General features: G+C 30.7%; 7 protein-coding genes, 4 long non-coding RNA genes and 1 pseudogene across 41 annotated transcripts; 8 read left to right on the top strand and 4 right to left on the bottom strand.

Moving 5' to 3' along the window:
* Positions 1–17,682: 17,682 nt before the first annotated feature.
* LOC148234232 (uncharacterized) lies at positions 17,683–57,072 on the bottom strand. Its single transcript, XR_015810090.1, has 5 exons — positions 57,020–57,072; positions 49,922–50,035; positions 49,772–49,856; positions 49,126–49,189; positions 17,683–18,042 (listed from the first exon to the last, which is right to left on the bottom strand). It is a non-coding gene; the product is annotated as an uncharacterized LOC148234232 (long non-coding RNA).
* Positions 57,073–60,595: 3,523 nt separating this feature from the next.
* On the bottom strand, positions 60,596–69,999 carry LOC148234231 (ras-specific guanine nucleotide-releasing factor RalGPS2-like). The gene is made up of 9 exons (XM_088188159.1): positions 69,705–69,999; positions 67,505–67,548; positions 67,155–67,446; positions 66,184–66,698; positions 64,257–64,427; positions 63,814–63,936; positions 63,566–63,736; positions 61,761–61,904; positions 60,596–61,680 (listed from the first exon to the last, which is right to left on the bottom strand). The coding sequence occupies exons 1-9, from the start codon at positions 69,705–69,707 to the stop codon at positions 61,572–61,574; spliced, it is 1,572 nt and encodes a 523-aa protein (XP_088044285.1). The 5' UTR covers positions 69,708–69,999; the 3' UTR covers positions 60,596–61,571.
* Positions 70,000–73,661: 3,662 nt separating this feature from the next.
* LOC148234230 (uncharacterized) lies at positions 73,662–75,149 on the top strand. The gene has a single exon (XM_088188383.1). It carries the CDS (start codon positions 73,662–73,664, stop codon positions 75,147–75,149), a length of 1,488 nt encoding a protein of 495 aa, XP_088044509.1.
* A 1,329-nt stretch (positions 75,150–76,478) lies between these two features.
* Positions 76,479–87,517, top strand: hig (locomotion-related protein hikaru genki). Of its 2 annotated transcripts, none has more exons than XM_088187599.1 (10): positions 76,479–76,763; positions 82,447–82,538; positions 82,608–82,710; positions 82,792–82,877; positions 83,827–83,986; positions 84,283–84,456; positions 85,377–85,496; positions 85,576–85,719; positions 86,112–86,321; positions 87,174–87,517. In XM_088187599.1, the coding sequence occupies exons 1-10, from the start codon at positions 76,628–76,630 to the stop codon at positions 87,383–87,385; spliced, it is 1,437 nt and encodes a 478-aa protein (XP_088043725.1). In that variant the 5' UTR covers positions 76,479–76,627; the 3' UTR covers positions 87,386–87,517. The 2 variants fall into 2 exon arrangements, with proteins under 2 accessions (XP_088043725.1, XP_088043724.1); XM_088187598.1 differs by having other exon boundaries at positions 82,789–82,877.
* A 2,873-nt stretch (positions 87,518–90,390) lies between these two features.
* LOC148234228 (uncharacterized) lies at positions 90,391–96,093 on the top strand. Of its 3 annotated transcripts, none has more exons than XR_015810057.1 (5): positions 90,391–90,474; positions 92,389–92,441; positions 92,511–92,577; positions 92,657–92,755; positions 94,396–96,093. It is a non-coding gene; the product is annotated as an uncharacterized LOC148234228 (long non-coding RNA). The 3 variants fall into 3 exon arrangements; XR_015810058.1 differs by lacking the exon at positions 90,391–90,474 and adding an exon at positions 91,151–91,279; XR_015810056.1 differs by lacking the exon at positions 94,396–96,093 and having other exon boundaries at positions 90,403–90,474; positions 92,657–92,848.
* A 2,108-nt stretch (positions 96,094–98,201) lies between these two features.
* On the top strand, positions 98,202–101,205 carry LOC148234227 (uncharacterized). Its single transcript, XR_015810091.1, has 2 exons — positions 98,202–98,413; positions 98,594–101,205. It is a non-coding gene; the product is annotated as an uncharacterized LOC148234227 (long non-coding RNA).
* On the bottom strand, positions 99,574–109,389 carry LOC148234226 (adenosine deaminase pseudogene; annotated as a pseudogene). Of its 2 annotated transcripts, none has more exons than XR_015810089.1 (2): positions 109,249–109,389; positions 99,574–101,242 (listed from the first exon to the last, which is right to left on the bottom strand). The product of XR_015810089.1 is annotated as an adenosine deaminase pseudogene, transcript variant X2 (transcript). The 2 variants fall into 2 exon arrangements; XR_015810088.1 differs by lacking the exon at positions 109,249–109,389 and adding an exon at positions 106,790–106,851.
* Positions 109,299–203,812, top strand: DIP2 (disco-interacting protein 2). 23 transcript variants are annotated; one of them, XM_088188090.1, is made up of 18 exons: positions 156,641–156,747; positions 170,253–172,299; positions 182,599–182,673; positions 187,200–187,334; positions 193,495–193,599; positions 195,612–195,740; positions 195,802–196,011; positions 196,219–196,644; positions 196,719–197,006; positions 197,116–197,521; positions 197,596–197,765; positions 198,686–198,889; positions 198,964–199,188; positions 199,259–199,467; positions 200,226–200,457; positions 200,536–200,639; positions 201,399–203,002; positions 203,228–203,812. In XM_088188090.1, exons 2-18 carry the CDS (start codon positions 170,367–170,369, stop codon positions 203,478–203,480), a joined length of 6,708 nt encoding a protein of 2,235 aa, XP_088044216.1. In that variant the 5' UTR covers positions 156,641–156,747; positions 170,253–170,366; the 3' UTR covers positions 203,481–203,812. The 23 variants fall into 23 exon arrangements, with proteins under 23 accessions (XP_088044224.1, XP_088044231.1, XP_088044230.1 ...); XM_088188089.1 differs by having other exon boundaries at positions 200,530–200,639; XM_088188098.1 differs by lacking the exons at positions 156,641–156,747; positions 170,253–172,299 and adding an exon at positions 109,299–109,542 and having other exon boundaries at positions 200,530–200,639.
* Positions 203,813–209,196: 5,384 nt separating this feature from the next.
* Positions 209,197–214,777, top strand: LOC148234224 (peptidoglycan-recognition protein 2-like). 2 transcript variants are annotated; one of them, XM_088188119.1, is made up of 5 exons: positions 209,197–209,410; positions 213,310–213,492; positions 213,558–213,739; positions 213,805–213,958; positions 214,147–214,777. In XM_088188119.1, the coding sequence occupies exons 1-5, from the start codon at positions 209,386–209,388 to the stop codon at positions 214,269–214,271; spliced, it is 669 nt and encodes a 222-aa protein (XP_088044245.1). In that variant the 5' UTR covers positions 209,197–209,385; the 3' UTR covers positions 214,272–214,777. The 2 variants fall into 2 exon arrangements, with proteins under 2 accessions (XP_088044245.1, XP_088044244.1); XM_088188118.1 differs by lacking the exon at positions 209,197–209,410 and adding an exon at positions 210,305–211,589.
* A 457-nt stretch (positions 214,778–215,234) lies between these two features.
* On the bottom strand, positions 215,235–247,419 carry Cralbp (Cellular retinaldehyde binding protein). Of its 3 annotated transcripts, none has more exons than XM_088188116.1 (7): positions 247,316–247,419; positions 227,691–227,854; positions 223,511–223,670; positions 223,143–223,204; positions 220,864–221,057; positions 217,238–217,354; positions 215,235–216,897 (listed from the first exon to the last, which is right to left on the bottom strand). In XM_088188116.1, the coding sequence occupies exons 2-7, from the start codon at positions 227,848–227,850 to the stop codon at positions 216,628–216,630; spliced, it is 963 nt and encodes a 320-aa protein (XP_088044242.1). In that variant the 5' UTR covers positions 227,851–227,854; positions 247,316–247,419; the 3' UTR covers positions 215,235–216,627. The 3 variants fall into 3 exon arrangements, with proteins under 3 accessions (XP_088044242.1, XP_088044243.1, XP_088044240.1); XM_088188117.1 differs by lacking the exon at positions 247,316–247,419 and adding an exon at positions 236,268–236,358; XM_088188114.1 differs by lacking the exon at positions 247,316–247,419 and adding an exon at positions 229,783–229,898.
* fax (failed axon connections) lies at positions 247,366–285,417 on the top strand. Its single transcript, XM_088188113.1, has 6 exons — positions 247,366–247,721; positions 283,578–283,713; positions 283,783–283,985; positions 284,122–284,259; positions 284,341–284,622; positions 284,839–285,417. The coding sequence occupies exons 1-6, from the start codon at positions 247,434–247,436 to the stop codon at positions 284,914–284,916; spliced, it is 1,125 nt and encodes a 374-aa protein (XP_088044239.1). The 5' UTR covers positions 247,366–247,433; the 3' UTR covers positions 284,917–285,417.
* LOC148234222 (uncharacterized) lies at positions 247,884–263,210 on the top strand. The gene is made up of 2 exons (XR_015810092.1): positions 247,884–253,711; positions 253,833–263,210. It is a non-coding gene; the product is annotated as an uncharacterized LOC148234222 (long non-coding RNA).
* Positions 285,418–288,358: the final 2,941 nt, after the last annotated feature.

Below are 288,358 nucleotides of genomic sequence, written 5' to 3'. Positions count from 1 at the left end.
TATTCTTTCAATCCTCAATACATTATGTATATATTTAATTTTCATGGTTATAACACACCTAGTTAATTTGCAATTCGATTATTTATATTCAGTCAAATGACGAATTAATGAAAATTATTGTCGCCTAACAAAATTTTATTATTAAATAACAATTATTTAAAACTGTTGTCACGGTACTGTCGTCCATTTTGTTTTATATTTGAATGCTTATTTTTCATTGGTCGAAACAAGTGCCTCGGAAAGCAACGAATCAAATTCAATTTTTATTTTGAAAATTATTTATTATTATAATTTAATATATTTCTTTTGTTTACTTGTATTATTATACACCGTTCATACAAATCGATACGATTTTCATAGTAGAGAATTGAACTGAGAATGTTTCATTTTGAGTTATGCGCGTCCGGAAGCGGCTTAGAATAATTATATTATAGATTAAATCCTACATATTGAGATTTAACAAGATATTCAATATTAATAACTAAATTGTTATTAAAGTACAAAAATCATGTTTTCGAAGTAACCATAAACTTACTAGGAAAGTAACATTATTTTTTAGTGTTAAACATAAATATATAGTAAAAATACATTAATTTTTACTTTAATGTGCATTCGAGAATATATTTTACTGTTTGAAAATATTTATAAATACAAGTTTGAAATGTATTATCATAATTCTTATATCAAGAGAGAATTTTGAAATTTATGTTTCAGCAATTCGTTAAATAGAAAAATCTCTCAAAAGATCGAATCGATTTTTTTAACTGCCGAATTCTTTACAGCTGTTAAAGTGTCTTTATAAAAAGGATTAATGCAAATTCTGCGTATCATTTGCTCTTTTAATAAATTTGGAAATGTGTGGAGTTATAAAATACATTAATTTGCAATATACCATGTCACATTTAATTAGGGTAATTAAAAATAAGAGTGTAATTAAGTAATTTGTATCTATATGCAATTAATTTGATAATTTTTATAAATTTATAAATAAATAAATAACGAAGTAAACGCAAAAAGATTAAATTAAATCAATATACAATTAAAAAAATAACTAAATGTATATGTAAATATAATAATAAAATCAAATACATAAATTAAATAAATATTTAAAAAAAATTATGTATAGTATCATAAAATCAGTATTATGCCAAATAGCTTATATTTTGTATTACTATATAACCATTTTATTTTAAAAAAAAATTGTTGGAACTCGGTTGTTTGGATGATTTAACTTGGTTATTCTAGAGTAGGTTGAACGATTGTAGACATTTCGGGGGTTCCTCAATGGTCCAACCTCGGTCCGCTGTTTTTTACGTTATATATTATTGACATATATACGGCAATAACAAACTCAATTTTTTTTTTGTTTGCAGATAATTAAAATTTTTTTAGACGCATTCGACCTGTTGCTGATTTTATTTAATTTTGATTGATTGTTTAAATTTAATTTAAATAAAGAAATGAGTGATTTAAGCAAAAGCTTTTGAAAGTTTGAATTCCAGATTTTATGGATGTCTTGCACATAAGCAAATAGATTAATATTATTGTAGCCCCTGCCTTTTTTAATATTTATTTTAATATCGTAAATTATAAAGAAATATATTGTCGCTTGTCTGTTTTTCTTCAATTGTTGTTTTTATAATCTTAAACAAAAAGTGTTTAAATAGTTTTGGGTTTGCGGCTGTATTGACTTGAGAAGTGTAATTATCCGTAAAATGTTCTGTTGCTACAAAGCAAAGTTTAAAAATAGGATTGAAAAGGTGAGTGTGACCTTCTTTGTTAACCTTCTGAGAAGGATTGATTAATAAATATAATATTGAGGGTTTCAAGCATAATTAATATGTCTGAACCATAATATCAACGACACATTATCTGACATTGACGATATTAAACACATAATTTATTTATAGTGTAAAAGTTTTCGAAAATAAAATTATATTATCATATTATATCACGAGAACGCAAACAAATAACATGTTTAAGCAAAGTTTATGTTTTTTAAACTTCGTTTGTGATTAATTTAAAAGTACTTTATTATTTTTGATGGTATTCAATATATTGTATATACAATAATAGACGTTTAGTTTTATTAAACATACATATGCATTAATATTATTTACGTTTCTGTATGTATTCAATGTCATTGTTTTTGTCAACATATACATATTCATTTTTATTAGAATTTCAATTCCAAACTTATAAACTACATTAATCACGATAATTTGATTTCATACGTATTCATCTGATTTGGTTAGTAAGAAAATTAGTTAATAGTATATATACACACATATATATATATATATATATATATATATATATATATATATATATATATATATATATATATATATATATATTGCGGTGGTTACGGATAATTCGTGATCATGGCTGGAAAATCGCAGCCGAAATATATAATAAAAGTAAGTGAAAATGATGCACATATGTATTTTTGCTGTAATTATAAACCAGAGCATTCGCTGAAGTAATCGCTATTCATCGCAATAGTAAGGAAATGTCTTAAAAAGTCTTTCATATATGTATTTATATGTATATGTAGAGCATGAGTTATAATACATAATACACTATACATGGGGTCAGCAAACTACGACTGCTTACAGCTGCGCGCAGTTTATTTTAATCCAGCCCGCGAGCTAAGATTAGATTTTACATTTTCAAACTCAAGGAATGCGTTGTACATGTAACAACAAAGGAGTTGCGATATATGACGTTACGTGGTGTTCCTATTGCTTCGCATTCCACTGCGACCTTATGCGGCTCATTCGACAGCGTCTTCAGTGCTTCATATAACACTTTTTGCGATATTTAATTTTCATTTTATTACCCGTGAATATCTATCATGGCATTATAAAAGATTTGTGGACTTTGAATGTCGTGATTTAAAAGCAGAGTGGAGTGTGAATTATTTTGTAATCGAATTGAATGACAAAGCATTATGTTTATTGTGTTACTATCTCCCTCTACTAGCATACTACAGTTTATAGCTTAGTCAAGGTGAACTTTTATTTATTAGATAGTAATGGCGTAAGCCCAATACGTTACAACGGGAAAATCTGTACCAAATGAGTAAATAAATCAGACATACTAAACCTACAAGTAAACATTAGCTTCCAGACTGAAAGTCTGGGAATCGGTGATATCTATAATATTAATTATGAATTATTATGTTATATACAATTCATAATCAATATATGTCACTGCAGCTGGGGCGGTTTTATTTTAATAGTAGCGCATTTTTATAAATAAAAGCAGCCGGGGTTCGAACCCGTTACCTCAGAGCTCCTAGTCTGAGACGCTACGGCTTACGCTATTCTGTTCTATACTATAAACTAAATGGCTTTAAAAAGTTTGCTTTTTAACGAAAAAAAATATAAAAACAATGAAAAACAGTACTCATATGTAAAACCAATACTGCAATTGAAAATTTACGTTTTTTCTAAGCTTGCTTTATATATTGCTGTTTGGATTCTCGAGCTTAAGATTTTTACAATCTAGCTCTTCATAAAAATAGTTTTCCGACACCTGCGCTAGTATACCTTTTTAAATAAATACTAGAAGATATAGAACTTACAAGTAAGAAACCTCTTAACCTAATAAATATATCATGGATAAAAAATGCATTATTAATATTTGATGACATTTATAATAAAAATTCTAATTAAATATTGTTATTAAAAAAATATAAAGTTGTTCAAATATCTATATCTCTCATTACGATTTTCCATTTTATAAATATGTGAAAGCAATGGATGAATTTATCCACATAAAATATCGTTTTACCGAAAACATGTTATAATAATAATTTAACACATATAAGGTTTTTATTGTAAGCTCTCCATAAAAATATCATTAGCCATTTTCTAATAATATAAGATATTTTGTATATAATATATTACTCTGATATTTTTAACTACAAACATAAATAAATAATTATGTATGTTTTAGCTGTAGTTTTAGAATTAACTAGAGTTTTACGCAATCATAATAAATAAAAACAAATGGTTCCAATACCTACATTTATTAAAAATATCATCATCAGCCAAATAAAAGATTTAATAAGTAACTTGAAAGTACAAATATTGTATTTAAGCAATTACAAATGTTTTCGTATTTATTATAATGCTGTATTGGAATTGCAGCAGCTGTTAAAATTATTTTGATTTATGCGTTTGCATATTTCACCAGAAAAATGATAGATTTGTGAACTATTTTTGGATATTTACTATTTATTTCAAAAATAAAACGAGCCTCAAACTAGAAATTATATTTCTATTGTACATACATATATGTTTATTATAAGTATTTATTTTAGCAAATTATTATTCTTTTAATATTTAATTTATCGTGATTTTATTTCATTACTTTATATTGAAGTTATAATATTTTTTTTATTGTACTTATTCAAAAATTATTTCATCCATAGTTTATAGATTTTTACATTAAAATTTCTTTATATAATCATTAGTGACTCAAAACTTGAAATATGAAAACATTTTTGTCATCATTACAAAGAAAAATCTTAACAAGTTTTGAACCAATGTTACAAATTTGTAAAAAATATATGAAAAATTATATTGATGGCAATAATAAACTCCATTCTTTACTGCGCTGAACTTTGTCACATTCTTTACTGCGCTGAACTTTGAAGTGTATAAAAATATAAAGCAACTAAAATATTTTTACTTTATCTACAGCTTCATAGTGTAAAATAACTTTATAAACATTGAAAGGATCAATATTTAACCACAGAAAAAAAAATACTTGTTGTTGGTAAGCTAATTGAAAATCTAAGAAATACAATAATCACAATTAGAAGTGAAAAGTTTAAAAAAAATAAAAGAGTAGATCTGGCTAAGTTGTTGGATATAGACCATATGAACGAACATTTTTGAAACAATGTGAATATGAAGCTTTTGATGATTATTTTAATTTAAATGAAGCTGAAAAAAATCTTAATACATAAACAGACGCTTGTTGTGTCTACAACACAAAAATCGAGCACATAAATTGGATATTCGGAAATCTTCAGAAGGTTTTACAAGAGTTTGGCTCTCTTAAATATAATATGACTGGATGAAACTAAGTTAAGTTGATATTTTATGGACTTTCAGATTAAATATACGATAGATTTCAACGGATTAAAATTATTAAGTGAGATAGTTTGGATGAGAATTTTCAAAAATGAACCATTTAGAAATCCTTTACGATTTAATTTGACAGCAGTAAAATATTTAAGATCTTTAATTTGTGTAATTTCGATTAAAAATAAAGTACCACAGTAATTAGATATGGATAGATTTATAGACGATGTTGCCTCTCTGGATGCGAGGAAGATAACTTTTAAATAAAAAATATTTACTCACGTAACTCTATAAAAATATTATAACGCAGGTATTAGTCCTAGAGTAAAAATATAAGACACACTCTTTTCTGCAAAAACAATTTTTTCTGGTGATAAAAATACTGTATTTTTTTTTCTGCATTAGGTATATTATAGAAATCTAAAATATTGCCTTATATTTCAAGTTGCATATTTAAATTCAATTTCTTTTTTATTGAAAATTTAGTTTTAATAATACAACAATTAATAAAAACTAGAATTTTATATATAAATCTCATTTTTTATACATATAACAAAACATTTATCATTACTATATGTATTGATGGAGAATGGAGGGGGGGAGCAAAATTCAGGCTTTGCCCTGAGCTTTGTGTACTCGTATATATGGATATAAAAATGAATAATTTAACGATGTTTTAATTTTACTCTACTATTATAAAGCTAATGGATCGATATTTCATTAAATATATTAATGTAATATTGAAAGTAAGAGTATAACTTTTACATCTAAAAAACATAATTTAGTTTATTTATTATACTTTGTCTGTAATTGCTTTACCAGCTCATTTTTGATATTGTATGTGTAAATTAATATTGTGTTAATTAATATTGTAAAATCTAATGCTTGTTTTATAATATCGTTTATAATTAACAATTTAATGAGTTTCAGATAAACTGAAAAATTAATAACACTTGAGTTTTACTTACTATTAATAATTCATTAATTACATTTTTTTAAGCATAAATTCAATATGTACCTGAAAAAAATTAAAGTATGCGTCCAGATTTAATATCATAAGCATATATTAAAAAACGACGTAATCTATACAAAATTAAAGTTGAAATTATTTGTATTATTATAGCTTATTTTTCAATTTAAGCTTATTCTAAGCCTAATTAAAATTTAGTTCAAAACTAAAAATATGCATTAATGTTAAGAACGATTGAACTTTGCTACATTTATGTTTACATCAGCTGTTGAAAACAAAAATGAGCTAAACGATTTTCGAACATATGTATGTATAATACAATGCCGTTATCTTAACAATATCAATAGGTATTAAAATCTACAGTTAGATTTAGAGCTTAGAGTTAATATAGCAGTAGTAAAATATTTAAAATCACTTACTATTGTCGAGCAAACGTTGAGTATTCGTGTTGTCGTCCATACAATCTAAAGAAGTTACAGGAGCTCGGTACCTGCGGAATTGTCACAGCGTTGGTAATTACATACCTCACAGGTGGAAATGCGAACAATAATATCATAATTAGAAATTCTTTTAACGATAAATTATATGAAAAAATTATAGTACTTTGCTAATTTTTTTTTTAATATTGCTATATCTTTACTAAAATTAGATTTGTACTCTAAAATATAGTTTAACAGTATTACCAAAGTAATTTATATTTTTTAAATATTGTTATCGTTCATTAAAAAAATACATCTCTATAAAATACTTATTTTATATTAAAATATTATTTTAAAGTAATGTATTAAATTAGAGACAAACATATGTATCAGTATATTTAGAGCGTGATCTTTAAGTGTATCATTGTGAACGCTTGTTTAATTGATAGTGTAATAGTGTAACCGTGATATGGTAATAGTTCTATAGGAAAGTGTCCGTAGAAATTTAATGGTGCTCAGCGTCCATTTTAAAATGTTATGTTGGAAATGCCGCGAAACTCTTTAAAACCATCTGCAAGTGACTGAGCCTATTGTTTTAAATTTCAAAAAATTATTTTTTGTGTCATTGTGTTGAAAATTTTTAAGCTCTACAAAACGTAAATAAAAGAACAAAAAAAGCAAAACCTTTTACATTTTTTAGCAACAATAATATTCAAGAGGAGAGTAGCGAAGACGCTGAAATTAATCTAAAAACGAGTACATCAAGTTTAAAAGAAACGAAATGTGTCGATATTTAGGAATGAATTCTTTGTTTTTACGTTAGTGGTCCGTGAAATGTTTCTTAGATTTTCAGTGGTCCGCAGGTGTAAAAAGTTGATGGATATGCCAAATGACATTCTCAGTTTTTAATCGGTTTTATTCTCGAAAATTTAACTGCTTAATAAAACATATTTTATATTTCCTCAGTTAAGTTTGTATACTTGTGAGTTTATACGTCCATTACTGTTATCGATCATTTTAAATGTAGCCCCATAGGGCATAAAGATAATTTAATATTTATGATAGAACGCTAGGTCTAGTTTTTTAATAGAAGCGCATTTGTACAACACGAATCACATTGTTCACGAAACAGATCAATAATTTCATACAAGTTTTATATAAGTCCATTTCTTTATGTAAGTAAATTTGTTTGTATGATAAAAAAATAAAATAAAGTAGAACATATAGTAATTTGATTTTAGTACGAATCTAACCTGTGCAGTAGATATAATTTTATCATAAGTAAATAATTATTTAATTGCATACATATACTTATAATAAACTTCTAGGTATCAAAAGCTTTTATAACTAGAAAAAAAATATTAAATAAAATTAACTGCTGTTTTAAAAACATAATGTATATAATATCACTTCAGCATACATTCTTATTATCTACTAATTGCCAATTTATCACAAATGCGCACAGAACCGTAAAACCGTCTAGAATCTCTGAGAGGAATCTATATCGCTCCCTAATACCATTAATAGAACATATGTATGATTTAAGTAGGGTTGAGATTTTTCTCAACTACCCAACGTGTTAGGTAGTTAAAAAATATGAAAAAAATATAAAAAAATACATTAATTTTATACTTTTTTTTATTTTTTTAAAATAACATGTACTTTTAAATTAGAGTACAGTGTACTCTCGATTATCTGTGCCTAAAATAATTTTATTCTAACTTAATGAAAATGTACATTTATTGTAAAATATGAAACAAAATGAGACTGAAATTAAAAATCTTCCTGTTGATTATTATAATATAACCAAAAAAGCGAAAAGATAGATAGAGATATCGGAGATTGGTTCAAAACCAAATGGGTTTCTGAAGTGAAAGATTTATTTTACAAGTATAGTGCTGCCATAGAAGACAGTTTTATCAAAAGATAATGCTCCTTTTTATCTAAATTAAAGCATATTGATAACGTACGACGGTTTTATGGCTGCAAAATAAGTAGTTTTTAATAAAATAAATTATGTAAAGGGGTTGTTTGTCTTTAAAAGCCATCGGAGCAGGGTCTTATCTATTTTTTATATACATTATTATTAATTAAATTTAATATTTTTACAAGTATTCTGCATGTTTTTGTATGTATTTGGCAATTTTTAGCCAAAATTAATGAATATTACGTTTTTTGTTGCGATTTGTTTTGGTTTGGTGTTTTATATCTACAAAGAGCTAGCGTTGGCGGGCCCATGTGTAGTAGAATAATTTATGCCGTCACTGAATGTCGAGCCGTTCGTCTGTATATGTAGCTATGGGGGTAAATTTTACCGATTCAGCAGCAATACACTTTTTCGACATTCATATTATTCTTTGAGCTCATATGTATAATGTAAGGCTTATTAAATTATATTAGTATATAATTATATATTATATATATTAGTAAATAATATAATCATAGAATAAAATATTATAAAACTTTCAAGGTTTCTAGCTCTAAATGGTGTGACTTTTCAGCCAGAAATAGACGCCGGAAAGCTGATAATAATTTATTTCGTATTACATATACTGTAATGCTTCCACTTCACTCTCCGAAAGTAGGCGACAGTTGGCCAAGGACGGGAAATATAATGTGAAAATTCGGGCTTACTTCGGTCGAGCTCGGTTGTCCCCGCGCTAAAATCTCTCGCAAGTTCTCCGAGGTCACCGCGAACGGGAGGTAAACTGGGGGTAATTTTGGTCGAGGCGGCCGACTTCGTCGCCTCCAAAAATTCCCTCGCTTTCCGAAAGTAATACCCGAAGACGCTTCGAGCGCGAGCGGCGAGATACTTCCCCTTTCGCTCTCTCGCGTGACGAGAGAGAGAGATAGAGATGGTTTATCGCAAACTGAGATAGAACGATTCAATTTTAATATGGGCGTCTTCACGATCGCGCCACTGTTTGGTATTTTTGCCCGATCTGGACGGCCAAAATTATTTCACCACTTTAGTTGATTCCATAAGTGCTCTTAGTCAAATATATAATATTATAAGTGCTAAAAAATACAATTATTTAAAGTATTTCTTTAATTGTAGGCCCGAGGAATAGGAATTCCGTGTTGAACGGTCGTGCGAATTTCGCCGCGTAGCGTAAAAAAAAAAATTGTTTATGTCACAAATTTGCTGTTTTTTATTAAGAAAAAGTATTTGACTAGCATTTTATCATACTCGGTATCGTTTTTTTAAATATGTATATATTTAGTCATTCCAAACAAATTTTTATTTTATTTCATTAGTACGCGATCCACAATTTGACGTTTACTGATTTTACCACGGTAACCATATTATTAAAAAATTACAATCATTACAAAACTGTATTTTAAATTTGACGTTAACATTTCTTTAATTGTAGGCCCGAGGAAGAGGAATTCCGTGTTTAACGGCCGTGCGTAGCGTAATAAAAAAATTTAGCCGCGTAGCGTAAAAAAAAAAAATTGTATATGTCACAAATTTGCTGTTTTATATTAAGAAAAAGTATTTGACTAGCATTTTATCATACCCGGTATCGTTTTTTTTTAAATATGTGTATATTTGGTGATTCTGAACAAATTTTTAGGTCGTAACTTTCGCGACTAAGCCCCGTCCCATTTTTAAGAATAATACATTTTTAAGGTATGCAATGTGTTAAAAACCGCAAAAATCCGCAGTCAATTTTGCATGTATCATAAAGAGAAAGACCTAAGCTATATATTGTATATAAAATCTCAATTCAGCAAATTGACTTTCCATACTTTTCCTTAAAAAATAATAGAAATTATTCATTAGTTGCACACTTGAACGTTTCCTGTTTATTATTTATTAGTGACAGTGAAGCCTCGATTCAACATAAAATGTCTTATTTACTAACATTGATCTATTCCGGTGCATTGCAATCATCCACCATCTCCTTTTTCTCCATTTGGCTTTAATTTTTTTTGTGTTTAAAACACGCACGTAGTTATAATACGCGAGGTTGAGAAGCGTGCACGCGTATGAAATTCCCGGCTGTGCGAACGCTATTCGAAAAACTGCGACCTTGACCGACTTCGGTCGAACTTCCACTAGGACAACTTTCGGAGAGTGAAGTGCGGGTATAACAAATTTGTTGAAGAGTATTGCTTTTCTCCGAGCGCTGGTGGAGAAGCTGGCGGAGATATGATGTTTTCAGTATGGTCCTCTGAGGTCTCTTGTTGCTCGTCTTGTAGTGTCAGCTGAAGGTCTTCAGTGTGATCGATCTTCTAGATCATCTCTTGGTGACTGTCCTTTTGTATCATATATTAGGAAGGTCACCAGCAAAACACAATCGTTTATTTGACCAACGAAATATGTCTACGCCTTTAGAGAGTAATTTGCTAGTTAGACATTTCGAAGGTCAAATAATAATACAAAGGGTTAAATATTAACAGTGCTTTTTTTTTGTCGCCCGATGGCGTATAGTTTGCGCAACTGTAATGCAGAAAATAAATATATTTTCTCTGTATTTTGAGGGTTTTTACGACTTGTTCCTTTATATCCAAAGGATCGTTTTTTCCCTCTGTATATTGCGAGGGTTATTGTGGTGGTCCGTTCAGTTACAATCTTTGTTTATATTATACTATTGTCACGTTAATTCTTAATAATTGTGATTTACTGTGAAAGTATATAATGAAAAACCAACTTATATTAAAAAATCATGATCGCCTGTTAGTAAATCATTTAGATCGTATCCAGAAGCTAGCAAAATTACTGTTTTATATATAACTGCTTCTAAATATATACTTAGTAGTATTTCGAGGAATAATAATTTGGGTGATGGGAATAGATACACATTAACAAAAATCGTAGACTGTATATAGAATCGCGGCGGCGCCGTCGCGTTCACGAAAATTATGGTTTTGTATGGGTTTTTAATCACATGCTACATTAGTCACATTTTAGAGGTAACCATAACAACTATTTGAATAAAGAAAAGGGAAATCTCCTGCATTACGTTATTAGCAAAGTTAAGAAAGCTAAGGACCTGGCACATTACGCAACTGAAGAAAGATTTCAGGAGTACAAAACCAACCCTTTAGATAGGACGCACGCCACAAAAAAATATTAAACAACGGCCTGAGCAATTTTGAAACTATTAGAAATAGTCTTTGTGTTAACGTGTCTATAACTAATACTGAATGTTCTTTTTAATTCGTTAAGACGTGTTAAACAAAGGTGAGAATCTGTATACTAAATTCCCTTGCTACAATCCACAAAATGTATGAATGTATTGAAATTGAGAACTTAATAATTGCTTCTTAAATTGTAAATATGTCAATTTCGACACATAAAATATGTATGCAATGTTATAAACAAGATTGGTTTGGGAAAATATTTATATTATATAATGTTATAAATTAGAAGATTTGATCGATTTGTATGATATTTTATTGATTTGGGACCCACGTGTTTTTAATGTCTGAGTGCATATTATTAAATATTTGCATACAGGAGAGCGAAGAAAGAAATAAACCACTACTACTAATTTGGCAACAGTGAGTAAACACATTTTATTTTTATATTTGACAACAAAAATAAAGTAGCAGATTAGTACAGGAAATTCCAGTTTTCACCTAGTTTGAGGAGATTTTAGTTTGCAAAAGGGTATCCTATCAGCCAACTTTTTAACATATAAACAAATTAATGCTAATCTACAAAACATATATGTAGAAGAAATATAAAAAATAATATATATGTAGAGGATATATAAAAAAAATATTTCTGATTTAAAAATTAAAAATGCAAATTTAGAAAAATACACAATAAATTCTAAGCACCTTTAAGAAATTAGCAGATTTTAAATAATTTAAAAATTTATGTATAGCGTACTTCTAAAAGCAAGTCGCTTATCGATTGACAGGATGCAAAAAGCTATTATTACTGTAAATCGATAAACGCCTTGCATGTTGCGTATTGTCGACTTTATCATTACTATATAATTTTTTGTTCATAGTTTACTTTTCCTCTGCAACTATTATACAATTTTGATTAAAAATTCAATGTCTAGCTCAGGGGTCGGAAACTTATAACACGCGAGTAATCAAGTTTCAATATTTTAGATGGCCACAAAAAATACACAGCTGAACAATTTAAATGTTAAAAATAATTTTAAATTCATTTTTATATATTTAAAACCATAATCGCAACTAAATAATAATAATATAATATAATATTACTAATCACCTTATCCTTGCTTTGATAATCTTATATTATTAATTAGATAAGAAGAAACAATGGGATTCGACAGATTGAAATATGTATGTGGGTTTTCTTTAGAGCTACGCTATACAATTTGCCTGTCGGCGAACTTCTCGTATTTTCAATAATCTAAAGACGTTTTTGATCTTTATCTTGCTTAAAATATAAAAATGTAAAGTAGCAACAGTTGATATTGAGAATTTTTTTTACGATGCAGATATAATTACATGGTCCAAAAATATCGACCAAAAATCCTTCGGTTATTCGCGTCCTTTATAACAAATCATTATCCTATTGATGTTTGTTCTCTTTAAAGATCATCCAGTTCTCTGTTCCTCAATAATAATTTGAAGTGTTTGTTTGATGCTCTGTTGTTGATTAAACCAACATCAACACAAAACGGTCGAAAATAAAGTCTAACAAAATAAATAGCATGGATGACTGATTCTACTTTAGATGATACATGCTTTTTAAGATGTTACTTAAAAAATAATGCATGATAATATGTTTCAATAAATGATATATGTTAAACCATTCTTTAAGTTATCTTTAAAAAAATATTAATATTACGCTTTATATGTTAAAATAATGGAAAAAAATTATTGCAAAAATAAAAATAATAAAGATGTTTTGTGTATATGAGGATGTTTACGATATTATACTGTATTATTTTAATCATATTTTATATATTATATAAAAAAAAAATATTAACGAAAATTTCTCGAGAAAATCGAAAAGAGAAATGAAAACATAGAACAACCACAATGATTATATAAGCAATGTAACAATATTGGAACAGCTATGATTAAATATAGTAATTAAATGGAAATCTGAACCATTTTAATATGTTTAAATCAATTATTAATTTATTTAATTTAAAAATTATCTTAAGGAATAAATAAATATAACAAAAATAGCAAATAACAAGAAAGTAATGATATTTAGGCAAAATAACTTGATAAAGATACAATAAAAATGGTTTAAGGTTCATGTATAACAACAAACTTGTATAGCTCTATTTAAAAGCACAGAATAAACTGAAAGTGCAATTACCCGTTTCTGTTGCTATGAGAAAAAAAATTGTAGATTAAGCGTTAGTCAATAAAAAATATTATTGCTTATTATATCATATTAACATTGATGATAAAATTCCCTTAACACACTAATATCCTAAAATTTTCTTAATTAAAATAATTATTAGTTCCCCGAACACTAGTTTAGCTCAATTACAGTAATATAAAATTTATATTTTTCATATTAAATCAATAATCAGAAAGAGTAAAATTTATTTGTTATGTATAATTATTTTTTTCAGAAGAGTCCTGTATGGCAATAAAACTGAGGTTATTAATTTTTTTTATTCAATTTAGCACTTATCGGTATCTTTTAACTCAACGACAACGATTCGTTTTACATTTGCAACGCAAAATAAATGGTCCATTAGAAACCCACCATACACACAGCATAACTTTTGTATGATTCTATCCAAATTTAGGTTGAAGGTCAACTGACCCATATATTAATAGCGCTTTAAAGATTAAAATATTAATTAAACATTCCGGCGAATTTAATAACGCTAAAAAAATTTTTTTTCTATATAAATCATTAGACGCCAGAGTAAAAGTCTAAAAGTTACAAACATATTTTAGTAAATATTGAAAAAAAAAAGTGTATGCAATATAACGCAATTTATTTAACAGTATAATGTATAAAATATATTTAATATCTTCTTTAACGTAATTAGTAATTTTGTCCAATACAAAGCACTGTTATTTATTTATTTATTAAAATCAAGAACATCTTAACCTTAAAGGTTCACCTAATTCGTCGCAATGATTAAAATCTGAAAACTATAATATAAAAAAAGATAAGCTCGTAAGTGCATTAGAAAATATCAACATCTCGATGCAACATAATGAACAGTCGAACAATTGCCAAAGAAGAGTTGGCAGGTGCCCAATAATAGCCTAAACAAACAAGAATAGAGGACGTTACCGAGAAGTATGACCGCTTTCCAGGACCCACATTAGAAGCTGTTTAACCATCGAAGGGTTTTCAATTATACCTCTAAGCAATTACAAATTAAATAAACAAGGCATAATTCATTTTATTGACTTAATACACTAGAAATCTATATAATGAAGCTAGTTTCTAGTATGCTGCGGATTTATACTTATAAACATTATTCAAAATAAAAGCGAACATCTTTATTGTTTTACGTAGTCTCTGCAATAGGCAAGCCGAACTTCCAGTACTTCCCAAACGTCACACCATGGTCCTTAGTAGAGTAAAGCCTGGTAATAATATATCCACCGAGATATTAGGACCATTTCTCTGGCATCGAGATGTTAGAATAAAAATAATGGCACATTTCATGGCACATTTCATTGCACAAAGACAATTGGCTATCGAAAGCCCTATAGAGAATTGAGATCACCATGCAGGAAAACTCTCTTAAAATTATTTATGTCATTTGCATATAATAGGAAATTTGAGTCATTCATTGCCGCCATTATGTCATAATTAAACATTTGAAACAGCAATGGATCTTTGTAGTACTAAAGTCGAGGTATTAGGGAATGTAATACTGGAAGTACTGATACCGGTATTACCGGTATTGGGACAAAACTTTCTCATGAAATACCGGTAGTACCGAAAATATTTTATTGAAATTTATATTTTTCTACGATATACGCAGCGTGTCAACATAAAAGGAATACATTTGCTTTATCTTAAGCAAGTCTAATGCCTCCACTACACTCTCTGAAAGTTGTCCGAACCGAAGCTACACTGAAGTCCGCCGAGATCTACGACTTCGAGTAAGCGCCCACACTGTCGCGGATCTCATATGCCCGAGCGCTTCGCGGAGTGAATGACGTTCAGACGGCGGCTGCTGTCACGTACAGCCGGCATATTTGCGCGCGATCGAAGAAAGTGCCAAATAATCGAAATTTTTAAATTGTCATATTATTAAAATTACGCTACTGATAATTATAAAAGTTTGTGTGGGAACTCACCGATACAATATCAATGAAAAATTTTCGGTCATAAGTATTCAATTCACGCAAAATCTTTGAAAAATGCCATAAGGCATAAAAATGATACTTCAGAATATAACACCACATGTGTGACTATCCTAGAATTTGTCGCCATCGATTCTAAATAAGAATTCGTTATGGTGTGACATTTATATAAGCCGATCTAGGAAAATATATAAGGATATTCGAAAAGATTTTTTTAACAAAATCAAGTATAACTAATTATTTTTTAATTATTTAATTTTATATGAAAAAAAATATAATAACGATATCTGTTAGAAGAATATACTATCAAAAATATAAGTAAGCAAGCCTACGCGCATACTGAAATTGAAGCGAGTTACTCGTTCTATCTCAGTTTGCGAACCACCATATCATTATCTCTCTCACTCTTGTCACCTAACACGCGAGAGAGCGAAAGGGGAAATATCTCACCGCTCGCGCTCAAAAGAGCAGCTCTGACTTCGGTCCCTTTGACTCGGAAAATATGCCGACAATGTTCGGAAGCACTCGAAGCTGGCCAAGTCAACTGAATAACCCCCACTTTACCTCCCGTTCTCGGTAACCTCGGACAACTTCCGAGAGATTTTAGAGCAGGCAGAACAGAACTAACCGAAGTAACCCACTATATGCTCCGTCCTTGGCCAACCTTGGCCAACTTCCAGAGAGTGTAGTGCAGGCAAAACGATACTTAGTAGTTCCCAGTGATTTTGTTATGTAACATAAATATGACGCGCCGCCGTTGCCTGCCGGCTCCTTTTTAATGATTGGGAAAACAAAAGCAGGTATTGCATACACGAAATTCTTTCTAATATTAGTGCATTTTTGTCTCTATTCAGACACATTTTTACACTAATATTCCACGGAATATGCTTTACTAAATATAGTTTTATATTTATATTTAAATGAAAAACAAATTTGAAAAAAATAGGTGAAATGTATGTTTTTAAAAAAAAACTTTGGGAAATAATGCAATGTTATTTTTTCTGTTAGCAATTAAAAATAGATTTTACTTGACGATATAATTAAAATGTGTTGATGCAATTATTAGATCAAATCTCTCTTCCGTAGGTAGAAATATACACAAATATTTTCTCGTTACCGTTTTTTTTTCGCATCACTAGTCACAATACTTACCGTATGAATTGATTGTGATCATTTTGTATGTGTTAATTATTAATTATTAAGTAAGAAAGATTGACAATCTTATTCTTCTGCTAGTGTCATGTCCGATTCCAAACTTGGTGACCACCTTGTTGATATGTTCCAAGTACCCCTTCCGGTCCTTGGCTCCACGAAACACTTCTTCGGCTGTCATCTTTGTCCATGGGCATATGTTTTGTAACCAAGATATCTTCTGTTATTGAGGCATGCAGAAGTTTATATTGAGGAGTACCTCGAATCATGTGACCGATGTATTCCATCTTCCTCCGTTTAATGGTTGAAAGAAGTTCTTGATCGCTTCCTATTATGAAGAATTCGGTCATTAGAAATTCTTAGTTTCATCTCAAACGCTCGGTAAGTCGGTAACGGTCTTAGCAAATTTTGCTGTGTCATCAGCATTGCGAATGTTGTTAATTGTTTTCCTGCTGATTTATGTATATTTATTTTTGTCCCTGTAGTGATCAATCGCAACCAGTCGTGAGAAATATTTTTAGAGAAGTATATTTTTTTATAATTTCATAAACATGTTTTAGTTTTTCTCGTTCAGATTTTTTAAAATTGTGTTTGTATCAAATCAGGCTCGGTTGATTGATATTAGCTTATTTTACCTCGGACTTTTAGACGTTTCAACTTTATTCTCGTTTGTTATATCTTCTAAATGGTTTTTAAATAATGATTTTATGATAAATAAATAAATATAAATTGAGTTATTTAAGCTTTATTTAAAAAATATAATTGTACATTAGAAATGCTAACAAAAAAGTTATTGAAGCGCCTTATGGATCACAGCAAGCTTTTTCGAAAGCATTGAAATTATATTTACCGATATATTGCCAGTGCCAAGTTGGACTTTTCTCCTCCCTTCAGCGATCTGGCGCTGGTCTCCCCGCTGTGCGTCTCAATCAAAGGTACCAGCGCGGCATGACTAGGCGCCCCATGAAAAGGCAGCCTCGGCGCTTGATGCATGTGGTTGTACATCATCACCTGGGACATCTTCCGGTGGACGAAGATGTGGCCGCTGTGCAGCTGATGTTGGACGGAAGACGTCGTCGGCGAGGTGTTCAGACATATGTTTATCATAACTGATCTGATTTCGAGAACCTGGTTTCAATCACTGTGACGATGGTCACGCGCTCTTCTAAAATAACGCTCGAGATAATTTGATATGGACGTAGCACTAACTATTTGCTAAAAATATTATACGATAACAATGGAAAATTGTTTACAGTAATACTTAGTCTGTGGAGTCGAAGAGGTTTTTGAAATTTAATAATACGGTACTAAGTTGAGCGACAGTTGACTTAACCTTAATTTGCATACTTTTAGTTGAAGAAAAACTATGAAAATCAAACCTGATGAGTATTATACTTATTATACAATAATTCTTAATTTCGACAATTCTTCACCCATGAGAGTACAAAAAAGTATTATTTATAAATAAATAAAGCGATTTTAAATACTTTTCACATCTAATACGCTCTTTTTTAAAACAATTTTATTTTTAATTTTCATATTTTTTTCAAGCAGATCTAATGTAGAAACTGCAAAAATATTTAATTTATCTTTCACATTCTAAAAATAAAAATTGAGTTTTGTAAGCACAATGTGTTACAATGGAGTAGATATTTACCAGTAAAACAGGATACATCAATCAGACATATAGAATACCTACAAGTACATATTAAAACCACCAAATTTTTTAGTCAAAGAATCGCTAACATTTATAAAATTAATTATAATTTATTATGCATATTATAATTAATATATGTAACTTTGCAACTGCGACCGGTTTTATTATTAGTTCCTTTTTAATGAAATAAGAGTTTGAGTCTGCTACCGTGACTAGAACCTGCGGCTTTTTAACTACCAGTCAATACCATACATATTACAGTATTCCGACTTTTAATACCGAGAAATTAAATCCATCAATTGACAAATTTTCACATTTTTAAAAATACAAAAATTCATTCGATAAGTCAGTATTTTAGTCATTTTGTAAAATATTTGAAAAAATAATCTTTAGGTAATAAAATTACTAACAAACAGTTCGGTTCTAAAATCACTCGACAACATATTAACTTAATAGTTTGATAAGCATATATACGTTAACTTTTATATGAAAAAGAGTACCGACCTTTGAAAGTTAGATAAGAAAAAAGTTTCGACACAATATGGCATGAAGGTTAAATTCAAAATCAATATATAAATATAAGACTCTCTATTATTTGATATGCTTAATACGCCCATACTTGAGAAGTAGATGCTATTTTATTTCACTAAATAATGAACACTCGATACCGCATATTACATTACAGCTAGAAATCTTCAAGGAAGTTTGCTCGGGTTGACGCTGACGATACAGAAATTTTAACGAGTGTTTGAAGTCTTAAACTTATCGCGAACAAATTACAAAATTTTTTTGAAAGCTCAAATAAATATTCCAAGAGGTAAAAAAAACAACCTACAGATCTTTATCTAAATGTACTTAAATTAACACTCAATCTAATGTTTTCTTTTTTCTTTCACTTAAATTATAAAAGTTCTTCCAGTCTTTTCCCGTAAATTATAACCATCAAAACCATCAACGATTTGACTTTTTTAAATATTCAAAGGACCAGCGTTGGTGGGATTATGTAACTTATACTATCATGGCTAGTGTTTCTTCTCGAGAATTTTACGAAAATATTTTCAAATCGAGAATTTTCATTTCTCAAAAAATTTCATGAAGCATTTTTTATTACATAAAATTAAATTTGTACGAATATTTATAAAAGCTTTACAACTACTGATTTTTTATAACGCTGCATAATTAAAAGCGGGTTCATGCTTAATACGCATACTTCTTATAAAGTCAGAAATGACAAAAAAAATTAACACTGAACTCGTCTTATTTTTGCTTAAGTAATAAAAGAAGACACTCAGATATGAAATCTTTCCGAAACTGTTCGTGCCAGATATTTGAAAATATGCTTACTTATACGGAAGATCGAAAGTATTTGAACGATCAATAATTTTCTGCGATTTTTGCTTTGGTGATCTTTGCAAAACGATTTAGGTCTATTTTCTTTTTTCTATAATCAAAAATTTTTTTATATTGTTTTTGTAAAGTAGTAACAGCTGTTATTGACAGCCGAAAGAGCCTTTACTTTTTTGTTAAAATTATTAAAAAATATAAATTCTGAGCTAAGCTCGAAATTTCAACGCGCAATTAAAGAATAATTATTTAATCGAAAAAACCAGACATTGACATAATTAATCCATCAATGTCTGTTTTTTTCCAAAATCCAGTGTCTTTCATCAGTCAAAAAATAATGACTTAAGTTATCCTTCAAAAGCAGAAATATATAAAATGGCAAAAGAAATTATTCGCAGATTATTTAATGGCTTGACGAATTTTAAGGACCTTCGTGATTCCATTGAATCATTATAATCTATTAAATAAATTTGTCATTGGCGCAACAATTAGAGAAACAAAATTTTTTCAGCCTTACAGAGAGTTTCTCGGATCAATAGAGAAAGAACTCATAATATTTGAACCAACGAGCAAGAGAACAAATAATATACAGTGGCTATTAAAAGCCTTGTTGTCGATTAAATCAACATCAACACAAAACGAAAGAAATTTTGGGTGGGATGTGTTTTTTAAATAATTATTTTCAAAATAACATATACTAATTTATCTGCAATAGCTTACTGCATTACATATATTTTTTCATTCATTAAAAATTTTTGAGAATTCTCGAGAAATTTGAAAAGTGAAGGCGAGAATTCTCATTTCTCGAGAAATGAAAATCATTGGGAAATCAGAATTAGACTCAAAAAAATTGTACATATTAATATTTATTAAATAAATTTTGCAAGTTTAAAGTTGATATCATATTGAATAATAGAAATAAAATATTATAAAAATTATATAAAAAAAAACATTCTGCTCAATATATTTTAGTTAAAAAATCATGACACGTAAATAAAAATATGCTTTACAAAAATAAAAAATACAAATATGATCTACAAATACCAGATTTGCTTATAAGTTTTTATGTATATAATCTGGTTGACAACAATTTAGTTTTTATAAAAATATTTTAATAGCTCATTTTATTACATTGAAAAAAATATTGTAACAAAGTTAATTTAAGAATTTTATGGTATGTATGATAATGAAATCTATAGTGATGTTAACTATACATATCTTATCAAAAATATTTAACGATAATAAAATGAAAATTTTCACATATTTTTGATATTAGTGTGAATGTGTCTACAGCTGATTCTAAACGTTTTAGCTCGTTAAAATGTATTAAACACACGTTTAATGCATTTTATTTTCAATCCATCATCATGCATGAATATTGTGATGATTAATTAAAACCAATGTAGGTAGCTAGTTATACATTAGGTATAAAAAATCTCTAATAGTGGGTTACATAATATCAGATAGAATATCTTATATATATTAAACAAAGCATAAATATTATGTTTGTTTGGACCCTACCTATTTTTAAAATCACGAAAAACAAATAATGGTTGAAAAACATCGCATAACAGTCCTCAGGCTATATAAAAAAATATGAATTTACAATATTTTTATCATATTATATAAAATATATGACCGATACGACTACGTGACATATAAGGGATAGAGTTTTCTAATAAAATTGAATTTAAATACCAGCACGAAAGGTAGTTGTATAAATAGATACATATGAAAAACATTTTTTTCAGTTTCTGTTATGTCTGGAAAATTCGAATTTATTATTTTTGCATAATTATAAATCACAAATAATTTTTTCGTCTTTTAGATATTTAGACAAACTCGATGTTTTATTTCAGTCAAAATAAAATAACTCGTTAAAAAGAGATATAGATTGTGTTTAGTTGTATAATGAAATATCGTTGTATTGGGAATTTTCCTTGACGCGGCGTTATCTAACATTTCCTTTCGTATTTAACAAAATGTTATATCATATACGATCGCGTCGCCATCGCGTCTAGTCAAATTAGTTTCGCAATATACGATATGACAAGAAAGATACTTTACTATTGAATAGGAAATAACAAAATAAATAGACAAATTAATATCTTTAACCCTTTGAACGTGGCGCACGCGCCGCGTTCAAATTTTTGTAATATAGTTTTGAAAACATTGCTATATTGATTTTCTTAGTTAGTTTTATAATACTTAAAGTATGTATTTTATCATTAAAAAAACTAAATTATTTTCTTGATACATTGAGACTGTTGGATCGGACTTTATATTATACATATGTATATATGACAATATTTCGAAGCTAAAGATTATTTTTTTTACCCGGTGAGCCATACATTGCTGACCTAAAAAGTTAATTAAATTAAGACAAACTAGATAAATAATTTACAAAACATATCTTTTAGAATAGTAAGAAATAATATTTTTTCTACTACATTTTCCCTTTTATTACAAGTTGTTCAGAAAGTGCATGTATATCTCTAGAAAAAAAATTTTCCTTAGACCTGAACCTCTTTGAGCGGTCCAACGATGTGAAAATCATTAGAGGCGGCTTAAATGTACTATATATTTTTTTTAAACAAACTTTAATGTATAGTATATAAACATAATCAAAATTTAATTTCAATTTTAAATCTAAATATAGAATAACTAGTTCCTTTAAGACTTTTAAGTTGTACATCTAGATGCTGGATTGGGTTAACCTTTCCAGTCTTTCGAAGAACATCGTAATCCTCACATCTTCCTTATAGAGAATATTTATATCGAATGTATGTTTCTCACGGAGTGACCAAATAAAATAATAAATAAATTTACAAGAAATTTTCCATTGTGTCTAGACAAAGGGAAAGAGAACAAAGCATACACAGACATTCTCGAAACAAGAGTACAACCAGTATTCAATCTGTTCAAATTCACAATCGAAAATCATAAGTATGTACATATAATTCCCTGCCTGAAAGGTGTATATATAGAAACAAATTGTGTATAATATAAACTCCAGACTGGTAATCCTATAGAGGGGTCTGGCCAGACAGCGAGGGTTCATCAGACCCCCTCTGAAATCTGCCGCCAGACGTTTGCACATAACATACGTATATAATATATAATAACTTATTTGAAAATCACGTTTAACTTTTGAATGTCGGTGTGTAAAAGCAGGTTTTCCTGTTTCAGAATATAAACTTATCCTTTTAGTTTTAAGCAAAAAGATTTTCCATCCGTACTATACTAATATCTGTATATTTAGTTACACTAATATAATTTCCTTGTTGTCAATATTGTGTTTAAATGTAAATGTACCAATTATTTTTAATAATTTATAACAGCAATAGACCAAAAAAATATACTTAAGCTCGGAAGAATATGTATATTTAATTGAGCAATAACTATTTGTAGTAAATTTAGACTATTGGCTACACTCCAATTGTATTGCAGTTGTGTTTGATTTTCTTTAAAATGCATCAAGCAGAAAAGCACAAAATTTATTTATTTTAGATTAAATTAAGACCATCGTGGCCTAACAGGCTACCCCAATGCGCCACGATGGTCGAAAACAAATTTAAATTTATAAAACAAAAAAAAGCGTATATATACATAAATAGAACAATAAACATAACAAAAAATTATAAAATATTAAAATTAAATGATACAAACTGGATCAGCTCCTTGTAGCTAACATTAAACAGGTCAATATGTAATGCCAGCGTATTAAGGAGCCGAATGGCCACAGCTATAGGCGAGTCGGCAAGTGCGGACGTCCTAGCTCTAACGGCTATCGATCGTGATTCTCGAAAATGTTCCGGAACCCAAAACTGGAATTCCTCGAGAAAAGCTGGATTGTCGACAGCACCTTTTAGTAATTTGAAAAAATGCTGAGCGACATAAAACTATCTGCGAGAGCTCAGCGAATCGTATCCCAACGCTCCTAAAAGAAAGGCGCTGGGAAATATGTACGGATAATAACCAAATGTCCTTTTGTAAAGGTATCTTAAATACATTTTTTTAATTTTTTCCACTAAAAGGGAATATTTGGTTATTCAGGGATTCCAAATTATAGATCCTGATTCAAGAATGCTATGAACTAAGGTGTCATAGAGGACGCGAATAACTGACGGATCGTCAAAGTGAAAGGCATTCCTCATAACAAAGCCGAGCATCTTAGAAGATTTATCACAGACGTCGTGCATGTGTAGAGAGAACCTCCGTTTGCTTTCGAAAGTGATTCTGAGATCTTTATTGGAAGTTTCTCTAGTCAAAATGTTACCACCGAGATGGTAGAAAAAAGCTGATGGCGAATGGGATCGAGAAAATGACACAGTATGGCACTTTCCGACACTAAAGGGCAGACGATTAATGGAAGCTCATCTCCACAGAGAGTCTAAATCACTTTGTAGAGAGAAGGAGTCCACAACATATCGAATGCATTTATATAATTTTAAATCATCTGCGTACAGAAGAAAACTTGAATTTGTAATTGCTGTATTTATGTCATTAATAAATAACACAAAAAGCAGAGGGTCCAGATTGGATCCTTGAGGAACCCACGAAGGGGTAAAATATTCTTTTGACAATCGGTCACCATAGGTTACAAACTGTCTACGATTGCTTAAATAACTCGAGAATAACCAAATTAAATTATCCGAGTAACCGAGATTCGACATTTTTTAATAATAACCTATGACAAACTTTGTCAAAGGCTTTCTCAAAATCTGTATACACGACGTCTACTTGAATTCTCGCATCGAGAGAAGTTGTCACCGTTTTGGTGAACGACAGAAGGTTAGTAACAGTGGAACGGGCAGGACGAAACCCGTGCTGTTGGTCTAACAAAACTTGCCGAAAGTGATTATAGAGATATTTATGAATAATTATTTCAAATAATTTAGCAGGAGCTGACAACACTGCGACTGGTCTATAATTCTTTATATATAATTTGTCACCCTTTTTATGAATAGGGGTGACTTTTGTGCATTTCCATAGATCAGGAAATGATGATGTTTTGAGAATCAGATCATAAATACATTTTAGAGGAGCAGCGAGACTGACTTCGCAACCCTTCAAAATAAAATCGGGAATTAAATCAGATCCATAAGAACGCCTTGTTTTTAATTTATTAAATCCGTATTTAAGATCTGAGTTTCTTTGATGGTCAGTACTGAAGACCAAGAACATGAAGAAGGAAGCGACTGAGCAGAAGGCAAAAAATATTCCTCGAAAACAGAATAATATGCAACAATAATTTCAAAAACGTTATTTGCACATCGGGCATGTTCAAACTAGAAAACGATGAAGATTAAGCGAAAAATTAAAAATTAATCAAAGGGTATAAAGAAGATTGTCATGAAAGTCCTTCAAAATAATCGTTTAATTGTCATTTGGAACTACACAATTTGAGCATCTTAAAACCGTACTTAATATCTAAAATGGAAATTGCTAGATCGTGTCAGATTGTCTTCATTGCGATTGGAAACTGAATATGAATAAATAAATTATATTTTATATTACATTTGTAGTGATGTTTGAAGTTTAGAGCTGATTTTAAAACTTTTATTACTTATTCCTAGTATTTATAATAACATATCCTATTTATATAATAAAATATCCTAAAAAACAGAGCATATTATTTTGAGTAGGAAAATTTCAAACATATAACCGATTTGATTTCCTTAAATAATGTTAAAGAGCCTTAAAAATAAAGAATATATGTTCGTTAAAATATGTTGTTTTTTTTTAATTTTAAACAAATTTTTATTTATACCACTGGTAACTAATTCTATATTTACATATTTGTACATAAAAATCACAGAAGAATTGAAAAGGCCAGAAGAATTGAATAAACTCGTGTTTTTAAAAAAAAAAAAAAAATTTTAAATTTATTTCTTTATAAACTCTAAATATTTTAAATAACTGCTAATTTTAAACAAGACTATAGAGTTATTTTTTCAGAAAACTACGGCAGATATCTAGGTCATAAAAATTGTTATCTCGCAAATGATCTAAGAAAAATAAAAGCTTCTCTGCTACTAAGTTACTATAACAAAATAATCATTTACCATATTCAATATGAAATATCAACATATTGTACTAATATATTATTTTTACAGGATTGATACAGATATTTTATGGCAAATTTATAAATTTTATCGAATATCATCTGTGCTAAATTTGTCAGCTTTCGACTTTAATTGTGATGCATTTTAAAATAGTTAAAAAATCCCCTTTTGCGTCTTGCTTTAATAGCAATTATCATTGGATTAAGAACTTCTAAAATATTTCTTAGGACATCAATGTTAGCTTTTTTATTTTTTGGTGTTAATTACTAATGTATTTACTTTTTAAGCACGTAATAAGTCATCAACATTAAATATGGAAATATTTATTCAGTGTCTGAACGTAAAGTGTTAAATTCTATGAGCCACCCCTCTCTCACACAGTCATGAAAATGCCCCTAGGGACCTCTGCGTTGCTACGTCTGATGCGCTATACGTGCACAAAGTGTACATGGTTTTATAGGTACGTGTCCAGATATCGTATCCGGGAACCTACACCTAGCACAACATGTATAATATTATATACCTTTATTGATTCAGCCGGAGCTGCAGAATCCCCTCTTTTTGCATTTGTAACCGGCGCGTGAGCGACAATATAGTTGTGAGGTTTTATAGTTTTTAATGGATATAATTTTGTTAATAACTATTTCTAGATAATATCTCGAAAAACATTCCAAATCGAGAACTCTCTCTTCAGCAATTTTTTTCAGAATCTTGATAAATTTGTAACAATATTTTTAAATATTTTATAACGCATTTCTTATACCGTTGCATAAAAAAAGCATAGTCTTCTTAAATCCAAATTTTTTTCTGCTAATAACTTATTCGCATTGTGTGTGAATTCTTGTAGTTAATTTAACATTAATAAGTGGCAAATATGAAGTCGATGCACACGTTTGATTTGATATTTTCTGGTGATGAAATAAATCTCGATTGAAAACAGTCGTGTTGTATTTATTTTTTTTAAATTCTGCTGGTATCAAATCAGGTCTGGTTGATATTTTAATGGCATATTCTACCTCAGACTTTTATATGTGCAATCCCGTTTCAAGTTTGTTTTTAATAATTTTGGTAAATTAGTAAATATGCAATACATTTGTAAATAGATGTATTTTATTTTGTAAAATATTTAATTTTAAATTCCCTATGAATTATTTATTAGAAAAAAATGGTAAAAAATATTTACATATGAGTGGCTCTTGGGATAATTTTAATTTGAAAAGTAGCTTCTTTGCTTATTTTGGTTGTATGTATATCACTAAATTAGATAAAGACTCTGTTATATAATATATTTCAGTTATGTTGACACCCTTTTCTTTGTAGTCGAAAAGCAAAATTCCCCCTATAATTGATAAGTACGTGGCCATGATCTTTCCGGTAAATTGTGCGACCTTGAAAATCTTAGGGGTTGTATGCCTTTTGTGTACCACTTTACTGTCTTTATTTTATAACAATGAACCCATTTCATCGCCAATTGCTTCTGAAGTAGCGCAAATCTTTTCGATATCTTATTAATTTTGGTTTATTTCATAAATTTCCTCCACTTACTTATTATGTTGTGTCTTGATTAAAGCGTCTATTATTTTAAAGGATTGCCGCCTTGAAATGAGACGGCACTTTATTGCCCTGTTTCATTTCGGATTCAACTTATGCCATTTGTCAATAATATTTTTTAATTATTATCTCTCGGTTTCCGATTGACGTGTGGGATAACAATCGATCCAATCTTAGTTAGGAATTGCGTCATTTTCTTCACCCTATTCCTCGAAATCTCCCCTGAAACTACTTTCCTTGAAAACTATATTTGTTATACCAATTCTCATACGCAGTGCTGTTACTAAGGAGGCCGCCGCCCACTTGTAGCTGTAGGGTGACAACTTAAGAATAAGTCTCCCCGGATGCAGTAATTGTCGCTAGTCTTTAAACTTTTATATTGCCCCAGGAAATTATGATGTACATACACGTATTACAGATGAATTCCATGGCAACCATCAAGGCTCCAGATCGATGCAGCGCGAATGCGCCGGTCATGTCTGTTACCATGGAGTTTGCAACCACTCCGCTCGAGCCAAGCCACGCCTGCAACTGCAGATGCAATCGATACGGCGTGTCAGTATAAAAATAATTCTCCACCTCCTCTGTCTGGACCACAAGCCAGGGGGGCAAATTAGCCCCCGACGGATATTGTTTGCTTTCAGCGGAACGAACCCCTTTGACGTGCCAGACTAAATACGAGTACGTTCCAAAACCCCCGTTGCCAAATACGCCTACAGCGGTAAAAAAGTTCTTGGACTTTTTTTCGAAAAATTAATAACTATATTAATATAGTTAAAAATAAATATATATCAGGGTAAATTAAGTGAATTTGTATATCAGAGTTATCGCCTCATGTCATTAAAATCAGGACATGATTAATTATAATTTTAAAACGAAACGTTTTTAGGAATTTAAGGATAGGTGTATAGATGAATAAGGGCATTATGATATTTCCAGTTTATGTTTGGTTTAACATAATCGTCGCAATTTCGATTTTAAAACCGTTTAAATTATTATTGACAATATTTGTGACTTCTTTTCTAGTATCTCGATTTGATAGCAGTACGATTTCAATATTTTTCTGCAGCAATAATATGTGCTTTTAATTTGGGTGCAGATAAGCATCTTTGAATGTTTTTCACCGGCAAGTTGATAAACAGCAACTGCACTTATGTGAGCAACATTCCACAGGCCTATTATATGCAATAGATACAAAGCATATTTTTTGTTTTAATATTTATTTCTGCATTCCTTTATATCGTCTAGATATGTTAGCAGCGTTATCTTAAAATTTTCCTCTGCAATTTGATAAACTTAGCTTACAATTTTCGCGTAAGAATTGCATAATCTGATGCCATTTTTTTATTCCTTTATATAAATATTAAAGTGTATGGATGTTTCAACCACCTCCCCAATTTGTTAAAAAAGTCATTCTTACGACCGCATTTCGAACAATAAAAAGAGAAATCAGCACTTGAAAGTAGAACCAATAATAAAAGAGAGATCTCATGAGCAAAGAATTGAGGTAATAATTGGAAATACTGCAAGGCTCAACTAATGGTACATCCATCCTAAGGCGTTAATTACTGGTAAACACCGACTAAAAAAACTACTATTTGTTTGGAAAGGACGCGCGCTAGATAATACATTCTACGCCATGCAACATACTACAGGCGGTCCTCGACTTTCGAACGTTTGACTTTCGCACAATTCGCTATTTCGCACATTTAAAAAAAAAATTTAATTCAATTTTTTTTTTAATTATAAACATGAGTTAGAAACGGAAAAACTTCAGTGTTGTAAACTTCAGTTGAAAATTATAGGTTTATTTTTACAATCTTTAAAGATATGTTTTCAAAATAACACGCTAAAAAACATGGATGAAATGGAAAAATCATTGTCATCGTGGATCGATGACCAACATCAAAAAGATGTCCCTCTGAGTATTTCAATTATTCAAGCAAAAGTTCTTAGTTTGTACAAAGATTGGAAGGATAGATTAAAAAAACAATTTTTAACGCGATTTTACAAGCAAGTACGGTTGGTTTTACAATTTTAAAATGAGGTATTCTTTTCATAATATTAAATTTACTGGAGAATCGGCTGATGCGAATAAAGATTATTTATTTATTATTTATTTATTTATTAAAATTATAACCATCGTGACCTGACAGGCAAACCCAATGCGTCACGATAGTCAAAAGTACTAATACATCTTAATACATACAAATATAAACAAGACAAAACAACAGACACAAATCACCTCAACAGGTGTGCATTGTCCCATACGAACTGAACCAAAACTCCATATGTGCAAGAGAAAATGTCAATATTACTATGGACAGAATTGAGCAGATAAATAGCCTTGGCCAGAGAAGAGTTGGCAAGTGCTCCAGTTCTAGACTTAACAGGCAAGAATAGTGGACGCGACCGAGAACTATAACCACCTTCAGGAGCCCACATTTGAAGCTGCTCGAGCACTGAAGGATTGTCTACGATGCCCTTGAGCAATTTCCAGAAGTGTTTAATTACATAAACACTTCTGCGAGTCGACAAAGAAACGTATCCCAGGGCTCCCAAAATAAAAGCACTGGGAAACAAGAACGGATAATACCCGTATTCCTTCAAGTATAAATATCGAAGAAATTTACGTTGTACTTTTTCCAGCTTCAATTCATTACATTGATTCATTACGCCTGGAATCCAAATGATGGAGCTAGTTTCTAGTATGCTGCGGACTAGAGTATCATTAAGAGTGCGCAATACTAAAGTATTCCTGAAGTAACGCGCATTTCTCAAGATAAAACCGAGCATTTTTAAGGATTTGCTATGAGTCCTGCAATGTGCTGGCTAAATTTCCAACGTTCTTCGAAAGTCACTCCTAAATCCTTAGTTGAAGAAAACCTTTCCAGAAAATATCCGCCTAGATGGTATGAATATTTTGCCGGCGTTAACGACCTTGAAAATGAAATTGTGTGACATTTCTTTACACTGAAAGGCAATTGGTTATAGCAAGCCTATTTCCATATAGAGTTGAGATCCTCCTGTAGGTCGAGGAAATCAGAAATCGAATGCATTTTCTTGTAAATTTTCAAGTCATCTGCATATAATAAAAAATCTGAATGCTCTATTGCTGTTTCTATGTCATTAATGAACAATAAAAACAACAATGGACCCAAATTGGATCCTTGAGGTACTCCAGTAGGGGTCTTATATCGTTCTGAAAAGATGCTGCAAAAGCATTCATTTCCTAATTATCCAAAATTATTGAAGATGGAGAATATTCCTCTAGCCATATATTTATTGTAGATAAGACAGGTTTATTTTGGAAAACTCTTTAACAATGAAAAATATTAATGCAGCCTTCACGCATCTTGACAAATTTTTAAATATTATAGAAGATTGTGATCCCAATGGAGAACGCATATCTCAAATGCGTAGGGCGATTAATAAAGACATAGCATGTTATAAAATACTATATGAAGAAAGGAAAAAGAATAGTGGAAAACAGTTAACTCTTGATAACTTTTCAAAGGAAACACCCGCAAACCCCACTTAAACATGTCTCTTAACCGCCTCTTAAACATATTATATTTACTTGATAAATACATATTTTAAAATACACACAATTTCAATATATTTTAGTTTCCTCTACTTTCGAACATTCAACATTCGCACACATTTTCAGGAGCCAATTATATGCAAAAGTCGAGGGCCACCTGTATTGTTATTCTATCCTTTGGTTACCGATTGTTAGAGTGGCCATCTGTACTGTTTCAATTTAAGGCATCAACACATTTTGGGGGTATGTCCAAGAAGAGATGCAATTGACCTGTAAGCATCATCGTCTGCGAGTCGCCAAAGCTGTCTTAAACCAGCATTATAAAATATGTGACACATAGTCACAGAGGAGAGACGCCACAGAGTCGCAAAAAAATCAAGCCAGTATTTGAGGTCTGAAAAGTTATGACGATATTCCAGAAAAATTACACGACTGCATTCAAATAAATGTAGATTATTGTACATAAATTTGTTTTAAAACTTAGCCATAATCTTATTTTCGTGAATGTTTTTAATTATGTATGTCTCATAATAAAAATTTCTTCTAAATTGTATATACTGTTTCTCTTTTTGCATTCAAGACTCTCCTTCTGCATTCAAATACAAAGCACAATTTAATTAATACTCATTTTCGTTTTCTTTTAATGAATAAGTTGACAAACTTATTTTATTTATTACAAAATAATCTAAGAGTAATATTTCATAACAGTTATATTTAAAACATTTTTTAAATATAACTGTAGCTTTAAAATTTTGATATGTTTATTTGTCTGAGGCGTTCGTCTGTTATATTTGTTTCTAAGCAGAAAAGCCAAATTCTTAAAAAAATAATTTCAATATTGAGTGAAACGAGATTTTCTGATTTAATTAAACGGGGTGCAGATTATTCAGTTTGCTGAAAAAGCAAGAAAAATAGACCATTCAAGGTGACTGAAATAAAAAAATCTTATATTGCCTAATGTTACAAATTGTATTCAACCCATGGACCAAGGTGCTATATCATTAATGAAACAGCTTTACCATGGTAATCTCCACAAAACTCTTGCTGAGGAATGTGATGACAATTCCTAGAAAAAAATGGCGACATTGGATACTATAAATTGAATAGCATAATCTTGAAAAGCTAATAATATTCCATCGAGAAGAAAGATTCTTTCTTATGTATTGAGTTCTAAAGTGATTGAAGTACATGCTATATATTTATAAAACCTACTAAAAAATTATATTTTAGGTTATTCGTGTTTGTAGGGCATAATAATTGATAAACACTATAACCTGAATTGGTAATAATACGAACATATAAAGCATGCAAAATTAAAAATTGTAATAATTTTAAACAATCAGTCCTGGTATTTTCCGATCACCAGACATACACATGTACTTTGTGCCTGCACTACCTACGTGCGCCGACAGACGATCTTTGAGGGCTTACAACTCAATTATTTTGCTGTCTGTCAACGTTAAATTTGCCTATTGGAAATATACAGGATGTATTTATAATGTTTAAACAGAAACTATTTACAAACAAATCATATAGAAGTGCAATAATATTTATTACATTTTAGCGAATAATTAAAGTCGAGCTAGATCACTTTGCCGTTCAATTATAAGATAAACTATACACAATTATAAATATTAATAAAACAAATTGTCACATAAACTAGTTCACTATGGTACCGTAGTCATTAGTAAATATCCACATTTACATAAAGTTATAAATAGTTGCGACATTGCATAATTAGGGTAATCAGCGACTCAATAAGTGACCCTGATTCTATTTATTATTTCTCGAAAATTTTATGTGTCTAAATATTGGTTTGCAATGAAAGTTTTGAAACAGGTATGAACAGAAATTGGTAAAAAAAAAGTATCTAAACGCTACAAAATTCATGTTAAACATATTATCAAAATTATATCTTTCAGCTTTGTTACACTAATAACTGTTTATTTAGTCTTAGGTATTTTCTACTAGTTTAGATTTTTAAAAACATATTCTAGCAGGATCTGAGACTGAAAAGGTTCGGCTTATTAAAAAATCCTAAATGTGACAGTCAAATCAAGTACATACGTGAAAAGCTCATGAAATGTTAGAAAAAGTGATTTCGAAAATGATATATAAACAGTTCTAAAAGAATATAATATATAAACTAAAGTGATGCGTAGAAGTACTAAAATTGTCAATGAGTCATGAACAAAGAACTAAAAATATTTCAGCGATTTTAGAAAACAATAGTTGTCGAAAATTGAGTTTTATGATTAGCATCTCTGATAATTACCAGTAATGCTAGTTATATGGATCCGAACGAAGAGTTAGTATTTATATTTGCAAAAAACTTAAACAAACATTAGTATTTATAGTTCAAGAAGTACATAAACTCAAATACAGATCTTATTGTATATAAGTATCAAAGAGTGTATCGTTATTAAAGTAATAGAATTTTTACCGAAAGTTATTTTACTAGTTGCATCTATGAGACATAGTTTTAATCGCAAAGTGAAGCTTTGATGGTAGTGTACAACGAATAGTACAACGAATACGAATAGTGATTTTCTGACTCCATCATATAAAATGAAAGATCCAAAGCATTAAATTAATAAACAATTCAAGAACTGCTACAACACGTACACAATTCAACGAAATCGTGGTCTAATTATTCGTGGCAAAATCTTTCGATCACTTCTATAAGTTTTTGTTTGCTTGTTGAGCTGTACAGTTGATTTTTTTCTAGTTATGGCTCAAAGATATTTTATCGATTTAATTAAGGATTTTTGCAGAAAGAGTCCAGTAAAATTGTTTTACGTTTTTAATAATATTCTGATTTTTTAAATATTTAATTTTTAATAAAATATTTATCACCTGCACAATTTGTTATAATATAGAGCACACTCTAACGACCATTCATACAACAACGGAAGAGAGATACCGTGACCAAATAATTGGAAATATTGCACGGAACACAAAAGCACTCTTTATTCCCTGCGCAGATTACTATTATTCTTCGGCTCTTGGTTGCCGATCGCGTTAGTGGCCTTTTGGACCGTTTCTTTTGCGCCAACACATTTCAGGGGGGTGTCCAAAAAGGAATTGTCTTACACCTGCGATTAGCCAGATTTGTCTCCAGAGACGTCATTTGCAGAATGAAGGCAATGGGAGGGGGGTAAATTTGCACCACTCCCCTTAATTTGCATACTATGAATTTTAATGAAATCTAAATATTAAAAAAAACGTCCACTGACTGGCCAACTTTTGCCCCCCCCCCCTTGTAAATATCGTCCCTGATTCTAAACACAGAAATTTTCAAGTGATCTCTAAAAAAAAACAGTCTCAAATCTATCCCAAAAATATTTATAAAAATATAATTAAATATTATAAAAATATGATTTCAACTTTTTCAGATGTAGTAACATATACGTTTACATACTTATCATTATTTATTTATATGCGATATATAAATGTTACAGTGAATGTGTATTTTTTAGTGTAAGTTATATTTTCATCAGTAGATATACATTTTTTCTATCAAAAATCTAATTTAACTGATAGGCGCCAGTGAAATTATGTTATTCCAAAATGTCTCTGAAACTCAATTTGGCAGTTGCAAATCGTAAATTTTCTGTTCAAACCCAAACCCAACTTAACATAATGAAAGGTAAAGTCCAAAATACAAAATAAGCAAAATCAACAGACATCGAATAGTTGGTTTGCACTTTGATATTACACTATGTTTTACAAATATGATAGCTAGCATTACCGATATTACTACGGATATGAAAGCATCGGTCAAAGTGTATTCAACCCGAATTTTGGTCAATAGGAGAGCGCCAAAACATTTATCTCTTCTAATTTGGTATAAATATGATAAATATATTTTATAAAAAGCTTAATATGAACACTTAATATCCGAGTGTTTCAACTGTGATGGCACGATGTTATTGCTTTTGACGTGGATTTTAAAGAGAGACTTATTTGGGTAAGGGGGGCAGGTAAGTTCATTTGAATTATTTTTAGCAACGTTATTTACTAGTTACGTACTGGTGCTAAATTAATATAATAAAATATCAAGGAGCATATAATATTTGTCTAAAGACGATCAATGTTTTTAAGGTATATTATTTATCATGAATTTTCATTATTTTATATAAAACATTGAATTATTTATAATAACACGTATTTGTTTATATAGATATATATGTAAATATGTACATGGACATAACAACGGTATCATGTTATTTCTTAAAAAATATTATTATTATGCAAAACAATCCGTCCTTTTAGAAACATTCTGTATAAAATCACCCCTCAAGCTGGTCCAGACAGAAATAAAATCCTATGACGCACATTGTATATGATAAAATAAATATATAAAATACATACAAGTAACTAAAATGTTGTTGTATTGGTAGCATAGCGAGTGTATATGTTAGTGTTGTTTATTATTGTAATACTGACCAACTACATACATATGCACGTGCCTATACATATAATATACAATGAAGAGGTCGGTAAATAATATTATTGATATGATATAGACATTCAAACCCACGCGTAACCAGGATCATAATGTGCGACGTGTTGGAATCAATATAAATAAACCCTTAAAAACAACAACAGATTATTAGGATCATAAAAATTATGCTACTGTATAAAGTACATTATATCGAAGGCAAGAAAATGCCCAAAGTTTTATAAATTCATATGCTCTATATTAAAATTATTTACCTTGCAATATAAAACTATTACTAGATGAACTTATTTGTTAAATATTTCGGATTCTATGTTTAAAAATTATTGCTGAGATTAGCAGTTTAATTTACGTATTTTTCTTACTGCGTATAGTGACTGCGATTTTAAAGAACAGAATCTAAGATTAATTGAATTGGAAAAAATTCAGTAACAACTTGCATACATATTCATAGAAAGATTGAGTTTTCGCACTCTAATTCGCAATCCACTATTATTCACACAAAAATACAACTAACGCGCATGTGCCATATTAAACAGGGTTGTCGATACAAGCAAATTCATTTAGAAGACAAAATGTATATTATACAATAACAAAACGGAAAAACTAGCTATATGTATAGTAAAATCTAATTAATAAAAAATATGTGTAATTAAAAACGCACGATATTAAAACACGATTTTTTTAATTAATGTATTCTTAAATATATTTAATACTTCTTGATTTGTTTACATTTGTATAGGGTGTCCCAAAATTTTGTCAAAAGAGTGCGTATGCGCAGCAAAGCCGTGGAACCCATTTGCCCGATGTTATTTTCCATAAATAATCTTGATCTAAAGACTAAAAAATGTGTTTTCTATTTAATTCAAATTTTGCGTTAATTTTAAGCAGAAATGGACTAATATGTTTGTATGTATAAAAAAAAGATTTTTTATAATTTATTAATATAAAATTATATTAATGCCAAACTTCAATTTTTCTGTCTAAAACTGCGGTCAGGACTTAGTCACAGAATTACCACTTGAGAATTAAGCCGAACTCACGACAATTTTTGCTACGGTGAATCAATAAAGACAGCTCATAAAAAAACAGAAGCTTTCACCTCGACACCTAATTCTATAAGAGTATAACTCGATATTCAATACGATTTGAAGACTACGATGATACCACCTACACGATTCGTGTAAATTTAGATGTCATTTTAACGATTATTTCTAACAAACAAAAAACTATCGCAATAGTTAAGCCATACACAGTATTTTTTATAACAACGGAAGAGAGATCATGTAACCAAACAATTGCGTTAAAGATCGAAAATATATTACTTCTTATAAAATAAACATATTACTGATTTATAATAAACATATAGTTTTTATAGTATAAAAATGGATTGACACATTGATATTTCAGATCGATTTATTAACATATTACTGGTCTATCAATTAATTTGATTTGACGTTCAGTACCAAATTAAAGCATGAGTAAAATTGTTATTATTGCATTCAAAATTTTAATGTGTATAAATGATTTTATTACGAGCAACTACCGGAAATTATTTTAATTTTAGTTTTCACACATATATTTATTTATTTAAATTAAATTAAGTTCATCGTACCCCAATGCGTTATGATGGTCGAAAAAAATGTATTGTATCATTTCAATATAGAAAAAAATATATAATTGAAATAATACACCAAAAATAATACAAAGCAGACAAAAAATCATCAAATATTAAAGTTATATAATACGAATCGGACTAGCTCCTCGAGGCTTATATTAAACAATGTCAGCGTTTTAAGGAGCCGGATGGCGACAGCCATAGGCGAGTCGGCAAGGACTGACCCAGTTTATAACAAAATTTTTATTTGCTTCTGAGTTTCATCCAGCTACACAAATTGTTACAACCCCAAAGTAGGGATGCCAGGCGTGCCAGTATTAAAGGACTGTCCTGTCTAAATGCTTATGATCCCAGCATCTCCAATGGACCTTTCAGGAAAGCTAACAATAAAAAATTTTGATAGATGCGCTTTATAAGTAAACCTCTTATCTGTAGTTATAATTGACGGATCCTTTTTGGAAAGGAAAGAAAATCCCGATTAGGAAATTTTATTTTCTAATTTCTTTAATCCCGACTCTTGCGATTTAAGTTTCAAAAACCGGGACGAGGACGATGTTTACATATACATTTTTTTTATAAGAAATTGTTCTGAATCTTCGAGCAGCAAAAATTTATTTTAACAAAATAACTTTGTTTTTCAATATAACGAATACTTTTTTTGAAAAAAATGGGTTCTGGCTCAAAAAGGTTGAAACCCCATAGTTTAAACAAACAAAAAAAAACATCTCAAAGGCGAGTCCCATTCGGTATGGAAGTAGAGATTGAAATACCGATAGTACCGATACCAGTAATACTCATATTGGTATCGCTTCTTCAACACATTTCGTGGCAGTGGCATAGAAGTGATGCAATTGGCTCGCAAACATCCTCATCTGCAATTTTCTCTAACCAGCATTATAAAAATGTTACACTTGGTCAGAGAGGCGTACCAGAGATGAGCCAGGACACTACGTGAATAGTAAAAACATCAGCGTATCGTCCAGAATGTCATTAGGACATATCACGACAGATCGAAAATCGCAGCTGACAATAATACAACTTGACACGCAGCCGACAATAATACAACAGCGAATACTTCTTGACTTTCAAGGCCTGCCATCTATATTCCCTATATATATAGTAATTTATATATGTTTATATAATCAGTTTTTCCTGTCTATTTGACTGCAAAGTTACACACTTTCGGCCTTAAAACTCGAAAGTTCTAAAGGCAAAATATAGTAACACGATTCATTTAATATTAGTTTAGAGGTCAATAATGAAGAATTAAGTACGACACAACTTATTCAATTCATTATTTGTAATATGATTAAAATTTGAAGTTATAAATAAGAATATTATTAGCTATATATAATAAAATGTATTATTTTTAATTTAATAAATGATTAATATTCCTTTACCTTCCTTACGTTAAAAATTAAAAATAATTTAGATTCCGACCGTGAGAGAACATATTGGTATCGCTTACAATAAAATAATAAATATATTATTTATTTGTATATCGTAGATTTTATACAATATTAATGGATATTTTTACGCTATTTTTGCACAGTGTAGATTGCTTAATTCAGTTTCGATCGCTTAGATTAATTTAAAACAGGACAATCATTGTGTTACTATATCCTGGTAAATTATTATTAAATTCATTTTAATGTTAGCAAAAATTATAACAATAATTTATAAATCTTACCACTTACTTTTAATTTTAATATTTTATGATTTGTTTTATTTATTTTTTTTAATATTTTTTTGTGTATTGTAATAGGACTTTGTATAGTTTTTTGTCATGATGTTTTAGTCACGATGGTTTTAATTTAATTAAAATAAATAAAATATAGATAATAACTATACAAATAGGTGTAGCCCTGTAAGCAACTTATAAATTTGCTCGCTAGGGTCGCCAGTGTGTCGACCAATCACTGAAGGACTAGCTAGATTACCCATCCCCCGAACTTCAGCAGTTACACAAATACTGTAGTAACCGTTTGTATAATATGGTTTCATCATTGCCATTTTCATAGGATTTTAATTTTTATAAATATTTATTTTAATTGATAGATTGATCAATTCAGCTATGACGCAGCTATGAATTATTTCACCATCTTTTCCAAAATCAAGAACCGCGTATACAACATATGATTGAAATTAGTATGACGCATATGTTAAAACTGAATTATATCATAACCATAAAAAAACATTATATTGTATTTTTATAACATTAAATGTTGTCTCATTATAAAAAAAATATTGAAATAAATTAATGACGCTTAAACTGTTATACAAGCAGCATTTTGAAAATTTCATTTGTAAAGTGAAACTTCAAAGCCTTTTTAGCTGCTCAATTAAGGGGGTGTTTTAATGTATACAGTTAAATTTCAATTTTAAAAACTTTATATGTTTTGAAAAGATTATAAATTGTTAAAAAACAAAACAAATCAAAAATGATCCATTGAAATTTTCATCAATAATTTGAGTCTAAATATATATTTTAAATCGTTATAATAAAAAAAATATATTAATTTCTTTTCCTGATTTTAAAATTAATACCGAAAGCGGAAGATAATTTATCATGCTCTGTAATGTAATAGAGGATAACACAAACAAAATGAGGAGAAGATCTTGTAACAATCAAAAAAGTTCTGGCTTAAGAAAACGAAAAATCTTAGGTAGTATAATATATATCATAATATAGATTGCTAAAATGCGACAGACGTTTTTTCCTTTGTATAAAAACAAAAACTAAATAACCTACGTCTTTACATTCTTTAAATGTGGAAGTATGCACGCGATTGCTATATTTCATTTTTAAAAAAAGTATCTATTCAGTTATTAAAACGTCATAATATAATATTTAAATATTCACGAATGAATATTTGAAAATGTAAATTTTAATGTATGTACTTAATAACACGTTGGCAAAATGCAATTGAACGTGAGTCTATGAGTGCAATAACCTGAACGCAGCCCTTACCGCTCTATATAACGAAATTTACGGTGTGTTCGACTAATGTTTCATCAGGAAATAAGACGCGCGGTAAAGTATACCAAAAAAGGTTTTCTAGGGATGTTATTACAACGCTCTAAAGTAAACACGTCTTTCACAAATTTTGGAAAACGCCAAGAAGCCCGCTCATCTTAAGAAAATACTTAGAGAATTTAAAAATATCTGATCAGTAATTCTGGAAGGTTTTGAAAATTTGCCAGCGATGCGTACAATCTGCGCAAAAGTAATGCTTCGCGACGGAAAAATTTTCGATGGCCATAAGGATATCACTAGTGCTTTTGCACGATATTTTAATTTCATCTACACCTCAATCAGAGACAATCTTGCTGATTATTCGTTTTAATCAAAGACGAACTCACATACGGTTTTGATAAATTCAAATCATGTTATTCCATAGCTATCAGTATATTCTCTTTGCTCCCTTCGATACATTTTAAATTTGTTGCTTTTGCTTGAAACTTTATAGTTTTATGATTCATGGAGATCATCAGAAAAAAGGGTGATAAATCCAAAATCGAACGCTTTAAACCGATAAGTTGCGGCTGATAAGTTGTTTGATATAATTATTTCCAGATCCATAATCACTGTCGTCAAGCACTAATGCACCAACAACACAGTTTTTATCCGCATCGTTCTAAGGCCACTGACTCTTACGCCTTTAAAAATTGGTGATAAAATCTTTTTATTTGAAAATTCAGGTCAATGTAGTCTATACCAACATATTATAGTTTAAATTATTCGACAAAGTTTGTCATAAGATTATTCTTCGGAAGTTTAGCAAATTCGATATCTCGAACAATAATGTATGGTTCCATTGTCTGGAATTCCAGATAAGCAAAGTTGAAAACAAGCAAAGAAAATTTCTCAGACATACGCATCGTATCCGTATTTGTATCCTAATGCTTTTTTCTAAGAACGTTGGAATACAATTGATTGAATTCTCGGCGTAGCGTCAATTCAATAAAATTTAAAGTTGCTAAGAGATATTGTGTCGACAATCCATCAATGCTCGGCAACTTTTAGATGTGAGTTTTATAGTGCCTAAGCTCTAGGGTACTCAAAAGAGCAAACGCAAGGATGCGTTAGCGATTCTATAGGCCCTAGCCTTTCACAAGTCATTTAGCTTCTCAACGAGCTTTCTAAACATAAAGATGTTTATGGTGATAGGTATAAGGAACTGGAAAATAATATTTGGGGTACTGCTCGTCAATTTTAAATGCATCAAATTTTTGTTGTTTTTATACATATTTTTTAACATTTTCTTTTATAGAGTGTGTGTATGGATACTTATTTAAATGAAATAAGTTATTTAAGTAAATTTAAGTAAATAAAATATGTTTGTGTAATTGTCATCATGATAAAAATATTAAACTTGCATGTCATTTAGACTAATTTAAAAAAAATATTTATAAATTCTTGGAAATATTTTTAAAATCCCTCGAGATTTAATAGTATATACTAAATTTAAATGTGTATAGCAAACGTTTTGTTTCTATAATTAATCGCGCACCAACTGGCTGCTTTCATTTATCGTTTATAATTCGAGAAAATGTGAGGCTTCCGAAATTTATTATTTATCAGAAATTTGACCGCCATGATTTGACAGGTTTCCCCAATGCGTCATATTGCCAATATTCTAAAATAATTTAAACATATAATACGTACATATGTATATATATATATATATATATATATATATATATATATATATATATATATATATATATATATATATATATATATATATATATATATATATATATATATATATATATGATGATGAATATATAAATATGTATATATTTATATATTCATCTCCGTAACTGTGATGTTTTATTTAATGTGAGCATGGCTGGAGAATCACAGCTGAAATATAGAAAAGTAAGTTGTAATCGTGATGAATCCCAAAATTGCAATAATAATAATACTCGCGAACCTCTAATTTCGACCTGAGATTAGATTGTATTTTTATTACTATTTATAAAAATATATTTAAATGTACAAATATCTAAATATCTATAACCACAATATGTTTATGCTGGTTCACATTCTATTGGTTTGGGGTCTGAATATAACATTATAAAAATAATTTATATTTTCTGTATTTTTTTTAGAAATATAAAAAAAGTATTTCTATTTACCTTACTTGTTTTATTTATTATTAAGATAATAATAACATTTAAAAAGATGAGTAAATGTTTTTTGTCTCACAAGTATAAAAATATTTAGTATATTTTACGTTAAAATATTATTATAATAATTTTTATAACTCAACGTAAGAAATTTCAAAGCTAGTTACATTCTGCAGGTGGTTAAACATTATATTTTAAATTTGCAACCAAAAATACTTTATGGGGATTTGACGTTTTTCTTTGTTTACATTTGACGTTTTAGGTTAAGGCTGCTATCGATTTTCCGAGCACAAGTTTAACCTACTTTTTTAAAAGTAGCACCAATACTAAATATAAAACACTCCACAGACTTATTTTACTAAACAATGTACCAAAATGTCAAATAAATAATTCACAGCAAAACAAATAACATTCGATGTGAGAAACGTCAAACTCACCATTTTCGCGGTTCGGTCACTAGGACCAAGACGAATGTGTGAATCGGAGGTTTTTGCTGATATCAACGTGTCAATTGAAATGTTTCAAAGATCAGCGACTTACTACACGTAAGGATTTCCGAATTTATATCTTGGTTTGATGGCCGAATGGGGATTTAACCAAAAATCGTGTAACTGGGGAACGCGGAACGAAACGGGAATGGGATGGGTCATCCCCTTACGTAACCGAAGAACGCCTTCTATTACAAGATCAGATGTAATAATATGTAAAATGTTAGATACCATAGTATACATTATCAGATTGTTTAAAAATAATTCGTATTTTTTATTGTTTAGTACAGTTTTTACCATATTAAACACTGTTATCGTATTCCAGCGAAACATTTTATAAGACTATTTATCATACGTCAATACGACTTTATATAATATCAAAATACTAATTATTCTCTATATCATAATAATATCACTAAAAATTATTATTGTACACAATAAAAACAACAAAACAATTTTTTTAGCTACTTCTAACATCTTTAAAGCATACAAATTCACACTCAAATTATATCCAAAGCGCAGTTTAGAATCTAAATTAACTATTTATTTATTTTATTATTAAGATCATCGTGAACAAAGTTCTCGTCACGATGATAAATAAATAATACAATTTAATATTATAATGCACAAAAAAATAAAATAATGCATAGTAAGAAAGAGAAAAAATCATAAAATATTATAATTAAATAATACGAATCAGACCAGCTCCTCGTAACTAGAGTCTCCAATTCGAGTAATCAAGTACTCAATACTCGAGTATTTTTGTCTATTTTTCAAGTACTTGATAATCGAGTATTTTGAAAATTACTCGATTAATACTCGAAATTAAAAAAATTTGAAATATTTCAGAAACAAAAATAACTTTAACTCGGTCCGGTAAAGGTTAACGTCTTGCTTTTATTTGGCGTTTATGCCCGAAGTCCCGAGTTAGAGCGGTTACTATCAGGTATAATTTTTTCATAGTTCCATAGTTGCATAGTTCCGGTCGTCGGCTATGTTAGTGGGTACGACGGAGAAATTTCTTTTGTGTTTTCTGTTCGACAGTCCCGACTTATCTAATTTATGGCAATGAACAATATGAAATATCAACAAAAATTTTTTTTAGGTTTTATGACTATGCAGTTGTAGCGTAAAGTGTTGTCAATTGTTTATACTGATCCCTCAGCTTAAAATATAAATCAAAACAATTGTGTGTTTTAAAGGCATTTAAAGTAAAGTCAGTTCTTTGCGAACCGTTTAGCTATAGAGTGAAAGGGATTCACCCAAATACATCTTCGAAGGATATAGATTTAAATTCTTCGCAATAATCAGAAGGAGTAGAATATTGTATATTGTTAAGAAAAAAATCTATTCAAGAAGAATTACAAAATACTATTTTGTCAATAGTCGAAGGAAATAAGAGAAAAGCAGAGAAGGGAATGAAAGAAGAGAACATAAAAAGAGAGTTCAAAAAATGTTATATCTATAAAAAGCGAACAGATGTAAATTAGAAGCCTTATCCAACGCGTTAATGACAATAAGACCAACATCAACAGCAACGGAAAGGGTTTTTTCCATAACGGGAATAATAAAACCAAAGGTTAGCAGTAATATTAAATTCGAGACACTTTTTGCATTATTGTTTTTAAAAAGTATGTTCGTGAAGTTAAAATAATTGTAAAAATTAACATACTAAGTATTTTATTTATTTATTTATATGTGCACGAATTTGAATAATAGCTATTTTGGTACATTTGGTAAATACTCGAAAGTACTCGAGTACTCGAGTATTTTAAAATTTTAATATTCGATACACGAGTAGTTGATGGTTCGAGTAATTGGAGACTCTACTCGTAACTAACATGAAATAAATCAATTTGCAATGCCAACATATAAGAAGCCGAAAAGCGGCAGCCATTGGCGAGACAGTTAGTGCTGATGTCTTGGTTAAAACGGACATCAGCAGAGGATGCGATCGAGATTCTCAAAGACGTTCCGGAACCCAAAACTGAAATTCTTCGAAAATAATTTGATTGTCAATAAAACCCTTCAGTATTTTGAAAATACCATATGCGAGAACTCAGCGAATCGCATACCAAAGCTGATAAAAAATAGGAGCTGAGACATAATAACAGATATTAACCTATATCATCTAGGTATCTAAATAAACAATTCTAAACTTTTTCGACTACGAAGGAGTGTAGTTATAGATCGCGATTCTAGAATTCTGCAAACTCATGTTTCTGAGAACACGAATAACTGACGGATCGTCAGATTAAATATGAGCCATATTTTCGCCCAAATAGTCAACGAAATATGCTTCACTAAACATATGTGTTAAATATTAGTGATAATTATTTTTAAATAAAAAAAGTATTTGTATGGATAAATTGTGCCAAATTTATGTTTTCCAAAAAAATTACCATTTTCATTGCAAAATAATGCAATGTATTTTTTTTCTGTTACCAACTAAGGATAGGTTGTACTAGATCAGAGCTTCTTAAGCTATGGGTCACAACCCCAAATGCAGTCGCGAGATTTTAATGTAAATATTTAAATACATGAATTTAAATGAAATGTTTTTTTCAAGCTGCTCATTATAATCATATAGCTTTTACTCACAGCCTTATTCATCGGGAGGTCCTTGCAGCAAAAAAAAAGCACCAGAATTGAACGATGCGCTTCAGGATGCTGTTAAGATTATACATTTTATTAAGAGACATGCCCTTAACAGCCGCTTATTTTCAAATCTCTGCAAGGATACAGATTCCCACTATACAAATTTATTATTACATGCAGAAGTAAGATATATCAAGAGGTCAAAGTTTAAAAATATTATTGGTATTAAAGGACGAAATCGAAACATTTTTAACCGAACAAAAATGTGATCTTGCTGCTTTTTTTCAAAATGACCTATGGCTATCCAAGCTGCGTTTCCTGTCAGATATTTTTGACAAATTAAACAATCTCAACTTTAAGGAAACAATTGCGATATATGTATTTACTTCGAATGATAAAATTGAAAGTTATATTAAACAGATCAACATTTGAAAAAGTAGGGTAGAAAAGGATTCGTTCGAAATGTATTCCAGTATCGACAATCTTATAATCGAGAAAAATAATTGTAAAGCCTCAATCGGAAAAATTATTATAGGCGCTAGAAACAGAGTTTCGTAAATATTTTATATCATATATTGACTTCAAAAAGTTATCATGGATTCAAAACCATTTTTGATTGGCTTGGGTGAGATTGATCACTTGCCATATAAAGCTCAAGAGAAATTTTCTGAGCTTTCGAATGACTCAAACTTAAAACTAGATTTTCCAAAAAAGCCCTTGACTGAATTCTGGATCGGAACTAGAACTGAATTTCTCACAATCTCTGATATGGCATTAAGTGTTCTTCTGCCATTCAACACAAATATTTATATGAAATTACTTTTTCAGCTTTATCACATATTAAATCCCAATATCGTTCATCGCTAAAAAATGTTGAAGAGATTTTAAGTCCAGCAGTGTCAAATATTGCACCAAGATTTAATTTTTACCTTTAATTTTTATCACTTAACGACTGCGCTCGAATATATTCAAACAGATTAAGACTCTCTTATTTAAGTTATTGCTAAAATATGCAGTTTTGATAAAAAATATGGCATATAATTGTTGTAACTATTATATAATAAATACAATTTTACAACTTTTTGTGCAATTTTATATTTTTGTATGTTTCTAAGTAAATTCTAAAACTATATTTTTCATATGTATGTATTTATTACCTCATCAATAAATCAGCACAAAATATTTATATATCTTTATTTTATATTTATCTGGGGTCGCGAAGAAACTTACAGTCATAAATGGGGTCGTAAATGAAAAAAGTTTAAGAAGCCCTGCTTTACATCATTGAGAGTCCATAAAAAATGCTTCAACACATACATAACTCAATTCATTTATAAAAAAAACAAATCAAATATTTTATCAACAACGAATTTCGCATATCTTGGGCCAAATTATCTGGGACTATGAAGTATACACGTATTTTTTATTCTTAATATTTATAACTCAAATTTAATAATTCTAACTACATAAGTAAAAATATAAAAGTATACAAGAGTTAAATCTTGCAATAGTAAATATAATTGAGATGTTACAAAATACATATTAAATGTGTAATATTTAAAATAATATAAATATATCAAATAAACATCACAATCATCAATCATATAAATCTGTTGTATGAAAAAAATATTTTTTAAGCACAATAATCGTAACTGACAAAAAATAATGAGCAATATATTTTATTAGAATAAATTGACGAGTGTTGCTCTATAAGCATTTAGAAGACATCCAGACGGTACGCGACAATTGGGCGACGGACAAATGGGCGATTCCGGTCAATTGGGCGACGGTCAATTGGGCGATGGTTATTTGGGCGACGGTCATATGGGCGACAGAAAAAACTAGCACGCTTTGCTTTATTGTAAATATTAATAAAATATACATTAAAACGAAAAAGTATATTAAATGCTAAAAACAATTTTATTTTCAAATTATTAACTCATTTTATAATTATATGCAATACCATGTAAATATTCTATGATATTTTTTCTATTGTACCTCAAAACTTTTATAAAAATTCTTTGGTCTGTTCTTTTTATAAAGATATCCATTCCAAACATATTTTTCCTTGTCTTTTTGACTTAATATGCCTGAATTATCCATTTATGAAGAACATAAACAGTGGTAACTCAAATTAGTCGTTCTCAACAATGATCTATAAAAACCAAAGATCTATAAATAGCACATAAAATATAACCCACATGTGAATAAAAAGACACATACTTATTTTCTTGCTGTACTGAATTTTTTACCAAAAACACAATGACACTGTGACAAAGTGTTTTAAAACCACGACAAAAATAATTTTCAAAGACGCAACGAAACTTTTTGCAAACATTTTCAGTCAAAATTCAAAAGAATACTGAGCGCTAGTTATGGGTTTTTATATTTATATATAAGTACCCTATCTAGCTTTAAATAGATAACTGTAAAATATGCGATTTTTGTGAATTCGCAAAGTTTATTCTCACACTAATTTCCAAGGCGCAAAACATAAAAAAAATTCGCGTTAAGGGCAAAACCCACGATAAACATTTATCAGCGCTAGTTCTAGGTTATTATATTTATATATAACTACCCTATTCAGTTTAATATAGATAACGGTAAAATATGCGATTTTTGGAAATTCCAAAAGATTGTTCTCACAGTAATTTAAAAGTCTCAAAACATAAAAAAATCGCGTAAAGGGCAAACTCCACGATAAACACTTATCAGCGTTAGTTCTGTGTTATTATATTTATATATAACTATCCTATCTAATTTAAAATAGATAACTGTAAATTATGCGATTTTTTGAAATTCCAAAGGTTTGTTCTCAGAGTAGTTTCCAAGGCTCAAAACATAAAAAAAATTCGCGTAAGGGCCCACTATAAACATTTATCAGGTAGTATACTTATAATAAAATTACCGACTTAAGCCGTGTGTTTTAAGTGTTTTATGATATCGGGTAGCTCTCTAAAATTCTTGAATAAAAAAATCACTGTTTAAGTGATATTTTATGATTAAATAGGCACAAATGATAAGTAAATATGGGTATATTATATTTTGTTTAGACCAAATAATGTTTTCATCTTTTAATTCTATTCTAAAATATATTACTTATATTTTCGTATGTACGTATATATATATAATATACACATATATATTTTTTAATATGTATTAAATTATGTTAATTATTTAATTAAATATAAGATCATGATTTGCATCACATTTATTTGTAATGCATTATTATTCTATCGCCCAAAAGACCGTCGCCCAAAAGACTATCGCCCATTTGTCCGTCGCCCATTTTGAATCGCCCATTTGACCGTCGCCCAATCGCCGTCGCCCAATTGACCGTGTCCCCATCCAGAAGCAAAAAAATCCAAAGACAATAATTCGTCAAAGAAGATGTTATCTTACATTTATTGTTCCAAAAGAATAAAGATTTATCGGCCATATTTTCGAAAATATTTTTGTTTTATAAAAAATGAAAGCGTTTTAATTAAAATATAGAATACAAAGTTGCCGGGTTATTCGAATCATGCGAGCGGTACTGGAAATATTTTTTCGGTAAATTAATTAAAATATTAATAATAATAATGTCAATACCGGTGAAACTGGTATTGATTGATTTCTCTCTCGGTAATTCTCGGTAATAAAGAGAAGGAGTCCGCACAAGATCGAATTTTAATAATTTTAAATCTTCTGCGTAGAAAGAATTCTTATAAACTTTATCATTTAATAAATAAAGTATAAGCTCACCTACACAGAAGATACGCAATAAAAAAATATGTACTCACTTGCTAGCTTCGATGTTGTATGTAGTTTTAATTTTTTCGGCTTTCACTTTCAAATTGAATTTGCCTGGAAAAAGTTTTTTTTTTTAATCAAATGCACAATATTTATCTACATAAACACATACAGATCAGTTTACTTTCATGCTTGTATTGAAAAATGCTTATTCAAGTAACAATTTAATAATAAGGCAATAATAAGCGAAACAAATTAATTAAAGGGAACCCAACACCAGAATAAAGTTTTATGTTCTATGAGAGACAGCAATTAGCGCTATAAAAATGAATTTCTTTCAAAACTGTTTCACTCACTGAATTCATTAACAATCCTCACTATAAGCTACAGATTGAATCAGGATATAATTTTTTTTTTGTTTAAAATCAGGCATAATCCAAAAATGTAATGGGCTAAAATGCAATCTTCACTATTGCCACTAAAGACTCCAATCTAAATAACAAAATATTCGAATACCAAATATATTAAATTTTAATATCTAACGGTAACGATCGAATAATTATCAAACAAGGTTGGTATTTCGTGATCTAGTACCTAAAGATGAACTGAAAAGAGGGTCTTTTGGTTCCCCGGGAATGAAACAAATTTCAGTTGGGTATTGTCAAAACTATTTAGTACAAATAAACATCTACATACCTGATGGTACTTCCGCCTCTACATTGACTGATTCATTATCAATATTTTTATGAAAAGCAGCGAATGGCTTTTGAGCTACTGACAACTAAAATAAAATACATCGTTAAATTATGTATATTGGATCCAATTATTATAATCAAGTTAAACAACCTCAAACATAGAGCGATCGAAAGATTGCATCGTGGAAGGAGCCGATGGTCTTCTAGGACGATCTTGGTTGCACTGATGAGACCAGGAGGCATGCATTTTGACGTCGTCTGAGATCTGAAATTATAAAATGCATTAAAATCTATTTTTAGCAGGGATAATGCAAACCTTATTACTTTTCAATTAGCAATAAATTGTATGCTTTAAAAATTAGTTGAAATAAATTGTAATGACAATAGAAACTCGAATAAATTATCGCAAAAATATATAATTACTAAAGAAATTAGACTGCTTAAAGATTTAATAAAAAGATGGAAATGCACATAAGTTACTTTAATTCATAGAAATAGTGACAAATCAATGATAGAAATCTACAAGTTATTTAATATCAATAATCTCCATAAATTCATTCAAGGTCAGCAAGGTATCATTGACCCGATGCACATCTGCACATAAATTGGCAGATCCAAAAACGGTCAAAAACCTTTTAGAAAAAATTATTGGCGAGAAAATCCAAATAAATTACGCTATTATTATTACTAGCGAGTGTGCGAATACCGAGCCCCCAACTTTTTGTGTTTTAAATATTCTTTTTGCTTCGTTCTTATTTTTTTAATCTAAACTAGTAAACTAGACATTAATATTTAGGATTTTCAATGACAGTCAAAATAGTTCTATCTATAAAAAAATACTTAACATTTTCAATTCATTTGAAAAAAGGTTTACAACTTAGCTAAATATTTCCAAAAGAATTATTAAATGTAAAATTTAAAACTAAATAAAACTAAATATTGTATATAATTTAAGATTAGGTTTAAAACTTCGCTAGATAATTAAAAAACTAAATATTATAGAGTATAACGCAGCTCACGGTACCGAAGAAAAGAAATTCGTTATACCGAAAATTCGTTACATTGAATGTAAGGAAGATGATATATATTTATTTTATTTTTAATTATCATATTACTACAGCATCAAAATAACCTCTTATATGATTGACAGATCGTTTTTTGTCCATTTTTAGGGATACTGTAACGAACACAATGAAATTTGTTGAAAAAATGTTTTATAAAAAAGGTTTGAGGGTCGGTGAAACACCTTGAATGTTGCTTGTGAACACATCCGGCACCTGTCAAGTCAAAGTCGAATTGATTTCAAAAAAATATTGTGTCAACTTGTAACGTCATTCTTAAATTCGGATCAAAATATTCCGTTATACTGAGATCAGTCTTCGTTACAATGAAAAAATTTTGTATGAAAGTTTTTCGGGGACAAATTGAAGGTTCGTTATACTAAGAATTTCATTATTGTGGTATTCGTTACAAAGAGATTTCACTGTATTACGTTTTAAAATAGGTTTTCAACTTAAATAAATATTAATAAAACAAAAATATACCAAGATGTTTTCAACATATAACATAAAATTAAAACGTAACATTTTGTATCATTTAAAAGTAGGTTTACAGTTTAAATAAATAATAATAATAAATAGGATCGGTTACACATCCGCTCAAAAATATGACTGATATTAAAAAATATTTTATTACACCTTACTGACGCTATAACACAATCGATCACCTATAGTTGGTGCAATGTAAGCGATTATAAGTCATTGATTGTGTTTTAGCGTATTTTAGGTATTTGAGGGCCCGTTTTAAAGCTGCATATAACACAATTTTACCATAAATTTAATTTTTAGTAATAAGAACGTTTTTTAGTTACACCATAAGTTACTTTATAATTAAATAAAGTTGTTTATATGTTTTATGTGTAACTATAAAAGCCAGTTTTTAATTACATTTACTAATTAGAAAGAAACAATAAACTGCAAATATCAAGCACCTAATCTGTTACTTTAGACCAAAAGTGCGCTTTAAAAATATTAATCATTTTCAGACTTTTGCCTATTTTTATTAAAAAATATTTTGATTTATATATTTTTTAAAGTAATGTTTTTCTGAGCAGCATTATATATTTTAATAATTAATAAGTGAAAAAAGTTTTTACTTCATTTAAAATTAATAATAAACTAAACATATTTAAAATCTATAATAAATTAAAAATATTTAAAATCCATAATAAAATTTAAATATTTTTAAGAATAAAAAAAATATTTTGAATGAATCTTGAGATTTTATTCTGAAACTTTATAATTTAAAAAAATATTGAAATTAGTGTAGTTTCCTTTCAAAAGCGTCAGTAAGAGGGATTTTTACAACACTATGTGCTTAGTAGGAGGTTGTTAATGAATAGTACTTATTTTTTTTAAATGTTTTATCAAGCGAAATTTTAAAATTTCTTTAAAAACTATAACTTTAAATTGACAACGTTCGCTAAAATTTAAGTACACCTTTTATTCTGTATAGAGAAGCTAATACAAATCCTCATTATTTATATTATATTTAAAATCCCGTATAAGCTAAACCTATTTTTCTTGAGTTAAAAAAATATTTTTTTTAGATGTTTGGGTTTTACAATTTGTAGTTCCTTCTCAAGCGCTCCTAAAACCGGGATTCCTCCTAACTATCAAATTTGCTTACATGTGACAGTACTTCTGTCATCTGGCAGGCGCTCACTGTGCGCAGTTCGATGCAATTAAATAAACAGTGAAATATGTTATAATCACTGCATTTTTCTTACAAAGTGGTAATTAAGATGATTCCAAATGATGTGGCACTTAAAATTATAAACAATATAATCAAAACTATAAATTATGAGTGTGCCAGTAAGTGTTTGGTTATATGAATAATATATCATGTTTATTCACACAAAATTACTATCGACTTTCTAGGATCAAATATTGAAAATCAAACAGCAGTGATTTGCAATTAAAGATATACATAACATAGTTAATTAAACATATTACAATGGTAGTAATAATGAAAAATGTCATATTAGAGTCAACAAAAAGTTACATTTTACCCACTATATAGTTTACAGTTAATTTTCAGAAGCAATGATAGATTTAATAACATTTACATATGGCAAACAATTAAAAGATGACGTATTACGACAACTTTGAAGAAGACGAAGAGATGTCAATCTACGTGTTTAATTCTCTACGGTAACTTCCGTTAATTTTGTTCTTCAGTTGTCGTTTAAATTTCATTTATGTATTATATTAGTAGTAATAACGTGTTCAATGCTTAACTCTTGATAAAGATCTAATTGTTATTCATTTTTTTCAGAAGCAATGATAGAACAATATGATGAGATACTATATGACAACAACGTAGAATTGATATATATATATATAAACAAAAAGTTAAAGTCACTGTCAGCAAGTATATTGTTCTTATAAAGAACATATAACATAAGTTTGATGTAACTGAATATCTTGAATTTGGCTGTTCCAAAAAATAAATGATTGCACAGAAGAAAAATTGATAAAAAAAACCATGACGTAAATATATATTTTGCTACATCGGAATTAAAAATAACCCACTCTTAGATATTTTGGCTATTGATTATTCCAGGTATGCAATCACAAATTTATATCATTGTAAAATATAATTTATTAGATATCCAAGAAACTACACATTTATAAGCTGTCCATTAGCTGATATATATAGTGTTCCCACTGCGACAGCGCCGATTTGATCGAAATTAACTTTCAATCCTAATACATACTAAGGATATATTACACATTCACTCAGAAGCAATGTGCATTAAGTCAGAAGCAATGATATATTTTATATAATATAAAAAGAAAAACTCACTTTTCGGCCTCGGAGTCCGTCAACGGAAATTCAAAATTTGAAGATTTCATTACGAAGATTGTTGGATGATTGTTTATCTAGTTTAATCAATGTATTCTTATAATCCTTACACACAATATGTATATATTTCATTTTCATAGTTATAACATACCTAGTTAATTTGCAATGTGCTTATTTATATTCAGTCAAATCAAACAATGCACATGACATATTAATGAAAATTATTGTCCCATAACAAAATTATTGATACTGTTGTCACGTTGATGTCGGCCATCTTGTTTTATATTTGAATGCTTATTTTTCATTGGTCGAAACAACCGAAAGCATTACCGGCGGCTTTGAAAATAATGGAGCAAATTAAATTTTTATTATTATAATTAAATATATTTCCTTTGTTTACGTATATTATTATATACACCGTTCAAATAAAGCGATACGATTATAAAATTGAATATAAAATGTTCCATTTTAAAATATGCGCGTCCGGAAGCGGCTTTGAACAATTATATTGTATATAAGATTACTATTAATCATAAACCTTAGTGACAAAGCTAGTTTTGGCATGTGACATATAAAGAGGGGTTATAAATAAATCAAGGCAATAATGGGCTTCTTTGTTAAAATGGGACACCGCCGTGAGAAAACTTTTTTCCAGATTAAGTCAAAGTACCGTCATTAATCAGATACGTATTTTAAAAGTATTCTTCGCAAACGCTTTGAAAAAGTATTACACGTACATTCGGGATTGCCATCCAAACGACACTTTGTTATGTACTATAGCTGCCAATGGCAATTTGTTTCAACCGCCACCTTTTATAATTGGCCGTTGTACTGAAAAGGGCGGAAAACAAAATACCAATCGTATAAATACGGAAACATGGGCAACCAACTATTACTATTATCTGTCACTATCACTGACGTTCACGAGTTCAAAGCATTATAATTTTAAGGGCTCTTCAACATCGACTCAGTTTGTTAGAACTTCAATCAAGAGAAGGCCGACCTAACTTCAGATTATCGAAGACCGCAGAAACCGACGTTTTTCTCTTGGTTTAGTATATTAGCAGATATCATCTCCTGGTCTAGCTCGACATCTGGAATCCGTGTCGAACCCACTATTGTGTGTAATTTTTAATTAAAATTAAACCCGTGTGTTGATTGAATACTGCGAAAAATTTTCATTGCTCGAAGTATTTTAATTAGTTTTATTTACCTCTTCACTACTACTATAATACGAATGAAAGAGCGCTGCTTTACTTTGCTGCGAATATTTTAAGTTACTGCATGCCTGATTAATACTGCTACTCTTCAAACTATTCATAACACTACTGCCAATTTGTTTCTAACATTATTGCGGTTTTTATCTGATCGAACTCTTAAAGTTTTCACTGGATTAACTTTTTTAAATATATGTATATGTTTCGTAAAATGTACAGCAGAGATAGTTTACCAAAACAAGACTTGAGAACAATTTTAAAGACATCACCAGACAATGTAAACAAAAGCCGGTGACAGTAGGAGATTCTTATTTATTTAAACCCTAGCCTCTACTGCGACTACCCTCTGGTATCTGTTTTAACACATTTTCTCAGGGGACAACTGGACTTCAGCTTACGCCTCTCATTCTTATGCATGACTTATTTTAATTGTGAGACAGTCATGCTTATTTATTTACATACATGTGCAAAACATAATAGCTTAAGTAAAAGTACATATAAAAATATTTACAATAATGACACTGATTGCATCAGTGGTAGCACTGTTGCTTTCCAAAATAGCTTTTGTGGATTTTGTTCAACAAATATTTAGGCACTTTTGATTGACTTCCAGATGTAATTTTAGAACTGACCATCTCTTTGTGAAGAATAAAAATGAGATATAAATTTCACTGACAATTTACAATACAATTTACAACAACGTCAGATGAACGGCCTACCAAATTTACAGAGTGACCAGCGCATGGAATGAATCTTGCAAATTTGACTTTTTCGGTGATTTTTTGTTACATATCGTTGTACCCACTAGTCACATTGGCTGTATTGTCATAAGATTTAGTATTGGTAACGTTCTCCTATTAGTGTAAACAAATTTGCGGAAAACTGCATATGTAAGCATGCATGCGTATACGCACCCTTATTTCCAACACAACGATGATGAGCGTTAACATCTTATACTACTCAAATCAAGTCGCTTGGCTTAGGTGACGCAATCGCGACTCTACAGCCAAAGCTACAGCAAAACATTGCCTATTGTTGACACCTCCCTTAAGCAACTTATTGATTATTCATTGAATACATGTCACGTTAACAGTGCAATTAATTGTATTCCGACGGTTCTAACAAAAAATCACTAGAATTTTGATTTGAGATTTTTCTCTGAATCTTCTTTAACAACAAGGAATACTTCACTTCATTTATTTTAAATTTTATATTGTAATATGCGTGAAATGTAATTAGAATTGGAGTAGTATAAAAATACGTAATTTCATACATTAAGTATATGAATATAATTATCAAAGAAAGCGATAAATAGTATCGGTGACCTGGTAAACAATTTTTATTTATAAAATAGAATTCTACATATAATAAACTAAGACAAGTTTGAAATGTTAAAAAAGGTAATTATTGCAAGTTTTAACTATTTAAGGAGTGAAACATATTTTAATTCATTTTGGTAACCGTGGCAACGTGCACGAACGAAGCCAGACAAGGACGTACATTAAAATAGTGCAGTTTCACAAATCGTCTGGCTCCCGGAACTCAATCAATACATCCAACATCCCAGACTATATATCCACACCATCATAAATACAGGTTTTTAAATAAAAACACAAAGAAAATAAGTCATAAGACATCACCTCATTCTTGAAGCACTGAATTGGATGATCTCCGACTTTTGCCTGGTGTACCTTTGACTTTTAAAATACACGAGTTTATTTTAATTTAATTTTGATTAATGATATATTTTGATATTACAACATACGTTTTTTCTCATTTTTAACAACACGTTTAAATTACGCGCAAGTAGGTGTACAATGGATTGAGTTATTGCACTTGTCAGATTTCAGTTTACAACTTATGCAAATATAAAAAGAGGGCCTTAAATATAGAAGCATGCAGTGTTGGCATTAAATATTATTTATAAAACAAATCGCAACATATTATGTAAAACATATGTACAATTTACACTCGCATATCCGGTAATACTATGTAGAAAGATATTTGTTAGTTACAGCTCTTTCAGTGTTAGATCCGTTGTTAATCTATTAAAATTGAAGTAATGTGGCATATGTTATAAATTAATAAAACATGCGCAGCATAGATATATTTGTATATATATTTACATGTATATATATATACACACACAGTTTATTATATAATACCCAACAATGTGCGATTTTTGCCTAAAAATCTACTGTGTTTGTGGTAACGTCGGCGTTCAACGGCGAAGTAAATCTATTTTGGAATGTTTGGCTTCTGCATCTTGCGACCCATTCCAGATATTCTGATAGAGAAACTCTTAATAATAATCTGTGTCTAGACCAGCGTCTCCCAATTAAATTCGATTCACGTAATCCTTTTATATTTTTTACACATTATGGATGTCATATAGTTTTACGTAGCACATTTAAAATATTATTTTATTTATATATCAGCAAACCACGAATGATATAATTAATTTATTGGTGTATTTGCTATGGGATATTGAAATAAGACAGCATTCATGAATTATTTTTAGATATATTATTTTTATTTACTAGCATAACAAAGTGAGATAGTAATTATTTGTAAAAACAAATTTTGTAATAAAGACATACATTTAATTATAAAATAAAAGTTATGTTAAAACAATGTTATGAGAAATCTATAAATAATTTCGATAAAACACTTTAATAAATGAATACATACAGAATAAATTGTGATAATAATTAATGTATCTTTATAAATATATATATATATATAAAAATATAATTTATTACGTTAATAATAATTATATAAAGAACATTGCAAAACACGTTGAGCAAATTTTTTTATCAAATATAAATTATAATATCAGTAAATCTAATTTTTAAAATTCAGCAGTGATATCGCATAATTTCTGAAAGAAAATATTTTCTTTAAATAGAAGCAAAAATAACTACTACAATTCAGATGTATGTGAAAATTCTTTCAAACTCTATTTAATTGCTAATATAGATTAATTATTTTGTTTTTTTTAATACAAATTATATATCTATGTTTATTTTCTTATTGTATTGTAAGTTTTATTAATTGATTTTATAGTTGGTTATAATGCTTGTAGCTTGATAATACGAGCATGCTCGTAACATCGAGTTTCTTTGCATTAGTTTTAATATTTTATTTAGCTATTACAAAATTCATATCTTTATTTATAACAATAATTCTTACAATCAATAAAATTATTTAATAAAGAAATTATTTATAGATAACCCTGCTTTTAGTACCTACCGATCTTGACAAAAAAAAAACGTAATGAGTCATTGCGATTGACGCAGCGTCAATCGCTGCATCATTCGAAATCGTCAATCACGAAACGATTGACAATCGCGATTGATTGTTTTCCGGATCTTTTACACCTTAATAATGACCATGTATTATTTGCTGACCATCTGTCATAAAAAATCAAACCTTGAGCTTAAATACAGATAATATAAATACTGACCAATGAACGGTAATAAATACTGAACTGAACAAATACTGACTGAATAAAAAGATTCAGACCATCTGTCAAAATAATTCTTACCGTTTAATATAAATTCGAACCATCTAATTTTTAAGTAATATAAATTCTGACCATAACCGTATTAAAATTCTGACCCGAAAATACCAGCCATAATTTATTAGAAAGATAAATAGTTTTTTTAGCACTGACTAATTGTAAAATATATGTTTTCTAGTAAAACTATTTTTTTATTCTGTTGGGACCAACAAATTAACTACCGCTAATGGTCGGGTTCAATAATCTAATATTATTTTATGAAAAATAAATTCGCATAGCAACGAACAAATTGTTATAGAAACATGTTAAATATTATTAATTATATTTAATTAAGTATTTACGCGTGTATCGAATTCAATATTTACTATAAATATGAAGTAATTAAGCAAATAAATAGAGTCGCAGGACAGTACTCAATCAGAGAGTCGCTTTCACTACCATCATATTATTTCTGAACCATTCGCCTTACCATTTCTTAGCTTCCACCACTACATCGCCCCCTGGAGAGCGGGCGCTAAAGTGGTGACTCCAACGTGATTGAAGAAAGACCAGGACGGCGCAAAAATGGTAACCCACTTACGCAACCTTCTGATATCGCCAGGATGATGCTAGACGAGGTGGCGGCAAAGATCACCAGGTCATCGCTCGCATGTACCAGAGCACCCTAAAAATAATTTAGCAACCAACAACTATCAGCAATGGAACACCTTTGTGGACGCGGCCAGACTCTCTCAGTCGACTAGTAAAATTCAAGTGCCATAAAGTTTCCAACTCTAGTCAGTGGCGTAGCTAGGGTATGTGCCGCCCAGGGCGATCTTTAAAAATGCCGCCCCCCCCCCCATACATTTTTTGAAGGATCATAAAATCGGCATTTCTAAAAACAATAAATTGGTTATTATTAAGATCTTGTTATTCGTGGATTTATATATGTTTTAGTGCATTCAGGGTTAAGAACCACACTAGACGATCCCATCGCAAATATGCCGCCCCCAAGTAAGTGCCACCCGGGGCGGCCCACCCCCTCCGCCCCACCATAGCTACGCCACTGACTCTAGTACCATCATCAGCATCAGCTCCAGCAGCATCATCAGCTCCAGTAGCATCGTCAGAATTAGCTCCAGCAGCAGCATCAGCTACAGTATCATTATCAGCAACAGCTCCAGCAGCATCACCAGCATTAGCTTCAGCAGCATCATCAGTATCAGCTTCAGGGGCATCAGCAACAGCTTTTTAATGTGTTTACAGAACTTCGAACCTGTCAGATCTTCATCTATCATCAAGATCGGAACACCTTTTGTAGACGCGGCCAGAGACTTCCTCGGCCGGTCGGTCAAAACCCGGTGCCACAAAGATTTCGCACATCACGTATCGCATCGTATTGAACCGCATCATATCGTATCGCATCGCATCGCACAGCTTCAACAACAGCATCAACTGCAGCAAATTTATTAACATTTTGTCTGACTGCAAGAGTTGCATCTCACTTCCTAGCTTATTTTTTTTCGCAATTGTAAATTGCTAGGGGGGTTATTGTTGGGACCAACAAATTAACTACCGCTAATGGTCAGGTTCAATAACCTCATATTATTTTATTAAAAATAAATTCGCATAGCAATGAATACATTATTATAAACATATATTGTAATTAATCAAATTGTATGTAACTAATTATTTAGACGTGTTGCACATTAATATGTATTTATCATTTTTCACAACTTGTACCGAATTAAATATTTGTTATAAATATGGAGTAATCAAATACTGCTTTTAATATTTCGTTTAGAAAATACAGAATGCTGTAATTAATTCAGGAAAGTATATTTTATACATATTATGATGAATGAATAAAGTAAATTGTACTTATTTATTCTTCTATATAGTAAGTAGTTTTTTGAACATTAGTTTTTCTTTATTAAATTAATTTACCTTTTCCATTGCTTTGTTATATTACATATAATTTCACATTTCTAAGGATACGATCATTTTAATGCTATATAATTTTAAAAAAACATTTTTTCTTAATATAATAATTTTATAAATTATTTGGACGTTTTGTTGTTTATTCAATAATTCTTTAATTTTATTAAAAACGTTCTCGTTACACCAACTTGGCGAAAACCCATATAATTCCGTGTGGTTTGTATTTGCTTTTTTAATATTTTATTAAACTATATATATGCGATAATAATTTTGATGGAGATTGAAATAAAAAAAGAAATATGATAAAAACTTTATTAAAAATATATTCGTTTATCGACTCTATTTTAACAACTATTATCACATTTTTTAATACATCAAGTAGATGTGTAAAAATATTCAGTCGATGGCTAAGCATTATGTTCAACTAGTGCTATGGCGTCAATTGACATCCACTCTTTACCGCTATTTTGTAGATTTTTTATATAAAAAAATCGTAAACACTCTTGTATTTTTTTTCAAATAGTATAAACTAAGTTTTTTCTTATAATATTAATTTTTGTTACTTTAGAGCTCCAATTTTATTTGCCTGAATTTTGCACACCATATTCCCTTAACTCGGTGAGTATCAGTTTGCGAAGACTTTTTACTATAAATACTGTAGTTGGGAAATTTTAAGAAAATAATTGGAATATGGTGTATGTATATAACAACAATTACACAAACAGAAATGATCTTTATGACGATAAAACAGTGGATGTTAACTGGCCATTATAGTTCTTGTGGAATAAAAGCACGCACATTGCATTTACATTTATATATTACTAAAGCTCATGCATACATTAAAAAAATCAGAAAAATAATAGTATAATTAGACTATAAATTAATGAGTATATATTAATTAAATAAATTGGTAAACAATAAAACTTTAAGAACACAATTATAACATTTAACATAAATAATATAGACTAGTAATGATGTCATTTTCATCCAAAATATATAATTATAACATAGATAAATGAGTATAAATAAAATTAAAATAAAATTCATACATTTAATGATATATTTATAACAAAAATAATGAATATAACTAAGATAATGACTGGTAAAGATAAAATTAATATTTAAAAATATATGTAAATATAACATAGATTAAAAGGAACAAAGAAAAAAATTTGGAAATTTCAGGATATAATTAGAAAATAAATTAATAAAATAATGACTGGCAAAAGTAAACTTATAAGTATAAAAAGTAGGAAAGATATGGGGCACATTCATCAAAGTTCATCAAATATCATGAGATCAGTAGGCATTTTCTTGCTCATATCGAGAATAGCAGTATGCAGTACATTATAGAGTTTGTTCGTTGATTCTAATGTTTGCGCTCTGTAAATTCATAACAAAATTATCACAAAATAATACATATATAAAAACAATCGGACAAACGTTTCAAAACACACTCTCACCGAATTTTATACGCTGTTTTAGTCTCTTTATTGATCAACATTAAATAATTAACATTCTCATTAAGTTTTTTGGTGGTCGTCCATACTCCAAGCAAAAAACTTTTATAAGGGTTTATCTTGAAATCTCTCCGAGCTAAGAATGATCTAAAATTATACGTAAAAATTAATATATAAGATGATAATAAATGTTAACACAGTTTTGTTTATATTATAAACCAGTAGATCGTAAAATGCTTTAAAGAATATTTTCACTTCTCAATATAGTATATACTAAAAATATTACTTTAGTAGATATTAATAAAAAAATACAGTAAAAAGTTTCAACACAAATTATTTTTTCAGGTTTCTAAGTTTGTCATTATTCGATTCGTGGCATTTATTTTACAAATAGGTAAAAGAAGCGATTGCCTTAAGAACTATTCTTAACATGAACACGAAAGAAGTAAATATCTTATTTTATCGATTATAAGATGCATGTTTTAAGTGATATTGAATCTTTAACCCCTTAAGTGGATATGTCGTATATATCCGTCATGACAAAAGTACTTACAAAGTGGGTATGACGGATATATCCGCATTTTGAAAATTTTAGAAAAACTCAATGGAAACGACGGATATGTCTAATAATCTAAGTACTGGTGTGAATACTGCAGCAGATCACCACTTTGCGCAGCTCCATGTCTTAAAATATATCACACCAAAAAATAATTTTTTGGTGTGTTAAGTTCGTGTCACTGCGGATCACACTTTCAACATTGAAGCATAACGTTAAAGGGGTTAAACTAAAGAGTACATATTGTAATTGAATATGCGACACAAATAACGTTTGATTTTTTAGCATCCACCGGCAAATGAAAAATTATTTAATATAAAAAAATGTAACATTTTTAATTCGTTATTTTCTAAAAAAATTTTATCGTTTTTAAATATTTTTATCAATTTTTTTATTAAATCTTTTTAAAAAAACACTATTATATATAATTTTAAAATTATGTATTAGTAGATAAGTTTTTGACAAAGGTACTTGCTGTCATACAATGGAACAACGTTACAACATCATAACTTACGTTATTCCACAATTGAAAATGTTCATTCTTGACAAAATCCAATATTGTGTTATATAGATACTAGTTAAGTATGAAAAAACGTTCTAATGAATAAATTGTGAAATATAATATAATACTATAAAAATTCAAAAATGAACATATGTAAATCTGTAAATTAATTTTTCAACTCCTATAAAGTAGACTATTCACGTATTTACGACTTAAAACGTTTATTCACATCGTATATTCAATTAACGACTCATTTAAAATGTGTTGCTTTACTAACGTCTTTGTTGGTACAGAAGACGATATTCAATGGGAAAATAAATATATCAAAAAATAATGAAGAAATAAAAGTTATTGTTTTGCCACTATTTTGAAAATATATGTATATTGAAAGTTAAATAATAAAATTTTTTTTTTTTGAATATATGTTCAATATGATGTATATTTTAACGTTTTTTCGGAGTATTTTCAAAATAATTATCAATTATATTTGAAAAAAATATAAGCAGATAAAATTTAATTATCTTCTACAGCCATTTAAAAACGTGTCACATTATTTCTTAAATTATAAAGTCGGATCTGGCAATTCCAGCAAAAACCAAATATATCGGACTACAGCAACTAAAGGGTTAATGAATATTTTCATCAATTTTTAAATTTTTTATCAACTTGGCTAAATTTATTTTTATGTGCGTCTATTTTTAAGTGCACATTTATCCCTGAACCCTAATGATATGCATAAAAACACATTACCTAGTTAATAACTTTGGAGCATATAGCAGAATGCAATTTGGTTTAATTTGTATCCAAAATTTTTTATAAGTAGTAACTGCGAGCTTTCTCCCGTTTTTTATGTAAGTTTTTTTATCAACTGGGCCTTCATGTAGAACTGGCGACTTATCAATATCAAATTTATCTGTATCCCTATAATAAATATTAGCAAAATTATTAGGAATACATCAAATGTATTATATAGACAAATAAATTTAAATACACATTACCTGTTAGCAACGTCCGTTGGCGGATTTGACAAAGATTCATCCAATAAATTTCGATCCCCGTTTCTAGGAGGATCAAAATTTAAGCCTTCGATTTCTAACAGTGAAACATCCTTCAGCAAATCACTGAAAATATTCAAAGTTAAAGGATAAACTACTTATTGCATTTTCTTCATTATAAAATTGCTTCAACCTATTTTTTTTCAGAAATCAACCATCAAAAGGATAAATATTGATAGTAATGAATATCTAAATTATGTAAAAATTTTATTTTTTATTTATCTATTCTAAGAGTCGTTCAATATATTTTTAACTAAAGAATTTGAAATGGCAAAAAAATTAGGTTTATCTTAATATTTTAAAATATCACTATTTTAAAATATTAAGATAAACCTAATTATTAATCAATAACTTTGATTAAAGTCATACTACAACAAATGTCTTACTTTGTCCATAATGTTTCCTGTGTTCGGGTCAGCGTACGTTTTAACGAGAAGGTCGAACGTGAAATGGACGTCGAACGCAAAATGGACATTGAACGCGAAATTGACGTCGAATGCAAAATAGCGGAACAGCCAGATGGATTTGGTTTCCACGGTTCATAGTTGCAGGATGTTCTATAATACAGATATATATAATATAAATATAAAATATATATTAATATAATAAATAATAAAATTTAATATTAATATAAATCAATAACGAAATAAAAAATAGAAACCACACTCAAAAACATAATTATTGATGTCGACCCTGAGCTATACACCCCCTTTATCAAACCTTTGACGTGGCAATCTGAAATTCTAATGGGTTAGAATTTTCGAGGTACGAATCACCAGCTCCTGCAAAAACTGTCAATTTACGGTCACTTGACCAAAGCCTGCAAAAATAAACAAGTGTGCAATAGGTGCCATGAAAAACACCTCACAGAGTCCTCTAAATCTGAAAAGCTAAAATGAACTGCGTCCATTTAAAAAGCAACAATCGCATAAAGCTGGAGCCCCAGACTGCCATCGCATCAAAATTAATAGACTATAGAGCAGGCCTCGGCAACCTTTTTTGGCTGCGGGTCAAAATAATTAAAATGTGACTATTAAAAAGACTATTCGGGTCAGTGTATATTTTTGGTCCTAACAACCATATATGTGGTCTAGTCGTGATATCGTAAAACGTTAAAAATAATGATATTTGCAGAACTGAAATGGGTCACTTCAAATCACCAAACGGGTCACTTGGTGACCCGCGGGTCATAGGTTGCCGAGCCCTGCTATAGTTTAAAATTACACAAGCAAACTCCCAGTACAGCTGAAAAGCCACACTTTCGTTCCTTCAGGCATTGGTAAATGAAAACTTTGACAGTTTTTGATAATCACCATAGTAGTTATCCTACGTCGAATAATTACAAAATAATTTATTTAGCTTATTTATTTATTATAATAATTTTCAAAAATAACTTAAATATCAATATTAATGGTTACTGCAATTAAAGTATATTTTTTATATTATCGTAGGAATGCATTAATGATCTCTCTTAAAACACAACAAATCTAATGATAAATTCAAAATCAGCGTTTCATTTTAGTAAAAATATATGTATCGTACTTATGGGGATTGAGAGCCATACTTTCGTATGTACGTAATAATTAATAAATAATAATGTTTTCATTGGCTAATCATTTTAATCATCATTACGCTCTGGCACATAAAATACTAATTTTACCACCTATATCTCGTGAATTTTTATTCTTTGTAAATTTCTCACAATTTACCTATATTTTGTATACCTAATTCCTAAAATATTCATTACTTGATTTTTTTAAAGTATTTTAGCGCTTTTATGACGTGCTCTCTTTTGTCAAACGCTCATATGACTGTTTGCGCATTTGATGCACGCTATTTTGTTACAGCGCTACTTTGGTAAACGCTCTTATGACGCAGCGCTTATAATGCAGCGCTCATTTGACGCACGCTCTTTTGACCAGCTGCCAGGCGAAATATATAAAGAATGAAACTCAAAAAGAAAAAACGAAATCTCAAACACGTAAACATAATCAATTTTTTTAAATATCGCGTAAAAAATTAAACAATTTATAATATATAAACAATATTTAAAATTAATATATACAAAAGCAACATAATGGAGAATAGAAAGTTAAAAATAGGCATATCATTTTCCAACCTTTTTATCATATTATAATTTTTAAAATAAATAACAGTTAATTGAATTATCAATAAAAAATACCAAAAAAGATTATTTAGCAGTAAAGTAAAAGTTCAATTTTTTATAATGAAGATATGTTAAGAAAAACTAATATTACAAAATACATTAAAAGGTCAGAAAATAACATACTGTCTCATATCGGTAGATCTTACTTGTACTGCATGTCCTCATGAAATTTCTGCAGTTCTTCTATGTAATGGGTACTGGCAAGGTAATCCTTTATCTTGGGGATGTTTTTCAATGGATATTTACAAGTTTTGAACCTGAACAGCTGTGAAATAATTTCTCGTTTCCGCTCCGTCCGAACCGATTCCGGATGTTCTGAAGAATCCCAATGGATTAAGTCCGTTAAAAACATCCCTAGGAAAGGGATGCATGGAAGTTTTACATTAACCGTATAATTTCTGAGTGTTGACCAGTTGCACGTTTCGTCAAATAATTCAGATATTGATTTGAAAATGTTAGTGCAATTTTTAGGAAGGCATGCCCAGGTTTTTGAAAGTCTATATATACTAACACTTTGCAGGCCCGAAACGACCGCAAACAAAGCGTGTATATTTTTTAAACGTTGTAGTGCCATGCATAGGCGTATAAAGTGCACAATTGTCGCAGCACGCAACTGCGGCGTCTTTCCTTTTAAAATTTCCTCCACCGTCCAGAATGAAATCTGTAAAAATTAATATGATTTTTAAAATAAAACATGAAATCAACAGATTGCTGTCGCAAATATGAACGCTCGCTAATATATGTGTATGTAATGTATGTACTGATGTATAAACGCGTTTATTTTATCGTATGATACAGGTAAATCTTTTTAAAGAAAACTCATATTTAGTCAACATAACTGATTTACATAAAATAAATAAAACCTTCTCTAATCCGATAATGGTAATAATTTGCTTTGAAACACAACAAATAATTGAATGAATTTCTTATTAAACTTCAAATGATAATGATAAACGGAAGTCATAAATCTACAAGTTTCTACAAATCTTCAATATGTTTTTGAATATAAAAAGAAATAGTGTAAAAGCTCTTTGAATTAAACCAAGGAAACATTCGTCGAACAAGTAATACAAATATCATTTGTTCCCATTAGTTCGGATTAGAAAAGGATTCTTACTTGATTGAACTCTTTGATAAAAGCCATGACGTTTCCAGCCTCGGTTTGTTTATCTTTTTTATTCCAGGAGCATGTAATTAATTCATACGCTCTAACATGACAGAACAGTGCAAAATCTCGAACTGTCAGCTGGACGGCAAGATGGTACGGATCGATGTCCATCGCATTATTGATTATTCCATATTCAGAGTTGATTTGGGACCACTTGTGGTTACGTACGTTAAACGTTGGCATATCCCATTCTAACGTAGAAGGTCCAGCAGGGTTTTCGTGACAGCCTGAGGGACCGGCCCTGATAAATAATAATAGATAAGCGTAAGATAATTAAATAATTTTAAGGAATTGCTTACTCATCATCATTGTGCATAATCCTCTGCCTGTCTTCCATATTGCACTGAAATCATGAACGATATATTATTACTTACAGTCAACAAGAGTAAAAAGAAAAAATATGATAACCATAGACAAACGTTTTGCTTTATTTTATCATTTGTTTTTAATCTGTAGGTCGCGTAAATCAAAATTGAAACCTAAATAATAAAATGTGTTTTGGTTTTAATTAAAAAAAAACATTTAGAAAGAAATGTAATTGCTCCATCGTTAAAACATCAGATATCGGAAAAGATAAGCACTATCCACCCCCTAGGTAACCATCAGCGAACTTAAAGGATAGGGGCAATTTGACCTGACAGTTAATTGTTAACTTTTAGGTAGATTTTATATATACTTATTATAAAACCACTTAAAATCAAAATGTATATCTATGCACACACATACATATCTATATACACCCATACCTCGCTATACGGCCGCTCTTTATACGGCCTTTCGCTATAACGGCCCTCTTCAATTAAGGCACGTTTTCGATTAACGGCCTAAAATGTTTCGCTATAACGGCAAAAAAACTTTTTTTCGATGTCGATTTTTTAAAAAATTTAAAAATAGATTTAATTTGAATAATTTTAAAATGAAAGGTAAAGCAGCTAGCGCCGATGAGGCCGCATCTAAGGAATATCCCAACATTTTAAAGGGAATTATTGAAAGAGGTGGTCATAAACCTAAACAAGTGTTTAACGTAGACGAAACAGGGCTTTATTGGAAGCGAATGCCTAATTGCACGTACATTTCAAAAACCGAAAAATCTGCGCCTGGTTATAAGGTGTCTAAAAAACGATTAACTTTGCTACTTGGTGCAAATGCCGCGGGTGATTTTAAGCTAAAACCACTTTTAATATATTTGTCCGAAAATCCAAGGCCTCTTAAAGGACTAAATAAAAATCAATTACCTGTCATATGGAGATCCAACAAGAAAGCTTGGATGACTAGAGCTACTTTAGAGGATTGGTTCAAAAATCACTTTTGCACAGAAGTGAAAAAATATTTGCGAAACAATAACTTAAGCAACAAGGCTTTGCTAATTTTGAATAATGCACCAGGGTATCCTACTAATTTATCCGAACTATCTGAAGATGTCATGATTTAAGTACCTTCCGAAAAATACAACAGCTCCGAACCAACCAATGGATCAGGGTGCAATAGCCACTTTTAAGGCATATTACCTACGCCGAACTTTCCGATAACTTATAAGGGAAACCGATGGTAAATCTTCAATTAAAACATTTTGGAAAAACTATAACATCAAGGATGCCGTTGACAGCATCAGTGAATTATGGAAGGAATTAAAATTAACAACAATGAACCATGTTTGGAAAAAAATATGGCCAGAATGTGTAAAATGTACTGATGCAGAAGTGGTCAAAATGCCTTCCTGAAATTAGGCAAAATATTTTGGATCTAGCACATGATCTCGGCTTTGAAGGTTTGAACGAGCGTGATGTGCTTGATCTACTTGAGTTGCAAACATGAAGTTGTTTCATTTTTGTTTATGGATTATTGTTGGTTTTTTTGAGTCTGTTATTATTTTATGTACAAATGTATGTACTTGTTATGTATGTATTTTTTATTTAAATGAAATAAAAAGATAAAATGCATTTTAAATGATAAACCATGTTACATATTTAACAAATTTGGAACCGATCCCATTGAATTTGTATGAATTTGTATTAGAATAATTGATTCGTTATACGGCTTTTCGCTTTGCGGCCAAGTTTCGTGAAACGTATCTAGGCCGTAAAGCGAGGTATGGGTGTATATATATATATGAACAATATTTGTCTGAGGAAAGAGAAAAAATGACCGATTAACAGTTAAAGATCTAATGATCTGTTAAATGAACAATTCTATAATATTTGGATTTATTCAAATTTTAAAATATACGTTAAGTCTAGCTATCCATAAAAAAGAATTAGTTGTATATTGGTAATAAAGGTTTCACTTAACCCCTTGGCAGTGATCAAAAAAATTCCATACAACATTCGTGCGCAGGGCTGTTTTTAATGAATTAAGAATTGATTTTTTATACATAAACTTATCCTGTCATAATGAGCATGCTAATTTAAATCTAAAGGTTTTTTTCAATTCATAAGTTAGAATATGTGTCAAACATTCGGTGTAAATTGTAAAATACGTTCTGCCATATAAAAGACTTACCATTCAAAAGTTGACGACGGCTAGGTCTATCATCCGTGCCTGGGGCTTGATCGCCATGACGGCTGGAGCCGTCAAACGCGGTGAAAGGGTTAAGAACGCCGAATATTTTAACGTCTCTCGAAATGTTTCATTAAATGAAATAGTGAAATATTTGACGTTCCTGGGCGAAACCTATATTTCATCAAATGTTGTAATAATAGGACGTACATATCACTTTCGTTCAAGCTCTAGACAAAGTGCCGACAAGCTCCTGTCAGGCGAGTCTATCGACGCGAGGTCAGAGAAGAATTTACTCGAAGTTACGAGGACAAACTCGAAGTTACGAGTTAAAAAAACAAAACAAAAAAAAACACGTTAAGAAAAAGAATAAATAAAATGAAATAAATAAAAGAAGCAAGAAAAGTCATCGTCAAAATACAATCATTATTTGACGACATTTAAATTAATTCTAAGGGAAATCAAGTATACGTATATGTAAATATATTTGTATATTAATGTTTCGTTAGCACAAAATGACTTATTCAATTATTAAATATTAAAAACTCATATGCGATAACAATATAATAGATTGCGTTTATAAAAAAATAGCCTTTAAAGTTTGTTTGCGTTTAAAAGTAACGCATGTATGTAATAACGTTTATGTGCTTAAGTTACATTTGCAATTAAACGTAATTTTGTAAGTTTTTCCAAATCAGATTTACCGCGCATCTTTGAAAAAAAATGTGAAATTCCACGGGTGTGATTCAATAATCTTTCTTTATCCACAAAGAGAAAAACCTGAATATTTAATCTCAGATAGCCCTTCTGTTTTCATCTTGATTCTGTTTGTGCATCCATCTGACCGTGAAACCTAATTTGAGTATATTCTTTCTTTAATTCGCTCGGAAACCGGATAAGTAACTTTTGTTAGATAGCAGCGCCTCTTAATGAACAGAATTTTCGCGCAACGGCAAAAGATCTGATAACAAATATGATCTGTAATTAGGTTGCACGTTTAAAATTATTATCTATACTAATATATATATGTGTCTAAATCGGGCTGTGGTGTCAAACGCGGAAGTGTCCATTTTAATAAATCCTATCAGTAGCGATGTTCTAGAGCAGTGTTCACCAACATACGGCCCGCGGGCCGGATCCGGCCCGCCAAAGATTTTCATCCGGCCCTCCAAAAATTCTCGATTTCTGTGTATAAATAATTCTCGATTTCTGTGTATAAATAATTCTCGATTTCTGTGTAATAATAAATAAGTAGTAGGTAGTGGACCCAAAGTAAAAAAGTTGGGTATTTGAGATAATCAGAGTTTTCAGTGCTAAAGGCGACCAGATGTTCGTTTAATCGAAAATTCCCCGATCACTTTCATTTATTAAAATTCTAAGAACGTAGTGCAGGCATGATAAAAAAGGGTAGTTGAGGCAAAAGAAAGGCCGAATCGAAAATATTTAGTTGCATTTCAAAGTTTGCCGTGTACACATCGCTTGATTATTGTGATAGCTTGAAGAGAATAGTATTAGTGATTAGCGGTGATTTTCCTATTTGGTGTATGTTATGATAGTAACTCCAACCATTTTTATAAAACAGAATATGCCAGTTTTATTTTTTAAATTTCGATTGAAATTCATTAAATTATAGTGCCCCAATATAATGATGTCAAAGAAAAGGAAACTAAACGCCGAGAGTCACGTATTTAATGAGCAGTGGTCAATTCGTTACTTTTTAAGAAAAACAAAGACAAATACATATGTCTCTGTGGTGTGATGGCAACCCCGATGCGGGGGAAGAGAGGTAGTAGCAACACTGGGTGCAGGAGGGACGCACGTGGACGGAGCGCGGGACCATGGGGAAGGACACGCGCACCGCAGCACAAGCTATTTCGGCGCCGAGCGATATGGGGGGCGCTGCGAAGGCGCATCACCGCCTAGCCGATGCCGTGGAGCCGTTCTCGGGAGACGGCGATTTCGACAGGTGGTACCGGCGCCTCACGGTTCTGATGGACCTGTACCACAAGGACGACGTCGCTAAGTGGTTGGCTACGTTCCTCCGGGGCCGAGCGTTCGACATTTTCGTTGAAGAGACTCGCCGCGACGGAGCGCAAGCAGCGGCCGCCCTGAGCTTGGCGTTCGGGGCTGGCCGGTTTGTGTCGTATGGTCGGTTCATCCAGCGGCGTTGGGAAGCCGGCGAAACTGTCGACGTGTTTTTGTGCGAGCTGCGTAAACTCTCGGCCCAGGGCGGGGTAGAGAGTGACGCGCTGTTGGCGACCCACTTCATTGTAGGGCTTCCGGAGCGGGCGTCGCGAGACCTGCGAGCATTCGTGGGGGGCGCGACCACGTTGCCGCCGCTTAAGGACATAGTGGCGAGGGCGCGAGTGACAATGACGGAAGAGGCTGACGAAGATTCGCGCCAAACGGTCTCGATTGTCGCGAGACACGAAAGTGCGAGTGCGCGTGCTCGAACGACGGTTAGATGCCACCGGTGCGGCGGTGGCCATTTTGTTCGCGAGTGTAGAAATCCCGCGTCCACCCCCACTCACGCTCTCGACTGCTGGGTGTGCGGTGAACGCGGACACGTCGCCCGGAAGTGTCCACGTCGAGCGAACGTTAAGACCCGGGGAAACGGACTATCGGAGGCTGGTGCGCCGCCAGCTTCCGACCGATGTTAACGGCGCTGCCGATAATCGATGCGCGTATCAACGGAGTGCGCGTTCGAGCTCTCGTGGACACCGGTTGCTCTAAGACAATAGTGCGCGCAAACCTGTGCTCGACGAGGACGAGTTCGGCTAAAATCGTGGTCGCAGTCGACGGTACGAGGATACGGTGTTCCGGTGAAGCGAGTGTCACTGTCGAAGCCCTTGGGGCCGTCATCACAGTCAGTTGTCTTCTTCTCGAAGATGTGTTTTCTGGGGCGGACGCAGTGCTAGGCATGGACTTCATCGTGGGGATAGGAGGCGTGAATTTCTCTTCTGTCGGAGTAAGGCGAGCAGAGACTGGCTCGAGCGAGCGTATCACAGCTGCGGTGGCGTCCGAGCAGGCGGAAACTGCACAATCATGGATCGGGACTTCGAAGCGACTTTCGACGGTGAGAAGTGGACGGCGAAGTGGCGATGGAAGGCTGGAGAGGAGCCTGTTCTCAAGAATCGCGTTTCAGAGTACGCAAGTACAGGAAAGCCTGACGCGAAAGAAGACTTCGACCGGGAGGTTCGCTCTTGGATCTCGAAAGGATGGTTGGTGCCGTGCGAGACGTCGTGCAGTGAAGGACTTTTGCCTTTGATGGCCGTGATCCAGCGGAACAAAGGAAAGGTCAGGCCGGTGCTCGACTATCGCGAGCTGAACGGCTACGTTGAAAGCCACCCGGGAGCTGATGTTGCGGTGTGTGACGAAGCGATGCGGTGGTGGCGGAGAAGGCACGGTGCCTCGAAGATAATTGATCTTAAATCGGCCTACCTCCAAGTTCACGTGGACGCGTCGATGTGGCAGTTCCAGCAGGTGCAATATGCGGGACGCGCATTTAGGCTGACGCGATTAGGGTTTGGACTGAATTGTGCACCAAAAATAATGTCTGCGATCGTGAAGTTCGTATTGAAAAAGGACCAGATGATTGAAAGTGCCACAGACGCGTTCATGGACGACATTTTGGTCGACGAAAGCATCGTGCCGTGCGACAAAGTCGTTGCACATCTTAAACGGTTCGGGTTGGAGGTTAAACCACCAGAATTGCTGGATGGCGGACGGGCGTTAGGTCTTGCTATCGTCAAGGACCGCACGGGATGTCTGCAGTTTCGCCGAGGCAATAAAATACCCTCCGTACCAGAGAGGTTTACGAGGAGGCAGCTTTTTTCCCTGTGCGGACAGCTCACAGGCCACTATCCAGTGGGGGGTTGGCTGAGGGTCGCTTGCAGCTTCCTTAAGCGCGAGTGCGGGGCTGGTTCCTGAGGAGAGCCTGTTAGCGAGAGAGTAGCAGCGATGCTGCGTCAAGTGGTAGAGCGTGTTGAACGAGAAGACCCAGTGAAAGGACCGTGGCACGTTCCGGATACGAATAGAGGTCGAGTCTGGTGCGACGCGAGTTCAATCGCACTCGGCGCGGCGGTCGAGATCGGAGGAGCTGTGGTGGAAGACGGGGCATGGCTCAGGAAACCAGCTGACGCGAGCCACATCAACACGGCTGAATTGGAAGCTGTCATAAAAGGCATCAACCTCGCGACTAAATGGTGGCTGAAGGACATAGAGGTGATGACGGATTCGGCCACAGTAAAGAGTTGGCTTGACTCTGTATTGTCGGACGCGTCGAGGCCTAAAGTGTCGGGAATGGCGGAGATGTTGGTGCGGCGACGTCTCGGCCTCGTTGGGGAACTTGTGCAAGCGTACGGTCTCATAGTTCGGGTAGTGTATGTGCCTTCGGAGAAAAACAAAGCTGACGTGCTCACCCGAGTGAACAGACAGTGGGTGAAAAGTGAAACGATCGCGATTTGTGGGGTCACAGTTGACGAGCTTCACCAAATGAACCATCTGGGGGTCGACAGAACATTAAACCTAGCTCGCATGGTAAACACGAACACTACGCGAGCGGAGGTCGAGAGATGCGTCAGGGCATGTGAAAGATGCACTACCATAGACCCGGCGCCGGCAGCCCATGAAGAAGGTAGCCTCGAAGTGTCGCATCCATGGGTAAGACTCGCAGTGGACTTCACGCACTATGGGACGGCACTGTACCCGGGAAGATTTGCGGTGTGGCGGGAGGTCGCTGGGGAGAGTGGTGATTGTGTTGTGAAAAACTTGGAGCAAGTGTTTCGGGAACGCGGCCCGCCCCGAGAATTGCTCATGGACAATGGCACTGCGTTTCGATCCCGCCTTGTGCAAGAGCTGTGTGACCGATGGGGCGTGTGTTCCAGGTTTCGGGCAGACTACAGACCGGCAGGCAACGGTATTGTAGAGAGGAACCACCGGACGGTGAAGCGAATCGCTGCTAGGAGCCGAATTTCACCATTGCAGGCTGCATTCTGGTACAATCTAGCATCAGAGGGAATAAGAGGAAAGACCGCCCCATCTTCAGCTGTTTTCGCTTATCAGTGGCGCCATCCAGCAGCAAAGACAGCGACGACGCAGCCCGTGGACGGGTGCCCATTCCGAACGGGAGACGTGGTCTTCGTGAAACCGCCAGGGGCGCGCTGTACGACGGAGTGGCCCAGAGGACGCGTCGACAGCGTCGTTTCCACGAACAACGTCGTCGTGGACGGAATGCCCAGACACGTGTTGGACCTGCGCAGAGTTCCGGAGCAGCCAACGTCGGTCACCGGAGAGTTGCCAGTGGATCACCAGGATCTGACAACTCTGTTCGAAACAACGGAGGCTGCAGAGCCAATGCAGACCGAAAGGGACCCGCCAGCAGCAGAGAGGAGTCGTGTGCAAAGAACCAGAAGGAGGCCTGCGCGGTTTGAAGATTTTGTGTTGTGATGTGGACATCAGGGAAGCGTGTGGTGTGATGGCAACCCCGATGCGGGGGAAGAGAGGTAGTAGCAACACTGGGTGCAGGAGGGACGCACGTGGACGGAGCGCGGGACCATGGGGAAGGACACGCGCACCGCAGCACAGTCTCATTTGCAATTAGGTGGTGTCTGCTTAAAAAGAATATAATTTAAAACGACACTACACTACAAAACATGCGACAAAATATGACATATTTCATGAGGATTTGCGAAAGAAAAACTCTAGGAGCAGTTCACCCAAAACGTCAAAAATCAATAAAACACAACACCGAAAAATCAACAAAAAATATGCTTGTTTTTAGTAATTAAAATATAAGCATTGTTAGAGAAAGTTTTCAAGCTAGTCAAAGTATAGCTGAAGAAGGAAACCCATTTATTGTCTCAAAATTATTATTATTTTTAAAGCACATATTGTGCTTACTGTCCACTTTTGGTCTAAAGCAACAGATTAGGTGGTCGATACTTTTAATTTATTGTTTTTTTTTAATTAGTAAATATAATTTAGTAATTACATTATTAACGAATTATATTTTTAAACCTTGTCCTTTATTTCTATGTAATTTTATTTTCGTAAGTTAATCATTATTATATACATATATATTATTTACAATCAATCATTAGTTAAATTTGTACACATTTAAATATATTACAATACATTTTACTTTAATTAAAAAATCTGATCCTAAAAACACATTTATTTATTATTAACCTCAATGCTCATACTTTACATTTGCATGCGATATATCTATGTGTGTGTGTAGTAGTTGAGTATTTATATATTCGTCGGTGAATCCCCTATACCGTAAACATATATATTTATAGTGGTATTTCCAAATCATATCAAATCATAACATAAACAATTTTAATAAGAGTATGGCATATATTATACTAGCGGACCAGGCAATGCTTCGCTATTGCTAAATTTAAGTATATACATACATATGTATATAAAGTTCGATATAAATTGTATTTATTTAATTCATATACATATATGTATGTACATATATTAAACTTGTTGAAGTGTGCTAGTTACTTAGCTGGATTAACATAAAATGATGTGCATTACATACTTGTATAATTTGCTGCAAAGTTTTGATAATACATATATAATAAATCATTTAAGACCTCTTGATTATTAATAATTTTAGAAAAAAGTATTTTAGTAAAATCAACTTCAAGCTTTAAGAATCGTTTGTTACCACTGCTATACAACATCAAGTCATACGGTACCTTCGAGACTTTTCTCCTCCATGCGCTTTGAAGAGCGATAGGGGTTTGTTGGGGGGAGTTATTTAGATTCTGCGCAATGGACCGCCAGCTGTATGCCGATCTGTCAGCAGATGCGCAGTTGGGCCACAAAGCCGCCCACAGGCGACGCAAAACAAACGAGGCAGCTTAGGATGACAACTATGTCAATCGCAACGAATACATGGTGATCGTCGAGACATGCGAAATAATATGAGAGCATGCGAATTGCTCGTTTTCGTGCTGTGCGTTGCCAAAACGATCAACATGCCCACGGAGGACACGAACAGCACAGCTGCTGTCACGATGTCTACTTTAGAGACAACCACGGTTACAGGTAGATTTCCTAATCTAATAATCGAGACTTAACGCTTAAAATACATAATAGACCCCAATATTGAGCAATAGGTAGGTCAAGGGTTCGATTCCCAAATTGTACTTTTAAACTATATGTTGTAGAAACACTTATTTTTTTAATCATACAAATGTTTTTTTATTAGAAAAATAAGCAAATAATCTATGAAGTCTAAATAAATAAAAATATAATTTCACAGAATATTTTATAAGTTATAAAATATTTATTACCTTGAAATATTTTTTTCTTAAACCTTGCTTCAATGTATCATATTTTTAGGTAACTAAGAACTGAAAAAGTTTTAACAATTGCAGACGAAGAAACAATAAAATATTATTATACATAAATAACATCATTATAGAGCTTCGATATCGATGTTTAATTGTAAATTATACATACAAAATCTAAAATAAAAATATTTTCTAAGAAGTTTCCTGATATGTTTACTACTATTTTTATTTTACGCAGTATAATTCTTGGCTGAATATCTTATTCTTTTTTTTATTTTTTTTTTTAAAGCTCAAATTTGATTTAATTGCAATTATATTTAATTGCAATTCAGAAAAAATATATTCGACATTTAATTTAATTAAGGAAACTAAAAGCTAATTGGTCCTAAATATATGCACTTTACTAATGACTGATTTGGAAAAAGTTTATCATACGTTTTCAAAGTCTCTATGGTGACCATAATGTACACGTCAAGTTTTGATGTTACAGTCAAATTATTGTTTGTATGGACCCCATACATTAATCATGTATCGGTGATTGTACCTAAGAATGTTGTTGTCTAGGACTTAGTGAAAGTTGTGATAATATGTAGTAAAACTACTAGGTAATATATTTATTAGTTTATATTAAAAATTATCACAAATTTAAAAAAATAAACATCAGGAAAAAACATAATTAAATTGCTTCTTAGTATATTTTCTTAACTTATATTTTTTGCAGGAGCCAGCAGTAATTTGTCATCATACTAGCATTCCATTTTCTTTGAAAACAGTCTTTCACCCGATTCGTTGCTTACTGCCCCCAGATTTTCCGGAAAAAAGTCAAAATGCGAATCGAGAAACTTAATTTTAAGTGAAATTTTTGCACCTATTTTCTGGTAACAGACTAATAACTGTTTCACTAAATCAGCATAGTTAGGGTAATTATTATTACCTAGAAAGCCTTACATTCAGTGGCGTAGCTAAGGTATGTGCCGCCCAGGGCGATCCTTAAAATTGCCGCTACCCCCCCCCATACATTTTTCCTGCCTCATAAAATCAGCATTTCTTAAAATAATAAATTGGTTAATATTAAGTTCTTGTTATTCGTGGATTTATATATGTTTTAGTGCATTCAGGGTTAAGAACCACACTAGACGATCCCATCGCGAATATGCCGCCCCCGAACAAGAGCCGCCCGGGGTGGCCTGCCCCTCCGCCCCCCCATAGCTATGCCACTGCTTACATTACATCTCTGAATGACTTCCAGATAGCTAACTGTACTAACAGTAGTAAGGTGGTTTTTGAATTAATTGTCCTGTAATATTTTGCGTATTTGTGGTCGAACAAAAATACCTTCTTTCGACTTTGCTTCTGAAATTTTTCGTAAGATATTGAAAACCAGTGCCATTTTTGTCTAACGCTTTCACAATTTTTTTCATTAGACCAATCTTTATGTGTAATGGTGATAAAAAAAACTTTCTTTGATTATACTAGTGGCTGAAATTTAATATTGTCTTTCCCAGGCACAAGTTCTGTTCTCTGGGGCCATGTTATTATTTTATAAAGTTTATGTATTTCTCTGCTATTTCATAAACACAAGAAGCAGCAATAATTCGTAAATCCTCCTTGCAAATCTAGCAGTAAGGCAATAACTATCAAGGGCAGCCGGTCAAATGAACGCCATGCGTCATAAGAGCGTTTACCAAAGTAGCGCTATAACAAAAAAGCGTGCGTCAAATGCGCAGTCATATGAGCGCTTTAAAAAAGAGAGCACTTCATAAGAGCGCAAAAATACTTGGAGAAAATCAAGTAATAAATATTTTAGGAATTATGTATATAACATATAAGTAAATTGTGAGAAATTTATAAAGAATTAAAATTCACGAGATATAGGTGGTAAAATTAGTATTTTATGTGCCAGAACGTAATGACGATTAAAATGATTAGCCAATGAAAACATTATTATTTATTAATTATTACATACATACGAAAGTATGGCTCTCCATCCCCATACGTACGATACATATATTTTTACTAAAATGAAACGCTGATGAATGAATTTATCATTAGATTTGCTCTATAGTGCTTCATTCAATTGACAAATATATATCGACTCGACTTGCAATGAATGCGTAAAGTTATAGGGCAGGTATAGACTTTTTTTTTGCTATTTGACGCCAGACATTTTTTTTGCTATTTGACGTAAACAAATACAAATAAAAATATCGTGAAACTTTTTTCGATAACATAATTTTTAATTATATGCGATAAATAAAATATAATAATCAATTTTCACAGCATCGCGGTTGGTTTTTGGGTATCTATTTTAGACGACTACACTCTCGAATAACGACTGAGTACGAATATTATATATATGTTTCAGTTAATTAAACGAATATTGTTTTATATATTAAACTGTAAAAACAATAATCTATTATTAATCATACACATATGACATATGTTTGTATATCGAAAATTTCCATATCTATGGTCAGAAATGTGCCACTACGTTAGATTAATCATAAAATATCACTTAAACAGTTTGATTTTTTTATTCAAGAATTTAAGAGAGTTACCCGATATCATAAAACATTTAGGCTTAAGTCGGTAATTTTATTATAAATACCTACCTGATAAATGTTTATTGTGGGCCCTTACGCGAATTTTTTTTATGTTGTGAGCCTTGGAAACTACTGTGAGAACAAACTTTTGGAAATTCCAAAAATCGCATATTTTACAGTTATCTATTTTAAATTAAATAGGATAGTTATACATAAATATTATAACACAGAACTAGCGCTGATAAGTGTTTATCGTGGGTTTGGCCCTTTACGCGATTTTTTTATATTTTGCGACTAATAAATTACTGTGAGAACAATCTTTTGGAATTTCCAAAAATCGCATACAAAACCGTTATCTATTTTGAACTGGATAAAGTAGTTATATATAAATATAATAACCCAGAAATAGTGCTGATAAATGTTTATCGTGGATTTTTCCCTTAACGCGAAATTTTTTTATGTTTTGAGCCTTGGAAATTAGTGTGAGAATAAACTTTAGGAATTCACAAAAATCGCATTTTACAGTTATCTATTTACAGCTAGATAGGGTAGTTATATATAAATATAATAACTCATAACTAGCGTTCGCAAAAAGTTTCGTTGCGTCTTTGAAAAGTATAAAATAAATAAAATACCACGAATGACTTACAACTATCTATAAGGATTAATCTTCTTAATAGATAACAATTTAATCTATAACAGTTTTTCAATGTGCGTGCCGCCGAATAGTTTTTGGAGTTTAGCGAATATGTAAGATAAGGGAAAATAATATGCTATCAATAACCAGGTAAATAGGCCATACCAAGGAACCGGACAAAATAATAGATTATTAGACAGATTACTATTTGTTTCTAACTGTTCTATTTGTATAAATACTACCGTTTTTGAAATGGACAAAGCACGAAATTCACAAAAAAATACTTTTATCGTAATCGCGAAAAATTAAGGTCTCTAGGAATAACACATTAAAACTAAATATCAGACTAAAAAAGTATTTAAAAAAAATCATACTGATTCACCAATTACTACTTTAGTTTTAATATCGTAAAAATAATTTTAAACAAGTGCGTATCGTCCGTGTCATTCACCAATGTCATGCATTGTTATGCACCTGGACAGCGGTGAATTTTTTTGTAAAGGGTTACAATTAGGTATTTAAAAAATCATAAGTAGCTCCCTCTTTGATAATTATACAATATGATTAAAAGGAATTTAGCAAAATTAATGTTTTAACCCTTTGCAATCACATTTATTTTCAGATGATTTTATTTATCTTACACTTAGCTCTTAAAATTTATATTGTGCTTGTTTTCGCCTTTCACGATAAAATGTAGTTGTCTAAAATAAATGAAAAAAAAGTTCGGATGACCTTTGTATACCTGCCAAGTCCAGTCGATAATTATTTGTTAATTTAATGAAACATTACAGAACAAATGTAATGATAAATTCAAAATCAGCGTTTCATTTTAGTAAAAAAATATGTATATCGTACGTATGGGGATGAGGAGCCATACTTGAGTAAGTACGTAATAATTAATAAATAAGAATGTTTTCATTGACTAATCATTTTAATCGTCATTACGCTCTGACACATAAAATACTAATTTTACCGCCTATATCTCGTGAATTTTTTTTTTTGAAATTTCTCACAATTTACATATATTTTGTATACCTAATTCCTAAAATATTCATTACTTGATTTTCTCCAAGTATTTTTGCGCTCTTATGACGTGCTCTCTTTTGTCAAACGCTCATATGGCTGTCTGCGCATTTGACGCACGCTATTTTGTTACAGCGCTTCTTTGGTAAACGCTCTTATGACGCAGCGCTTGTAATGCAGCGCTCTTTTGACGCACGCCTATTTGTCCGCGCTCATTTGTGACGTTGGCACTTTCAAGCCTCCACAAATATTCCATTGGAAATCATTTTATTTTATTAAATTCGTCGAAAAAGACAAACTATCATAGGATTCTTTCATATCGACCGCATGAGCTATTGGAATCGATGGTTTTTTATCACCACTGTGGAGCAAAACTACTTTTAGTTGAATCTATGAACAGACACCTGGATCATAATCTTCGTTAATTTCTTTGAATAATCCACGTATATCATAGCAATAACAAACCAATGCAAAATTGAAAAATTATAACTTACAAATATATTTATAAAATACATATACCAATCTTGAACTAAAAAATCTGACATGTTAGATTTTTCTGTTTACGAATTTAAATTTATCTCTGCATATTGCATTAAGATCAGGTATTGTTATGCAAGTTACAAAGTTGCAAAATGTTGGCCAGTGTTTTCCAATTTTTTTTAATGAAAATTGGTTGTTAGCAAAACTATCCACCTTATCGAAAAATACAAAGTTATATTTTACCTGTACCTATACCTGTGTACTTATTTTCGAGAATTTATCGAAAATAAATTCAAATCAATAATTTTCATTTCTTGAAAAATTAAAACTATTGTTCCAATATAAATTAAAAATTGTTTAAATATTTTTTAATGTTTTACAACTGCTATATTTGTTTATACTGATGCATAAGAAATGGTTGGTTCATTGGCAAATGTCTAGGGACTTTTCATAGAAGGAATACATAAAATGTTCCTGTCAGTAAGCCTGCATTATTATAATGACATACTATATATTACATATATTTTTTATCTATTAAGAATTTTCTAAATAATCGAGAAGAGAAAGTAAGAATTATTTTTTCTCGATAAATGAAAAACATTGATAAACCAAAATGCCTAATTATATCAAACCCAATATATACTATTCCACTAGATTATAATTGATTACCTATTACACTTATTATGTAATTGGCAGTTAAATTAGATGTTTTATATATAATAATACTATGAATTTCCCTTATCTGTCTCTAGAGCCCGGCAAATGCACATTACCCGAAATCGTCGTCAATGGGTCAGATTTGGACAAGTCTCAGTACCAATCTGATTACACGTGGATAACTGAAGTATTTTATTAGTTATTTTTATTTTAAAAAAATATCATGATTCAGCAATATATGTTTATTTGTAACAAGGTGAAGTTCCCAGGATTGATTGGTCCATTGCAGGAGAGGCTCATTTGCAAGATTAAATGCGTCGGAGGAAAATGGCTAGGACCTTTATGTGCTACTAACGAAGGTTATTAATTTTATAAAATAAATAATAAATCACTAAAACATTTCAACATATTTATATTGAAGAAATTCATTTTTTCAGAAGGACCCTTCCAGCCTGTATTCAGAGAGTGTTCTCTTCAATTAGACCATTCTTACTTGACGCTATCGTACAAGAACACAACAATCGAGGTCAGACTTGCATGATTATATTATAGTATGTTTTTCTCAATTATGTTATTTATTATTTACTTTTTGTTAAAAAATTAGTGAATCAAGATTTTAAAACATTTTTTGTGAAAATTTCAGGTTATAGTTTAGCTTTATGCTTTCTTCATATCCACATATTTATTATTTTAAGTTGTCTGTAAATGGTTGTATTAATTAAAGCTATTATTCATTAAGCTGTAAAATATTTTAGTATACCATTCCTTTAATACAATATGTACAAGAGGTACATATAATATATTATTTTAATAAATTGTATAATATATGCAAAATTAATATTAGACTACCTTATAATTATAATGTTTTATATAGATAAAGATTTTTGTATCTAAATTGCTATAGAAAATCAGTGCTCAATGCACTTTTTGGTATTAAAGTTATATATGTATAGGGTCTACTTTTGTACTTAATGATTACAAAAATAAATTTAGAAAAAAATAGATTGTAGCTATTTTTATACTGAACTTTTATTTTATTATTTTAAAAACTCTTAAAAGGAATCTTCAAAAGAATTCGATATGTATTCCATTGAAAATTGTAAAATACTTCAATTTCCTGTTGAAAATCTACAATATATGCTTGGAAAGTTCTAAGCAAATTTTTCAAGAAATATAAATATTATCCATTTTTATTTGCCTTAAATTCCTGTTGTATAAAATGTTATACTAGGATACGATTCCCTCGATTTGGTAAAGAATTTTTCTAAGTGACTGGTAGGGTATATTTAAAATCGTTTTTATGTGCCACCAAATTGAAACAAGATCACCGTTAAACACGTACATTGCTTATAAGTCTCCAAATTGTGTACATAATGAGTTTATAGTTTTATTAAAACATGAGCAAGAACGCAAGAACAGGAGCATTGAATAACTCACTTGTATTAATGTATTCATCATATTTTTTGTTTTAACAGTCAGAATCGAAATACGCTCATGGTTCTATAATACAAGCAAGGTGTAAAGAGTTAGGAACTTACAAGCTTCTTGGGGAAAATTCCATAACTTGCAGCAACGGAGAATGGAGCGGAAAATTACCAACTTGCATTCCCACTTCGATTCTCACCAATTTCACAGGTTAATCACGTTGTTTTATGGAATAGGGTGAGTCCACACTAACATATTATAGTTTTTCAATAAATATTATTAAGTTCCTTAGGATTTAAAGCTACAGTTTGTTTTATATATTTATAGAAAGCAACAATAAAAGTCTTAAACCATGTACTTTTAAATGCTTGGCACTTAATAAATTTTATATTTTATATTTTCTGATTTCATCCCATTTCCGTTTCGATTCCATTTTCATTGAATAACACTATCGCTATCGCACAAGTGCTACCAACGGGGATAATAATTTAGATGTTTATATGTAGAGGATGCTCCTCCGACCATATTAATAAACGTGCCATATGGATCTGCGTCTGTAGAACCATCAGGAGAACTATCAGTGTATCCGGATTCAACCGTCTATTTAGATTGCGTAGTAGTGCGACAGACTGGAAATCCAGAGTGGTCTTCGACAGCCAGTTTTCACAGGCATCGAATAGGTAAAATATAACTATATATGTACATATAATACTATTTATTGATGCAACTCACCTCCATGCCTTGAATTAATTAAGTATAGAGTATTTATTTATTTTAGGACCATTTACAAAGAAATTAAAATATTATTATTCACTTTCAATTAAAAATTATCACAATATTAAAATTTACAAACAAGATTTAAAAATGTTTTAAAATAAAATTACAAAAGTATTTCCTATACATATAAGTAATATAAAGTTACATCAAATACATATAAGTAATATAAAGTTAAATCTAGATTAATTTTGCAAAGTCTGAGTTTGCTAACAAAACTCGAAATACTGGTTCTTTTAGTTTATCGTTTACAAAATACAAATATTGATTCAATGGATTTAATTGAAGTTGATTGCTACAATGAATTTGGTAGTTAAACATTAAACAATTAAAATGTTTTCCTTAATATTTTTTTTAATATAATATTCAAAATATTCTTTGGTCTGGAATAATCTACGTCTGAAATAAACAGTGTGCGCAAAATTCGTGTCCGGAAAAACCCGAGCACCATATTTTCGAGTCAATGTCGTTTGACATACTATGCATATCTTACGACATGCACTTCAGTCTTTGGTCCGAGCTTAAACTAATAAAAATATACTCGAATCAATCGATAATTTAAAACAATGCACTAGTGTTTCAATGAACTGTCGCATATCTATGCTATATTTAACTCCATTGATTATGGCTTCTAAATGTATAGAAACAAATTAAAATTCTGATGTGGTTGTCTTATATATAATTGTTCTAAGCTGCTTCCGGTTCCGGAATAAAATGAAAAAATTTATGTTCAATTTTCTACTATGTAAATTATATCACCGATCAAAATCGGTGTATATATAATAATTTTTAATTTTTAATTGAATATAAATATATTATTTTGCAGTGAGCGAGAAAGATTCGCCATATAGGCTAATACTTGCTCACATGACTACCCAAGACTCTGGAATATATACTTGCGCTACTTTGAATGGAGTTACAAATAGCATTAACATACATGTTGTTGGTAAGTTTATTTTTATTTCTTTATTTATACATCTTGTAATCCAATATTTTTGCCGAAAACTTTTATTGATAATTAATAGGTATGCAATGCGAGCCGATGGAAATAGAGTCGAGTATTCTGACGTACTCGAGCGAAGGTAACAATTTGGGCCAAGTGATCAGATTTTCGTGTCCAATTGGATATCGGATAAACGGCACAGCGAACGTCACATGTCAGGGATCTGGTAAGAAACGACAGATTATTTAGTTAAGTCATTGCAATGCGGTAATATAATTAATATATATTATTTTTAATCTACATCTGAAACACATACGAGCGTTAAAGTAGTAACAGTACTCAGACAAATAATTGGAAATTTAGCTTCAATCAAGTAATAATTTATTAAAATAATAATTTAAACAATCGGTAGAAGTCGACACTACTTCTGGGAATATGACTTAATCTATTGATGTATAGGCCCAGAAAAATACTAATAAGGCTACGATGAGAAGATATAATGTTTAGCTATGCGTCTAGCATGAAAGTAACTGTTGCGCGAGTTATTGTTGATTAAGTAATATGTGGAATTTACGTATCCATTTTGTTGCTCAAATCAGTAATGTTATCAAATTATAGGACAATGGTCTACATCTCCCCCACAATGCACTAGAATTATGTGTCCTCGTTTAAAATGGCCGAGCTCTCATCTTTCTCTGGTGGAACACAACGCTACATATGGTGGAAGAGCAGTTTTTAGATGTGCTTGGGGGTACAAATTGGCTGGACCTCCCGGCATAGAGTGCGATAAAGATGGAAACTGGACAGGACCTCCACCCACATGTTTAGGTATTGTTAAATGTCATACAAAACCATCTAAAAGATGTAAACTTAAAAACAGCTATGCGGCTCGCATTCGAAAAAAGGACCGTTGAGGAATTTCTATTTACTTTATTTTATAAATAAAAAGATATGTACTAAAATGTTCAAATCTCTTTTATTAAATGAACTTAACTATAAATTGATTCAATTTTTTACTAAGTAAAATTTAGCTTTAATTTTTTTAATCACAACAAAGGCAAAACTTGGTTCAACGACCAGACATTTCCATAGACCTGCCTCAATTATGCGGCCACAGTAAAATTTCACGCGAGAAGCACTGCTCTAGAACCTAAAACTGAATATTTGGATTGCCAATGATCAATATTTGAAAAAATGCTTAGCGACTTAAAACTTTCTGCGATAACTTGTAGAGTCGTATTTCAGCACTTATATTAACAAAAACTGTATTTGAAGAAATTATTTAATCGAAAAATATAATTTCATTGCTAATTGATGAATCATCCACCACAAAAATAAAACACCCTCATTGTGTATGTTAGATGTTGTATCGAAAGTGTAAATTCAGTGATTAATTTATTCATGGATTTGATTGAACTTGAAAACGTAGCGGCTAAAGAAATATTTGAATCCTTACTCCAATGTATGATTTTTATCGGATGACTTTAACCCCTTTTTTTAAACGCCTGTCGCCTCGAAAAGAAAAATATACACACAGTGGTACAAATGTGAGAACAAAGATGAGCTCAACCGAAAATAAATAGCACGTGAATTCCAAACATTGTTATTATGTTTTAACTCATTAATAATTTAAAAAAATTAAAATCATTGATGTATATTAATAAGTTATATTTTTTGCAGCTATCCAATGTCCGTTGCCACTGCTGCCCGTGAATGGTCAACTAGCTGAATGGGTCAATATACCATCCAACGGAATGTACGGAGTCGGAGATTTAGTTCAGTACAAATGCAACAATGACTATAACCTCCATGGAGAAGCTTCGATTGTATGCACAGAAACTGGCTTTTGGTCTCATCCGCCACCTTTCTGCCGAAACAATACACAAAAATAAAGTTACGTGCAATATGTGTAATATACTCATCAAGACTTGAATCAGTTGTCACTTTAAAATGTACCTGTATAAGTAGAATGTTTCTTACACTATGTAACAAAATTATGTTTATTATAAAATTTGTCAGTGAAAGTAATATTGTTATAGTACTTACACCTCGAATGCTGACAACTAAAAAGGTGATTTTTAAATATAGGACGAAATGCGCGTAAAACTGTTTGTAAATAAAGTTCGATAGAAATTTTGTGAGAGTTGTAAGAAAACGCAGAAAAATATTTTTACAATTACTTTCTAACACATAAAAAATATATATTAGAGTTGTTCTATCTTGATTAAAATTGATAAAAAACTTAAAAATATATACGTCATTTAATATGACAAATTTATTTTGCTAATAATTAATTTTATTTTTAAATTAAAAAGAAAAAATGCCTTAACCGTTAATTAAAAAAGTAAACTATCAGAAACCAAACTAATGATTAATGCTTTTATTATTTTATGAATTATTTATTATTATTTTAAAATTTGGAGCGAAAATTTGCTCAGGGAAATTAGTTTATTATTTACAATAAAATAAAAAATAGGTTGAAAATCATATTAAATATAGTAACACATTACGACTAGAGTTCCCAAATATTCGTTTTTCGACTATTCGAATAGCAAATAATATTAAGGTTATGAAAAGTTAAAAAATACAGTTTAAACAATGAATACATATAATACATGAAAAAATATTGATTTTAATTTAAAAAAATATTAACATCATTTATTATTTTACACAGGCTTTAAATAATCATTATTTATTAATTATTATTATTTGAAGAGATAAAAATAAAATCAATACCAGCCACTGAAAAAATCCACAGCTGCACAATATTACTAATTTCTGGAATTTAGGCAATCACAAAGAGATTTTTCTTCATTATTTTGTTTTTTGATAATTTGTTGTAAAGGCCATGGCTGTAACATAAAGATAAATTTTACAAATCGAAAAGGGCACAATTGGACTGAAAATATTGCGGTGGTACATCGAAGATAAAATGACTAAGTTGTTGTAATACACAAACACTAAGTTAGTCATTTTAGAAATATTACATAACTGTATATTTAGAGTTGATCGGTTTTTAGGGTTTTTAGGAAATAAAAACTTTAAATATTCTTCTAGACAGATATATTCGGTATTAGATTATTCGAATAATTTTATTGTCTCTAAATACGATTACGTTATATTGTTTTAATTCCTAACTATTATTTATTTATACGCAATACAGCATTAAATTACACTAAAAAGAATTAAACTAGAAAACAATTACATAGTTTTTGCATAGAAAAATGGGATTTAATTACACATTTTTGTGTTTGACTTTTATTATTTCGCTGAAACAATACACATATTTTTCACTTAGAATTTTATAAATCATAAAATATGTATCAGTATATAAGAACATTTTGTTACATAGTGTTATATATGGCTAGAAATATTTTATTACTATACTCTCAAAAATAAGATCTGTTTATTTTAATGTCTATCCTTAAAAATATTATAATGTGTAAACAGATATTAGATCAGTTGTATAAAATGTTAATATGTAATAATATGTATAATAAATGTTGAATATTTTATTGTTGTAAAAAATATTGTATAAAAAAAATTATAATACATAAAAAATAGGTATCATTATTTTCAAATTGCTATTCAAAATTATTTACACAAATGTTACTTCAAAAACAGTATTTATAGAGTGAATAATATTATTTGTTTTTTTAATCAATTTAACGAAAAATTCAATAGTTTTAAAAAATGGTCAGCAATTTTTATACAATTATTTAGTTTTTTTTTGCCCAATTGCTGATATTATAAAAACTAAAATGGCTAATATATTTTTAACCGCTAATGAAACTGTCACATAAACATGTAAACAAGTAAATTTTCGTAGTAGTAATAAAAAACACTCTTAATCTTTCAACTAATATAAACGCTGTTGATACTTGATAAATGTTTAACCCTAATTATAGAAAACTTCTGTATACCTGGTGAGGCTTGTCTAAAGCTATTTCACAGACAGGGTGCTGAAGTATGAGAACGGAGTTGACAAGCGCTTCCGCCAAATGACGACAGGCGTTCCGCAGGGGTCGGTGCTTGGACCATCGTACTGGAATGCGATGTACGACGAGCTACTACGAGTGACCATGCCAGACGCCGTCGAACTCATCGCTTTCGCGGACGACGTCGCGGTGGTTGCTATCTCACACAGGTTGCAGAAGAGGCGCTCTACGCAATTGGATGGATCACGCCTTATGTTGAATCAGATAAATTAATGCAGCCTTCAGAAGTAGAAAGATTCCCCACACTATAGACTTTAACTTAATAGATTATATTAGTTAGCAATGTTTATAATATAGCCATTGCTTCAAACTAGTATGATCTATTTAGATCCCGCAACATTTTTTATGAAGAAAAAAATACAAATTGGTTTTATTTTATTGTTTCTAAAAATAAATTATTTTTTGAATCAGGAATAAAAATTGTCTAGCATGTGGTGAATAATTGCATAAAAAGGTGGAGAATGTATAACTCAGTCAAAGTCTTACGTGTTTTAGTATTTAACTCATTTAACACACAAAGGTGTGTGCTGCCTTCCGCCGCCGTCACGTGAGTGTTACCAGAATCATTTTTATTGTGGAATTTGTATTTTTATTGTTGTTTTATTTTATTAAATTGTGTCTTTTGTTAATGATTCATATCTTCAATATTCATAGCTAAAATATGAAAAAAACTTCGTCTTCTACAAATAATATTGTTTTTGTTTAAATTACTTAAACGTTTTCTGTACGCATGTGTGTGTTTGCGGGAAACGATTTCATAATTAATAATAAATAAATTGCAAGAATCAAGTTTTTATTAAAAATGTATTATTTATTTCTTATTTATTTTATTTAAAAATTACATTTTTAATGTAAATTCGCTAATTTTACATTATCACCCCTGCTCGATAATAAATATTGTTTCGACCAAAAAAATATATTCGCCTAGCTCTCTGACAGATGTCTGGCATTGATCATGTCATTTCCGTGCTTTATTAAATCTGGTATGTATCATTATTTTAATAAAATATTTTTACAATTATAGCTCTTAAAATACAATATATTGAATACGACTAAAATATTAAATGATATGACTAGTTATCAATCAATAATTATAAAGTAATAGGAAGTTTCCAGGTGGCCTAGTTTATGCATAACATAATAAATATGCCTTCTCCAATTTTAAAAAGCATTGAAAGCTTTTAATGGAGTTTCGTGTCTTGCGGGCCCAAGACCCAAGTGCATGCTAATCTGCCACAAAGATTACTTCATAAAATATAAATATTATCTTATTAGTAATTCTGTCATGTTTTGGAGATTCATCGGCTTTAAGAGTTGCGGACAATTCACTCTGACAATGATTCATTATGATTGAAGTATGGTTGATGACTTTAGCGACGTATTTACTCTTATAGAAAAAGGGTGATAATTCGTCCGTCTTAAACTTTTAACCAGTCACCTTCTAAGTTGATCTACATATATATTACTATACATTTATATATATAAATGTCGGCAGGCCTAATTGGACTAGCTATACTTATCATCTGTGTAGTTCAAGACGTTCACTAATATATTATGCTTCTGGCTGGTTACAAAGTTCCTAAACACATAAGTCCAGATCGATATCGTCTATAATTTCTTTCCGATATTTTGTGTTCCGTGTTATCTAATCTGACATTACAATTTTCTGGAGTTTCAATTAAAATTATAAAAATACCTCTATGATGATTTTGCTGTCATTGTCTGCGTTGGATTCTCAATTCTTCCAGAGGATAGTTACTCTCACCACATTTCTGTTCCATCCTTAAGGTATTGTGCTTAGCTGCTAGTTTCATCTGTTCGGTGAACAGATTTAAGACGCTCTCTACTTGTTAATATGTTTAACACTTACATCTTTTAGTTCTGTCTTAAAGCCATCATAATCCATATGTTTATTGATATTTTCTTGTTTGTGATTTCATTTAATATGAGAATAACTTGCGAATGATTTAAAGATAGCTTATTACTCTATACATGCATAGTTTGTGGATAGTCCATTAAGATTGAAAAAATCTATAAAACCTGGCTTATTTTCGTTGTCAATAGGTTAATAGGTGGGTTGCTCTCCAGATAAAAAGCTGTATTTTAGCTCAGAAAAAGAGTTCTCGTCTTTTAGCAGTGATAATGTGGAAGCCCCAAAAAGTATGATTCACGTTGAGGTCACCTCCAGCAATGAACTTTTTACACAAGGATTTGAAAAATTCAATTTCAACTCATCAAAAGTTTATTAATAAGCGCTTCAACAGTTATTATGTTTCAAATATGAGCGAATAATGTGTAGTTATATATAGTTTTTTTCTGCATCAAGCATTAAAATCCTGTGCTTTTCTCCATATTATAATTGACTGAAAAGAGTTGAGTAATACTTTTTGCGAACATCAAAGCATTTGTCGATTATTTTATCACTGAGAGTTTCCTACAACATTAAGTGACACTAATCAGCTGATCTTAGATCTATGAAGTGAATCTCAATTTTAAACTTGTGCTTTTTCTATTGTCTGCCAAAATTAAAATATTTTTTTGTGTTTACTACATAATAAACTTATTGATTCCTTTTTTATAACTTTCTAAAGACAGCATTTGAACTACAATATCACTATTATATTTACTGTTGGAAGAGCACTTACTCGCGTCTCTATTGCTGACGTTTCGACCACCAACGTTGAGGTCATCGTCTTGGGTGTAGTTTGCACCTTATCATGGGCGCTCCAGACTTTTCAGCTTCGCCGGCGAATTGAAAACGGCGCAGTTGAAAAGTCTGCGAAGACTGTGTTAAGGTCTGAGATATATATAATGCGCTACCCTATTACATTCTCTTAAAGAAGATCAGACTTTATGTGGTAAAAAATCCTATATTTAATAAACAAATATATTTGCAGAACCAGGTGTCGAACACAATGAACAAAAATTTACTATACAATGCACAGTTAAGGTAAATTAAATAACTATTTTCATAAAACTTGAAAGCAATGTATTAATATAATATATTTTCATATTCTAGTGTGAATTTGAGGAGATTGATGACAACACTAAAAATGTTGCTGAATTAGATGACAAAATTGATATAGGTTAAAAATATATAGTAATATTGTTATTACATATTGTTTTCCTATTGTGTTATAATTATAAAATGATTTTTTTTTTCAGAAACACATGATGTTAAAGATATACTAACATCGGCTACTAATGACTACACCGATCTTAATAGAGATAAGCTCCCTTTGAAAATGGAAACAATTAAAATAGGTTACACAACTATATAAACATTACAAATATATATATATACAGTCGCGTGCAAAAAAAAACGCATCACTAAATAAGTCTCCATTGTTTTCTAATAGTTACCTATTGAGTTGACTGACAGCTTTCGTGAAAAAAATAATGCCGAATCGCTCACAATTAAGTGAAAATCAAAAAGCCTAAAATACACAAAAAAAATTATTGTATATTCGGCAACCTCATCTGGTGAAGATTGGCTGATATGTCGAATCTGCTTACGCGATACGCATAAAACAGCTGTAGATAAAGGTGTCCCAAAATTAACGCAAGATTTGAATTTGCCGTCATTTGTGCAGTAAATGTTGACAGCTGAGATTTTAGGGTTAATAAAAATAAATAATAATCATAAATAATCCTATCCTATGTACTTTATGATTCAATAAAAAAATAACAATCAAAGACTAAAAAATGTGTTTTCTATTTAATTCAAATCTTGCGTTAATTTTGGGACACCTTTATTACCAGCGAGTTCAATGATACAAAAGACAAACAAATATAGACACAATTTGTAGACGTCTCAGGGATGAAGGTCTCTTCGGCCGTATACTGCTAAAAAGCCATTATTGACCCAAAAAATGCGACAGAAACGCATGGAATGGACCAATCGGCCTGTAAATTGGATTTCTATCAATTGAAGGAGGGTGATGTTCTTCGATGAGAAAAAAAAAATTATTCTGGTCAGATGGAGCGCTTACGTTCGCCGTCGTAGTAGTGAAAAATACCGTGATTATTGTATCCAGCCAACTATGCAAAATAATGGAAGCCAAATGATCTGGGGATGCTTTTCGTATTTCGGAGTAGGAAGTATACACTTTATCAACGGAACGGTAAAGACGGCAGATTACAAAATCATCCTGAATTTTTTTTAATCCTTCGATGGAAGAGCACATGGTCTTCAATTTAGATTGAATCTTCATGAATGATTTTGCACCCTATCTTTGGGCGAAAATAGTCATTTATATTTTTTATAATCAATTCTATCAATGGCTTAGAAATGAGATTAAAAAATTAAAATAAAACTAATTATTTAATAAAAGATTTCAGATTATAAAGAAAAATGCAGAATTAAATGGTTCAACTGGCCCGGGAACAGCTTTGATTTTTGAACCCTATTGAAAATCTTTGGAAAATAGTAAAGAAGAATATTATAGTGCACAAATCATCTAGTGTATAAAAACTAAAAGAAATAATCGAAAAAGTTTTTTGTACAAAGAAATTGATTGAATCCTTGATTAATTAGGCATAATTATAAAAGACCTATTAGTAATGACGCAAGTTGTCTTTTTAAGTTTCTCTGTTTAAAAATAGTTTTTACATTTTTATGTGTAATACTTCAAAAAGCCTTTAAATAGTTGGAAAAAATTTACAAATTTATTTAAACTATAATATGATTTTAGTTTCATATGAAATATGACGATTTGGAAGGTGATGTGGGTTTTTTGCACGCGACTAAATATATATATATTGTATTTTTGGCAGAATTTAACACGATACTTAGCTTTTTGTGATATGAGAGCCTGCGTATCGTACCTTTTCCTTCTCGTGTTGAATTCTGTCTCGTGTTGTATTTTGTACATATTTTAAATAAAATATAATATATTTTTCAGAAACATGTGATACTTCAATTACCATTTATAATGATGTCAATGAAGACGATTCCACAAGGAATATGGATATTCATACAGATTCTTGCGGTTTTAAATGTAACAAATGTAATAAAGTATTGGTTAACAGATTTACTCTTTCACGACATATGAACATTCATAATGGTTCTCATAATTTTGAATGTAACAAATGTGAAAAAGTATTTAGAACAAAAGGAAACCTTACTCGACATCTGTATACACATATCGATTCATGTAATTTTGACTGCACCAAGTGTGAAAAAGCATTCAAAAATAAAGAGATACTTTCACGCCATTTGAAGATAATTCACTTTGGTTCTTATGAATTTGATTGTAGCGAATGTAAAAAAGCATTCAAAACCAAACATCAGCTTTCACAACATATGTATACCCATAGTAATTTATATAATTTTGAATGCAGCACATGTAAAAAAGCATACAAAAATAAAGAAACACTTTCACGTCATAAAAGAATAGTTCACAATGATTCTTATAATTTTGAATGCAACAATTGTGGAAAAGTATTTAAAAATAAGGAAAGACTTGCACGGCATATAAGCACTCATGAATTGCATAATTATAAATGTATCGTATGTGGAAAATCATTAAAATCAAAACTTTATCTTACCCAGCATATGAATATTCACAATGAATCATATAATTTTAAATGCAGTTATTGTGGAAAATTATTCAATAATAAAAGAAATATACAACGACATATAAAAACTCATAGAGTTTCTTATGACTATGAATGCAACGATTGTGGAAAAGCATTCAAACTTAAGGATGGTCTTAGACAACACATAGCATATACTCATATATTTTCCTCCAATTTCGAATGTAAAATATGTGGGAAATTATATAAAACTAAATATCAATATTCACAACATATGTATAGTCATAGCAATATTTTAAATTTTAAATGTAGCAATTGTACACAAGCATTTAAAACTAAACGTCAACTTTCACGGCATATGACTGATCATAATGAATCTTCTAATCCCGAATGTAGAGAATGTGGAAGAGCTTTTAAAACCAAAAAGAGCCTTTCGAGACATGTGTGTAAACTTTCACATTCTCATAAATGTAAATGTACTGAATGCAAAAATAAATAAAAAAAATTGAATAAAAGACTAATATGAAAAATAATTTACGACGGATACAATAATGTTTACCAGAATTAGTTATAGAAATTTAAGTTTGTTTTCATAGTATTTTGAATAATATTGATCTCGTTGTTAAATATAGTAACTTTTCTTATTTAAGTTACCTATTATCGAAAATCAGTGGATTAGAGACTGAAGTTACATACCGTCATCATAACTTCCTATTACCCATAATGTGGTATTAAGTATGCATTTAATACAGTGGTGCCTTATCATATGTTAAATTATTCGTATGTCAAATCAGTTTTCCCCATTGAAATGGATTAATAGCAATTGAAATGGTAAATACATACTACCTTAATTAATGATAAAGTTCAATTTTAAGTCACGAAATACGTTTTTTTGCTTAAATAGTCTATATAATTTAATTGTTCCAATGTACTTCGAATGCGAGAGATAACATATACTATTGATATAACATAAAATACAGGATATCCTGCAGTTGAATTATGAAATTTACAAGATACCCCATTATTACGTTATGAATCATTAAAATACAATGTTTTGAACTAAAGATGGCTTATTTTTCTTTAATATATCCTTTTACCTTAACATTATTATTTGTTATTTAAAATCCGACCATCATGGCTTGACAGGTTTTCTCAATGCGTCATTGTTTTCATACAAAAAAGTTTTATTCAACATTTCTTATACATATACATATTCAACTCAAACATATACATACACACATTTAAACAGTCATTATTATTAAAAATTCACACGAAATGTTAAATTATACCACAAACCTAAAATAGGATACATACATAAATATGATCTGTACTCCCTCTTGCTGATATCTGAGAAGTTGTCTTTGAATCCTCTTCAACAGTAAGGAGTGCTTCGCTTAACTAAAATTCCAAACAATGTAGCCATATTCGAAAGCGTTGTGAACTAGCGTATCGTACAGAACGCTACAAAATTGTTTTAAGTGAGCGAGCTCCAAATAATAAAGCTGAGTATCATCGCAAGCTTTGGTGGGGTGCGTACAAAATTTCCATCCTTGCTCGAACATCACTTTCGTCATGGTCGAAAGTATTTCTGCTTAAGACATTTCCACCTAAACTGTAAGAGAATTTCGCCGCACTTAACAATGCAGAAAGGTAGCCGGTTGTCAATTGACCACCTCCACAGCGACTCCAGGTCTTTTTGTAAAGAGCGGATCAGAATTTGTATAAATACTCTAAAACACTTCAGATCATCAACATATTATAAATTTAATATAGACAAAAAAACATAAGATGATTCGAATTAGATTGAATGTAGTAGTACTCCAGAATAAGCAGAATATTCATCAGAACGTAAACTACCATAGTTCATATACTGAAGGTAACAGGGCTGATTTACGCACTGTCAGTTGGAAGTTGACTGGCGGGTCACTGGTACTCTAGTCCACTGGCGCCTTACCATTTACACAGTGCCAGCAATTGAAAAAATTATTACACGTGATCCAGTCGAGCTTGGTTTACGGCGGCACTTTTGTAGCTTCTCGTTGGAGGCACGTGGCAGCGCTAGGTACTTCCTAAGTCGCGTAGTTGGCGACGATGGTGGCTGACAATGGGGCATAATTATTTTACGCCTTTAGCACACTGCAGCAAAAGCGAATCGGAACCAGAACGGAAATACGAAACGCTAGAGGACAGCGAAACTCTGCCTATCATGATTTTGAATAACTCACGCCTTTAGCACACTGCAGCGAAAGCGAAACGGAACCGGACTGATACGAAACCTTGGCGGACAGTGAAACTCGGTCAATCGTGCTTTTGAATAACTCATCGCACGTGGACCAATAGCAGACCGAATTAATTTCGCTGGATATCCGCATCAAGTTCGTAACAAGTTCTCACGTGTCGACAGATTTTCGTAGTTTCGCTCGTGTTTAAAATGGACAATTAATTGAAAAGCTGATTGGAGCTGTTAGAGAACAAGCATTTTGTAATCAACGCAATGCCAAGCTAGAGTAGGACGCCAGAGCAATATGAAAAATACCATTTTTATTTATTGAAGTATGACGCTTCTACATTTTTCATGTCATTTTTTCTGTTGTTCCCAAAAATAAAATTTTAATAAAAATATTTTAATTTAATATTTTCAAAGGCAAAGTATATATTACTTTATATTAATATAGTAAATATTTCATCTTAATTTGAAAGTGAATTTTATCTGTATGACGACGATATATGTAATTGTATGAATTTTATCACATAACATATAAGATAAGAATCAACGAGAGAAGGGTACCAGCCAATGTAAATAACCGGGCTTGGATAATTTATTATAAAGTAAAAATTTTAATCGAAATTCGGGCGGTCGATCGATATATTTTTAAATTTAATATAAATAAAATTAATATTCAGAGAAAAATGAAAAATCATGAAAGTTCTCATCTTTGATTGTAATGTGTGCACTTACTTTATGATGTAGACCGGCAAAGAGTTCCCTTATCTGTTAGTTTATAACTTTTTACAATTCTCCATGGGTGATAGTGGCAAGAGTATGAAAAGGTTTTTATTTACATTTTGGTTTAATTGTGCGAACGGTGTGTCTTTAAATACTATATTCTATATGGAATTTCAATATTGGAGAGGGAGGGGGGGGAGGCGCAGCAACAATAAGCACCGGGGTCCGAGTTTTCTCTTTGGGACTTTGTATAGGATGGATACCCAACATAACTAGAAGAAATTTAATTTTACGTTATACTCAGTATGCGAGTTGTTATGGCCATTTTAAAAACAATGTAAGCAATTTTGACAGAAGAAGATGGTTTACTGCGCAGCTTTCGTACTAGTGATGTACTTCACTAAAATTAGTCAACTGTGGGCACTGTACATGGAATAGTACTTGAAATATTCATTTAGATTAATGAAAGGTTCTTATAAAGCTATAATGTGTCAAAAGTTAAATGGCGTTAAAGCACTTTTAAATGTATACAATATACATTAACCCTTTATAGGACACCTATTTTTGTTATATTTACATCTTTTAAAAAATAATTAATATATTTTTTATCATTTTAGGCGGCAATATTCTAAACTTTATATTGAATGGTAAACTGACCTACCAATGTACGTTATCACGAGTGCTCTTGTAACATTAGGCTCATTATTAAAAAAAAACATAGGAAAAATAAACCTTAATTTGGTGGTACATTTGGTGGTACCACTTTGTTCAAGGTGTCCTATAAAGGGTTAAAATGACACAAGGCAGTATCAATGGTGGACACAAAAAAATAAGTCTTAATAAATAAGAATGGGAAAATAAAGTACTAACGCAGCAGAACTGGTGTACATTAAGACAAGTTATTTTAGAGTTGCTTACACACCACATACGAGACAAGAGATGAACAGTCTAGTATGTCAAGGAAATTCATCTAAACAAACGATTGGATATAGTCATAAATAGGGCAACGAAACCGGTACAAAATTTTCTGATTACGTGTTCTCTATTGGTTTATAAAATGCAAATTTATAAAAATAGTTAAAGTAAACACAGTTTCTAAAATATTTCATATCCTCTGAAGTGAGTGTCAATCGCCATCTAATTAACATATATTTTAGATAATGGCAAAATCTCTTAAACATATACCATTATTTAGAGTTGACGCGAAGGAAATTTCAATAAAATAAACTCGAAAATTTATAAATATATACATTCACAAACAACAAAAATAGAACAATCAACAAAACTATGGTAACTACATATTTCTTAGAGCTATAAATCAATCAAAGCTACATCAGCTACATTTTCGTAATGAATCATAATCGTCGACGTAACTTCTAATGAACCTGTGATATCTGTAAAGAATACAAAAACAATTTCAAGCAAGGTCAACACACAGTTCAAAGTCAATATGAAATATCGATATGATAATACTAAAAATATGTACTGTGTATGTAATTAGATAAAATCTTCGCTTGCAAGTGATTCGCTGCTAATCTTATTATATTATTTATAGAATGAAATGCAAACCAACGCCAAAAATAATACAATATGTGTATAGATATTTTTATATATAATTTATTTAAATATATACATTAATAACATGAATTGTATAATAATATTAGGCGCACATATACAATTATATTAAAATATTATTTGGTTTGGAAAAATGAGGTGATATTTATTTCGTTGATGAATACATCCCAGAGCTCTTTGAATTTAGATAAAGCAAAAAACTTATCTCTGGCTGGCATTGCGCTGTAGTCCAAGGTGTTGATCATCAGCTGTTTTAGAAACTTTAAATCTGCTTCTCTGCTGGAGAGTCCAATAAAAGCCGTATATATATCGTGAGAGATAGGCAAAGCCTCCCACAACCCAGGATCGTCACTAGATATCACCATCGGATAACCATTTGCTATCAGCAAAGAAGCTGGGTGATTTCTGATATCGTCGACCAACTTTAACACTTGATTCGAAATGGGATTGACTTCGATGGCTACGCCCTTCTTCATGATCTGGTCTGCAATTAGAGGATGTTTGAACATTGCATATCCGTGACCGATCCTCTTAGCGCCCAGGAGAACGGCATCGATCACGTTATTGTCAGTGGGAGTGCCATACCAGTTAGTTTCTCCGGCGTGATAAAACACTTGAATATCGCCGATGTTCAGCAATTCTTTAACGTAATCGACGAGAGGTCTACCCTTATCTTCTTGCCCTACCAAATCAAAACCAGCGAAGAAATCGCCCAACTCGTTCTTGAGTCGCTTGCATATGTCTATGTAGTCCTCGACTTCAGCAGGCTTATTTAGCAAACGATGAGGAGCATAGATCAATCTGGCACCAAACGAATCTGGGTAATCTTGTCTGAATCTAAGATTGACGTCTCTGTAAGCCTTAGCACAAGCGACCGAGTCGTATTTATTTCCTTCTAAATCGTAAAGTTCTGGCAGGACACTCCTGACTTCCAAATAAAACACTCCATCTTCTCGGAATTGTCTTAGAGCTTCATAAAAATACATTTCCCAAACTGGTTTGTAAGTCAGCATGGGCGTTATGGCTTCAAATATTAATGCGAAATGCTGCCACGCCACGTCCACGTTTGGATGCTCTTTCAAAGGATCATCTACCCATAAGGTGAAGTGTTTTCTTAAGTCCGCGTCAAACAATTCCGTGTCGTTGGACATTTTTCTTTTATCCGAAAGCAGCTCCCACTTGCGACCGTCCACTGTTGGTGTTTGTTTAGAGAACATCAGTTGAATGTTATCGCCTAAAGTCCCAATGTATAGATTGTCCATGTAAGATATTTTATTGACTAGAAAGTCAGGTCCTATCAGCGCCGTGTCGTGGGCATGAAGAACGGCTCCTTTGGGCATTTTCTTGATGAACTTAAAGACCGGAGACTGCTCTATGTTTGTCTTTCTCAGGAAAAAGTGCTGAGCCGGATTGAAATCAGACGCATTCTCAAAGCCTTTATCCACTTCTTGAAATTTAGCTTTCATTAAACCTAGGTTGGCTTTTTCCTCAGCCTCGGACAAGATCAATTTGCCGCCGATGACTAGTTCTTGCTCGTTTCGGATCAGCTTAGCCCTTTCCTCCAGATAATCGTCCATTTTCAGATACATAGCGGAAGCTCTCTCGAAGGCCAACAACGCCACCAGCGGTAGTACAGTGTACATGCACACTGTGCGTGAAACCATGGTTGTGTGCCGCTTTTATACTGATCCCTGAATAAGAGCACATGAATTATATAAATACTGCTAACTCATCAAATATGCCGGCAAGAGTTCTCAAAATGTGTGTAATCGATGTTTTTCAATCGGTAAATATATTTCTACTAAAAATATCAAAATCAATTCACAAATAAAATCATATTAAAAATGTTCATCTTAGATGACAATTATTTGAAAAATCTTATTTAAATCTCAATCATGAAGAGCAAACCTAAAATACAACAATATTAAATTTAAACATATCTCTTAAAGATAGCAATACATATTTATAAGATAATTAAAAAACTGACTTGACTGACAATTGATTTAATTTACTATATAAAGTGATTCGATATTCCTAAAGAACGACTTCATGTATCTCAGTAAATACAGTGTATTTTGTCAAAGAAATCAAATAACTAAATCTATATGTAAAATTATATATAGACTGTTTTTTATATATCAATTGAGCATTTACAATAATTTAGATAAAAATTATCGTTTTCAACACTTCTGCAAGGACAAATTGCTATTTTTTCATTATATTTTAGATATACATAGTATAAATTCTGAAATATAATAATTGTTGCTATAAAGATTCAATCTAATGTATATGTAAGTTATTACATACATCACAACTTTGTCAAAAAAGAATGATTTGGGCATTTAATCAAAATGAATTTAAAATGCACTATGTATCATAGTAAACTATAATTAAATAATAATAAAAAAATATATAGAAAATAATATGATACAGCTGAAATTAGCGTATAATTTTTCACATAAATATATTTTATACTGTGTAAAAATCATGTACAGTGCTGTCGGGCTCAGCAATTTAACCACCCTGCAAATCCACATTGTACATCGGTAGATCTAAAACAATGCAATTATAAAAGTTTTTAGTGATAGTTATAAGAGGCATTCGAAATATATTTTAATATAATTAATATTGTATCGACAACACTTTGGGGATGTCTCTAGAAATACAATTTTGAATATGGTTTTTATCAATGTTATTAGGATTTTAATTCTAATTACGATGGAACTCGGCTTCATAATAGTATCTCTGAATAAACAAAAACTTCTAGACTAGGGATTTAGTAAATTCAAGTCAATTTCATATTCTGGACCAGATTTCATCCCAGACTACATTCTGAACGAATACAAGTGTGGTTTTTTAAACCATCTCCGGTTCATATTGATTTTAATTTTGAGATTCTTCTATTTTTCAGCGTTGTTGAAATGCTTTGAAGCCACCACAATTCATAAAAAGGGTGATAAGTCGCGCATTGATAATTACAGATAGAGTTGCTTTCGGCACCTGCAAAAGTATCTGAAATTATATTAATATATGTTTAATCTTTGCAAGTATATGCTTCTTGAACAGCACTCTAGTTTTTGCAAATATCAGTCTACTGTTTTAATTTTTTATTCTAATTTTAACCGAATTTTTAATTCTAACTTTATTTTAAAGTCATTTGAGTCAAATCACTTGTACATCAGAGTCAAATGATTTGACTCTGATGTACAAGTGATAGTTATATACATAGATTTTGAAAAGGCGTTTGATAAAGTCAATCACGATTAAGTCGATTACTTGTCCGATAAATATCAGTTTGACAAATATTTAAAACTTGTATCGATATTATACTAGAGTACCGCAGGGCTCAAACTTGAGTTTATTACTGGTTGTATTGTTCATTAATGACATAGAGATGGCGATAAATCATTTATTATTATTATATATGCGGACGAGTTGAAAATCTTCAAAAGAGTGCAATCGATTTCGGATTCCCTTGACCTGCAGGAGGATCTTAATTTTCTATGGAATTGGGTTTTCGATAATTGATTAAGTTTTAGGGCCCATACGCACTGTCGGCTAGCCGCCGGCGACTAGCGGCCGCCGGCTCAAAAACGTAGGTAACTAGACTAGGCGGCTAAGCCGAGCGACTCGAGGTCGGGTAGTACATTCGCGAAGAAATTGCAATACATATTCATTTTAAAGAGAAAAAAATATTATTTTAATTTCAATATAATATTGAATTTCCTCGTATGAAACGCTTTTTGTTTCCCAAATGCAATTATAAATGTATCTGTAATATGTTAATAAAATTAATTTAAATCGAGAAGCAAGAAATAATATAAAATAATTATACATATTATTTCACAATATTTTTTTTTCATTATCAATAGTCATATAAAATTATTGTAAACAATTCGGGATTCAATTTCTACGATGAACGTTTCTGTGTCGAAGCCATTTTTTGTGAATGATGTATAAGTCGTCTCGAAAGTCGCTCCTCGTGCGAATGCACTCATCTAAACCCATGCTTTTATAGGTTGCCGCGACAGGCAAGTCGCCTGTGCATCACCTCTGCGCAGGATCGCGCCTGACGCTCCGGCGACTCGGCGCCTGCGTGCGTATGCACCCATTTAAAACCATATAAAGTACAGTCGCCGGCGGCTAGCCGACAGTGCGTATGGGCCCTTAGTGTCATGTAATATGACACAATCTCATGAACAAAATCCTCGATGTCAGTAAATAATCCTACCATCTCGGTGGATTTATTCTCGATAGGCCTTCTTCTATTAAAGACCTTGGTGTGAGTAATGGAAATTTGGCATGCACATAAACCAATAAAGATGCTCGGTTGCATCTTGAGAAATGCGCGATACTTTAAGAATTCTTTGGTACTGCGCACTCTTTATGAGTCCGAGTTTGCAGCATACTAGAAGCTGGCTTATAAGGATTAATAATGAAATGAGTCAATGCAATGAATTGCGGTTCGAAAATGTATAGCATAAATTAGTATAAGTACTATATATTACTGTTTCCAAGTGTTTTCATTTTGGGAAATTACTTAAAAGTATAGTTGGTAATCCTTTGGTGCTCAAGCAGCTCCAAATGTGAGCCCTTAAAGACGGTCATAGTTCTAGATGGCGTCCTCTGTTCTTGGCTGATAGCTTCACATTCTTGTTTTATTAATTGCTCTGTTTCTTTTTTATAAATAAACTTTATCGTTCTGCAGAATCTTGGTAAAGATGGACGCGGGTTTTCCCATACGATATTGAACATCAACTTGTTATATTTGATGAATTTAGTAAATGGCAAATCCAACATAAAAGTTGTGTTCTTTAAAATGTACATTTTTTCCCAACAATATACATATATCATTTAAAAAATATTAATAATAAGTAACACACTTTTAAGGTCTTTATGCTTACCTTATCTCAAAATAAAAATATAATACATAGCTGTATATTGATTGACAGTACTTGAGATAGTGATTAAAGGTTACTGAATCGTTGGTATTTGATTGTATGATTTATCGCTTGTGATAATTTACGAAATGAAGATTTATTTTATCAAACAAAGATATAGACGAAACACGTTTTTTTTATATTTAGGTGTAAAAATCATATTGAATGATTTACGTTCAGTTAAATCTACAGATTTGACTCTGTATTTAGCAAATCGTCTTGGTCGTTGAACTTACAATTGACAGTTTAAATTCAATCAACTCTTGGGTCGAATATATTACTTATGAACCTCATGCTTGTAAGGTCAATAAATAAAATTGCAATACATCGGTAGAATACGTTTTGGGCGACAATAATTTTTTTTAGCACCTAATAATATAATAATTGTAAAAACTATAGGATTTAATATTAATTTGTTACATTAGGTAGTGCCATAAAAACATGCTGTTTGTGATATCATTAAAAATATAGCAAAAGTACTTTTTGTAACATCTCTAAAGGACAGACATTATTATTATTTGTAAGTATTTGGACAAAACTGTAATCGTATTCAGATATGTTATTTTTGTTTATAGGAAAAACAAAGAACTGAAAGATTGTAATGTTTTAAGTGATTTATTTCTGTGTATCTATCAACGTAAAAACATTTTTGAATTCAATTCATCGGTTAGATGTCATTCGTTGAAAATTGGTAATATCAAAGTTCAACCTTTGGGAGCCACATTAAATTAACGTTTTCAACAGATAAAAGATAATCATGTCTGGATTGAATTCTATAGGAACAACGAGCAGCAAATATAAATAAATATATTATCAAAAAGTGCACCACAAAACGTGCAATTTTTTTTAAATAGTCTCATAGAAAAGGTAAAATCTTTAAATTTTACTCCAATGTTTAACTAATTTTCCAGCAATGTTAGACACCTAAAATAGATAAGCTCCTAACAAAAAGGCATTAATCACTTTTATAAAGTGAAAAATAGGTACAAATTGTTTTGTTAGATATAAAGTTTAGGTTTAAATTGTTATAAAAAAGAGGTATAAATTGTTTTATAGCAGTCTGAAATTGTAAGTACTAAATCTCCGTCTCAGTAAAAAAATATTGGTCGACACCATCACGTACTAACATAAAAAAGTCCTTCAATGAGTAGACGCTAAAGAAAGGCAAAAGGAAATTGTATTTTAGAGAAAGTTAAGAACTCTATATATAATTTATTAAAATAAATCAATCTTAAGTTATGTTAAAATAATGTTTATTTTAAATCAAAGGTGCTAAGAATATTAAGAGCGAACTCAACAAAAGATTCAAGATTCATGACGAACATCTGTCCATCGCAATAATTATATTAATGTTAAAAAAATTATTAAGCATGGTTGCTTATTCAAAGTTAGCCCAAAGTCTCTAAAGTGCCAAAAGCTGATATGTTAATTTTATTAGGTGATATTTTTACTCGAAAAGCGGAACGCATTAATAACCGATAGTAAATAGCGATTTCACGGTATTTACGGCAATCAAATTCGTACAAATAGCTAAATTTACATTACCGGTAAATACACTAATTAAAATTAAATATAGATTAATAATAATATAAACTAGCGCTAAGAAGTTAAATTACTATTCAAATGTGTAGTATAGAAGTAAATTTTGTCGAGAAAGTCAGATCATCAAATTTCAAAAAGCTTGTGATATTAAATCAAACTGTTTTATTTTTAAGTGTAAACAATCTGGTATAAATTAATTTATGGTATTAGTTAATTTTGATAATATAACAATATTTTTTCACTTGGCATTGAAAATTGTAAAAAAATAATTGTATCTAAAATATGAGACAAATTAACAGAAATACAATAGTACCTATGACATGTATATATATCAAAATGTACATAAACATGTCCGATTTAACATATAGACAAATTAAATTAATGATTTACTTTAAATCATAATTGTTTTCTCTAATAATATAACTGAAACAGGTTAAGTCGTATTTGTTATAATCTTGCTTTATTACATATTTGAAAGTTACATCGTAAATTAAATGAGATATTTTAATTACCTAAATAAATACGAGAGAATAATGTTTGAAAGTAAATCTACAAATTTGTGTATAAGTGACCTAAATTTCATTATTACAAATATCGACAGCTTTAGAACAAAACAGTTTGTTTTTGTTTTTTTCAAATCTGTCGTTTTATGACTATTTATGACTTGAATCGAATCAATATTAATTTAAATCGAGATTTTTAAATTTATACTTATCAAATAATTATTATACATGATATACATTGATAAGTACATACTTTTTACACAAATCTGCAACACAAGTGCACTTACTGACTGCACGATGAAGTTTGGCGCAAATAATTAAACTGGTCTCTTTATATACTACTAGCGGACCCGGCAATGCTTTTTTTCAATTGCTAAATTTGAGTTATTTAATTTATTTAATTCATATACATAAATACATACATATGTATGTATATGAATTAAATAAATACAATTGAAGTTCGATATCAATTTAAAGTGATATGAATTGAATTATGTGGAATAATTGATTTTTTCTGTTTCATTGCTGTTTTGATTTTAATAGTGTTTTTTTTTTCTTCAGCTTTAGTGCCATTCGGATATTTTATATAATATCAATTCAATATTAATTTTATTTGAATTTATCTCAAGAGAAGCCAATTTTTTATCGAATAATTATGGTTGCTCTGTGGGGACCGATTTATTTGACCAAAAAAACTAAGCGACACTCTAGCAACACTGGTGGACAACGACGGGAATACGACGGCCGGCAGGGCCTCGTCTGCCAGCCATTATATCATTCGATTCAATAACATATTTATTATATAAATTCCACACTAATTATACAAATACAATACACTTTTAATGCAGCGGCCCAATTTTAAGTCTTAAAATACTATTATTTTCTTGAAAATTAAAAAATTACACTCATAAAATATTACTAATACTATGAATTTTTTTCACTTTTAACCTTTAAAAATGTATTCAGAAATTAACATTTTACAGAAATATTGTATCAGAAATAGTAACAACATCACTCGCAGAAACAGAATATGATACTGAAACAAATTATTTATGTGATACTGTTATTGAGGAAATTTCAGAAATGTTCGTTTAATTATTGTGTTTGTAATTAATATGATTAGTAAAATTTATTTCATGACACGTGCTTTTTGAATGTTTTGTTGAATAACTATTGCTGCTTAATTGTAATCCTTTTACTGTGTATCTTATTAGTTATTATATTGAACATATTTTATTTGTATGCATTATTAAATTAGTAAAAATAAACACGTTTTTAAGCATTTGAGTTTTTTAAATTAGGTTTGTATGTATTACCAATCGACTTATAAAGGCATTGGAGAAACCTAATGCATTTTTGCAAGTAAATACAGAGACTTGTCTAAGAATTATAATAAAAACGAATACAAAATAAATAATCAAAACACAATAATTATTGTTATTGTTATTTTATGCTAGCAAAAAATAACAATCAAAAAAACAAGTGCATTATAATTTTTCTTACTACTGAGATTGCAGTGAAAATATACATCACCACTAGTTTTTATTATTATTTTATTAACTTATTTAGCTTAATAGCTAATCTTTACATCTAACGAATTTAGTAAACATATATAAAAAATATATAAAAAATACATAACGGAAAGAAAAAATAAAAATATACAATATTAAAGACTTAATATTATAATTTATTTCTATATGTACGAAGGTGTTTTTTTATTCCATTTATGAAACCCGTTATATTTTTGCTGTTTCGTATTTCTCTTGGAAGACTATTATATAAATCAAAACCTCCGTACATAAACATAACTCCCCTAGCCGTACTCGTTTTCTTATACTTAATTATCTTTAAATTTTCTCTATTTCTAGTATTATATTTATGTACATCATTATTTCTTATTAAATACTTATTAAAATATTCTGGTAACATATTATTTTCTAACTTATATATAAATACTAAAACATTCATACTCAATATTTCTTGAACATTCAACCATTCTAATCTATCAATCATACTTTTACAATTAGTTAATCTATTTTTATTTAAGATTACTCTCATTGCCCTATTTTGTAATTTTTGCAACATTTGTTTGTCTAATTTATTTAACATATTTAATAGTGTTGCACAATAATTAAAATGGGGCAATATTATACTATTGTAAATTATTTTTTTTGTATTTATACTTAATATATTTCTTAATCTAGATAATAAACCTATTTTTCTACTAATTTTTTTTAATATGTAATTACAACGTTCTTCAAAATTTAATTTTGTATCAACAATTACTCCTAAATATTTTATATTATCCACTATTTCTATACTAGAGCTATTTATTACTATTTTGGTACTATTATCTAACACATTTTTATAATTAATAAACATACATTTAATTTTATTCTCATTTAATTTATTTATTCATAGTTTAATTTAAAGTATCACATTTGCAATGTGATACTTTAAATTAAAAACTGTGGTACAAAGCTGTGGTGATTAAATGAGACGTTTTTTCTCATTTGTCAAAAATTAACTGAACTGGAGGTGAGAGGAATTGATCCCAAACGCTCCATATATGCCGTTTGATCTGTGAGCAACTTTCGAAATCGATTTTTTTTAAACCATTAAATTACTCGTTTTTACTTGATACAGTGCATCATTGCTCGTTGCCTAGAATGGTGCATATAAATAGATCTTGATTGCTCCTATAAAACTCACTTTTGAAATTGGATCCTCGACAACGCCACCTAGCGCCGCCGACTGCAGTCCTTTATTACACGTCGGTAAAGCAGAAATCAGCTGCGCCGACCGCCGCGCGTCGATTTCGAAATGGTCTCATTAATGAAAAGACTGACATGAAGATGGACGCGTGTCCGGCTGCAGTGGCGAGCAGCGTTTAGTGCGATCGCCGAGCACCCGGACCGGCCATGGCCGACGCGGCCATGGACATCAGCAAGTTGCCAGAGGACGTGAGGGAGAAGCTCGCCGAGCTGGAGTTGGAACTGTCCGAAGGTAAGCAGCGACAAATCGATAAAACCAACCCCCGCGGCCGGTTCACCGTGTGCACCCTCGTAGCGCGATATGCGAGATTATGTTACTTGTGGCCAAATGTAAAGAAGAAGAATCGATCCCACGGCTGGATCTGGAGACCGATAACTTCTTCTTCTTCTTATTTTTTTTAATGCACGTATATAAAGTTTGGCCATGAGCCGCGAATTTTCGTATTGTATATTTTATTCGGAACGGTACATACCTCTCGAATGCCGGATTCGGGAGAGTACGAAAGGAGAAAAAATCGATCAGATTTAAGCGGCGACGCCTGGATGGTGCGCTTCGAAGACGTTTGCGAATTTAATTTAAATCGAATTTTAAAAAATACCCTCTCTTACGATTGGCAGACTAATTTTGAAATATGATACATTTTATTTGGTAAAAATAACGTCACTGGGTGGTAGTTTAAACTATTAATTTTTACCATATTACATTTTAAATTATGCATTAGCTACGTTTATATCATTTTATATTGTGCACTGGCTAACCAAATAACATAAACATATCAAATTATTTAGGGGGTAAAAGAAATGTCTTTCGTCTCTTTTAAAAAAAACACTTTTCAACGAGTTTACGATTAGTATACATAACTATATACCAAAACATTATAATTTAAAAAAAATACATAATGTAAAAGGGGAAGATCTATAAATACCATATTAACTAATATTTTCAGTGTTAAAAATCATTTAGTTTCATTACATGATAACTAAGTATTTTGTATTTTTCTCGATTATATGTGTATACGTTTTATCTTTGATAGTTAGATAATATGAATAAAAAATAAAATTATTTTAGTTAGTCGCATAGTACATTTATTATTATTATTATTACTTATAAAATATATAGAGGCTAAGATTGGGTTGTTTAATAAGTTATATATTATTTTGTAGTTTTTGCATTTACGTATAAAAACTTATATTTACATTTTCATTATTGTTTACAATCATAAATGTGCACGTTGATAAAATAGTCTATCTCTAAAAAAAAATATTAAGTCGGATGAATTTAATAGTTTAATAGTTTATAATTATTATAATGTAAAAATGGTGATTATGTTTACCCTCATTGTAACGCATTGGTGTAACGCCTGTCATGTTACAAGATTTACAATAAATATATATATTCCTTTTGCTAAGAAACTCATGTTCATCTTATGTTGTATTCATTCCTTATAAGCTCGATGCCTCAGCACCGATAATTTGTTCCTTTGTTAACCCTTTGTAGTCCAAAGTTTTTTTTAGTAAGTGTTGCTTCAAATCAATGCCATTTTGAATGAATGTATTTAAATAAATAATTTAATGATTATTAAATATAATAATAAAAAAAATATCTATTTCTTCTATATTATATAAAATAATTTCTATTTTGGCAGAATTAACTTTAAAAGTTAAATTACATATGAATAATATAAATAGTATTATATGAATTTAAAAAATATAAAATATTATTTTTGAAATTATATTCATTTATCTATTTATTACAAGAATTAAAATTTTCTTAATTGAATTTTATTTTTATTTTTATTCAAATTTAATTTTTATAATTGGTTGGATTTTAATTGATATTAATTTAAGAAATGTACTAATATTAATCTTATTAAATTATAAAAGTTTATTATTTAAAGAATTGCTTTATTAATTTATTATTTTATTATATTATATAGAGGCATAATAATTGAATAAATGAAATATTTCAAATACGTTTTATTTATTTAGTTTTCTTATTCATTGTACTTATAAAATGATTAATTTTAAGATATAATTTTAAATAAATTGAGAAAAAATGTCCACACGTTTTGGACTGCCAGTAAAAACAGATGTCTAATACGTGTAGACAGACTCCAAATGGTTTTAATCATCATCGGGGGTGAAAATGGTGCTTTCATGCATATTCACCCTCGAAAGACGATGCTCTGTTTTTGATAGGGTTTGAGAAGAGTAATATAACCTCAAAAGGAACACCACAATAACAGCTGAGGTCTACTGCCATCAACTTCGACGATCAGCAGAAGCTGTTCGTCATAGAGTACCAAATTGTCAATACCAAATGATCGCTCGACCGAACATCGCTAATCTCAAGAATGCTTATTCAAGAGATGCTTCAGCATCTACCGTATTCCTCAGATATTGTTCCTTTAAAACGATCTTCATATTATAACATTTTTAATGGTAACTAAATGCATGCTTTAAAACTAGTTCATGTCAAACTACAATGATTTTTTCGCCGAGAAAATACATTTATCTAAATATGCATATTACCTCAGAGTCTATTTAAAATAAATACAATGCTATTTAAACTTTTTTCTGGTAACTATTTGTATACATATTAACGAATCAGAAGATTGATTGCAATGTATAGATATGTGTGTGTGTGTAATATATAATATTCCTTAAACCCTGCGGTTAAACTATATAAACATACATTTATCTATTTCGCCATATTAGTATTGTCAACTAAGTCTATTAAAATCCAAAAAAAATATGATAAAAGTATTATAAATAATTGTTAGGTGCGATAAATATGATCTAATCGATAGTTATAATAATTACCAATTCTGATCTCCCAGACAGTATAGAAATCTATGTTTATGGAATTTGAACCATCGACTTTGAATTGATATGCATTATATGGCCCGCGAAACTTTTTTTGCGGCCCGCGATCTGTACATTTTACAGCGAAATTTTTATCAAACATTGGGGAGCAAAACTTTGTTATAATTAATATTTGACGCGACATGTGTGAAAGAAAATAGAAAATTGAGTTCGGAATTACCCATCATATATTAAAATACGAAAACCTTTTTTTATAATACTAAATATTAAAAATACTAGTAAAAATTATTTCTAGTTATGTGTTATTTTTGACTTTATTTTTTTCGTATAAATAAAATAACTTTTGAATTGACATTAACTGATTTTTCATTTACCATCCTCTTTGGCCCCCGAAATGTTTGCTAAAGAAAATGGCCCGCGGCCTAAAATAAGTTGAAGAACAGCGCTGATCTAAGGGATAAACATGACTACGAAGAGGCTAATGTATATTTAATTTTTTTGATTATACTTTGATGCAGAACTATACAAGTAGAATATTTTACAATTTATTTTACTTTGCACTGGTGAACTTTAATTACCGCCAAATATCACTTAAAAGTAACATCAGAAATGCTAAAGTCCCTCATGTGAGTTATAACTAAGCTGACGATATACATAAATAAATATGTACATATATATCTTATGTTATACCACGCGAACCTTTGCGCATGGTATAACTTAAATACGCTATTTTAGATGTATACTTATTCAATCGTATAATTTGCTTTGTCTACATGACACAAACTAATGTGACCTACAGACACGTGCCAAGTACGATATCTCCTACGATTTCGCCGAAAACTAAATATAATTTCGATTCGAATACCTCATTATTGGGACTCTTCTTCGTGTTGTTGTTTTCGTCGAGTATAATCAAAGTACCTACTGTCAAAATATAAAGGATTTAATTATTATGATATAATAACGTATATTTAGAATAATTGTAAAAATTGTTAATTTCGGCATTACATTTTTTAAAAAGGAATTAAAGCTGACATTTTTTTGTTATGGCTATCTCAGACTGTTAATATTACAAAAAAATCTACATATATTGTACATGACTATATGATTATGTTAATTTATCTTTATTTCTATTTCTTATTTTACTTTGATATTTATTGACTTTCTTTGCTTTGTTTTTTTATTTTTTGTGTGTTTGTATACTTTATTTTTACATGCTTCTTTATTTTGTTCTATGTATCTATTTTCCTATATTTGTATTTTAATTCTATGTTTTATTTTATATGGTTGTACTTTTTTTAAAAATGTAACACAAATAGATAATACAATAAAATTATTATATCTTATTTTATCAACTTTTATTTCATAAATAAATTAATTGTAACTTATATAATATAAACTAATCAATCTCACGTTTAATACAAATTTGACGTTTTTGAAATTAAATCAACACTATTTTTTATCTCAATCCAAGTATTGTAAATTTTAATAATATGTATTATATTAAAATATTTTGATTTAGTTTATTTTACTTATGAACTTATCTTTATATCTTAATTAGTATTCACTTATAATTTTTAAGATTTTATACCTACAAAGCTTTTGAAAAATCATGTAAGTACATCGTATTTAATATATTTTCTAAAAATTGACATTAAAAAATCCACGTATTACTGAATCCTGAATAAGCAGACAAATCTTTTACATATAACTAATATATAGCAAAATAACTAGTTTATATATAAATAGGTAAGATAATTAGTAACTAGTACCTAAATATAATGAATATTTTCGCGTAAATGTTATAAAAATCAATCCTACTTAATTGCGTGCATCAGACTAAACAAAAAAGGGGTAAATTTAACAATTTGTTATTGCATTATTCATTAACAAAACTTTTGTTCAAGAAAGAGGGAGCATTAACTTGACTAAGTCGCGTGCATTTAATCTTAGCCAGTTTAAGGAGTTTTTGTAAGACTGTGAAGAAGTTTATTATTACCCTTATCCCTTAAATAACGCGATAGATACGTTCTAAGAAATATCGCATAAATCGAGACATAGAACAAACTCTAATAAAATGATGGAATAGTATTTACATATACTTTATAACTTTTCTTAAACCTATAAAGTAAACGAGAAAAATCTTCAGCGACACGCGTGCACTACAAAAGGCAACTCGACACACTGCATGGGCAGTGAGAGAGGTTCCAGTTGTAGGTGAAGTGGGAGTAAGCCATTAACTCATGCGTTTGTACATCGCTACGCTACACGCATGGAACCAAATATGTTTGATTTTAAATATTATAAAATAAAATATGCTTTTTTCTTAACCGCGCAAATTAAGGGATAGGTGTACTATGAAGTATTAGTTAAACAGTTTAAACATTTTTAGATGACTTTATATAAGACATTGTGAAGTTAATTAACATTAAAGAAAATACAATGAAGTAAATAGACGGGCGTTAAAATCATAATACTATATAATTTTATGGATAATTAACGATTCTTTTCAAGAATCGAAATTATATTTATGATACAAAATTTAACTTATTTTTTAAATTTAAAATAAAATCAGTTTAAAAACGACAATAATACATACTCATAGTGTAAGTAAAGATTTTTAAAAACCAGACAGATATAATATTATAAATAATTTGGGTTCTATGTATTATTTAATATATTTGATACAATCGTTTTATATGTAAAATTTTTTTTTTCTGTTGCGATAGATTTGATTCAAAAACAACTAGCATTTAGTCTATTTTGTCTCACAAGATCATAACTAAGTTTTGTTTTGCAGCTTTTGTGAAAATATAAGCATCTAAAGTCGTTGCTTCACAATGCATTTTTTAAAGACATGCACTATCGAAAAATACTCTCACAACAATCAAAAAATAATTTTTATTACGTTTATCAGGCGCAGTTCTATGAATCATCGTATTTAAAACAAGCTGTCAAGGAAAGGGAACAGAATATAAAGTGCTTCTCCGTCACTTTCAAGATGGCAAGTCTTGAAGCGCTTATTAAAAATAAGGGGAGAATTTTAACTTGTTATGGCAGAAAGGAAAAGCCTATTTATCTATGAATGCAGCTGAAATATTATAAGCATAATAAGCTCAACTACCAACCTAGAAAAATGAGTTAAGGACAACATTTTTGTAATCTTCTTAATGTTAGAAGTGCTTGAACAAACTGGAGTTGAAATACTAAATTTAAATTCTATAATATAAATTGATGGCATGAAAGCTAAATACGCAATACTTTTCTTTCTTGCGTAAAATGTAGCAAAAATTATATCCTAACCAACGATAGTTCATTGATCTGAGAACAAGAAACTTACTATAATTAAATAAATTAAACTTGAGAGAAATCTTGTAAAGAGTGCTATGAAAGGTATCTTTTAGAATTGCCACTTAACGAATTACATAACGGATTAACTGTATATATGTTTTGACAAAATGTGACATTTTGTCAAATAATAATTATACATATATATATTGCTATCTTTTGATATTTTTTAATCTTTTTTACGTTCACACTTTTTTTTTAGAATCTTAAGATATATTATTTTTAACCCTCGAAAACGCGTGAACCGCGTTTCGCTATCACACGAAAATGCGTGAATGGACTGTATTCTGTCTAGCATAATATACGTGTTGCTTTGTCAAACACCACACAACAGTTTAATGTAAACTATAATATTAATATATAAATTTATATATTATATATTGTAATGTTTCCTTGTATTTTTTTTAATAACTGAAGTAGCTGAGTTTTAGAAAATTATCAATACCAATATGAACGACCAAGCACGATTTTAATTAATCGTGACGATATTCATCCGTGAGATTGGGAAAATCTACGTGAACCTAATCTGTGATGATCGATCGGAATTATATTTATATAATAATCACTAATTCCGATCTTTCAGACACCATAGAAATTGTAATCTGACTGACAACGAGGTTTATAGAACAAAACCTTTTAAGAAACCCTGTAGTATGACGCATAGTATATTTTTAAACGTTATTCAAATTCAAATATATAAGTTTAATGATTGTAGTGGTAATTTTTATGTTTAATAAATATAGCTACAAAATCTCAGAATCTATAGTATTTTGAGATACGAGCAAATTAAAAAAATAGTTTGATTCAACATACGAACAAAAAAAACGTATTGCTTAACTTAAAAAAACTTTATCGTTAATTTATGTAGTATGTATTTACAATTTCAATTGCCAATAATCCACTCGAAATGGATTAATAATATTTCAATTTGGGAAATTGATTTAACATACGAGTAATTTGAATTGCGAGCTACGTCACGGAACGAATTATAGTTAGTTAAGGCGCCACTGTATATGCATTAGACTTGATTACAATTTTTAGCCATAAAGTTTCAATGGTTTACATATAATTTTACGTTGATAAAAACTGCGGTCATTCTGTCATAATATTGCTGTTAACAAAAAAGTACAAATTATAGAAAAAAATCTAATAACAATTTTAAATTCTTGCATAATTTTACATATAGTACGAAGTATAATCTCAGTGAAGTACGCATAGAGCTGTAGTATGCATACACGTCACTAGTATTCATAAAAAATATCAAATCAAATATAACAAAAATTTAGTTTAAAAATACATAGTTATCGACTAATCATTAACAATTAGTTAATGGTTTGAATATTTTGTTGAATTAATAATGTTAAGCTAAATATTTTATTTATTTTTCATTTAAATCAATTTGTACCAAACAGTTCAAAATAATTATACAGTGTTGTCTGTTGTATAATAATTCATCGAAAATAGTAATAAATTAATTAAAATAAATATAATTCAATTATTTCTTACGGTAAAGTTTTACTCAATTTTTACGACTTCAAACCTTACCGATGGTTTTATTATTAGCAAAATTTTTGGCGTACTTATTTTTGCATCGCTCAGGGGGTCCGACTATCCTTAAATAATATTCCGTTTATTTTTGGTCGATATGACTACTCCTCGTTTACTTATACGATTCGTTCTTCGCGAGCCACGAGTATAATGAAGCAATCGGTAGTCAGCGAATAAGTTTTTCGCGATACGCACATGCGTTCGGAGCGAAACGTGATAACGGTCCCTCGGTTACTAACTAACTACATACATTGGTTGTTATGGCCTGTGTATCGCGGTTCGCGGACCGCGTTAATGAAGGGTCATTAAATATATGTGTGCAGTAATTTGGCATATTTCTACAAAACGCTGGTGACGATGCGCAATGTGTGTGATATTTTTCCCAATGCTCCCCAAGGATTATTATAATATACATTATGGTCGAGCCAGCTGCAGACTTAGATTTCATCTCTGTTCGACTTGCTTTTTCTAAAGAAAATACGTTTAAAATAAATGTTCTGGAAATTTTATTATGCTGTCTTGTAATTATAAAGATATAAAAAAATGCAGAAAATTCTCAAAGAACAGTACTCTTATTTTTTGTGAAAATAGACTATAGATTCAATAGCGTTTGAAGGCCGTTTTTGGTTTGTATCAAATACCATTGTGTTAATCGATTGAACCACTCTTCAATTTAACAATTGGCAGGTCTCAAATATTTTGTATGTAATGGTTCCAAATATTATGTTATTAAATCATAAACCCTGGTGGTTGTGAAAGACAAAAATGGCCTTCTTTGTTAAAATAGGACAACACCGTGAGAAAACTATTTTGACCAGAAATATCAGAAAGATTTCGAGTATCCGTCGCAAACTCCTTAAGAAAGGATACGTTCCTGTTGTTTAGATATCCTTAATTATTACTATTGAAAATATTTTTTTCTATATAATTAATCATTTTTAACATTAGATTTAGCAAAATTTAAATAAATTACTTGTTAAATCAGAATCCTAATTTAATTTAAATAAATAAATATGAGTAATACTATTTTTTTTTTATAAAATTGTTCAATAAAATGATGTCTATATGTACATATGTTTCTTGAAATGTAAGGTAAATTATAGAGGTGTAACCCATAAATTGCCATCTTATTATTTCATATGAATATTTTTTATAAATATATACAAAAAATGTTTTTAATAACATTTATATATACAATATAAAATTACCTTACTATTGATAAATTAGATAACAAACTTTAAATGAATTTAAATTGAATATATCGAAAAAACAGATCATATAAAGAAAAACTGAATACAGCCTGTAATTTTTCATGTAAAAAAGGATCTATCTTTGTGTTTTTCCCTATATGTATTATATATGTATATATCAACGGTGTGTACTTTACGGGCATTCGTATTGTATAGATATCTCTATAGTCGGTAATAAAATATCATTGTTTATAATTCATTTAGTATATTTATATATTTATTTTAAAATACATACAATATTATCAATATTAGCAAATCATTTCATGGTTCACTTCATGTCCTTTTTCTAACTGAATGAACAAGTTATTCCTTTAAACATTATCGACGCGTTCTTTTCTGTATTTTGCAGATCTGCGCATGCACGATAATATGTTTTGGATTCAATACTATTTCTCTATGTAAGATAATATTTTATAAAAGCACCTATCCAATTTCATACATTCTCTAATAGAAAATAACGTCGTTAAATCCGATATGATACGTCATATTTTATATTCGAAGCGGATTTCAGATTTTAATGGTAGAGCTTTACCGATACGTATTTTGGTTATATATGATAATATATATAGACATTTCGAATGCAACCGAACGTCGGATGCAGCTCTTTAAATTTCCCACCGCATACTAAATCGTTAGGTAGGCAATATCAATAGCGTTCGACTTTGGAGATCGTCTCTAGAATAATGGGTGAATTTTTTTATGAAATTGTATCCATATGTTATTTTACAATTTATCAAACACGTAAAATAAGCATCTGCCAGTAAATTAAAGTATTTATAATAACATAACAACTAAATATACTTAATAATATGTTGATACACTACTCTTGATTATCCGCGCTAATGCTACACAATAAGGGCACAAATAATTGAAAAACACGGATAATACGAACTCTCAATTTTTTTTTTGTTTTAAAATATGTATAATATATTTACGATACTTAAAATAATGATCAAATGATCATCTGTCACGGTATTCCGCGGTAAAGCAGTTTTATTGATTATATAACATCCTTGGTTCATGGGTCGAATTACACTTGTAACACTAAGCTGTAAACATTTTGCACCCATAATACCATTGTTCGTTTTCAATATGCTTTCATTTCAATGAGAAGAAGCATTATATATTAACTGCTTTATGTTTCAATCCTTTACTATTTAAAAAAACTGTTATTTCTGACACCATTTAGTTTTGAACAAATCTTCAAAGATCTCTTTATTAATCCATGCTCTTTTCTGGTTTTAATAATCAATAGAAAAACATTTTAATTTTGTCTCCTAAAATTATCTATATTTTTTTTACTTTTCTATTCACTATGAGTTCCATCTGCATTTATGCAATACATGACTGTTAGATGACATCAAAATTTTAAATTAATTTTAAGCATGGAAAATCGAGATAATAATGTCAATAATTTAATATTCAGCGTACTTAATTTCATACAAAGCACGTTAAAATTAGAGGCTGTGCCAAACTTTTGATAAACTTAATTGTAAATATTATTTTGCATGATTTGTATTTTTTTTCAATTACGTGACAATCTACACAGTGTATAAAAAAAATTTTTTTTAATATTTCATAAAGTTTAGTTATGAATTTTATATTATACTAATTTAGGATTTCAAGGTATCAGCGCAATAAACATAGCAGTCGATTAATCGGTCTTATTTCTAAATATATATATAATATATGTAACACTAATGTGGAGCATTTAATAGCATATTAATATAGTTTTCTACTGCACTATTGATATATAAACGCATTAATTTATAACAAAACATTTTTATTGTTTCAGGTAAATCAAGTTTTTCTCGAAGCACACTAAAAATTATTCTTATAAAGTTATGTAAGTATATTCATTGGTTTCACGTCAATAATTTTATAAAGTTTTATTTTTAATATAGCGATACATTTTCAACGATTAATACTGATATAAAGTAAATCGCACACTTAGATGTAACTTTAATGTATTTTTATTTAATAATATATGCCAAAACCTATTAAATTACAGAAATACGTGAATACAATTCTATACAAAACAAAATTTATTTAAATTTGCACTTATTTAACTTAAGCTATTTTCGCGGAATTTTAAATGCATATATTTATATACGCCAGCAATATGTATATATGCACGATATTTTTACGAGCTTAAGTTACTTTATTTTGAATTTAACGAACTGGCTGCAATGTTTCGTTATCACGTGAAAACGCGTGTACGGACCATAATGGGTGAACAAGACTTTCATACTAAACAAACACTCCCTTTGAATTTGGACAGAAAAATGCATGTCATTTAATTAAATAATATAAATCTTATTTAAATATATGGAATATAGGTTACAATAAATTTAAAATTGGTTAAAATAATAAGAATTTCGGGGTTCAAATGTGATGTAAACGGAATGGATAAGATTGAGTTGCTAGCCAAGCTGTACGATAAGATTTGTAATATATTTAGCATCATTATTTTTTACAAATATCTAATACCTCCACAATTATTAGGAGCTTATCCTTTTATTATTGCTTAAAAAATCTATTTTTTAATTAATAACTATTGAAGTAGTAGTAGTAAAGTTTTATTCTGCCCCATATATATTATATGCGTAGCTCTAAAACAACACAAGCGGCGTCATTACAATTAACGCAGGTTTATAAACGAATTGGACGATCAAGTTATATTTTGCAAGTAAAATAAAACATAAATCGGTAAAATTACGTACAACCATAAATTGGCAAGCGTCCAACTAAGAGCAAGTATCGTACTCTATACGCAAATACATTAACAACTTTGCCATCTGAAAATTTATAGTATCACTATTGCGTTGACTTTAGGAACATTAAGTAAGAAGTTAAAATTATTGCATACTTTCTGTTAGAAGTGGAACAAAATCTTTTTACATATAGGTACGTGAAGCATTACACAGCTGATGCCTGATGTAGAATTTTATTTTATATTCAATTTAAAAAAATCTGACAGTTGACAGGTGTTATTTTTTATTGCTTTTATGGTCCAGTTATCAACTGTTGTTAGACCTTGAGGGGTATTTAAAATGGATTACATTTAACATGTAATACTTTGAACATATCGTTTTATTGTATATATATATATAATATAAAAATACTATTTACAATACAATCCTAAATGTACTAATTAAAAAAAATACTGATGATACAATATTTCTTTAAAAATCATTCTTCTTCTATGAATCAAAACTTCAACATGTATTCTTGCTTGTGTGTATATAATAAATATTATTAAACCACAATATAAGAGGAAAACGACAGTTAGTCTCTCGAGCTCGATAGACCAAAGGCAACGCTGTACACAAAAGTATGCGTCACACTCGACAGGTCTTCACGATTTTTTACACATGATCTCATCGGTTTGTACTTTCTCGCAGCTCAGGTATGGCCGGTTCTCAAAACGTTCCGCCGTTAGGACCCTTCTGGGTTTTCGGACACTACACAGGTGTGTCGGTATGCGTTGTCTGTATGGACAAGTGTTTCTTTTCTCGGTCATTGTAAATACGTTAGGCTTCTGGCGCCGAAAACCGACCAAAAAAAAAACCAACTAAGAATACCTATACACACTTATCTAATCTACCTATTGTCGAGTTTATTCGATTTTGTAACAACGGTGAGTTAATTGAAAAATTATGAGACGGCGTCACCGTATCACCAAAGCGGACATATATTAATTAACATTGCAGTTGACAAGGAAATTGAAAATGTCGGGCGAAAACTGCATCCTGGAAGGGGAATTGTGATGTGTATGAAAGAGCGTACTGGGCATATTGCAAATTAAATATACGATATATATTTGCTATAAAATACTAACTTCTGTAATAAATTGTTTTGACATATCGTTAAAAACAAATAATTTCCCCGTTGTATGGAAAATTAATAAAGTGACTCATATACATTAAAAATGAAACAAACAATGATATAAAATTATAGTTCTGGGTGTATTTAACAGCATCAGCTAAAGTTACATTTTTTTGTTAATATTGCTATATTTTTAAAACAATAAGCGATGACTTAAAAAAAGTGAAAGGTACGAATGTAATAGAAAGCTCGTATAAGGCGATACAAGTTACAGTACTGCAATGTTTTCGTTCATAATTAAACATCGTGTATTAAGATCGTCATTCCTGCAAAGATTTTCTGTGGCAGCTTATTTAAGCTTTCCGGGAATTGTTGGTAGAGATAAACGTTCAAGTCTATTTCGTGTTATCTAAAGCAAAAACTTTAAATGCTTTCTCTTCATAATATAAACAGGCTTCGTTTGATTTTCTAAATTGCCAAATTTCGGTTAATGTAATTGCACTCTCGCATTCATTGTTTAATATAATTTTGAGTACTTTTTTAACATTTATTAATCAGATTAAAATACAAATCTCACATGAATTATCATAAAATTTATGTTGTTAATGAACATTATGTCAGTATATTAACCTTAAAATTTTCATAAATTCCATATTGTAAATAATATTAAATCAGTGAGAAGGATATAGAATATTAGCGGTACCCAAAAATAATGACTGTTCAGTAGTAAATACGTATTTTCATGTTTTTGTGTTGCAGCCTTAGTTGATAAAAAAATACCCTTTCACCTAATCATGAAATAATAAGAGAAATTTGTCATTCAAAAAATTTATACAGAGCTGCATATGAGGTTTATATGCATAAAAGCAACAACTGCTACAAAAAAATATGAATAGAATTTATAGACAATACCAGAGATAGCTTAAAAAAATAAATCTAGTGTTTTTGATTTTATGGATGAGCCTTGTAGTGGAACACAAAACTGGGGGGAGGAAATAATTATACGAGATGAAATTGAAGCATATCCAACAGTAACCATCGAATAATTATTAAACAAGGTTGGTAAATCGTAGAACATAAGATGTTTAAAAAATATTGGCAAGAGCTCAAAAGCTATTTTTTGGGTTGTCCGATAACTACATAATAAGTAATTTCAACCCCTAAATCCGGATTGCACCATAAAAATGCTTTTTCTTGTGTATGGCGAAATTAAAAAAAGTACAAGTTGAAACAATGACGGCAGAAGTGTATAGTAAACATTTAACTCGATTCAGTGTTGCAATGAGTGAAAAGAAACCATCTCTAGTAAATAGGCAAAAAACTATTATCCAACATAGCAACACACTGATTAATTGACTCGGTATAAAATCTACCACTTGTTTATTTGAATAAAGCATTTTTTAAAAGGAAAATATTCAAATAAACAGAATAAGTGAATTCGGTTATTTTTTTGCTTTGTTTCTAAACAGAAAATAATACAAAGAAGGCAAGAGGCATTCATTACAAGGTTATATAAAATTATAATATATAGAAAAAAATCGAAAATACTGAATAATTCTGTTTGTTTTAGAGCTATTGATAAAAACGCCATTACTTCTGGATACGCCTAATATAAATAAATGTGAGTTTTTAAATTAATTACCCAAAAATATAAATAGGAACAGTGATTGTGATGTTAACAATCATGTTTATTAAATATTACCTTTAGTTCTTTAAACGAGATTTGGAATGTGTATAAAATATCGATTCTCAATTTGACAATAGCAATATTAAAAGTATGCATATTGGCATACAACTAGCGAAAGGGACTTTAATCGGAATATTACAATATTCGAATAATAAATATATTCGCCAGTTTTTTAACTATCTGAATATATATCTTTAATTATTCGTCAAGTATTCCTTTATATTTATAGTTAAATATTTCAATTTCTTAATTTATAAAAACATCATTTTTTTACTGTAACAATTCTAAAGTTTTTGTGTATTACAACAACGTAATTTTTTTCTTCGACGTACCGCTTCATTATTATCTCAATTGTGCTCTCTTTTTTTTTTTGAAAAATTTATATTTTTATTTTGTATGCTAATTATATAACCATGCCCATAAAAACAAAGAAAAAATACTGCCGAAATTTCAGAAATTACTTACATTTCCATGTAAATATTATGCAGCTGTGAACTTATCAATGACTCTTTTAAATCAATAATTTTAAGTTTATTTAAAGCATTTTATTATGATAATATTTTTTGGCAGAAATTAAATTAAATAGTCATGCTACTTTTTATTATTTTTTATAACATATAATTATATATGTATGAACCTATATTTATCATTCATAATGAATATTTGGAAACTCTAGCTATCAATGAGATAACAGTAGGAAAATAAGACTGATAAAAACAGTTGCAGTTCAACTGCGCGCACTTTTCCTATCGCCATTACTTATGCAACGATTGATATAATCATTCATTAAAGTATTGATTATATATATATAATAAATTGTCTAACGGAGTGGACCTATATAATTGCATTGAAGAGATCTAATCAATATTTTATCCATAGTTTATCGTAGTTAAAGTGCGATTATATGATAAAGAAAAATCTAAAACTAACAATTTAGTAATTGTTGTCGTTCTAGAAATATTATTATTAGAAAAAAGGTGTGGTATCTAAAAGGTATTCTAGTGTGATATCTTATCGTTTCTTCAACATAAAAATCTCAAATCTCCAGCAAAAAATTTTGACCGTCTGGTTTTGTGTGGTATAGAAAAAACAACGATTATGTATGATTCACGCTAACCATCAAAGTGGTCTACCAATAGTTCCGAATGAGTAACTCAAACAAGTAGCATAAGAAAAAACGCGTGATTTCTCTATGAAAAACACGTAAGAGAGGCGACGATTGAGATAGTGAGTGGAGAAAAAATGCACTGTAGATTCTGAGAAAATTCGGTTGCTAATAAATACTGTTTTTGAAATTAGTCTGTGCAACAATTCTTAGATTTGTGAACAATATTAGCGCTAAAAATATCGGTTATTAGTTATTTATTTACGTTACAAATAAAAACAAAACTACTGTTCTATTAATATGATCTTTCAATTTTTCTTTATGTTTCTTTGGAAACTGAAGAAATTAAAACAAATTTATTCAATATTGAATACCATGTGCAATAGCCAGTGAAAGCATATTTTCTATTCGAGGTATTTTTTATCTAGAATAAGAGCAAAATTAAGTAATATTTAATGGGTAATTAATGTTAATATTATTCGAACTGTTTTAAGTTTATTTTATTTAGATACAAGGCTTAATATATGATATTATATATTTGAGTTACATAAGTCTTAAAGCTTTAAAATAGGGATAGATATTATTTACTAATTTCTGCCTTTCTAGAAACCGGTTTCTGGAAGTGTTGTATTTAAGTTAACTTAAATGGAAATAACTAATACATTTAAAAGTGAACTTCAATATTTGTACAGTACAGTACATTTTTTTTAAATAAAATAATTCTGATTATTAATTTATATTTAGGTGTTTTACCACTGTAGCTTACAAAGGAAAATTTACAAAGTCACAATTAGGAATTTTTGAGAAATTTTAATACAATTTGAAACACATGAGAAAGCGATCAAATCAATGCCGATCGGATTTTATGGTAAATCGCTATTATATTATACGTATGTTGATGTACCTCGAGTTTAGCCATATCATGCCTAAATTACGTGCTCAGCATCGATATGGCATATAAAACTTTGTCCTTCGCCACTGAGAAGGCCGAAGATCTGAAGATAAATATTATTAGTTTTGATGCATACATGCATATAACTATTGTCAAACATGCGCTTGAATTAGTTTCCGTCGTATCTCAGCCTCCTGCCATAGCCAGTAATTATTGTACTCTTGTGCCACAGTGCCACGACTGGGTGAGGCATCTCGAGACCGATTCTATCGCGGAGAATGGTTATTTAGGGTGTGTGTATGCGTGTTTGTGATTCATCGTGGCATGGCGTCACACCTGTGCGGAATCACTGATTGCTCAGGTAAATATGCATTATTCACATTTGTGATCCTGCGTTTATTACATCCATTAAATATATATAAAAAAATATATATATATGCCATAATATTCCTCACAATTTTGATTGAAATTTTCATCCGATCAATTCTGTATCCGAAGATATTATTCATATCAATTGTTAAAAATAAACAGTATATAAACACTTCTGCGAATTGACAACGAAACGTATTCAAGCACTCCCAAAATTAAAGCACTGGGAAAACAAGAACTGATAGTACCCGTATTCTTTCAATAACTTTTTCTAGTTGCAATTTATTATATTGACTCATTACGCATGAAAGCCATATAATAGAGTGCGGAATACTAAAGTATTACTGAAGTAACGCGCATTTCTTAAGTACCTTTATCGATTTGCTTATACCTCTGTGAGTCTAATATTTGAAGGCTGAGTTTTTTGAAAGTTACACTAGATCCTTAATAAAGGAAGACTTGTCTAGAATATATCTGCCGAGATGGTAAGAATTTTCCGCTGGCATCGAGGACCTTGAAAGAAACTTGGCTTTAATGAGCTCAAATTCCTCCAGTAAGTTGTCCTCGAGATCTAGAGGATAAGTAGGTGCACTATCCATAACTAACAAGACTTGAGTGGCAAATTATTTTTTTCACTATAAAAAGAATCATCGACAGTCGAGAATAATCGTCAAAGTGACGCAATACGTACAGCTCGTATTGAAGACATGACATCCCTCATTTATCTATTCAAAATCTATTAAAAAAATGCTTGTATTTCAAAACTTATGTAAATTAACTAACTCGCAACCTAAGGTTACACTACTTATTTTTTTCAAGTCACTAGTTGTTGCCGTCAGTATTTCGCTTATTTAAAAGTACCACTGGGATCTAATCTGGGTCCTTCGCTTTTTTTACTCTACATCAATTACTGAATACTTCATATATGCTGATGATCTTAAAGTGTTGCGACACAATCAAAGTATACGCATAAATTCAGATTGAATCTATTCACAAAAATACATGATGTCGCTGTAGAGGTGGTCGATTGACAATCGACTACCTTTCAGCATCGCGAAGTGTCACATTGTCACATTTTCCTAACCCAGCAAAATTCTCTTACAGTTTTCGTAAAGATTTTTTAATCAGAAATACTTCTGTCGATAGCTTGGGAATGTCGTTTAAGCAGAAGTTAATATTTTTATGCACCTCGTTAGGTTGCGATAGTCTGCTTCATTGCCGCTTTACATTCTGTACGATACGCTAGTTCATAGCGTCCTCAAATATGACTCTATTGTCTGGAATCCCAGAGAAGCGAAGTACTTCTTGTTTTACTTTGGGATACAATTTATTGCAATATCAGCATAGCGTTTATTCAATGAAGTACTTTTTAAAGTTGCTTAGGGATCTCTCAATTAGAGTGCCCTGTAAGGTCACGATCGTATCCCTTATTCTTGTTCACCATGGCCAGGACGTCGGAGCTCGAGAACACTTTTATTGCACGAGCTTTAACGAGCTTACTAAAACATGAATGTTTCAGCGATAGCTATGAGGATCTGGAAAAAATATGTGGTGCTCATTTATTTTCGGCGTGTACTATAATTTTTTTTTTAATATTTGTTTGTATTATGCAGACCCGCCAAGTCATACTGGTCAGATTTGTAATAAAAATAAAATACAATCTTGTGCACGCTTTCCTCGACAAGCAAGATATTATTTGATATTATACTTTTTTAGCTTAGCTCGTTTTTAATATTTTGTATTTACATACAGCTGATTTTCCAATATTATTTCATGGCTTATTTCTATATTATTCGCTCCGCTGATGGAATCTAATACTATTTACTTTAGGATGCGCGTTGATCCAAGATAAGTGACAAGCGGTCTAATAAGATAATTTGTTTTTATTACTGAGCTTGCTTCTTCGCTTGTAAATTTAAACTACAGTTGCTATAGCTATAAATCATTGTTTACAGGACTCTTCTACTTTAAATTTTGAGTTTAATCTACTGTCTATGTATTTTACTTTTCTACTCTATTTCACCAGAGTCATTTAAGATTTTGAGAAGGCGGAACTGATCTATTTTTGTAAAGAATATCGCCTTGGTTTAAACTTCATTTTTATCCAGAAGTATGCTAGCAATTGAACTATTGCATCAAGAAGTTGATTTATAATAAGGTTACGACGTATTAAGATGTGTCAATAGCATACAGAGAATTGGCATTTAGCTCTTGTACATATCAAAGAGGCAAGATCTCAGATACTCCCATTGGGACTTCTTGCGGGGTAAAGGCGTATTATTGCGGATATTGCAATTTTGGCTCTGGATTTGATTCCCAAATTATGAGTATCGGTGACGGTCTGTATGTGCTGCTCTTAACATCAGGCTTTAAAATGGCGCTTCGCATGTTTCGAGTCGACCCTGTGGGACAGATATCCGGCATTCCCTTGAGTCGTTGTATTTTAATATACTTGATGTCGTCAAGCTCCTGATACAACCATATAGTTCGCTGTTGTACATATGGCGCCAAATAACGTCCTCGCAAATAAACCCGAACGTCTTCCTCAGTACTCAATATCCACGTCTCACACCAATATATCAAACCGGGCAATTTATTTTTAATATTCAATTCGATAAGTTTTCTGTTCAATCATTCAATTTTTTTGTTAATAAGATTTTAAGCATGACTCACTTTTGAGAGAACAGGAATTAAAATGTCGATAGAAGTCTTGAATTCTTATTATTAATCTTAGAAATGCATTTAAAACATTATAATATATATGTATATATCAAATGGTGGCATTATTATATCCATTATATTGTAGTATAATCATCACCTTGGTTTTCAATGCTAAAGCCATTTGTCATCTCAGGTTTCGTAATACATGGTATTAAAAATACATATTTTATTCGAATACCGCAAAAGTTACACAAATCATAAATTGCAGTAAGTTTTTTTCCTCGCTATTGTTTCAAAGAGAATACTGTTGTGTATATATATATATATATATATATACATATGTGTAATAACCGGAGACAGGAGAGCTCTATATATATATTTTAATTAATTATGACAGTTTATATAAATGCGAAAATTGGGTAAAATATTATAGTAAGAAATGGGAAAAGTCTGAAATTAATTGATTTAAAATAAATAAAAAATGGCAAGTAACATTTATTCAGTGCGAGTTTTATCGATGCAAAGACATTCTGGAACTAGGAACGCATCCTGTTTCCATCGATTTACGAACATTCCGGACACAGGAGTGCATCCTGTACGGAAACGTATTGCACACACTAACAATATATGATAAAATATTCCGCTCTACAAATAAAATAAAGTATTTTATACATATAATAAATAGGTTTGCAAAGTATTTTATCAAAAGTATTTTAATCAATATTGTTACTGTCACCACATTTCTTCGTCACATACATATATAGCGGTAGGACTATACGCTAAATTACCTAGGCGCCTATCTTCTATTTAATAAGTGATTTAAATGATGTCACAGTGCTAGTTTAACTAGTTTGTCACGACTGACTCATAGTCGTTCCGCGGAAGGTGGTCAGTCATGTTGGAGCCATCGCGATAAGTGCAAGTGTTTTCACTGCGGCTCTCAAACTTAATTTTCTATGTGGTACTTCTGAGAATTGTTGCTCAACGAGAATTTGTGGAAAACTTTAACTTGAAATTAAAAATAATGCTTATTGATTCAACCGGTATCACTTTTATGGAGGCGGCTAATAACTATGATTCATTATTATCATTCATTCTTCTCTTTTGAGAAAAAAATATGATAGTGCTCTTTGAATAGTAGATGAACTATATTGTTCTTATATATTTGCTAAGTTATCTTTTTACCGATGTTAAAAATAATATCTAACTGCTTGCGTTGTACCCAAAGTCAAATATTTTGGCGGTTGCATGGCAGTAGGGGTAGGAAACCTGTACACTTGCGAGGGTAGTATGAATTGTGACATTTCAGATTCTTACTGGAAAATATTTCGAAGCACAGACCGCGTTACCATCCGATTCCAGCAAGAAAACATTCCATGCCATACTTTGATAAAAAGCAGGGGTTGGTTTGCGTAGATGGTTTGATGCTTTTAGAATGACCTACACAGCTACCAGACCTAAATCAAATGGAACATTTATGGCAAAATTAAAAAAAATGATTTCCTAACACAATTGCAAACCCAAAATTAAACTGAATGGAGAAAATTGTTTTCGTCCACCCGCAAGTCATTATTTGACAGTATGCCAAAAAGGGTTGCAGCTGTAATTATACCTAAGGGTGGTCTTACTAAATGAGCACTTAAAACAACCTTAGTCGGTTTTTTATTTATATTTTCACGATTTTTTTGAGATACACATTTATTGGGGTGCCCCGTTATTATGGCCTATGATAGTTTAATATCTGAAAATAAAAAATCATGATATGTATTGATTCATTTCTCCATGTTTAATTATAACTATAACCCTGATCGCTCAAGAATGCTCAGATATAAATTTAACGTAAGATCGCAAGCAAGGTCAGATAGATTTTAGTATAGGTCAAATTTATGTTTAACCGTTTTACTGCTACATATATTGACATATTTAAATAATAGCCGTACCGGACGAAAATATCACAATATGTCATAGTCCTTTGCTTCGGTTGTTACCACGTATTTTGTATTTTATCGGTTAGCACACACCTTTGGGACGACTTTTAAATATTTTTTTCTTTTATATATAAAATGGAGGGCTTTGTATCAGACAAATAATTTTTGCAAATTTGCATCTTGTACAAACATTACAAAAGAAACGACGCAACAACTGCAATGAAAAACATTTGCAATATGTACGGTGCACTGTGGGGTATTTGCCCGATCTGGGCGGCCAAATTTATTTCTCCACTTCAATTGATTCCATAAGTGCTCTTAGTCAAACATTATTTAAAAAAAACCTTTAAAAAAAAATTTTTATTTTCATTTCTCATGAAATAATTCATTCAATTTTATTTTAATAACTATTTAAAGTATTTCTTAAATTGTAGGCCCGAGGACAAGGAATTCCGTGTTGAACGGTCGTGCGAATTTCGCCGCGTCAAGTGTTAAAAATAAAAAATAAATTGTATACATGTCGCAAAGTTTGATATTTGCTGTTTTTTTAAGAAGAAAAAGTATTTGACTAGTATTTTATCATACGCGGTATCGTTTTCATTTTTAAATATGTGTATATTTGGTAATTCTAAACAAATTTTTATTTTATTTTATTAGTACGCGATCCACAATTTGAAGTTTACTGATTTTACCATGGTGATCATATTATTAAAAAATAACAATCATTTTAAAACTGTATTTTACATTTGACGTTAACACGTCACCTAATTAAAAAGTTATAATAGTTTAAAACGTCTAGGTCCTAACTTTCGCGACTAAGCCCCGTCCCATTTTTAAGAATAATGGTATGCAATGTGTTAAAAACCGCAAAAAACCGCAGCCAATTTTACATGTATCATAAAGAGAAAGACCTAAGCTTTATATTGTATATAAAATCTACATTAAAAAGTGGTGGGAAATATAACAAATGAACTCAAAATTAGAAAAAAAAATAGGAAAAAGTACTAAAAAATGGTACTTATTCAAAACAATATTGTGTGTTTAATATGACAGCAACTGCATCAAAGAGCTATGAAACGTAGAAACGCTTACCTGCTTTATCACAATCAATGGTTTGGATTTTTAATTGTACTCAAATAAAATAATAATAATTATCCAATGTACGAGTATGCAATCAACGCCGAGAAAACGATGCGTGCACTCGAAGGGGTGACCGATCGTGGAGGCGCTAGCGTTATGCAAGGAGTGGGGGAATTTTTGATTATTATGCGAAAAATTATCAGCTTTACAGAGCAATTTTTTTTTACCTGCGCTTAAATTTTCATAATCGTCTTTTGGCCGCCCAGATCGAGCAAATACCCCACCGTGCGGTGGTGAGATAAGTGTTCGCTAACAGTTGGTTTAAGATATTTCAAAGAGGAAACTTTAGTTTAAAAAATCAACATAGCTTCAGCAGATTGCTGATACACTCAAATATGAATGATCAAGCGTGCAGGAATATTTTAAAAAATCGACAAAATTTATAAATATGGATACCTCACGATTTAAGTAACGAGAACAAGTCTGTGCGCGTACATGTGTCAAAATCTTATTGAATTAGAAGATAAGTTGCTTTTATTTAACATATTACAACTGGGCACGAGAAGTGGGTGATGTATATCCAAAGCTGCAAAAAACATTGATTGCAAAACTAACTGCTAAACCAAAACTATCGGTAAAAAGGCGCTTTTGTCAGTATGGTGGGATTGCATTTTTCATCAAAATCTTCAAATATTTATTCAAATGGAATCAAAAAGTTCATAGAAAGATGGAAAAAGGTTGTTTCCATTATAGGAGATTATATAGATATACATATAATAAATATATACATATAAAATGTATTTTTTGATGTTAAATGTTTTATTTAAAACAGTAGTTAGGGATTATAAATTCAACTATAGATATTTCTTTACTTTCATTATTAACATTATATGCATAACAGAGTTATATCGAAAAGTATGTTGACACTAGTTTCTTTATGTTAATAGTTTGGTTAAATCATAGGTGCTAAACCTGTCCATGGAATATATTATTATGTGCTGTACAGAATTTATGAAATTACCTAATATGTGAAATGAAAATGAAACAACGCCCTCTTGTGTCAATTCGTGTGGGTTTAAACTACCGTTTGGCTTCTTGTGATTGTTTCGTACCTTGTTTTGATACTTTTTATTTTATTACTAAACCAAAAAAAATATTAACAATATACTCTGGAACGGATAATTAAAAAAACACGAATACAAACTATCAATTTTTATTTGGGTTTAAAATATATGAAAATGATAGTCTCTATTATATTTTTAAAATAGAGATCATCTTTTTTTTTTATTAAATAAATCAGTGATTCTAGTTGAGATTATCTCAATATTTTTTAAATATCAGTACCATTTTTTCCTAATAGCTATTACATCGTTATATTCGAATGTTTTTTAGTCGATGTAGTCCAGAAAAATTTCAACAAAAGTCAGTGCCGTTTTGTGATTAATATAATTGTTAGTGTCTTCTTCACTTGTATTCTCACTATCATTTCCTTTCTCTTCTGTTTGAGTGATATCTGCATCATTCATTTGAATCGCGATCAAACAACTTCGATCGACATTTACAAAGCATTTTAAATTTTCCATTAATCTGCATATTTTAGATAAATCACTTACCTTCGTCCCTTTAGAATCTGATACACATATTTCCACGTTAGGAAAAATCTCTCTCCACAATCTAACAAGTGTTACTGGCTTCACATTTAACCGAGATTGTACAATTCCATGTATAGCATCCTATGCCGCTATTTTTTCCATAAATTGATCAAGCCAAGATATGCTTGAAAGCTGTTTTATTGCTGATAAGCAGTAAAAAAAAATCAACGCTTTAAAACCCGTCTTCCATCCATGCTCCTTTTTGGTTATATAATAATAAACAACAGGAAGATTTTATATGTCACTCTCATTAACTTATAGCATGCAGTTTGTTTCAGATGTACAACAGACGCGCATTCTCATTATTTTATTTATTTCAAAGAGAGTACACTAGATACATAGTATATCTTACTTATTTTTTAGGTCTTTAATTATTTTCTTATATTTCATATTAACAAATTTAATGTGAAATAAAACAGGAGATCGCTAAAAAAACTCGTTTTTTTAATATGTATTAGCTTTTTCTATTCTTTTATACTATCCGCATACTTCTTAATATAGAAATTGAATGGTGTTTATTTGATAATAAAACACGGTATATGCATATAAATGCCTAGTACAAACTACGTGTATTATTATTCTTGATCAAATCTATGTTTAATATTTTATATTTATATATCACGAAATTCAGATAGTAAAATAATCGACGGAAGTCATATTTTTATTTAATGAGGCGATAAATATTAAAACTCTTGTAATGTAAGTAATTTGGATAGGAATAATTATACAGTATATTAGAGGTCATTATTAACTTTAAAAGTGATAAAAAAATTAAGAAGCTCGTGAAGAAACCTTCTGATTATCACGTGGTAATTAATTTTATTAAATAATATGTATTTATATCGTACAACTAAAAAGTATATTATTCTTTAATATATTATGCTTATGGAAACACAGTGAATCTTTAAAGCTTATTCACATTACACGTTTCTTAAGCAAGCAATAAAATACATTTTTTAGTAGATATTAGATATTAAAATGTTTTCAAATATTTGTACGTCTAAATAAATTAACGCTCAGCCGCAGTAGAACGGTTAAACCATACCGTTATCGTTTCGATTGTATTACTATATATGTGTATATACATATAATTTATTATGTACATATATTCGACATTGCGTAATGCTTTGCGTCGTTAACAGTTTACGGTCCGTCAATTTTCGCGGGTGGAAAGTCATGAACTGATTTTTAAATGGTTTTTAAACTCGCCTCAAATACAAAATTAATTTTATTTCTGATTAAATATGAAGTACAATAATTCATAAAAAATGTCTCGAATTTTATTTTAGCCTTATTTTCTTCACGGTCGACTTATACCATGTCGGCTATATACATTAATCGTATCGTTGACAACCAAAATTAGATACAAATTTTTATACCATTGCTTCTTTTATGTCCGCTCGACTGCAAACACGATTACCCCCTCAGCGACCGAAAGGGGTCTATTTCCCCTCGCGATCAATTTTCGCAACCCCACGGACGCCAACCAAGTCGACTAAAGGACAAAGAACACGAACGGCGAAGGAGACTCTTCTGTGTGTGGTGTTCTCTCCGGTTGCAATTGGCCAAAAGAAAAAAAAACTGGTTAGTCGAGTTCGAGCGGCCAGCTGCAAACGAGAATGGGGAGTTTGCATACCGCGCGAGCACAATAATCGCCTAGTATCTTAATCACACAAACTAGCATAGCGAACGATCGACACCTTTCGAACCTGAACGGTGAACTATTCGGTTATTGCGAAACAAGCAGTTGTCATGACAGAAAAAATTAGTGATAAGGATAACGCAATGCGCTATGAGCGAAAATCGATGAGGAAATTGCATGTTGTATGTAACGGTATAATGTAATGCACATATTGTCGGCAATTCAATATGACCCCATCTGAATACTCATATGAGTAAAAATAAGTCAATACATCTTATTTTTATTAATGTGTTTTAAAATAGATTCCATTTTAATCATTCCAAAATATAATTATATGAGTCTAAGATATTAACTTGTAACTTTTGTGGACTTTTATACACAGTAGTCAAAATTTAAGCATAGGAAAAATATATTTTGAAATGATCTTCACAGTGGAAGGTCTGTAAATGCTATCACTGAAAATTAATTTGATTGAGCATATCGGTGAATCAAGATGCAAAAAATAGAATACGGGTATCTTCTCTAAAAAGTTTGAGCAATGCATTCTGAATAGATTCGGTTGGCTGATCCTGATATTTTTTATAAATAGATATTTTACTACTGATGAAAGATTCGCAACATCAGGCTGAATCAGAGTAACAGTCGGAACAGCGTAAAAACGGATGTTTACTACTAGAGACCGAATATATTCAGTCATTTTTAAACTATACGTTATTCAAATATTCGTAAAGTTCATACTTGTAGTAAAATATTCTTAAGTTTTTAATTTTTAAAAACACTAAAAATTAATCAATTCTAAAAACACAGATGTGTATTGCTTCAACTAGGCATTGTGGTTTCTCGATGTTTTTCATTTATCAAAAAATTAGAGTTCTCATTATCACTTCTCGATTTTTCCGAGAATTCTCGAGAAATTTCGATAAATATAAAAATACATGTAATTTATAGTATGTGATTTTAATAATACAGTATATTATTGTAGATATCTTTATATATGTAAAATAGCATGAAAATTATATTATTATTAGTAATTAAGATACAAAATAACTTATTTTCGTTAGGAAATTTTCGGTGAAAATAAAGCTCTGTGGAAAGTCTCCATACATTTTTGCAATCTTCTGATTCCTAAATGGAGTGGTTTCTTCTGATCTGATCAAAAAACGGTTTGTAATTGCAAAAAATTAAGAAATACATATTTTTTGTAGTGCATCTGTAAACTACTTATAGAAAATTTATTATCTTATTTTTTTTTATAATAATAATATTTAAAAAAATAACTTCATGTTCTATATTTTTAAAATTAAAATAAATACAACGAATATAATTTAATATTTTAACGTATACTGATGTAATGACTTAAAGTGTCCAAAAGCGTACGAATCATTTTCAAATCATTATCTTTGCAGACCGATCTGGATTTCTTGTGAAGCTGCTAAAAATCGTTAACCTTCCAGAAATGGATAGTGCCATTTCACATTGTTTTCACGGTCTTCATTATCAATGAAGTTTTTTATTACCTAAGTAAAAATAAAATGGATAAAAATAAATTTCACGTGAAATTTACATTGAAGTGTTCGAAGATGCTCGACTTTGTTATAGGAAACGCGTTTTCCTTTGATGATCCGTCTGTAATTCGCATCCTTTAGTCTGTAAAAAACTTAACCCTTTCGATAGGATTAGTAATTTAGTACAATATAATAATAAAGCAATAATTGTAAAATTTAGTAAATTTAAATCAGTATCATTAGATGAAATTCATAACATAATATGTAAATTTAAAAAAGGAACTAGTACTGATGAACTAGATATAAATATAATTAAAGAAACATGGGAAATAATAGGAACTAAATTAAATTATTTAATAAATAAAGCACTCTCCTTAGGAGAAATGCCTGAAAATTTAAAGATTGCTACTATTGTACCTATACCTAAAATAAAAAATAGTAAAAAAGTTGAAGAAATGAGACCAATCAACATGCTACCGTGTATAGAAAAAATAATAGAAGAAGTAGTAATCAAACAATTAAAGGAATTTATTACTTCTCAAAACATAATATGTGAACAACAATCGGGATTCAGAGAAAAGCATTCCACTGAAACTGCATTACAAGTAGTGATAAATGATTGGCTATTGGCTAAGGATACAAACAAAATCATTGGAGCAGTTTTCTTGGATTTCAAGAGAGCCTTCGAAACAATAGACAGAAAAATAATGTTAAAGAAATTGGAGAGTATAGGTATAAGTGATATAGTTTTAAGATGGTTTAATAATTACTTATATAAAAGAAAACAAAAAGTTAAAATAAATAATGTATATTCTGAAGAGAAATTAGTGTCTTATGGAGTACCACAAGGGTCTAAATTGGGACCATTGTTATTTGTTTTGTATATTAATGATATAGTTAATAACGTGAAAAAATGTAAAATTCATCTATTTGCGGATGACACATTAATGTATTGCATAGGTGATAACATTAAAGAAATTGTAAATAATTTAAATAATGAATTAAGTATATTAGAAATATGGTTAAAGAATAATGTACTTAAATTAAATGAGAATAAAACTAAATGTATGTTTATTAATTATAAAAATGTTTTAGATAATAGTACCAAAATAGTAATAAATAACTCTAGTATAGAAATAGTGGATAATATAAAATATTTAGGAGTAATTGTTGATACAAAATTAAATTTTAAAGAACATTGTAATTACATATTAAAAAAAATTAGTAGAAAAATAGGTTTATTATCTAGATTAAGAAATATATTAAGTATAAATACAAAAAAAATAATTTACAATAGTATAATATTGCCCCATTTTAATTATTGTGCAACACTATTAAACATGTTAAATAAATTAGATAAACAAATGTTGCAAAAATTACAAAATAGGGCAATGAGAGTAATTTTAAATAAAAATAGATTAACTAATTGTAAAAGTATGATTGATAGATTAGAATGGTTGAATGTTCAAGAAATATTGAGTATGAATGTTTTAGTATTTATATATAAGTTAGAAAATAATATATTACCAAAATATTTTAATAAGTATTTAATAAGAAATAAAGATGTACATAAATATAATACTAGAAATAGAGAAAATTTAAAGAAAATTAAGTATAAGAAAACGAGTACGGCTAGGGGAATTATGTACGGAGGTTTTGATTTATATAATAGTCTTCCAAGAGAAATCCGAAACAGCAAAAATATAACGGGTTTCATAAATGGAATAAAAAAACACCTTCGTACATATAGAAATAAATTATAATATTAAGACTTTATTATTGTATTTTTTCATTTTTTCTTTCTGTTATGTATTTTTTATATATTTTTATATATGTTTACTAAAATTGTTAGATGTAAAGATTAGCTATTAAGCTAAATAAATTAATAAAATAAAATAAAATAAAAATAAGATACCAAATATTCACTAGTGACTGGAAAAATCTGGAAAGATTTCTTATATACCTTTTTATGATGGAGTTCGGTTATTATCCATTTCTTTTTTCAGCGTATTTGTATTAGTAACTATGTGTTATAATTCGCTGTGTTCTCGTAGAAAATGGTTATTATCAAACATTTCTGTAAATTACTGTAACTGTGAACACTCATATTTTCTGATATTTCGAATTGAACTTTTTTTTTAATACGCTATTGTAAACTCTGTCAGGTATGAATATATTTTAGTATATTTTATTAATATAATGGTTGTATTTTAATAAACAACTTAATATAAAACTAATGAAAATGGGGCAGAGGAAATTTAAATTTAGATATGAAATCGTTTCTTGGTGCTTTACGATTATGAAGTGTTCTCCAAAAAATCTTTTAAAATTCAGTTCCATACTATTGTTTTTTTTAGGTTGTTGATTATTAGGAATTTGCGGTTTCCGTTTGTAATGTCATGGAAAATAGTTGATTTATTTTCATACTATTCGGGTTAAGAGTAGGGAATATAGTTCCAGGCTTAGTAAACATAATTCCGAAAATTTCAGGAGTAATTTTTTGTCAAGAACAATCCAGTTCGATGTTTGTATTGAATTACTGAAGAAACACCTAGAAAAGCACCGTATTTCATTGAATAATGTTAAAGTTTGTATTGTATCATACGGTTCGAGCGTCATGGTACGCGTTGGAAAATTCCAATTCTAACTCTCAAAATTATGCTCTGAAGAAAATTAACAATGTCAATTTACTGATGTCTATATAGAATAAATTTTTTTAATAATATTTAAAACGGCGATATTTTATACATTGTTTTGAATTAATGCATCTTCCATCTTCCAAGCTCCATCAAACTTTTATTTTTCTAAACCTTAACAATTTTCGTTCACTGAGAAAGTATTTTATAGACCAAGAAGAAACATTTTTTTAGACCTGTATCATAGTATTATAATACAAATTTTGAGAATTAGAAGAAAAATATATTAAAATATAATTTGAAAAATATTTGTTCTTATAATCTAAGAAAGGCCGCGAAGCTTTCAATCTATGCTCTTACATTAAACTAATAATAAAAATTTCTGCGTGCTTTTCTTATCATTAAAAGTAGCATCAGTACTGTTTATCTGACTTTATTGACCGAAACTAAAGAAATATCATTAGAGCGATTGCCATTCTTTGAATGCATTTACTAGATTTCTCCGTAAAGTTTTATTTGCCATATAGTCAAAACCGCGACATAATACAAACGAAGATAGGTTACGAATCTAGCGAGAATTCAATTTATTTTTATCAACTTCGTTAAGATTTCACCGAGATGGTTAATTAATGTGCAACCATAAAAGTAATTTATTACTATAATTATTAATATGGGAACTTTCTACTCATACACAATGATCTGTCATTTCATAAAATTTGTATAGCTTATATTTTACAAATCTCTTTTTCCTTAATACTTGCTAAAAAGTATAACGTAAAATATTTTGTAAATATATCTGCAGAGCAGCGTTATTTTAATGCAACATGAAAGTGAAATCAATTTTAATAAATATATGTACTATATGGATATAATACCAATCTCAAATACCTATGTGTTTAAGGACATATGTACTTATGTGACAAAAGGGAATATGAACTAGTTAATAACTGCTATTATAACATTTGTATTTTTTCGTAATGTTATATATATATATATATATATATATATATATATATATATATATATATATATATATATATATATATATATATATATATATATATATATATATATATATATATTTAGGGGTTTTCATGAAACTTGCTTAATATACGCAAAACCTAACAATATTGTTTAGCTTCTCAATACTTTATATAAGAATGTGAACAGTTACTTATTTTATTTGGTATTTATATGCATGTTAAAATTATGATGCTTATAATAATAATTTGACACTGGCTACCATTGCACACATGCATATCAATTAATATTTAATTTATAACTAGCCGATACACCGGCAAGAGAAAATGATTTCTTTAGGAAGCATATCGAAATAAATTCTTCTCACTTTACCAAAGAAAGCTGATTTTTATGACGAAAAATCTACGATGCGTAAAAGAATGCGAATGTATTATAAATATTAATTATGCACGTGTGTAGTGTTCGCAAATTGTTTTATTATTCTTTTAAAAAAATATTATAATAATAACACACATGTGTTAATAGCTTATATCAGGGGCAAGGAACATATTTTATTTGAGATTATAAATAAATTTGTTCAGCATACGATGTGAATATATAATACTAATATTTTATAGTACACTGTTCTCTTCAAGTTAAAAATATAAAATTATTGTATTACTGATAAATATAACTGCTTTTTCAATTTATCAATACTGAAATATTTGAAATACTGCCACCCATTTTAATTTACTTGCATTTAAATAACGCGTGGCCATAACTACTAGATTAAAAAAAGGTTGCCAATATCTTTTTATGTATTGTTTTGCATAGCTTTCATATTCTATGCACTAACAGGCAATAGGGCAACATTTTTTATATAAATAACTGTATATACACATTGCTTATAATAATATTACATTAACTGTTAACATTATTATAACATATATATTAAATTTCAATGTCATATATCATAGTTAGCAAAACATTTAAGACAACGGTTTGAATAATGAGTTATAATTATAATATATTGTAGCGAGTATTTTTTGCTGTTATATAATAATATCAAATATGCTAGATATTTATATATTTAAATACCTACATAACAGTTATTAAATTCATACTCACTTTAATACTCCTATAACATATAGGTAATAAAATATTCGTGCATTCATAAATATTGAAGTATTTTTAGTATGTAAAATTCAATGTAACTATGAAATTTTAAAGCATTGTTTCTTCTTATATAATTTTCATCATATAATATTGTAGTTAAACAATAACATTAGAAGTGCATTTGACTAATATCGATCTTATTTGTGATTTTTATTTATTCAATAATTGTGATATAATAAAGCTTTTAGTAAAGTTTCCATTTTAATTACCACGCGCCTTTTTTATATCTATGCTTAATTACACAACGCTCAGTTTTCAATGAAGCTAATGGTTCTGTATTAATGTTTTCACAAAATTAAATTTGCGTTTCTTCGTTGACAATTAATTGTATGGCTTTTAACTGATTACAGATTACAACTATTTTTCCATTTAGCTGATAGCAATTCGTTTTATTACTCGCATGCATATACGAAAACGTGTTTTCAATAATGAGGATGTAATAGAAAATAAGCTTTATATTTTTACGACTTTTGTTAAGTTTTCATTTATATTCCTCGATGCAGGGCTTTAGTTATTTTATGGCTTTCTGTGTGTACAGTGAAAGAATCCATAAACTTTGCTAATAAAATATTAAAATATTATTTATACATATACTATAATGCTATAGAATAAACATCAACATAAATCGTTTAAATTTTTCGATCCAATAATATCTTGTACGTAACATCTGATATCGGCAGGTTATTTTGCTTTTGTGATATGAATTATTTTTATAATGCAGTAGTCGACGTATGGTTACAGCGCACAGTTTTGTTCTGTTAATTATTTCCTGCCAATAATAGAGAGTAAATAGAAACAACTCAGATCGAGGTCAATTTCGCGCACAGCTCCCGCAGAGGTCGAAATAGTTTCGTTTTATTGTAAATCGTAACTCAAACCCGGTGCAGATTTATTTTATTGCTTTTGAGAGTTGTTTATCGTGTGAGATTCTTGAGTGTAAGATTTATGATTTGCTTGAGGATAAAGATTGCACATTTCGTCGGCTATTCAATAATTTTATCGTTTTTCGACTGCGTGTTCGTTTGTCAAACATCTTATACAAAGTCATACAATGTCGACATTAATTTAATCCGTTTTGGCAATTATACTTTTTTCACACCAATGTGTGGAAACTAATAACATATCACTCTATTGAATCTCAGTTTCTTGGCATTTTTCATATGGACCATTTCAAAGTACTAAGTAAAAATTTTCTATAATTATATTTATAATAATAATAATAAAAATCAATTGACTTAATAAAATCTTATTAAATAATAAAAATGTAAAGTTTATTGAGACGTATTCCACACGAGTAATTTTTAAAGAGTTATTATTAGAATTACACGAAAAGTATAAGGCATTGAATTGGTAACCCTTAACGAAGCCATTTTCAGTGAAATTGTCAATAATTTTATTTAGGTCAATATATACATCGATATTATTTTAAACGGACCAACTGATTCATTCTGGTTGAACCATTTTTAATCAATTTGAAAAGTCCAATTTCAAAGCTGGACAGTCAATAAAAAACACTTGCGCCTACTACTTTATATGCTTGTATTTCACATGTAATAAATAGTTTAATTCAATCGCATCATAACTCTGAGAAGGACTTTTCTTGTTTCAGTCTCTACAGCAGTTTAAGTGTCACGTGATCGTGACATGACATGCAAAACGTCAGTCATATAGCCGTGACCATGTCACGAATCGCGTTTTTGGCGGTATGAGAGAAAGAGATAAATGGCAAAAATTTCGAAACTATAGCCCGTGCCGATTTTACGACCGTGATGCCGGCGTTTCTCAACATTGCTTGAGTTTTTCCTAACCAAAAAAAAAAACAATAAAATCACTGAAGGAAAACTATCATTTTTAACTAGGTTAGCCTGGCGTAACAATTAAATAAATATCAAAATATTCTTGTCAAAAAAATTATTAAACACTCATCATTTTAGTATCACATTTTAATCATTAAAGCAGTTTCATTGCTGATCTATGGTCAACCTGGTCCCTGGATTAAAGTAAACATTATGCTTTCAATACACTCTGGAAGTTGTCCGAACCGAAATTCAACTGAAGTCGGCCGAGGTCACCGACTTCCGAGTAGCGGCCACACTGCCATAAATCTTATATGCGTCCGCACGGCGGCTGCCGTCACGTACAGCTGGCATATTTGCGCGCGATGTGCCAAATAATCGCAATTTTTAAATTGGCATGTTATTAAAATTACGCTACTGATAATTATAAAAGTTTGTGTGGGCACTCACCAATACAATATCAATGAAATCTTTTCGGTCGTAAATATTCAATTTACGCAAAATCTTTGTCGGCTTTTGCAAAATGTCATAAGGCATAAAAATGATTCTTCAAAATACGAACACCACATCTGTGACTATCCTAGAATTTGTCGCCATCGATTCTAAATAAGAATTCTTTATGGTGTGACATTTATATAAACCGATCAAGGAAAATACATAAGAATATTCGAAACGATTTTTTTTAACAAAATCAAGTACCACTAAATATTTAATTTTGTATGAACAAACATAATAACGATATATGTTAAAATAATATACTATCAAAAATATAATTAATCCTTTTTGGTGCCCAAAATTATTTTAAAATGTCAGTAAGAGTCTGTTGAAGTCCACGATAAGCATGTGGTATTATAACTTGACCACGTGACCACGATGCAGCGCTCGACATGCGTGTTAACCATAGGACTCATACGCGCATACTGAAATTGAACCGAGTTACTCGTTCTATCTCAGTTTGCGAAGCACCATATCATTATCTCTCTCACTCTCGTCACTTAACACGCGAGAGAGCGAAAGAGGAAGTATCTCACCGCTCGCGCTCGAAAGAGCAGCTCCGACTTCGGTCCATTTGCCGACATTGTTCGGAAGTCGACTGAATTACCCACACTTTACCTCCCGTTCTCGGTAACCTCGGACAACTTCCGAGAGATTTTAGAGCGGTCAGAACCGAACTCACTATATTCTCCGTCCTTGGCCAACCTTGGCCAACTTCCAGAGAGTGTAGTGCAGGCATTAGGCTATAAACATTTTGCAACCATAAGATCATCGTTCGTTTTCAATATGCTTTTATTCGGATCAGAAGGAGCATTTTATATTAACTATTTTTCTTTCATTACAAAGTCCTTTCGATGTTATTAGCTTTCGTAATAATTATATTATTAAAGCTGATATTTTTTTTTTTGATTCGAAACACGCTTTGAAAACCAGAGAAATGCTTTAAGCACGCACACGCGACATGTTTAATGTGTATATTAACGTTAATTTGCGACAAACGGTTGTCTCGTAAGAATTGTTCCATTCCTCTCTACAGACGAATTCAGTTATTCAAATTTTATCGATTGTGAACATCTTGTAGGCAACCCTTTCTATGCTATCTAATACAATTCGATTAAGCAATTAATGATTCTATAGGTCCCAAGTTAATTGGATTTGTTGTAAAAATTACCATAACATTTTAGTGTAAATCTATTATTTTGAGAGTTTTTAAAATAATACAAGAACATTGCTTTTGAATTATAACTTATTTTAAAAAATATTATAATTAGTGCCAATTATATGCTAATAAGTATTTTAAGTATTAAGTATTTTAATTATTTGGTATTATTAAATATCAAATATAAATTTGAAGCGCTAGTAATATTATTAATAATAACAATAATAATTATAGCATGATATTACCAGCGCCTCTCAAACTCCCCATCGCGACGCAGATTACGTGTCGCACGTTCCCAATCGAAACGAAACCGAAAGTTGATTCAAGTGAAATGATACCACACCATTTATGCTATGTATAGAGCAAGCGCGAGCAATAATGCCGGTGCAAAATGTCGTGGGAGTTGCGTCGCAGTAAGTTGGGAATATTATACTCAAAATGACGCCATGTGTTGGGAATAAAATAGGAGCATCTTGTGAATCTATAAATTATAGGCTTAACCTATAAATTATCTAAATATAAAGTCCTGATTATTTTATAAACACAATATGCTCATAACTGAAAGGTCGAAGCTATGTGTTTCGCTATATAATAAACTCACGATACCGCGTAAAATTTCAATCAAAGTCCGGCAGGGTAATTTACTCAGACTTAAATTCATTAATCGTATTGCAGATCTAAGCCCAGGAAGCTTACTGCCATTGCGGCCTTAAAACTGATATTTAACATAATAATATATATTTTGTCAAATCATAAGCTCATATCTCAAAAACTCTTAATGTTATAGAACAAATAAAAACCCAAAATGATCAATCCAAACATTGTCTATTAATTTATTATTTCGTGATTGCTTAATCTCGTAATAAAATTTTATGCCAAGATGGTAATGTAATGATGATAAATATGTATAAATATATGATTTTATAATTATCTGTATTAATAATTTTTTTTTTGTTACAGGTATATCGACATTTTTATAGAATTAAATCGTGAATTATTTCTCTATGATTATGTAAGTATAAACCATATTTATATATATATATATATAGAATCGGAGTCAAAATATTGACAACTATCGGTACTTTAATTTTTATTTTAAAATAACAATTTTCAATGAAACAATTAAAATAAATTATTGTTTATCTTTTTTCCTAAATAATCATATTCTAAAATATATTTCTATCTATTTTTGAGTGTAAAGCTTACATCAATATTTAAAATATTAGGGGTTCCGAGAAATACGTCGTTATAATCAATACCATTTTTCAGTATTTTCATTTTTATTTTGTCTTCTTTCCACTTTCTAGTGAACTGTCCTTTTCGCAACAAGATTAAATTTAATTTATATTCCAAATATTCCATATTCAAAAGCTCTGGGTAAAAAGTCGCTTAAATAACTGAAGGTAATATTTAATGGACATGATTAAACACATTGATAATATCACAATCACTGTTTCTATTTATATTTTGGAGTAAATAATTTTAAAACTCACATCTATTTATATTAGGCGTATTCAGAAATAATGGCGTTTTTTTCAATAAAACTAAACAAACTGCATTTTTCAGTATTTTCGATTTTTCCTATAAATTATGATTTTCCTATAAATTGTGATCTAGTGGTGTAGTTGTTATTTTTCCGCAAAAGTCACGGGGAGCCCAAAAACTCTCTCTCCAGTTCTTGTCAATATTTTTTTAACATATTTGGGTAGTGGACCACTCATCTTGTTCATCCATCATAAAACCATAAACACCAGATCATATTTTTGGAATCATCTTTGCCAATGTCTTACTATAAATATGTCACCATAAATTGCACGGCTCGGTAATAATTCCTGACACTGATTATTTCAAACAAAATTTTTGCAGACACTGATTATTTTGGACAAAAAAAATATTTTCAATATTACGTATATTAAAAAAATAAGGTTAACATTTAGAGTTTTTAATACCAAGTTCAATATTTTTATTATGTGAAATTTTATCGATTTTTCAAAATAGCCGTTGTTGGTATTTTTATTATTTTTAACTAATCTATTAAAACGGTAATAAAATGATTATGACTTTTTGCCAACGGCCTTCAACCTTTCGCGGTTTTTATGCTTATGCCTGCACTACACTCTCTGGAAGTTGTCCGAACTGAAGTTACAACTGAAGTCGGCCGAGGTCTACGACTTCGAGTAAGCGCCCACACTGTCGCGAATTTCATATGCCCGCGCGCTTCGTGGCGTACATGATGTTCAGACGGCAGCTGCTGTCACGTACAGCCGGCATATTTGCGCGCGATCGAAAAAAGTGTCAAATAATCGCAATTTTTTGTATTAAAATTACTCCACTGATAATTATAAAAGTTTGTGTGGGCACTTACCAATACAATATCAATGAAAACTTTTCGGTCGTAAATATTCAATTTACGCAAAATCGGTTTTTGCAAAATGCCATTAAGCATAAAAATTATACTTTAGAATACGAACACCACATGTGTGACCGATCTAGGAAAATACATAAGGATATTCGAAAAGATTTTTTTAACAAAATCAAGTATAACTAATTATTTTTTAATTATTTAATTTTATATGAAAAAAAATATAATAACGATATCTGTTATATATAATTAATCCCTTTTGGTGCCCTAAAATATTCAAAGATGTCAGTAAGAGTCTGTTGAAAATCGAGTTTCATAAAAGCATGTTTACATGCGTCCCACGGTAGGATAGCAGCGCTCGACATGCGTGTTAACCATATGACGCCCACGCGCATACTGAAATTGAACCGAGTTACTCGTTCTATCTTAGTTTGCGAAATACCATATCATTATCTCTCTCACTCTCGTCACTTAACACGCGAGAGAGCGAAAGGGGAAGTATCTCACCGCTCGCGCTCGAAAGAGCAGCTCCGACGTTGGTCCCTTTAATTCGGAAAAATGCCGACAATGCTCAGAATCGCTCGAAGCTGATCAAGTCGACTGAACTACCCCCACTTTACCTCCCGTTCTCAGTAACCTCGGACAAAGATTTAGAGCAGGCTGAACCGAACTCGAAAGAAGTAACCCACTATATTCTCCGTCCTTGGCCAACCTTGGCCAACTTCCAGAGAGTGTAGTGCAGGCATTAGAGTATTTCTTGTTAACAATTAATTTGCCATTTATACAAATTGCAAATTGTATTGATCCTATTAAACTAAAATCAACTTAGGCCACAATACAAAATGTGTTTACTATTCAATTCTCCAATGGTGCTTCCAATAAATAACTAGTTTTTATCCTAGTCGTAGTTAGTTAGTAAATTTATAAGTAATGATACTATTTTTAATTGGAGGTTTTGGCAACTTTTCATTAACACAGATAGCATAACAAATTGTGCATTAAAGTAATTAAAGAAATAAGTTGAATTGTATATTGATACTATGTGAAATAAAGAGATTGTAATATTTTTTTTTATTTTACTACTCAATAGTCTGAAGTTAACTATTTTCGTTAAAAACGTTATTACTTCTGGATTATTACCTTTAATATATTAAACAGATTTAAAAAAAAATCCGGTACAAAATTTTATAAAAAACATTCATACTAAAATATTAAATATTGCTTTTGTATATATTAGTATTATGTCTCTTCAAAAAGTGTACAAAAATAATACATACTCGATGCAACTATGTCATTGAAATCAACCCTACAATACTAATAAAGTTAAATGAATTTTGCAAATAAAATATACTAATCAACTTCTTTAGACCATCTTAGTCTGAAGGTTTTTATCTTATTCGAAACAATATACGCAAAGACATTAACGTCTTCGCCATTCGCAAATGTATTATATGTACATGTGTACATGTATATAGACTCTCTTGCATTGATACTGGGAAATCAACAATAACTCGTTTGGGTATACTATGTATTTAGTTGTGCAAAAAGTATCAAAACTTCTAATTATATACACAGGATTCTTAAAGAACTTAATTTGACATTAGGCAAGAGCTAAGATATATAATATTATTTTCAAAATTTACATATTTACAACTTGTACGACGTGTATAATTTTTTAAAGCAATTGCGATTATTTTTATATATAAACGCCATTTATGTATAAGGCGATATTATAATTGTCGTTTGGTATAAAACATACAAACAACATTGTTTAAAACCACTTTTCACATACTTAAATCGAGTAACAGCAACAACAATTGGGGTGTGTAAAGTTTGTATTAAATTTAAAATATTGTCTTAAATAAATTTAATAGAACTTTTTAATAATTGATATTTTATTATATTTTAACCTTTTCTATTGTATAAATTCATGTAGATATTTAATAATTAAAAATAATATTATCAGTAAAATGCCATCGTTAAGGTTTTATATTGAGGCGGTACTTTAATAGTTCGGAGAACTTTTTAGCAACCTATGAACGTGGAATTTTATACAATGTATTTGTGTTATTACATTGAAACACAGGCACATTGTATAATATGTGTATGTTGTCGTTAATTTATTGTTCAGCAACGTAATAATTCGCTTGACGTTAATAGATCCATTGAGCGAATACTAATTTCCATAAATAATATGTTTATTACTCCTCAAATTTTCTAAAATCTTTTACATCGCGCGTTTATTTATGTATCCATATATTTATATGTTCGATTTTACTATAAATTTATCGTTATTGCTGTAATTCAAAATTGTATTGTCCCTAATTGAGAATGCGGAAACGTGAGTAAGAGAGTAATTGTACAATGCCTCACTCTCTCGCTCATTTTATAGAGTTGTTTCGAATATAACCCCTTCCAGATTGATAACTATTTAAACTTGTTACTCCTATAATAAAAATGCATATTTTATTAATTGATTTTAATTATTTTTATTAGATTAGGCAAGCAGGCATTTTGGAACAGCGTCCAAAGTTTTCCTGCGGTTCCAAATCGGTCGTTTCCGCTGGCCGTTAAGGAAAACTTTTGTTTAAACATAGACCGTTCATAAATATGCATGTGTGTCTATTTATTGTGATTTTTTAACAACACATTTGGATAGTGTTGTAGCACAATGGACTTTGGAGTGTGTCGTTGTAGAGTGGAATGTACAAAACCATATATTGTTATTCACCAATAATATAACGAGTTAATAATAATTCGTCTGGTCTCAACATTATTAAAACCCTCATCAATTGAACTATATATAGTAGTTGAAAAATCAATAGATAGACAACTCAATATATAAAAACAATGCGTAAATATTCCTTTGGAATATTACAGGTATTAAGACAAACACAATCGACAACTACTAAGTAAGACGCCGGAATGAAATCAGTCTGTAAATCAGTGATACATATTTTATTAATTAATAACTATTATTACAGCTTTCAACATCACTAAGTGCTACGTTGTCACATTTTTCAAGTCATCTTGCTCAGCAGAATTCTCTTGCAGCTTAGACGAAAATGTTTTAAGCAGAACTACTTCCATCGATGCCTTTGGAGAGACGTTCAAGTAGATACAAATTTAAAATTTTTGTTCTATTTTATAATATGAAGGCCAAAACTCAGTTTTAAATCAATGAAATATATGTATATATTTATTATAATATATATTTTTAAGATTTTCTAACCTTTAGGGGGGTGACTTCGCAGCCAATAAGCTGGTAATAATTTATTAGTTAAATTTACATATTGCGAGTTACTATGATAGGCGAGTTAGTTTTCTGTGAGCGGTGGTGGAAAAGCTGGTGGAGGGGTGATGTCAGTGGGAGATCCTCAGAGGTCTTCTAGATGAGGCAGCGATGGTGTAGTAGAGGTTGGTCTCTCTGCTGCAGTCGTGTCTTAGTTGTTGGAGTACCTCTCTGGTAGTGGTGATCCATGACAACAACGAAATATGCATACGCCTCTAGAAAGTGACATTAATTTAATAGGCATCTTTTCGTGATCGAATTGTGCAACAGAAATATTGTGGCCTTACGGTGCTTAATGTCATCCGGTGTTTCCCGTATTCATAATATTATTTCAATGCATCGGAGAATAATTGCGTGTTATTTATATGGCTTTTATGTGATTACATCCTTTACATTCTATTGCCTAATTCATCTACATTGCTACGAAGGATTAATGCGAGCTACTAGAATAAGACCCCACATCCTTATCTAGTTTTTATATGTACATATTTATATTTGAGTACAAAAATTAACAAGAAAATTTAGTTTGACATTGGCGTTGCGATGATTTAAATTTCAAGCATTGATTGCATTATTCTTAGTTTACGTCTATTCACCATTGTTAGATATTTATAAAAAACTATTGCGTATCATGCTCGAGTGACGTTTTACTATGATATTTATTCATGTATTTGTTTGTCACAAAATATCTCCGAAATATTGCATAAAACATTCAACAGATTTTTTATGAAAAAAATATATTCTTGTAATGATTGTATTTTATTTATTTATTTTTTTCACATTTCGATTGTATCAATTCGATGAATGAAATGTCAAATGTGTATTTAAGAATATAACGATAATAAAACATTTTCTTTGATATATTCGAGTGTCAATCATTGAGGAAAGTAAATAAAAATATGCGAATTTCGAACCAATAATATAGAATATTATATAAAGTAATTCTGGAACTTTTCAAGTACGTTTGAGATAAAGGCACTGTGCATGATAATATGACAAAACTCATTGACACTTAGAGGTGGGTGTCTAAATTATTAACCCAGCACACACGTCCACCATTTTGTCTCGGTACGTTTCGAAAACATTTCAAAACAGAATTACGTTAACTGCTTGCCGTTTCGAATGAGACAGAAGATTATATACAAAAACATTTTTTTTAATACTCAGCAAACATTTTATACATTCCAATGTATTATAGAAGTGTTGTTGTGATATATTTATTTTTGATGTTCTATGTTGCATTAACTACAATACAACAGAATACATTAATACATATCGGTTTTTAATATTATCGGACGTACATTTAGCTAATGGTTTTATCGCGAAGTAGTTTTTTAACTTAAGAATATTTTATCATTTTTTTATCATTGATATACTTATATTTTAAAACCGACTGACGATAATAATATCAGAAAAAATTGCTAGAATGTCACTTTATGAAATATACATTATATATCAATTTTTTTCGCTATCCTGTATTTTTGCATAAGATTTAGTTTAAATTAAGTCTTTAGATACCGAAACGTTGTTTAGCAATTAGTGGCCAGTGATTCGAATACCGACCTTTTATTATATTATAGAATCTTGTATAGACCAATACGGCCATTTCCACTTCACTTGATAGATCGCTTCTTGTCCGATCAAATTATCCTGTTAAAACTGATCAAATAAATATTTAATATAAATTAATAAAGTATTAAAATTACATTTTTGACTTTGGTTTAATTTAGTTGATTTTGAGGATATTGTAAATCGGTACGTAATTAAAAATAATAAAATTAGCGTATCCTTGAAATAAAATATTATAGCTAGAAATATTTGTTTTTATTCTTACATGCTTACAAAATAATTACTATCTTCATATCTTTATCCAATTAGTGAATGCTAATTTTATTGCTAAAAATCGATCGTATAGTGCACACAAATGTGTTCATTTCGCACCCAGTGCATTTAAGTATAAGGATTTCCTAGCTTTTCCTCAATATTGTATCAAAAATATATAGTAAATAATAAAAAATAGCAAATTAAGAGGATGATATTGTATTTATAATTTAGAACATAAAACAATGTACACCTGTTAAAAAGAGTAGATGTGAGCGCACGTATAGTTGTAGTAATGTATACTTGTAATATATTACTTTTTTAGTACTCGTGCCTTTGTATAGTCTGTCCAAGATGTTAACGACCATCGTCGTTGTATTGTAAATAAGGGTGCGTGTACGCATTCATGCACTCATCTACAGTTTTCCACGAATTTTTTTACACCGATATGAGAACGTTACCAATACTAAATCAGGGATGTTTTTAAAGTAGGGTGACCATGCGTTGGAAATTGCATTAAAAACTATAATGTTTCGCGCTCAAACACGTTCGCGATGTTATTGTTCTTTGTTTACATATATTATTAAATATTTACATTCTGTTCCGTACAACCCATAAATTATGTTTTAGATGTCTCTGCGCTTATACCCGCACCCGATGGTTAACCGTATTTTTTGTAAAAATTTGTCCCTTAAGTGATTTTATGACGGGTCATAAAATCGGGCCATTTTCGCTCGCCTTTATTATTTTGCGCCAAAGTTGCCGCCATCGGTATACGTCTTAAATAATATTTTGGTGAGTGCTGTCATGTTTTTGAGTTAAATATGTATACAAATAAGCAAAATAAGTAAGCAAGTGTTATTTTACATTTTCCTCAACAAATAAAATTAAAAAAGTAAAAATTAATTGCACTTGTAATTTCACATGGTCACCCTATTAAATTCTCTCACCAGTACTATGACGATGGTCGTTCATATCTTGGACGGGCTGTACATACCTGTATTGTTTGTGTTCTAACACTTTTTATGGAATATATGTATATATATATACACAAACACATTATGCTTTTGTATAACAACTTTAATTATTTTAATTAAACATTTTATTGAATATGTTCTAGAATTTTAATTGCACCTTCTATATTAATATATCTGGTATATCTATCTCATCGGTTGAATGATATGGATTTAATAAACTTATATTCAACCAAAATACATATCTTTAAATCTTAACTGTTTTTAATAGCACTTTACCAGCGAAATGCTCTATTGATATATTTTATATACAGTGTATTAATTATTCTGATGCAATTAGCAATTTATTTAAATTAATTAAAAATTTTGAAATCAGTAAAGGGGCAAAGAGAATTTATAAAATTAAACTTTGGTGATTTAAAAAACAATACTACTAAAATAAAAATATTCCTATTGATTATTATAACGAATACTTCTGCTGGTCTTCTCAAAAATATTGCTCGGGAAGATGATGGCTTAATCAATTTTAAATAAAATAATGATGACATGGATACTATTCATGGAATAGCACATTCTTGGCCAAAAATAATGTTGTAATATCTGTAATATGTTGATCAAATGATTTTCAATACTTTATTGATGCGAATATCGTTTCCATTATCACGCAAACAGAAAAGGAAGGGAGTGATAGTGAGAATGCAAATTACATTTTATGTTGAAAATTTGCTGGACTACATCAACCAAAGATAATTGTTTTTAGTTAAAATTGTACCGATATTCGAAAATTATTGAGAGATACTTAAAAGCAAACGAAACTCATAGATTTTCGTAACAAATATTACAAAAATTATTAATATATATTGTAACTATTTTATATAATACATATTTAAAACCAAATAAAAGTTGATAGAACCCTTCCTCCCCAGCATTAACCCACATAATCTAAAGTATACAGATCGAAACACTACATTCGTCCTGCTTAGGCTTTATGCGGATGCAAGGCTTGAATTATAATCTAACCTTTGATTAGCTACAAATGAATTATTTTTAATGGTACAACTTTTAGTAGTTCAACTTGAAAGAAACACTAACGTCTAATTGTATGATTAGCATAAATTAAATTAGCTTGTTGTGGACGATGATTTTTTTTATATGACTGTTTTTACAATAACTAATATAATATATAAAACGAAAATTTGTGATATTTTGGTTAATTTTTAATTCTTTTAAAATCATTTAAATATCGTATTATAATAAATTGTCTTGATAAGAATTATGATTTAATATTAAGCACTTCCTTGTAGTGTTTAATTTAATTTTGAGTTAATCAGTTTGATTAAAATTATTATTAATTCATTGCAAAATCTATTTTTATACCATAATAAAATACTAACTAACAAGCTCAAGTTAAAAATACGTTTCATTTCCTGTTTTATTTGTATATTTATATATACAAATATATCTGAGATGAGTATTTTGTATTATTTATAAAACTTTTTTTTGAACCTTTCGTAATTGAATCAAAGGTGTAAAATGTATTTATGTTATAGCTCAATATGGGATTTCTGATTCATTCTTTGAATAACATTTTCGTTGAATGAACCTTTATACTGTCGTCTGTAAGCCCCAGTAAAATTTTTATTTATATTTTTACATGTATTGGGTGCCATTTATTTTTATATATATTGGGTGCGAAATGTGTTAAATCCTTTTGTGTATTCATACTTTTTTAACTTTCTTTATGTTACATCAACATTGGGTTATTTGGTTCAAATACTAGGTATAGATTTTCCATCTTATACACTAAATTAAACGCTACATGATTGATTAACTTGTAAATAAATGTTGAACGTATCTAAATTTTATTTAATTTATTAAACCGTGTCAACAGCGTTGTTGCTGTTTTATATAAACCGTATAAATATATTTTTATTAATAAGGTATTACAAGCATCCGGATTTAATTATAGTTAATTAATATGTATATTATTTATTACAAATACACAATCAATGAGTAATATATTTTTCCAACAATAATACGGCATTCAAGTCATGCGAATTGTACTATCTGCGTATCTTGTTTATCGCAATATCTGATATAAAAAATATATTTATCTATTAAATTAGGACAAAAAATGTGAATTTATATATATATATATATATATATATATATATATATATATATATATATATATATATATATATATATATATATATATATATATATATATATATATATATATATATATATATATATATATATATATATATATATATATATATATATATATATATATATATATATATATATATATATATATATATATATATATATATATATATATATATATATATATATATATATATATATATATATATATATATATATATATATATATATATATATATATATATATATATATATATATATATATATATAATATATATATGTATACAATATGCAGAATTTGCACCTTTTATATTTGCTTAAGTAAAGAGTAAATATTTTAAATATTAATTATATAATCAAAAAAATTATTCTGAGCAGTTGGTAGCAAATTAGCTTTAAAAAATCTGTTCACATCTCGTGCTAGCTATGCTAACCATAAACCGATTGATAACGAGCGTTCAATACTCTTACGATCATAAATCACTGATGGTAAATAATAATAATATAATTGAATGTCGTCTTATTTTGTGTACGACCGTCCCCCGAGTATGCCATGTGTATTTTTTGCAAATACTCGCATTTTAATTTGTGTTTGAGGTTGCCGAAACGAAATGTGTCATAAAATTTACATTGTGAAACAATACTTTCGGACTGTTAAATAGGGATTTCCTGTCCCTTTTCGATACACCGCTCTCACTATATCCAGTTAATCTCTAACGGGTTTTGCGAAATAGCTTAATTCATATGAAGGAATCAAATATTATATTGAAATTAAAAGGACCGGGTACTTGTTAAAATCAACAGGGTATTCAGTTATTTTAAAAACGTGCGGTTCCGGTTATAATCGCCTCGAATCAGTATTATTATTTGCGCTTGACATTGAGATGATATTGAACTTATTACGTACGTATGTACGTATTCTAAAATGCATCCTTTCAAGGATATTCTTTTTTAGTTTTGTATCAAAGGATGCGTCTTGTCCTGAGACACAAACCCTAGACCAGAACCGGCCGATTGAATTCTTCCGAGGTGGATTGACGGGTATGGAGCTTAAGAATCGGAGTCTGAGGAAGAGAGGTACGAGAAGAGGAGGAGGGGAGCATCTGAGGTAACTTTGAGAAGGAGGAGGCTCGATGGGCGCAAGCGCACTGTTTTCAACAGCCTCCTAAGACCAGTTCTGGCGTTGTTGGCATCGCAGACACTACGCCGGCGCGGTTCGCTCTCTCACCGTTCGTTGAAATCGCTCGTCAACAAAAAATAGTCATCTATAAAACGCGTACCTACAACTATCTTAAATCTATCGCCAAAGACCATAATAGTTATTAAAGGACAAATCAAATCATTTTTAATAAAAAATGTTTCAATGTGAATTTTAATATAATAACATACATAATAATTTTATATAGAAAACCGATTAAGGATTTTATTTTTTATAATAATTCGCTTTGTCGCATTCCTTTAAACTTATTAAACTCTTTGAACAAGTCGTCGTGCAACAATAGGCCACGATCTTCAACTTTTCCGGCGTGTATGTGTCGGTTCGTTCGTGGTTCGAACCCGCGGGCCATTCGTCCGTTATGCAAAATGCGCCCGCGTGCCGCCGTTGAGCGCCGCTGCACTTTTGACCGTCCGCCGCGAATCCTGTGGGCCGGTCGATAATTTCACTTTGGAAAATTTTTCATGGGAGATTAACTTTCGAATCGCCGCTCCTCTTATGCCTCCGTCTTCCGCCGATCACTCAAAAGTACCTTCGACGTTTTTGTGTATGTGTGTTTTTAAGAAGAATGTCTATTAAATCTGATATTGCCTTTTATCGAGCGGTTAACGATCGAGTTAAGCGTCGCTTCGCTTGTGATATGTTAACTGTATTGTTGTTTTATATTGCTATGATTATCGAAATTGCGCAAAGCTTATTGGCATGTGAAGAGACGTAGACCATAAAATACTTTGTGCTCAAAATATTACATTAGAATATTTTTCATATTATGCTTCCACTATGAAGAAGTAGAAATTGAGTCAGTACCCTCTTGCTTATCAAATAAATAGAATAAATCTACTTTGTTACATAGCGTTGTTCAAAATTAAAAATTAACGCAAACGCGTGCCATTATTTTTATATTAAAATACATCCTGTTTGGGGTTTTTCTCTCTTCTCTAGGGATAAGGGAATATATATCGTAGAAAAAATACTTATTATACAAAATATTCAGGGTCTTAAAGCGCAACTTAGGTCAAAGAGCGCATATAGATTTTAATGGGATTACACATCTGTTACATTACATTTTAGTGAGACGCTTTAGCTTCGAGCTACGTTTATATGTTCCGCTATAAAGTGCTATAAATTCCATGAAAAATCGCTCAAACAATGTTTACGTTTGATTTACATTTTAGGAACCGAATAAGTGGCTCTAATATAAATATTATACCATGATAAACTCAACGGTCGATTTGTAAAATCGCTTTCTCCGCATTAATTAGCTGATAATCTCGATGTTTATTTTTTTTGGAATTGGTTTTTATGACTTTTAGATTTAGACGGAACGATGTGATTAATAAATACTTTCGCCTGTGTATGCGATAGGTCAAGATTATATATTTATAGATTTCGATACCATTTTCTTGTATTTGTTATGTAAGATGCATAAAGAAACTGATCGTGGGATAATGTTTACTGAAATATATGATTTAAATCCATCGATTAGAAAATTAATAATTTATAAGTTCATATCAACATTGAAAGCCAGACCTATTGTTAAAATCTCTATTTATTACAAAAATATAATCAATAAATATTGAGTTTAACATAGTTGATTCGGCCACATAATGATTTTAACTTGCTTGGTCGGAAAATTATCTTCTATCTTTTCTCTCTTATGAAATGATAAAAAATATATTTATGCACATTTTAATTAAAAATTCTATACATTTTACGTTGTACACGTGCGTAGTATGAATTAACGTGGGCAGTAGTATAGCGTAGGTGTAAACGATCTTAAGCCAATGACTTAAATTCTTAGACTACCATATACGCTCATATGTTTATAACATATACGTCTAGAAACACTAGACCTTGTCCAGAGCAATGCCATTAATTATGCACAGAATACCGCGGAAACCGAACGTAATTGAATATGAATTTTTTATTCATGTCAATTTTGCGCCCATTGTTTATTTGTATGTTATACGTAACCCTGAAGTTTAGCCTTTGTAAAAAAATGCGTTGGTTTGAGAAGTTTATATGTTATTATACTGTAGGGCTACTAGTAAATGCGCAGATAAATAAAAATCCACCTTTGGGTTGAATTATACGTATACTATTCACTCACATTGTTTCATTAACATTTTTTAATCCATAATAACATAACAATATATATTCTCATTAATCTTATATATATTTTATTAACATTATCACGAAGCTTTATTTAAAAATAAACTTATGTATTAATGTATGAAAAAGTATAATTTAATTTAATAATAATAATAATAGTTTATCTTAATAATAATGTTTTGCTTTAATTAATATTATGTTAGAATTACATATTAAATTATGTAGTTATTTATATATTTTATACGATATTATTTATTTATTAAATATTATTAAATTAAATAGTACATATAAAAAATGATACATTTTTTATTAATATTTACCTGCACATATAGTTATCACTGTTCATACAAAGTATATTATCATATCTGATTACTAGGTAGTTATGCATTTTACCATCTAATCTCAAATATTATATCACAGATAAGAAGGGGGAAAACTATCAACACAAGCGTGTGAATCAACGTTTTCGTGTATTTATCAGATGCTCCCATTTAAGAGAGCTCGCCTTAATTCAAACATGTATGTCTCGACATAGTGTTTTATTTTTATTATTATTATAATAATAATAAATCTTAAAAAAATATGGCGCAATACTTCTGCGTCAGTATCATTATACCATAATATATTTTTTGTTGACTTTATATTGTTAGGCTGGACGAGTTGTTCTCAATTAGAAATGTCTACTAGTTCTGAAAAATACATATTTAGGGCTTTCATTTATTATTTAAAGAACAATTATCAAAAATCATTTTGTATAGGAGAGAGTTCCTCTTTGATTATAAGAAAATACGTTTTTAAATATTGAAACATAATAAATTAATATTAAAAATAAAATAATACAGCAAGCAAATTGGACATTTTACTATATCTGTTAGTGAATTGGAATCGATCTTATCGTAATTTTAATTTTACAAACTACAACCCATAACATAGTGCACTTACTGTAAATTATTTTTCTCTTCTTGGTGGGCCTTCTTCGTACAACTGTTTTATTTACAGAACGTATCTTGTCATGTAAACATATTACTATGCGTTAACACTGCGACAAATAAACAAATATGAACACGCATCCCGTAACCAAATTTAATATAACCCATATTCAACATTCTTATATATTATTTTATATCAAATTATGCTAAAAAAAGATCACATAAAACACGATAATTGTGGTAAAACAAATTTAAAATTCATAATAACCAAGTGTTATAAATATTATAAAGATAACATGGTTGTTTTAAGAACGTATTACTAGCCGTGCTTATTCTGTTCTCGCATGCGTAACTTAAAAATATATAAATATATATTCACAGAACAATTAGATAAATTTATATACAATAATGACTAGAACACAATTCACTGTAATAAACGTCAAAGTACGAATAGAGTAAAAACGATAATTACCCAAACACAAAAATTATCTATTTAATTACATATACGTAACTCGGACAACGCCCATTCACACAACTCCATTAAACATCACATGTGTTGCTCCACAAAAGAGAGAGCTTTTTTCTACGCGGTGTTTGTTTTTGTTTCTGTTTTTTGTTTTCGTCATCTCATGATTCCCCTCCGTGCAGCCGTATCTCTCGCGATTGCGGCTATTAGATTTCGATTAAGCCCGTGTCCAATCTGAATCGCCTTGAAAAGTGAGCCGAAACTTAAAAACGAGTCTCGAGAGAAGAAAAAAGTGAGGCGGTGGTGTCGAGATGCGAGCAGATGAGCGGAGGAGAGTTCAAGAAACTCGTGCCACTCTCTGATACGCCCTGGGCCAGCAACTCGTACCGAGTCTCCCCCTCCTTTGGCACATCTCTCTCTCTCTTTTTATTCGTCCCTTCTCGTTGTCTTGTGTACTTTGGTGATGATAATCTTTATCTTGGACCAGTACAGCGCAATCGCCTCAATGATCTATCCTAGTCCATCGATTCTGAGATTCTCAGGATAATACCGTAGTATGAATCTAGTCATATTTTGTTATGCACATATTTTTTATTATTGAATTGCACCTATCTCGAGATTCACGAGATTAGAAAAAATTGGGAAAACCCAATCTAATGTAACAGGTGTGAATAGATAATTCAAATACATTCTAGTAAAATCTTTTCAATTAGCGTCTAACTACATGGACCAAAAAGTATATTTTACTCACGAAACATTGATTCACTGTGTTCTATATTCTAATGTAGATAAAAATATGCAAAAGAATACGTTAAATAACTAGACTGAAAAATATACATATTAAAAGCAACATTACTTTATCAATACAATAATGTAACCATCTGAAAAACAGCCAAAATTCATACAATTAAAAAACCTGTAAAATAAGCTTATTGAAATATTTGAAAAAAAATCTTATCGCGGTTAAAATAATCGCAATGGTAAAATTATAAACCAACAATTTGCTTTTCGCGAAATTATTATTGCTAGACATAGAAAAAGCAATTGACACCGTTTGGTGTCACATTTTTATCCTATCAATTATCTAAATATAAACCCCTGATTATCTTATACACATAATACGCATTCATACCTGAAAGTTCGAAGCTATGTTGTTTCGCTAAATAATGAATTGGTATTTTAGTGCAATCAAGTTTTTTTCATTACAAGTCTGGTTTGACCTATTTTTTCTTGACATTTTCATATTTATAAATGTTTGTTTATTCGCCCGAGTGCAAAAATAATTAAATGTGTTTTTTCTGGAAATCAACATTTGTTGAGATCGCTCTTCGTATCCGCAACGCTTCATCTCAACAACACTCAAATTATTGTGTCAATAAAAATCATTAAAAAATGGGTAAATTAATATTTATTGATTTTTAAAAGCATATTTTGACATGTATATTTATTTTGATGCAGTAATTCTTGAAAAATAAACGTCAGCGTTAGTTTGAATTAAAAACAAGATTTTCTGATTTTTTTTGTTGAATTCATTCATATGAGGTTAAGTAGTTCATTATTAGAGAATTTTCAATACCTGATATGATCTAACTCGATTTTAATTAATCATCACGATATTCATCCGCGAGATTTGGAAAATATAGGTTAACCTAATATGTGGTTGTTGATCGGAAATATAATTAAATAATAATCACCAAACACGATAGAAATTTAAAAGCAGTAAGGTCTACATGGGATTCGAATCCATGTTTTTCAGGTCAATAGTCAGCAACTTCGTTGTCTTTCGTGCTGCTTAGTAATTTTAAATAAACGTTTTACGTAATTCTTAGAAAAAAATTGGATTAGATGGACGTGAACATTACATGTGAATAGTTATTATATGTATGATTATCATATATTAGTGTTATATACTATATGTATATACATATATATGATATATATAATAGGCTTTGTGTTAAACGTCATAATGGAGAGTAACATGGCTCGTTAGTTAAAAACACATTATGTATTTGGTTCACGGTCGTTGTTTTGTGATGTATTTACTAAATCCAAGGCTGTGACTTATCATCTCACTTAGACATCTTTGGCGAATGCTATAGCTTATATTTTTTTCGTAAACGTTTTTTTTGTGTTATTATTATGATTTATATTTTACAACTAAAATACTGTAACATTGTCGGTGAGGTTGATTACTATAATATATGCTTATCTGTAGTATCTTGGCAATTAGGTTAACTTTTCGTTTACATTTCAATAAGCACTGTTCTGTTATATATGATTATTTTTGTCTACGCATCCAAGTTTATATCACAACTTTTTTAGCATATGCGTACGCAAATACGACGGTGCTTTCTTAAAGCTTTTTTTCTCTACAAAGTGAAGCGAGTCATCGCATGCCTCAAACAACATATTTCCGAGTATGCATGCCTAACATGTATTTGCATATGTAAAACAATTTTTAAGAACTAAGTAGCAAATTCACTTAAAAATACACTAAAAACTGCTATTTTATCAAATCGTTTTACTGTCACAGTGATGGCGAACCGTTTATGTTCGGTGTGTCAAAATTCTGAAAAAATCTAGGTGCCATATCCATCTATTCATAATATTATGATATTTGCAGACTTATGTATTTGATATATTTATTATTAAAAATGCAAAAACAAATAATTCTTTACATTTTTTACTTCTTTTCGAGCCCAAGCAAACGCTACTGACTTAATCTGTCATTTGATTTCTTTTATTGGTTTTAATATTATTTAAAGCAGAGAATAACGTTTCACTATAATACGTAGAGAATAATGTTCTGAATAAAGCCATCGCTATATTTTTCAGGGTGCTAAAAGTGTTCGGTAATTTTCTAGTACGTGGTGGCACTCTTTGAACTATTTTTTTCCAGATTCTTAAAATTGGACCTCAAGCCGACAAACTCTTGAGCCAAGATACTGTCTTCTGAGAGTAGCACTTCCAAAATATCAATTTGCATCCACTAGAAATCGCTTAATTCCAACGTACTGTTGACTGCTACATCCGGATACTAAATTATTTTAACTGTCTTTTCCAGGCTTGTAATTTTTTTTCGATCTGGTCAAGTAACGAATTTACAATAGGGTTTGCAATACCGAGAAAAAATATAAATTACCGAGCGTTCCCACTGCGACGGCGACTGCACATTTTTGCTGCTTTTGGCGTGAATTATTGACTTCTGAGAAGGGATAATTGTTTTTTGCGTTCTCTTATTGGTCAAAATTTGGGCTAGATGGGCTATATTAAATTTTTAATATTATTTTAAAAAGTCGTAGTATGAGTGCTAGATAACTGAGCGTTCCTACTACGATGACGCCGACACGATTTTATATCTTTTGACTTCTGAGAATGGATAATTGCTTTATGCGCAATACCGGTATTGCCTGTAATCTCCCTCGGTAACACTGGTTTTGAAAATTTCGGTATTATTGCAATCCCTTGTTTACAATATGTTGATACTTTATATACACGGGCTCCATTTTATTTTGTACACTTGTTATGATCTTCTTGAAAAACTTTTTTACTCGATAAAATAATAAGTATCCAAACATAGCGTTAATAGTTTGCCAAAACCTTGTAATTGTAACCGATTGAATGTCGTAAGGACGCCGGTGTCCACTTACAAACGACGACGTGAATGCCTCTAGTATTTTTTGTTGTTGTGAAATTATAAAATATTTTTTTTTTATACTTTTTGTGTATTTACTCATATAAACTGTATATAATTTTGTTCCTAATATAAATAGTGGTTCACACAAAAAAGTGAAAATTTTCAGAAATATTTTTTTATATATATTTATTTATTCTTGGCATTCTTAGCATTCACTGCCAAATTTCGCTTGCCACTAAAAGGGTTAAGTATAGTTTATTTATATGAACAGAGAGATCTGTAAAAAAACATCAATGTGTTGACCCACTTGAGCTTAGGAAAGTTTGCCAGATTCTTATCCTCAACAAATACCTTAATTTCTACAAAGCGCTCCCAAAGCACTCTAGTACTTTTCCTCGCCTCAGTTACCTTACATCATAAAACATCGGCAGTCCACTGTAGGTCGGATCAATTTATTGTAAAATCTCGGAAAATTCTCGCTTGTGAATTCACTATTTCGGTTGCAATTGCCATTATATCATTTAATTGTGTGAATTATACATTTGCACACAACACAAGTTTATGGATAACAGAAGTTCAATGTACACCCCAAGCATTTCCGCTTTAGAAGCACTTAACCACACTTATCAATACTGCCTGAATGTTGTAGGCTACCCATTTTCATATTCAGTCAGCAATCGATGCAAAAAATGCTCTTTAACTCAAAGAAATATGCGATCCATTAAATTCAACCGAACGTCTAACTTTAAAATCATTCCGATATAATGGCTTGCTATAACCAATTGCCTTTCAGTGTAAAGAAATGTCACACAATTTCATTTTCAAGGTCATTAACGCCGGGAAAATATTCATACCATCTAGGCGGATATTTTCTGGAAAGGTTTTCTTCAACTAAGGATTTAGGAGTGACTTTTGAAGAACGTTGGAAATTTAGCCAGCACATTGCAGAGACTCATATCAAATCCTTAAAAATGCTCGGTTTTATCTTGAGAAATGCGCGTTACTTCAGGAATACTTAAGTATTGCGCACTCTTTATGATACTCTAGTCCGCAGCATACTAGAAACTAGCTCCATCATTTGGATCCCAGGCGTAATGAATCAATGTAATGAATTGAAGCTGGAAAAAATACAACGTAAATTTCTTCGATTTTTATACTTGAAGGGATACGGGTATTATCCGTTCTTGTTTCCCAGTGCTTTTATTTTGGGAGCCCTGGGATACGTTTCTTTGTCGACTCGCAGAAGTGTTTATGTAATTAAACACTTCTGGAAATTGCTCAAGGGCATCGTAGACAATCCTTCAGTGCTCGAGCAGCTTCAAATGTGGGCTCCTGAAGGTGGTTATAGTTCTCGGTCGCGTCCACTATTCTTGCCTGTTAAGTCTAGAACTGGAGCACTTGCCAACTCTTCTCTGGCCAAGGCTATTTATCTGCTCAATTCTGTCCATAGTAATATTGACATTTTCTCTTGCACATATGGAGTTTTGGTTCAGTTCGTATGGGACAATGCACACCTGTTGAGGTGATTTGTGTCTGTTGTTTTGTCTTGTTTATATTTGTATGTATTATGATGTATTAGAACTTTTGACTATCGTGACGCATTTCGTCACGATGGTTATAATTTTAATAAATAAATAAAATAAATAAATAAATAATGCAGATCCCTCCGTAGTAATTTAATATGAATCAGCATACTTTAGAAGAAACACAGTTAGCAATTAAGTTAATTAAGTTAGCACAACATGCATAAAGTAAACAACGACATGTACAAATGCTAGATATAAACTGTGTAAATAGTATTTCTTGATTTATAATTAAATAAAATGCAATGTCCTTTTCCTTTTCGATAAATTCGATTCCTGTTTGGATGCCTCTTTGTATTATTTTTTTTTGTTTCTCGAATACTGACCGGCCTTCGTATTGCCAGTTTCGCCACACGCGAGAATCCAAACGAGACATATAAGGGAGTTAACAACGCACTGTCGTTTTTTATGTGTAGTGGTGATGCAAGATAGGTTTCATACCCACCGCAAGTACGAGACTTTCGAGCGTTTCATTCATTTTCACCTGTGCCAGGTGTGTAGCGATCATCTGTTTTGTTGTTTGCTCACGATCGATGATACCTACTATGGTTATATTTTTTTGAGTCAGTACATTCGTGAAGTACATTTTCTCAATATGTTTCGATCTAGGACGATCTCTCCGGAAAACGTCACCTGTATGACTCTGGTGTATTTTATTCATAATTGATGAGTTTCTTTTACTGAACAAACTTGATTCACTCACTTGCGTTTTTCTAACCATGACAAGTTTTTTCCTTATTATCTTAACACATTACGTCTTGACAAAATAATTATAAATGCCATTTCTAGGTAAAAGTTTATTTGTTTCTTAAATAATTTAATCGGCTTAAAAGATTGTTTTAACTGTTTTTTATTTTTACTGAGAAAGTTAAATTTAGATAGCAAAAAAATTGAGTGAGATAAATTAAATGTAACTTGACTTCACAAAGTTTCACAGTACTTGATCATAACAATTTTTAGATTTTTCTAGTGACTTTGTTGATAAGACGTGTTATTTTATTCAATAAAAACAATGAGCCAATTTAACGGCTTAAAGCAAAAAAATATTTTACTTTAAGAACAAAAAGACGGAGAGCGATATTTTAAAAATATACTTGAACCGAAATAAGTCAAGCAAAGTTGCACTTCAATAAGCTAAAAATGATTGTTTGTGTTTAGCTGACGATTTATTTAAATTTTAATAAGCACTTGATTGTATTTATTATCACATTTTTTTAATACATACGTAAAAGCATTGAACATTATTCGTTAAAAGGAAAGTACACACTTATTGTGTTGTACAAGCCATCTTGCTATAACTCACAAAATCTGTTCATCACATTCTAAACAAACCTTTGCATTATTTGCATACACGCAATATTTTAAAATAGTTTATTTATTCGATGTGTTTGTAATACATACATTCAACAATTTACGTTATGCTAATATTGATTATTTATTATATGCACAATATTCATTACCCGTGCGTGATATATGGATCTCTCTTTGTTTATTTAATCGTTGATTCTTTGAAGTGAACAGAGCTACGAATTACATATATATGTACATTGTAAGGTCTGGTTGTTAACTGAACGAATTAATTCGAAACTATCAAATAGTTATCACTCTTGACACGATCTTGCACTAAAATTTACCGTTAGATTTCGCTTAAGCTTTAAGCAGGCGAAGCAATAGATACTGAATCGAACTCTTGCTCTCTGTTTACATGCTTTGAATGGTGCACATTATTTTATGATAATGTATGTGAACTTATTTTGATAAGCAGCATCGACAATTAAGACACATAGAATTATTATTTATTTATTTATTTTATTAATTTATTTAGCTTAATAGCTAATCTTTACATCTAACAAACATAACAGAAAGAAAAAATATAAATATACAATAATAAAGACTTAATATTATAATTTATTTCTATATGTACGAAGGTGTTTTTTTATTCCATTTATGAAACCCGTTATATTTTTGCTGTTTCGGATTTCTCTTGGAAGACTATTATATAAATCAAAACCTCCGTACATAACTCCCCTAGCCGTACTCGTTTTCTTATACTTAATTATCTTTAAATTTTCTCTATTTCTAGTATTATATTTATGGACATCTTTATTTCTTATTAAATACTTATTAAAATATTCTGGTAACATATTATTTTCTAACTTATATATAAATACTAAAACATTCATACTCAATATTTCTTGAACATTCAACCATTCTAATCTATCAATCATACTTTTACAATTAGTTAATCTATTTTTATTTAAGATTACTCTCATTGCCCTATTTTGTAATTTTTGCAACATTTGTTTGTCTAATTTATTTAACATATTTAATAGTGTTGCACAATAATTAAAATGGGGCAATATTATACTATTGTAAATTATTTTTTTTGTATTTATACTTAATATATTTCTTAATCTAGATAATAAACCTATTTTTCTAATATTTTTTTTTAATATGTAATTACAATGTTCTTTAAAATTTAATTTTGTATCAACAATTACTCCTAAATATTTTATATTATCCACTATTTCTATACTAGAGTTATTTATTACTATTTTGGTACTATTATCTAACACATTTTTATAATTAATAAACATACATTTAGTTTTATTCTCATTTAATTTAAGTACATTATTCTTTAACCATATTTCTAATATACTTAATTCATTATTTAAATTATTTACAATTTCTTTAATGTTATCACCTATGCAATACATTAATGTGTCATCCGCAAATAGATGAATTTTACATTTTTTCACGTTATTAACTATATCATTAATATACAAAACAAATAACAATGGTCCCAATTTAGACCCTTGTGGTACTCCATAAGACACAAATTTCTCTTCAGAATATACATTATTTATTTTAACTTTTTGTTTTCTTTTATATAAGTAATTATTAAACCATCTTAAAACTATATCACTTATACCTATACTCTCCAATTTCTTTAACATTCTTTTTCTGTCTATTGTTTCGAAGGCTCTCTTGAAATCCAAGAAAACTGCTCCAATGATTTTGTTTGTATCCTTAGCCAACAGCCAATCATTTATCACTACTTGTAATGCAGTTTCAGTGGAATGCTTTTCTCTGAATCCCGATTGTTGTTCACATATTATGTTTTGAGAAGTAATAAATTCCTTTAATTGTTTGATTACTACTTCTTCTATTATTTTTTCTATACACGGTAGCATGTTGATTGGTCTCATTTCTTCAACTTTTTTACTATTTTTTATTTTAGGTATAGGTACAATAGTAGCAATAGTGTTGGATCAATTTAGTATCAAACACCTGAACAGCATGGAGTTGTGTGATTTTGTTGTTTGTAATTGTGGTTCGTATAATAGCTACCATAAAAATTTTCATGGTTATATTACCACTACTTTAATTTTGTATATACATAATAATGAACATCATATATTTAAATAATTTTAAAATACAATGATTTTCGACCGCAATGTTCTTAAGAATAATAAATTAACTAAACATGACATAAATAATTCATTGTTTGAGTTATAAAATCGCTCTATAGTGAAATAGACACAGTAAGTTCGAGAGCTATCCATTTCATCGCTATTCGTAATTGAGAAAGAGTTTGGGCTCACGCCGCTACTATTAGCTCTAAAAAGCACACAATACGGATGCACGTTCGATATACTTATCATTATTACATAGTAAATATGCCGATTTCTTCCTTTTTAATTAATAATGTGGTTCATGGATTACCAGAGCACAGAATAGCCAATTAGAGTTGTTAAAAAAAGCTTCACTCTTATCTTAACGTTCAAAAATATTCATAAAAATATTTTTTCACAAATAAAAAAACTGAAAATTCTTAATATGTCATTTTTCTTGAGAAATTCTTGAGAAAAAATAATTTTTGAGAAGAAACACTAATTGTTACCCAAATATTACCATAAATATTGCTGAAAGAGAAAGTTAAGCGATTGACTGACACTTATCTTCAATATGATATCCTTGATATTTTTATGTATGTCAGCTACAATTATTGCACACTATCTACAGTGGTTGAAGGGAGTCCAGCCCTTTCTGCATCATCTGTTGATAAATTTCCAAATCTGAATTTATAAAACCATCGTTGATTGTTTCGAGCATCGATAACATGACAAATGTTTTTTGGTTGCCTTTATTGCATTAAAAAAAGTAAATTGTGTCGAAAATGCACTTTTTTCTGATATTTTAAAAATTCACAAGGACTCCATTTAATCCAAACACTGATTAAAAACTGAAGAATGTGTTAAAATTATTGCTCTTTTATTATTATACATAAGCAATACTTAGCATATTTATCAACCTAATATTAAAAATATACTGCTTTATAGGATAGATAGCGTGATCTTGTCTCTCAAATAAAAAAATACAAAATGGTGCTGATGACACTATTTAGTGTCAAAAACACTTGTATCTTTCGTAGAATCTTTTTTTGCCGACGCTTTGTGTTTGTTGTCTAGTTTTCGTTTTCATTTACACGACGGATTATCCGATGTCTAGTTTCAAAACCTGTTGTTTAATGACGGAATCGCCCGGGGCGCGTCCTTCGAGATGTCTTATGGCCGTTGAACCCACACACACACATTATCGGATAATATAACTAAAGGCAGAAAAGAGTAGGAGAAATTTATTGAAATCGGAACGAATCTGATCCGAGCCAATCGTCGGTAATCAGCGAGCGCCTAAGTAGAAAATGATCGTTGCATTGTGTGCAAATTTAATCGTGTTTGCCTATCGGATTTTTCGCGCCATTACGATCATCAAATTGCGTCACTATTATGGTCTTTGTACTTCCTAACGTTGAGAATATGCGTCGCTCTTTTCAGAATAGAAAACAAGTATGACTCGAACTCGAGAGATGGCTTGCGAAATGGAACTTTCCGCTTCCCATCGCTATGGTGACAGTGAGTGCACAGTGATCTGATTCTGATTTGTACAGAATGAAGCCCATATCTTTCCACCTCCGCCGCCTCATGGGCGGCAACCGGAAGAAGAATGAGAAAGACACTTCTTTTAAAAGAAGCGATTCTTTCAAGAGGATATCCATCAGGAAGAACTATTTGGACAGAGGCGGCAAGAAGAAGCAAAAGCCCGAAGCTGCTCCTTCGAATCTGTTCAAAGAGGAGAGCAAGCTGGAAGAGTACAACATCACTCCAAAGAGCAGGGATGATAAAAAAGTTGAAAATATCTACATGCGACCTCCGCAACCAAGCAGATGCGTCAAAGAGTCGGACATGTTGAACAGTTTCTCGGAAAGGAGCTCTTTGGCCAAGATTAACTCCGATATTAAGCATCCGCAATTGCAGAAGGTTATGTCTAAAGACGTTTGCACTCAAACTGAAGAACCGGTCGAAGACAATACATCAAACTCGTCGAACGGGTTCGGTGACTGTTCGAGTGTAAAATCGAATCTTTTAATAAGCGACATCGAACGACGGCAACCGGATGCTAAAAGTGACACCAAAAGCATGCCAGAGAAGATTATTATACACGTGCCTGCATCGGAAGACATGCAAGGGACGCTCATCAAAAGAGTCTCGGCATCTACCTACACGATTCCTGAATCTATCACGAATCTAAAGAGGCAAGAGAGCAACGATTCTGCCGTCGAAATGTTTCCTTGGGGAGATTCAGTCGAAATACTCAAATATGATCGATCTCCAGTGTTCCCATTTAAGCGAAATCACATCACGCACACCAGATCCTTAATTCCGGAAGTGTCATACGAGCCTTCCAGGAACGAAGAAATGTGCTCTTTGTCTGTGAGCTTAGGAAGGATATGGATGGACGCGCCTCTGGTCATGTCTCCTAGAAGTCTCGAATTGCCTAGAGGCGTAGCGCAAACTTCTTCGTCAGATTTGAGAACAGCGCACAACTCTCTAGACAGCGCATTGAAAAGTAATAAAGAGGACCCTATAATAGTAAACAGACTACAAAAGAACAAACCTAGAAATCCTCCAGATTCAATACCACAAAATGATCCGTACATGTGTTCGAGTAAAGATTCAGGATTTTCTTTCTCCGTGTCTATTCCGAAACTATCCGAGCAATTGCCTCAATTTTTAGAAACAAAATCAAATAATTACAACTTCTTTAAGACGAAAAAGACAAAGACAAAGCAGCAGAGTAGCTACGATTCATTTCGCAGGAGATCTAGCGAATTGTTAGAAAATAAGTTTAATCCAGTGTTCAGAACGAGCAGTAGGAGCTATAAAGATTTTAGGAGTTCGATCAAAGCTCGCAAAAGATCGAAGAAAGACAAGAACGACATTTATACGGTTGTAATTCGTAGACCTCCTAGATCGCATAATGCTTTGAAACTAGATCCTATGCTGTTCGTTCCGCCTCCTAAAAGCGATTCTTCTAAGTCTGTCCAAGAAGTTAGAGAATACAGTCTGCCCGCAGATGATAAGTATGATTCGGAAAACGATTTTTATGAGTGCATTGCGACAGATTTTGATTCTAAGACATATGAGACACTGAAAAGTTTATCTTCTTGCGATAGTACGATTTCGACCGGCGTTATCAGCACGACAAGTAGGACAACAGGTAGCATTTATGTAAAAAACCAAAGCGGGAGGAACTCGAGGTGTTCCAATAAGTTCAAGCAGGGTTCTCTAGCTTGTAAGAGGAGAGTGATTCATTTGAAAAACTCGGACTTTTTCGATGAAAACGCCGTTAGAAGCCAATCAAGTACACCAACTTTTGAGGCGCTTTATGAGGATGACGATAACTCGGTTCAAGACGACAGTGATCTTGCAGAGGAAGTCACGAAGGGGAAAGAAGAAAAAGAAGCAAAGACTAGGCATCCGGTGAGGAGAAGAAGGTCCAGGGCGAGAGCCGGTCGGAAGTTAATGTCGTTTAGCAAAAGTAGTAAGTCTATTATTTTATTTTATAGAACACATTAGCGTAGCGTATTCTAAGAACATATGATAAACACTTCTGTTAATTTCTACATCAATACAGTAAAATACGTAACATACATATAAAACTTTCATAGTGTCAATGCGCTGTGTTATAGTATAATTGATCAAATAAATACATTGTAATTACCGTCAACATTGACTAACATGTAAATAAATCTCTGTGTATACTTAAATGTATATCATCACAAGTTTAATAAACACACATCACAGAGCTCATCACAATGAAGTGTGTACTTTGAAAATTGCTCTAAAAATATATTACACAACCATAATCGAATATTAAAATACTTAACATAACTTAACTTAAAAAACAATTAATTTGTATTTGATTGAAAAAAATATAGCTTTTCAATTTGATTTTGTATATATAATACAGTTTTCGCAATGTAAGGTTAAATAAAAACCCGATTTTGACACATTAGTAACAGCCCCAATTAAAAAATAACGCAGCTAACCCTTATATGTATTATTAAATTTTAAATGCGCGTCTCAATCGAAGTTTAAATCGTGCGGTTAAATATTATGCAACTCTCACGAGAGTATCATCGCTTGATGTAATCGAATTTCCCACATTGAGTTGTAACGCTTTTTCTCTATGTAACAATACATAAATCATTTTCACACCCTCGATTGTATTACGTTGGATTTAAAACAGCAACATTTTTCATGGATGTTTTAAAAAAAAAGTTATGCGACTTTTTTATTATAACAACACAAATATATCATATGTATATGTGTTGTAAATTTTACATACTTACCAACTTTTGTATTTCATAATATGAATCACTGTCACATAAATGATTTCATCGTTCACATACTAATTTAGTTTTACGAATCAGTTAATAAGATCAGTATGTCATTTAATTTGAAAGTAGTATTTATATAGTGCGTCCCTTTTGTGAAAACTGTGTTTCTATCTATTGCATAAAATCACAGTCAATGCAATTATTAATCACTTATTTATGCTCTACAATAAACAGTCTTTTTTATTATTGTTTTTAACCATTTTTATAAGCGATTATTATACACGAACATGACATAAAGCGAAGAATGTACAGCGTTCGACCAATTTACGTGTTCGTTCATAGTCTTTAACACTTTGACCTCAAATGATTAAATCATTTCTTTATTAGACGATTCGAGAAGAATCGACCGAAACGGTCATTCTTTAATGACAATTTAATACAATTTTTTATAGGAAGTTAATATAATTTCTGGTTAAAGCAGATCATTGAGTAATGGTCGCATAAACATATATTAGGGGTACTGTCTGTAATAATACGAACTATAGCACATCTGCTTTTATAATAACTTAAACTATTCGATATAGAACGTGATTTTATGTCTGATTTTAAAATACTATTATTAGGGGTACCAGAAATAGATCACGTCTTTAAAGAATATGAATAAAATTTATGTTTAAATCAGATATTCTAACCATTAAATAACTGTCGCAATAAATCTCTTCTCCATAATCCACAGAACTGTTAAACTTAAAACGCTTCGATAAATCGAATAGAATGCGTATTTGGAGGCTACATAAATTATCTGTGGAATAGCAAGGGCAAAACACACTGTTGTCAAGACAAAGAATTCATCCATTTTACAGCAACTGCTGACTAGAGATGAGAAGTAGATTCTTTACGACAATATAAGTCGGATCACTTTCTCAGAATCAAATACATATTCTAACACCTATGTCCGTGTTAATGCTTCAAGTAGTTTTTCTTGGCATTTGATTTGATGAACGTAGAATTTTTGATTATGATTAAAACTCATTAAAACGGTTATTGAAGAAGGGTATTGGAAAGATTCAATTAGAAACTAATGGATAAACGTCCAAGTATGTTTAATAGAAAGGGGATAATTATTCATAATAACAATACATATCCTAAAAAACAAAAATGACTTGGGTTAAACTGTGAAGTTTTATCACACATTCCACATTCAAAAGACCTCCTCCATAAGACTATTACATGGAGCACAACTTAAGAATAAACATTTTCAAAATGTAATAATTTACTTCTAATGCCTGCATTACACTCTCTGGAAGTTGGCCAAGGTTGCCCAAGGACGGAGAATATAGTGAGTTCGGTTCTGACCGCTCTAAAATCTCTCGGAAGTTGTTCGAGGCTACCGGGAACGCGAGGTAAAGTGGGGGTAATTCAGTCGACTTGGCCAGCTTCGAGCGCTTCCGAACATTGCGGTATATTTTCCGAGTCAAAAGGACCGAAGTCGGAGCTGCTCTTTCGAGCGCGAGCGGTGAGATATTACCCCTTTTGCTCTCTCGCATGTTAAGTGACGACAGTGAGAGAGATAATGATATGGTTTTTCGCAAACTGAGATAGAACGAGTAACTCGCTTCAATTTCAGTATGCGCGTAGGCGTCCTATGGTCAACACGCATGACGAGCGCTGCATCGTGGTCAAGTTATAATACCACATGCTTATCGGGGACTACAACAGATTCTTACTGACAGCTTTGAATATTTTAGGGCACCAAAAGGGATTAATTATATTTTTGATATTATATTCTTCTAACATATATCGTAAATATTTTTTTTTCATATATAATTAAATAATTAAAAATAATTAGTGATACTTGATTTTGTTAAAAAAATCGTTTCCAATATCCTTATGTATTTTCCTAGATCGATTTATATAAATGTTACACCATAACGAAATCTTATTTAGAACCGATAGCGACAAATTCTAGGATAGTCACAGATGTGGTGTTCGTATTCTGAAGTATCATTTTTATGCCTTATGGCAGTTGCAAAAGCCGACAAAAATTTTGCGTAAATTGCATATTTACGACCGAAAAGTTTTCACTGATATTGTATTGGTGAGTGCCCACACAAACTTTTATAATTATCAGTAGCGTGACAATTTAAAAATTGCGATTATTTGGCAAATTTTTCGATCGCGCACAAATATGTCAGCAGCCGCCGTGCGGACGTCGTCCACGGCCGCCGTCCGGACGACATATGAAATTTGTGGCAGTGTGGCCGCTACTCGGAAGTCGGCAAGTTCAGTTGAACTTCGGTTCAGACAACTTCCAGAGAGTGTAGTGCAAGCATAAGAATTGTATTTCCATAAGTGGATTGAATAGCTTCATGAGAAATGGGAAGTAGTTGTAGATAATAATGAAAACTATATATGTATTATAATAATGTGTAAAAAAATAAGAAATACACAATTCGTTATAGTACGCTTATTTTTTTCTTTACAAAGCATACTTTTATCATTGGATACACACTGTTTGAAATATCATATTTATATTACTTAATTTTCTTCAAGTTATTATAACTGTTGCTGTAATTTTGATTTTAAAAATTGTGTTTCTTAAAAAGTTATTTAATGCGAGTATTTATAATAGCATTGGTTTTTTTAACACTTAAAAAACATGCACGCACAAATTGATATCCACTCCTTGGATATCAATTTGTTTGACCTAAATTTTATATTTCTGTTATAAACATACAGACATACGTATATTTTTATGCGTACCATATGCTCCGATCTGTAAAGCTACTCTCGATCTAACTGTGTTCACTATTCTAAATTTATATTACATACAAAAATCTTTAGATTATGAAAAATGGCAAATTAATTTTATCATATGTATATTAACATACATATATAAACCAGGCGCGGGTAGTGAGATACTTTCCCTCTCTGAGTGAGTGAATGCGATCCGCATGCCCTTATCTCTCACTCACTCTCGTCACTTAACACGTGAATGAGCGAGAGGGAAAATATCTCACCGCCCGCGTCTGATATAAACCTATTTGTAGAATATAATTTTACAATTTTATTATATTAAATAAATAAAATAATTAAATCGTCTGTAAAGTTATTTACAGACGCACAGTTACAAATTCAAAACTTAACAATAGCAGTATGTCATTTGTGATGTGTGACTATAATATGTACAATATAATACATATGTATACATGAAAAACACAATGGCATTGCGGTTGTAAAATACATATGTAAGTATGTATATATTTGAATAAAAATAATGTGCATACATACTTACATAAATTATGTCATATTTAATCGATATCCAGTTGCAAAAACGTCTTTACCAGATTTAATGCAAAACTTAATGTTTTGCTTAAATCATTCTCAACTTTACTATAATCTGTTTACATTTGTAAATAGCAAAGCTGCAAAACTATTATAAGTTTAACTTTTCATAGATACAGTTATGAACAAGTAAGCGCTTTGAGAATAATGTAAAAAAATAATTCAAAATATGTAATAGTTACACAGAGCTTTTACCTATGAAGTTCATTGCAACTGATAAAAAAAATATTTTTTATGTGGTTTCAAACTTAGCTCAAGGCACCATTAGGCTTAGTTTAATACTTCTGTTCATAGATGTCAATATATATGTACATATATATATATATATATATATATATATATATATATATATATATATATATATATATATATATATATATATATATATATATATATATATATATATATATATATATATGAAGTTTTCATTAATTTTGTGTTGATTTATATATAATAATATATTATATATTTTATTAAAATACACCAGTTTAATTATTATGCGATTTTAAGCGGTATTTTTTTATAATATAAAAAAATATTAATATGTTTTAAATTTATTTATTATGTACATATGTATATGAATATATTATTAACTTGTATTATCCGTCGATTTTTAAAGTACTATATATTATTATATATAATACTCGTTTCGCACCTTTCTTGCATTAAGTTATTACAGCGTGTTCATATTTTACTGTCATTTATAACTTATACAGTATACTTTCGATTATCCGAGCTAATGCTGAGGAGGATTACAAATTTTTCCAGAAGCTATTATATCGTTATATTCGACTCCCCTTTGGTCGATTAATTCCAGTAAAGTTTCAACAGAAGACAGTGCCGTCATGTGCATAATGTTTTTGTTAGTATCTTCTTCACTTGTATTCTCACTATCCCTCCCTTCCACTTCTGTTTGAGTGACAATAGAAACGATTTCCGCATCATTCAAGCATTTGAATCGCGATCAAACATTGGCATTTTTTTCATACTCTGCATATTTCTGATATATTGGGAAAAACTTCACTACTACTTTTGACTAAGATTGTGCTATTCCATATATAGCATCCAATGTCGTTATTTTTTTCCAAAAATTGATCAAGCCATCTTCATTAGCAAAATGATTTTGAATTGACCAGCACGGTAAAGCCGTTTCATTAAGAATATAACACCTTGTCCATGGGTTAAATTAAACTGTAACATTATGCAATAAGAGTTATGCAACCATGAGACCATCGTTCATTCGGATAATGAGTATAAATTAAAAACAATACAATTTTATATTTAGCAGCCCTTAATAATATCTTTCACTTCCCCCAACTAATTTATTCATTATGATCATCATAATCAACAGGGTGATTTTTATTTATGTTTGTTTCATATGTCACAATATACGCGCATTCTCATTAAATAAAAATTAATTTAAAAAAAATATTTCGAGCACGAATAATCCGCACCGTATTCGTGACAAGAACGTTTTATTTAAACCAAAGATTCTCAAAGATTGCATTTGTAATATATATTGCAAGAGATGTAGTTTATTGGCTACTTTAAATTGCATTAAAGTGATAAGATAAGACATAGCAATTATATTTTGTTAATGTATTATAATAACCAAATTGACATTTCGAGATCTCGTTTAATAAAAATATACTTAATTGTATTATATTTCGAGTGTTATCTAAAATTCTTAACACACATTCTCACACTTATTCTAAATTGCTCGTCAACACGTTGCACAAACGTTATACGTTCAACGTTAATTGTTACTGAACGTGCGAATTCAATTAACGTAACGTCGCGTGTAGTATGTACGTAATGCAAACGTCAGAAAAAAATGTGCGAAGGCGTCACTCTTGAACCTGCTAATCGATACCATATGTATACACATTCATTGGCGCACGAAAGCTGTACGTTTATAAATTTCCCAATTCATATACACGTGCAAATATTCCTAATTTTCTACATAAATGTAAAGAAAGTACAATAAACTTTTACACTATTTGAAACTGCTGCTGAAATTCACCGCAGAACATGATAAATGTTATGTGAATTTGAAGTAGTAAGTAGTTGCATTGCTCATAAAGAAAGCAGTTTTTATTGAAAAACTCGTTCAAAATCAGTTTTTATGGTGAACGATCGGTGGAATTTAGCACAATGTCTAAAATCGTCTTATGGATTTTTAAATATAACTAAACTTCTGTCATTTAAATCAAAACATCTGTTCAAAAACAGGCACATCAAAGGTACAAAGTAATTTTGATTGTACAATTTTATCAACAAATCACACATTCTTCTTAAGACTAGCTCCAAAATCGAACACTATCGATATTATGTCTATCTTACGATGTACCTAGTTTGTTAGGGAAAAATTAGAAATGTCTATCGAGGTTATCTAACGTGTCGGAAAATTTTCACAAGAAAAATCTGAAAACCGCTTCGAATATAAAATATCTACAATATGACGTATCACATCGGATTTACTGCCACTCTTTTCGATGAAATTGGATAGGCGCGTTGAGATGCTTTTATAAAATCTTATCTTATATAGGCTGATATTATGGGATAAAAAACAGATTGAAGCACATGCGCAGATCCGCAATATAAAAAAATAACGCGTCGATAGTGTTTACAATAATAGCTAGTTCAATCAATTGGAAAAGGGTCATGAGGTGAACCATAAAAAGATTTGCTATTATGTCATTATTATTATTAATATCATTATATATAAATGTAAATATGTATTTATATATACATATGTTTGCATACAGGATTGTTCTTAAGTAAATCAATCGCAAAGAAAAATTCTATAGAAATACGTTTTGTATGTGTCTTTATTTTCGGAATATTCCTTTTAATTATAATTTTTTAAGGTATAAATTCCACGAAATTTACTACATAACATTATTTTTCAATTATTGCTTCTTTATTAGATACTTATTAAGTAATTAAGTAGCAAATAAATATGAAAATGTACAATAAAAATTGACAATCGGTCAATGATTGTTGTACTTGATGTATTAAATATGTTTTTTTAGAGAATCATATCTTATTCGTCTAGATTTCAAAATATTTCACTCATGTTTGTTGATTCTCCTCTTAATGGCTAGCGTGGTTTATATATTTATGACGATTTCGGAACGAATGCCACAGTTGTCTACGATCAGTTTACCGCAACAAGATGTAAAAAGAACAGATGCCCCGTGGACCACGGAAATAACCGCATCCATCTCTAGTCTACCGTCCGTTGCATAATTTCCCGACCGTCCAACCAGATTTGTTGCCATAAGAAACATAATATTTTACTCTCATTCCAAAAAGCGTCCAATATTCATTAAAATATATCTTAGAATATGTTCGCTCTTATATAAATTAAGAAAATGTTATAAATATTAATTTTTATAATGATAGATTGCTCTTCAGGAAAAACTAATTTCTCCCCCTCTACCGTTCTATTACTATCAACCCATTATGAACTTAAAATTTAAGCAAATACTAGTTTACCATAAATTATTTATAGTAATTGAAATTACATAGTGAATTTTTGTCGTATTATAATTATTTTATAAATTTACACATCAAATAATGCCACAAAGATAGCGGTGAAAACAATTGTATGATAACCACAGAGCAAAGAATATACTGGTAACTAAACAAATTGTGCATAGTTAAGCTAGTTACCATGAGTTTATTTACATAGCTCTATTCGATATCATTTTTGTTACAATTGAGCTTAATGCTTCCACTACCCTCTCTGGAAGTTGTCTTGAAGTCGGCCGAGATCTACGACTTCGAGTAAGCGCCCACACAGTCGCAGATTTCAAGTGCCAAATAATCGCAATTTTTAAATTGACATATTATAATTATGCTACTGATAATTATAAAAGTTTGTGTAGGCACTCACGAATACAATATCAATAAAAACTTTTCGGTCGTAAATATTCAATTTACGCAAAATCTTTGTCAGCTTTTACAAAATGCCATAAGGCATAAAAATGATACTTCAGAATACGAACACCACATCTGTGACTATCCTACAATTTGTTGCCATCGATTTTAAATAAGAATTCGTTATGGTGCTACATTTATATAAACCGATCTAGGAAAATACATAAGGATATTGGAAAAGATTTTTTTAGCAAAATCAAGTACATACTTAATATTATATGAAAAAAATATAATAACGATATCTGTTAGAAGAATATACTATAAAAAATATAATTAATCCCTTTTGGTGCCCTAAAATATTCAAAGATGTCAGTAAGAGTCTGTTAAAGTCCCCGATAAACATGTGGTAATATAACTTTACCACGATGCAGCGCTCGTCATGCGCGCTGACCATAGGACGCCTACGCGCATACTGAAATTGAACCGAGTTACTCGTTCTATCTCAGTTTGCGAACCACCATATCATTATCTCTCTCACTCCCGTCACTTAACACGCGAGAGAGCGAAAGGGGAAGTATCTCACCGCGCTCGAAAGAGCAGCTCCGACTTCGGTCCGTTTGCCGACAATGTTCAGAGGCGCTCGAAGCTGGCCATGTCGACTGAATTACCCGCACTTTACCTCCCGTTCTCGGTAACTTCGGAAAACTTCCGAGAGATTTTAGAGCAAGCAGAACCGAACTCGACCAAAGTAACCCACTATATTCTCTGTCCTTGGCGAACCTTGGCCAACTTCCAGAGAGTGTAATGTAGGCAATAAATATATCATTCAATTTCAGTGCAACAATAAACATCATATATACGGATTTTGAGAATGCATTAAACAAGATTATTAAAAAAATTGTTGAACCAGGGTGCTACATTTTATTTGGTTATTCTCTAGTTACTTAACCGATCATAGACAGACTATGGCGGCTGATTATTATGCTTTTTTATCGCATTTTGTGTTCGTAATCTGGCGCTTCAAAAAATAATAATTAAATATTGTCTAGTGGCAAGCAGGAAACGCGAGATTATAAGCGCAAAGCGCAATAAAGTCATCGGCATGTCTAGATTACCAGAATACGTCAGACCAGACACAATGATCCATAGATTAGTAAAGGTTAGAAACTAATTCTAATTTTGCGTATTGTACTTTAAAATTGTTTATTTCGGAAATAGTTTTTTAATCAAATGAAAATCGTATCATTTTGTTAAAAACGCTCTTCAAGAATTCTGTACATTATCTAAAATTACAATTTTCTGTATTATTGCTACTTCTGTCTGCATGGTTTGGTCTACATGATCTATATAGCTTGACATGTTTGAAGATAATATTACGCATTTATTTCTGTTTTTTACTGCTTTACAAAAATGAGTTGTTAGTTTGCTTTGTTCTTAAACTACCAATGTGTCTTAATAAAATATATAAATTACTCTACTTTCTAGTAGTAATTTTTTTGCTATAAACGAATTTTGTATGTGTATTTGAGCCTTAGAAGTAATACTTTACAAAAATTGAAAAAATCTTTATTTTGAATACGATAGTATGTAAAAATGATTAAAATAATAATGAAGGGATAAACAATCCAATCCCATACATTAATTGATTACTATTTAAACTTAAAATAAAAAATAAAGACTCTCTAGTTTTCCCAGACGGTAATATATCACAGATTGCTATGAATTGTATATATTTTCTTAGGTGAAGTGGGGACAAAATCTCATCCTTTATATTTCGCCGTCATATTGCTACTTCTTAGAAGTTGCCGTCTTAAAGAAATATTGGCCTCCCGTGTTTATAGTGACATGTTTAAATGATAAAAATATAGTTTAAGGACATACATTAATTAAATTTCATTTAATATGGTTATTTGCAACCGATCTTTATGATTGACATCATCCGCGAGCTTAATCAGCTTATTTTAAACAGAACATCAAGTGGGTAGATTGGGTTATAAATATTAACATGTGATTGTTAATATAATTTTAACCACATAATTTAACCGCAACATTTTTATATTTTCTTAAAACAACTACTGCTTTTATCTTAAGCTTATATGATACATACACATGTGTAAAATTAATTTAATGAATTTCATACAAAAAGTGTATTTCTTACCAATTCTTCCATTGTATTTATTATCAATTATTGAAAATATATAACTGATAAATAATGATATTAATAAATCTTTCTCGATCTACTGGTATATAATTCCTGTATTTTGTTTCAGGTGACATCACACAGAAAGGATATGAAAAGAAAAGAGCTAGGCTCCTCATCACACATGCTCAGAAAATACAACCAGGTATATTCTGTTTTATTTTATTTATTTAATTCACTTAATACTCTCGTCGGCTTAGCTCTAACTACAAATCACATTGTTACAATTTTATTTTATATTCTGACTCCAATTATCTCAATGAGTTCAAAAGTCAACTATAGATATTAAATAGAAAAAAAAAATTGATGCAGTGTTAGAAATAAGCCGACGATGTGTGTCTTACGGCTTATCCAGACACTTTTTGTTTAGTTTATAAAAAGGGTTAAATACCCTTTTTGGTTCACTATCTAAACAAAGACAAATATCTGGAGAAGCTTTATACACGCGATAAGAAATAAACCGCATAACGAAATAACGCCAAAAGTCGCGAAAAACGTGCTTTGCGGTAATTGAGCCAGACGTGTATTTACGTAAATTGCATACTAATGCGGTGCAAAAAAGCTATGACTAATATTAAAATGAAATAAATATAAATAAACCAAATCATCATTCATTCCCCATTGCATTTTAACACGTCATAACCGATATTTGACTGCGTTCGTTTATGGTGTAGAAAGTTGTTTGTGAATATTAATTTTCATGTAAACAGAATTGACAGTTTGAAGCATCGAACTGTGCGGTGTTTCAATGAGTTTTTTGTGTGTACCCGAATGCATATACATGGTTCGAATATATGTAATATCTCGAGTGTGAACCGCCTGTCAATATAAATAACCCTTTGCGGCGTATTTTTGATGTAAAAAGTGTTTTAAAACTTACAATCAAATTTAGTTATGTATATAATTAAAAAATAATAAAATTAATATAATCACTTTACTGTGTGATTCTGCGTGTTTATTATAATAATTCAGTACCTTAAAATATTTGTAAAAATAATTTTAAAATTATTAAAAAAAAAATGTGTTTATATTTAAAAAAATAATATATAATTGTTTTGAATGCCGTAAAGGGTTATCGTAACAAAACTGGCGCCGGACAACAACGATGCGGGTACAAAGGGAAAGGACATACTTTATCGAGCCGATTTAATATGTACATCCTTGATGCGGTAATAGCCGGGTGGTATTACACATTTCAGCTACCGTCCTGAGCTAGCGATAGTACTGGCGAGAATCGTCAATTAGAGCCAGCTCAACTATACATTTAGAAAAACGATTATTGTGTTATGTATAAGGGTTTCGGATGCGGATGCTTTTTAGAAGAACCAAAAAGCATCAGCATTTAGAGAGAAATAATCCGCGATCCAAAAAATCGTGTTAAAATGATTAAATTAATATCACTGACGCATTTTTCTACGAGAAACACGTGTCAGTTTCTGATGATTATTATAAAAAATATACACGACGAGGAAAACCTCATTTTTTACACAAGGATATAACTAAAAATCCGTGTTTTTTGTCACAACAGGGCATTTAAATGATGCAATTTTTCATTCTGATATAGTCGAGATTATTTTAAAGCTACATATTGTCAAATAGTAGTAATCCATTCACCATCTAAAAATGAATTTACAGATTCAAATTCAAATGCCTTTGTCCTGTGAGTGTCGGCTTTTTTTTGCCGACCCCTATTAAATTGCGGAAGGTATAGTCAGAGAGTGCACACGGTTCAAAGGTTAATGGACCACTTAAGGATATATATATACATAGAGTGCAGCAGAATCGGGTGTATGAATATATAGACTATTGGGGCATTTATATCATTTATGGCGTCAGATAATTTTTTTACCTGTTACACTAGAAAATACTGTAAAATTAAATTTATAAATGCTCAAATTATTACTTTCTATAATTACATATAGACCCCACATTCTTTCATTTTATTTTTTTTGTAAGTTGCATTTTCGATTTATATGTTTGACGCACATGTATTAATAAAATATTTATATATGCTATTTATGATGTATTTGATATGCGTCTTAGTTTGAATGAATTTAAGTAATGTTAAGGGATCCAGAAAAAAAAATCTAAATTTTTACGCATTACGATAAAATATAATTTCAATTATTATCTACAACTACGAATCATCTCTCTTGCAACTTTTCATATCAATGCTTTAAATAAAATTCTGATTAAAGTAGCAAAAATACTCGTTCAAGTGATTTTTCACTTCCACCACATGGACCTAAAAATGTAATAGCTAATAGAATATGTAGGATGTGATAGAACCTCTCAATTTAACTTTTTGTTATGTGTATTGTCATGATGAAAAATTATCTTTTTTCTGTACTTCCAGTTTCTGGTTTTCTGCAGTAAATAGTTTATAATAATTCATAATGAATTATTCCGCTTGCATTCTACCAAATGCACAAAAAAACTTTTCGAAGCGGAACCCGGATTTTAAGGTTAAAACAACTACTTGATTTGGAGAAAGTCATTATTTTTTCCAACTTATATTGTCGTATAGAACCACTTCTCATTCTTAGTTAAAATTTGATGTAAAAAGGCGCGAATTCTTTGTTGTGTCAACAATGAATTGCATGTGTTTTTCCGCTCGCGCTTGTTATCTCCTCAAAGTTCTTGCGGCATCCAAATAACCATTCATTACTGCGACAGTCCTGCAATGGTTAGTCGAAGATCTGATTTAACCAGGACTTTTAATAATCGTATATACTATATACCACTATTTTTTTTTAAATCAGACAAAAAATCACATTCTATATCGAATATTTATTATAAAAGCAAACTTTTCCGAATAATAGTTATAGTATACAAAGACAAATCAAACATGTTTGATCACATTACCATGGCACAACTTGATTTTTTATATTTTATTTGTTCCGAAATAAAATAAATAAATAGCATAGTTAATGAGTAAAGGTAGTATTGTCATTCTCGGGCATACGTATACGTACATATGCTAATGCCCAATAAAAAAAAATGTCAATAGAAAATCAGTCATTAAATTGAAAATATAAAAAAAATATTTACAGTTAAGATAAAAAAATATTTTTAGTTTCACTATGAATCATCGATAATTTTTTCTCCTTCTTTATATATAATACATCAGTAAATTGACTTTTTCTTTTACGAACTGTTTTTTTCTTGACTAAAATAATCTCGATTTTTTGGGATTATATTTATCAATAACGATATTTGATTTCCTATTGGAGAATATTGCATAACATACAATTTCTTTATTAGACTTATCTAAATTGCTACTTTCACTAGATGAACCTTCAATATGATATATACTGTAGCTAAGCAAGTTAATGGTATTATTAAAAAAAAACTGCTAAAAATGAAGGCATATATAATGAGAGTACCAATAAGTACTAATAATATAAACAGTATCCTTGGCCATTTTATTAGTGATTGATCAACATGCAGAATATATTTGTGGATAATCCAAATTTATGAGTTACAGACAAACATGACTACAACTACATACAATTTATTTAATAACACATGATCAGTTGTTAGTTTTAATCATAAAATTTCCGGAATAATACATATGATAAGTCGTTACAATATTGTATCAATAACCATGGTTTTTATCTCTAGAGTAGTATTATGATTTATAAATCTGACTCATTGATTACTAGTAAAAGGAAGAACTAGGTCATTTGGTATATGTATCAGATTTTAATTTATCGATGTCACAGGATTCTCAAGTTCAATTTCGTGAATTCTTCTAAAACTGGAATCTCAAAGAAGCGAATTACATATTATTATTACAAGTACGGGTCGTATCCGTATTTGTATCATGTTGGATACAATTTATTTCAATCTCGAGGTAGCACTTTCGGAAGTTGCTAAGAACGCTCCAACGAGCTTGTCAAACTTGATGGCGCCCATATATTTTAGATGTGCGCCATAATTGTTTTTTAAACTTTTAATATTCAATGAAATGATCTGTGTAGTAGATATATGAACGGATGTTTGAATTTATGAATGTGAAATGTTTAATAAAACTTTTTTGTAAAATTTGTATAATAGCCATAATGACGCATTGGGGCAACCTATCGAGTCATGATGGTCAGATTTGTAATAATAAAAAAATACGACTACTTTATGCCTCTATTGAAAAATTTTATAAAATACAATAATTTCCATTTGAATAATTGTGGCGACTTGTTAAAATGTAATCCATTCATAAAGACAGTAAAACAATGCTTATCAATTTTATTTCACTACTAAATTTCTCAAATCCTTGATAGGCTTGCTATGTAATTATAGACAAGCTAACTATTTAGACTTTAATGAGAAAGTTAGTGCAATAACGTCACTAAAGATTCACTTTTTCACATATAGGTTTTGTGCCTTATGTGGTTATTTTAATAGACGATGTATCAGCAATTAATGAATAAGTTATATAATGTTTTTTTTTGCATTTTACTCAAAAATAATTAATTGAGAATACTGATGATATATAATATTTTCCATATTATTCTAATAATGCACCAATATGTTAAGCGTCGTAAAATTTTATACGGACAATTGATGGCGTATTGTTCTACACTCAAACTTAAACGTGTATAAACAATGGCGTATTTTTGTATGATTTTCCAATCCCTGGTCGTGTAATGCGAGCGAGTGTGAAAATTTTAGCCGGCGGGGGTTCGAGCGTCGGCGCCGGTACGGGGGTCCCGAGCGGGGGCGCGTCGGGGGCCTCTAGACAGGGGCCCCCGCGCGCCCGGCGCACCCAGCGTCGCGTCACTCACAACGAGAAGAGATACCACTCAGGTAGAAAACAACCCAACCACCACCGTAAAAAATCTCCAATAGGCGAGATTCACAGGGCTTGGCTACACGAGCGTATCGCTCTGTATATCCCGATAAAAAAAAACAAGCGAAATACTCGTGAATCTGAGCCCTATTTATTAAAAAGTCGTGGATTTTATTATTTAATGGCAAACAATCAAGTGCTTAGTTGTTAGGACACTCACTTGCCATTAAATATAGAAAAAAAATACTCGACTTGTGCTCTAGCTTTTCTAGCAATATATGGACTAGCAGACTCTGTTTTTTTCTTTTAATACCTGATGCATCTTGCTGTAGCTTTTCGTATCGCAATCAATGCCTGTTGCTGTTTTTGTCGTAGTATTTTGATTATTGTCATTATTCATGTAATACTGGTAAGTACTAATTATAAAAACATGTTTTTTAATTATGCATATCATATTTATAGCACATGGCATGCTTTTTTCTATAAATACGCATGTTTTATGTTGATCTAAAAATATATATTTTTTTGCTTCAGTCATGTGTAATGCAATGTTTTTAAAGTACACCATACGCCACATCTTCACGTATTATTTTAAACGTTCCATGGTTTAAATAAAACATGTATTGTTTATTAGTTTTGATTTTATAATATAATATATGTTACTATCTATTTTTAAGTCCAATATATTTTTTATATAATAATCAAGGTGAATCGATGAATCAATTAAAGCATTTTAAGATAAAAAATGAAAACCATTATCTTATCTACTAAATATATTGTATGAAATATTGTAAATATTATCGACAATGTTTAAAATCAATTGAATATTACATTAGAGATTCCAACCGATCTTTTTAGTAAGTAATGCAGATTACATATTAATAATAACTTATGAGTAATTAAAAATATAAGATATTTAGCAAAATAAATAAATAACTAGCAATAACAAATGTTATTTTATTTATTTATTGAAATACATGTGTAGTGCATAACAAATTTACGCCAATACATATTGTTACATGGGCCACATTTTATATATGTATAGTACAATTAAAACAATTAGATACATTTATATACAATAATGACTATACCCTACTTGCGTTAACACTGACTGTGTTAACGCAAATATAGTGTCAACTGTGAGCACATCAATACTATTAAAAGTCGGTTAGCTGTACTTATTGGGGAGTTGTAATTAGGTATCACACAAAAACAAAGTTCTTCCAGAATCTTTGGATTGTGAATATTCTCTACCAGCAACTTGAATAAGTGCTTTCTATTGATGCGACTCGATAACTTGTAGGAATTTTGTTGAACATAAAAATGGATAATATTCATAATCCCTCATGTATAGGTATCTGAAAAACTTTTTAAAAGTGAGTCGGTTGCATTATTTCGCGATCAAGGGTACTGCGGACTAAATGATTTTACAAGGCACACAGTGTACTTCTATATGTTCTGTATGCTGACAGAATCTGTAGTCCTCTTAAATAGGACACCCAAATCAAAGTAATTAAATTCAAGTGATATTTTTGCTCTAGAATATATAATAGAATGACATTATTTGATGCGAAATAGTAATCGCATGCACATAGATTTAAAACATTAAATTGAAGTATTTTACAATTATATATGGAATACTTTAAGGTTATCGACGAAAAGTAAAAATTCATAAATAACGTTATTATAAATATTATTAATAATAAGATAAAACAATAATGGGTAGAGATTAAGAACTCTAGGAATTTCCGTCGTGGCAATGTTTTCAGACTAAATTTATATCCCCACTAAATTAGTCAGAAGGTTTTTTTATGTGAGCTTATCAAATTAATTACTTCATTTTTTATCATTTTCAAGATACGAATGACCTCTAATATGCTTGTGATAGTATCAATATTTTCTTGACAGCATATTTTATATGTTGAATTAAAAATATTTATATATAATATGTCTCGTATATATTCGTTCGATCCTTTTTTATCGAAAAATTTACTTACAAATTCACTGGCGACGCGGCGAATGGTTACCAACAACTGTCTGTCCATTATTTGCAGTGTGTATATGTTTATTTTTGCACTGACCTATTTCGCATTCAGGGGGTTCGAAAGTACTTCGTCGAAAATGTTTTCAAATCTGATGCAAGATGATAATTCATTTTGTCGTGCTTTCATAATTTATTTTGATTATGTATACATATTTGCATAATATATATTAATATTTATTAAGAAGTTCTTTAGTATGTACACAATAACAACAATACCACACGTCTGAATGAACTATATATGTTTAAAATCAGCCTATATGCTTATGATTTACATTCACTGTTATTAGTCCTTCGATAGGAAACGTGCGGTCAACCATTCGCGATAAAGCATATCAAGCTGTCATCGTTTCCAATGAAAGAATTTAACCGATTAGTAATGCGAAGATGTTCGAACAGTTCGGTCGTCGCTCAGACCTTAAAAGGTTAAGGTCCTGAATCGCAAAACGGTATTTTTAATATATAATAATTACTGTCACAATTACAAGGATTTCTTACGGAAAGAATTATATATATATAGATAGGGTTCTTATATCTTCTTGTGTTTCACGTCATTATTAAAATAGATTACTAAATTACTTTATGGCAGTTGTAAGGGAGGGGTATTGCGATAAACATCAGAATTAACAAACTGATTCAAGTAATATAATCTCACATACAAGATAACTTCGATTTTTCCTCAGCTTCCTTTAGTAAGCGTGCACATCACCCTGGCGTCGCGATCCATAGAGTCCAACGACCCCAGCTTGGATCTATTGACTTTTCTTCGCACGTTTATACGTTTTTCCAGTCCTCTTTGCGTTTTCTCTCTCAAATAATTTATAGTGTACTCGATTGAACGACAGCAAAAATACTATGTTTTTTTTTGCTTACGTTGTGTTTTCAGTTATATGTACCATGAAATATAAAAGCGCCATTCATCTCTCAAGTTCATTTATATAAGCGTTTTTTATATTTAAATTCCATAATAGAGCTACCAACCTTGTGGGCTAGTCGAAGCTTTTTAAGAACCCAACCCAATTACATATTAATTTTATTTTAGCGTACATTTTGTATTTCCTAGACCATGGTATCTTACCTAATTAACTAATTTTGGTCAATATCACCTTTTTAATTTATTTAATTAATTCTCGGTGTAATATCGACTTGCGGACAAACCAGAAATTGTGCTACACGATTGTGATATAAGTTTTATTAGGTAGATATGTGTCTCCAAATCGGAGAAGCATAACATAGTGCAAGACTTACGACAGATTTTTTAATTGGTAATTATTTTTTAATATTTAACCAACATTTGCATCGAGGGGTAATGTAATGGAATATAATATAAAAGAAGATATAGTTTATTTTATATATTAGTGAGATATTTGTGTCCGCGTAGTCATCCCCTAATATTTTATTAATGCAAAAACACCACACACATTTGATTATAAAATGTATAGCAATGTGTGATGGAATCTGTAGTCCTATTTCAATAGGACTACAGCTTCCATCACCATATAAAAAACATATGCAATAAAGCTTCAAAAATATTGCGATTTGTCTTGCAATATGCGCATTAATTGAGGAGTTCGAAGGCACTGTGTTCCTGTATAATTACTTAGTACCCTTAACCCTTTACATGAGGGAATATATGTATATAAGTACATATATAAAATTGAAAATTACTATATAACTAATTATCGAAGACAACGCATTTCGTTTTAGATTTGTTTTGTAAAAAAAGGAGCACTTGTGTAACATCACACTCTTGAACGCATACTTAAGCTTATCCCCAAAACAAGCAAGTATGTTTATGTAACAATATTTATGGTAGTACATACATATATTCAAGAACGCCGACGCACCTGACTATCAATAAACAAAATGTTATGTTTTTATACAAACTATTAATACATCGTTTGTAGAATTGCGTATAGAAGATCTCAAAATATGCACTTGAGATTTGACAACACGTGACGCCCGTAGTGGCAGCGGTCGACAACTTCTCATATTTATCTTATTTTCCTTCCAATTAACCATTTGCATAATTAGCCATAGCGCTTCATCAATAGGCGATCGGTAGAATTATATCGTTTAGGCTAATTCACTATCTGGAAGTTGTCCGAACCGAAGCTACAACTGAAGTCGGCCGAGATCTACGACTTCGAGTAAGCGCCCACACTGTCGCAGATTTCATATGCCCGCGCGCTTCGCGGCGTACATGACGTTCGGACGGCGGCTGTTGTCACGTACAGCCGTCATATTTGCGCGCGATCGAAAAAACTGCCAAATAATCGAAATTTTTAAATTGTCATATTATTAAAATTACGCTACTGATAATTATAAAAGTTTGTGTGGGCACTCACCAATACAATATCAGTGAAAGCTTTTCGGTCGTAAATATTAAATTTACGCAAAATCTTTGTCGGCTTTTGCAAAATGCCATAAGGCATAAAAATGATACTTCAGAATACGAACACCACATCTGTGACTATCCTAGAATTTGTCGCCATCGATTCTAAATAAGAATTCGTTATAGTGTGACATTTATATAAACCGATCTAGGAAAATACGTAAGGATTTTTTTTAACAAAATCAAGTACCACTAATTATTTTTTAATTATTTAATTATATATGAAAAAAAATATAATATCGATATCTGATATCAAAAATAAAATGAATCCCTTTTGGTGCCCTAAAATATTCAAAGATGTCAGTAAGTCTGTTAAAGTCCCTGATAAGCATATGGTAATACATATAACTTTACCACGTGACCACGATGCAGCGCTCGTCATGCGCCTTGACCATAGGACGCCTACGTGCATACCGAAATTGAACCGAGTTACTCGTTCTATCTCAGTTTGCGAAAAACCATATCATTATCTCTCTCACTCTTGTCACTTAACACGCGAGAGAGCGAAAGGGGAAGTATCTCACCGCTCGCGCTCGAAAGAGCAGCTCCGACTTCGGTCCGTTTGCCGACAATGTTCGGAAGCGCTCGAAGCTTACCCCCACTTTACTTCCCGTTAAAGCTTATCAAATATTGGATTTAAATCAAAGTTGATAATTTTATTATGCTAGTCGTAATATATGTGTTAAAAAAGGACAAATTTTATATTACAAACTTTACTAAGCTAATTGATTACATAATTTTTATTATTAATAATAAGTGTATTCCATTTATCGGCTAGCTCTTAAATACCATCGGAATATACTTTCATGTTTCGTTGCAAAAAATTTGTCTAATACTGTTTTTACCCAGCTGTTGTTTATTTAAATATTTTTTTGAAAATCAGAATAAATTGACTAATACTTATACTGAATATGATGTACCTGTATTTTGATGGGGATCAGCTTAAAATATAACATTCAGCAGACTATAATTGGTGGTTAAAAGTTGCCAGCCCTATTATTATCACCTGTTGATTAATTCTTTTCTAAATCTTAATTTATAAAACCACCGTTGACTATTTTTAATATTGAGAGCATTTAAAATGTTTTTGGTTGCCTTTATTGCATTGTAGCCTTAATCAAATTAAAAAACTGTCGAAAATATATTTTTATGACATTTTAAAAATTCACACAGGCTCCATTTAGCACAACCAATGGTTGTAAACTGAAAAATGTGAAACTCTCCCTTATGCAATACAAAGAGAAAATTTAGTACAGATAGTAATAGCTTGTTCAAGGAAAAAATACGACGTTACTTATGCATCATATGATTTAATGTTACTAATTTAAGTACTAATATAGTGCGTTATAATTTTTATTATTATTATTTCAAGTATAGTAATGATTTATACAAATCAATCACTATATCTGAAACTACTGTTGTAACTGGGTTCGCGGATGTCGTTTTTTAAATATAAAAACTTATAAAGAGTTTGAATAGATATTTTTAACTTTTTGTCCAAAAATAAAAACCTTTTATCAACCGTTGGCAACCGCTGGCTTAATGGTTCACGTCCGTGTGTCAACCCAGCTGATTCGGATGTGTCACATCGTCCGAGGACGTTGAGCTAGCAGCACGGTCTCGACGATGTTGTCTCCCTCAACACTTTTTTTGTTGTTGTTCGTGTTTTATTTTTGTTAACGTTTTGATGTGGTGTCTTGTGTTTCGCATGCGTTTCTGTGCCAACCTGTTGCTACCCTAGGCAACAGAGCTTCGAGGGGCGGATCCTCCAGTCCGGCTCAGAGGACCGCGCAGAAGTGCCGCGGAAACAGGAGGTTGACTAGGAACGAAAGCAGATATCATTCAGGTAAGGGGGCGCTTCAAAGCCACCGCTTAAGGTACTAGTCCAGCTGTGGCCCTGGACAAAGCTTTGGTTACACGAAAGAAGGACGTTGATTTTGGCAGTATAGTAAATATATTCTACGATTGAAAAGCGTTTTTAAAATCCTGAATTTATTTTTTCTTAAAGCAAACTAAGTTATTTTCTCATAAATACATAAAATTATAAGTATATTCGACTTCTATATTTTTTTTGTTCCTCGTATCAAACTAACCAATATTTGTTATCGTTTTTTTATGGTTAATAAATTGTCATATTTTTTTTAAATAAAAAAAATCTGATTTAGATATTTAGATCTATTAGCAATAATAAGTTACTCAAACTTCCAAAACGTCACGATTTCGTCACTTATTCTTATCAACGCTACTTTCTCGAACGATTTTTTTTTCTTACAATTTTAAAATTTTATCTTTTACAACATAATTGATCAAATCGAAGGATAAGAGTAGAAACACGTCAGATATAGATATCGATATTGCAAATCAACGTCTTTCACGATTCGGCAACAAAACATCGATTTATGTTAATTAAATCTAGGTGGTTCTTCTTCGTCATGTTCTTCTGTGGATGGTGGTGGCTATCATATCATATTTTTTCTACAATTTTGGCTGTTGTATGTATCGTATTTCGTCGTGTTTTGGCGTAGAATGTAAACAATACTTTACAGGAATCATGACTGCCAAAGCTCGACAATCGACGTGTATTAGATTGTATTTATTTTTGTGCTTATTTAAGTGTGACTATTATCTTTCAATATCGAACACGTTAAATTTAATTTTGCCTACTGATAGGCGTCATATATAATAGTTCGATTGCAAAATGCATGACTACGGCAGACGCTGCCTTTATAACCACTTTAACATAGATTAAGATTCTAAGAAAGAGATAAAATCAGAATAATTAAATCTTTTCCGAGTGCTTCAAGAGTCTCTCAATTTCAATGCTTATTAAATGCCGGTAAAAGATAAGATAAACTTAAGTGTTGCACTTCAAAAATCGTCAGTTACTATTTTTGTAAAGTTTTTTTTTATTACAAAAAAAAAACATCTCCGACACTCAAATTTTAATGACACTATGCACGCGAATCTAATTAGTGCAATTGTGTATTAATTATTCCAGGAATTCAGATTTTACTTTTAATGTCATTTTATTTATAGTATTTGGGATGCTTAAAATAAAAAACGCTTCTCTACATTATCAATATTTTTGTAAAATCAAGACATACTTCCCACTAGCCACAATTTTGAGCGCATTTTGCGAATTCATATCTCGAAAACGCATTTTTTTGCGTTGGCGACTGTTTCTTAATTTTCGTTATATTCTCAGTCTAAAATAACTTCATTATTCATTGTAAGGATAAAGAAAACATATTATTTATATTAAAAAATGTAACTTTATTTACTATAAAAATATTCATTCTCGTAGTTCTCCATCATCAAATATGTAAATATTTTCAACGCTGACCGCAAGCTTTTTTTAGCTTAGCCAAATTAAAAACTCAACTCTCTATTCACTTATACAAAGAATCAAACAATAAAATAATTATGGATATATACAGTCACAAATTATTAAATAAGTATAACTTTTGAAACTCTACTACATTATTTTTTAAATATTTATCTATTTATATTAAGAAAAGTAGAAATATGTAAGTATTAAATTATGTTTAATGTATACATGTTTTTTTTATGATACGTAGCATGTATTTTTATATATTGTACATATTATCTCTATAATTGCCTACATTTCACCTTTAACTAATCACAGCATGAATACTAATACTAATTGCTACAAACTATTTAAATTTATAAAATGTATAATATAATAAATATGTTTATGATATAATGTATACAACAGTAACTTAGTAGTTTTGTGAATTTTATATATATAAATATCTATATATATAGTAGAACATTTATATTATTATCACAAATTTGGCGATTTTACAATATTATAAAAATATGATTTAAATATTTCAGAGGTGCGACAAGAAGCCGTTCAACAAGCTTTAGCAGCTATGCAAACTAGGCCTAAACCTTCGATGCCTATGCCTTCAAAGAGAACGTCCGTTATGGCCAAGAGTCCAGACCGAGAGTGTCGAGACAGTGGTAAGACACATTAGACTAATCGTCGATAAAATATCCATATTATTAACATAATGCTTTTCAGCTTCGAGCTCTGACGAAGATAGCACTGGTGGAGGAATGGGAGTAGAATCTACTGGCACAGGCAGCACTGGCGGAATACCGACTTCTTCGTCTCGCCCAACTCCTCGGCCTGCCATGCCACCGCCTATATCTGGCGCTGGATCCCGTCACCATTCACATCAGCTCCAAGAAATATCTCAATTAGCAGACGTCATGTCAAATTTGACACCATGTAAGCACCAATATTGCTCTAAATTTCATCTTTTTAAATCTTCTGAATTTAATCAATTTAAAAAAAGTAAGGGAATTTTTTAAATTACAGTAATGAATTTTACTGTATTATACTGCAACTAATAAAGTTTTGAAGCTGGTGTTTATATGCATAATTTGAAATTTAAAATAGTAGCAATATCTATAGTAATTCTAACTATGTTTTCAGTTTCACAAGGCCCTGATGTCACGCACACAGCAGCAAATAATAGAAGAAACAATGCGGCAGATCGGGTGCAGCGTTTCCAATTCCAATCATCGGACAGCGGCAGCAATACTGGCACCGGACGATGGAAGGTTTCAGCTAAGATACAGCAGCTTCTGAATACACTGAAAAGACCCAAGCGCAGACCGTTGCCAGAATTTTATGAAGATGACGACATAGAACTGGAGATCGCCGCTAATTTCAAAGATCCCAATGCACCGAAGCCTGAAGGGAATGTCATGAGTGCCACTTACGGGGAACAACTCGTTGTGCCTTCGGGTCTGCCTAGAAACTTGGAGGCGGCTATACAACGGTATGGGTCGGCGACTTATAAAGCATCAGTCGCTACCGTTTTAGATCCTAACGGAAAAACTAATACATTAACCTACGGTACGTAAATATTTTAATAAAACACAGTCTCTTCTCTTATTGCAATAATTGTAATTTTAAAATATTTTTTACAGGTAAACTATTCAGTAGAGCTCAAAAAATATCATACGCGTTGCTAAATAAGCCATTCTCTAAATCTAACGAAATTGTGCTTAAACCCGGTGACCGTATAGCTCTAATATATCCTAACAATGATCCAATTAATTTTCTTTGCGCTTGGTATGGATGTCTCCAAGCCGGAATTGTTCCTGTGCCGATCGAAGTACCATTGACCAGAAGAGATGCTGGATCTCAACAGATTGGATTTTTGTTGGGATCTTGCGGTGTGCAGATAGCGTTGACATCTGAAGCGTGCTTAAAAGGTTAAAAAATGAAATTATTGTTAACCCTATAAAATTAGTATTCAGAAAAAATATGTTCTAAAATAATTTATTAGCTTATTTTTGCAATATAAATATTTTTCTATTCCAGGATTGCCAAAATCTCCGACCGGTGACGTCATAACTTTTAAAGGATGGCCCAAATTGCATTGGATGGTAACCGAGCATCTTCCTCGCTCTCCGAAAGATTGGTTGCCGCCTCCCCGACTTTCCGATGACACTCCGGCTTACATTGAGTACACAACAGACAAAGACGGCTCAGTCATGGGCGTCACCGTCACCAGAGCTTCCATGCTTGCTCACTGTAGAGCACTCACTATGGCCTGTAACTACACCGAAGCGGAGAACATGGTGTGCGTGCTTGATTTTAAAAGAGAAGTTGGACTATGGCATAGTATACTGACAAGTGTATTAAATGGAATGCATGTCATATTCATACCTTATGCTCTCATGAAAGTTAACCCTGCTTCTTGGATGCAGATGATTACCAAGTACAAGTAAGAATACGTACCATTTAAATTTAATTATAATAAATGTAGACTTACATCAGCTTTACTTATTTATTTTGTAGAGCTAGTGTAGCCGTCGTTAAATCTAGAGATCTTCATTGGGGATTGTTGGCGACCAAAGATCATAAAGAGATATCGTTGACTTCCATCAGACTTCTTTTGGTAGCTGATGGCGCAAATCCATGGTCTCTATCTTCTTGTGATCAATTTTTATCAGTTTTTCAAGTTAAAGGTAAGTTGTTTCTTTACTTTTAGTACTCTAATTATATAAAGTCAAGTTTAAAAATTCAATTCAGAAAAACTCATAACTTATGATTAATATTGTCTTTCAAATCATCGATTATGGTTATATGACAATAAAGGTCATTCCGTTCATACTTCCAATCAATAACATTAGTTGTTTATGCTTATGAATTGAATAGCAAAACGCTTCACTGTACTGATAATTTAACGATTTGAGTGTTCACAGTATAATAAAATGGTCGCATCTATTTTATTGTTGTATATTTTGCTAGCTTTGGGAGTAACTATTTTTATAATGGCCACCTGATTAGATAAAGCCATTTGTTCGGAATAATGTAACTTATATTTATATTTTTTTTTTAATCTCGGGATTCATCGCAGTTTTCACTTATTTTCTTTCTATATTTCGGCTGCGATTTTCCAGCTAGGGTCACGGATTATCCGTAACTGATAATTATTGACAAAAAATTGTGTTTTTAAAATTTAAATTTTATTTAAAGTTATTTTATAAATCGTTTTGGACCTCTACACTTTTTACTATAAGATAACACAGTTGCGAATTTTTTACTGTTTTGAATAGCCGCTATTTTGAAACAAGATGGCGGATCAGACTTAGTCGAGATATTAACAAGATCTATTTTTAAAAGTTTGAAGTCAATTTGATTAAAAGTATGGCAGTTTTCGTATCCTCGAATATTCAGATAAATGACAAAACTCATAAAAAAGCATTACTTTTAATTTTAATTTCTATTTTAAAACGTTTTTGCATTCTTTATTATTTATTTTTTAAATAACTGCCATTTTGAAACAAGATGGAGAATCAGGGTGCCTTGTGTTAACGAACTTAGCTGAGATATGTGTAAGGCCAATTTCTTTTCATGTTATTATTATATAATATTTTCATTTCAGGATTAAGAGCTGATGCTGTTTGTCCTTGTGCTTGTGGAAGCGAAGCCATGACAGTTTCCGTAAGACGACCGGGTCGCGCTGGTGGCTCAACTGGAAGAGGAGTTCTTTCCATGGCCGGTTTATCGCACGGAGTAGTACGAGTAGATCAAGAAAATTCGCTAACATCTCTTACCCTTCAAGATTGCGGCCAAGTGATACCAGGATGTGAGATTGAGATTAACATAATTACTTTTTTCTATAATGTATCTTAATTAACCGTTATATATTACATTTTTCAGCTTCAATCATTGTAGTAAAGATGGATGCGCCATCGTATGTTTGTAAGACTGATGAAGTTGGCGAGATTTGTATTGCATCTCGCGTTCCTGGAAATGGATATTGGGGATTAAATGGTCTGACGACGTCCGTTTTTGGAGTAACGCCGTTAGACGCTGATGGAAAACCGTTATCCGATCAGTTGTGGTATACCCGTAGTGGTCTTTTAGGATTTTTAGGACCAGGAGGTATGTCACGCTCATTATTTAATTTACAATTAGTCACATTTGTGGAGTTTAATATGATAATTAATTGCAGGTCTCGTGTTCATTTGTGGCTCGCGTGACGGTCTAATGACTGTTAGTGGTCGCAAACACAATATGGACGATATCATAGCTACCGTCTTAGCCGTAGAACCGATGAAATTTATTTATCGTGGAAGAATAGCCGTATTCAGCATACGAGTGTTGAGAGACGAACGAATATGCGTAATCGCCGAACAACGGCCCGATTGCAGCGAAGAAGAGGTATTTTTTCAATTACAATAGAGTATACAAAACATACATATTTATATTTAGCGCGACTTGTCACTGTATGATGCGATGTTCTTATTTTAAGGCGCTGCGTTGTTTTTATTATATAGTAATGTATTTTTTTATACTACCATAGAATGTTTTTCCTTATGTCTTGGGGGATTTTACTCGAATGCCTAAGCTGATGAGTTTTCACGGGGAAATAATTAGACGTAGTGTCTTCTTGTAATTTTATACTTCGAATTTGTCGATATGTATTTTTTTTTATTATAATAAATACATGCATCCTTTGTATATAACTAAAATTATTATTATACATACTTACATATATTAAAATTATTTTTATTATATATTCATTAATTGCTAAAAAAATATTATGGAAATAGAGAATGTATCCCGTAGAAATCTTGCTTTTAATAGTGCGAATTATTTTAGAAACACATTTTGCTATTCAACTGAGAATTTAACCTATAACTAGAGCATTTTTATAGTGTTTAGCGGTACTATTTAAAATACCTTCACAAATTCAATTCATACATATCTTATCAAGAAGCTTATTATAACCCCTTACACCCTAACCCTAACCTTTCCCCAAGAAAGCTCATTTGTCATTTCAGGCAATAACCTAGAATATTTGAGAAGGATGTGTTTAAAGATGCGTTTTTATGATGACTATGACTTGCAGCGGTACTTTTAAGTTATGTCGTCGCTGTTACGCATTCTCCATGAATTGTTCTCATTTGATCCAACAGTCATTCCAATGGATGTCGCGCGTATTGCAAGCTGTCGATTCCATACATCAAGTCGGAATCTATTGCTTGGCACTCGTTCAACACAATCATCTACCCAAGACTCCGCTCGGTGGCATTCATCTGTCGGAGTGCAAGAGGCGCTTCATGGAGGGCACATTGCACCCAGTTAACGTCTTGTTATGTCCTCACACGTGCGTTACCAACCTGCCTCAGCCGAGGGAAATACATTCAGGTATACAAATACATTATATCCAATACCTTGTGCGATTGTATTATTTTGTGTATCACGGAAACTGCATTTCAGATGTAGGACCAGCCTCAGTGATAGTCGGAAACTTGGTGCAAGGAAACCGTTTGGCATCGGCGCAGGGAAGAGACATGGGATTCACTGACGATTCGGACGCAACTAGAAAAGTATATCATTTACATTCAATAAACAGTAACCCAATTGTCAATTGGGGTTGCCAGATTGCCAATAATTTACCGTGTTGCCAAAAAGCTATAGTTGACTAAAAAAGGGATCAACAGTAGTTTTTTTTAATAATGTCGCTGGATATGTAAGTTGGCAGCTAAAACCCTTTGATTTTTGTATAAATTAGCCAACTTGTTTTATGGGATAAATTATGTTTTCGCAGGACAGTGAGACATACCGCTATTTACACATCTTTCTTACAAACCTATTGTAAATTTCCCGTTATAGTTAATCAAGTATAGTAACATAATTGTTATTCGTAATTGAGAAAGAGTTGTCAAGTTTGGGTTTACGCCTCTACTATGAGATCTAAAGCACAAGATACATGTATACATTCGATATACTTATCATTACTCCGATTGATTGATAAATATAAAAAATACAGTAATGATTTTAATTTTTATAAATTTGATCAAAATATAAACAGGAGTAATGATAAGTATATCGAACGTATGTATATCCGTACAGTGTGCTTTAGAGCTAATAGTAGGGGCGTAATCCCAAACTTGCCATCTCTTTCTCAATTATGAATAATGTTGAAATGGATAGCTCTCTAACTGACTGCTTAAGCAAATAGAGTATAGACAGAAATACGGAGACAAAATCTTTTCAGTTCACAACTGACATGTTTTTCTATTTATTTTTTGTATACCTTAATAAGTAAAATTGTAATTAATTTAATATTTTTTTATTTATTTTAGTATCAGTTCATATCTGAAATTCTTCGATGGCGAGCAACATCTACACCCGATCACAATTTGTTCATGCTGCTAAATTCGAAGGGGAGTGTTGCGAAGATGTTGTCTTGTTCGGAGCTGCACAAAAGGGCTGAGAGAATCGGAAATCTTCTCTTAGAAAAAGGAAGGATAAACACGGGTGACCATGTAGCACTGATATTTCCGCCCGGATTGGATCTTATATGCGCATTTTATGGATGCTTGTACGTCGGAGTCGTACCGGTAACAATCAGACCACCACATCCTCAAAACCTTCAAACGACACTACCGACAGTTCGGATGATAGTCGACGTGAGCAAATCAGTACTCATCATGTCCAATCAAAATGTCATTAAGTTATTAAAGTCTAAAGAGGCTAGTAATGCGGTGGATATAAAATCATGGCCGTTAATATTGGATACTGATGATATGCCAAAGAAGAAATTAGCTATCATGTATCGAGCGCCAACAGCAGAAATGCTAGCTTACTTGGACTTTAGCGTGTCGACCACTGGAATGTTGGCTGGTATTAAAATGTCTCACGCGGCTGTTACGTCGCTGTGCCGATCTATGAAACTGGCTTGCGAACTTTATCCTTCGAGGCATATAGCGCTGTGTCTCGATCCTTATTGCGGCCTAGGGTTCGCTCTATGGTGTTTGAGCAGCATTTATTCTGGGCATCATTCAATACTAATACCGCCTTCAGAGGTGGAAGTGAACGCCGCACTTTGGTTAAGTGCTGTTTCGCAGTATAGAGTTAGAGATACCTTTTGTTCGTATGGCGTGATGGAGCTATGCACTAAAGGATTAGGAAGTACTGTCAACCAGTTAAGGTCCAGAGGCGTTAATCTGAGTTGCGTGCGAACTTGTGTGGTGATTGCGGAAGAGCGACCTAGAATTAATTTGACAACATCATTCTCCAAGTTGTTTTCGGCGATCGGTTTAAGTCCGAGAGCAGTTTCGACTTCGTTTGGATGTAGAGTTAACATTGCAATCTGTCTCCAAGGAGCGTCTAGTCCAGAACCTTCGACTGTTTATGTCGATCTTCGCGCTTTAAGAAATGATAGAGTTTCTTTAGTCGAACGAGGCAGTCCACACTCTCTATGTTTAATGGAATCTGGTAAGCTCTTACCTGGAGTTAAAGTTATAATCGCCAATCCGGATACGAAAGGACAATGCGGTGATTCACATTTAGGTGAAATATGGGTGCAATCGTCTCATAACGCTAGCGGATACTTTACAATATACGGGGAAGAGAGTGATTACGTGGATCATTTCAACGCTAGATTAGTTACTGGAAGTACAGGAGAGGTTTACGCCAGAACTGGCTATCTAGGATTTTTGCGGCGCACGGAAGGTACACAGCATACTGGAACAGAAGAAACATGCTTACCACCTGTGTGTCGTGATAGCGATACCGATTCATCAGATATGTCAGTAACACAATTTTCAAACGATTCAATGGAACAGCAGGATGCCGTATTTGTTGTAGGAGCTTTGAACGAAACCATCATAATGCGAGGAATGAGATATCATCCAATAGACATCGAAAACTGTGTGATGCGATGTCATAAGAAGATAGCAGAATGGTAAGTTATAAAACATTTAGTTGTTGTCTTCCGTAGGATATTGAAGTCCTTTTTAGGACATTGGTCATTTGTTATCTAACCATAAAAATCTTTGAAATCTGTATTTTCCTTGTATTATATTTGTAAGTTAAGGTTTGCCATTTTCCAAATGTTTTGAATTTGCCAAATGTTTGCCAAATGTTTTGAAATACCCCAAAAATAATTTGGATTGTCTTTTCTTTTCAGTTGCATCTTTACTTGGTCCAATTTGTTGGTCGTTGTGGCTGAGTTGGATGGTAACGATCACGAAGCTTTAAATCTGGTTCCACTGATAACCAACGCAGTCTTGGAAGAGCACCAGCTAATCGTGGGAGTGGTTGTCGTGGTTGACCCAGGAGTAGTGCCAATCAACTCTCGCGGAGAAAAGCAACGAATGCATTTACGCGATTGCTTCTTGTCTGATCAAATTGACGCTATATACATTGCCTACAATATGTAACAAAATAAAAGAGTTAGAAGATTTTAGTGCATTACGTCTAGTTAGTATTAATAATGTGAGTATATCATAATAATTTATATGAATATATGTATGATTCGAGTGCAATGAATTAATTTATTTCTAAAAGAGCAGTTAACCATTTTATATTGTTTATTATTATTTATAAGTTTACGCTTATCGCCTATGTTAAATAACAGATATTTAGTCATGACCTATGCTAAAGATTGTGTCAAATTAGATTAATGCTTATTATTTGTGTTTAGTGGTAATTTAGTCGATTAAATGATAATATTATGCATTTAATAATAAAAATGGCTGATGAATTGCAGAAATCTATGTTTTTTGATTTACCTTATAAATTGAAGACCCCCAATGCAAAAACTTGTTAATTTTAGACAACTTAAAATTCTGGAGGTGTTAGACAAAAATAAGATATTTGTCCATGTAGTATAGCAAAAATATAGGATTCGTTATTTTTTTTATATGTTATTAAAGGAATTTAATCAATAATATTTTTAATTCATTATTTACAATAAATACAAGAGGTACAAATTTCATGCTCGTCACCCTTATTTAAACATTATATATACAACATATAAAAAAAACACTTTCTTAAAGTACTTACAATATAACAGCAGTTGATAGAAACTATAATTCTTGTGAAAATCAATCATTTGTCAAGTTTTTTCTATTAATTTTGATAAATAATTCAATGCTAGTAATTATTTGTTATATTGTTATAATATAAAAATGTTTTGATCAAAATCGTTTTAGATGCATAATTGTAAATATATTAAAATACATACATAAAAATATAAACTCATTATATTTTTTTTAATTTCAGAAAAAAATTCGGCACATTTTCTAAGTCATCATAAATAACACGGAAGGTTTATTTGGATCTTATAGAATCTCTTATTAAGGTATTATTTTAATGAAGAAAAAACATTATGAGCAAATTCTATTCCCATTTTAAGTTATATGTATTTTAAAATATACACACATACTTTATATAAGAATATTATATCTTTACGCATCTATTTAACTATGTAACGATAGATATAAATATGTGACAAGAAAAGTGCTGGAATGTTATAAGATTATTTTGTAATGAATTTCTTTTTATTTAATTTAAATGTTCATGAAATGATTAGAACCATAAAAAATAACGAGAGTGCGCCTTTTAGCTCTTTTATATACATTTATTTAACTATACTTTACCATTTTTTTATATACTTTATTAGTACTCGTGAGTTCCATTTGTCATATTTGTTTTTAAAGTCATTGTGCATATTTATTTTATATATATTTATGTAACATAAATTATGATGTGGCAATAGAGTACAAAAATGTTGTAAACGGTCATATCGTTTGATTTTTATATCACTTTATGTACATAGATACATATATAATACATATGTATATTTTAAAATAAAATGTTGCCAATGTGTTATAATTTATATTATATATTTATGTATAACAATACAATATATGCCTAAATAAGTAGTTGTGTTTCGTACTAGTTTCTTACATATAAGTAGTTAATTAAATTAGTAGAACACGTTACGGGACAATAATCAATATGGACGCACAAACGAAGGACTAAAAATTGTTTGCAGTTAGGACTGGTTTTTCCAGTTATATATTGACAATTTATTTTTATTTATACAATATATTATGTAATATTTACATGTTATATTTATTATTTTATGTGTATATATCTATACATATACACACACACACACTCAAACACACATACCATGGCCCAAACTAATCGACAATCAGTGATTTGTATAATTATTATTTGTAGTGCGCCTTGTTTGTAACGGTTGTTCATTATGCCGGAAAAACTAATATGTGCAAATATGTAATAATAATGCACAGAAGCATTTGACTTAACTATAAGTCGATTTTAAAAATATTTTTTTAGTAACCACACTGCGTAACAAAATTTATAATAGTATGTTATTAAAAATCTAAATAAGTTGATAGTCATCAGCGGTATGAACACAATAAACATTCAAATCAGTGAAAAGAAATTTGCTACGTAGTGCTAATTTCAGCACTATATATTTTATTCAATAATAGGGATTAAATCATTATTATTATTATGTATTAATTTTGTTAAAGCATATTATTTTAATTGTGATATTATTTTACTAACGTTAAGTTAAAAATAAAGAATACGGCCTTCAGTTATTATTTCTAATCTACTTTACGTATTTCTCGTGTCATTCGTTAGCTATTCGTACTCAATAATCTAGTCTTGCTTGTAAATTCTATTGTTATTATTATTATTATCAATATTATTATTATATTATAAATAAAGATTAATTAATTAATATTTAAAAAAAAAACAACAAATATAAAAATGATAACCGGCATTTAATGAATATGTGTGTTGTGTATTACAAGACGATATTTGTTACTAAATAAATAAATAATGAACTATGTTAAATTGTAATAAATAATACAAAAAATAAACAACAAACACCAATTATATTTTGGATATGATCGATTGAATGTATTATATTTATATACGAATAATTTGTGAAAGGCAAATGAGTTCTTTGTGTGATTTTAATTATGTATGTATTGTATTTTTAATACAATATTTATTAGTTATATTATTATATACATGAAATTTTGTAATGTTGGCATAATAAGGAATAGTTTAACTGAGATAAATTACTTTAATTCTGTATCGTATTCTTTGTTATTATTTTTTATAGTGCAATATAGTGAACAGGGGCTATCATTAATTGTATATTAACTTCATTTTCTTAATCAATATTATTGCAGTTTTGAAAATTGTGTCAGTTTTTTGCGAAAATACGATAGCCCTATATGTACATATATGAAGTCTATTATGTATTCCCATGAAAAATAGCTTGAATTTGTATTATAATTAACTCGTTACTATTAAAAGGTGTAAGACTACGATTGAAGTGCAAAAGTGCAATCAATATTTTTAAGTCATTTTACACTTTTTAAAAATATAATTTAATAAATATATATTAAAAACATGTCTTTTTATTATTGCTTACCTTAAATTAATGAATATCTTGGTGGGGCAGGGATACTAAGAATTTTCCAGCATAGCAATAATAAAGATTTTAAAAAGTCGTGAAATTCATAAAAACTTTTCTGATGTGGATTTATCCTCAGAACACAATTTATCAGAATCCGTCTAAAGAGTATTTAACAAACATAGAAAAAAACTTAAAAGCAACACAAACAAACTATAATAATCTAACAAATCAGTCAGACTATGTATGGAGAGATTAAAACATTGAAGAAAGACATCGTAATTAAAAAAACATAAAACAAATTTAAATTAATCTTAGTCAACCTGATAAGTTCCAAATTGAAACAAAACCGGCATGCAACGAAAAATAATTGGTTTTAAATTTATACAATAAAAGATGATTAGTTTTAACAATGGCTTCTAAGCCTGTTAAAACTGAAATCGGTTACCCGTTTATTTCATTCTTCTTTCGCGCCCACCTTCCAGGAGCGAGCTGTTTTTAGCGGAAGCCAGGAAACGGTGAGGCGGATGCTACAGAAATAACATGACAGTGGTTCTAGCGATTGATCGAATTTCAATTACCTTTATTTATTTAATCACTCCATATTTATAGTAAAAATATAACTCGACACATGTGTGAATAATGATAATTATATATTAATGCATTACACGTGTAAATAATTACATGCAATTTGATTATATGTAACATGTGTCTAGATTAATTTATTCGTTGCTATGCGAATTTATTTTTAATAAAATAATGTGACGTTATTGAACCTGACCATTAGCGGTAGTTAATTTGTTGTTCCCAACACTTCAATGTTTTTTTTGCACGATGATCAGATTAGATCAGATCAATTTAAGGATTAAGCGAACCCTTTCCGACGATGACATTCAGTGACTTTCCGGAAATTAGTATCTGGAATGCACATGCGTACTTACCAACTAAAAACATTATTTTTATCAATCTCGGTAGCTCTAAAATGAAAGCCAAAGGAAAAATGGTTAACAAATATTATCTAAGAATGTCATCATAGAATAGAATAAATGTTTCACTCAAATTTTGTGTAAATTCTGCAATGTTTTTGTAAATCCTTCATTTAACAATTAAAAGTCGAATATTTATTCTAGTTTGGAACCTAATTTGAAAGAAAATAAGTGGTTTCATCAAATAAATAAAGTATTAAAATGAAGTGATATGAACCAGACCAGCTCCTTGTTTTACATTACATTGATCAATGTGCAATGCCACCATATTAAGGAGGTGGATAGTGATAGCCATAGACGAGTCGGCTAGTACGAATGTCCTGACTAACAGGTATCAGAATTCTTGTGGAATAGTTAGATTTTTAACCATGTTTATTTTCTTCTACAATACATATTATAGAAGGTAGCCCCAACGACAACGACGAACTATTTAGGTCACTAGGGCTTTTACAATTATTGACTACCCCCGAAATCGGCCGCTTGTTTACCGGAATTTTCTTAGAACGGCATTCATAAACTTATGTTCCACCCAAATGTGAATGCCGTCGAAACGTAAGTACGCTACTTGTGCTCGATTATAATTTTGTATAAAAAAATATTTTATACCTCATTGATTTTATTTTATATTGTCGATCTCGAAGAAAACATTTATTATATTGTGGTGGCGTTTTGACAGTGCTGCCACCCCACCGCTTAACTTGAGAATCGGGTGGTTTTTAACAACTGGCAGTACATGCATTCTCTCTCTCGGCTTGGGGGTGGCTTATTTTATAAATTGTATATTAAATTTATTGTAAAATTAATTAATTGTAAATTTTCTTATTTTATTATTTGACAGATCATGGTAGAAATACATCATTATTATTATTATAAAAATTATACACATGTATTTGTAATTTCTAGTTTCGTTTATTTAAGTAGAAATTACAAATACTTGAGTATATTTTTATTATAATACATAATTTGCTAGCTAATTCTATAATGAATCAATTTTTGTGTTTTTTTTTACTTTGTAATGATATGATAATTTTGTCATGTTTTATACTATTTGATATATTGCATTTTATTGTATTATTTAAAATTAATTATAATGATAATTTGCCAATTCGTTATTTTATTACATTTTTATTGTATTATAAAACATCTTGTTTAAATAAGAAAACAAATATTACATACAAAAATAAATAATATGCATATATATTATAATATAATAATATGTGAAGAGTATGTTTGTAGCGTAATTGGGAAGTGAGGCAAAAAAGGCCGTCTGTTCTGGATTTTTAGGAAGGTCAGATTTTCTTTAAAAAAATGTATGGGGGGGGGGCAATTTTAAGAATTGCCCCAGGTGCACATACGGGCTAGCACGCCGTGTCTCTGCCAGCTCTCCAAAAAAGGGTCGTTTTATTAAATAGCCCTCAAAACCACATGCACTACAACATTTTATTAAGCAGCACAGAAGTTGGTTCGTTCATCGCAGATAATGTTTAAATAGTATTTAAGTCATTATTACACATCAGCAAAAATACTAACTCACTTATTAGTTATTAAACGACTAATGCCGTTTATTATTTGACAAAATAACTGGTCGACTTTTTAATAATTAATTGAAATTATAAAACTTTTTTATTTACTATACATGGTCATTTTATCTGTTATGACTGATTGTTATTTATTGAGTTATGGCCAAATACGTCAACCTGCATCGCACTGGAGCACAATTGTCATTGTGTCGCGGAGTTTCTTGCTGGTCCGTTTGCTCGTTCCCTGGAAATGGAATCGTTACGAAATTATAGTATCTGATTTAATATACTATAATTGTATAATAGTTAAGTTTCTAGTGAGCTCCGATTCGCTTTTGTGGGCGATTGAACGAATCCTTTGTCGTTCGTCATGCAGCCGTCTACCAGCGTAGCGGGTGAGCCATAAATTCATTAATATAAATGACACCCTATATAACCCACTGTCTGTTACTTTAAGTAACGACGAATTATTCCAATAAGTGCATTATACCGTTTTTCTTCGAATATCGGCCCAAGCATATATTAATTTATTTAAAATCTTATCCTAGTTAGTATTTCAGGCCAGTTTCTAAATTCTAATTAAATTTCAGATTAAATGATCAGGTTGAAAATGGTTAAGTGAGAACAGATGAGCATGTAATGCAGCATGTTTTTGTGGAAATGGGTAGTTTAGTGATAGCAAGTGAAAGAGTTTCCAGGAATCATACATAGGTTTATATGGGACAGGCAAGTGAAATCGCAAATTCCACGGGGCAACTTAAGATAGAAATTCTATGAAATAACTTTACTTATTTCACGTTATCAAGTGAAATTTTCTATATTTATATGCATCATGTTCAAACTCGCTTATAATTGAGAGCTGGTTAATACTTATAGTCGGCCTTTTTTCGAGAAAATAGGTAAGTGCCATTGGCAATGGCTACCTTAACGTCCAAGCGCAAATCGTTGCTGTGAAATATGATTAATTATTTTCCAACATTTTTCATCTGATTCAAGTTTAATGGCTGTCATTTTTAGATTAATTTTACAGTTGTAATCAATCGGCTTTCTCTTTCTGATATAGTCAAAATTTAACATATATTTATCTTTCAGTAACTCTCTTTTATATATACATATTAAAGTAAGCAATGATAAATCTAGATTTTAGTCCTGCGTAAAGTTTTTAAACTATTTAAATATCAAATAGTAAATGATAAAATATTGAATAGAAAAATATATCTCTAGAAGTAGTCCTTTCAACTTCCCCGTCTCTTTCATCTTCATCACTATTCATACATAATCACATTTTTCTCTTTAAACTGAACTATTACTTAACACATTGACTGCCATGGAATTGTTCACGATTCCGGTATAAAGAGGCAATTTGATTTAATCATGTTATATTATTAAAAACTTTAATAATATTACATAGTAATAATCTAAAAAACTAAAAAATGTTGTTTTTTTTTAAAAAAAAACATGTTATGAATTATCTCATAGTTGACTTATGTAACAGAAACCTCTTCGCGGTAGCCAACTATGAGACACACTTTGACCTGTCGTTTCGCTAGAGCTGAGTCAGATATAATGTATAAATTCGTTAGTAATAATTGAGATATAATGCCGAGAGGATCACATTTGTGTCTTTCTTGCGTGTGTTATTTTATAATCAAATTATAAATATTCCAATATGGATAGGAAAAGACGACTTACTAAAATAGAGTACTACTCTGATAATGAAAGTGATCTAGAACTTGACGATATTGACCCCTAACTTGTGCCCCCCACAGTCAAACTCTCGACGCACACACATGCACACATGGCCAAATGCACCGATCGGTCTTTTCATCAAACTAGAACGTACTTTAGTCGAGCTAGGCGTTAAGCAGACGTAATCTGGTGATACTAGATGCATGCGCACTAGAACTTCAACCGTTACTCGTGCTCGTGTTTACAATCACTCGTCATCAACCGTTCATGCAGTTGACATTTTGAACCTGTCCATTTCTTCGGCCTTTCGGCCATCATATGTCGCAGTGGGAGCTGCCGGCTTCCCATACTAATAGCCAGGCAGGGACGAAATCTTTGCAACAAAAGTTTAATTTCCAACCTTTTTAAAGTTTCGAATTTATAACTAATTTAAGATAATGGATGATAAACTTACCACTTGTGTGTGCATTGTAAAACAGGAGAAAATATGTATGACTTTTTATCATTGGACAAATATTCATATGATAAGAATTTTTGTAATGACTCGATAAATTTAGATTATTTTTTTATATGTTTTCAAACCTTTTTTTATCAAGTCATTAAATAAACCGTGCTGTAACATAACACCTTATAATTATGCTTTTACTATCAAATTTTTGTTTGTAACGTTATTACGCACACACTTACAATATATTGACCGCAACACAAATTCAACTTATCTTATCTGAGTGATTGTGACATTGTACCAGTTTTGTTTTATTTGATTGCACATGTTTATATTAACTATATCGGTTAAAATGTCATCGTATTGCATTGCTGATCGTTCAAACCGATCTTTTATACTCGCCACTCATTCATTGAACTCCGAAGAAGACGATATCGCAGGTATTTTATTTTATACAAATGTAATGTATATGTATGTATGTACATACACTTTGAGATAACCAATATTATTGCGATTACAGATTGTGTAAAAATTTTATTTCGTTAATATAAATTTATTTACGTTGTATATTTATTTTTAAACATGTAATATTCAACATCAGTCTTCATCTTTAGTAGCACTTATCATTTAGGAGGAGCAAATCGCTAAGCTAGATACAGATTATTGTGAAAACGACAATCCAGCTTGCCAAGCTTCAGTCTGTCGACAAGTATTTGATTTTATTTTAATAAAATATTCAGCCCACAGTCATTTTAATCCAGTGAACTAACTAGTTTGATTAGTTATGCTCAAAACATTTTAAAATAAAAATTTGACAAGGCAGTCACTGATACTTTTGTTTGTGGGAAAACAAGCCATCGTATCCAGCTTCGCTCTTTTTATTCCAGGTTATACTGTATTTTTTAATATCTACCAACACATACATATGTATATGCATAAATGTTTCAGATTTTACTCATGTGCCACTTGAAAATAAGAGAAACATTAATCTCTCAAGATAATTCTTGCCAGATTGAGTGACTGTCCTTGTTACTTATTTATAGTCATGACTAAAACGGCGAGTTGGAAATTGAAGTCGCATAATTGAACGGGCAAATAACAAGGAATCAATGCGATTCAGTGTATGAACAAACCTTTAAATGTGCCAATCAGGATCGTTGCCTCAATCAAATATATGTATTCAAAGCATTTTTCCTTTTTTGAGTCCCATTTGCACAATTTTGTAGAATCTAAATTTATAATAGGGCCACCAACCTTTAAGGTTAGTTTCTGTTAACTCCCGGATAACTTTTACCTTTTTCGTCCATTATCTTGTAAATTGCGTGAAAGTAATAAGATGCAACTTGTGTTGATCATTAATTGCGTTCAATAATTTGTAATTTTATTTTTCTTCTGGTGTCATGTCTGATTCCAGACGTTGGCGACCACCTTGTTGATAAATTTCAAATATCCGCTCTGGTCTTTCACTGCAAGAAACACTTGTTCATTTTTTTTGGTGTCAGCAGTGTCAAAGTTGATCGGTCGTACAAATATCGCTGTGTAAATCAACCGTATAGTTTTAAAAATAAAGAAACTGTTGTATTAGTTACAAAGTTTGAAATTTGTAGTTTTTATAATAAAAAAAATATTTCACCATCGTTTTATCATAATATGTATTGCTTTTATTTTAAAAATATGTATATTTAATGCTCCTGAACACAAATTTATTTTTTATTTTGTAGGTTCGCGATCCACAGTTTGATGTTTCCTGATTTTGAAAGTACAAAAACCGATCATTATGAAACTGTATTTCAAATTAGACGTTAAAACGTTAACTATTTAGAAAATTGTATAAAAAAAATTAAGTTTAGGTTATAATTTTCGCTTTATAAGCCCCGCCACATGGCTGCATTTCTACAAATAATGCCTGGCGTGCAATGTGTTAATAACATCTTGTTTTAGTCAGAATTAACTTATTTTCAATAAAGTGATGAGCGAGAGACTTTGATGCCACGTTTCAGCTATCTTGCTTTATACTGTACAAACATATTTTTAATTTGTCACTGCGTAGCTTGAGTATGCTAAGATACTTGTTGCTAAATAATGATTTTGTAAATTGCATGCGATTTTGAATGTTAATCGGTTTCTAAGTATTAAGAGTGTATGTTTTAATTGTTTCAGAATATGAAAGCTTATATGCCAATATTTCCGGTGAAAATGAAGTTTTCACAAATGAAAGGACTCCGTTGCTCGCTCGCAGATCACAATCTCGCCTCAAAATTCTCACGCCCTTATTCATATCTGTGATGCTGCTGATACTCGTGCCTGGAATGATCATCAGTATCTATTTACTGATCGAAGACGGTACATATAATGCTATAATAACTTGGCTATTTTATATTATTGAATTATTTTTGTTTAATTTTCAGGCAGAGAATGGCCAGTCAATACAGTGTTTGAATTAATATCGAGAAGCGAGTGGGGAGCGAAGCCTCCTACGAGATCTGGAAACTTAAATACGAAGCCGGCATCCAATGTTATATTGACGAAATCGGCTACACCACCTTGCGAATCTCGTGCTTCGTGTCAGCGCATACTAATAGATCTACAGGTGAATATCTTTATGGAACTTGATTAAAGTCCTAATATTTATTATAATAAAATTCTGTATTCTAGGTTACGTATCAAAGTTTGCCGCATAACTTATCGGATATACCTTTCAATTTTTTGATTGGTGGTGATGGCGAAACATACGAAGGTAGAGGATGGGATATCCAGGGGGACGTAAGCAAGGATTTCGATAGTAAATCGATTAGCGTTGCAATTATAGGTAATTCCTAGACCTACTAAAGTGGAATACTATTTATTTATTGCTCTTTTCGTTTGTTTAAAAAGATAAGTCTAATTATATATTAAAAGGATAATTTGTAGATGAATGGTTAGGGGAAAATTAAATAAAGATTCTAATCTTAATTTGTTTAATTTTGAGATTTTTTAATGCAATGTTTTCTTTTTCAGGTAATATTACATCTCCATCACCTTCATCCATTCAAATGAAGGAATTCAATGCATTGCTCAACGAATCAGTCAGAAGAAAAAAGCTGCAAAGGTCCTATAAAGTTATTAAGAAATACTTCAATTAAATTAGGAACTAAGCGATGATGTGCGTTTGTAGCTCTAGATATTCAAATAAGGCGGAGTTTGAATCTAATAATGACAATTTGAAACTGTGATTATTATAAGAGTGGCCTTATAAATGTTACCATATATTATATTGTATAATTACTCGAAGAATATTCTTTGATAAATTATAATAATTTGACTGTCGAAGAAAAAAAGTGTTTCATGGATCTCTCAATTTTCAATTGATTTTTTTATTGCTTTCTTTTAATCCAGCCAAGATTTTTTTGTTAATTGATTTGGTAAAATTAATCTTAAAATAAAAAATATAATTATCTGTGTGCATATTTCAATTAAATTTCCATATTTATGCATTGTTTCTTCATAAACTATTTTATCGAGTCATGTGCTACAGTATTTTTTGCGATTAGAAATATAATTCTAGTCAAGTAGTACCACGTTTTTTATTGATTAACGCAGAAAGCGGGATATTTATATAAGTTTATTTTAATAACATTTCGAAATAAAATAGGAGTCAATGAAAAATATTACCTGCATATTGTGTACTAACTGCATTATAAATTAATTTCTTACCGAATATGTCATCATTCTATATTTAAGCATTTCATTTTATTTTCCAGATCTTATTAATTGTTACATAGCATTTACTTATTCTTTTTTTTATGAATATAGTTTTCAAATCATTAATTAAATGATGTCATTATGTTTAAAAAATAACCATTAATTTTGTAATATGTAAGAAAATATAATTAGTAATAATCGTAGTATTATTATTATACACAACAATAGGATATCTTCCCTTGTTTTTATATTTGTATACCAATAGTAATGTAGTAAGTACCTTTGTATTTTTGTGTACACATATGTACATATATTATTCCTCTCATTGGTTAAAATGTTGCAATGCCATATGACTAATGCTATTCTACATTTAATATCGTCTCAAATAAAAATGCGCACAAAAATACGCTCAATATTGTAAAACTCTTTATTATCTGATATTCTTATATGTATATAATTATATTAAAACATGAATAATTTGAATGCAATACTTAAAAAAGGTACAAATAACAAAATGTGCAATGACACAAACCATGTTTTAAATATAGTCTTATGTTATAATATATGTATATATTTCATTGTCTCTTATTCGTTAGTCATCTATTTTATTATCCATTTATTTATTTCTAAAATATTAGATACCATAATAACTCACAAAGTAAAGAGGTGCTATGCAATATTATGTATGTATCATTTTTACTATATGAATTTAATAAATGTATAATGTACAATTAAAAAAATCGTTTTTGTATAATATTTACATTGTGGACACAAACCTATTTTAAAAAAGTACACTTCAAATTATTAACATTATTTTTTTACCTAAATGATAGAAAACACAGTTTTGAAATAAAAATCTTCATATTTATAAAAGTTAAAAATGACATTGACTGCAAGATATTGTGTGAAAAATCGATTATATTCTTTTTAAAGTTGAATGACATGCTCTCACAAAGAAAGATACATCTGAGCCGGTAGTTAAAACCTCTAGTTATATATTTGTGAACTACAGTAGAATTAAGCTTAGAAATGAATATAAATATATAAAGTGTATGATAAGTCATGAATCTGATTCTTTGGCGGTGTAAATTTATTCATTATAATTTAAATATTGATGAACCACAAATGCTAAATATTACTATGACCTTCAAAATACACAGAACAATAAGTTGCTATACAAATAATCAGTTGTATAACAATAATAGCAACATGACTGCAAAGCGAGGACAATGCTGATAAAGGATAAGCAGTGTCTCGAAAGGTTAAATTATGGCTTGTTTACTGGAGATTAAACCTGGGTTCAATAGATAGTATTCATGCTCTTTCTAAGCGTTGTAATACTCTATTGAACGTCATGATAAAAAAATATTTAAGATTTTCATTTGCTCTATCCTAGTGTATTGGGTTATCCATGTCGTCCCTCTTTTTGAATTTCAAAGGTTCAAATAAGATGAAGCGAAAGCTGAGTAAACTAGCTAAAGACAACTATGCAATCTTGCGGTGCGAGAAAAATTGGAAGATAACATGATGGCTGTGGTTATATATATTATATATTTTAAAAATATGTTCTTTTTTGTGTTCACTTAAATATGAAACAAGCATAATTCGTTACACACAAACTTTGGTATTAACAATTAAAATCATGCTAATGATAATTCTAATTAAAACTAAGAGGTAATTATTCGATCAATGTATAATTATTATATATCTAATCTTAGCAAAGCCGCGATATTCTATTATGCAAAAACGACGATAGCCTAGTGTGCAAATAACTCGTGCTGATGCTGATAGCCGATCTCAATCTATCTCCAGCTTTCTGAAACTGCCCGACATGCCCGTAAAGTGGTCTTTTGTGTTGTTATTCATGTCCGATTTGCCCTTGGACGTCTTGATGTCCACTGTGCTCAAGATTTCCATGTTGTCCAGCGCTTTAATTGCCGAGTTCTTGTAAAGCAGTTCTTTTTTCCATGCCGCTATCATATCCTCCATCTCTAAGTAGCCGCCGTACTCTTTCGGAAGACATCCTGGATCAATCTTAGCTAAAAGCGACGACGTTGTGCTGTGAAGCTAAAAACAAATTATGTGTTAATTTATATACTGCTGTCCCAAAAGTCACTTCACAATTTAATAATTAAATGATTTCTTCGTGATTACATATATCATTTTATTTTTTTTTCTTTATTCTAAAAATAGAAACTTGGAAATTGTAGTTATGGAGAGTTGAAAGAGCTTACAAAAGTATTATTCTTGGACCACTATATGCCTAAGTAATAATAATTATAATTTTAATTGGTACGTTATTTTAGGAAAAAAAGACGTGGACAATAATGGGCAGCTGGCGTGACGGTGATGAGATTATAATAAGTTTATTTTATGTATATTTTTAAATGGATATTGCAAGACTCACCACGATGCGTTTGTTCATCTTTTGGGACATCATCTGCTTGGCAAAGTCGTATGCATATTTCACGGCCAACGGCACATTGAGCAAATGTATCTCTTTATGCCTCAAAGGTATCGATTGCTAAAAAATGCATACATAAACATTAGAATATGAATATTTGATTAACGTTTTACATTTTGTAGTACAAATATATATGTATTATAAACTCGATAGGTGTTAAGCAATTGGTTCCAAATTTTAAACTATTCAGAACCGATGTTCCAGTAGACCAGCGTCGCGACCCGATAAAGGGCCACTGAAGAAAAAAGCTGTGTCGCCTAAAATCTCTTTCATTCTTAATGATTTTCGTTTTTAAACAAAACTAAAATATGAGTAAGTAATGTTGAATCAGGAACAGTGGCGTAGCTAAGGGGGTGGACTGACTTGCTTGGAGGCGGCATTTTCGCGTTCATGTAGTGTGGTAATTAAATGAATGCGCTAAAAAAATAAATATATACGATGTTGAATATGCGAAAACAATAAACAACAGCTTTACAAATGCTGATTTTATGATCCGGCTGGTCATAAAATGCCGCCCCTATAGATAAAAATATTTTTGTCCGGATTCTTAGAATCGGTAAAAGTTGAAGTTACACCAGATGTCCTCATTATTTGTTCGAGCCAAGCACGTGCTAAAATATTGCTCACATGTGAATTAAATAAAAAAAGGATTAAAAAACAAATCATGATAAAATTTCAGTGCAAACAGTGGCCTTGTGCTATTTTTGATTCGCAATCGACTAATTGTGTATCAAAATTGTTTCTGTGTGACCAATTCGATTACCTAGCAATAACCCACTTTCAAAAAAGCATTAGAGGCGAAGAAAGAAATGAAACGAAAAAACCTCACGCATAATGCATCGTAATTACGTCGATTATGTGTAAATTTCTGTACTGTCAATGAAGGCGTTGAAAAAGTTTTCTTTCATTATTTCGTTACAAATTAAATTAATTTGCAGTCGCGTTATTCGACTATGCTAAAGACTGTCTTTAAATTTGCATTAATAATGTAATAACATTGTTCTGACAATTTTTACATATATTTATACATGGCCGAATAAAAGTGTGTTATGGCCGTGCGTGGTTTTTTGTGTATAAATAACCTGAAGGCGCCTCAGCTGTCACGGCGTGTGGTCGTGCGTCAGCAAGGATTCTGAGGATGTAAACTCTGATAATAAAGCATTTCTATAGTTAGAGGCGTTTAATTCCGTCAAGAGACGGTGGTCCTTCGAGAAGAAAAGACGGCCATCTCCAAAGGGGAGAGGTCGCAACAAACATGATTCTGAAAAAGGACACAATTTAAAAATTTAGAGAGAAATATATATTTCATTTCCATGAAACAATACCAACAAATTTCTTTAAAATCTTTCAGAATTCCCTTTTTATTATTTGGTCGAACCTTTAATTATACGTTCATCGTTATTAGGGATATGGAAAGAGACTTATTTTATTAGTATGCATATGCTTACCTAATTTAAAATTTGATTTGTCGAAAATATGTACGCATACGTTTGTCTAAAATTAAATTAATCGACTTCAATGTAATATGATAGATGTATATAAAGTAGTGTTGAAACAATTAATAATTGGGCAAATGTTTATTTTACATATTTAAATTTAAACATAATATATAATGATGCCCAAAATGTAATTATATGACACATTTTATTTTGCCTTTCTAGAAATGGCTACGCCTATACATTTATTTCTATACCCACGACTTATTGTATTATGATATTTATTATTATATGACAAATGTTCAATATTTCTTTATATATTCATGACAAATTTCTATAAATAGATAACTTACTATTTTTACCACAGTGTGTCGTTTCTCACAGTCAGTTGTTCTACTTTTAATTTTAACCATACATTATTTTCATTGTGATAAAATAATCATTAAAAGTGTTGCATAATATTTTGTATTATGCTCTACATTGTTGTAATAAATCATTCCAGATTTTATTTTCACAAAGCATTATATTTCGAAACATTTTTTCGCAGCTATCAATTGGATAGTGAGAGAAAACGGCGTGTTTTCCAATTTTAAAAATAGATTTTAGTCCATGATACATGAGCTTTCATTTATATATTCTATTACGTTTATAACAATGATTATCGAGATTACTTTTAATTAATCATGATTTAACTTATATAGAATTAGTAGTTCTTAAAATTCCTCAAATTACATATTACAATAAAAGTTATTAATTTTAATTAATCATTACGAAATTCATCCGTGAGATTAGGAAAATCTAGGAAAACCTAATCTGTGTTATATAATAATCACTAATTCCGATCTCCCGGACTGATAGTGCCGTGTTATTTTCCTCGCAAAAGTAAAATTCAAATAGTTTTTTAGACGAGCATCTTAAAATAGTATTTGCATTACTACTTCTATTATTAAACCAGATATTAATTCACTGAAATCCAAAATAATCTCAGTGTTCACATAAAGAATATGTTATTGTTTTTTTGTGTGAATAGTAAATTTGTAATCGACACATTGATAATATATATATTATATTTAAAATAAAAATAAAATTCTAACTGCGGCACTTGACAGTTTTTTGTAGGACGATGTGGCCCAGAAGATTAAAAGGTTTGATACCCCTGTTCTAGACCATAATCTTTTTGATGTAATGTCTGTATTTTTATTGAATAGAATTCTGACGACTAAAAAAGCAAATTAACACATATTTATATAAAAACAATTAATAATATTATTTCAATTTTTAAAATATTCATATGTCTTTATCTGTCATTTTAAGGAAAATATTTAGCTGTAATTTTTGAAATAACTAGATATTATATACGTTTGTTTCTAACGAATTCATAAAACATAAATACAAGCGATTGATATTGACCGAGAGCAAGTTTTTTCACGTCAACGATTATGTACACTGGTAAAAATCGTCTATTTCCTCTAGTAATCTTTATAGCCGATTTCTCCCGTGAATTCATGCGTGTGTATGTAAAAATCTACGAACATACCGTCTGTTGAAATCTAGTGATGTCCGAACACCTAATTGGGGACGCCGAACCAGTTTTTTCGGATGCAATTAAATATTTCTACGGCTTTATGGACGATTACAATAAATGACTATATTGTATAAGTTGCGTTGCGTTTCGCAACTATAATTCTGGCCAATCGATTTTTTGTATCCAATATGTAATGTTACATCAGGCAGAGAGATGATTCGGAACACTTTCGAGAAGAATTTACTATATCTAGAATATTTACTGATGCTAAACAAATGAATGCAGCATTCTTCCTCTATTTTACAGAAATGTAATGTAATAACAATGAAGTGCAGAATAATTCGCCATTATTTAAATACTGACATGTATTTTTTTACCCATCTTATAATCGACGGTAGATGTGAGTCAAAAATAAACAATACTAATCGAGATGTACAGAATACCTAAGAAAAATCAATTCGTTGATTTTTTTTAAAGAAGAGCACCAGTTTGAAAAAAGACTCCACAAGTGTCTTTCTAGGTAGCCACAAGCATTGGCAGATTTTTTTTACTTATAAAGCCGAATAGCAAGATTTTTAGACATATTTAATACTTTCAAATATACTTGCCTCTCCCCATCTTAGCATTCTAGCGAAGATGTCTGGAGGCCATGTGGCTACGTGGGAAGTGCTGAGACCCCTGAGATCTGCGGTATGTACAACTCCTCGGATTTGATTCTCTTCATCCTCCAACAAAGTTTCGTATGTCATCATGTGAATTCTGGCCATGTCATCGCACGTAAACTTGTTGACGTTGAATCTTTCTATAATGGCAAAGTAATACTTTAAACATATTTAAATGAGCAACTTAAATGGATTTTCATTTATTTTACATAGGCTAGCAAATTATATATATAGATAGCACATAATAAGACATTTTATGTTAACATAAACCTTTACATTCGTTTGCAATATTTTTGCATCATATTCAAGACGTTACATTAGTTGTTAAATAAAAATTATGATATATGCCCCATGCATTGTTTTAGTAACACATTAAATTGTTCGCTCATTTAGTTTTGATTGGTAAAAAAATGAAAGCAGAAAATTTCGCCTCGAGCTATAATAACAATTAATGTTTTATGTGTAGTGTTAGGTATGTATCTATATTTGTATACGTGTTTTCGTATATATGCATATGCAAATATGACACAACGTTCATAAAGCAACATCGTTCGCTTTGCAAATATTTATTTTAAATTAATAGGCAAATTAAAAAATGACTTTGACCTTGTCTCCTAAAAAGTGCTTCCTTATTAATAATCATTTATGTAATGTACTTGTTTGTATATGCGTCTCGGATTGGGTGTATTATACTAATGGATACAGTTAACCCTTTTGATATCTAGTATATTAGGGGTTCCAGAAAGACATCGCGTATTTTATGAACAATATACAAAATAACTGTATTTTGAAAATGTTTTTCTGTTAAGGTGTGTTCCAGTGAGCTAAAAAGGTAATAATATAATGGAGCGAGGACTAATCTATTGCTTCCACTACAATCTCTGGAAGTTGTTCCGAATCGAAGCTACAACTGAAGTCGGCCGAGATCTACGACTTCGAGTAAGCGCCCACACTGTCGCAGATTTCATATGCCCGCAAACTTCGCGGCGTGCATGACGTTCGGACGGCGGCTGCTGTCACGTACAGCCGTCATATTTGCGCGCGATCGAAAAATGTGCCAAATAATCGCAATTTTTAAATTGTCATATTATTAAAATTACACTCACCAATACAATATCAATGAAAACTTTTCGGTCGTAAATATTCAATTTACACAGAATCTTTGTCGGCTTTTGCAAAATGCCATAAGGCATAAAAATGATACTTCAGAATACGAACACCGCATGTGTGACTATCTTAGAATTTATCGCCATCGATTCTAAATAAGAATTCGTTATGGTGTGACATTTATATAAACCGATCTAGGAAAATACATAAAGATATTAGAAAAGATTTTTTTTAACAAAATCAAGTACCACTAATTATTTAATTTTATATGAAAAAAACATATTTGCGATATCTGTTAGAAGAATATACTATCAAAAATATAATTAATCCCTTTTGCTGCCCTAAAATATTCAAAGATGTCAGTAAGAGTCTGTTAAAGTCCTCGATAAGCATGTCGTATTATAACTTGACCATGCGTGTTAACCATAGAACGCCTACGCGCATACTGAAATTGCACCGAGTTACTCGTTCTATCTCAGTTTGCGAAAAACCATATCATTATCTCTCTCACTCTTGTCACTTAACACGCGAGAGAGCGAAAGGGGAAGTATCTCACTGCTCGCGCTCGAAAGAGCAGCTCCGACTTCGGTCCGTTTGCCGACAATGCTCGGAAGCGCTCGAAACTGGCCAAGTCGACTACCTTCCGTTCCCGGTAACCTCGGACAACTTCCGAGAGATTTTAGAGCGAGCAAAACCTAACTCGACCGAAGTAACCCACTATATTCTCAACAAAACAAAAGTACCATTTCATTCATTACTTTAACAATATGCATTTAATAGTAATTAAATTTGCACTGTTATGATTTTATTCATAAACAAATGTATTACTTTATACTTGACTAAGACATACTATAAATTATTTCTGAAGCGTCTAATGCAGTATATTAATATTAGTGCTCCGTTTGATTACATTATTAATGACAGATTTTAAATTAGCGCATATTTTACATATGAATTTTTATGTTCTGCTAATGTATGCTAAAATACACATGGATTTATAGACTGATTTTTGGCATATATTACACATTTAAACGACGCAGAATAACAACGCAAGCAAAAGTCGTTAGATTTATGTCATATCTGAAGAAAGTCTATGTTTTGCACAAGCATCCACTTACTGACGTTATAGACGACAACTCTCCTGCCCTGGCCGTCTCTAATTGGAGACACGAGCACGTACCTGAAACAATACAAGAATTTGCATCAGATTACGTAATTGAATTGTGAAACTGCAGCAATGCATTCAGTGAAACTCAGGTGAGATCTACGTCTGCATCTACAATGAAAGTAAAGTGGAGAAGCACTCTTTGCGATCTCGATGATAATATTTTATCACACGCACCGACATTGACCCACTGTTTGCATTGTATTATAATCTGAGTATCATAAGACACTTTCACTCGCACGCCATAAGCACCGATATCAATCACCATCGATTTAAATGCCAAAATAGTTATATAGCAAATTGTTCAACAGCATAATTTACCCATTGTCGATCAGGCCGCGCAGTTGAGGCTCCAAACAATTCAAGTCTTTGCACATCGCCGGAAAGGTCTTCCTCAAATTCAGCCATTTGAGCAGCATCTGTTCAGCCATTGGCAGGCTGAACTTCTTGACGCGCAGGAAACGCAGCAGGAATGAGTCATCTTGTAAAATTTAATCAATTATTAAATACATTTATTTATATGTGCATCCAAAAAATGAGTTCTTCTATAATTTCAGGGTTATGTAAGATTAAGAAGTATGGCATGAACTTAATGCAAATCTTTTTTGAAATAAGGTTTAAATAATTGCAAAGAATGGATCATTTGTGTGACAGCGTCGTTTCACAAATATTATACTTTGAGGTAGTAAAATTGTGTTTAAAAACGGCAGTTGTAGACAAGTATTCTCCATAAATATAACCCACCTGCCCTAGCTAAGTATGTAGGAAGTGCTTCAAAAAATCTCGGAAAAGATAATACCTTAAACACTTGGGACGCTGAGTCATCGATAATGTAGTATAATTAACGTGTATATACAAATAAAGATGTTGGTTAAGAAGAACCGTTCGCGTGCACTTAAGGTGTGAATATAAAAAATGCGAAAGAAATATTACTAATTCAATAATTATTTACAAGTTTATATTAAATGGATCTCGTACCCATAACCAGTCATTTATATCCCCTTTTCTCTTGCGTCCTTGGATATTTGAATCTCATGTAAAATTAAGCGAAAAATCTCTTATAAACTTTATTAATCATAAGAGAGTATGTTGCACTATTAGGCAACCAGATAAAAGATCAGGGAAATTATTTTTTATATTGATCAAAACAAATTCCAACTTTGACATTATTACATATATTTTTTATTTTTTCGATTAAATTAAGACCATCGTGGCCTAGCAGGTTACCCCAATGCGCCACGATGGTCGAAAGCAAATTATAAATTTATAAAACATAAAAAAACGTATATATAAATATAAATAAATATAACAATACTTAAACATAACAAAAAAAATTATAAAATATTAAAATTAAAAGATATAAACCGGATCAGATCCTCGTAGCTAACATTAAATAAATCAATTTTCAATGCCAGCGTATTAAGGAGCCGTATGGCCACAGCTATAGGCGAGTCGGCAAGTGCGGATGTCCTAGCCCTAACTGCCATCAAAAGAGGTCTCGATCGTGATTATCGAAAATGTTCCGGAACCCAAAACTGGAATTCTTCGAGAATAGCTGGATTGTCGACAGCACCTTTTAGTAGTTTGAAAAAATGCTTAGCGACATACAGCTTTCTGCGAGAATTCAGCGAATCATATCCCAACGCTCCTAAAAGAAAGGCGCTGGGATATAAGAACGGATAATAACCAAATGTCCTTTTGTAAAGGTATCTTAAATACCTTTTTTGATTTTTTTCTACTAAAAGGGAATATTTGGCTATTCGGGGATTCCAAATTATAGATCCCGATTCAAGAATGCTACGAACTAAGGTGTCATAGAGGATGCGAATAACTGACGGATCGTCAAAGTGAAAGGCATTCCTCATAACAAAGCCGAGCATCTTGGAAGATTTATCACAGACGTCGTGTATGTGTAGAGAGAACCTCCATTTGCTCTCGAAAGTGATTCCGAGATCTTTAATGGAAGTTTCTCTAGTCAAAATGTTACCACCGAGATGGTAGAAATAAGCTGATGGCGAACGGGATCGAGAAAATGACACAGTATGGCACTTTCCGACACTAAAGGGCAGACGGTTAACGGAAGCCCATCTCCACAGAGAGTCTAAATCACTTTGTAGAGAGAAGGAGTCCGCAACAGATCGAATGCATTTATATAATTTTAAATCATCTGCGTACAGAAGAAAACTTGAATTTTTAATTGCTGTATTTATGTCATTAATAAATAGCACAAAAAGCAGAGGTCCCAGATTGGATCCTTGAGGAACCCCCGAAGGGGTAAAATATTATTTTGATAATCGGCCACCATAGGTTACAAACTGTCTACGATTGCTTAAATAACTCGAAAATAACCGAGTTATCTGAGCAACCGAGTTTCGACAATTTTTTTAATAATAACGTATGACAAACTTTGTCAAAGGCTTTCTCAAAATCTGTAAACACGATGTATACAATGCTTATTTATAATCTGTATTAGTAAAAAATACTTTTTCTTAAAATTCATAAAAATTTAAAATTTAATAAATTTCAATTTATACTATGTATCGGAATCAATTGAATAAAATAAGCAGTTATTAAGCTAATTTACATAAAAAATCATTAAATGGAGTTATCCGATCTTAATAAAAATAAAATTTATACAGTACATATAAACCATATTACATAATTTCAAATATAATAACTTCCAGACACATGAGCAAATTGTTTACTGTTTCACCATTTCCCTATCTTTACAATTCGATTTTGACCTTGTTGAACCCCATGTGCAACACCTAGTTGAAATATATGCACGAAAGTGCTTAGTTACATACATGCATTTGGACTTTAAAGGGTTAACCCTTATAAGTGCAATCGCATATAAAAATTTGAAGAAACAATTGCTTAGGATTAAAATTATATTATAATTATCCAGTAGGAAAAAAAGTACAATAAAAATTACTTAATAATTTTTGAGAATCGAAAAGGCGTTTATTTATATTATTTTTATTGGTATGTACGATTAAAAACCAATTAATATTAACCCTTTGTGCTCATAACTTGACAATGTGTCGATATCGTATTCCAAGCGTTGCACTCGTACGTCGACAATATGTCGACAAAACTTTGAATGCATTTATTGGCTTTGAGTTCAAGCAAATTTTGCCAATTTAAATTTATTATTGGTAAAAAACTTCTATTAAACAAATATCAGTTATATTGAATTTTTAACTTATGTTAATAACTCAATAATTTTAAATTTACGAGTGTAAGTTTATTGTAAAATTTTTCATCTTCATTTTCGGTGTTAAGACTGCATGGCGATACTTGACAGTTTTACGTTGTCAATTATTGCTCTTAAACTGATTTTTTCCTTCAAAATTTTTATGATATGGGATGAAACGGGATCATATGCTCTAATTGTGAATACTTATTATTTGTGTGTCTGTTATGAAATAAAAAGATTAGAAAATTTAGTAAGACGAAAAAAAGTGAGATGTCGTTAGGCAAGCAGAGCTCGCTATTTCGGTCACACTATTAAAATGAGCGATTGACGATCGAAATTTTTAGCGGCAACTCAATAATATTAGTCTACACATTTCATGTATTTTTAATTATTAAATAATGTAAAACAGAATTAGTAATCTGTGCTTTAATTATTTATAAATACATATATTGACTTACGCTTAGAAATTATCCATACAATTACGAATGACGATATAATAATGGAATTTGAAATTAACCGTGATATTATTACTGTGACAGTAATAGTAGTAGGAATGATATCTAATCACTTAAAATAAGATGGATTATGCCAATATTTGATGCAAATAATGAATACGAATCTGATTATAATCTTAAATAATATGACAATTGGTGCGCCAAGTGAACATTAAAAAGAAATATTTTGTAAAGAGATTAATTAAAGCTGTTTTATTTCATTTTTACTTCCAAAAAAATCCTGAAATTAAATACAAGTGCAAAGGGTTAATAGATCGGTTACACGTAATATTTAATAAAAAAATACTTAAGCATCTTGATAAATAATATATGTAAATATTTTCATTTTAAGCTATTTTTTAGGTACATTTAAATGACTTTAAAATCATGAGAAATCAAACAAGTCTTTGAATAGCTAGAAAAATAAAAATCCGTTAATAAAATCCTACGCCTTCCTGAACACTCAAAGTTTTCAAGTACCATCAAAATCTCGTTGACTTTTTTAGTGAATTCCATACCAGTTATGCGCGTTATAGCAAAAATGTATTACGTCCTTTATTTATTAGTGTTTGTTCGTCTATTCAATACCACGCGGAAATATTTTATTCGATCATCTCTAGTACTAAATTTAATTCACGCCTGCGTAATTTCGATACGGCCCTGTTAAAGCACTTTCTCTTTTTATAATCACATTTTTGTACGTTGTAATTTTAAGATTTATCTACATACATACATATATATAAATGCTATTAATCATATAAAAATATAACCTGTTTTTGAAGCGGTTAAAAGAGGTGTCAATTTTTACCTGTTCTTACGTTGGCGATGTTCTGATTCTTAGATATATAATTTCTAAGATGCGTCAGAGCATGCTTTCTGATCTCATTGGTCTCTCGAAGTTCCCTTTCTGCCAACACTAGGGCAGATTCAAACTTTCCGCATCTTTGCTCCATACCATTAGGTGGCATATTGCTGTAAAAAAAATTGACGTTATAATTTTGAATGAATATAATTTTAATGTAGAAAATCATAATACTAGATTATTCAATTAAAACACATTTTACAAACCGATCATTATATACAATAAATGTTACTAGTTAATATCCATTTTCATATTTACAATTTTGTTATCAGCTATGATATAATATAAAATAAAACGTTAGTGGTTATAATTTAAGAAGAGAGAAAAAACTAAAAAAATTAACAATTTTAGTGGAAGAAAAAATATAAAAAAATAATAGATAAAGTAGCAAATTAAGTACATTTAGCTGAATATATGGAACCATTAATATGTGGTTTACAGTTTCTATGTATATTTATGTTTAAGATAGTTTTAGTGGGTTAGTATGGTAACGCGAAATATTTAATAGTATTTTATGGAATGAAAATAAATGGTAATGTTGTATTTTAAATTATGAAAACGTGTGTTAAATATTATATTATAGATATGTGTGTATGACTTGCAATATAGAAAATTCATTCCGGACATGTATATGTTAAGATGGGTCTGATTATTTTTTTGTATGTCAAGATTTTATTTGTTGTAGGCTTTTTATTTCGATCAATTGCTTCATTTTTATTAAAATTTAGCTCATTCATTAAACCGCACGCAAAATATTCTGTCCCACAGTATGGTCGAAATTTTGGTCACCTGTCACTTCACAAAATTCAAATTATTTATTACGCGTTTCCCAATTTATTTCGATCGTGGGCTTTTCTAAGGTTGTTGTGCAAACGTATAGAGTGGGAGATTTCTAGTTAATAGAAAATATAAAATTGCGTAGAATGTATATTATAATTAAGAAACTAAATTAATTCGATATCCCTGTGTTAGATTGACATTTATTTTTATTTTAGCCTATTTCCCTGACTGTGATAAGTTTGATCTGTATTAAAAAGTCACATTTCTTTATTTTCTTTGTGATGACAGAACTTAATTAAACAACCGTGAAGTCTATGAGAAAAATCAGATATAAAATTGTATATGATTACTCTTTAATTAAATTTTCAATGTATTATTTTATGTATATATATATATAGAAATATATAAAACCTTAGTTCCGAAGCAAAGCGAGGATTATTTAGTACGAAAAAGTATAATTGCTAGATCGAGTATTTAAGGTTCAATTAAAATAATAAAAATTAACAATAATCCGATTAGTATAAGCGCATTTAAAATCTTTGTGCCATTTGCAGTTAATTAAAAATCATATTTCTATGGTTAAAGTTCACCTTTTGGATTTATGACTATTTTTTTTTAATTTTCGAGAGAGTTAATTGTATCGATTTTAACTGATTACAATTCTGGTTGTTTATATTTAACTTTTCTTTAATCACATAGACATTGCTTAAATTTCAATAACTGCCTTAAAAGCCGTAAAAAAAACTAAGCGGACAATTATTATGAAAATATATTATAAAAATAATCTGATTTTATCTAAAGTATTTAAAACTTTCTTAGGACTACATCTGATTTTGCTCTACATGATACTCTATATAATACATTAACGATTGGACATGTATTGTATTATATCTACTTGTTACAATTAATTTATGAAGCAAAAATTTTAAGATATCTGTAAAACATACTTTGAAATATTCTTACAGCGAATAAAATATTGTCGTTTTAATAATAGAGTTGTAAAGATAATTATGAATAAAATTTAATTAAAGGCAAAATCATTTGCAAAGCTCACTTTTTTCATATTTATTATATAAATATGAAAGTATTATAATAAAAAAATATGGTATTTTAACTATGTAGTAAAGTTAAAGAAAATTTTGATAAAACGTTTATTTAGTCGATTTTATTTTATTCATATAAAACAAGAGTAACTATAAACTACGTCAAAATAACATATGATTTAGTTATTTTTCATTGTTGTTCTTATTAAGCTCACTTGAAACGATTCGATAGAACAGCTAAAACAGAAGTCAAGCAGTATACTGCTTTCTAGGACAGGCACTCTGTGACTGGTGGCTCTTGGGTACCAACTGACTAACCAACGCACTACTCGTTACCAAGAAAAATGATTGGCGGTCAATTGTGCAATATCAAAATAGTCTTTCTTCCGGTATTTGTGTGTGTGACGACCCACTCTCTGATTAGTTGAATTGCAAATATATTTTTTCTCTTGTCGTTTACGCCGTTCTAAAATTCAAATGAACGGAAATTGTAGCCACCCTTATTGTAAGATTTCTAGTAAAGAATCCAACATTATATAGGGACTTCTTAAAATGCTTTATTTTCAACCATATCCAGTAAATAACGATACATGTTTTTTCTAAAAGATTATATATACTGAATCAATTTTTTCAATAGTACTACTACAGCTTTTCATATCGTCAATTATTTTTTCATACATTCTACTATATAATTATGATTTTTTCTAATCATAGTTTGGATATCTTTTATTCCATATCTCAAAAAATAGGTAGATAATTATTTTACAATTTAACTTTTAATTTATTTTAAATGTACTCTTTAGAATCAGAATATTAATGGTTTATATTACATCTATAACATATAGGCAACCCCCGGCCCTATACAGATTTATTTCAGCAAAGTCGGATTCATGATGGAAGAAAACATAAAGTGTTCTACTTAGGGATTCCAATCCCGGGCCAAAATTTTGATCCCGGGATTTCGGTATTGCAATTAGTCGATCCCGGGATCCCGGGACCAGTCCCGGGATAATTTTCATGTTATTTTATCGATAAAAATAATTTAAAATGAATAATACAATATATTTTTACATCTGTTTTTTATAACGTACAATGTTTAAGTACGTATAATTTTAGTCTTGGACTTAAAATATAAAATAATATAATAAAAATTCCTAAGCAGCCTGCTGCTGAAAAAGCACGTTCAGACTCACAGCCTCAAAGATTCACAGATGACACGTGCAACTCGCGCAAGTTTGTACACGAAATATAACGATGTTGTCAATAATAATTCGATTGTGTTTGATAAATCAACCAATCCGAAAATTTCGGGATTATGTTTTATAATCCCGGGACTCATCGGGTATTGAAAATCGTTCGGGATCCCGGGATTGGAATCCCTACTTCTACTAACTTGTTTTAATTAATTTATTATAATTTTATTTTATTTAATAATTTAGCCAGGTTCTTAACTCATGATAATTTGATTCCCAAACCAGGAAAGGTTGCTCATTTCTGCTGTAAGTTGTATGATAATGTAGAGGGCAACCTTTTCGCAACATTACAGCACGGCCAATATCAGATGATAAATTTTAAGAACATGATAAAATTAGTATATTGACACCTGATACCCCACAACTCCAATCCATTTACAATGATTTTTTAAATAATTAACTTTAAGGTAAACAAGGTAAAATACATTTTTTATTATGTATAAAAAGTGGTTTAAATTATAATGACAATCTAAATGATAAATAAAAAATATATGTAATATATAGTTTGTGATTATAATTATACAGTACATTATTATAGATGTCTTTATAATATTAATGAACAGAGAACTAATGATCGTTGTAGAGAACAAACTTCAATAGGATGATGATTAGTTATAATGGACACAAATAATCAAAGGACTAGCTACATTACATTTTTTTAAATTCAAACAAGATAAAAATTAAAAACCTCTTTTGGATTATTAAAAAAACGAGATTTGAAAAACAAACTTTATGGCGAAACTATATGGTAAGCCCCCTTACATTTTTGCAATCTTTCCGCGTAAATAGGCTTGTAAGTCTAACCATATTGTCATAAATAAAACTATTTATTTACTTTAAGATTGAGCTGTTTCTTTCAAAAAACAGAAAAATGAAGACACGCTTAATATTAAAAATAAAAAAAACAATAGTCTGAAAATAAATAGTCATAGATTTTTTGGAATAACTTGCGATCAGTGGCGTAGCTAGGGTATGTGCCTCCTGGGGCAATACTTAAAATTGCCGCCCCCCCCCCCTCATACATTTTTTTGCAGGGTCATAAAACCAGCATTTCCTCAAATAATAAATTGATTATTGTTAAGCTCTTGCTATTCGTTGATTTACATAAATTTTAGTTTATTCAGGGTAAAGAACCACACTAGACGATTCCATCGCGAATATGCCGCCCCCAAGCAAGTGCCGCCCGGGGCGGCCCGCCCCCCCACTGCAATGAGTTCCGTGCATTTTATTTCAATCAACAGCAGGGAAAAAGACAACAAATGTAAATTTGACTTATCTGATTTTGCTTCTAGATGTCATCCATCGGTTATAAATTGGTTTATTTTTAAATAAGTACTCTGTAGAATAGTGAAAATTCATTAATTAATATATATTACAAATTAAATCATAATCTCGATGGACAGAGTTGTTAAGTTTATCAAGATTCTTATTATCAATTAGTGACGCCACAATTTAAGAAAAGTTAAAAAAAATACATTTCGTCATATACATATTTTTAGAATATAATATGATATTCATGATATAATATTTTATTACTAACCATTCTTGACGCAATAGAAAGTTTGCATCACCTAAACTGAAAAGGTTACCATCTATTATCGATATGCCACATTTTGACCCCATTGTTGCCACTAATCTCTCCATGTACAATATACTCATAAACATCGTTTCCCAATGACAAATGATTACCCTTGAATGAGAAATACAAACCTCAAAACGTTTTTGTATAATTAGTATGTAATTCAATAGAAAAAATGTATTAATGGTATTTATAACGTTCATAAGATATCAGAGTTTGTAATTTAGTAATATATGTACTTTTTAACAATCGTTTTATACTAAGAAGTACTTGAAATGAGCTTTAATTTAATGTTTCACCAAAAGATAAAACACTTTTGAGACATCTCAACATTTATTTTATATATTGTCATAAATAAAATTGAAATATTAAAGTGTGAGCTATTCTTTCAAATTCTTAGGATGTTCAAACTATGGTATATTTTGCAATAAAAAAAATCGGAAGCGTTGTAAAAAAAAAATACTATTTCAACCGATAAAGCACATTGGCTTCCGCACATTCGTGATGTATAATTCTAATTACGTTGCTATTAAAAACTTTCTCTCTCGAATCAAATTAGCAAGTTACGAAAATTCCAAAATGAATATTATCGTCACACATCTTGAACGTGCGATGATACAGATATCCCAAAAAACGTGTACGCGAGTAACAACGCAATAATTATATTATATAATATAACAGTTACAATGAAGTTTAAAATTATTTCTAAATACTTTAAAGGTTTAATTCTTTACCGCCAATTTGACCGTGAATGTGTTTATTTACATACTTTTAGGAGATTGCTAACGAACCGAGTGAAACGTTCGCTAATTGTTAGTGAAATGCTTAATGAACGCAAAACTTATATTTAGCATTCGCATAAGAATGCATAATTTATAATAATGTATAAAATTAATAATTATAAAAAATGATAGTAAAGCACAATTAAAAGAGATTTATGTGTGCATAACAGCTATCGCCGAAAACATCCTTATTTTTCAAATGAGTATTGGGATTGGTTATATTAGATATAATACTAAAATCTGATTATATGATGGCATACTTGTGTTCTAGTGTTTATTGAATAATGAGTTCGAGGTGTTCGGATCTAGCTTTCGAGCTAAGAATAGATTTTGTTATTGTTTAACATCATACTAGTTCAAAGAATTATTATAAGGACGTCATTCACGGTCGCGTCCGGACGGCGGCCGTGAATGACGTCCGGACGGCGACTTCTGTCACGTACAGCTGGCATATTTGCGCACGATCGAAAAGTGTGCCAAATAATCCCAATTTTTAAATTGACATATTATTAAAATTACGCTACTAATAATTATAAAAGTTTGTGTGGGCACTCACCAATACAATATCAGTGAAAACTTTTCGGTCGTAAATATTCAATTTACGCAAAATCTTTGTCGGCTTTTGCAAAATGTCATAAGGCATAAAAATTATACTTCAGAATACGAACACCACATCTGTGACTATCCTAGAATTTGTCACCATCGACTTTAAATAAGAATTCGTTATGGTGTGACATTTATATAAGCCGATCTAGGAAATACATAAGGATATTCGAAACGATTTTTTTTAACAAAATCAAGTACCACTAATTATTTTTTAATTATTTAATTTTATATGAAAAAAATATAATAACGATATCTGCTAGAAGAATATACTATCAAAAATATAATTAATCCCTTTTGGTACCCTAAAATATTTAAAAATGTCAGTAAGAATCTGTTGAAGTCCCCCATAAGCATATGGTATTATAACTTGACCAGGTGACCACGATGCAGTGATCGTCATGCGTGTTGACCATAGGACGCCTACGCGCATACTGAAATTGAACCGAGTTAGTCGTTCTATCTCAGTTTGCGAAAAACCATATCATTATCTCTCTCACTCTCGTCACTTAACACGCGAGAGAGCGAAAGGGGAAATATCTTACAATGTTCGGAAGCGCTCGAAGCTGGCCAAGTCGACTGAATTACCCCCACTTTACCTCCCGTTCTCTGAGAGATTTTAGAGCGGGCAGAACCGAGCTCGACCGAAGTAACCCACTACTCCGTCCTTGGCCAACCTTGGCCAACTTTAGTGCAGGCATTACACCGTGACTTTACCGAGCACTTCGATTAATTAAATAAATAAACACCACCAGAAAATCGAATCTCATAAAAACTTTTACCAATAATAAAATATGAATATTTTTTTTTAATTTTTTTGTAAAGTTATCTAGATATTATGTTTATTCAATGTATCTTTTAAATATAGTTTTTGATGAAATTATGATTTTTGATTATACAGGTTTTAATTTCAATGAGAAGCTTGTTAATTATTTCATTATTATTCTTTTCTAAATTTCAGAATATTTTATGCTTAAATATTATACATTTATTAGTCATTATAAATAGCTTAATACATAATTCACAAGTATTTATTTTAAGAAAAACAGAATGTACAAAATATTTATTGTATTATTTAACAACGTGTGCTTAGAACTATTAAAGTCAAACTGAAGTCAATGAAATGGCAATATTCGATGCCAATAAAAATAATTAAATTACGTTTCTTTATATTGCTATTATTGTTCAAGATTCCACGTAATACAGTGAGGGCCATAGATATTAAAAACTGAATAGATTTTTGCTTTTATAGGTATTAAACGATTTTCCAAATTTTAGCAGATTTAGATATATAAACATATCTCGGATTTCCCCTTCAAACCTCTATTTAGTGGCATAAGTGCTCTTATGCGAATAAAAGTATTTACCACTTTTAAGTTCTTAAGAGCATTGCTGCTTTTTAAGTATCCGAATCGTTCAATGATTTTTTTATTCCTAAACCTAATATTTTGTCTTGTATCTCTATCTACTTAATGGAGTATTTTTTAGGCTATAATCATGATGTGATTCCCTGTATTTTCATAATATTGATACGAATATAATATGCGATTCTGAGTGAAACATATTTTGATTTAAAATTTAATTATGAGTTTTAGTATTTTTCTCTCATTCTGTAAACGTAGATTTATATATATTGAATTGTAATATATGAAAAGATGGTAATCATCAAAGCTGTAATTTATTATAAATTTCACTAAATTACATAATTGTGTTTAACGATAAAACTTTTGCAAAATAATAAACAATTTGGCAAAAACTTATATAATATCCAAACACATGTAAATGTAAATTATTTTTGTACAATATGTGTAACGTTGTATATAAAATTCAACGAAATGTGTTGAAATGATCTTATAACAGAGTAAAACATAATATGTAATAGTAACATTTCACATCAATACAAAGCGAACTGAGCTAATAAAATACTCTATATCAAGTTTACTACATAACATTTTAATATACGATTAGCTTTTTATTATACATAAGTAGGGAAAGAAAAGACTTAGTAATTCCATTACTTTAGTATTTGTATACTTTTAAAATTTAATCGCAAGATTTAATAAATATGATAAACGTACGTTTATAAATTAAATAAAATCTATACAAATATTTTGATAATAATGGTAGTAAAATGTAGATTAATTTATTAATAAATATAAATACACATAATATTTATTAAAGCAGGAATATATCAACTGAAAGATTTCTATAATATATTGATTACCAAGGAAATATAATTTATTTAAGATTATAATAAAATTTAATTTAGCCTAATCGAATATGATATGTGCTGTGTCGCCGGATCAGTCCAACGACACAACAGTTTTTATAACTCGGGATCCCAACTAGTTTCACAGGATTGTTGCAAAATACACATATAACAATTTAGAAATATATTTCATATGAACATAAGAAAAATGGTTACAAGAAGTAAATATACATAATATAAAATATAGAATAAAATTATATAATACAATTTAAACCTGAGAGATCGCTTGGCTAAATCTCCGTAATCAGTTCAGTTTTGTCTGACTGTCTTTAGACTGTCTGCGACTTTCTGCGATTAATTGCAACTGCTTGCAACTGATTGCAACTGGCCATGTATGGAGAGAACATCTCCTTTTATACATTACATTCTTTCTTAATTAAAATATTATTAGCTAATTACAATTTCATTATATAAAGTACATGTAGTTACATTTGATTGATATTTAATGATAACACATACAAAGTTCGTTCACATCAAGTAATTAATAATTTAACAATAGTATCAATAATGTAACAATAAGGGTGGGACATAACATATGACACGTGAGAATATTATTGCTCCATTTAATTTAATTTATTATTAATATATTTATTTTTACATGTATTTTTATGAGATTAAGTTAAAAATAAAAAATATTGTGTCGTTTCTTATATTAATAATCTAAATCTCACGAATAAAGTACAAAATACGAATATTTTATCAGTAATAATATATAATATCAAAAAATTACTTTAGTTATCTGTATATTGTACATATATTTTTATCTTCCGCTGTAAAGTAATAAAAATTAACTGAAAATTGTTAATTTTTCCTATCCATTATATATATATGTACAATAAATATATTTCTAATAAATTATTTAATTTAAACAATATTAATCAATCCTAATTTGTTTATCCATAAAAACAGATAATGACTATGACTTTTGAAAATAATATTGTTGTATTTTATAATACCACATTAATTATATGTTACAAATCGAACTCTGTGTGTTTATAACACATTACAGTATAATTTCTAGCATATTAGTCAAGACTTAAGCCAATTAAATACATTGTTGCTTAATATTTTCTATATTTAATTAATTATTATTTATTTCTTCGTCTTTCATATATTTATATATCTTGGTTTAAATTTTCACAAATATAAAATTGTGTTTTTTTAACAATTCAGTAAAAATATTTTTTTATATATCATGAAAAAAATCTATCAAAAAATATTTTTACTGAATTGTAAAAAAACACAATTTATATCTTAAATAATTCAAACAATGATAAGTATGCAAAAAAGAAAGAAATAAATCATAATTAAATATAGGAAATGTCATTCAACATTGTATGTATTGTATTTGGTTTTAGTCTTGACTAATAGGTTAGAAACTATACTGTTAGATATATATATAAATATATTAGTTATATATAAATATATAATTTTATTATTTTGTAGCACATATGTATTAAATGTATATACTATAATTGTTTATAAATACATATATACGTAAAACACACATAATTCAAATTGAATTGTCTAAATTCTAAAGGGGACGCGAATGTTATGATAAGTGTATGATTTATTTGGTATTTACTTGATGGAATTTTTTAAAAGGGTAAGTGGCTAGTTTGTGTTTAGAATAGGTAGGTATTTAGAAATGCTTCAGTGTTACTCTCTGTGTATGGAGCAGTGCTTCTCAACATTTTCGTAGCTAATTATAAAAAATCAGACACACGAATAAATATTTCGGTAACTACAATACTCATTCGTTTTTAGTTTGAATAAAAACTACCTTTTCACTCGAAAAAATGCTAGCTTAGCTTAGCTTAGTTAGGTTAAAAAAATAGTAACAGTAGCTACTTATTTTTAGAGGTTTCTGCAAGCAGTAAATTACTGGTTTTCCCCACATTCTGTAATATTCGCGAAATCAATACTATGTTTGATGTGACTTAAGTATTATCTGTATGGAACAACAACAGACGAAGATATTTGTAATGAAGTTGAGAAATCATTAAGTTAACAGTACATTATGAAGTGAAATCGGTTAAGATGTATCAGATACGATAGTGATAAAAATAGTCGTGGAACAGGTTAAGACTTATTTGGGAAATAATATCAGACTTGTAAAATTCAGTGTGCAAAGCCTCTGATTATTTATTTAATTAATCCCCAGCTTTGTGGAAAACATCTCAATTTAATATATGTTATTAAACCAGTTGTGTCAGCGGTGAACTATATTTGCTCTTGTGATCTTAATACATCGTCAGTTATGTGACTCTTTTTATCAAAAATGGAAGCCGAAAATCCTTTCTTGATCTTTCATACACCAGTTCAATAGTTACGGTAAGCTTTTATTATGGTTTTTTAAGCTAAGAGGGGTGACTGATTTTTTTCTCAAAAAAAATTCCCTTAGCTATTACAATCAAATACTAAATGTCTTTGGAAATTAGCCTTTGCTGCAGTTATAATGAGATTTAACTTAAACTACAAAAAAAAATTAAAATGCGTTTGAAAATTTTGAAAAAAATTAAATAACGCTTTTTTTAAAACTTTTGCTTTCTGGCCTACCGCGCCTGAAATATTTACAATCTGACCTTTCACAAAATAAGTTTGCCGACCCCTTGATAAAATCATCGCTAATTCTAGAAGCTGAAAATATTTTATTATTTGCGAAATTAAATAAAGTATGTAGTAGTAATCATTGAGATGTTTCAAACCATAATTGTGATAAGATATCATAATTAGATTAGATGCTAGCGAACATATACAGGAGGCTAAAGAAGTCTACACTGTCAACAAAATTCAACTTTAAATCTGTATAAATAAGCTAAACTATAATAAGCTTAACTATATGGTAACTTTTTTTTTTTAATTTTTAATATTTTTAAACGGTATCATTAGGATATTCGAAAGCTCTATGTTGTATTAAAAATTCAAGTCTATATCTTCAAAAGAAAGCAAATACTAGCGTTAACTATATACCAAGTCGCATAAAAGCTCGTATAGGGGCCCGGTCAATTTACCATAAGACTTGTTTTTAAGAAAAAAAAAATTTAAGCTTCTGAACACTTTTTGCATACGACATTTTTCAGTAGGATTTCATTTTGCAAAGTTATGACACTTTTAATTTTTACATTGGCCGCCATTTTGTAAAAAAAATTATATATTTTTTTCATACAAAACGTGTACGGTAGTTCTATACGATACTAAAAATTTAATTTTGAATATTTAAAACCAAGCAGTTAAGAGCGTTAACTCTTCTGAAAGTCTCAAAATGGCTCGTATGGGGGTCCGATCGAACTGATACATCGCTTGTTTTGAAGCAAAAAACTATTTTTTTTATATTTTATTTAGATGTAGTTTAGACTTATAAACGTTTCATGTATAGCAATCTTTTTGTTAAAATTCAAACCTACTGAGTTACGAGTGTTTAAATTTTTATACTTGTCGCTATTTTGCAAAAAATTGACACATTGGATTTTGCTAACAAACATACACAGGGTGCAGAATTCTATACTGTCACAAAAATTGCACTTTAAATATGTATAAATAAGCTCACACTGAACTTAACTATATTGCAAGTCTTATGAGCGTATGTATGGTGGGTCGATCGACTCATAACATTAAACGTGTTTTGGAAAAAAAAACTTTTTTTTTTAATTTAAAATTTCTTTAAACAGTATCGTAAGTATATTCGAAAGCTCTATTTCGTATCAAAAATTCAAGTCTAAATCTTTAAAAGGAACCAAATACGATTGTTAACTATATGCCAAGTGGCATAAAAGCTCGTTCGAGGGCCCGGTCAATATACCGTAAGACTCGTTTTTTATTAAAAAAAAAATAATTAAAAATTGTTTTTAAATGCAAATAAAATTTCCAAGCACTTTTTAATTACGACATTTTTTAATAGGATTTCATTTTGCAAAGTTATGACACTTTTAATTTTTACATTGGCCGCCATTTTGTAAAAAAAATTTATATAATTTTTTTTCATACAAAACGTATAGGGGATGCACGGTAGTTCTATACGATACTAAAAATTTAATTTTTAATCTTTAAAACCAAGCAGTTAAGAGCGTTAACTTTTCTGCAAGTCTCAAAATGGCTCGTATGGGGGTCCGATCGAACTGATACATCGCTTGTTTTGAAGCAAAAAACTATTTTTTATAAATTTTATTTATATGAAGTTTAGACTTATAAACGTTTTATGGATAGCAACCTTTTCGTTAATATTTAAACCTACTGAGTTACGAGTGTATAAGTTTTTAGACTTGTCGCCATTTTGCAAAAAATTGACACATTGGATTTTACTAGCAAACATATACAGGGTGCTTAAGAATTCTACACTGTCACCAAAATTCAACTTTAAATCTGTATAAATAAGTTTATAGTTTTTTAAGTTTAGATTTCATAATTAGCTAGCAAGAATTAAAAAAGATATCATAATTTTCGGAATAATCGTCTATATTTTTACTCCTTTTTTATCGACATAAATAATGGAATGCATAGATTTGCAATCAGATATTTTTAGCTGAAAAAAAAGACGTCTGAAATTGAATGTTATATATCAGGCATGGCGAACCTAGGGCACGCGTGCCCGAGGTGGCACGTTTGAGAATTTGGATTGCACACGAACGATTTCCAAGTTCAAAATTTTTTTTTTAATTGAAATTTAAAAAATTTAAATATTGATTAAATAACCTGTGAATTATTAATTTATTATATTTTATTAATTATCAAATGTTTTCTAAGATAAATGACAATCGTTTAAAAGAAAAATAATTATTTATTTTTTCTATCTTGGTAATTTTTTTACTCCTTGGGCACGACACACATTTGAGGAATAATATTTGAGGATTTTTGGTACGCGAACCCAAAAAGGTTCGCCATGCCTGTTATAGATGATATTTTACACACAGATGCTCATATATTTAGAAATTGAATTGATTCTTAACATTTAAATAGAAAAGCTGGCAAAATGTAAGTGTCTCATCATTTAAACCAAGTAATAGTTTCCTACTTTAGAATTATCTCTAATTTAATATAATACAACATACTCACAATTTTTACTTAATTTTTTATTAAACAGTTGTTTTAATCTAAAAATATACATGTACATATGTGAGTAAGTTTGAATATATCCGGCAGTTAAACGGATGTACTTAGTTGTGTTGGGCTAACTGATAAAATATTATCTTTATATGTCATTATAATTGATAACATAAACATGACAAAATTTTTATTTCAAAACTAAGATATATATGATAATATATAACTTTGTCCAATATTTTTTTACTCTACAGTCTATATTATAAATGTAAAAATGTTTCAGCAATAAATAAATTAGGATGTGAATTTATTTATATATCGTTGATGACGATTTTTTCAAATTTCTATTCAAGTTGTCGGTTAATTGAATAAGCCTTGTTTTTGGTAAATGGCACGTGATTCAATTTATTTATTCATGGCTACGATTCTGCATTTGACGTGTAATTGTCTATTATAGACCAATAGTACGTTTACGATAAACATATCTGTAATCGACATTACTTTATTAGTTCTGTTAACAGGGGACAATAATTATACATCTACAACTTAAGAATAATTAGGCATGTTTTTAAATGTTTATGTCTCCGCTTTTAAAAAAATAAAAACTATTCAATAAACATCATTTAAATTATGAATTGTAATGGCAATAATTAATTAATAAAAAAATAATTAGAATAGCATGTTAAACCTTTTCAGGTGATATACAATATATATTTATATTTTTTTTATTATCAGCAAGATATTTATTTTACTCTGTCAGTATCGCCACAATATCATTTAAATATAAAACAAACGTACTGATTTTCTATGATATATCTCAATTTAAGTACCATAGAGAAAATTTAATTAAAAAAAGCAATACATCTATGTTATATTATTTCGAATCTCCTGGTGAAAATTGAAGAAACTGTATAACATTTGCAATAGATAATAAATATTATCGTATTTTGAAAACCTTTAAAAATGCACGATCTCATTATTCAATAGTGCATTTGGGATAGGTAAAAAAATTAATGTTTAAATTCTCACATTTTTCGACACACTTCGTTAATCTTTCCCAAGACACTTTAATAAGTAATTCATATATTATTTCAACACCTACTTGAACTCATCTAAGCACTTCCACTTGGTGCGACACTTATAATTCTTCGTCTTTAATAGGATTGCGTTTGGGACCGTTACTTATTACAATTATTAATAATTAAATAATTTTAATATGTTAATAGCAATTGAAATAAATATAAATGTGATTGCGAATAATTTTATATCCATTTAACGATAAAATACACTATATATTTAGTAGCTTCATAAACATATCATTTAATTATTTTTTTATTTTTTATTACAAATCTGGCCATTATGGCTTAACAAGTTTTCCCAATGCGTCATTATATATATATATGCAGAATTTACTCTTTTCATATTTGCAAAAGTTGAGAATAAATATTTTTTGTTACTTCTAAATCGATAATAAATATGAATTACCTAATCGAATAATTTATTATGTGTAATTGGTAACAAATTTGCATTGGAGTATTAAAAACAAAATCTCTTCACATCTCTTGCTAAAAAGCTAACCATCAACCAATGGATAACGAGCGAGCAATCACTGACGATAAATAATAACAATATACGTAAATATCGATTTTTATATACGCCGTTCCTTGAATATATTTAGCAAATACTCGCATTTTTATTTTTTTGTTAAACGGCAAATGTTTGAGGATGCCGAAGCGAAATGTGGCAAAAAACTTACATAACCGATTAATCTCTAAATGGGTATTGCGAAATAGAAGTGTAGCCGAAGAATTTTGCAACTTGAAAATTAGAGATATATATTTCATATGACGAAATCAAATATTATATTCAAATTAAAATGACAGGGTACCCTTTATAAATAACAGGGTATTTTCTTAAAACGCGCGGGTACCCGGGTACGATTCTACCAAGGTCGTAAGTCCTAGTAGTAAATGAAAATCAAAAATCTGCTGCAAATACAGTAAGCATTCCTATGATTATTCTATCAATCCAAATACATAGGAATAAAAAACATACGAAACACTTTCAGAATAATGTAAGGTGTTATTGTTTTCCTAAAAAAATTACATTAAAGAATATTTTAAATGGCAAGTTTATGTGATACTCGGTGGGTAGAAAGACATGAAACAATGTTACTAACTTAATTAAAATACTGCAAAATAATGGAACCTGGAATGCTAGTACATAATCTTCAAAAGCACAGCTTTTTATATTACTTATATATTTATCAAAATATTGTATTGAGTAATATTTTTCAAAAAATCTTTAAATATAATTTCGGCCAGTAATTTAATTAAAGACTGCACTACACTCTCTGGAAGTTGGCCAAGGTTGGCCAAGGACGGAGAATATAGTGGGTTACTTCGGGGTTACTTCAGTCAAGTTCGGTTCGTGTAACTTGTAAAGCTATAGCATATTTTGCTTATGTTCTTTAGCTAATCTTTCAATAAAAGTTTTTATTGCATCCCTAATATTTTTAAGAATTTAATCCAGTTATTATGTCACAGAAAAAATATTACAAATCTTTTTAATTTCAAAAATAGAAATTGCTCCATAATATAATCAAGTCTATGTTTTTAACGTATTTTTGTAGATGAGGATCATTTTTAGTCGGTGATCTGTAAATATTGCCACGAATTTTTTTACTTTTAAACAAAAATTATTTTTAGTTTCACTATGAATTATTAAAAATTTCTCCATTTTGATAGACACTAAAGACGCCAGTGAACCAATTTTGGTAATTTTCTTCATAGCACGAGTTCGAGTGCAAGCTAAAGTCAGAAATGCGAAGAGAATTTCACGAGCAATTTGTGCTTTGGCACGACAAATTTTCCATCGCGTTAAAATGACGATTGCACAGTCTTTTGCAATACAAACTTATAACTAACATTACCCAATATAAGATGGTTAAACATTTTAAATTTGCACTGAAACCAACACGATTATATTTGAGGAAAAGTCCCGAACTTTTCGGGATTAATTTCACCAATAGTATCGTATTATCGATTAGTTTCATTAAGGTAGTAAGGTAAGCCAAAAGCCACCCTCGTCTCAGATTGCGCGAGAAAAAACAAAGCAAACCTGCTAATTTCAACTAAGAACGATGATAATGATTTAAATCAATGACTATTACCTCAAATTTCATATCGACACTAGTGTTTTTAAAGTTCTATCGTGTCTGGAAATTAGTGATTGCTATACAATTATAATTTCAATCACTCATGGAATTCATCTAGCTGTTTCCGAAGTTCTTTACAAAATGATTCCAGTTCAACCTTCGGAATCATGCTCAGAAGAAAATGATCAATATGAATTCACCGATGAATGAAAAATGAAAAAGATGTGATAATTGATTGCGAATCTTAAAAACATTGCTGCGGAGATGTAAATAGAGTGAGAAAATTCGTGATATTATTTGAAAGATCACCCACTAAGAATGATACTATTTTACAAAAAACGTTAAATACAAGCATGAAAAAGTTCTTTCACTTATATTAGACTGGAACACCAGATAGAATAGTCTTTATAATATGCTGGAGCTATTCATTTTTTTAAAAACAAGTATACCTGACCTCTGCTTTTTGTGTTATTTATTAATGACATAAATACAGCAATTAAAAATTGAAGTTTTCTTCTGTACGCAGATGATTTAAAATTATATAAATGCATTCGATCTGTTGCGGACTCCTTCTCTCTACAAAGTGATTTAGACTCTCTGTGGAGATGGGCTTCCGTTAACCGTCTGCCCTTTAGTGTCGGAAAGTGCCATACTGTGTCATTTTCTCGATCCCGTTCGCCATCAGTTTATTTCTACCATCTCGGTGGTAACATTTTGACTAGAGAAACTTCCATTAAAGATCTCGGAATCACTTTCGAGAGCAAATGGAGGTTCTCTCTACACATACACGACGTCTGTGATAAATCTTCCAAGATGCTCGGCTTTGTTATGAGGAATGCCTTTCACTTTGACGATCCGTCAGTTATTCGCATCCTCTATGACACCTTAGTTCGTAGCATTCTTGAATCGGGATCTATAATTTGGAATCCCCGAATAGCCAAATATTCCCTTTTAGTAGAAAAAATTCAAAAAAGGTATTTAAGATACCTTTACAAAAGGACATTTGGTTATTATCCGTTCTTATATCCCAGCGCCTTTCTTTTAGGAGCGTTGGGATATGATTCGCTGAATTCTCGCAGAAAGCTGTATGTCGCTAAGCATTTTTTCAAAGTACTAAAAGGTGCTGTCGACAATCCAGCTATTCTCGAAGAATTCCAGTTTTGGGTTCCGGAACATTTTCGATAATCACGATCGAGACCTCTTTTGATGGCAGTTAGGGCTAGGACATCCGCACTTGCCGACTCGCCTATAGCTGTGGCCATACGGCTCCTTAATACGCTGGCATTGAAAATTGATTTATTTAATGTTAGCTACGAGGATCTGATCCGGTTTATATCTTTTAATTTTAATATTTTATAATTTTTTTTGTTATGTTTAAGTATTGTTATATTTATTTATATTTATATATACGTTTTTTTATGTTTTATAAATTTATAATTTGCTTTCGACCATCGTGGCGCATTGGGGTAACCTGTTAGGCCACGATGGTCTTAATTTAATCGAAAAAATAAAAAATAATTGTAAATACAAAAAAAAAACAATTTATCGGTAACGCTCGATGAAAATGAATAAAATAAAATTGCAGAAATTATAGAAAAAAAATTCAAAGCAATTCATAGACGTGATTTGTGCTTAACCGACGGAATTCTTAAATTTTCAGACAATTGGCCGAGCTTAAATCTGAATTCAGCTCAGTGGTGAATAGATTTAACGGATACGATTACATATTTATTAAATCCCAAATAGTTTGATAAGATTAATGTTGATATAACTCGTAAAACTCTAAGGCAGTCAATTATAAAATTAATGGAATGCTTATCTGAAGACCATGAGCAAGATGAGGTAAAATATCAGAAGAGCAACTTGAAACACAATCGTCTTACCCACAATCCTCATCAGTTGAACAAATGACGATGAAAGAGCAATTACATGAACCGATAACAAAAAACTTGATAACATGCGAACCGAAAATTCAAAATGACACTAACCTTATGTCCGTTAGAAAAAAAATCTCCTCGAGCCGGTACACAAATCCTCCAACGAGTGTGGAGGCTGAGCAAGCTTTTTCAGCAGCAGACTGCCTGGACACCAAACTTAGGTCCAGATTAAAAAAAGAGACACTCAATTGTCTAATATTACTACAAACATATTATTCAAAATAATATTTGAATTGCTTATTGTTTTATTTTAATAATACATTTATTTGTTTATTGTTTATTTTCTCTTATTTTTTAAATGCATTTATAATGCAAAAATATTTACTGTATTTAATTAATCTCTATGAAACATTTAGCACAGTAAATATTAGATTATATATGGATTATATATTTTTTAATAAACACATCATTATGTACACAATTTGGAGCCGATCGATCCATATCTGTGATTTTAATTCCGAGGTTAGTGAATAAATTATTAATTTTATAATTAATATTTTAATATTGATACACAGATAAGTCGATAATCTTCTATGTTAATAAAATATTCTTCGCCATCATTGATTCATGCTTTCATGATTCGATGTGATGATGACACTCGCAGCGCAGAGACATCTTTATATTGCACGGACGACGTACGTCTTCAAATCGCTATACATAAGTAAATGATAACGATTGATTATTTATTGAGTTTTAGAGCTTATAACTTTCACTATTTCAACATAGAAAAAATATAGTAAAATTTCTACTTCTCTAAATTTGTTTAAAATATAGAAAGGAGTAATGATAAGTATATTGAACGTATATCCGCATCTTGTAATTCAGAGCAAATTGGTAGGACGTACACTCAAAGTTGTCTCTCATCATCTCTTCTTCACTTATTAATAATGACGAAATGGATAGACTTCAAAGTGACTCTGTTAAATGAAACGGATTATAGTAACGAGGGTTAAATTAGCTCTCAGACTAGGGGGCCATAATTATTTACTGTACGTCTACAAAAATCAATATTTCAATTTATTATTTTTAAATTAAAATATATTTTCGACGCGTAGCCCTGTCGCCGGGCAGCCCTGGCTGGTGGTGGTGCGAAGAAAGGGGCGTCGGTCGGGCGTGGCTGGCCGTTACCTGGCAACGGGCGTGACGTCACCGGCTGCAGCGCGGTACGCTCCCGCAGCAGTCTTAGGGCAGCGCTTTGCTCGGCCGGTTGTGTTCACTGTCGCTCGTACACGCACCCCATCCGAACATGGCCGCGGAGGTCGCCACCAACCCGGTCGTCACCGAAAAGCAGGAGGAGCAGCCTGAGAAGGTTGCCGATCAGGCCGCGCCGCCGCCGGCGACTGAAGTTGCCAAGCCTGAAGAACCACCGGCAAAAGCCGAACCGGCACCCCCTAAACTCGCCGTCCACAAGGCCAATTTCGAAAAGGACGTCGTCTACATGTACCAGTTCTGCAGGACCCTCGCCCTGCCGTCCATCTCGCCCTTCTGCCTCAAGGTCGAGACATGGCTGCGCCTCGCCAACCTCAAATACGAGGTTAGTCCATCAAGAAAACCGACAAACTTTTAAACGCGCGCGCGACCGGCATCCGACGCCGGACCGCCATTTTCGCTACCTTCTCTTACCATTATATATATAAATATATATATATATATATATATATATTATATATACATATCTAAATAAATTTAGATATATATATATATATATATATATTTATTTATATATTTATTAATTATTTAATTAATTAAACAAATTTAAAAACGAGCTCGTCCATCCGTTCTATATTATCAATTAATAAATTAAAAATAAAATTTAAAGTGGTTAAAATACGCCGGGTTCGGACCGAAAAGCAGGGGGCGCGCGGGGGGTTGCGTGGGTAGTTCGCTTTCCTTTGTCCCGGGGAATGCTCTGGTTACAATTCGCACTTCACTGTGATTACCAACAATTTTTTTGTTACTACTTATATGATATTGACGCGCGCTCGATTTGAATTTGGCGCCGCGGTACCCGATCTAACGAGAGCGACGCTCGTTCTACTCGTTTATGCAAAAAGATATATATATATTGAAATTGTTCATACGGGAGCGAGCGTCGCTTATTGTTTTATTGAAATGTATTTATGTCATGCGATGCGTATGTGTGTATTTTTTGTATATCATGTTTAGCTCCATTGCTGGATGGTAAGTATATAATTGATCTACGTGAAGTGCTCTAACTGTATTTCATGAACTAGACGTTTTAATCATATTTATAGTATATAGATATGTATATGATAACATGTAAAAAATCTATATTTGAATCTCTACGTTTAGATTTGTTATATTACTATCATAATTCAACTTATAATGAAATTCCTCCTGAGTGGAAATAGCTAAAAATATCTACCTAAAAATCAGATCGAATATTTCTGAGCTTTACATATGTATTATAATCGATATTAATTAATGTGTTTTTATGTAAGTTTTTAAAGCGGTATAAAGTAAAGGAATCATATGAAAAATTGAATTGAATTGTACTCATGTAAATAACGTCTTTCAAGTAGTCGCAAAAATTATATTTAGAATCAACTAAAAAATTAGACATACCATCTAAATTCACTTTATTTTAACAATCTCTAATTGTAACTAAGAAACTAAATAATCTGCACATTGAATATTTTATTAAGTGATAAAATGCGAAGAATATTTATAAAATGTTCAAAATCCAAAAATTTGTTTTGTGCATATTTATTGATAAAATTAATATGCCAAAATTTGTCATAAATTAATAATAAATAGTAGTTTTACTCCATTTATTATGTTCAAGTATGAATATCAGCTTAATATCGAATTTGTCATACAAAAAACTAAAGGTCAATTCAACTTTATGCTCCGAGTCTGATTTATAGTACGCATTTGACACCTGTATATATCAAATTATAATACTAACGCATCTCTCGATACACTCGACTCTTTTTGTCAAATAAACAAACTTATTTTAACCCTGTGCGTGAATGTGATAATGGGGCTAGCGATGGTTATACAAATATAATCGGAGGTTCGCGTTCGCATCAAAAGGGGCCGATTACATTTCACGGATTCGTTTTCTTGGTCTGATTACTGTCGTATTTGCGCTTCCATCAAATTTGATGGAGAGTGCGACGGCCACGCCCATCGAAAGGGTTATTTTTTAACGCATGAGCTATAGGAACGCCGAAGTATGCATATTATAATGAAATTTTATCTGCGCGCTTGCATACTAAACAGTCCGATTGTGGTGTCCGTTTAAAATATGTCATTATGCTGCGTTTTACTGTACGTACACTTACGCATATCATATCTAGATAGAAAGTCTTTTAAAGCGTTTGCAATTGTCCGGTAAAAGATAACAAAAAACCGCACTCGCCAGTGAAATTTTCTAGATACGAAGGAATGTAGACGAGCGATAATTAAAGGCTTCTTAAACTGTGCGGTAATGAGCGTAAATTGTTTACTGATACATAAAAAGCTACTATGTAATATATACATATGTACAACCGGTTCGATATTCGACCGGTTTTTCATTATTTTTTATATTCATGTGAATCTATGTTTAAAATAAAATCGATAGTCACGAATTAATTATTGAAAAATTGCAAGAAAAGTATTTATTTCGATATTTACAATAGCAATGAGTCGTTGAGAAATTCAAAAGAAAGGTAGATTTACCTGTTTAAAGATAAACGCTGTATTTAATGGATTCTTATCACTCGAGTGTATCTTTTCAATCTGCAGGTTACTTTTAAATGCGCCCCTCGTATGTTTGCGAGACATCGACCTACCTGTTTATTCGGCCTTGACGACGTTTTGTGTCAAGGTCCCAAACTGCTTAAGAACCGTTTTTGGAGTATATATATATAAACTATATATTATATATAAGGAATTGGATTTGCCATTAAATTGACATCAGCAAAATGCCAAACCTGTATGGTACTTGGTAAAAAAACGCAACTTTTATATTTTAATTTATCTACTTTTGCCATTTTTAAAAAGATCAGCTTGTTCTTTTTTATATTTAGTATCTTGTCCTGGTGACAAAAAATTCAAATCATTTTACAGTGTCATGATAATAAAAAATTTTGCGATCTTCCAATACTCATTTCCGTGAATGTTTTCTCCAAAAAAATGGAAGAGTCTTTCCCACGCGCTCACACACAATGGCCGCAACGACCTTGGTAATTCGCAAAGTGCAGAATTGCGCGCCACATGTCTTAATTCTCACGCGGAGACTGGGATCTTCGTCTGCGGCTAATTCGTACGGTTAACGGTTAACCGCTCGGTTTTCTATCGCAGGTCGCATTCCAGCGATGGAATAATTTCGGGCCGTAATTGGCCGCATGCGGTGCTTTGACACCGTCTACGTCGACGTGCGATCGAAAAGTTCCCGAATTCGACTCTAAGAATATGTTTTAATATGTTAACTGGTTAACTATTAAAAAAAACGGTTGTTATTGAAAAGTTCATTAAAAAGTATTTTGCTAATATTGGACAAAACTAAATTTATATTTTCAGTCGTCTCCTAAACGGGTCGAACCCTGGATTCCGGACGTCATGTTGGACCAGGTTTGACGCGAAGAGGGAAGCGATTGCTTCTTCAATCTTTTCCGTCTAACGTTGGTCGGTAGTTCTCATGGTTTCGAGCTCGTACAAACTCAGCTCGTTCTTGATGATATTATTAGGGTGATCCTTCGAGCAGAAGATATAATTTGGGTCATGTGCATCAGCTTTTATACGCATGGCCAAACTGGGAAGATTTTGTACTTGTCCACTTTCTGCCAATTACGAGTAATGGTTTAGTTGGATTACTTGTATCCCCGTCCGTTATCTAATAACTGATTTTGACCATTGCGCTGTAGTTTGAAACATATTCTATAATACAACAGCGCTTTCCAATTAAAAATATACCGAACAATTATTGTCACGTACGGTCTGCACTAAGCACTAAAAGCCGGTAAGGCAATGATTTTATGATTTTGCACTAAAAGCTTTTAAAATTGCATAGTTTTAGCTTTGCCGATGTAATTTAGATTTGCAATTAAATGCGCAAATCCAAATTACATCGGCAATATCCTTTATATAGTATGATAACTTGCTTGGAAACTTTTTGAACAGGATTAGTGGTCTTCTCCCAAAATGTTCATTATAATTGCAAATATATATCACATATCTAGTTTAAAAAATTTTTGAATAGTCTATGTATATCAGATTCATTGTCAATTTTTTTTTAGGATTTGGTGAATTTGGTAAATTTGGTTTATGATATTAATGAAGGAGAAACATAATTAAACCGAGACAATTATTTTAATTAAACTTAGATTATCATACCGCCTCTCCAAAGTAAACAGGGTAGTAGTATATAATGAAAATCAAGCGTTAAATACTATATGCTTAAACAATAACTTGCTCTTAAGGAGCAGTTTTTTTATATTCATCCAAAATATTTTGACCTAAAAATTTTATTTTTACACTAATCAGAAACTATGCTAAAAACCACTTTAAATTTAATTTTAAAAAAGTTTAGTGGTTTTATATCTATAGCTAAATATATTAAAATTAGTATTCAATATTTTATTTTATTTCTATTAAAATAACACATATATTATATATAAAAGTATAATTGACTATTTATTTATCATTATTGAGTTAGGTAAATTAATGAGACAGCAAAAAATATGTTGTTTCATATATCTATCAAAATTGTTTTTTTGTGCCTCTATTTATAAAACACTGCCATTTTAATTGCATTTCTTAGCGCGCGGAAATATTTTGCTAACTGTTATTTACAGCAACAAAAAGTGGTAAGATATACTTGGTCGCGCAGCGCAAAATTTATGTGTATTTAGAAATGAACCATTGGTTATTTATGGACTTCTCTTGACAATTACGATATTATCCCCATAAATAATACGTTTAAAGACGAGATATATTTTTTCTAAACTGATTTCCCGTCGTATCACGTAGCATATGTTGTACATATCATGTCTAAATGTCAACACATGTTAAACGTCGTGTACTATCGGGTCATTGACCAAAAGCTGAGCCGCTCCTCTTCTTATAAAGCCTAACTTTTGTAAACTTTATATAGTTTTTCAGTGCTCCATGTGTTGTAGTCGTTCTAATTACTATATCCCGGTTGTCGCCCTCTCTATCTTAATCCGTATAGATTATTCTCTCTCCCGCTCTCTCATTTACACACACACTCCTGGCTTAACCCTTTGCCGCCCGCCGGGTCGTTGTCGGTCAGACTTTATCGATTCGCGCGGAGCAACGAACTCCAAGTGCATACAATAGCACAATTTAAAATACTGCTCGTCAACAGGACAATACAAAGTTATCTTTCTGTGCATTAAAATATCGCGTTTAATAATTGGTAGTTTTACGACTATTCGTTGTAATATAAATATTATTATGCTTTATAATATAAATCATGTAAATATATAATATGTGGATACAATGAAGTTCATAGGGAAAAATTTCATTGAAAATTTTTTTTTTAAATTCGCAATTTTATTATTATTATTATAATGTATTTTACAATATAAAAAATGTATGTGGTACAAAAACCATACATACTAAGATTTTTTTATCAAATCTTGTATGCAAAAAAACTTTTTAAGAAATAAAATAGATGCGAAATTAATAAAACATATTATCTAATTTTGAAAATTTATTAATCTATAAAAATTCCATAAAATACCATCGCAACATATTAACGTATTGCGTCATGATAGTCAAAAACAGAAAATATATATTAAAATAAATTTGAGTGATTAATTTCCGACTCGTATGTCAATAATGAACATAGAAACAACAATGGTACCAAGATGTATCTTTGCGGTACTACAGATGAGAGATTATATCGTTCTTAAAATAAGGTTTATACTTGACAATCTGATATCTATTAGTCAAATAACTTTGTAAGACAAGTAAATCATGATTGACTTTTCAAAATATGTGTATATAACATCCACGTCCATGACTTTTAAACAAAGCTAAAAAAAACATTTGATTAGCGACATTGCATTGCAATGCTTAAAATATATTTATATAATATTTCAAATATTTTTTCTGTTGCTGAAAGCAACGCTACTGGCATGTAATTATTGTTACACAGCCTCAATCAATGTGAATTTATGGATTTTCCAAAACTCTGGATAACAGAAGGATCTCAAATTATGTATAAACCGAAACGTGTTCATAAAACCAGACTTGCATCATTTCAGAATGTATACTGGGTATTTTGTAATTTCTGACAGATATTTTCCAACGCCATTTTTGATTTTTAAGATTGTAGATCTGAAAGATGCTGGATTCTTTGATACGTACAATGTACATTGCATATGCGTTTTTTTTAATAAAATTGTACTTATCCATGCACAAATATAATTAATTAACCACAGAGTTTAATGCTTTTTTTAGAACTAACTAGCATATCTGTGTCATGGCGTGCGAATTTTATTCTGTCAAATATTCGGCGAGAGCACGTAGAACGCGCGGTTAACCACAGTGAGTAAAGTGCATTGAATTCCTCGACTAGAGTATCTCTTCACTGAGAAACGGGTTCAATCGAATTAGTGTTGGATGTAAGACGGGTAAAACTCGATTAAATATACATACATATACGTAGATAATAGGGTGTGCAAAAATAACAGCAAGTTAAAATTAAATCAGTGTTAAAACATGTGTTTAAAAAGTGCATTAGTTATTAAAAAATATATAAAAGTGGTGCTACTGTTTCTCGGATCATCATTGCCTTTGTGAGTATGAATTTAAAAATTATTTTTAGTATGATATTTTTTGTTGAGCTTACTCTATGGTGCCACTCATGTGTGCTACATAGCGTGTACGAAGTCATTTCCAGTAATGCTTCAGCGGTACATCGATTCATCGTAATGAAATATTTCAATAACGTTCGAAATCATTTCATCTTATGTTTGCTTTACATCACAGAATGCATATTTTGCATCTAAAGTTCACTGTCCAATCTGTACGGAGATTAAATTCGAACGTTTATGGAGAATATAAATGTCAGCAGTAAAATATGACAACCATTGACTCTTAAGTTAAGTGGCTTTTATTATTCGATCAACCAATGTGTACTATCATTGGATATCATTTGGATGTAATTTATACACCTTGTACGATAAACCATTCTTCAGCTATAAATTAACGTCTTAAACGTTTCTAATCTATTGATATATAACTAATCTGTTAATTTTAAAACTATATCTCTCGCATTCGAACAATAGCACATCACGAATTTAATTCCGGTCTGAAGATGTAAGTGCTTGCTTATGAGAACATCTGTCTTGTCTTCTAGTAATTTAACCTCTTCGCCGGAGTGTATTCTGTCGTTTATCCAACAACCGAAGTATTTAAAACGCTTCACCCTTTCAATTCTATCTCTGTCTACTTTTATGCTTATCGGTCCCACGAGGAGCTTGCTTATTAAAAGTTTGTTTCATCGATGTTTATTCGTATGACATTTAACCATTATTTATTTACATTTAAAGATCGTCAACGGTCTCGGGAAATATTGCAGTGTCATCAGTGATTTTTTTAATATGGTAAATAACTGCTGATTGATACAGATTTTTGTCGAGTCTTACATCTGCCAGATAAAACTCAACTCAAAATGTATAAAGCAGTTGTAAACAGGTTTACGTTAAGCAGCGTATGCATGCTTCTCGTCCTTACTAAATCCATTGTTTCGTACCAATAACTTAATTCTTAACAATAAATTCTTTCTTGAATAATTTTTACTTAATAGTGTGTATTTACGCCTTATTCCTAAGAATATATTTAGGAGTTAGTGTAGGGCTAGTTTCATATCCATCGCGATATTAAAAGACAATAAGATAGTTATTCTACATTTGCTGAGTATTTTGTAATTTTTGATGTATGCTTTATTAATCTTCCATATAAACATTTCGCATCTGGACAAAGTAAACTAAATTTTGAATAATTAGGGCTTACAAAAAATATGGCAATTTTTGAAGGCAAAAAAATACTATTTTCTTATTATCTTCATTTTTAAACAACATAGAAAATTTTCAGTAAAAAATATGGAATTCAAAAACTTCGGATTTTTATTTATTAATCAAACATTAAATATATTTCATTAATTATGTGGGGGCCTCTGAACTTTCAATGAAATTTTCGATGACATTTCGGGGGTATCTCGGCTATAACTTGCCGGATGTTTGTTTGTAGGTACTCCAATCATCCAATATATGTATATTATTGAAAGCTCGAGATTCATCGCGATTATTTTTTTTTAAAAATCGTAAATTTTCAGGAACTGAAAATTTAGGATTTTTAAACTATTCTATCGTAATCTTAGAACTACATTAATATTTAGATAAAAAGAAATCGCTCACCTGGGCAGATTTCAAAAATGTATGGGAGCTTTTCACAGAATTTAAATTATAAAATTTGTCTGTCACCATCTCTAAATCTCATTTTTTTGATAATCTATAAAGGTTATTTTTATCTTTATCTTGTTTGAAATATGTAAAATGTAAATTGAAAACAGCTGATTTTGACAATTTGGGTATAAATACGGAAGCCCAAAACTCCTTTGTAACTCGATCCTCTGTGATCAATCGAAGCAAATCGATCCATACTGGTACTTTGATTATTCAACAATCATCCAGTTTTCTGTTCATCAATAATATTAAAGTATCTACAAAAATATACTGTATTATAAAAAAGTGAAAAATGAAAAACACCGAGAAAACAGAATGTCTAACTGTAACCTCTTATATATATATATGACTATATATGGAATAATTATATCAAATTTAATCATATGTATTGTGAAATCCAATTATGGTTGCGTTGTAAAATATTGAAATTATTGATATAGCAACTAATAAAACATTATCATAAAATAAATTATTAGCAATATCATTTATAAATTAATTGAATATAATAGTTCTAGGATGTGAATTTCCACTATTTAACATTTTTATTATTTCAGTATACTCTTATATTATTTAAATCACTTTCGACCTTACTGAACCAAATACTGATCAAAACACGTTATCAAATGCTTTCTTAAAATCAAGATAATAGATACAATATTATAAATAATGTACATATGTAAACAAACCATTTTTAACCTTTTTTACCAATGATACGAAGCTCTAATTCTCTTTTAGTGATAACATGAAATTTACTGACACAATGACAAACATGTCCGACGTGTTCGATAAGTAAATTATTTTCTTCGCCAATCATGCTGCGAGTAGCAGTAGATATTACTGACCAATTTTGATTAATTTATTTTTCAATTTTGTTCTGAATATTTGTTGTTTTCAACACCAGTGATCGTCATCCCTGATATTGCGTATAGCCGTTGGAGGCTTTTTTGGGAAACATTCCATACGAGCGAATCTCGTCGCTCAAATTCAGCGTGTTTTATAGTTGACTTGTTCCTCTCATCTCACACGAGTGTACATACGCATATGTGTGTGTATCGCGTGCGTTTTCAGATCGGAACGAAACGAAAAGATGATCTACATTGGCTGTCAGTCGGTGCATATAGCAAAGCAGTCAGTGGTGTCTGAGGGTCATTGACTTGGCGCGTCAAGTGCCTTGGGACCTTCTTCTGTGAAAAAAATAAGATACCCAGAGCCGCCGGACGAAGGTCGCTCTTGCTTCGGGCGTATATGCACATACGTATGTATCCAGAATCCGTTGCCGAATGTCATTTCGCAGTTGCAGCGATCGCCAACTTCTACTGTGCGTGACTCACATGAGCTCTACACGGTTAAACCCTCCGCTGGAGTGTGACTCATTGCGATGGGGTGGAACTGACCCGCATATTCGATAATTAACAAATTGACGGCGCAGTACTGCTTGTACGAAAACTGTAAAATTGTACTTATCGTGGTTCCTAATCTTTAGGCTTATATAAAAGTTAAGGATCTTGACCCACATTCTTCGTTGGCTCAAGAACTTAATGTAATATACCGAATGATGATTTATTTATTTATTTATTAAAATTATAACCATCGTGACCTGACAGGCAAACCCAATGCGTCACGATAGTCAAAAGTACTAATACATCATAATACATACAAATATAAACAAGACAAAACAACAGACACAAATCACCTCAACAGGTGTGCATTGTCCCATACGAACTGAACCAAAACTCCATAAGTGCAACAGAAAATGTCAATATTACTATGGACAGAATTGAGCAGATAAATAGCCTTGGCCAGAGAAGAGTTGGCAAGTGCTCCAGTTCTACACTTAACAGGCAAGAATAGTGGACGCGACCGAGAACTATATCCACCTTCAGGAGCCCACATTTGAAGCTGCTCGAGCACTGAAGGATTGTCAACGATGCCCTTGAGCAATTTCCAGAAGTGTTTAATTACATAAACGCTTCTGCGAGTCGACAAAGAAACGTATCCCAGGGCTCCCAAAATAAAAGCACTGGGAAACAAGAACGGATAATACCCGTATTCCTTCAAGTATAAATATCGAAGAAATTTACGTTGTACTTTTTCCAGCTTCAATTCATTACATTGATTCATTACGCCTGGGATCCAAATGATGGAGCTAGTTTCTAGTATGCTGCGGACTAGAGTATCATAAAGAGTGCGCAATACTAAAGTATTCCTGAAGTAACGCGCATTTCTCAAGATAAAACCGAGCATTTTTAAGGATTTGCTATGAGTCTCTGCAATGTGCTGGCTAAATTTCCAACGTTCTTCGAAAGTCAAAATAAAACTTTTAATAACTAAATGACATGAATAACTAAAGTATATAGATCTGATTTTATTTTTTGTAAATAAAATTTAAATTCTGATGAAATAGTATATATTTTGGATTTTGAAAAAGTACTATATGAATAAGGTCTATACCCAAAGAGGGAAACGTTTGAGTAGCCATGATTTTGAAATAAGATGGCGGATTAGACTGAATTAAACTTTGCCGATATATGTATGTTCAAATTTAGCATAGATTTTTTTTTGAATTCGCGTCATAAGTCCTTCAACAATTTTTTTAGGAAGTACTTCTTTAAAAAATCTACCTGAAATGTATGTGTTATTTATTAATTTGTAGTATACATACAAATAAACTTCTATTGATATTCATATCCAAGTGCTCCTTCCTTAATTCATTGTACTGGTATTTCATGCAGCAATGTGACAATGTTAATTTTATTTCCTTGCATTTTTGATGCTTCATTAGAAATATTAATGAGAGTTAATATTAAAATTATTATCAAAAAACACATACTGATAAAAGTATTATATCCCCCTGTTATTCGATCCACCCTTTGTGAGCTAAATTCGTATGAAAAAGTCCCCTATGAGATGTTTCTCATGCATTAAACTATTATGGTTATTATGAGGGCAATACAATGAGAATCTGTGGTTTGATATCATTTTACTTTAACTTTCAAACGTCTGTCGTAGCTACTTTAACCGCGTTCTATTTAACGCTTTCAATCTATACATAAATATTAAAACGACAATTTTACTACCCATTACGCAAATCGTTAATAAACAACGAGCAGATGAAAACTTTCGAAACGCATTCGGACGTAGGAGTGGCCGTTTTAACTCAAAAATGCCGAATGCGCTAGAAAGTAGCACTAGTAGTTATCGAAAGTCAATTGCACAGACGGAAAATTCCGGAGAAAAGGTTGTTAAAATTCCACTGGAATCTCATCGGTGACGACTCATGTGTTTTGACGGAAACCGTACGATATAACTGGAGATAGCTAACTGTGCATGTTTATTGTAGATAATGCGTTGTATTATTTCCGATGCATTCGGATGTGAAAGCGTTGGAAAAACAACACAAATTGTGTGGTGTATGAATTATCTGATCTTATATGGATGAAATGAAAACGCAGTCAAATTTTGTGCAGAATGAATATATACAGAAATCAGCTTTTAGCTTTTATATTTACTGTCACAAGATGGTTACGATTAATTGTTATAAAATGATAAGAAGCCCGCGTTGTGTTCACACTTGAATCGTATCCTTCGAGTTAGTGCTATTAAATGAAAGTTTATTTAAAGTACTCTCCACTTATATCATATTATCTTATAATGGTTTTGTAAAATTATATTATAAAAACATTAATGAATGGAAAACGCGCTCCGATTCCAGCTCTAACAGCCGCGACGCGAAATTTTAAATGAATGAATAAAAGGCGTTTATCAGTGGTTTAAAAACATTTTTGTTAATGTGTGATATATGAGAATCAAATGTTCCGTTTCATATTGATTTGATGAAAGGTCACAGTAAAAATAGCATTACAACTCAAATCGGCCATGTCGCTCTCACACTCGTATGTGCAGTATGTCAGTTGAATTTTATGTTTCCGTTGCGGATTCTGCAACTGCTCCACTAATCGGCTTAGAACTTTTGGAAAGCGCTGATAGATCAAATAGTTTCATTTGTCGTTTGCGCTCAATTTTGCGCAACAACGACATGCGATACTCAGATTTCACAAACTAGATGAAAACGATACACACAACACTCGCACACAATCGATCTATTTGCTAATTTCTCTTCTCTACTATCGTTTACTTCCACGGTAACTAAATACGTCAAAGCAATCGCACATATCTTATAGTGTTATCTCATATTCAGAGATCACAGTCTGTAGTCAGTATTTATCAAAATCATTTTATTGGTTTTCATTTCTAAAAAGGTGCATCAACTATTTTTGTCGAATTGCTATGTCAAATGCAGGAAACTTGATTATTAATGTGTATAATGTGTACTTGTAAGTAGTTCTAAAAGTATGTATATTTAAGAATAGAAGTAGTTTTTAGATTAGTAGAATAATATTTTTAGTTTACTGTATCAAGTTGTTCTACAACAAAGTATTTTATTTTATAAATGATTAAAAGCTTTGACAATAAAATAGTTTAATTATCTATACACTTCAACAGTTGTGTCACAGAGTAACAAGTTGCCTCTGAAAGTATTTTTGCCATCTCTTTCTCAGATAAATGTATCTTTCCGAGAAAAATTTGAAATTGACAAATTAACAAAAAAATATGCTGTTAGCCTTTTTTGTTAAAAATTAAAATTGCACCTAATATTTTTTAAATGTTTTACAATCGCTGCATAAGAAAGGGTATGTCCGTGCCTAATGTTTGAAAATATACATGCTTTCTTGGAAGCTTTTAATAGATCTCGGAAGTTTTGAGTGGCAAAAATTGTTCTAAATATTCTTAATCTTTGCTTCAAAAAAACGAATTCAATTTATTTCAAGTACGAATAATTGAGAGTAAACTGTATTTCAATGAGAGCTAAATATGTCATTTTAGGCAAGAATATGATTTATTATATATACAGGCGGCCCTCTACTTTCGCACATAATTGTTTCCTGAAAATGTGAGCGAATGTTCAATGTTCGAAATTAGAGGGAAGTAAATTTATCAAGTAATATAAGATGTTTAAGAGGCCTTTAAGTGTTTCCTTTGAAAAGTTATCAAGAGTTAACTGTTTTCCACTATTCTTTTTCTTTTCTTCATATAGTATTTTATAACATGCTATGTCTTTATTGATCGCCCTACGCACTTGAGATATGCGTTCTCCATTGGGATCACAATCTTCCATAATATTTAAAAATTTGACTTCATTCACATTTTTCATTGTTAAAGAATAAGAAAGAGGAATATTCTCCATCTTCAATAATTTTGGATAATTAGGAAATAAATTCGTTTGCTGAAGTTTTTTCTTTTTTACACTTATGGTTATAATTTTTTCTATTTAAATGTGCGAAATAGCGAATTGTGCGAAAGTCGAGTCGTTTTTATGTCGAAATGATTTTATTTACATAAAATATTATGTGATTAAAAAAAATGAAATATCATCTTACAAAGCAGATATTGTCTTTTCGATTTAAGATTTCTAAATGACCTAGTATTAAACAGAAAGGATTCATTGTAGTGCTAGAATTTACTGTAGCTTTTCTTATCATAAAAAATAATATACATATATTAAATGAAACATGCATAAACTACTATCAAATTTTGTAACATTTTTATCATCAGCTGTGTATCTCAATTAACGCCTTACTGTCTTTGGGCGTTTATGTAATTGTAAATGAGATTTACATTTCTGATATTTTTTATTTTGAAGCATGTAAATTAGTAGTACTAATGTTTTTTTAACCAAAAAAATAGTATTCATACAATATCGCACACTGTTGAATAAATACAGAGTTTTATTATAATAACGTGCAATCGTATCGCATAAATATAATTACACCTTTCACTTATGATCGTGGGTTATTATTTACAGTCGATTGAGATTCCGTTTACAACCGCAAATAAGTGTGTGTCGGCTAATGAACACTCCCGACACTCTCATTACGAATGTTGTCTGTTTAAAGATATACTGTGACGTCAAGGGGCTTTGTGTACGTTTTTTGTTATTACTTTTATACACGTAGTGCGTCCATTGACTTCTTCTGGACAACGACTGCAGCGCGATTATAAATAATGGAATGCAAATGCTTGTTGTGTATACTGTTAGTTAATTTTGATAATGATTGACAAAATTTGGCATATCCTGTTTGTCCGCTGAATGTATAATATAATACATTCATACAAATACATGTATAAGCATTACAATTGTTCTGAATTGGGACGTTTTGCAAATTTAACGCTTCAAATATCTTTATTCTTCATAGTCGACAAAAAGTTTTCTCATTTATATCCCGATCCAACCATGTGACTTTCCCTTTGCAATATACATATGTACGTCCGAAGAACTGGAGAATTATCTGTGTGAATTTCGCCGAGAGCCATTTATGAATACACAACTATTGTGTGGATACTGGTTTTACCGAGACTTTCCGAGGGCTCTTAATCTTTTGCTTCATCCCCTCTTTCACAATTATCATAATTACATTAAAATATAATTACACTCTCCCTTCCCAAGATGGTTTAATCACGCTTTAATGTTTTATTTTCATCATTCTTTATCTCTAACAGATAACAATTAGATATTCTTCAAAAATATTATCATAATAAATTACTTCAAACAGTTCAACGTTACTAGTATTGATTTAAAAGTCAATACTAGCCATTGAAAAGTCCACAGCTGCACAATATGAACTCAGTAATATGAATAATATATGGAATTTCGGCAATTTTTTAACATTATTTTGTTCGTTGGCTACTATTTCTTATGGACAATATAAATTTCGCAAAAAAGGGCATGTATTTAATTGATCGGTATATTGCATAAAAAATAATGCACATGTGTTTTTAGGTCAGTTTTTGTAGTTTTTAGAAAGTACAAATTTTAAAATATTATACATAAAGGAATACTTTACAAATAGTCTGGATAATAATTAATTTGGATTGGAGTCTCTAAGCACAACACAGATCATTTTGGGCCTTTAATTTACTAAGCTGCTTGATTTTATTTCCATCAAAATTTAAAAGCCTGACTCACAGAGATAAGATAATAATGCACGGATAGCTTCATTAATACATTTTTAAACTGAACATTCAAATACATTACGATCATATTATCTATAATCCTTCATTAAGGGCTGAACTAATTTACAAGGCTGTATTTTTTTTTAATTCTTTAATTTTTTCAAACATCAAAATTTTTTTATCCTCATTCTCCATTAAAGTTTTAGATCAGTGGTGGAACTGAAATCACGAGGTGGGCCAACTGAAATCACGAGGTGGGCCAAATAAAATAATGCATGTCTTTGAAGGGCCACACATAAATATTTTTCAACTTAATAGTAATCTGAAATTAAGATATAGTATTTTATTATTTTTTAAAATCGTTTTAACATTTATTTTTTATTACATGATAATTTTTTGGTGTCGAACGCTATGAAAATGTAAAACAAATCAAAACTTCAAAAGGACCAATTAAAACCTTCAAGTGGGCCACTTATGGACCGCGAGACATGGTTTGGCCGTGACTGCTTTAGATGTTTGTATTATTTCCTTAATCTGAAGATTCAGTTTAATGAGCTAGTCAAAAATATCAATTAAATAGACAAGACGCATGATTCATTCCTCAGCATCTAATTAAGCTAAAAATTCCAACTTACCCTGAACTTCAAAAAGGCTCATCTCTAAACTTACATATCCTCTTGGAAGTCCTACAAATATTTGTGTGGAAAAGGAGCAAATAACTAACGACATTCGTGTTTAATCTAAAAGCAAAAATAATTTTCAATAAAGTATTTTTATTTTTTCTGTAGCATTATTTTTTTATTAATTAACTTTTTATAAATGATTCAATTTTTCTATAATGTGACTTTAATCTGTTGTTTTTCTAAAGCTTTAAATATTTATTGGTTAAGTATTAAAAATATAACTATTATGTTCTAGTAGCAGCAACCCTCAACATCTATTGATAGTATTTTTAAAATAAGTTTATATTAAATATTCCTGCTGCAGAAAAAACTACAATTTGGTATCCTAAAAAATCCATAATAAATTACTTTAGACAAACTTAAAATTAAACATTCTTCGTATTGATTTTTGAAAAATGTCACAGTAGCATAATATTAACACGGATATATAAATTTTCTTGAATTTTGGCAATTGTAAAGTGTTATTATAATTATTTTTAACATTTTGAATATAGATAGATAGATATAATTCAATATAGAAATGGTAATCAAAATTAAAGTAAACACAAAAAATAACTATATTTACATATTATACATAAATAAAAACACGAAAATTATCCCAGCATAAAATTATATTGTTTGCAAAATTATCGCGTTTGTTATTTACTTTCTGAAATACAAAGTATAAGGTTTTTATACTTTGTTTTTATATAAATAGGTTTTTATATAAAACACGTTATATACTTAGGTTTTTATATAAAACATACGTTAAATGATATAATTTATTTTAAAAAGCGAAATACAGGTGAGATTTCGCGCAGCTGTTTTACTACATTTTATGTTTAGTGTATCGTAAAATATGAATATTCTGTCATATCAAACTTACTACTTAAAATCGAAACTGCAAATGGATTATGCAGCATAACCTTCATTCCACAAAGCCATAAAGAAGTCGACTTACATAGTAAATAAATATATTGCCGTAATATCGATGTACTACCATAGAAATAAATTGAATTATTAATACCGAAATATTAATAATTCTATTTCATTGCGTACTACAACATTGTTTTCTTTGGTCTTTGCAATGCCTATACGTCTGGCTTATCGATTTACTATTGCTCCAAATAGACGTATTCCATTTTGACAATATTCTTCTTTATCAAAGAAAAATTAGCTATATGAACTTTCAGTAATTTGATAATGTTTTCAATAGCAGCGGTCAATATTTTTTGTGGGTTTTCAAAGCCTATAGCTTAAACAATATCATTGATTGTAACTTGTCATATACAGATTCTCTCACGATTACGTATGTAGCTCTAATGATATTATTATCTGTATTTATTTTTATGTTGGAGTACTAGTGCGTGCTTCTTTTTGTTTACTTACATATTTTTTATACATAATAGAATCATAATAAAATAAACCTTTCACGATCGCACCGTGCGCTTAGTTTGTTAATTGTTGCTTGTGCGCTCTTCTCGTTTATTGATTGAAATGTCCATCGCTTTCAAATGCACTCAATGTAATATAAATAAATATATTGGCTGACGCGCAAACAAATTTCTGCATATTTTCTGAAGCATACAAAGTAATCCTGGTGAACATTTTGTCGGTGACAGATCCTGGCTGCACCGCAGTGAGCCGTCGACCGCAATCGTCTAACGAAATCCACTCCCCGATTATGTAAGGCTTCATCATATAATACATTCAATATATGTATGTATGTATTGTATCTATCATAAAAAGAGAAATAAAACGAATGGGATCTTATAATAAATTTAATAGATTTTTCTCTCTATTTCTTTCACACGGTAAATAAATCCAATGTATGTAATAATGGTTAAAACCAGGTCCATGTTTTCTTTCGTCATTGGGCTGTTGATAATGCAGTGGTACATTTAGTAAAAATAAGATTTTTTCTGTCTGAAATAAAATTTGAAATCCATAATAAACATTAAGAATAAAAAGTGAGACATTTTAATTTTTAACGGAGATTTCTATAGAAGCATAAAAGGATGTGTCATTTGCGAATCGTATCTATGCAACAACTCATAAATTTAATGATTATTTAATTTTAAATAAGACCGAGCTTATATTTCTATATTTATACATCTATCGGGAAATATAAAATAGTAATAAATCAATAGAAACTTCGGTGCGTACGTGGCGTTCATTTTGTGTTTAAAAAGAGTTCACATAGCAATAGTGTGCACATGGATGAGTACATTCGAGAGGGGTGTGCTGTCTGCTACTTTTAAACACACACACACAAACACGAGCCGCACCCCATACATGATCGATATCGCCGAGTACATAACGTTTTTCAAACAGTCCTACCCTTATTATAAACACACATAAAAAGGTCATAATTCTGCATCTAATTGAACGAGTTACGACCTTACCGACACCCGCCCCTTTACATACATATTATATATACAGAATGGCATAAAAATCAAAATATAACTGTAAACTAAAGAGTAGTGTTTTCCAATAAAAAATAGTCTCAAAACCCTGTCTCCCTCGTGACTTGGAATTTAAAAAATATCTATAAATTATATATTTTTTCTTTTACATGTGTGAGTTTATAAAGAAAATTACTTATCCTTAAATCAATAATAAGACCTGCAATTTCGTACGCTTCCCTGGTTTGAGGATCATAATTATTGGTATCCACTAAAACTTGTCAGTCTTTGGGTTTTGCAGAAGCGTACAATGATTTCTTACTCTGCATAGGTTTTTAACTCGTGGTTCATTTTGTTCTGTATGTAACATCTGCTTCTTTGTTTGGACCGAATATTGTTCTTAAAAATTTTCTTTCAAAGACTCCGAGCTGGTTTTTACCCTCTGTAATCGTTTCGAATATGGTGAGTTTCGTTATTCTGCCGAGTATCCGTAAACGCAGGGCTTTCGAGCATAGTTACGTTTTCTAATTTCTTCGTTCAGTATGTTTCGAACATTAAGTGTTCTTTCGCTTAGATGCTGTCTCTTGTTGACTGATCATGAATTTCGTCTTGTCCTGGTTTATATTCAGCCATATTGATGGGAAACTTTTATTTATTTTTTCGCCATGTCATCAGCATATACAAACACTTGGGATGTATTATAATCTATATATACATTTCATATTATACTTAGATTTCTAATTATAACTTCTATCACCAGGTTGAAGATGAATATGGATAATTTGTATATTAACTATCGCTTTGATGTTTCGTCTAGTATTTCCAGAACATTTTTTTCATATGAATGCAATCGAAAGTCTATTGCCTATACTCTCTGGAAGTTAGCCGAGATCTAAGACTTCGAGTAAGCGCCCACACTGTCGCGAATCTCGTCATGCCCGCGCGCTTCGCGGCGTGAATGACGTCCGGACGGCGGCTTATGTCACGTACAGCCGGGATCGAAAAAAGTGCCAAATAATCGCAATTTTTAAATTGTCATATTATTAAAATTACGCTACTGATAATTATAAAAGTTTGTGTGGGCACTCACCAATTCAATATCAATGAAAACTTTTCGGTCGTAAATATTCAATTTACGCAAAATCTTTGTCGGCTTTTGCAAACTGCCATAAGTCATAAAAATAATACTTCAGAATATGAACACCACATGTGTGAATATTCTAGAATTTGTCGCCATCGATTCTAAATAAGAATTCGTTATAGTGGGGCATTTATATAAACCGATCGTGGAAAATACATAAGAAATCGGTTCGAAACGCTTTTTTTAACAAAATTAAGTACCACTAATTCTTTTTTAATTATTTAATTTAATATGAAAAAAATATAATAACAATATCTGTTATATATAATTAATCCCTTTTGGTGCCCTAAAATATTCAAAAATGTCAGTAAGAGTCTGTTCCCGATAAGCATGTGGTATTATAAATTTACCACGTGACCACGATGCAGCGCTCGACATGACCATAGGACGCCTACGCGCATACTGAAATTGAATCGAGTTACTCGTTCTATCTCAGTTTGCGAAACACCACATCATTATCTCTATCTCACCGCTCGCGCTCGAAAGAGCAGCTCTGACTTCGGTCCCTTTGACTCGGAAAAATGCCGACAATGTTGTCTTGGCCAACTTCTAGAGAGTGTAGTGCAGGCATATGAATAGTTGGTACAGTACCATATCATATTCGTAGGCTTTTGTGTGGATATGATCTAAGGTAGATCTGTTATACACTGATATTCCTCCAATATTTCGTTGGTATATTTTTCTAGCCTCATATATCTGATTTTTGAGAATATTTTTTACTTTGTGCTAAGTAATGAAATCCCTCTATAATTATTACAATTTATTTTATCTCCCTTTTTCCATACGGGATGTATAGATGCAAAGTAATATGTACTACAATTGTTCGCTTTAAAATTTTCACAGTAATAAAATGAGCAATAATTCATTTATACAACAATTTCGTTTGCGTTTCACCACAAGATACAGTGACTAATATTTTAACTCTAGTACGTATTGTTCTGATACGTAACTAGTAGTCTATATATTTACTAGGTAAATCTAAATACAACTTCCTTTTCCGTCTCATTTGAATGTGAATATCTGTCGATATATCTTGCTAAAGTATTTTTATCGTTCTCAAACGAAGAGAATGCGTTTTGTTTGCTACGAATCACTAAGCACCTATGATGCATATCAATGTTTTTAATCTTTAGATTATTTATATATTTGATATTTAAGGTACATATACGACGGTTTCGGCATTGCGCACCTGTTAATACCGGACGAACCAACTTCGAGACCATTTATGGATAATAACCGCTTTCCGATTTCTCGCTTTGTCTCGATCTCTCACACGCAGGCTACTGCTGTTAGCAGCTCGCTTCTGTGTCAATCTGGCATCCGCAAGTGCATGCACTTTTGCACTGGTCAATTGATATGATGTTTGTTGTTTCCAACCGACTGAAATCGGTCTGGATGTTCCATTCCGAAGCTTAAATTGACTTGAATTGAAGATTTATAAAACATATTTTAGCAATCTCTTTGGAGAGCTATAACAAACTCATCAACGTGTCTAATTTGCCACGACCGTTTGATGAACTGTTTCAACAACTCTGACATAAAATTTTAGATTAGTACAATACTATCGAATATTAATACATATTAAAATGATATTACATATTCTTTAATGACTTTATTACAATACAATGTTAGTTTATTATAGAAAATCATGGAATATACTTTGTCAAAAAAAATCGTTGAATCGCTTCAAGAAAACTTTGTACATACATACATAATTTAATATATGAATCGATTTTAACCTCTCTATGTGTGTTTTTGTAATTGCCTATTATTTTTTAAAGAAAATGGAATGTATATGGTTTAATAATGACGCACAGTTTTCGCGGACAAAGTCAATCGTGCAAACACTCTATTTTCGGTGTATGTGAATACTGCCAGAAGACTGTGTTTATTTTTTCCCGTTCTGGCGAAGTTCATCATCGGAAAATTTGTACTATAAATGTACCGAGTATGTATCTGTGTGTATTCGCTGTCCTTATATTCTGTGGATATTTTTAGGTAAACACATGATTAAAATAGCTATCGATAATTTTGTTTTTAATGCAAGTATTATTTTATCAGTATATTTGTATTTATTCATTAAAATATTTTAGATATACTTGTCAATATATAAATTACACAATACTATATAATTAAAATATCGACCCCAAAATACAAGATTAGATAAATTCAATATATATTATCTATCATCAATAATGATTTTTAAATACTATGCAAAACTATTATGTAAATTGATAAAATATATTATTCAATCATAATTAAAGCGTAAATACGAATCAATAACGTTTATAACACATCTTATTCCTTTTATTATCAAAATTAAGAAACCTTTGAGTTTTCTCGGTTAATAACACAATAAACAAACATATAATAAACAACTTGTATTAATCGCCTAATTGACTTATTGTTTGAAATGATTTTCCAAAGCCATAAATATTCTCAAATAACATATTTTGCGCCGCAATTGAAACGCTCAAGTTAAACAAAGAACAATAAAAAAGGCCAATGTTCAGTTATAATTAAAAGTTGAGATTAGCGATTAAAATGTTATTTATGTGGTCAAAGAGTAATGAGTATAAAATTTAATGTTTATAAATAAGCTAAGGAAAATTTGTTATCAATTATTATAATTAAATGAAGACGAGATTATAGCTTGTTGTGTTTATTAATTAGTTTATTTATAGACAATCTAATTTTTAACTTTATATATGTATATATATACAGTGGGGTGCGATCCATACATGCGGTAGATGCGGCGCATGCCTTGGGATTGTAAAACGATTCTAAATTTATTTTTATCATTTATTCATTTTTTATTTACGTAATTATGAAACGTAATCCTTCAAAAAATAGGCTCTCGTACATTTTATATCCCGACGATCGGAATAAGAAAATAATTTTCCAGAATCGCTTTTTATATCACGCTTGTATGGAACATTTTTTTGATTTTATGAGGCTGAAAGGTGAACTAATTTATATATATATATATATATATATATATATATATATATATATATATATATATATATATATATATATATATATATATATATATATATATATATACATATATATTCGTCACCCGAATTCCCTTTGAAAACTATAAATTGCATTAAAAGTGGACTTAAAGATATTTTAACAGAAGTATTCAATTTAATCAAATTAATTTTCACCATACCGGCGATAAGTGCTTCTGTAGAAAGATCATTTTCTACAATGAAAAGAATAAATACATTCACTAGAAATAGTCAAAGTGAGAATAGATTGTCGCTCTTGCATTAACATCAATCGAAAAAACTTTTTAACAAATTAATGAAAGATAATATATTATATGATGCGGTTATTGATGACTTTTGTAAGAAAGAGCTCTCTACATCTCTCCTCGTTTTTCATCGGAAGCAATAGTTAATGAATATTCATGCATGCGTTTTTTGAAATGGCGCTATCCACATTTGGCCTCATTGGCATAAATCGTCAACCTTTTTTGGTAGCTGCGAGTCAAATGGATCGCAATAGAACGTGTCATCCTTGTGATGGAATTTTTTAACCCTCTTCGTATATGAAGGTGCATTCCTGAACGGATAACATTGCGACCTTTTACGTTAAGGTGTAAGATGTTGGATATTGAAATAAATTTTCTCATAAATCATTACATATATATTTACTTTAAATGAGATTTTACATACTGTTTGTAGTATAACAGATTTTGTCAACCCCTTTCAGTCGTTTCCATTTGCTGTAAGATTGTACCGAAATATGAAACCGGCTTTAAATTATTACATTTCTAATAATATTTTTTAAACACAGTTCCAATTAAATAATTGTCTAATATCTGATCATCGACATTTCTGGGTATTGCTGTTAAAAACGTAAACGTTCACTTTTATCGTAAACAAAGCTTTCGAGAATTTTGCTGGTGATTCCGAGCAAAATGAGAAACACCTGTGGATTTTAGAATGCGAGCTACGTGCGATATCGTGTGGAAATGTTGTATATATTAAAACAACAATTAGTACTTACTGTCGAGTGTGTGTGGAAAAATGGCTAATAATTGCAATCGTAATATAAAAACGCTTTGTAAGGAATTTTTAGACACTCGCACAGTAATGTGTCACTCGCCCCATAATTTTTGTTCGGCTTCTTTGTCGATTACCATTTTTAGATAGGGGTGAGTGATTACGAGGGTGAAAAATTAACTTAAGGGGCGACCATCGATCATTTATAGCTTATATAAATAATATAGAAAAGCCAACATACACGAATAAAGAAGTATTAGAACGTGTAAAAAATTCGTGCTTTATTTTTAGCTACCTGCTTACACTACATGGCACCACCTTAGCAAAGACAAGACAATATTGTGAATTACCAGGAACTAAAGCACTTCTAGTTATGAACATTTTCGTCTTAAAATGTTTTTTTCTGTTTCACATTTATGATTTTTTAATACAAAAAGAGCAAGGAATCTAGTTTAAATCTTTGTGGTACTCTAAAATGAGCAAATACCAATTACATAAAACTCGAATTACCAATGGATGTTAATTAATATAACATATACGAATAATCAGTTATTTATTATAAAAAAATATTTTGATTCTTCAACGGGTTGCCACGTTGCTAGTTATTCAAACAGCTTTCACAATAATAATTGGCACATAGGATGATTTATATAATATAATTATTTATTTAATTGTCCATAAATTAAATATGACAATGTATAGAAAGTGGCTTTTTTTCATTACAAAACGAAATCATTTTCTACGATTTAAATGTAAATAAATACAAAATATTCGTTTATAGTTCATATAATCATTAAAATATTTGGTTGATTGTATCTCTAATTAATTTTAAATCTTAGAGCAGGGGTGGTCAGCCCAAATGATCTTACGGGCCACTTTGGAAATGCATCATAACTCCGCGTGCCACATATAAAATATTAGATTTAGATACACTATAGACATTTTTTTGGAGTGAAAAATTGGAACATAATGTGTTTACTATTATTTAACATGTAAACATAGATAATATAATAATATTGATACTAAACGTACATTGTAAAGAAATATTTACTTTAAAATCAAAGCTAATTTTTTCTCATAATTTCGACAGTTAATTTTGAATATATTGTATTTTTTTAATACATTGGTTTTCATTACTTTGGCCATTACAAAATAAATATATTTTGTAAAAGTGTGATGAGTCTCGCTGGCTGGAAAAATGTTCGAGGCTTATGAATGTATAGTAATGTTACTTTAATTTCTAATATACTTTGAATAAGGTTCGCTTAATATTTCTATATTTTAACAGAATTGCACTGTATTAAAAAATGTTATTATACATTATATGTAAGTACAATTATTATATATACCATGACAGTTAATGTAGTCGTGAATTATTAATTTGATGATCCCTTGTGTAGCTTTTTCTTCCACTTTCAGCCCTCGAGTTGATGTTGAAATGATAAGTTATTTTATCGTAAGCGATTACCATATTTTATACAAAGTCGTTAAAGTTGACCACAGTAATATGTCCTTAATTTTACTGCGTTAAACAAACATAAATTTTATATCATGTATCGAGGTTTTTATTTTTTCCCCGTGCACAATTTAAAAAAATGTTTGATGGTATAAAATATAAAACATCCATTTTTTACCTTTTCTTATTATACATACAGTAATGTGCTAGTGCATATAGCTAGTCTTTTTAACCACTAAGAATATACTAGTCAAAATTCATTACATTTCAGTTGTTTTAAGAATGTGTTACAAATAACCCACAGTGACTTTATAGTCTCACTGATTCATAATTTGGGAGTGGACCGTTTACAGTAATGACATGATCAACTAAGATAAACTATGTTTAGAGTATGCTGCATTGATTACTTTAAATTAATTCCAACGATTTTGTAGTTGTTTGTTAAATCAAAAGTACTTCTACATTTATAATGAATAATCTTTATTTCTTAATTTTCGATATAAATGAGCTTTTTTAACAATGAATGAATCAATGTATTTATTGAAAAAACATTCCTTGTTATTTTATAATGTTTTTTTTTTATTATATTAGTTCTTAAAGTACAGCGTTTAAAAATTTGCCAATTAAATAACATTATTACTATGTGAGAGTGGAAAATAAATACACAATTTGTCACTCGCTAATCGATCGATATACCCTTCCGGCGGTCAGCCCACCGTAAAGTACTCACAGAACCCTACAAAACGAAAAAATACAGTAGCAGCCCAGCTCGAATTCCAGTCCTCCCCTTTCTCTTCCCTTACACATATAACGACGGGTATGAATAATAGTACGGTGGATCGTTATCGGTACGCAATTTCAGTTACTTATATGTGTGTATTGTATATGTTTGTTAAGTAACTCAAACACGTTCCGCAGAGGAAGGAAGCTAGTTGAAAAACGTCGACATGAAATTAGAATGCAATCTATAGTTTAGGAGGCGAGAAAGGAGGTGAACGAACCGTATAAAAGTTTTATACTGATTTAAAATATAATCACGTATGTGTCATATCCCACCAGCTCAGTTTCGTAAATATTTAGTGTAGCCGCATACTTCCAATTATTGTTTGTTAGTGTTGGATAATCAATTATCCTTTGAGCGCTGATAGAGACAAGCATCTTTTGCACATTAATCAGGATCTATACCTTAAATTTTCTGCAAGATCAAGAGATATCTTACTATTTAACCATCTACGCACAGAAGCATTGTGGTCTAGCTATTATTGTATATAATCTAATTGTTTTTGTGAATTAATTTTCAAGTATTGTTTTTTTCTCTGTGCAGAGTATATTTGCGTAAATTTGTTATACCATGCAAATGTATTAAATAAAAAATGAAAGTGCTACCCACATATACTTTTCTAACTGAAGTATTTATACAGTACTTGAATTATTTATACAAACATAAGTTAGTTTAACTTTTCTTGAACAGAGCTTTTATTTTTTTAATTTCGCTATTTCGACCGCATACTTATTATTTTTAAATAAATATATAATCATTTTTAATGCAGTTACTAGTCCTTGTCTGTATGGCATATATATTATGCAAATGTATAATATATATACCATACATTCGTTGAAAACTTAAGCGAATTTAACAATGCATTTGATTCAACTCGTGAATATTTTATTGCAATAATGTATTGCTTTTTGCGACCCATAATACATATTATTTCAATACCTATCATCCTTAACGAAAAACGTTAGTAAAAAGTTCTCTTCAGACAGCGGGTTATTTTCCTTGAATACATTAACCAATCTGTCGGTCGTTAACCACCCTCTTACTTCAATCCATCGAAGACATGCTTTACAATACTATAGTTAATTTCCAATTATCAGGCTATATATATGCAGTTATTTAATACCACCCCTATGTATCATCTCTTCTCCATTTTTAATGAATTCTCATTCGCTTAATTTTTAGCGACTACTTTATCTGCTATTATATGTATAATTAAAAATAACGTTCTTATGCTTAATACACATCAAGTTATATTAAAATTGTTCTGATTGATAGTTTGTATATGAAAATTATACTTTTGTCGGTCCAAGGGTTAAAATAACAGCGATTTAATTTTTCACTCATTGGCATACATAAGGAATATACATTATATAGGGAAATTCAGATATGCTATTATTTGGAGGTCTTATGAGATATTCGGGGGTCTTATATTTGATAATTGTTATGCCACAACGTGTAATAGACTTTTGCTACATTAAACACTAAAAGGTCCATAATTGTATCTTGCTTGCTTAGGACCCCTCATCGGCTAATTCAGTACGGCCCTTGGTTTCGAGGCCGTCGAATGCTAATAGACCATTATTTTGCGAAATCCCCGTGTGTGGTCTGGCCCGTCTGGCCGGCACACTTTACTGTAGGTTCGGAGCAGCGATGGGCGGGAGAGCAAAATCGATACGTCGGCTCGTATCAGACTGTAGAAAAGAGGGCGGGAAGGGCGCCGTCTCACTTGGCACTGTTGCTAGGCAGCGGTGCTTCTAGCCCGGCCCTGTAAGGCCACTGGATGCACCCGCCCAAGCTACACATACATAATATACATTATATATATATTGCTGTTTAATTTTTTACCGGATTTATTCAACATGTTACTTAGCTTTTTCAGATGTGAAGGCTTTCGTATCGCGCCTTTTATTTTTCGGATCTCGTTTGCCGGCATTTCGACTATTTTTGATGGTCGAAATATTGGCCAGCAGCCGCATCTACTTATTTTTTTTGCTTTTTTTTCTAAAATCTTTTATTTTTTTTACTTTTTTAAAAAAAATGGCGTCTTGGAAATCGGAGTGTCTTCACTGGCATGTCGAGTTGTATTATTGTCGGCTGTGATTTCAGTAAAGCAGCTAGGACTTTTCATGATAATCTCGGAATGAACCGCTGATGTTTTTTGGTCATCAACTCATATTGTAATTAATAATTTCACATCGATAAAATCTAATCTTTCACTTATTATAAAAAATAATTTAAAAAATCATACCATATTTTTAGGTAACGTTAAAAAATGGTACTGTTTTAAAAATTTTCGCGATCAATAAGTAGTAAGAAAAGTATTGTTTTATATGCCAGATGAAGAGAGAAGAAAGACAATAGCTCTTTGTATATTTCCGTGTGAGCTTTCTCTTACAATTCGATGTATGTATGTATATAAGAGCGTGTGCTTCACCTGGTTACTCAATACATATGTTTTTGTAAATTCGCACACTGTACATATACCATTCTAGGAAACCTTCGTTTAAAAAACACTGCAGGAGATGAGATGAGCTTTATGTACTTTAATCATTTTAATAACCAAAGTAGGCCACAAAAATAATATCTTCCGGAACACTAGTTGAAAGCTTCTGTACTATCGTTCGTGTTGTACGTTAATAAAATTAATTTTATTATCCGACGTCGTAATAATGTGCGTTTAATCGTCGTTTTCATTGAATATAATAACTCATGGTGCGAATCGTTTAAGGATATAATAAAACATGGCATTTATACCAAACATCGCAAAAATAAATTGATAATAGCTTATCAATATTTATCTAAAGGTGCAATTAAATATGCTGAGCATTACATTTACATTATTTTATTTAATACCAAATCTTAAACTTAATCCTATTCTATAATTTTATACAATATAAACATATTTATGTTATTATATAATATTATCAGCAATCACAATGGAAACACATAATCGCTACGATATCCGCCGAAACTGACCTTTTTAACCCTGAATAAAACACATTGCTTTTGGGTCTTGGGAATATGTTTACAACGAGGGTCTATAGAGGGATTTTTATCTCGAGATTACCCAAAACCCTCGTGTTTGTTTATGTAATAAAATTTTATTCGAATTCTTTCTCGACCCTCTTTCTCAATGTTGCGTTTATGTATATTTATCGTATAATAACGAATTTTATTTTAGCGTATGATTTATTTACCTCTCAAGCTATATGCGAATTTAGCTCTATTATATATAATATTATGGGTTAATTCTGAAAAACAATAGCATTCATGAATTGTTCCAAAATTTAGAGGGTTTCCCGCCACAATGATTATTTTCTTATTACAAGGGAATGTTTTGGTAAACATATTTAAATTATTAACGTATTATTATATTAATCCTTCTATTCGATAAAATCGCTATACAGGGTCTTCAGAAAAACAAGGAATACTTTTTTCTATAATTTGAATTTATTATTACAATCTTAATATTTTTTTTTGAGAAACTTAATAGACCTCTTATTCTTTTTTAAAAGACTAACAAGTGGAACTATCTCGTGAATGACTTTTTTATTGTGTAAAAAGTGCAATGGCTCAATATATCGATATTACTGGGAAGAGTATTTATTGTATTCCGAATTTCCATTTATATTGATAGTGAAGAAAGTGATTATATCTGTCAAATGCCTATACCATTACATGTTTCCAATCGCCCAATATAAAGGGAAATCTGATTATAATGAAATAGGAAATCAGAAAAAAATAATTGAGAGTTTAGAACACTTTAAAATAATAGACACACAAGTAAAACTCTAGTCACATCGCAAATTATTAAATTATAACTATGATGAGCAGAAACAAAACTTATGCTAAACACACACTACTCATGAATCAATTGTTTGGAGATTTTTGGTAAGGTTTAGCTCAAAAGAGAAGTGAATGGGAAATTTTATTAATTTATTAAATAAATAAAAACTCATATTTGTTTTTGGAGGTCATAAAAAGGTCCAAGCTTATGATAATATATACGATGTTCTGACCTTCGTTTCAGAAATTTATTGTTTGTGAAACAATCGAGATCGTCACGTACAATTTTTATATATTAGTTATACGTTAAGTTTTTTTTTCCGTGGGTGCGTAAGCTACAGCGACTTCGATAGTCTGAAGTTGAGTTGGTTTCCTCTTCGTCAAAGTTTGTACAAACTTAGTTGGTCCAAGGTAGAGAGCTCTAGAACTTGTATTGCATTGCACTCCGAAGTGGATGTTCAATTGTGAATGTCAGTAGAAAAATCTCCGTGAAAGTGATTGTTGATTGTACGCGTTCCCATATTTATACCAATGGCCGTATTCATATGAAATTTTCTTTTCTGTCTGTGTATATGGGACAGCCTAGGTGCTCCCATATTTACACCTATGGCACAAAAATTTGTTTTTACACATTTTCCGTTGCCCTCTAGAACAGATTACACACGGTCGTTTGTATTGCAATCTTTCTTAAGGCATTTGCGGAAATGTTTAATTTTTTTGATTCATGTCGGATACTTTGACTTAATCTTCAAAAAGATTTTCTCACGGTGGTGTCCTATTTCAAGAAAGCGCTCCCTTTTTGTTTTAGACGTTTAAATATATCGCATAATATTCAAATTCTCACGCATATAAATTTGGCTAAAAAATTTTTGACCGCTTGGGTACCTCCCGATTTAACTCCTGCATTGGGTAATCGAATTGTTGATTGGAAGTTTGATGCAATTATTGAGCTCTACAATAATTATTTGGGAAATCATAAATTATCACCTTATTGTATTGTCAGCACACAAGATACATATTTGTCTGTTTTGTGACTGTCAGTAACGTAAGGTAGAACAATTTTTTCTATTGATTTCTTTATGTTTTGTGTGTATATAAATATGTTATTCAATACATATTACATACGCTACCTACTTACCATAAAATAGATCATGAGGGCAAAGGGCTAATATATCAATATTTATCCTACCAGCAGATATAATTATACAGGGAAATTTTTAATTATCTATAATTATTAAAAGTACCAGCTAGTTTACACATGAATGCCAAAAAATGATTGGCTTTGTTTGTAATTTTTCTTTTCTTTTTTGCACGCGATTCGGCTCGGCTGAGGCACACCCCTCAGAAGTTTAGCCCACGCGGGACCTGTTGATACATCTCGAGACCTCTGCGAACCCTCGCGCATGTATGTGCATTCGTCTGTCTGTTCGTCCGCTAAAATAAAAATCTGGTACATTTAGCTTAGAGTAATTCGCGAATCCCGGAATCGGATCATTGCAAAGGCCGCCGCCGATATGAGCACGTCTATGTGAGAGTGTGCAGCGGCGGCGGCGCGGGCTTGCAGAGGACATAGACCCCACGGCCCCGGGAATCAATACAGCTCCGTCGCTATGCCAACGGCTCGGAGAGAAAGAGATGAGGGCAGCGCGGCCCCTCCAGTCCCGGGCCGCCGCCCCTCCACTTCATGGTCGGCGGGAAAAGCGTCAGGCGGGGGATGCGAGACCCTAGCTTCGCTAGGGGCTTTTCACCGCTGTAGAGGAAAATCGTGTATGATTTGAAGTTACGACTGTGCGATTTACTAAAGATATACGGGGTTGTGAATTTTTTTTTAAATTGTTCAACAATGACTCAATCCATTGTATATGTTAATAATCAACTGGTATATATGAAAACATAACATATTTTTAAACCCAATGTATTATGAATATACACATATGGAGTAGAAGTCCCTTTGTGATTTCTCTTTGAATTAAATGTAATTAAAACCATTGTATCGAGTAAATATTGAATTTGATGAAGTTTTTAATTACTTTATTTCATTCATAGCATGATTCTAAAAGTTAAAGTTTCTAAATATTTTGTTAAGAAGTTCTGAAATAGCGAGGTGAATTACACGAGCGATGCATAATTGGTGATCTGGAGTGACAAGTTTTGTAACTCGTACCATGACGTTTACCAATGCAAAATATATCATTCATTGCAGGCCTTTCTTCAGTAATTTTGTACAATATTTCAACTCAATTATTCATGAAAAAAATCAATGTTGAAATTTTCGGAATTGTGATTCATATGTAATGTAAATCATATGTGAAATCAAGGACACTTCCATTTAAATAGTAGTTTTCTGTCTAGCCTGGATCTTGAGAACGAGATGACCATCTTACATCGTTTTGATTTATGTGCTTCAAACTTTTCATTATATGCACCTTGTTCCATTACCTGTGCCAGTAAACAATTCTGATGAATTACCCCGAACAATTACTCTGCTGGCGGGCCGCGTTAAGAATTTTCATATCACAAATGAGGCGCCACTTAAAATACTAAATGCTTATTGGTAATTCTTGAACGAAATCGGATTTTATTAAAAAATAAATATTATTTTTGGTAAATTATTTTATAAAGTACAGGGTATTGAAAATATATTTTGTATTTTGAAATAATATGGTGTACACTGTAATGTATATTACAAAAGGTCCCGGTGAGTATAATATATCGAAAATTGCCGCAAAACAAAGCAATAAAGTTATTGTATAATACATTGCAATATGCATTGGGTCTGACAACGTGGGTTTTTATGTTGTTGTTTAAATTAAGGGCTTTTATCGCGCCTTCTCTGGCTCGCATCTCGTTTGCCGACGTTTCGACCATCGATATTGAGGTCATCATCTAGGACGTAATCTTTACCTAACCTCAGCCGCCACAGATTTTCAGTTGCGTCGTCTTTGATTCGATCTTGTGATTTGTTTTATAATTTATTTGTTTTAATATATATGTATATATAAAAAAAAACACACACAAATAACATTCTTAAGTATTATTTACTAAGTCATTGCGGTCTTAAGAACAATATTTTAACACTTTACCTACCGGTCACATCAATTGGCGTCCTGAGCGTGCCGAACATTAAATACTGCGGACGCCAATTGGCATCTTTTGCATATAGTTTCCATGTCAAATTAAAAAAATATGTTTAGGGTTTCATTTAAATTTTTTAAAACATGATTAAATATATAATATTTTGAAAAAAAAATATTTGGACGTATATAAAGGGAAATTAAAAAAAAATTTACATATACAGGCAGTTCTCGAGCTACGACCACCTCGACTTACGACCATTCGGAGTTACGACGAAAAAAAAAGTTATGAAAATATTTTTTTTGTCATATACATAATTTCAAGACTGGTTTGATGAAAACGACATAGCCTTTAAAATGTTGTTGATTCTTGACAATGCTCCAGGCCATCCTCCACACTTAGGTGAATCATATCCAAATATAAAAATGGTTTATTTACCTCCAAACACCACCAGCATTCTACAGCCGATGGATCAAGAGGGTATTGCTAACTTCAAAGCCCATTATTTAAGAATCACTTTTGCCCAAGCAATTGCAGGAACAGACAAACATCAGACATTGAGAGAATTTTGGGAAAATTACAACTTCTTTCATGCAATAAACAATATCTCAAAAGGATGGTCTAAAGTAACAACGAATTGTATGAACGGCATATGGAACAAACTCTTAAAAAGATATAATGACAATATGTATTTTAATAAAGAAGGGGAAATAGATGAGATAGCAAATATTATTGTAAAATGTGCTCAGCAACTTAATCTGGAAGTTGATAATGAAGATGTAATTCATCTTTTGGAAAATGATGTTGAGGAACTCACAAACCAAGATATGATTAAGATTGAGGAACAACGAGTTGCAGAAAAAAATGTAATGGAGCTAAAAGAATTAGATGAACTCGAAGAACCACCAAAAAAATTTGTGTTAAAAGACATGGCTGCAGCTCTTAGCCAAATCAATGATGCTATTAAAAAATTTGAAAATATGGACAAAGACATCGATAGATCTTCGGAGGTACACGGCTTTATTCAGCAAGCACTTGCGTGTTATTATGAAATTTATAGAGAAAAGAAACAACAAACTGTACAAACAAACCTGGACGTTTTTTTAAGAAAAACAAGCACTATCACTGCACTCGCTGAAAAATCTTAACAATTAACAATGGATATCAGTAGCACAGATGATAAAAATACTCTAGATCAATTCTTATAAATAAATTATTTATGTAGATATTTGCTAAAAAGTATTTAGTTAACAACTTGAAGTCAGCAATAAAAGTGTTTTTTTTTTATTTCGCATGTATGCATTGTTTTTAATTATTTTTTGTATGATTTTCGACTTACGACCTTTTTGAGTTACGACCAAGGTGGTGGAACGGAACCCCGTCGTAACTCGAGAACTGACTGTATTTTGTAATTCTTCAATTTCAATCTTAATAACATGTTGAGAAAAATCAGACAGTATTAAAAGATACATAAATTTAAATGAGAAGCTAATATTTGCGCAGATTCGCGAAAAAGTGCCGGCATTAAGCGTAAGTCTAATAGTGAAACTGCCGGTCGGTAAAGTGTTAATATTAATTAAACCAGTGTGAAGTAATACAATTTTTCTAACTTCAAGTGCTAATATTTGTTACGCATGTGGGCTTTTGGCTCCTTTGGTGCGGATTTTTGACTGTTTTTTTAATAAATAAAATAAATACACAATTTCATAATTCAATATATATCCTTTGATCAAAGAACTATGGGAAAAAGAGCGTAATCAACCCATGATATTTTGCGGAGGCCAAAAATTTCTGGTACTGATTTTGAGGTCATCGATCGAAATTTCTTGAATGCGGCCTTTTTTTCTTGGAACTAACTAAATGCGGCCTTCAAACGTGAAAAGGTTCCCCACCCCTGCGCTAGTCTATCCCTTAAAATAATTTTACGAGAATATACTAATCCCAAGATACCGACCGATTTATAACAGAATTAGTAAGCATAATCCCAAAAATTTCAGAAATGATTTTTGTCAAAAACAATCGAATTGCTCTCTGTGCAAATGTAAAGTGCTTTATGATTGTATAAAGCCCTGTATTTCATCAAGTAATGATATAGTTTGCATTGTAACAGACGGTTAAAATGTCATCAATTTGCTCGACATTTCAGAAGTCCTTTACAAAAAGTTTCCTGCTGAACACTCATGCTATGAAGAAAGTTATCAAAATCAATTTACTGATGTCTGATGTATATAAAGAAGGAGAATTTTTTTCAATCTTGTAACATATTTTTTGTCTAAAAACCACTAAAAATCATGCTAAAGCTTATAAAAACGAGGCAGCTAAAATTAGCGTTTTCCGAAGCCTATAAATCTGATAATTTTATTATTTTTGATGCATTGTATGTAACAGTTCTATAACATTTAAGACATATTTCATGACTTATATTGTAAAATTTCACTTTGCAAAGAAGCGATTACATAATCATACAAAGAGAATATGAGAGGTTTAAAAAACATTTTGCAGTTTTTTCTTTACACAACACTTTAAATTCTTAATGCTCAGATGGACGCGGTTAATTTGATATAAGAAGCCTTTTAGTTCATGCACAAACAGATTCCTCCATTTGATATATATTTATAATAAAATTGGAATGTTTGTTATTTATGATACTTATGATTCATCTTTTACTATTTGATATTCGATTAAAAGTAACGAATATTTGGAAACTCGAATCTCAAGCCATTTCTGATATTTACATTTTTAACTTTTATAAAAATTAATGAAATAATTACTGCTGAAGCATACAAATCCAATTTTTAACCAATCTCGAAACCGGCAGAATTATTTAAATAAATCAATAATATATTCTTAAGCGTATTATCTTATATAGCAATCATGTTTCGCAATTTTTTTACAAAGCCTTTAAATGTGACCAGTGGCGTAGCTATGGCGGGGCGGAGGGGGCGGGCCGCCCCGGGCGGCACTTGCTTGGGGGCGGCATATTCGCAATGGGATCGTCCAGTGTGGTTCTTAACCCTGAATGCACTAAAACATATATAAATCCACGAATAACAAGAGCTTAATATTTTGCTATGCTGATTTTATAATCCTGCAAAAAATATATGGGGGGGGGGGGCGGCAATTTTAAAAATCGCCAAGGGCGGCACATACCCTAGCTACGCCACTGAATGTGACTGAAGGATAAAGATCAATAGGGCAAGAGCGACTGACTACCAAATAGCATATAGTACATACATATGTATCTCTGGAATAATAAGTCCATTTTTTAATTATTGATGCTAAGTTCATATTAAATAATATAATTATTGTAGTTCAATAAATAAGAATTACAACTGAACAACCATTGCCGTTTTATCTTCTGTTCCCCATAATTTTCAATAATTCCTTATATATATATAATTTTTTTATTGAAATACGCAGATTAATAAATTATCGTCAATCGTTCCTGTTTTATTAACTTTTTCAATATTGAATATTTTGCGTGGATACGTTAATGAGATCCTTATTAAATTATACATTTTCTTAATTCCTTATTATTGTGATTACATATTCGTTTAAGTAGTGTCTCTTATAGCTCAATTTTTAATGCTCTTATTTTTCATTGTCAACAGAATGTGGACCACAAAATGAAGTTCAAATCGTCCAAGGGACAGCTGCCATTTGTCGAGCTGAACGGCGAACAGATCGCCGACAGCGCCATCATCATTCGGGAGCTCTCTCAAAAATTCAACAAAGACTTGGATGCTGGTGAGTTATTATTATCATATCTTAAATTTGTCATATAACTTAATCTCATAATATTATTGTCAACTTCAGGCCTGACATCCGAGCAGCGCAACATCGCTCACGCCATGATCTCCATGATTGAGAACCATCTATTCGTTATAATTAATTGGTGGCGTTCGAAATACCCAGATAACATAATCAAAGGTTACAAAGTGAACTTGCAGCAAGTCGTCGGTACCAGATTACCAAATTATATTCTATATTACATGTTCAAATACACCTACGGACGAAAGGTAATAATATAATTATATATAATAAATATTGTATTGTATTAGTTGTTTATAGTTTAAAAATATCTAATTTATAAATGTATGTCTTAAATATTCATCATACATCAATAAACGTATTTATTTATATTAATATTTTTAGGCCTTCAAAAAAGTTAAAGCTCAAGGCATCGGTGTACACAAGGCTGAAGAGATTGCTGAATTCGGAAACAACGATCTTCGCGTGCTCTCTGACATGTTGGGCGATAAGCCTTTCTTCTTCGGAGATGAGCCCACCAATGTAAAATGAATCTTAAATTTCTATCACAACACACTTGCGGTAATATCATATGTTGACGTGACAATTTCTCAAATATTTCAGTTGGATGTGGTCGCGTTCGCTAATCTTGCTCAAATTCACTTCATCGATAAGGAAATCTCCTACGGACTGAGAGACTATATGAGCACTGAGTGCCCCAACCTCGTGGGACATGTGTCTCGAATGAAGGAGCGCTGCTTCCCTGATTGGGATGACATTTGCAATACTCTCGATCTAAACGCTCATCTGCCAAAGGCTGAGAAGGACGTCAAAGAAGTCAAGGAAGGCACGGGCCCGTCCGAGAAGGTTATTCCCGTTACAGACGCAGACTTAGAAAAAGAAAAGGTAAATTGTATTCAATACTCAATATGACTTGACCGCTGCATTTCAATTTAGACCATTTCTTAAGATTGGATTGTTTAGTTTGAGTTTCTCAGTATAGTAAAGCTTTCTTAGTCATTATAAAATGCTATCATCATGAAGGAATATGCCTACCGGCAATTTTATTGTTCAGGAACAGATTTGAACAATAAGAGTAATTATTTGCTTTTAAATTTCCAGCTTGACGAAAAGGAAGTCGAGAAGGACACCGAGGAGAATAAAGAAAAAGAAAACGAAAAGGACAAGGAAGCAAAATAAGCGAAGACAGCAATATAAATATATATGTCAGAACCATTTGCTTTTCGTAAAGTTATTAATTGTAACCATATTTAATTATCATATTATCAGATTTTTTTAATAACTATTTTTCTAGGAAAATAAGCAATGAGAAAATTCATTTTTAAGGGTTTTACAGACAAACTTACAAATACTACCTATACACATACCACACACACATACACACACGCATACACCGTTCATTTACACTCTTAGATTTTTTTTCTCCATTGCATATTTTCCTAGCACGATCAAAATGCGTATGAATGTATCGTTTTTTTATTTGTCAGGATATTATCATTATACTACACCCAGTTGTATAAAAATAACACATTACTTTAAGATTTATAAGTAAGAAGTATACAATTGATTGGTAAAAGTACGAGAAATATGATTTTTTTTGTAACCGCTTCGTCATTCCAAGAACATTGTTTATTATGAAACATTCTGAGATATGAAGACAGCTTTTTTTGTTTGCAAAAATAGATTGAAATTGTAGTGTATTGTATAGATATAGATATGAATCCGATGAATCATCATAGCGGTTACATTATGAAATTCATGAATAAATAAGATTTTCATACATACATATACAAATATATGGATAGATTAGGTTTTTTTTTAATTATAATTATTATTATTATTTTTATATTAAATATAATATATGAGTCTGAGGTTTGCTAAATACTGTCTTCTGATTTATATGAATAAGACCTTTTCGTATGTTTATGTAACTGGTTTTTCTAACCAATTTAAAAAAAAAAACTGATACGCGCACTTTTGCCGTACTACTTACTTCCTTTTAAATAAAATTAATGAAAAGTAAAGTTATAATAGTGTTATGATAATAGGTGTTATGATAATTAATATGATGTCATATATTATACATACACATAGCATGTCATTTATAATTGCTTAAAAATAAAAGTATGTAGAATACAGTTTTTATTTTATTTTATTTTTTGTATTTTTTTTTCCAATTATATGTATATTTTATTTAGTGATAAGTGTCGTAAGGTGTAAGCCTATCAAGTGCGCACCACAACAATCTGCTGATCACACTGCCAATATATGAAAATAAGTGAAAAAGCGGCCGTGCCCGGCTCGCTATTAGGATAATAATAAATAATTGTTTGCATACCTTTTTTCGGTTTGAATCCGATTTGTGTAATATATATTATAGAAAAAACCTACATTTCCATATAAATATATATATGTATATATATATAAATATATATATATATATATATATATATATATATATATATATTTATATATATAATAAAAGCCCATTGAATAAATAAATATACCCCTAGGAGTAAAACATGTGTTATGCGATGCCGTGAAGAGTTTCGTATGATGGTTGTAAACGAGACAACGGATTTTTTTGGTATATATTTAAGTAAGATAGCTGAAAACCTTCACGACATCGACATATCGATGCGTATACATTTAGTGAAAATGTAGGATTAGCGATCTATTCGTTATATTTAAAAACGAATCCTACATACAGGTTAGGTTATAAATGCATGAAAGTTGAGAAACTGTAATTTTTAATAAGTAAACAGTGGTGAATGCTAATTATAAATTTTACTTATTTAAATACGTGGTGGTGAATTCATTTCGCTACATTCACGTATACATTTTTTTATGTAATTGTATATGCGGATCATGAGGGGTGCTGCATAATTATATTCTTACTATTTGCATATTTTGTTCTATTGAGTTGAGGAGCTCGAAAATAAACAAATTGTTCAATACAATTACGAAAATTGCAGCATCTTTCAATATCCGTAGTAAAAGTTAAAAAATATTTTAATATATATATATTATAAACATGAGTGAATGTCAAACTTTATTGTAATGATAAATCTGTAGATGGTGTTTTAGATTATATAAATTTAATACATAGGCGTATTCTTTGTTCGTAAAACTGTGTGGTTCCCATATATAATCGCCCCCATCCATTTCTATTCACACATTGATACGATAATCTCTCCTTTATGCACAACCCTTAGAAGGAAAACAATATGTTCATTTACATACACACAATATTGTGTGTGTGTGTATATACATATATATATTTATTATATTTATTTATAAATCATTAAATCTCTTCTTAGATCTATTTATATAGAATTTAAATTGAGATCCACGTGCACAAGTTTGGCAAACACTCGGAATGGCGTCAGCATTCACCACTGATCGGTGAACAGAATCGGATTACTTATAAGGAACAGCCACACGGATTTTTATGTATACTCGTAATAAAAATACATTTTCAACGGCTTACTTCGTTATTACACCTGCACGTGTGTATGTATGAATTACTCATTACAGAATAAACCATGACATGATTATTTTATCTAACTTTATCCGCTATAAATGTATGTAGTTCATAATATTTTGTTGTAAGTGTATACCTATTATTATATTATATACAATTATACAAAATTATATATTATTATTCATTACGATGATTTAAGTAATTTAATTTAAAGAATCGGAAATTGTTATTATAATTATGTAGTTTTTTTATTTTGATATAAAACGATTCTGATGCGTTTACTGTCGGATAAAATGAAAATTGATAATTTTTACTCTTTCAGAGATTTAAATATGGAAAAAACTATATTTTAGCATTAATAACATTATACTCGTAGTAAGATATTTGTACGCCATAATAATATGTGTATGAATATATCTTAGCTGTAAGATATATTCATACATAAATACATATGTAACAATTATTGTCTGAGCTTTTTTTCATGAATTATTTGTGTGGTAAAATATGTGTATTCTTAAATTTTATTGCTAATAAAATTCCTTAAAAAATATAATATTTTTTATTTTCATGAATCATATTGTATAATTAACCAAAAAAAACACAGCCACCGGTGACTGCCATCAATTGTTACCAATGTGCCATGGCAGTGATAGGTAACTGTCAATACTGAATAAAAGGTCCTCACGCTCCGACAGTCACTCGTTAACGTTGTTTTCTCATTGGACATGACTGACACGGCGTTTCTGCATAAAATGTACACCAGACTTGAAAAAAATTTAAATACATTATATCAAAAAAAGTAGATTGATTTTAATTTATTCTTCTATGAGCTATATTACAAAATATGTAGATTTTCATAATAAAAAAAAATATGTTGTGCTAATTTAAAAGAATAATTAATATTTTACATACGTTTTATTAATTTTTACATTAATTATACGTGCATTTTCAGTTGACAAAGAAACTTTTTTACGAAAAAGAAACTTTATTGCTTGCACATACAATAATATTTTTAGAAAAAAATATGATAAGAAATTAAAATTAGTCATAATTTAAAAAAAATTAAGACAAAATGATATAATAAAAATATGCATTTTTTGGCAGAAACACGTATTTTTGGCAAATTCAGTATTATTC

Source organism: Plectrocnemia conspersa, unplaced genomic scaffold (genome assembly GCF_051122295.1).
Source record: "Plectrocnemia conspersa isolate PC_06_02 unplaced genomic scaffold, ASM5112229v1 ptg000006l, whole genome shotgun sequence".
NCBI lineage: Eukaryota > Metazoa > Arthropoda > Insecta > Trichoptera > Polycentropodidae > Plectrocnemia > Plectrocnemia conspersa.
Note: the sequence above shows the minus strand (reverse complement) of the source record. Positions and strands in the feature narration are given on the sequence as shown.

Excerpts from the sequence above, each read along its gene's own strand:
- DIP2 (XM_088188088.1), top strand. The coding sequence starts at position 170,367 with ATGAAGCCCATATCTTTCCACCTCCGCCGCCTCATGGGCGGCAACCGG. Across the intron at positions 196,645-196,718 it reads AACTAATACATTAACCTACG|GTAAACTATTCAGTAGAGCT; the intron begins GTACGTAAATAT and ends TATTTTTTACAG. Across the intron at positions 200,640-201,398 it reads ATTCGGACGCAACTAGAAAA|TATCAGTTCATATCTGAAAT; the intron begins GTATATCATTTA and ends TATTTATTTTAG.
- LOC148234224 (XM_088188118.1), top strand. The coding sequence starts at position 211,475 with ATGTTTATATTAACTATATCGGTTAAAATGTCATCGTATTGCATTGCT. Across the intron at positions 213,493-213,557 it reads CTATTTACTGATCGAAGACG|GCAGAGAATGGCCAGTCAAT; the intron begins GTACATATAATG and ends TTTAATTTTCAG. Across the intron at positions 213,959-214,146 it reads GATTAGCGTTGCAATTATAG|GTAATATTACATCTCCATCA; the intron begins GTAATTCCTAGA and ends TTTCTTTTTCAG.
- LOC148234230 (XM_088188383.1), top strand. The coding sequence starts at position 73,662 with ATGCTGCGTCAAGTGGTAGAGCGTGTTGAACGAGAAGACCCAGTGAAA.
- fax (XM_088188113.1), top strand. The coding sequence starts at position 247,434 with ATGGCCGCGGAGGTCGCCACCAACCCGGTCGTCACCGAAAAGCAGGAG. Across the intron at positions 247,722-283,577 it reads TCGCCAACCTCAAATACGAG|AATGTGGACCACAAAATGAA; the intron begins GTTAGTCCATCA and ends CATTGTCAACAG. Across the intron at positions 283,714-283,782 it reads CAACAAAGACTTGGATGCTG|GCCTGACATCCGAGCAGCGC; the intron begins GTGAGTTATTAT and ends TGTCAACTTCAG.
- Cralbp (XM_088188116.1), bottom strand. The coding sequence starts at position 227,850 with ATGCCACCTAATGGTATGGAGCAAAGATGCGGAAAGTTTGAATCTGCC. Across the intron at positions 223,671-227,690 it reads CATCGCCAACGTAAGAACAG|ATGACTCATTCCTGCTGCGT; the intron begins GTAAAAATTGAC and ends AAATTTTACAAG. Across the intron at positions 223,205-223,510 it reads CGCGGCCTGATCGACAATGG|GTACGTGCTCGTGTCTCCAA; the intron begins GTAAATTATGCT and ends GTATTGTTTCAG.
- hig (XM_088187598.1), top strand. The coding sequence starts at position 76,628 with ATGCGAAATAATATGAGAGCATGCGAATTGCTCGTTTTCGTGCTGTGC. Across the intron at positions 82,878-83,826 it reads ACAAGAACACAACAATCGAG|TCAGAATCGAAATACGCTCA; the intron begins GTCAGACTTGCA and ends TTGTTTTAACAG. Across the intron at positions 85,497-85,575 it reads CATTAACATACATGTTGTTG|GTATGCAATGCGAGCCGATG; the intron begins GTAAGTTTATTT and ends GATAATTAATAG.
- LOC148234231 (XM_088188159.1), bottom strand. Across the intron at positions 66,699-67,154 it reads TTATCAAAGAGTTCAATCAA|ATTTCATTCTGGACGGTGGA; the intron begins GTAAGAATCCTT and ends TAATTTTTACAG. Across the intron at positions 61,681-61,760 it reads AAAACAGCGTATAAAATTCG|AGCGCAAACATTAGAATCAA; the intron begins GTGAGAGTGTGT and ends ATGAATTTACAG.